The sequence below is a fragment of the Geotrypetes seraphini genome, chromosome 1 (assembly GCF_902459505.1).
Source record: "Geotrypetes seraphini chromosome 1, aGeoSer1.1, whole genome shotgun sequence".
Taxonomy (NCBI): domain Eukaryota; kingdom Metazoa; phylum Chordata; class Amphibia; order Gymnophiona; family Dermophiidae; genus Geotrypetes; species Geotrypetes seraphini.
The window spans coordinates 381,127,617-381,415,974 of NC_047084.1; the positions used below are offsets into that span (position 1 = coordinate 381,127,617).

Here is a 288,358-nt window from a genome sequence, read left to right on the forward strand (position 1 = left end):
GGACTTCAACTTTACCAGAGTCTTTTGTATGAGAGGAAATGGAGGAAACGCATATAGAAAGAGATTTGTCCAGTCCAGAAGAAAAGCATCTGCCTCGAGGCGATGAGGAGTATAGATCCTGGAGCAGAACTGAGGCAGCTTGAAGTTGTGGGGGGCTGCAAAGAGGTCTATCTGAGGCATTCCCCACAGAGAGAAAATGTGATGAAGGGGCATGGAATGGAGAGTCCATTCGTGAGGTTGTAGAAGACGACTCAAGTTGTCCGCCAAGGCATTGTCCGCCCCTTGAATGTAGACAGCTTTGAGGAAGGTGTTGTGGCATATCGGCCACTCCCAGACCTTCAGAGCCTCTTGACAGAGGGAGGCCGATCCCGTGCCTCCCTGTTTGTTGACATAATACATGGCGACTTGGTTGTCCGTGCGAATGAGGACTACACGGTCGCGAAGTAGATGCTGAAAAGCAATGAGAGCACTGAAAATCGCCCTGAGTTCCAGCAGATTGATGTGGCACTGACGATCCACACTAGTCCAATAGCCCCGAGTACGGAGACCATCTAGATGAGCTCCCCAAGCGTAAGTTGAAGAATCGGTCGTGAGAACCTTCTGATGGGGGGGAGGCGTGTGAAACAGTAAGCCTCTGGATAGATTGGAAGAGAGCATCCACTAGCGAAGAGACTGTATCAGAGCAGGAGTGACCTGGATGTGTTGAGTCAGAGAATCGGAAACCTGCGTCCATTGAGATGCCAGGATCCACTGAGGAATTCTTTTTTTTTTTTTTTTTTTTTAATTCTTTATTCATTTTTAAACTTTCATCAAGTGTACAAAATTCATAATAAACACTATTAATTAAACCACTTGAACATCTTATCAGTGTATCTTATAAATATAAATGCAACCCTCCCCCCACCCTCCTTCTAAGCCCATTATTCATTATAAGATCATAAACCCTCCCATTGAACCCCTCCCCTCCTTCAACTAAGTGGTGTATAATTAATGGAAAAATGAAGTAAAATCCCTTGTTCTGCTGAGCCAAAGGAACTGGCTCGATAGCTCGGAGCTGAAGCAAAGCTTGAGCTTCCTGAAGAAGAAGGGCGGTCTGGGCAGAGGAGGAAGGATACTCTCTTGGAGTATGTTCTGGAGGAACTTGTTGGAAATGAAGAGAGTATCCCTCCCTGACAATGGAAAGGACCCAGAGGTCGGTGGTAATAGTCGTCCATCGGTGGTAAAAATGAAAAGACGACCTCCGATAGGGAGAAAAACGGGGAAGGGCAGAATGACGGATGTTATGCTCTCTAGAAGACAGTCAAAAAGGATGAGGAGCCTTGGGCACAGCAGGTGGTTGAGGCTTTTGCTGCTTCTGCGGATGCTGCCTCTTAACAGGCTGACAAGTGGCAGGGGCCTGTTTTAGTGGAAAACGCCGTTGGTAAATCAGAGGCAGGCGTGAAGGATGAGAAGGCGCTGGCTTAGGCTTAGGACGGAGAATAGATTGGAATGATTTCTCATGGTCCGAAATCTTGGTCGCAGCCTCAATGGACTCATCAAAAAGGTCAGTACCAGCACAAGGTCACATTAGCCAGCCGGTCCTGCAGATTCGTGTCCATGTCGATGGTCCTGAGCCACGCCAGGCGTCGCATGGCCACCGAGCACGCAGTAGCCCGAGCAGACAGCTCAAAAGCATCATATGAGGACTGAAGCAATTGCAGTCAAAGCTGGGACAAGGAGGCCAGAAATTCCGGGAACTCAAAATGTGCTCGAGGATCCAAGTAAGTCATGAACTTGGGAAGGATGGATAGAAAAAATTTGAAATATGTAATGAAATGGAAATTGTAGTTGAGGACTCTGGAGGTCATCATGGAGTTCTGGTAAATTCGACGACCAAACCGGTCCATCGTCTTGCCCTCCCTGCCCAGTGGAACAGTGGCATATACTTGAGAAGGGTGAGACCGCTTCAATGAAGATTCCACCAGAAGGGACTGATGAGATAGTTGAGCACCATCAAATCCCTTATGATGAACCGTCCGGTATCTGGAATCCAATTTGCCTGGAACAGCTGGGATGGAAAAGGGAGTCTCCAGACAGCGGACAAAAGTCTGATCCAGAAGCTTATGAAAAGGAAGCTTCAGGGATTCAGCAGGAGGTTGAGGGAGATGCATCGTCTTGAGATACTCCTTGGAAAATTTGGACCCTGTGTCCAGTTGAATGTCCAAATCAGCTGCCATTTGACGGAGAAAAGAAGAAAAAGCTGGTCAGCCATAGCCAGGCCTCGAGAGGGACTCGAAGATGTCGAGGCTTCAGGATCCAATGAGGACGGTGATCTAGATGGAGAAAAGGATCGCATCGTGTCCTCGAGCTCCGGCAGTGGAAGAGGAGAAGTAGCCAGTGGGGAATACTGAAGAAAAGGCTGCTTCCGATGAGGCGAGGCATGCCTGGACGAGTGCCTCGAAGAATGTCTCGATCGATGATTCGAGCTGTGTGTGGAAGCAGGCCTCGATAAACGAGGCGAGTGTGTCTTCGCTGAGGCCCCCAGAGAGTGGATGGGGCTGGAAGCGGTGAATTGAAGCAGAGCTGGATGGCTGGAAGCACCACGAGGCACTCGCAAAGACTTGAGCCCTTGCATCGAGTGGATCGGTTCCAATGGAGGCATGGGCAAAGACTCTGCTCCTTGCAATGCATGCATCGATGCCAGACCAGACACTCGCAGAGACTCTGCTCCCTGTAGAGAGTGTGCGTATGGCTGAGGCACAGGAGGCAGCTCGTCCTTGTTGGAGACCTCCACATGCCCAGGCTGGATTTGTGAGAGAAGCTTCGGCCCCATATTAGTAAAGAGCTGAATGAACTGCTTCTCTAACAAGGTCTGGAACGAAGCCGGCAAGGATGGATCCGCGTCTCCAATGGGACCACCTGCATGGGCTTCGTGCTCCTTTGAGGCAGTGTGAGAGTGCTTGGACTTAGAAGCCTTGGGCACCTTAAGCACCACCGGGGGAATGGGCTGCTGTGCTACCTGACCTGAAGAGACAGAAGAAGGCACCGCAGCCAGCGTCGAAGGCTGAGCCGGAACAAACGAAGCAGGTTTGATGAGGCTCAGAACAGCAGACATGGAAGGCTGGAGAGCTTCAGATGAGGTCGAAGGGGAAGCACCATCGAAGACTCCATGCTGTAAAGCTGTTCCCACAAGAGGCAATGACGCTTGAAAGCCCGGGCTGTAAGTGTTGAGCAAGGCCGGCACGATTTTGGGAAGTGTTGAGGCCCAAGACACCGAAGGCAGCGTCGATGAGGGTCCGTCAGTGAAATCGCGCGCTGGCTGGGACATAGGCCGAAAAAGCTCCGCCACAAGATCGAAGCCGCGGGACTGCGGCCTCGTGGCCTGCCCAGTCGAACGGATGGAAGAATTTTTTTTTTTTAAAAACAATAAAACACGACGAAAATCAGCGATTGTGAGAAAAATAACCCAAAACCGCGGATTTAAGAAGGCACAAGTGAAAAAACTTCACGCAGAGAGTCGAAGATGGACTTCTCGGCTCCGCGGAAAAGTAAGAACTGAGGAGACGCGCCCTACGCTGGACAGGAAGGCACTCGCGCATGCGCGGTGCGGGCGACTCGAAACTTCGAGTTTCTTCAAGCAAGACTGCTTGTGAGGTGTCCGCATCGGGGCTCCGTTGAATCACGTCACCCATTAGTGAGAATACCTGCCTGCTTGTCCTGGGATAGAGAGAAATACAATTTTCTGAAGAAAAGAACAATAAAGGCAAATATGAAAGGGATGGGGTATAAAGCATCAGCTGAAAAATAGAGCTAAGGAAAAATTTAGCAGTTATAAGAGTCCTTAAATAGGAAACACTCCAGGTTACATAATAACATAGTAGATGACGGCAGATAAAGACCCGAATGGTCCATCCAGTCTGCCCAACCTGATTCAATTTAAATTTTTTTATTTTTTTTTTCTTCTTTGCTATTTCTGGGCAAGAATCCAAAGCTCTACCCGGTACTGTGCTTGGGTTCCTACTGCCAAAATCTCAGTTAAAACCTACTCCAGCCCATCTACACCCTCCCAGCCATTGAAGCCCTCCCCAGCCCATCCTCCACCAAACGGCCATATACAGACACAGACCAAGTACTGGCCTTAATTCAATTTTTAATATTATTTTCTGATTCTAGATCCTCTGTGTTCATCCCACGCTTCTATGAACTCAGTCACAGTTTTACTCTCCACCACCTCTCTCGGGAGCGCATTCCAGGCATCCACCACCCTCTCCGTAAAGTAGAATTTCCTAACATTGCCTTTGAATCTACCACCTCTCAACCTCAAATTATGTCCTCTAGTTTTACCATTTTCCTTTCTCTGGAAAAGATTATGTTCTACGTTAATACCCTTCAAGTATTTGAATGTCTGAATCATATCTCCCCTGTCTCTCCTTTCCTCTAGGGTATACATATTCAGGGCTTCCAGTCTCTCCTCATATGTCTTCTGGTGCAAGCCTCCTATCATTTTTGTCGCCCTCCTCTGGACCGCTTCAAGTCTTCTTACATCCTTCTGCAGATATGGTCTCCAAAACTGAATACAATACTCCAAGTGTGGCCTTACCAATGACCTGTACAGGGGCATCAACACCTTCTTCCTTCTACTGGCTATGCCTCTCTTTCTACAGCCCAGCATCCTTCTGGCAGCAGCCACTGCCTTGTCACACTGTTTTTTCGCCTTTAGATCTTCGGACACTATCACCCCAAGGTCCCTCTCCCCGTCCGTGCATATCAGCTTCTCTCCTCCCAGCATATATGGTTCCTTCCGATTATTAATCCCCAAATACATTACTCTACATTTCTTTGCATTGAATTTTAGTTGCCAGGCATTAGACCATTCCTCTAACTTTTGCAGATCCTTTTTCATATTTTCCACTCCCTCTTTGGTGTCTACTCTGTTACAAATCTTGGTATCATCTGCAAAAAGGCACACTTTTCCTTCTAACCCTTCAGCAATGTCACTCACAAACATATTGAACAGGATTGGCCCCAGCACCGAACACTGAGGGACTCCACTACTCACCTTTCCTTCCTCCGAGCGACTTCTATTAACCACCACCCTCTGGCGTCTATCCGACAGCCAGTTTCTAACCCAGTTCACCACTTTGGGTCCTAACTTCAGCCCTTCAAATTTGTTCAACAGCTTCCTATGAGGAACAGTATCAAAGGCTTTGCTGAAATCCAAGTAAATTACATCTAGCATATGTCCTCGATCCAGCTCTCTGGTCACCCAATCAAAAAATTTCAATCAGGTTCGTTTGGCACGATTTACCTTTTGTAAAGCCATGTTGCCTCGGATCCTGTAACCCATTAGACTCAAGGAAGTACACTATCTTTTCTTTCATCAGCACTTCCATTATTTTTCCAACAACTGAAGTGAGGCTCACTGGCCTGTAGTTTCCTGCTTCATCCCTGTGACCACTTTTATGAATAGGAACCACATCCGCTCTCCTCCAATCCCCAGGAATCACTCCCGTCTCCAGAGATTTGTTGAACAAGTCTTTAATAGGACTAACCAGAACCTCTCTGAGCTCCCTTATTATCCTGGAATGGATCCCATCGCTTTGTCCACCTTCAGTTTTTCAAGTTGCTCATAAACACTCTCCTCCGTGAATGGCGCAAAACCTACTCCATTTTCTCGTGTAATTTTGCCAGACAATCTCGGTCCTTCTCCAGGATTTTCTTCTGTGAACACAGAACAGAAGTATTTGTTTAGCACATTTGCTTTTTCATCATCACTCTCCACATATCAGTTCCCAGCATCTTTTAGTTTAGCAATTCCATTTTTCATCTTCCTCCTTTCACTAATATATCAGAAAAAATTTTTGTCTCCCTTTTTTACATTTTTAGCCATGTGCTTTTGCCAGACGTATCTCCCTCTTGGCTTCTTTCAATTTCACCCTGTAGTCCTTTCTGCACTCCTCTTCTTGGGTTTTTTTATATTTCACGAACGCCAACTCTTTCGCCTTTATTTTCTCCGCCACTAGTTTGGAGAACCATATTGGCTTCCTTTTTCTCTTGTTTTAATTGATTTTCTTCACATAAAGGTCCGTAGCCATTTTTATCGCTCCTTTCAGCTTAGACCACTGTCTTTCCACTTCTCTTATGTCCTCCCATCCTAACAGCTCTTTCTTCAGGTACTCTCCCATTGTATTAAAGTTTGAAATCTAGGACTTTAAGTAACGTGCTCTCCACTTTAGCCGTTATATCAAACCAAACCGTTTGATGATCGCTACTTCCCAGGTGAGCATCCACTCGAACATTAGAGATACTCTCTCCATTTGTGAGGACCAGATCCAATATCGCTTGTGGGTTCCGTCACCATTGGTCTGAGCAGAGCCTCTTGAAAGGCATCCACAATCTCCCTACTTCTTTCCGATTCCACAGACGGAACATTCCAGTCCGTATCTGGCAGGTTGAAATCTCCCAACAGTAGAACCTCCTCTTTCCTTCCAAACATTTGGATATCCGCAATCAGATCCTTATCAATTTGCTGCGATTGAGTCGGCAGTCTGTAGACTACACCCACGTAGATAGACGTTCCATCTTCTCTTTTCAGAGTGATCCATATCGCTTCTTCCTTTCCCCAGGTCCCTTGCATTTCGGTCACTTGGATATTAATCTTTACATAGAGAGCTACTCCTCCACCTTTTTGACCATCTCTGTCCTTCCTAAAAAGATTATATCCCGGTATGTTTGCATCCCATCCATGGGATTCACTGAACCATGTCTATGTGATAGCGACAATATCTAGATCTGCCTCTAACATCAGGGCTTGCAGATCATGAACTTTGTTGCTTAGACTGCGAGCATTTGTAGTCATTGCTTTCCAGCTATTTTTCAGCGGTAATCTCCTTTTTCGTATGGATTTTTGTTTCGTTTCACTTTCCGTTGCAATACTAAGAAATGAGTTTCTGATATTGTTTATGTTGCAATCTTTACTACTATCACATCTTTTCTTTTGCCGGGGGTGGTCTCTATAATTGTCCTTCATACATACACCACCCCCACCTTCTAGTTTAAATGCCTAGAAACATATTGTCTAAATTTCTCTGCCAGGTTTCTTTTTCCTGCTGTAGTAATATGTAGCCCATCAGTGCAATATAGCTTCTTGTCCTTCCATGTATTTCCCCATCCTCCTATGTACCTGAAGCCTTTTGAGCCATCTATTAAAGTCCTCTATGTTTTTCACTCTTTGCTTTCCCTTTCCATATGCAGGCAGTATTTCAGAAAAAGCTAAAGTCTTTACAAAAGGTTTCAAACCCTCACCTAGCTCCCGAAAAGTTTTCTGTGCTGCAAGTGTGGAGTTGTTGGCCAGGTCATTTGTTTCCAGATGGATAACATCAGTGTTAAAATCCTTAGTTTCTTCCTTAATTATAGTCAGTATTTACCTGGAACTCCTGGTAGCTGAGGATCCTGGAAGACATTTCACTATTTTGGTCTCCTCGCCTTGTGTTCCAAGGTTAATGCCTCTGATGATGGAATCCCCCAACAGTAATAGTTTTCTGTTTTTGGTTTTTTTATTTGTGCTTAGGGTGCGCTTGTTCTCTTGAGTTACCTTCATTGGTTCCAGTCCCACCTCCCTTCTGTTTCTTGAGTATCGCAGTACACTAGTGGAGTGAAGGAATTCTGTAGAGGTAATATCTTCTGTGTTGCAGTCTTCCTGAGCCTACTGTGACCCATTTATTCCTGGGCTGTTGTATTCTTTGAGGTAGAGGTGGTAAGTTGTATGATTTTGTGGAATGATGGAAGCTACTTTAATTGTATTCAATTCTTGTTTAAGTTTGTAGAGCTCCTCCTTAATACTAGCAAGTTGACAGATGGGGCAAACCTTAAGCCTCCAAATAGTGTGTCTTGGAATTAAAGCACCACAGTGATGGCATAGAATAAAGGTCATCTTGATTGGTTGTGAAGTGACTTGATTTGAGTAGTCCTGATTATTTGGGTCTCTATATATGAACAGTGGTCCCTAGAATGGGTGGGACTGTAAGTCTTACCCTTAGTCCTATGAAGAGGAAGAGGAAATAAGATTTAACGAAGGAAAGAGAAGGGTTTATTTTTTGTGTTTTTTTTTTTAAAGTAAGAAACAGGGAGGAGGAGAAATTAAGCAGATATAATGCTGAAAAACAGTGAAAAGAGCAGAATTTGAAATGCTGAGTAACTTAGCTTTTAGAAATTCACAAGGCAGACTTGTTCACAGCACTGTCCCAAAGATAATGCAGTTAACCTTAGTAGTAAATCAGAGCCCCTCCCATCTACACCTAATCAGCAGACACAGTGGTTGAAAACTAGTAAGTCAGAAATATAGGCTCTATACCACCCTAAAACATAGGATTTTAAACAAAAATGCAAGTTACTTTTTAATTCCATATTCTTATCTTCCCTTAGATATAATGGTACATGGCAACTTGCACCACCCAGAGCCATTGCAAAGTTTTATACAACTGCAATGTGTTTGGGAGGAGTTGTACTTTGACCCAGGGGAAATTCCACTTACTACCCGGTGCTGTGACCTCAGCTAATTAGCTGTTGCATTGGGTCGAGGTAGCGCTGAACTCCAGAAGGAGCTGGAGGGTTTTCAGAGGCACCATTTTAACACTAAGAAAAGCTTCCAAATATCAACCACCACCTGGTGTTCCTTCACAGAGCCTACCTGTTCCTCTCCAACCAACCCAGGCATCTTCATTGCAAGTGTTCAGCTATATGAGTCCAGATTTTTAAATGCATGTTAAGAAAGATGGGTCTATGTGATGCAGGAAGCAAAGGGTCTTTTCCAGGTTTAGAAAGTAGTTGTTAAAGCATGGTTTGAATGAATTGAAAAAACCCTTAGATATAGCTTGTATGTAATAAGCTTCTGAAGGATCTATAAGACGGGTCTGCAGCATCTTAACAAATTTCCCACTATACCTATCTAGACCCAGGGATTCATGTGATTGAAGATGTGCAATAGCCAATTTGATTTCCTCTCCTGTAATAGGACCATTAAGATCCTCACTGTCAGATGAAGATAATACTGGTAGGGAGAGACCACTAAGCAACACATCAAGCTTCAGAAGAGTATAGGCTTTGATAATACTTTGTGAAAATGGTTTCTAATTCCAATTGATGAATGACTACCTGCCCGCTAGGATCCTTCAAAGCTGAAATGATTATTCAACCCCTCCAAGACTTAGATTCACTAAAAGCATACTTGGCTTATTTCCATATTTGTAGCTCTGATACTTATAATATTGCTGAGATTGTACTGTTTTTCCCCTGAATCAATATAATGCAGATTACTCTCATAAACAGGTATGCTTGTTAGCTGAAGTAGGGGAATGTTGATACACTTCAACCTCCCACACACAAACTCTAGATCTGAGAAGCTAACTGCTTTCTTTTGTTAACATATGCAATAATTTCCACTCTTATAACAGCTTTCACTGTATTCCAAAACAGAAATAGATCATCTGCATGTTGTTGATTGAAAGCACAAAGACATGTCCATTTCTGCACTAAAAAATCTAGAAAACCCTTGTACCCATAAAGGTGTGCTGAGAATTTCCATTTAAAACCCCCTCCTTTGTCCTATCCCAGTTCTTCAATTTCCACAAATATCATTGCATGGTCTGAAATTACAAGAAGACCTATATCTGCTTTCAAAACCCTGGGAAATACAGCCGTTGATAGAAATATAAAATCTATCTTGGACTTTAGAGTTATGGGGCTCATAATAAAAAAAAACAAAAAACCCACGTCTAAAAAGTGGCCTAAATGGCTACTTGGAGGATCAAAAAGCCTGATCATCCAAGTACCCATAATCAAAGCTGGTTTTAGACATATATAAAACCAGCTTAGGCCTTTCCCCTACCTCTAAACGCACAGAGAGAAAAGAGGCGTTTCTAAAGGAGGGGAAAGGGCGGTGGTGGGCCGACCTACACCTAGGCGTGCAGTAGGTATAACCAAAACTTTAGGCAGGTTGCCTAGTCGGCACTTATACGTTTTGACTTAGACCAAGTCAAAACAGGTATAAGTGCCAAAAAGGGGCCGCTGAACTGATGGTGGCTGCTGCGATCAGCTCAGCGACCCCAGCAACCTGCCTACCCCCTACAGCAATGATCGTGGCAGGAGAGATGGCTCATCTCCCTTGCCACGATCCACCCTTCCCCCCCCCAACGATCAGGGCAGGAGGGAGCCCAAGCCCTCCTGGCCCTGCGCTTTCCAACCCCCCCTCCCCCCACGACCCGCCAGGAGGGAGCCCAAGCCCTTCTGGCCACGTGACCCCAACCCTCTACAAGATCGGGCAGGAGGGAGCCCAACCCCTCCTGCCCAGGTGGACCCTCTACCTCACTAAATTATGGGCAGGAGGGATCCCAGGCCCTCCTGCCCTCGAATCGACCCCCCCCCGAACCTCTGATCGGCCCGACCCGCGACCCCCCTGGCCAACCCCACGACCCCCCCACCCCCATTCTCACCCCCCATACCTTGAAAACGTTGGCTGGACAGGCGGGTGCCAAGCCTGCCCGTCCGGCAGGCCAGCCAGCTCCGGAATGGGGCCGGATTGGCCCAAGTGGCTCAAACCCTGCCCACAGGTGGGGCCTGAGGCGCCTGGGCCAACCAGAATAGGCCCAGGAGCCTTAGGCTCCTCCTGTGGGCGGGGCCTTAAGCACAGGGGCTTGGCACCTGTCCGTCCGGCCAACATTTTCAAGGTATGGGGGTGGGATTGGGGGTCAGCTGGGGGGCCGCAGGTCGGGGGAGCCTATCAGGGGTTCGGGAGGGCGGTCGTGGGGGGGTCGATTCGAGGGCAGGAGGGCCTGGGATCCCTCCTGCCTGTATTTTAGTGGGGGTGGGGGGTAGGGGGTCCATCTGAGCAGGAAGGGTTGGGCTCCCTCCTGCCCGATCTTGTACGGGGTGGGGGTCGCATGGCCAGGAGGACTTGGGCTCCCTCCTGGCCGGATTGGGGGTAGGGGGGCTGGAAAGCGCAGGGCCAGGAGGGCTTGGGCTCCCTTCTGGTCCCATCGGACTCGGGGGGGGGAATTGGGGATCGCGGTGCAGGAAGGCTTGGGCTCCATCCTGCCCCGATCATTGTCGGCGGGCCCAGGAGGGCTTGGGCTCTCTCCTGGCCCGATTGTTGTAGGGGGGGGGGGCGTGGATTCTGTAACCGGTGTTGTTTTTGACAGACACCGGTTATAGAATCCAGCTTTTAGGCAAAGGACTGGCTCCTCCTTCACCTAAAAGCCCTTGTTTTGGACATTTGGGGCTTAGGCTTTTTTTAGGTTGATTATAGGGTATAAGTTTAGATGTAGTGGTGGTCTGGGCGTTTAAACAGCTGAACGTAGAGGCAGGCCATTATCAAAAAAACCCTCCTTTTGGACGTTTTTTTTGATAATGGACATTTTCCCTGCTTCTACTTTCAACGTTTAAGGCCTTAGGCCAAAAGGGGACTTAGACGTTTGGTTTTTTTTTTTATTATGCCCCTCCGCATACCTTAGAAATATTAATAAAATCTTTGTCCCCAGGGTGCAAAACTCTCCAAGGATCGATGACGTTCAAATATTTAAGAAGAGTGATTAATCCCATATCAGATTATACTGTAGGACTGTATTTGTTGTCCAGGGTGGCATGTAAAGACAACATTAAAATCACCTGTCAATATTAAATTGGAATGCACAAATGGAATTAGCACTGGTTCATATTAGGGGCATCTATAGACACTATTGTAACCAATATTTCGTTAAGCTTTCTATGGATACGCACGTGGAGGGGCATAATCGAAAAGGATGTCTAAGTCCGTTTACGTCCATCTCGCAAGTCATCCAAAGTAAAAAAAACAGCTCAAGACACATTTTCGAAAAATACATCCAACTTTTTTTTCGTTTCAAAAATCATCTAATTATACGTCCTGCCGATCTGCTAAATCGTCCATCTTTATACCACATTTTCGTCCAACTTTCCGTCCAAGTCTAAAACGCCTAGAACAAGCCCTGTTGGATGTGGGAGGGGTCTGCAAAGTGATGGACTGCACACCCAGACATGCCACCTAAATAGTGGGGTATCTTACAGGGCACTGCTGTGAACTTCACAAAAAGGGTGCCATGGCTTCTCCTCACTACAGCTCCCTTATAGGTCATGGTGAGCCCCCCAAACCACCTCCAGAATCCCCTAGACCCACTTATCTACCACCCCAATAGCCCTTATGGCTGCAGGAGCCACTTATATGCCAGTAGAAAAGGGTTTTGGGGGTGTACAGAGCAGTGCACATGTTTAAGTATCAATGCAGTGATTACAGGGGCTTATGGGCATGGGTCCTCCTCTCTATGGATGACTTAAGCTGCCTCTGTGCTGGACGACTAGGCTTTCCTATGCCAGGCGGCCAGTTGATGATGGTCTGGAGGTTGAATTTTAAAGGTGTGATTAATATTTTTATGGAGGTGGGGTGGGTTGGTGATCATTGGGGTAGTGTGGGGGGGTCTGTATTATGTGCTTTCAGTGCTTATCTGGTGAGTTTAGGTGGGTTTTTGTGACTTAGACCATATTTTACATAATTTAAGTCACAAAGTCCAAGTTCCATCAGTCGTCGGGTGTATAACTTTCGGATATACATGCTGTACGACTAAGTCTAAGCATGCCCAACTCACTCCTAACTCACGCCCTCGACACTCCTCTCGAAACGCCCTGTTTAGCTTTGGTAGTTCAGCGGCACTATGAAGGCCTAGGTCGTTCAGAAATACGTCCAAAACCCGTTTTTAGTTATCGGCACTTGGACATATTTGAGAAATGTTCGTCCAAGTGCGGACTTAGGCCGGTTTTTGGACAAATTTCTCTTTTGATTATGAGCCCCATAGTGCCCCTCAGGGTCCTGAATTAATTGAGATAATTGAAAGGTGACTGATTTGTGGAGAACAGTCACTCCAGTTCTTGTTTCCTGAAGAAGTGGAATAGCAGTGTTGCACCCATTCAACTACAAACATTTGTTGCTTAACAGAAGTAAGCTTATATCTATTGAGCATTTGCAAAATTTTAGACAGTGTGATAGGTGAGTTCTCTCCTAATACATTCCAGGAGCAGATTTTCAACATATTAGATTTCATGGTATATGGAAACTAGGCACTTTCATTAATCACCTTATATAGTCTCTATGTTTAATCACATTCAATAAACTGTATTATCAGCTGGTGCTGATTAGTGAACACTCAGACCCACAACTTTCATCCCAGTGAAAAAATCACGGAGTAGCTGTGTAAGAGACCATCATCGTTGTTCACAGAGTAAATCACATATCCACAAAACCTGCATGTGCTGAAGTGTCCAGCCACCATCCCAACACCTCACTGAAACCTTTAGAACCTGCTTGCAAATTATGTACCTCAGTAAAGAGAAAATCTACAAATATCTGGTATCCTATTGAGAATTCTCAGTCTAGGAGCAATAGCACAGCACTTGGGGAATACCCAAACTCCCCCCCACACACACACACCTTACTCCCAAAGCCCCCAAACCATTCAATCTCCACTCTCCCACTCATGCTGTCCAGCTCTCACACCCTCAACCCTGGTTATAGCCTATTTCTCTGAAATAGAAAATAATTAAATCATGCTAATCTAACAAAGATACCACACCTACCATTTGGCCATTTAGCATTGTCTAATCATCCACACACAGCCACACTCTCAAACACATCTAGCCTTATCAGTGCAATAGTATTCTTACATAAAACCCTAAATAAATTTGTCCAAATTATTGGCAATTGGGAACACCCCAATTTTGTGTAGAACATGAAAGCAGTGAATCGCCACTCATAAGTTTGTCACTCAAAAGGTCCTTAACGTCCAGAGCAAGGAAAAATTTAACTTAGTCAAAAATACAGAATAGAGCTCTATAAATCCACAGATCAACAGCTGAATAAAGTGCAGAAGCAAGGAGGCCAATGTGAGGCCAAACTGCTAGCAGTGTACACACCATAAGTCAACCTTGCACATATGTTAAAACCCCCCCCAAAAAAAACAGTAAATGGCAGCAGAATAAAGACCTGAACAGTCCATTAGAGAATGACATGGGAGAAAAAATTTGGTCCCCATCTCCATCCTGTCCCCATGAACTCTGGCCCCATCTCTGGCCCTTCCTCGCGAGCTCGGTCCCCGTCTTCACCTCATCCCCACAAACCATCTGATCCCATCCACAGAAGCCTCAAATAGTTTTATACTGAACCTATTTTATTAAAGTATAAAAAGAAACAATATTCTGTACAATTGTCATTTTATAAATCAGAGTTCTGGCTGCTGAACTAGAGGAAGAGATCTTCCACTGGCAGGGCTTTGTTTATAAATGTTTATCAACACAGCTACAACATTTCTTTATCCTAAAGCAAAAAAGAAAAGAAAATTGTTTTTTTCTACCTTTGTTGTCTGGTTTCTGCTTTCCTCATCTCGTCATTCTCTTCTTTCCATCCACTGTCTGCCTTCTCTCTGCCTCTTCCATATGGCATCTGCTCTATTTCTATGCCTCTACCAGAATCTGTCCACCTCTCCCTTCCATCTCTCCCTCTCCCCTCCACTCCTCCAATTGGTCTGGCACCAATCTTCTACCCTACGCTCTCCCACGGTCTGATATCTCCGTCTTCCCTTCCATCTCTCCCTCTTCCAGGTGATTTTTAGCATCTCTTTCCTCCCCTCAAATCTGGTATCTCCCTAATCCAGCATGTGCCCTTTTTTCTTTATCCCCTCCTTCCAGTATGTGCTCCCCTTTCTCTCTCCTCCCCACTTCCCTTCAGCATCTGTTCCATTCTTTCCCCTCCTCATTTACATCCAGTGTCTGTGCCTCCCTCTCCACTTCCTTCCAGTGTCTTGTCCCCTCTCTCCTCCTCACTTCCATGCAGCTTCAGTTCCTCCCTCTCCACTTCCCATCAGCATCTGCTCCCCTCTCTCTCATCCCCACTTCCATGCAGTGTTTGCTCCTTCCTCTTCCCGTCTCTCCTTCCCACTTCCATGCAGCACCTGCTCCCCCTCTCTCCCCATTTCCCTTCAGTGTCTATTTCTCTCTCCCCTCCCCCTCTCCACTTCCCTTCAGCACCCTTCATGTGGTCCAGCGCCCTTCAGCAGCCCCCTCCTGATCACCATGGTCCAAGCATCTCTTCCCCTTATTGGGGCATCTCCCTCTGTCCCTTCCCCCTCACCTATGCTGGCAATTTGCAGTTTTCTGTCTCTGAGCGACCCAAGGCTTTTCACAAGTTGCGCATGTAGCTGCACCAAAACTTCTCTTCTGATGCAACTTCCTGTTTCCATCTGTTTGCATCAGAGGAGAAGTTTCAAGGCAGCCGAGAATAGCAGAGAGCTGTTAAAAGGCGTATTGTTGAAAAGCTCAAATGCCGATAAATAGAGAGGGGCTCAGGAGCTTGAGGCACACACCTCTGCTCTCTAGCTCAGCATCACGTGACTCCCCTGAAGCTCTTAAAATTTAAAGTGACAGTTCACTTTTCAGACTATCCATGCCAGGCTCCATGGATGATGTCACTCATATGTGAGAATAAGCTGCCTGCTTGTCCTAGGATAAAGCACAGTAACTTACCATAACAGTTGTTATCCAGAGACAGCAGGCAGATATTCTCAACATGTGGGTGACTTCCAAGCTAACCAGAAAGGGATGGTGGGAGTGTTGGCAATTTAGGAGAATAAATGTTTTAAGATTGACTGGCCAAAATGGCCGTCTCTTCTGGAAAAAGTATCCAGACAATAATGAGAGGTGAAGATGATGGGACAAAAGCATGCTGGACGAAGCCATGCCGAAATTTTGGCACAGACAATTGCGCGCAAGACTCTAGCCTACCGCTGGAAAACTTAATTTTAAAGAGCTCTGATGAGGTATGTGGGGGGGAACACCCCCACTTTCCTTAGTATTGTTCGTGCTGCCGTTGGGGGATGTGGGTGGGGGTGCAACCCCCACATTATACAGGAAACTTAACTTTTTCCTAAAAAATCAGGAAAAAGTTAAGTTTCCTCTATAATAGGGGTTCCAACTCCCCAACCCCCCCCAATGGCAGCACAAACACTATTAAGGAAACTGGGGGGGTTCCCCCCTCACATCTCTCGTTGGAGATCTTTAAAATTAACTTTTCCAGCAGCGCGCTGGAGTCTTGCGCCCAATTGTCTAGGCTCAAATGTCGGCGCGGCTTTGTCCCGTGCGCAAATGACTGTGAACCGAGGTGAATGTATGAACTGAGGACCAAGTGGCAGCCTTGCAGATTTCCTCAATAGGAGTTGATCTGAGGAAAGCTACAGACGCCGCCATCGATAATCGAGGGGTAGGAGACCGTATAACCTTGTGAGACTCCCTACTTCTAGGAGGAAACTCTTTGGGCTTCTTGGAAGCTAGGTGCCTTGAGGACGAGGTATGCTTTGACAAATGCCTCGAACGAGGTCTGTCCACATCATCACCAAGAGATCGAAGAGCTGGAGATTCGGACCTGGTAGGACAAGGTGAGGAGTCACTGGAGGACAATGGCCAAGACTGACGAGGTTTGTCTCGAGGTGCCTCGATAGCATGCTCAGGCTGGCTTGCAGGGAGCAGGGCAGAGGCAGGGGAAAGCTGAGCAAAGACCGAGATAATCTGTGTAGTCAATATAGCTTTCAGCATGTCCTCGAAGACAGGCACCGAGACCAATGGATCTGGTCTTTGAGGTGCAGCAGTGCGCTCCAATGAGGGCGACCTCGATGATGAGTATTCCCTATGTTTGGAGGCACGCTTGGATGAGGGTCTTGTAGAGGCTGGCACGACTGCACTCGTTGCCTGGATTGCCTGAGACTCATCTGGAGGCTTCTTAGGGAGCGTACCTGCGGAAGGAAGAGGAGACTTGCCTGAGGACGGAACCTTAAGAGGCACAGCAGATGAGGCCTTCAAGGTCAGGGGCTTGATAGACGAGGCCATCACTGAGGTTGAGGCTTTCTCTGCAGACTGCTCCATAGGCCCGAAAAGCTCAAGGATTTTTGCATGACGTCTGTGAAGAGCTCGTTTCTGAAGGGTAGCACAGCATGGGCAGGACTCAGGACAATGTTGAGGTCCTAAGCACTTTGATAAATAAAATAAAATAAACGAAAAAGAAAGCCGCAGTGCGAGAAAGGCACTTAGTGAAACTGCAGAGCTGAGAAACAGGGTTTCTTGGTTCTACGGAAAACTAAGAACTGAGGAGATGCGCAACCTGACTCGGGCGGGAAGGCACACACGCATGCACGGTGCAGCACTCGCGAGCTCTTAAAAGATCTTCAAGCAAGTCTGCTTGTGAGGCTGTCCGCTGCGGGGCTCCGTGGATGATGTCACCCACATGTTGAGAATATGCTGCCTGCTTGTCCTGGGATATCTCTTTCCTCAGAGGGATCTCCATTGACCACTACCTTCTGTCACCTTTCACTTAACTAGTTCCTGACCCAGTCCTTCACTTTGGGGCCTATCCCGAGGGCACTCAGTTTATTATACACCTGTGAGGAACACTGTCAAAGGCTTTGCTATAATCTAAATATACCATATCTAGCACACTCCCTCAATCCAATTATCTGGTCATCCAGTCAAAGAAATTGACAAGACCTGCTTCTAGTAATCCATGTTGCCTCGGGTCCTATAATCCACTGAATTCCAGAAACTGCACTATTCTCTGTTTTAAAAGTGTTTCCATTAAATTACCAGCCTGAAGTTCCCCTACTTCTTCCTTATTTCCACTTTTGTGAAGAGGGGACCACATCCGTCCTTCTCCAGTTCTCTGGTACCACTCCCAATTCTAGAGAACCAATTAAAAGGTCAGCCAGTGGAGCTACCAGAACTTCCCTAAATTCCTTAGGTACCCTTGGATGTATACCATCTGGCCCTATCGTTTTGTCCACCTTTAGTGTAGCTAGCTTCTCATGAACACAATCCTTTGGAAATTGATCAGGGTCTACAACACCTCCATCCATATTTGCATTTGTCTTCTGTGGTCCTGTTCCTGGCGCTTCAGCAGAGAACACAGAACAAAAATATTTATTAAGCAAGTCAGCCTTATCAGCTTCTCCATATTCCTCCCCTTTAAGTCTCACAATGCCACTTTACCTAAAAAAAAAGTCTTGTCCCCCCCCTTTTATCGTGTTGGCTATTTTTATTTCCAGTTGCATCTTTGCTTTCCTGACTACTTGATCAACCTCTCTTAACTTTTCCAAATATTTTTTGCCTGTCTTCCTCTTTCTGCAATCTTTTGTAGTTTATGAAAGATAACCTCTTTTTCTTTACCTTTTCAGCTACCAATTTTGAAAACCAAAGTGGCTTTCTTTTCATTACTTTCCTTACAAAATGATTTTCTGCCCATAGAATAGCTCTTTTCAGTTTTGTCCACTGCATTCCTACTTCTTCCAGATGTTTCCATCCAGACAATTCCTTGACATAATCCCCCATCTGAACAAAGTTACTTTTTTAAAGTCTAGAACCTATACTTTTCAATGAGCCCTCTCTACACTTGTCTTAATATTAAACCACACCATAAGGAGATCACTGGATGCCAGATGAAACCCACTGCAACATCTGAAACACTTTCCCCATTGTAAGCATTAAGTCCAGTATGGCCCCATCCCATGTGGGCTCCATTACCAACTGCTGGAGCAATTCTCCTTGTAGAGAATCCAGGATCTCCCTACTTCCAGAAGACCCTACAGTAAGGATACCTCAATCAACATCTGGCATGTTAAAATTATCTTTTAGTAATACTTCCCCTTTTACAGCTATATTCTGGATGTCTTCTATTAAATCTGTCCACTTTTTCTATCTGTGAAGGAGGCCTGTATATCACACCAATGTAAATATGAGGGTCATTCCATAAATAATGCACACTATTTTAAAAAATTTACGTGTTTTTTTTATTTTTCAAGTATTTCTTTACATTCCTTCAATATATTCTCCCTGTTTTGCAATGACCAAGTCCCAACATCTGGGAAGCTTCATTATTCCATCCAAGACACCGTTTTAGTTCAGTTGCCGAATGACTCGGGTACCGGCGGAAGAAAGCTCTTCCAGATATGCAAAAGGTTGTTTCAACTTTGAAAAAAGGTCAAAGTCTGGTGGTCTCATGTCTGGACTGTAGGGAGCATGAGGTAACACCACCCAGCCATATTCGTGTAGTTTTTCAATGACATTCCCTAGGTACAGGCGAGTGTTGTTGTGAAGAATGAGTGGCCCAGCCAAGAGCAACTGAGGTTGGGTTTTGTGCATTTTTCTGCAAAAAATCACGATAATACACTGCTGTGACAGTTCTTCCACATGGAACTTTGTCTGTGATTATGATGCCTTCATGATCATAAGCAAAAATCATCATTTGTTTGACTTTTGATTGAGCTCATCAAAATCTTTTTGGTCGTGGGGAAGATGGAGCTCTCCACTTGTCACTGAATGAAAAACTAAGCAAATACGGCTGGGAGGTGTTACTTCATACTCCCTACAGTCCAGACATGAGTCCACCAGACTTTGACCTTTTTCCAAAGTTGAAACAACCTATGTGTGGACATCGTTTTGCATCTCTGGAAGAGCTTTCTTCTGCCGGTACCCAAGCCATTCGGCAACTGAACAATACGGTATCTTGGATAGAATAATGAAGTTTCCCGGACGTTGGGACTCAGTCATTGCAAAGCAGGGAGACTATATTGAAGGATTGTAAAGAAATACTTGAAAAAAAAGATGTAAATTAAAAAAAAAAAAAAAATAGTGTGCATTATTTATGAAATGACCCTCATACATTTTCCATTCCCTCTTTCCAGATTGACCCACAGTGCTTCTTCCTTACCCTGCAGGTCCTACAATTCTGTGGCTTTAATCTAATCTTCAACAAATACTACTACTTCCTCTCCTTTCTTCCTACCCTGTCTTTCCTGAACAGATTATAGCCCGGTAAATCCAACTCAGCCTCTTCCATCACAGCCTCTAGATCTAGAATCTTGTTGTTCATACTTCAAACATTAGTACGGTATATACTGCTTTCCAGACATCGCCCCCTATACTCGTTTGTTTAGAGGTATTTAGTGATTCACTTACCTGAGGGCTTATATAGTACTCACCTAGGGGCTTTGATCATTCTGCCCTGGTTCTAGTTTAAAGCCCTCTTCAGTAGGTTAGCCAGTCTGCTGCTGAAGACACTTCTTCCTTTTTCTGATAGATACACCATCCCTGCTTAGCAGTCCTTGGAAAATCATCCCATGGTCCAGGAAGCCAAAAATGCTCTCAACACCATCCATGCATTCTTCTCCAGGATGCAAGCTTCTCTGCCCTGGCTTCTACCCTTGACAGGGAGGATTGAGAATACCACTTGCACACTTGACTGCTTCACTTTCTCTCCCAGAGCCACAGTAACTTTTGATACATTTAGAGGGGTACCTAGTAGTGCTGCCCGTTTCAGGGAAAAAAATTTGATTTGATTCAGCCTATTGAATCGATTTTTCGATTTGATTTTCCTGCCCAATTGGGTGAGTTTGGTTTGTTTGGTTGTTTTTTTTTTTCAAACATCCTGGTGGGTTTATTTTATAGCCTCTTCACCCCTTTTATAGCCTCTTCACACCCTTTGCCCTCTCCTATCCACCTGTGGTGTAAACAAAATAAACAAACAAAAAATACTTTTCCTCTCTCTGTTAAATCCTAGCTCACATTAGCGGTCTAACACCAGCTCTGGAAGGATACACATTTCAAATCTTTCATATTGTAATCACCAAACAGAAAATAAAATTTTTTTCCCTACCTTTTGTTGTCTGGTCATTTTTCAAATCATGTTGGTCCCAGGTTCTGGTTGTCTTCTGATCAGGCTCTCCTTTTTTCTCTGTGTTAACCATCCATCTTCCATCTCTGTCCTCCCCTTCTGTTTCCCTTTCCTCCCCCAGAGGTCTGGCATCTTTCCTTTTTTTCATCTCCATCCCCCCGCAGCTGCAACGATGGACCCCATCATCCACAGATCCACCATCTCCTCCTTTTTTCAACTACCCTTTCATCCAGCATCTCTCTTCTGTGTTCCTGTCCCTATTCTCCTCTCCAGTAGTGTTCCCCTTGTGTCCCTGTTCCTATGCTCCCTCCATGCCCAGCATCTTATCTCTGTTTCATGTGTCTCCCCATATCCAGCTTCTTCTTTCTCTCTTCTTTACCTCCTGTATCCCCTTCCCTAGGTACACTTCTCCCTCCGTATTCACGGGGGATGTGGGCGGACCATAGGCGTGAATATAGAAAAACCATGAATAACTTTTTATGTTATTTGCGGTTTTTAGAAAACATCGTCGTTTTTATTGAAACCACAAATAACTTTTCTACTGTTATTTGCGGTATTTAAATAAGCAGCAATTTCAGAGCTTGGAGCAGGTAAGCAGCAATTTCAGAGCTTGGAGCAGGTAAGCAGCAATTTCAGAGCTTGGAGCAGGTAAGCAACGATTTCAGAGCTTAGAGCAAGCAAGCAGCGATCCCCAGCGATTTTCTCCATACATACTGGGAAGAAGCTTTTCTATGGATGCTGGGAAGCAGCGTTTTTCTCAGTGAACACTGGGAAGCAGGGAAGCAGCGATTTTGTGGGAGAAAGCATGGAAGCAGTGAATTTGTGGGAGAAAGTACGGAAGCAGCGATTTTCAGAGTGAATGGTAAGAGATAAACTTTTTTATTGATATAGTAAAAGGAAAAAGAACTTTAATGATGATGTAATTTGGGGGGGGGGGGCAGAGTCAGCAGCCAAAAAATCGCGAATAAGCTAATTTGCAGATATGGAAACCACGGATATGGAGGGAGAAGTGTATAGGCTTTTTCCTACTATCTCCTGCTAACCTGCACTCTACCCACCTACTTTGGCGCAGTATCTGTCCCTCTGGTACCCTTCCCCTTGTGATCTTGCATTTCTCTCCCTCTCTCCATTAGTCCAGCACCTCTCCGTCCTCTGCTTTCCTCCCTCTCTTTTTGGTTTGGTCTCTCCCTTTCACTTCACACCAGGTCTGGCATCTCCCCTCCCCTCTTTACCTCCTTCTCCCTCTGCACAGGCCTGCCTCCCCACTGTGAAAGCCTGCTCCCCCCGCAAGCCTGCATGTTCCCCCAGCTTCCCCGCTTTTACCTTAAGCTAATAAGTGAGCATGCAGGATCGCTGGTGCTATAGCGATTCCTGCAGCTGCCGTCGTCCTCAGCGGCACGTTTCCTCTGCCGCAATCCTGACCCTGATGTCAGAGGAGGAGCGGGACCGTAGCAGAGAACATGCCGCTGAGGATGACGGCAGCTGCAGGGATCGCTAAAGCACCAGCAATCCTGCAGGCTGCCGTATTAGCTTAAGGTAAGAGCGGGGAACATGCAGGCCTTTCTGATTGACCTTCCCCCCTCAAGCAGGAGCGGCAGCAGATGGCCAGCAAGAGGCAGCACTGTCGCTCCTGCTTTAGGAAGGCACGGGGGGGGGGGGGGGAAGGGTCGGTCATCGAATCGGGAGGCTGATTTTTTTTAATTGAATCGATTCAAATTGATTCACCTGATTCGAATCGATTCAGCACTAGTAGTATCATTAATGCCAACATGGATGAGCAGCATTAGATGATAATCATTAGGCTTGATGAGTCTCAGCACTAAACATATCACAGGGGGCTGGGAGGTGGAAAGAAGTGTTGGAGACCATGGAGGGGGGATTAGGGAGGGAGGAGAAGAGATGTGCTGGAAACTATAGGGGAAAGGTTGGGGAAGGAGAGAAGTGTTAGAGACTATGAGGAGGGGATGAGAAAAATGCTGAGCACTATAGTGAGGGATGCAGAGCTAAGGAAGAACACTAAATGCCATGGAGGTAGATAAGGGAAGGAAGGGGAGATGCTGGAGCTGAGGGGAGAGCATGGGTGGAGGTTAGGACAGAGCTTCCCCTCCCAAACAAAAAGGGGTTTTGATGCCCCTGATATGGTTACACTATACAGTTTATATGCAGCATAGGAGCCAACTTTTCAAAATTATTGAGGTGCTAAAACCAACAAGAATTACATCTTCCTGAAGACAGTCAAGGAGTTTGTTCAATATTGGAAGCGCTGAAGCAGCTATAGCACCCACAGAGATGGCTCCAATGATATGGAGGAACAATCAAGCTGGTAAGCTAACTTCTGCTGGTGTCACTTTCACTAAAAAGAATGGACAGCTCAAAAGCATTGACGGTGGAGGCTAAATGCGATGATCTTCTTCACACCCCTACCCCGCCTTCAACAGGCACAGCCTCTAGTTCACTCGCTGCCCGCCTTACGGAAATACCTTTGTGCTGACGTCTCGGGGAGGAGAGAAGTGCGCAGCTCCCGAGCGGCCATTGCAGCAGGACCGAGTGCTAGGCGTCGGGGGCGGGGAGAAGAAACGCGGCGCCGGCAGAAACGAAAGGCAACTTGGATCCCTTATCGGCTTTTCGTTCCACTATGGATAACTAATATAGGCCATAGCTTAAAAAAAAATCCTCTCATTGCCTTTCTACTATACTCCCACTCAACACCAGAAATACAAACCGCAAGGGGGGAGCACCGAACCACTACGGCAGTAGTCTTCAGTTGAGAAGTGCCGGGCGCGCGGGCTTCAGAGGCTGGCGTTAGGGGAAGGCCGTTGGCGCTCACGCGTGCCAGGCAGCAGCAGTCTCCAAGTTTGGGGGGCGGGGGGAGGGAGGGGAAGCTCCCACCGCTCGGCCCTAGAGCCGAGCTCATCCCGCGGCCTCGCCTGAATCACTGGAGGGAGGGAGTCGCCCAACCTTAGAAACTCGCTGCTGCTGCTGCCGCCACCACCACCACCATGGACGACAAAACGTTCACCAAGGAACTGGATCAATGGATCGAGCAGCTGAACGAGTGCAAACAACTGAATGAAAATCAAGTGAGAACGCTGTGCGAGAAGGTGAGTAATAGTAAGGGGAGGGCGGCAATGGCACTAGTGTGCGGGCGAATCTCTTATTTAGCGAGTGGAAGGGCTTTTCTTCATTTTTAAGTCATAATGCTTTACTGTGGCTGAACATTTCTGTTCGTCATGAAGAGAGCGCATATCTGTTTTGGCAGTACCCGGCCGGAGACCTACTAATATTGGTTTCATTCATTCCCCTGTGCCGGTCTGCTATGTCTGTTGGGTTGGTTGTTTTTTGTTTTTTTTAACAGCCAGGTAGTCAAACATTTGTGGGGCTCTACTGTGCATGCGTGCTCCGGGTGCTGGGTTGGGGGTAGGGCACAAAGCGCGCCTGCGCAGCAGGAACCAAGTGTGGGGGGCGTTTGTATGTATGTTGTCTATTGAGCTGTATTGTGTGGTATTTAGTTTAAACTTTTTTTTTTGTATCGGGTATGGAAGAAGAGAGGATATTTGAGGCAAATGTATTTATGTTTTTCCATGAGGCTGAAGCCAGCTGTACATAATTTCTTGTGGTTTTACACTGATGGGGCAGAAAAGGCTATCGAGAGGGGGATGTCTAACTACCCGACTTAATAACGTTCCTTGTTAGCGGGTTGCCCATGAGTGATGAGGGTCAAATTCGGGCGAACGTCAAAGTGATGTTTAAGTGTTTTTGACAGTCGCAGCTTGTTCACTATGAATTTCTGCCACAAGGACAAACTCAACCAAAATTACTACCTGAAAATGTTGAAATGACTCCCTGAGAGAGAATCATGAGGAAGAGGCTCAAACTTTGGAGGGAGCAGTTGTGGTTCCTACATCACAACACACTCGCTCACGCCGCTGTCAAAATTTGTGAATTTTGCGCAAAAAACGTGATGACAGTTCTTCCCCAGCTTCATGACTTCGCCCCCTGCTGACTTCTTGTTTCCTAAACTTAAATCCATGCTGAAAGGAAAGCATTCAACACTGTTGAAAAGACAAAACAAAATTTGTTACAGCAACTTTTGGCAATTCGTAAAGATGCATTTAAGGACAGTTTCCAGAATTGGAAACAACTTTGTGAAAAGTGTATAGGTGGTGGAGGGAGTACTTTGAAGGGGACCCAATGGAATAAGTTGTAAGATTGTTTAATAAATTTTTATAAAATCAGCCCTGGAACTTTTTGAGCAGACCTCCTATATAAAAGTATGCAAAGCCATCTGAAACTGGACTGATAGATTCCTGATTAGCCCATTTAATTTAATTATATTAATTCAATGTTGGTATGTTTGCTTCCCAGTCCACTGGAGAGAAGTTTAAAATCTTCTACCTTATTAATAATACATATATATTCGCATATAAACTGAGATTTTGGGGCTCAAAAATGGGGCTCTCAGTTTATATTCGTATCAGCGCTGACCTGCCCCCTTCCTGAACCTGTTGTAGGCCTTTGCTGGGCCTGTAGTAAGACCTGGTGAGCCAAGACAGGAGCAATTCCTCCCATCTTCTTCCCCAGCTAATTTTAACAAATTTTATCTCCCTCCTGCTCCCCCCCAGATCTTTTTATTTTATTTATTTATTTATTTGTTTAACATTTTTATTATTTTATTTAGTTACAATAGTGTAATACATTTAGATTGAAAATAACAAAATATAACAAATACACTATCTCAAACAATAATATTATAGAATCATAGCTAAACCCAACCCCTTTCCATCAGTTATTAATATTGACAATATTAAACATCTTTGATATGAAGAATTAATACCTGTATTTTCATTACTTTTCCCTACCCTACCCCCCATCCCATCCCAGATGTGTAATGAAAAAACTCAGAAGGGAACATATTATATTTTAATGTGAGACAAACATGGTTATTTTTATTGCATAGAATTTTTTGGACCCCAGTTTGGTTACAAAAATTAGATAGTTCTAGATCAAATAGATGCTGGCACTGTCATACTGACATAGGGACTTTAGATCATCTGTTATTTTCTTGTCCGCTGATATTTGGTTTTTGGAAGTCAATTTGGGGACAAATAAATATAGTCTTAGAATCAGATATTCCATGAACATATGAAGCAATAGTCATGTTAAAACTCCCCTTGATAAATTTAAAAGCTGTCTTTTCTTGATTTTAACTGGAATTGCGGTTCAAATGATCACAACAAACTGGAAAAATCATGACAGGTTAAATTATACATTTTGGTGGACAAATGTATGTAATACATATAAATATGAGAGAATGAATGCAGAATGTTTGGGTTTAGTGTTTTATTTAACAAAATATGGAGTCCATTAGCTTTATTTGTCCCCGGACCTTTTTAAATCACTGGTGGTTCAGTGGTGGGCCAAGACAGGAGGGATTCCTTCCGTCTCCTGCCCCAGCCAACTTTAAACAACTTTTATGTCCCTCCCACCCCCTCCACGTACCTGTTAAATCCCTGGTGGTCCAGCAGTGAACTGTGGCAGAAGCAACCTTCCTTCGCTCCTGCCCAAACAGAGCTGGTAGCTAATTGGCTGCTGTGAGAATATTTTACTTATCTTAAAAGCTATAAACTTTCTTTTGTAAGAATTTGATCACAGTCGGTTCGGTAATAACAAACCGAAATGAATCATGTTTCACAATTACTGCTGTCTTAAGGCATATCCCCTTTAAGCAATGCCACTGGCGTCTCCAGCGGTGCTTCACTGCTGTTTGTTATCCATGACCTGACTGATCAAATTTTTACAGAAGAAAGTTTACATCTTTTAAGATAAGTAAAAATATAAAAAAAATATTTTGAAGCTCGTTAAAAAAATTATCTTGAAGATTAAAATTTATAGAGACCAATGATGATTAGATATGTAAATCCCTATCGGCAATGACGTGTTTGGAGCTGAGGCCTAAGAAGATTGTTTGTGTTTATTGATTATGAAGTAGTAATATTGGACTGTGTAATTTTTTTAATGGGTAATTTGCTGTCTAGACTGATGCTATAAATTATGTATTAGTGTTATTATTTGAAAAGGATTTAGGTCCCAATTCCTTCCCCATACTTTCTCTGTCATTTGGAAGTCAGGTACCTGGGGACATATCTTAAAGACCAGAAATCATCTTCCAAAACATGTCCGCTTTATTATCAGCTTCACATTCCTTTTATATCTTTTACATGAATCAGTGTTGTCAGCATGTGTCAGCATGTGACGTAAACACAAACCATATATGGACACAGGTCACATGAAACTTTAAAGACATCAGCATTTTCCTCTGGCTGGAGTCCAAAAGGTCAGAAAAAGCCTTGATCAGCAGAGCTTCTTAACTAAAGCTGTCTGTAAATACGGCTTAACAAAACAATTGAATTCACTTCACAACATCTCTGTTCAAACATAAATGTCCTTGTAGTATTTTCAAAGAGAGAAAGACAAACAGGATCTGGCTTTCTTACAGCTTGAAAACATGGCCTAAGGACTTGATACGTGTCCCTTCAATCCCCTCTTACGTCATGAAAATGACGTCATAAATACTGGAATACGTCATGAGCTGGAAGGGAGTGATACTCTAGATATGTCTCTCAAGGAGGGTTTTTTTAGGAGCTGTAATACGAGTACATGAGCAGTCAAAAACAAGAGTTCAGATAATAATAGAGATTATAACAATAAAAAGGTCTTTTACCCAACCCTGCATTCAACTAAAGTGCTGATCCCAAGAATTAGATAAATCAGAGTTACATTTGAGCTCAGCAAAGAGGTCTACTAATTTCTGAATGGCCATAGTAGGACCTATATTGTCAGAAAGAAAAGTACAACAGCTTAAAGTACTGAGGAGAATTTAACAGAATTCTCAGCTAGAATCATATCTAGGGCCATATGATTTTGAAAACCATCTGAGAAGTGGAGCCTAATTGATAAGTAATACTTCTTGCAAGGCGTCCCTAGAATAGTTCACAAAGCGTTGCTGATTATAATAAATTTAACTAATCCGATCAACATTCTTATTAATAGTAATAAAGGGAATAAGGAACTCAAACCCAGCCTTAACCTGAGCTCGGGCCTTAAATTCATCTGGGACCCCTCTTGGGACCCCTATAGCATCTATGTATACATGCGATCAGATTTATATCGAGACAAATAAAAGGAAAAACCATGTGAATAGGAAGGATGCCTTTCAGAAAAATATGCAGGAACATGGTAACCTTAGCTAAAGTGCACTGGCCTATCCACTGGCTGGGTAGCTTAACAGGGAGCCAAAAGTCTCCATAAAGCCAGTAAATATCAAATCTGATGCAGCAACAATGGGGCATACCTATGAGCCAAGACAGAACAATAACCTGGGGGTAAATTACCTACAAAACTACCCTGTGTCAGATTAGAAACATGACATGTGTAATTGCCCTTATAGATGGTAACGGCAATATCAAGCTTTTGCTGTCCTGGCAGCAAAGGGTATTTAAAACACCAAAACGCACAAAGGGGATAGGTAAAATTAGAGGAGGTAGATAGATCTCATAAGAAAACTGATGGGTCGGATAGCTAGACCCACCCTTAAACCACATGTCCATAATGTACATACCTTCATCAATAGGTCTAGGGTTGTCAATAGTAAGAGAAAGCTTAATAATTTGTGCAGGAACACTTTTCCTATAACAGTTTCCAACCTTATGAAGGGTCATACAAGTAAGCAGTGATTTACCATTTTGGTCCACTGTTTTATCCAGAGTATTTTCTAGTTTATAAGCCCAGTCAGTATCAATATTCCACCCTACCGCTCCCCAGAATGCACACTTATCCCCCCAACGTGAGTCAGTAACACATATATATATACATATGTCTTTAGTTTTTAGGAATCTCTGAGGACCAATGGCACAGCCTTGGAATATCAATTGATGAACAGTCCACAATGTCACAATACTCAAAGGAGAAGGTGGCAACTTGCACACTGCTGGAATTATACCAAAGGGTAGCATACTGTCTGTCTTTCTGGATTCCAATTGAAGGACAGCCTTTGCGAGGGAGTAGTCCAGCTTAACGTGTGTTCGCAAAGAGATGCCGGGGGTGCTGTTTACAGCAGGAGTGTCATTTACAGATGGGTATGGGCAGAAAGTGTCGTGGACCAAAACACATCATCCCTGTAGACCCAGTTAGAAATGATCCATACAGGGAGAAAAACTAGCAACAGCGTTGCCAGTAAGAGAATAATAAAGTTGGTAGAATGCTGCAATGAGATCATCATGTTGTTCCACTGGAGGAGGTGAAATCTGCGCAGGGAAGACTTGCTTCTGTGGTTTTAGTTTAACCCTCTTCAAGCGACTTGCGTGGATCCAAACAGGACACTCCTCAGTGAGTGCAGCGGGCCTGGTCACAGCGATCACAGTAGTGGGAAGGCCAAAGGGGAAATCCGTCTGCTTCCGATCCTTGGAAAGCTTCTGGACAATCACCAGGCTGGAAAAAATGGGTAGGAATCTGTGGAGAGAAAGGAGAAGTGCAAGACACGTTTCTTTGAACAAGCCCTAATATTTCAATTAGCTTTTGGACGTATTCCTCCTGTATCAAGGGAAAATCTACCCATGGGGCGGGGAAAGGTCATCCTGTGAGAACCTCAAAGGGAGAGCAGCCAGATGTCTGTGCATACAGAAAGAGATACTTGAAAAGAGATGCTTGAAAAGTATTCCAAATATCATTCAGCAGCTGTACTCCAATGTGATCCAAATAAGAGATAGAAAACAAGAGAAACCATGTTGCCTGTACTGAATGTGGCAACATGTAACAATACCAATTCATTTACTTGATATAGCTATGGCAAAAGAGAGACAATACTCAGTTACTTAAGGTTCTTAATTGAACAATCCAAAAGGATATGTTTTTGCGTGCTGCATATAACTATTATGCACTTCAGAGAGACCATACTGATGTACTGAATGTATTCAGAAATGTATACTGAATGGATCATATGTAGGGAACACCACGAAATAAACGCTGTATAGAGTAAAACATTTTCTTAAACATATAACCCTTAACTAAACTATATTCAGAATATAAAAGCTATAAGTAAAAGAACATTGCGCAGTTAGGCTAGTAAGAAGTGGAAAAAGAGCTCTAGAAATGGCCAATATTATGTATCCTGGGGTACCCACTAAATTAAAACAAATAGACATGACACAGACAAAACATAAAGTTTTAAGCGTGGAGCCATTACTCCATCTGTCAAGTGTGCAGGGCTGAATTTAACTCTGCATATAAACACATTGATATAAAAAACCAAAACTACAAATAATGTATATCATAACCATCTCATATTTGGAAAAAGGCATAAAGCTAATGTCTCTTTGGAGCGTCTCTATCTCTGTAGTGATAAAGAGGACCCTTGGAAAACATTAGAAATATCTGTGCCAAAACTGATCTGGGATGGCTATGTATACATCCGGAAAAAACATTTTAAATTAGCAACATCCTAATTTCAGCTAAAACACTAGAAAGGAATTGTATTTTCCAATTTGTTTTCAATTCACAAACGTGCCAGCTGTAATTATCGAGCTATATATATCTGTATCAAGGAGCAAAAGGTCAAGAATGAAAATATCACTAGCAAGAAGTTAAAATGTCGAGCGAGCACTACGATAACCAATACCATGATATTGGGCAATGAATAAGGGAGAGCTAGCAGCTGGTATCCAGGGTTTCCCCTCTTTGCACCAAAGTCCGTCCAAAAGGGCGGCTTTGGGCACCTGCCAAACGCCAGGCATCAAGTTCAGAGGGGGGGGGGGGTAACAAAGGACTGAAGGGAAGAGAATCCTGTTCACCCGTGAGACCCAGGAGCCCATTTAAAAGAAGGGCTTGGACATCGTGAAAAGTGTGAAGGGTAATGGGGTGACCTAGGGTCAGAGGAGTAACCATCTCTACCACCATAGCACAAGCAGCCAGGGCTTTCTTGAACAGGAGTGACTATAGAAAAAAAAGGCAACAGAGCGTAACTTACCGCCATGTTCTCCCTTCATGGTGTTACAATAGTCCCAAACAAAGAGATAAAACATGTGGGCATAAGCAGGAAAACTCAAACCTGAGCTAGAAACCAAAGCACATTTCATGAGTCCATCGGATAAGAGCAGTCATTTCAGAAACCAGGGTCTGTCTCAGAATCTGGTCATAGAAGGAACAAGCAGAGATCCATTGGCGGCAGTGACCAATCAGCAAGAAAAGTAAGCATGTCTTTCTTGGTAGCTGGGCGGGGCAGACCCAGAACAGCAGCAGTGCGGAAAGTGCAGATTTTCCTCTGACCATGAGACAGGACAAAACCCAGGTATTTCACTTCACATTTATACCAGTGCAGTTTATTTCGTGACACCTTGTGACCACACACAGATAACCATTATAAAAGGTGCAAACTATCAGCCTGACAGGTCTCCTGAATTATGGAACACAAAAAGTTGTACAAAATGAGGGCAGGACCATGAGGGGCAGTGCATGACTGTAGAATAGCCCGAAGGACAATGGAGTCAACATAGCCCTGGGGCATTCCACACGAGGTATACTGTTGCGTAAAGGTGAAGGCAAAAAAGAGCTGAAAAGCCTCACCAACAGGGACCAAAATAAAACATTCTTTAGGACAATGACAGAAAAAAAAATCATTGGCTGCCGGTGAAATGGTGGAAGAAACATAAGTGCAATGAGAATTACCAAAACATTAACAGCCCTAAAATCTAGGACGAAACGGGGAATGCCATCAGCTTTCACAACAGTAACAAGCAGTGGAATCATGATTCTCACCGTACTGCTTGATAAAAACAAGAATGAGTAACTTCAAAGAAGCACTATAGGGGGGTCAGTGTAAGCCCAAACTGAGAAGTCTGGGGGAAGGGGCAAAAGCATTCATGCACGGACCCTGATAATGAAAGCTGCTTGTATACAAGCTGTGAAGGAAAGATCTTAGACTGATTCAAACAGCGCTTGCAATTCATTCCACATAACAGCACGTCCTACCTCAGTGTTAAACATTGGTGACACAGGAAGATGTGAGCTGAAGGAAGAATGTCATACACACACAGCCGTACAAGTCTCATTTGTCTAGGAGAATCCTAAGTGCCTTTATGACTCATTACAAAAACAATATAACAATGCAAAAATATTCGCTTATCTTACCTTATAAGCGAGGTACAGTAATAAGAGACAATAAAATCTTATACTCTATAAAAGTTTTAACCTTACAAATGACAGAGTGGGCAGGGGGGTTCTATAAATAATTTCATTCTTCCCGAAAGAATGGCAGCTGCTTATATTCACAAGGGGCGCTTACCGAAAGTACCCCGAGAATTTTCCCCCCAAAAATCTCCATAATAGAACCCAAAACTTGAACTTAAAATAAGGGGTGGGTACAGGTCACCACTACCCAGTGAGTATTAAAGAACAGAAAAAATTCAGAAATACTCACAAAATATTGGTGATATCATCTGCCCATCCCGGACGAGCCCCCAACTGAAAAGGATTTAGGTCCCAATTCCTGCCCCATACTTTCTCTGTCTCTGTCATTTGGAAGTCAGGTACCTGGGGACATATCTTAAAGACCAGAAATCATCTTCCAAAACATGTCCGCTTTATTATCAGCTTCACATTCCTTTTATATCTTTTACATGAATCAGTGTTGTCAGCATGTGACGTAAACACAAACCATATATGGACACAGGTCACATGAAACTTTAAAGACATCAGCATTTTCCTCTATCTCTGGCTGGAGTCCAAAAGGTCAGAAAAAGCCTTGACCAGCAGAGCTTCTTAACTAAAGCTGTCTGTAAATACGGCTTAACAAAACAATTGAATTCACTTCACAACATCTCTGTTCAAACATAAATGTCCTTGTAGTATTTTCAAAGAGAGAAAGACAAACAGGGTCTGGCTTTCTTACAGCTTGAAAGCATGGCCTAAGGACTTGATACGTGTCCCTTCAATTATGATTGTTAGCCGTGTATTTGCTGTACTTTTATCAAAATATTGTAGTTGTGTAGACTTTACCTAGAGCCAAGGATAGAGATTTGACTTTTTAAAACAAATAAATATGCAAAGGCTGATTGTGAGAGCCTTAGGAGCTGAAAGGCAGGGTTATGTGAACTGTTGTGAAAACGGTTCCTCGGTGATAGAGCTGGACCTGCTAGGAGTAGATGTTTTGTTAACTTAGCTCAGTACAATATTCAACACAACTGTCATTTTATAAATCACAAATAATACAGAACAAGGATCATCAAAACCCCACTATCGAGAAAACTGAACAAGCCAAATTATTAAAGAATGCTATATAGGAAAATCATGTTAACAGAATACCTTGTTCACACATGCAACACAAATGCCAAATCCATAATAACTGGCCAAAAATAATAAACATACTGTAAATTAAACCAAATGTCCAAGAAGCCACACCTTGCTTGTAGTAAACACCAAAGAAATAGGGTCATTCCATGTCAAGTGGTCCAGTATTAAAAATTATCCCCACTCAACCTTCTCCAAATTGAATAATTTTGTGTGGATATTCCCTATAGCCTTCTATCTACATGGGTGTAGTCTACAGACCTCCGACTCAATCGCAGCAAATTGATAAGGATCTGATTGTGGATATCCAAAAGTTTGGAAGGAAAGAGGAGGTTCTGCCGTTGGGAGATTTCAACCTGAAGAAGTAGGGAGATTGTTGATGCCTTTCAAGAGACTCTGCTCAGACAAATGGTGACGGAACCCACAAGGGAAAAAGCGATATTGGATCTGGTCATCACAAATGGAGAGAGTATCTAATGTTTGAGTGGGTGCTCACCTGGGAAGTAGCGATCATCAAACGGTTTGGTTTGATATAACGTCTAAAATGGAGAGCAGCCGCACGTTACTTAAAGTCCTAGATTTCAAACGTACAGACTTCAATGCAATGGGAGAGTACCTAAAGAAAGAGCTGTTAGGATGGGAGGACGTAAGAGAAGTGGAAAGACAGTGGTCTAAGTGGAAAGGAGTGATAAAAATGGCTACGGACCTTTATGTGAAGAAAATCAATAAAAACAAGAGAAAAAGGAAGCCGATATGGTTCTCCAAACTAGTGGCGGAAAAAATAAAGGTGAAAGAGTTGGCGTTCGTGAAATATAAAAAAAACCAAGTAGAGGAGTGCAAAAAGGACTACAGGGTGAAACTGAAAGAAGCCAAGAGAGAGATACGTCTGGCGAAAGCACAGGCGGAAGAACAAATGGCTAAAAATGCAAAAAAGGGAGACAAAAATTTTTTCAGATATATTACTGAAAGGAGGAAGATGAAAAATGAAATTGCTAAACTAAAAGATGCTGGCAACCGATATGTGGAGAGTGATGAGGAAAAAGCAAATGTGCTGAACAAATACTTCTGTGTTCAGAGAAGAAAATCCTGGAGAAGGACCGAGACTGTCTGTCAAAGTTACACGAGAAAATGGAGTAGATTCTGCGCCTTTCATGGAGGAAAGTGTTTATGAGCAACTTGAAAAACTGAAAGTGGACAAAGCAATGGGACCAGACGGGTTCCACCCCAGGATACTAAGGGAGCTCAGAGGTTCTGGCGAGTCCTATTAAAGACTTGTTCAACAAATCTCTGGAGACGGGAGTGATTTCTGGGGATTGGAGGAGAGCGGATGTGGTCAATAGTCATAAAAGTGGTCACAGGGATGAAGCAGGAAACTACAGGCCAGTGAACCTCACTTCAGTTGTTGGAAAAATAATGGAAGTGCTGCTGAAAGAAAGGATAGTGTACTTCCTTGAATCTAATGGGTTACAGGATCTGAGGCAACATGGCTTTACAAAAGGTAAATCGTGCCAAATGATTGAATTTTTTGATTGGGTTACCAGAGAGCTGTATCGAGGACATATGCTAGATGTAATTTACTTAGATTTCAGCAAAGCCTTTGATATAGTTCCTCATAGGAGGCTGTTGAGCAAACTTGAAGAGCTGAAGTTAGGACCCAAAGTGGTGAACTGGGTTAGAAACTGGCTGTCGGATAGACGCCAGAGGGTGGTGGTTAATGGAAGTCACTTGTAGGAAGGAAAGGTGAGTAGTGGGGTCCCTCAGGGGCCAATCCTGTTCAATATGTTTGTAAGTGACATTGCTGAAGGGTTAGAAGGAAAAGTGTGCCTTTTTGCAGATGATACCAAGATTTGTAACAGAGTAGACACCGAAGAGGGAGTGCAAAATATGAAAAAGGATCTGCAAAAGTTAGAGGAATGGTCTAATGCCTGGCAACTAAAATTCAATGCAAAGAAATGCAGAGTAATGCTTTTGGGGATTAATAATCGGAAGGAACCGTATATGCTGGGAGGAGATAAGCTGATATGCACGGACAGGGAGTGGGGCCTTGGGGTGAAATGTGTCCGAAGATCTAAAGGCGGAAAAACAGTGTGACAAGGCAGTGGCTGCTGCCAGAAGGATGCTGGGCTGTATAAAGAGAGGCGTAGCCAGTAAAAGGAAGAAGGTGTTGATGCCCCTATACAGGTCATTGGTAAGGCCCCACTTGGAGTATTGTGTTCAGTTTTGGAGATCGTATCTGGAGAAGGATGTAAGAAGACTTGAAGCGGTCCAGAGGAGGGCAACGAAAATGATAGGAGGCTTGCGCCAGAAGATGTATGAGGAGAGACTGGAAGCCCTGTATATGTATACCCTAGAGGAAAGGAGAGACAGGGGAGATATGATTCAGACGTTCAAATACTTGAAGGGTATTAACGTAGAACAAAATCTTTTCCAGAGAAAGGAAAATGGTAAAACCAGAGGACATAATTTGAGGTGAGGGGTGGTAGATTCAAAGGCAATGTTAGGAAATTCTACTTTACGGAGAGGGTGGTGGATGCCTGGAATGCGCTCCCGAGAGAGGTGGTGGAGTGTAAAACTGTGACTGAGTTCAAAGAAGTGTGGGATGAACACAAAGGATCTAGAATCAGAAAATAATAGTAAATATTGAAGACCTAAGGCCAGTACTGGTCAGACTTGCACAGTCTGTGTCTGTATATGGCTGTTTGGTGGAGGATGGGCTGGGAGGGTATAGATGTGCTGGAGTAGGTTTAACGGAGATTTCAGCAGTTGGAACCCAAGCACTGTACCGGGTGGAGCTTTGGATTCTTGCCCAGAAATAGCTAAGAAGAAAAAATTAAAAACAAATTTAAATTGAATCAGGTTGGGCAGACTGGATGGACCATTCGGGTCTTTATCTACTGTCATCTACTATGTTAAATGAAACCATGTAAAATACTTCAGCTAGATCTCTGTTGGTTTGAGACCTAGAGGTTGTCGAATGTAGGTCACTCCCGGAGTAACCCAAAATGCGTAACACAAAATGGTATCTTTGTCTTATCCACTACAGGCCAACGCCTCCAAGAGAATTGAAATTTTAGGGATTAATACAACCCCTGATACTAACTTAATGTGCAAAATTTGGAATGTAACATTCTGTTATGTCCCTTCTGGATTCCAAGCTCTAGGTGTTCAATCACTTCCCGCAATTAGAGAGATGCAGAAATCCAAACATTTTTCCGAGCATGTGCTCTTCCTACCTTAGAGAGTGAGTGCCCCCTACAATTTCAATTTGTGCAAGCAATCCGTGCAGAAATCCGTCTTTTGATCTGCTCTGCATCTTTTTCTTATTTCTTTCACTCAAAGTTCATTTTTTTCCAGTGGCTTCAGTGCCATGAGACCCTATGTGGTGTCCTCTTCTGGTGGAAAGGACTCAGTGTCGCAGAACTGGACTGCTGCACAGAAAAACTTCAGTGTATCTGTGGAGTAGTCCTGCTTGTGCCACCCTTCTCAGACTCTGGGGCCATTCCCCTGGGAGTTTGCTTGCCCTCTGGTATTGTCAGGGGTTTAAGCATAGGCTGAATGTGTCCTGAGTGAAATATCCCTCTGGGTTTCAGGGCGCAGGCTATGTTTCCCACTCCTGGTTGTGTGGAGAGTTTCTGTGGAGGTTGAAGCTACAGTCGGTGTCTGTCCGACTGGCAGGCCAAAGATCTTCAAGTTTGGTCATTTAGAGCAGTTTCTGAGGCAGAAAATCCTTTTCTCCATTCAGCTGCAGTGTAACAGCTGGCAGGCAGGCATTTCAGACTGTAAGTACACCTCCATTATTTTCTGTTGGAGCTTCTGGGGTGGTTTGTGGAACTCTGCAAAACCTAATTTTTCAAAGTTTCTTGAGGGTAGGATTCAGGTATCCTACCTCCCCAAACCCCAAATTGCAATTTCTTATTTTTAGATTATCTTTATTTTTGCCATTTTTGGTGTGAATTCGCTGGCGACAGCCATCTTGAATTTTAATCAGTCTTTTTTCAAAGTTTGATTTCTGCCTTAAAACCGCTTGATTTTGTTGCAAATCGATTGGGATGAAGTACTCAGCCCCTAATCTGTCGACTGCATGTATGGATTGTGCTAAATTAACAACAGAACGGCTACGACTGATCTTGATCGCATTAGTTCTTGCATGGATATTATGCCTATTCTGTCTCCTGATATTGTCTCTCTTTTGGATGCTGCTACCCTTGCAGGGACTTGTCAGTGCAATAACTCGAAGTGTCCATATTTGGTTGAGGACCTCATCATCTGCAGACTTTTTAGGTATATCTCTGTCCACTTTTTCATGCTGATGCCTTGAAAGGGCTTAAAATGGACGCTTGGCCTTCTACATCTTAGTGTTCGGTCATGGACCATTCTACTATGCTGTCCTCCTTTTTACCATTCCACCCGCAGCTTTTCAATATGGTGACGGGCCAGTGGGATTCCAGAAAGCTCCTTCCAACTCTAAAGCTATGGCTACACTTCTCCACTGGCTCCTGCTATTCAGCAGTTTTGCGCAACCAATGGTGGATTCCTCCAGCATGCAGCACCTAAGAATATAAGAACTGCCATCTCTGGATCAGACCTTCGGTCCATCAAGTCCGGCGATCCGCATACGAAGAGACCCAGCCAGGTGTACACCTGGCGTAATTTTAGTCACTATGCCTCTCGTTAGGAGATGTGCATCTAGTTTGCTTTTAAATCCTAGAATGGTGGATTCCGCAATAACCTCCTCTGGGAGAGCATTCCAGGTGTCCACCACTCATTGCGTGAAGCAGAACTTCCTGATATTTGTCCTGGACTTGTCCCCCTTTAGCTTCAGTCCATGTCCTCTTGTCCATGTCACATTGGACATTGTAAATAAATTTTTTTCCTGCTCTATTTTGTTGATTCCTTTCAGCATTTTGAAAGTCTCGATCATATCCTCTCGCAGTCTCCTTTTCTCAAGGGAGAAGAATCCCAGTCTCCTAAGTCGTTCCTCGTATGCCAAGTTCTCCATACCTTTTATTAGCTTTGTTGCTTGTCTCTGCACCTTCTCCAGCAGCTTTATATCCTTCTTTAGGTTGGGAGACCAATGTTGGACACAGTATTCCAAGTGTGGTCTGACCATTGCCCTATAAAGCGACATTATAACTTTCTCCGATCTACTCGTGATTCCTTTCTTTATCATGCCTAACATTCTATTTGCTTTCTTTGCTGCTGCCGCGCATTGTGCCCCTTTTGCCAGGTCCAACAACACCTCTTCTCCCTTCCCTTCCCCTTTTGCCAGGTCCAACAGCACCTTTTTTCCCTTCTGGCTGAGTCCCTCCTTCCAATGTAACTTGTGTTTTTGCTGGAAGTTATATCAGAAGGAAGGAGCCAGAGGAAGGTCCCGGAGCAGTTCTGTTATGTTGCCTAAGCTTCTAAGAAGCTGATAGGCCCGGGCTGGGAGGTGTATAGGGGATGACTCAGGGGAGTCTCAGCTTTTTTTTCTTTTCTTTTTTCCCCAGTTTTGACCCGCGATTGGGAGGGGGCTGTTTGACCCATAATAAGGGGGGGGGGGGCGACTGCTGGAACTGAAAGAAAGGGAGATGTGCTGGGTTTAGTCTGTGGGCTGGGGGGAAGGGAAAGAGGTGCTGGGCCCATGTGGTGGGTGGATTGGAGCTGGAGGGAAGTGAGAGGTGCCAGACCCACACCTGGGCGCTGAAGGGAGGTGATAGATCTATGGGAAGGGGGCTAGAGGGAAGGGAGAGAGGTGCACAACGAAGGGGATGAAGGAAGAGTGAGTGACATATTGAACATAGCAGAGGGAGGGAGGAAAGAGTGTGAGAGAGACTTTGCTGTATGAAAGTAAGAAGGGGAGAAGCTGGACACAGGTAGATATACAAAAAGAGGAAATGGTGGGTATGGATGGGAGTTTAGGAACAGGGACAAAAAGGAGAATGCTGCATGGGGGTGGTATATGGACACAGAGGGGTAATGCTAGACATGGGATGGTAGATGAACACAGAGAGAAGATGGCTAGACATGAGGGAGAATAAGAACGCAGAAGGAAAATGCTGGACAGGGTGGGATATAGGGATTGATACTGAACACAGGTGGAGGGGATCATAGAATGGTGAGATGATGAAGGCAGGGAGATGGACTCAGGGAGAAATACTAGAAAGAGACATATAAGAGACAGAGAAGGGAGATGCTGAACATGGGGAACAATACATACTCAGAGAAAGAAGAAATGTCAAATGGTCAGGAGACCCTGGCAAGTGAGTTTTTTTATTTTTATTTTTTTTGGGGGGGGGTTGCAATACTTTATTTTGACACAATAAGCAAATACAATTAGTAATCAGGAAAATGTTTCTACCTCAAAACAGAAAATGTTCTATCTGTTCCTATAATTTCTCCCAAACTTCAACACCCTGAAACCATTCAGCAAGAATCTGTTTATAATTGGATATCTGCATCACACCAATCAGTCAACAGAGTCACACATTAAACAGTCGCCTGCGAGCCATAGGCGTCGGTGAACTCCAAAATGGTTCCCACAAGGATCAAAATTTGCAATCTCCAAATGAGTCCAAATCTGTTTTGTCGCTCCATCTGGATCTGCTGTATCACCAAAGCTCACCATTGTTTCAGTGGGGGGCCAGGCCGTCCAGCCAGAGTGTCAAGATCAAATACATAATGCAGCATGGCCTGTTTAACTGGCTGGATCCTTTGGCATCTTATTTAAATAATATCTGGCAGCATCCACGTTTTCCAGTGTCTTCCATTTGGTTGTAGAAAATACTTTTAGTATCTCACGCTATTGCAGCATAAATTGTTGCTTGCGGAAATACAGTTCCATGCAGATTGGCGTGAAACACTGTCGTTTCACGAGTAAAGCCACGGAATCCTGGAATACGAGTACAGCGTTTCCCTCAAAACACAAGTTTCTTTCCGAGACTTATAAGTTTTCAACAATGCTGCTTTATGCGCATAATTATGGACTTTTATATTATGACTGTTTGTGGATGCTGACGATCATCTATTCGCCTCCCCAAGCGGTGTGCCCACTCCAGACATACTGGGCCCACACATTCGGAGAGAGGCAACTCTGCCGTCAGTCATACCTCCAGTTTTGCCAGGAGCTTTGCCTTTGGAATCAATTTGGGCAGTCCTATGATTTGCAAATTGTCCCTTTGAGATCTATTCTCTGAGTTTTCAATTTTTTTCTGCCTGTTGTTGCAGTTGACTTCACAAGGTAGCAATGTCCACCTTTGCTGTTCCCGCTTGATCCTCAAACGTCGCAACTCGGGTTTCTAGCTCCCCTGTCCTCCATGTTGTTTCCGCCAGCAACACTTCCAAATTGGTCAGTTGCCCGGAGATCCAAGGCAGTTACCACTGCAATAGTCAGAACTGTTATATGCTGAGGAGTTAGTGGGAGAGCAGACACCTTTGAGGATGCTGCCATCTTGGAGTCGGGCTGCTGTAGTTTATCTTTTGCTTTCTCTTTACGAGATGCTTTGCCACTCATCGCCGCTTCAGCCCTCAATAAGTATTTGTCCATGCACACCTTCAAGACAAGAAGTTGTAAAGTTTTTAGGGCACGATGGGGGTGGATGATGCACAGGGCATAAGAGCTCGACCAAGTGCGTCCTGTCAGGCTCAATACATCACGTGACCGCCCCCTGGCAAGTGGGTTAAGAGGACAAAAGAAAACAGAGATCAGTGCTTGAGACCAACATGATTTGAAGAATAAAATAACAAGACAACAAAAGATAGAAAAAATAATTTTATTTTTATTTTGTGATTAGAATATATTAGATTTGAATCCTGCTAGAGCTGGTGTTAGACATAACTGGGGACTGCAAAGCCTAGAATGTACTTCTTTAGCTTGCAGCTGGCGTAGGGCTCTCTCTGACCCAGGGCAGTTGCCCTAGTTGCACTTTCCTAACACTATTCCTGTCGTGTGTGACTGCGATATTCTGTTAGCATGATTTTTCTGTGTAGCATTCTGTAGTAATTTGGCTTATTCAGTTTTCTCGTTAGTGGAGGGGATATTTGTAAAGAGGGAGGCAGGTGTTTTGTTGATCCTTGCTCTGTATTATTATATTGTTTATAAAATGATAATTGTACAGAATATTGGGTTGTTGTTTTTTTTTTACTTTAATATAATTTCAATCTAAAATCATAACTTCAAGGCTTGTGCAGATATGTTCAGATGGTTTGTGGGGACAGGGACTGGGCTTGCAGGGGATGGGAACAAATTTTAACCCGTGCCATTCTCTACTACCAGTGTTACATGTCCATTTATCTCAAATTTTTGCTAAAACAATTATTTGACTTTAACTAATATCTTTCTCTAGATCAGCTGAAACAATTCCAACAGCTATCCAAGAATTTGTTTACTACTAGAAATTCATGAGTATAACAGCTTTTGATGCATTTGTTGTCTCCTCTAGAACAGTGTTCTTCAACTTTATTACACCTGTGGACCGGCAGAAATAAAAGAATTATTTTGTGGACATGCAAACTACTAAGACCGAAATAAAAAAAACACATTTTCGCCCCGTCTCCGCAAGCTCGGTCCCCACAAACCATCTGATCCCATCTGCACAAGCCTCAGTTATGATTTTATATTGAACGTATTTTATTAAAGTATAAAAAGAAACAATATTCTGTACAATTGTCATTTTATAAATATAAATATTCAGAGCAAGGACCAACAAAACACCTGTCTCCTCTCCCCTTCACATATATCCCCTCTACTATCAAGAAAACTGAACAAGCCAAATTATTACAGAATGCTACACAGAAATATCATGCTAACAGAATACTGCAGTCACACATGATAGAAATAGTGTTAGGCTTTGCAGTCCCCAGTTATGTCTCTAGCAGGATATATATTTCAAATCTGATATATTGTAATGACAAAATAGAAATAAAATTATTTTTTTCTACCTTTTGTGGTCTCTGCTTTCATCTTCTTTCCACTCTTCCTTCCAGCGTCTGCCCGTTCCATCCACTGTCTGGCCTCTCCCCCTTCCATATGTATCTGACTTCTTTCTATGCCCCTCTCCCCTTTCCATCCAGCCTGTGCCTCCTCTCTTCTTTTTACATCATTCATTCCAGCTTCACTGCTTTCTTCATTTTTATCTCTCCTACACCAGATCTCTCCTACAGCATCTTTATCCCTCTCTCATTTCTCTGCTGACCCCCTTTACAGCATCAATCTCTCTACTTTCTCATTCCTCTGTCTCTCCCCTTTCCCTCATCTGATCTCTCCATTCCACCCTGACCCCCTTCCCCTCCTGTAATCTCCCTGCCAGCTGTTTCTTTCCTTTTTCCCTTCTCCCTTCCCTCCTTCCCCCTATCCAACATTAACTCTCTTCCTATCCCTTTCCCTCCTCCCCTCCCAGTAGCATCTCTCCTTCTACCTCCTTCCAGGTCCAGTAGCAGCTCTCTCTTTATCCAGCAGCTTCCCAGCCTCCAACAGTGGCTTCCTCTCCTTCCAGCAGCTCTCAGTACTCGCCTGCAGCAGTGATTTACTTAGGCAGCCTTGGGTCCGTTGTGCCTCTGAGGAAAGGGGAAGTTGCCAAAGTGAATCATTGCCCTGGTAAGTACAGAGCTGCTAGGAGAGGAGACAGCCACTGTTGAAGGCTCCCCATGATCTTACTCCTGCTGTGCCCTGCACATTCGCGACTCCCCCAAGCCGGCAAAAACAGCTTTGCACTGCAGGCCCTGCCGCCCAAGACGAGCCGGAGGCCCCTACCCGCCGCATCCTGCACGTGGGCAGACTCTCAGCACAAACGCTGCTGATGGCCCCAATCGACACGCTGACCTCCCCGCGCACGCTGACCATCTCCTCTCTGCTTGCACTTTCCCCGCGGCCCTCTTCGGCGACTCGGCAGGGGCAGCAATCAAGATAGGCTGCCAACGTAGGGACCTTCCCTCTCTGAGTCCCGCCTATTTTGTTTCAACTTCCTGTTTCCGCATAGGCGAGACTCACAGGGAATGGCCGACGTTGGCAGCCTATCTTGATCGCCCGAGGCTGGGAGGAACAGAAGATTTCCGTGAACACTACCGGGGCAGGAAATTTAACGGTGTCCATCTTGCCGGTCCTGTGTGGACCGGCAGGAATTTTCTGCGGACCGGCGGTTGAAGAACTGTGCTCTAGAACATCTGCAATAGCCATTGCAGTGTATAAAATGGCCTGGCTCGGAGTCTCTGTTCTGTAACTTAGCAAAGATCTGTGCTTCCTTTCATACTGCAAAGAAACTTAAAACTGCTTTGTCGTCTTGCTGTCTTCTACTTAACCAACCACCCATCCATCCATCCCTCCCTCTTCCTGTGAAACTATCACTAAAATGCTTTCATGTTTTCCATATATATTCTGATATTTGTCAACATTTACGTATTTCTGACCTGAAGAAGAGTTACAGTACCTTTGAAAGCTCATCATAAAATGCTTTTAAGTTAGTCCAATAAAAAAGGTATTACCTTATTTCCTTTGTTTTTGTTTTATTTCTATGTATTACCTAAGAGAACCTCCAAACCACCCACCAAGAGAGTCTCTTCAACTATCTCCAGAATATCCTCCTTCACTCTCCAGCTAAATGCAATGGAACCATTTCCTCTGCGGAAGATGGGCCAGAGGTTCTATTCCAAATATTTCCTGATACCGAAAGGCTAGAGGCCTTTGATCAATTCTAGTCATCCATGGATTCAACAGATACTTGATGAAGGAGAAGTTTTGTATGGTCTCTCTTGGAACCCTTCTGCCCAAGTGGAAAAGGATGATTGACTTTGCTTTCTGGTTCTCAAGGAAGCTTACACTTATATATCCATTCTACCTGCTCACAGGAAATATCTTTGCTTTTGAGTTGGATCTTGTCAGTTCCAGTACAAAGGCCTACCCTTCCATCTAGCATCAGCTCCAAGGGTTTTAACAAAATGCCTTGTGACAGCAGTCCTTTGCTTATGGGGGTAATGGACTCCATTGACCCAATGGTTTTTCAAGCCAGGGGGGCTGTTCACTGTAATACAAGTTGCCTCAAACCTCCATTGTTCCTTCCAATGGTGGATGCTTCCGTCAAGCCTCTCCCGAGTTCTCGCTTTCCAGCCACCTCCTTATCTGAAACTCCTCACCAGAGATGCTTCACTGTTAAGATAGGGAGTCCATCTTGATGGCCTCCATATTCAAAGAGTTTGTTCTTCTCTTGAGACAACTCTTCATATAAAACTTCTTAAACTCCGAACAATATGCAATGTTCTCAAAACATTCCAAGACTCTTCTCCACCGAATAGTCCTCATCTGGATGGACAATCGGGTCACTGTGTTCTTTCTAAGCAAACAATGGGAATGTCTGGAAAGAGTGGAAATGCAGTGGGCAATAATGAAAGGAATAATTGTAAGGGTAGCAAACCTTTTTATGAGGTAAGTAAGAGGAAAAGAAGGCGGCTTTGGTTTTCAAAAGTAGTAGCTGAGAAGGTAAGGAATAAGAGGTTAGCTTTCATAAACTACAAAAGATCACAGAAAGAGGAAGATGGGCAAAAATATCTGGAAAAGTTAAGAGGCTGGTCGTGTAGTTAGGAAAGCAAAGATGCACATGGAAGAAAAAAATAGCTGACAAGGTAAAACGGGGAGACAAGACATTTTTTAGATATATTAGTGATAGGATGAAGTACAAAAGTGGCATTGTGAGACTCAAAGGTGAAGGGGAGAAATATGTAGAAGCTGATAGAGAAAAAGCTGAATTGCTTAAATATTTCTGTTATTTGTTTACGGCTGAAGACAAACGTGAATAGGGATGGTGGAGTGGTAGACCCTGATCGATTTTCAGAGGGTTGTTTTTGTCAGAAGGTGTACATCTGAGGGTGCTGAAGGAACTTAGGAAGTTCTGGTAGCTCCGCTGACTGACCTTTTCAATGAGTCTCTAGAGTCGAGAGTGGTACCAGAGGACTGTAGAAGGGCAGATGTGGTCCCTCTCCACAAAAGTGGAAGTGAGGATAAAGTAGGGAATTACAGGCTGGTAAGTCTGACTTCTGTGGTAAGCAAATGAATGGAAATGCTTTTAAAACAGAGAATGGTCAAGTTTCTGGAATCCTGTGGATTACAGGACTGGCAGCAACATGGGTTCGTTAGAGGTAGGTCTTGTCAGACAAATTGATCAGTTTCTTTGACTGGGTGACCAGAGATTTGGATAGAGGGAGTGCGTTATATGTGGTGTATTTAGATTTTAGCAAAGCCTTTGACAGTGTTTCACACAGATGTCCAATAAATAAACTGAGTGCCCTCAGGATGGGTCCCGTCCCAACTTGATGGGCTGGGTCAGGAGCTGGTCTTGATACAGTTTGAAGCATGATCTGTAAAAGTTATAGCAACTATATTCCAATATCAACAAAATTGTAACATTGGAAACAAGTGATTTTAAAAAGTTGATTCTAATAGCCAAATGTATCCCTTATAATGTGGTACACACAGACAAATCTATTGTGTCAACAAAGAAATTTTTTTAAAAAGTTGAAAGAATGCAAAATTCACAAGTGGTTCCAGACTTGAACACCAATGTAGTAGTATCAGCGGAGATTTTACATCTGTGATTCAAGGGAGCAATCAGCCTCAACAAAGGATGTTAAATCCTAGCCTGAAAAAATTAATTTTTAATAGCCTTAAATTTATTAAACATAGTTCCTGATCTTATTGTGTGTGGTAAATTGTTCCAGAATTTGGGAGCTAAGAAAAAGCAAAATTGCACATGGATTCATAATGTGGCTTTGTTTTTTTAACAGGGGGGGCAAAACCTAGACAATGGGGATTGAGGGATCTAAGACTGTAATATGGAGTGTTTGGTATTGTTAAAGAAGAGAGAGAAAGCGGAACATTATGCAAAAGGCATTACGAGTAAGGCAGAGAAAATATAATGGAAACCACAGAGCCCCCTTCCCCTGAGAGAACCAACATTTCTGTTTCTTTTTTCCCTCCCTCCTAGCCTCAAACTCGAACCCATTTCTTCCCCAAACCCTCCCCCACCCTCCATCTTTTAAGTATTCAAAAACCTCAAGTCACCTATCCTTTATTATATCAATACTAGTGTTTAAGCCCGTTACATTAACGGGTCCTAGAATACATGTCTGTCTTTCTTTCTGTCTCTTTCCCTGCCCCTGTCTCTTTCTTTCTTTCTCTCTCTCTCTCCATCCCGCTGTCTGTCTGTCTTTCTTTATGTGTGTCTCTTTCCCTGCCCCCTGTCTCTGTCTTTCTCTCTCCCTGGCCTTCTTTGTCTGTCTGTCTGTCTGTCTCTCTCTGGCCTCCTTGGTCTGTCTTTCTTTCTGTCTCTCTCCCTGCCCGCTGTCTTTCGTTCTCGTGCACTGCCTGGCTGTATTTCTGTCTCTCTCCGTGGCCTCCTGCTTGCCTTTCTTTGTCTTTCTCCGTGGCCCCTTCTGTCTCCCCCCAAAGCAAACCAAGATTGCTCCCTGCCCCCCAGCACAACCCTCTCCCAAAGCAAGTTTGCTCCCTGGCCCCCTTTCCCTCTTCCCCCCCCACTTCCGTGTGCAGCAGCGGCATTTCCCTCCCATCCTTCCCTGTGCAGCAGCATTTCCCTCCTCCCCCCACTTCCCTGTGCAGCAGCAGCATTCCCTCCCCCCTCCATTTCCCTGTGCAGCAGCAGCATTCCCACCCCCCTCCATTTCCCTGTGCAGCAGCATCATTTCCCTCCCCACCCCACTTCCCTGGGCAGCAGTGTTTCTGGCTGGCTCCTTTTCCCTTGCCGAAGTTATTTTTGAGTTTAAAGCTGCCGCGGCGGCTCCTTTCACGATCCTCGCCTGCGTAGGAAGCCTTCTCTCTGACGTGATGTCAGAGAGGCTTCCAATGCAGGTGCAGCTTGTGAGAGGAGCTGCGGCAGCGGCTTTGAACTTAAAAATAACTTTGGCAAGGGTAAGGGAGCCGGCTGGGCCGCAGAACAGTTCCTGGGGGGTCGCAAGTTTGACACTGCTGTTAGATGGAGGGAGGGGGGAGTCGCCGGCATGTTCCCTGCCTCCGTGTTCGAAAATCGAATTCAGCACGGACCCAGGGACCATGGTGGCAGGGAACACGCTGTCCTAAGTGCGCATGCGCGCTTAGGGTTTTATTATAGAGGATTCAACCTATAAATAGGTGATTCCCCCCAAAACACTCTGAATTTGGTTTTTGAGCCCTATGGGATAATACTTTTGTATATAGATCCTCCCGTATCGCCTCCAAAAATGTTTATAATGTTTATGAAGGCTTTTTATCCTGACACAGATAAGTCTTTAAATAATGCTAAAATATAGACCTGGATTACAATTATTATCTTTGTGTACAACTGTAATGTGTACATTAGAAAGCATGAGCTTCTCTATAAATACATTTTTCTCTTTTGTAGGCTAAAGAAATTCTCACAAAAGAATCAAATGTGCAAGAGGTGCGCTGTCCTGTTACAGTTTGTGGGGACGTCCATGGTCAATTCCATGATCTTATGGAGCTCTTTAGAATTGGTGGGAAATCACCAGACACCAATTATTTATTCATGGGAGATTATGTGGACAGAGGCTATTATTCAGTTGAAACAGTGACTCTTCTTGTAGCATTAAAGGTATAATACATGATGTTTTGGTAGTTATAATAGTTGTGTACATTGAGACCTTATCAGTTAAGGGGCAGGTGAATTATTTAATCGATAGTTCAGTGCCTGTGTCTGGCTATGCTAAAGAAAGGATGCCTCCAAAGCTTGAAACAGAGGAAGATAGTTCATGGGTCCTTGATTGAACTGGGTAGAGGAGATGCATTTGGAGGAGGTACTTTTTAACCTTTGGGCCAGTGAGGGCTCTGTGATCCCCCCCAGACATAGTAAGGGAGGAGTAAGAGACTACCTAGAGGAAAAAGATGAGGGGGTGAGATTGAAAAAAATTCAGAACAGAATACATTGAGATTTAAGTTTATTTTATGAGGCCAGGTACAGTTCAGCAAGGTCAACATACAAATGGGGTCAATGTTGAAGCAACAGCTTCCCAAATATTGTTAGTTGTTCATACTATTAAGGCTTGGTGGTAAGACAACAAAAGTCTCAAGTATTCATAAAAATAAATTTAGTGAAAACCATGAGATCAGTATATGATCATAAATGATTAATTGTTCTAGTGCAGTAGGTGTGTCATTCTAGATTTACGGTAATCTCTCCATTCTTGTGAGCTGTGCAGAAGGAATCCATTCCAGTTTTTCAATACCTCCTTTACCAGAGGGCTCTGCTGCCCCCTTTAGTTTTTCTTTGTGCATGCAAGCTGGAAGGAATCTTTCTGATCTGCTCTGTATATTTCTTTATTTTTTCGCAATTTTTGGTGCTCAAAAACATAGAATATGACGGCTGAAAAGGGCCGTCGGCCCAACAAGTCTGCCCACTCAAAAGAACCCTCCCTCTAAAAGAACCCTAAGCATTTCCCCGGAGATAAATCCACATGTTTATCCCATCGTCCCTTGAAGTCGAGCACGTTACTGGCCTCAACTACCTGATATGGAAGACCACTCCAGCGATCAACCACCCTTTCGGTGAAGAAGTATTTCCTGATGTCACCATGAAGTCTCCCACCCTTGAGTTTGAGCGGATGCCCTCTTGCTGGATGCCTTCCTCATTTGTCAAGCTCTGCCTGTGTGGAGGAGAAGCATACTGAGGTCTGCAGCTGACAGGCCAATCCCTCTATGGTACCTGTAGCTAGCCTGCAGAAACTCTTGTGGAGCTTGGGGTCTGGTCCCCTAGTGGATTTACTCGCCTACTGGGTCTCAGGGGCTTGAGCACAGGCTGTCGGGCATCCACAGGGGGCTCAGTGGGACTCTTCAGGGTGTTGGCTACATTTTGCCTCTCCCTTTTGCGTGTGTGGGTCCGCAGGGGTTAGAAGCTCAGTCAGACTTTGTTCTGACTGGCCGCCCAAAGATTCAGTGTTGAAGTAGTGATTTCTTTTCCCAGATCCAGGTACTTTTAACAGATGAGGCAGGCTGCAGCACATCTTCAGCACAGGGCACAGTGGGTAAGGCTGTTATATCCTATAAAGAAAATCAGGGGAGGAGGTGTCTTTTAAAGCTGTGGGGGTTTTTTTGTTTGTTTTTTCTCGGGTTTCTGTACCTTCCCTTAAAGTTCCATACCTCCCCAAATCCCTTTTTCGCTAATTTTTTTTGTTTGTTTGTTTCACTTGAGGCATTTTGAAGCCATATTTTAGCACCATAATGCTGCTGTGATGGCCGCCTTGGATTTCCTGATGATTATTTTTTTTTAAGCTCTCCTGAAGTTTCAAATCACCTCATTTTGCCTCAAAACTGGCAGGGATGGTATCCTCGGGTTCCTTTATCCTTAGTTCATGTCAGGTTTGGCTAGATGGGCGCTCAAAGGGCACCCTTCTGCATTGTGCCATGCAGCACGTGTAGAGGGGGGAACAGTCGGCGGGGGTGGGTGGTTTCTATCAGCTGGGGAGTAAATCCTTTCCAGAGCCCCAGTATGGCGGCAAATCTAAGCACAGGAGCATGGAGTCTACAGGGCCCATGAGACAAGCTGGAGTCATTTATGTTTTAACAGTTTTTATTGATGTTAACAAGAAAGATATACAAAAGCACAATAGAATACTCGATGAATAACATCAAATTTTTAATATACAATATCACCCCCCATCCCCCGAGATCCAACATATAAGTGGAGTTATTTATGTTTAAATATATTTATTGAGCTTATCAAGAAAATCAATTAAACAAAGAGAAACACAAACAAGCTCAAATTTTTGTACAATATACTAGTCAATATCCCCCTTATCCCTTCACATCCTACTCCCCCCCCCCACCCCCAGGTCCTCCTCCCAAGTATAATTCCAACACATTCAATGAATTAATACAAATAATACAGACATACCAATGTTAACATAATGATTCAAAGAAACATAAAATCAACAGTTAAGTAATCGACTGCGAGTCATGGTAGTCCAAAATGGTTCCCAAGTGCGTTGAAAAATGCGGCCTGGTAGAGAGGAAAAATATATCACATCTCTTCGTTCCCACATCAGGAGAGTAATCATACGACATCTCCAAATTGAGTAATCTGGCGGGTCACTCAATCCATTTCAGCAAAATGCATTTCAGGGCAATAAGAACAGTCCACTTGAGGAAAGCAGCAGCCGCCTTCTTACGAGGATAATAATGGGGAACAGCTCCAAATAAAATCAAAGGAGAGCGCTGAATAGTTATGGACCAAATATGCTCTACAAAAAGAAAAATATCATTCCAAAAGGTGCAAATATTGGGGCAAGTCCAAAACATATGACCCAAGCTCGCTTCAGAGGCCTGACATTCAGGACAAGCAGCTGACTCACAAAATCCAGAAAGAAAGGCCCTCTTAGGAGAAATATACAAGCGGAAAATCAGCTTATAATATTGCTCCCAAAAGGTAGTATATTTACAAAAAACAGGCAATCTAAGGACAGCCTTCAAAAGCACATCTTCAGATAAATTCCATAACTAGGTCTCGAGCCCAAGCATCCCGTAATTTATCATAATTAAACAAGGGGACTCATCTTTCAAATGATGATGGTGAAATTTAAGAGGAACTGGAAGTTGGGAACTAATAGTAAAAGCCGTAGACAGCATCTTTTGACAAGAAGCCATCAATGAATCTGAAGGCAATGAAGTAATGTAATGATGAATTTGCATGTATGCAAAATAATCATTAGGCGAGAGATGAAATTCTTCCTGCAACTGTGCATAAGATTTAATTTTCCCATCATAATTGACTAATTGAAACACATAATGAATGCCCCTTGTTTCCCATCTATCCCAGAGAGAAAGGAACTGTTAAAGCGGATAGGCAAAAAGGGTGTAATAGAAGCAGAAAGAGAATGATATTTACAGACCCAGTGCCAAACCTTCCGCAAAGGACGATGTAGCACCCTGCTAGTGAGATGCTCCGGTAAAGAAGAAGGAATATGCACTAAAATGAATAGTCTGAAAGCAGAGAAGTTCCAAGGAGGTATTGGTGAAAGCTGAAGTACCCCAGAAAAAATCATTAATATGTCACATGCCACATCCAATAGTCAAATAACAAAGTTTCAACAAGCCCAATCCACCTTTATATCATGGAACCGCCGCCAATTTATACGGTAGATGAGGCCACTTCTCAGCCCAAAGAAAGCTGAACCAAAAGCTCCAGACGGCGTTCATCTCGAAAAGTCAAATAAAGAGGAAGAACCTGAAAGATATATAACCAACACGGGACAATAAGCATATTATAAAGATGCACCCGACCCAAAAGTGAAAATGGAAGGGTTCCCCAAAGTTGTAATTTATTCTGTAAGGTTAGAAACAACGGTTCCACATTCAAACGATACAGACTAGATAAGTCCAAAGGAATAAGTACCCCCAAATATTTCAGTGTAGAATCAGCCCATCGAAGAGGAAAAACACCCCTCCATGTGGTACGCAACTCTAGCGGACAAGGCAATGCCAATGATTTATCCAGATTAAGAGAAAGACCAGAATAAAAGCCAAATTCAGAAATGAAATCTAAAGCTGTCGGCAATGAATCTTCAGGCCTAGTAAGAATCAAAAACATGTCATCCGCAAAAGCCAAAGTCTTCAACTCCACCCCTGCCAGACGAAGACCTTGCCTCATCGAACCTACGAAGAGTACAAAACAGAGGTTCTAGATCAGTGGTTCCCAAACCTGTCCTGGGGGACCCCCAGCCAGTCAGGTTTTCAAGATATCCCTAATGAATATGCATGAGAAATTTGCATACCTGTCACTTCCATTATATGCAAATCTCTCTCATGCATATTCATTAGGGATATCTTGAAAACCTGACTGGCTGGGGGTTCCCCAGGACAGGTTTGGGAACCACTGCTCTAGATAAAGAAGAAAAAGTAAGGGCGAAAGTGGACATCCCTGTCGAGTACCCCGAAGAATTGGAAAAGAATCAGAGCATATAGCATTAACCAATAAAGAGGCCCTCGGATTAGAGTAAAGAGAACGCATCGCATTAAGATAAAAGCCCCCCATTCCAATATATTCAAGAACACTAAACAGAAAAGTCCAGTAAACACTATCAAAAGCCTTAGAAGCATCTAAACTGACAAACAAAGCCGGAATATTATGAGATTGACAATGAGCTAAGGCAAAAAGGACTTTACGAACATTACAAACTGATTGACGTCCACGAACAAATCCCACCTGATCCTCATGAATGACCTGTGGAAGATCTGGAGCAAGACGGTCAGCTAACATGCAAGAAAGAAGCTTAAGATCCATATTAATCAAAGAAATGGGACAATAAGACCCCGGATCATCCGCCTCCTTACCAGGTTTCAGTAATAAGGAAATAAGTGCCTCATTAGCATAACGGGGAAAAGATCCCTAAGTAATAGCAGTGTTAAAATAAGCTAGTAAGGGACCACAAAGATGAGAGGAAAGAATATGATAAAATTCTCCAGAAAATCCATCGGGACCCGGAGCCTTACCAGTTCGAAGAGCCTTAACAGCCCGTTCTAATTCTACTGCCATAAAAAGACTATTAAGAAAAGATACAGCATCTTCTGAAAGACGAGGAAGACCAGAAGATTGAAAATAATCTGTCAACAAATCTGGAGGAACTTCATCAGGGGCTGCATATAATTGTTGAAAAAAATCATAAAGAACCGCAGAAACTTCCGATGTACGAGTCACCCTATCCCCAGCCGAGGTCTGAAGAGACAAAATTGGTTTCCTACAAGTCTCAGTCTTTACCAACCGTGCCATAAGACGCCCTGGCTTATTTCCAAAACGATAAAAACAATGTTTATGATAAACCGCCCATTTCTGAGAACGAGTATGAATTAAAGAATTGAGAGCCTCTTGGGTAGACAAATAGCGTTCTTTAGTTTCTTGTGAAGGAACCAATTGAAAAGACCTCTTAGCTGCACGCAAGGCCCGCTCTAAAGTAATTATTCCTCTATTAATACGTTTATTATCCCAGGACAAGCAGGCATGATATTCTCACATGTGGGTGACGTCATCTACGGAGCCCCAGCGTGGACAGCTTTTCAAGCAAACTTGATTGAAGTTTCAAGTTTGCTACACTGCACCACGCATGTGCATGCCTTCTTGCCCACTAGAGGGCGCATCCCCACCTCGTGGTCCTCAGTTCAGTTTTTTCCGCGGAGCCAGAAGCCCTGTGGAATTTGTGCTCCTCGAATTTAGCCTTCTGACACCGCGGCTGTGTGTTTTTTTCACGGTCGCTGTGCTTACTTTACTTGTCTTTTTTCTTTTGTTTCAGTTTTCGTCAAAAAAAAAAAATAAATAAAATTTGATTCGGCTCCGGGGGCTCCTGGTAGCCGCGGCCGCGGGACCTCGTTCGTTCCCGGCCGGGTTTTGTGTCCATGTCCCGTCCCTTGACGGGCTTTAAAAAGTGCACCCGGTGCGATCGGTTGCTCTCCATTACCGATCCTCACCGGTGGTGCTTGGTTTGTTTGGGTCCTGAGCATCCTACCGACTCCTGTGATAGGTGCTCAACTTTTCAGTCCAGAGCTCTCCGCCGACGCCGTGCCCGAATGGCGGAGCTCTTCGCTGCGGACCCCGCGGCGGGGAAGGCCTCGACGTCAGCCTCGGCTTCGGCCCCGGCCTCGACCTCGGCCTCCGGTCCCCCGGCCTCGCCTCGACCCTCGACTTCCTCCAAGCCTGCTGCCTCGACCAAGCCTGCTTCGGGTAAGTCCCCTCTTCCTTCCTCGACTCCAGGGTCAGTGAAGAAGCCATCCTCGGGCTCCTCGACTGCGGGTGGGCCGTCCTCTGCCCCGCCCCGAGTTGCAAAGCCCAGTGCCCCGAGGGAATACTCGAGACCGAAGTCGCCCTCCAGGGACCACTCCTCGGCCCCGGACCTGCCTGCCATGATGGAGGTTCCGGTCTTCCAGGACTTGCTCCGAGCGCTGATTGCCTCGGAGCTGTCCGGGGCCCTCGTGCACCTGCAGCAGGCTTCGGCCTTGACTGCTCCGGCCTCGACTGCCCCGGCGTTGGCGGCCTCGGTCTCGGTGCCTTCGGCTTCGGCCCCCGAGAGTCGGCCGTCCTCGACTCCGACCTTGCCCTCGACCTCGGTTGACCAGCCTGAGAGGAGTGTCAGACCTCGGGACAAGGTGCGTCGGATTCGGAGGATCTCTTCCTCCTCTTCCTCGAGGTCCTCCCGGGGCTCTTCGCCCTTGGGTCGGCCTCGAACGAGGCGTCGACCTAGGAAACCTAAGCGCCCTCGCGCTTCCCCTCGGAGACGCGGTCGCTCCTCGCCGACCGGGGGTGAGACCTTGCGTGTCTCGGAGCTCCACCTCGACAATCCGAGGCTCTTCCGCACCCCTGGGGGAAAGGGTTCGAGAGACTCCTCGCCGAGGCGCAGGGGAAGAACCTCGATTCCTCATACCCCGGGGACTTCCCCCAAGGGCTCCTCGGGGCATAGGCGGTCCCCGACCCCCTTCGAGGTCCCTTGGCACGGCCTCCTGGGGATCGGGGTCTGGTAGGGAGCCTCGGTATTCCCGCGAGGCCTCCCCCTCTTTCTTGGCGGCTTGGACCTCGCGTACTCCGTCCCCGCCAGCGAGGCCCTCTTCCTTTACAAAATTTGTACAGGATATGGCGCAGGCCTTGAACCTGGATTTGCTTGCTGGGTCTCAGTACACGAAGGAGTTTTTGGAGGAACAAGATCTGCCCACTTCCCAGAGAGAAACTCCTCGTCTCCCTCTCAATAAGGTCCTCCACCAGACCTTCCTGAGAAATTTGGACTCCCCTCTTACAGTCACAGCGGTGCCTTCCAAGATGGAGTCAAAATACCGGACCATACCATGTAAGGGTTTCGAGAAAGCACAACTGTCTCACCAGTCGTTGCTTGTTGAGTCGGCGCTGAAGAAGTCGCAGCCCGCTAAGGTTTCGGTGGCGGTCCCGCCCGGACGGGAGGGTCGGACCCTAGATAAGTTTGGTCATCGCCTCTATTCCAACTCATTGATGGTGACCAGGGTCCTTAATTATGCCTTTACATTCTCCTCTTATCTTCGAGGCATGGTCATGGACTTGCCCCGTTACCAAGGGGTTATGCCGGATTCCCACAAGGAGGGTTTTACCACGTTCATGTCTAATTTGTCTCAGCTGCGTCTATACCTGTTTCACGCTGTCTACTATGCATTTGAACTGGCCTCCAGGGTATCCGCCTTTGCCGTGGCGATGCGCCGACTGGCTTGGCTACGTACCCTGGACATGGACCCGAACTTGCAGGAACGGTTGGCCAATCTGCCCTGTGTTGGCTCTGAATTATTTGATGAGTCCCTGGAGGCGGCGACCAAACGACTGTCTGAACAGGAGAGCTCTCTTGCCTCCTTGGTCTGTCCTAAACCTCGGGCCCCGCCGCAGAAGCCCTTTCGGCCTCCCCCGCGGCGATACCCCCAGAAGTCAACGCCGGCCTTCTCGAGGCCTCCGCCCCGCCGCCCACCGCAGCAGGGTAGGGGAGGCCAGCAAAAACCTCAGGCGCAGGGGACGCCCAAGCCGACGCCGTCCTTTTGACGGGATGTGCGGATGGGGGCGGGCCCCCTCCGCGCTCTTGCCGAACCCCCTTCCTATAGGGGGTCGACTCCGAGCCTTTTCTGCGGCCTGGACCGGGATCACATCAGATGCTTGGGTGCTCCGGATTATCTCCGAGGGCTACTCGCTCAATTTCTTAACCACGCCGCCGGAACATCCGCCGGCTGCCTACCCATTCAGCCAAACCCAACTTCCCCTTCTTCTCACGGAAGCAAGGGCCTTGTTGAGCCTTCGGGTGGAGGAGCCTGTACCCCCCGACCAACGGGGGCGGGGGTTTTACTCCCGTTACTTTTTGGTCCCAAAGAAGACAGGGGACTTACGCCCCATTTTGGACCTCCGGAAGCTCAACAAGTTCCTAGTCCGAGAGAAGTTCCGTATGTTGTCGCTTCCGGTGTTGTATCCTCTTTTGGAGGAAGGGGATTGGATGTGCTCCCTAGACTTAAAGGAAGCATATACTCATGTTCCGGTGCACCCCACCTTCAGAAAATTCTTACGGTTTCAAGTGGGGGAGTTGCACCTTCAATACCGGGTCCTCCCCTTCGGACTGGCTTCGTCCCCTCGAGTCTTCACGAAGTGTATGGTGGTGGTTGCTGCAGCCCTGAGATCTCGGGGGCTACAGGTCTTTCCCTACCTGGACGATTGGCTGATCAGAGCATCGACCAGGGAGGGGGTTATCTCAGCGACCCAACAGACTATCATCTTCCTTCAACATCTGGGGTTCGAAGTGAACTTTCCCAAGTCTCAATTGGACCCGACTCAATCCCTTCAGTTTATTGGAGCTCTGCTAGACACGGTTCGCCTTCGTTCATTCCTCCCCCCTCCTCGGTTGGAGGCCCTACTTCGTTTGAGTCGTCAGGTCTCGCTGATGCCTGTAGTATCGGCTCAGCGCATGATGGTTCTTCTGGGCCACATGGCATCGACGGTTCACGTTACGCCTTTCGCCCGCTTGCATCTGAGGCTTCCTCAGTGGACCTTGGCCTCGCAGTGGCGTCAGGATCGCGACCCAGTGTCTCGTCCAATAGCGGTGACTCCTTCTTTGAGACGCTCGCTCCGTTGGTGGACCAACTCTTCCAATCTTTCCAGGGGTTTGCTCTTTCTCGTTCCTCCGCATCGCAAGGTCCTGACCACGGACTCCTCGGAGTACGTGTGGGGGGCTCACCTCAACGGTCTGCGGACTCAGGGTCTATGGTCGGCAGGGGACCGTCTTTGTCACATCAATGTGTTGGAGCTTCGGGCCATTTTTCTGGCGGCTCGAGCGTTCTGCCACTTGCTGCACGATCAGGTAGTCCTCGTGCGGACGGACAACCAGGTGGCAATGTATTATGTAAACAAACAGGGCGGAACGGGCTCTTGGTCTCTGTGCTGGGAAGCCCTGCGCCTCTGGGAATGGGCAGTCTCCCAGAACATATTCCTGCGTGCGGTTTACATTCAGGGAGAGAGGAGCTGTCTGGCAGACAAACTCAGTCGTCTTCTCCAGCCGCACGAGTGGTCGCTGAACTCCGGGGTTCTACGCGAGGTCTTCGACCACTGGGGGACTCCTCAGGTGGATCTGTTTGCCTCCCCGGAGACTCACAAACTGCCCCTCTATTGTTCTCGGATGTACTCCCGGGACCGTCTCGAGGCCGATGCCTTCCTTCTCGACTGGGAGGGGAGGTTCCTTTATGCGTTCCCTCCTTTTCCTCTGATCTTGAGAACGTTGGTACACCTCAAATCGACCGGGGCCACGATGATTCTCATTGCGCCTCGTTGGCCCAGACAGCACTGGTTCTCCCTGCTCCTTCAACTCAGTGTAAGGGAACCTCTGCTTCTGCCTGTTTTTCCCTCTCTGCTGTCTCCGAGTCGGGGTTCGCTGTTACATCCCAATCTTCAGTCTTTACATCTGACTGCTTGGTTCCTTTCCCCTTGACTTCGGTTCCTATTTCTCAGTCGGTGAGGGAGATTTTGGAATCCTCGCGCAAAGTCTCGACTCGGCTTTGTTATTCCCAGAAGTGGACCAGATTTTCATCCTGGTGCTCCTCGAACCGTCTGGACCCGAGTTCGGTTCCAGTGTCTTCGGTGCTGGAATATTTGTTGCATCTCTCTAAGTCTGGGCTGAAGACGACTTCCATTCGAGTGCATCTCAGTGCCATTGCGGCGTTCCATCGGCATATCGAGGGTCGGTCTCTTTCTCTTCATCCTCTGGTAACTCGTTTCATGAGGGGTCTCGTGAATGTTCATCCTCCTCTGAAACCTCCTCCTGTAGTTTGGAATCTTAATGTGGTATTAGCTCAACTGATGAAGCCTCCTTTTGAGCCTATTGACAAATCTCTTCTTAAGTTTCTCACTTGGAAGGTGGTCTTTTTGCTTGCGCTTACATCTGCTCGTCGGATTAGTGAGCTGCAGGCTTTGGTTGCGGATCCACCTTTTACTGTGTTTCATCATGACAAGGTGGTTCTTCGCACCCATCCTAAATTTTTACCTAAGATTGTGTCTGATTTCCACCTCAATCAGTCCATTGTTCTTCCGGTGTTCTTCCCGAAGCCCCACTCTCATCCTGGTGAGGCGGCGCTTCACACGCTTGACTGTAAGAGGGCATTGGCCTTTTATCTCCAACGTACCAAGTCTCATCGGAAGGTTCCTCAATTGTTTTTGTCCTTTGATCCTAATCGGCTGGGACATCCTGTTTCCAAGCGCACCTTGTCCAACTGGCTAGCTGCTTGTATTTCTTTTTGCTACGCTCAGACTGGTCTCACGCTCCATGGTCGAGTCACGGGGCATAAGGTCAGGGCTATGGCAGCTTCTGTTGCTTTCCTCCGGTCTACTCCGGTGGAGGATATCTGCAAGGCTGCCACTTGGTCTTCGGTTCATACTTTCACCTCCCACTACTGTCTGGATTTGTTGTCCAGAAGCGACGGCCGGTTTGGCCAGTCAATGTTAAGTAACCTGTTTTCCTAAATTGCCATCCTCCCACCTGCCCTTTTTTGGTTAGCTTGGAGGTCACCCACATGTGAGAATATCATGCCTGCTTGTCCTGGGATAAAGCACAGTTACTTACCGTAACAGGTGTTACCCAGGGACAGCAGGCATATATTCTCACAACCCGCCCTCCTCCCCGGGGATGGCTTCTTTGCTGGTTATGGAACTGAGGACCACGAGGTGGGGATGCGCCCTCTAGTGGGCAAGAAGGCATGCACATGCGTGGTGCAGTGTAGCAAACTTGAAACTTCAATCAAGTTTGCTTGAAAAGCTGTCCGCGCTGGGGCTCCGAGGTCACCCACATGTGAGAATATATGCCTGCTGTCCCTGGATAACACCTGTTACGGTAAGTAACTGTGCTTTACGAGCACTCAAAAAAGAAATAATATGACCCCGAATCACCGTCTTGGCAGCCTCCCAAAACAAAACAGGATCATCTAAATGAGTAGCATTATTAGCAGAATAGTCTTCCCATTGATCCTGCAAGAAGGTTTGAAATTCCTTGTCCTGAGCAAGATAAAATGGAAAGCGCCAAAAAGGCATACGAAGATATGTTGTGTCCAGGTGAACATCCACCCAGATCGGAGTATGATCAGAAATGTTCAGAGGACCAATCTCTGCTGAAACAACAGAAGGGAACAATGAGGAAGATATAAAAATGTAATCTATCCGAAACCAAGTATTGTGGGCCCGAGAAAGATGAGTATAATCTCATACTTCAGGATGTAATAGCCGCCATGGGTCCACCACTGAAAAAGTATTACAAAAATCAGAAAGAAGACGACCCTTAACTCCCAAAGGGGCATTAGGGATGTTAGATTTATCTAATACAGGGTCTAACACCAAATTAAAATCTCCCAAAAGAAGTGGCTCTCCAGAGTAACGAGAACAGAAATTAATCGACCGTTGTAGAAAAATAGATTCCAACGAATTGGGACCATAAACCACAAACAGCAAATAATGCCGGTCTCCCAACGTCAAATGTAAAAGCAAATATCTTCCATCAGGATCTGTATCAAGAACCTGAACTCCCAAGGGCGAAGACTTAAGAACCAATACAGCAATACCACCATGTCGGCCCAAGGAAAAAGCAAAATAAACCTCCCCCACTCAAGAGCGACATAATTTAACATGTTCCGCAGCCGTTAAACAGGTTTCTTGTAAACATGCAATGTCCGAACGATAACGTTGTAAAGCTGCAATAATTTTCGATCGCTTAACTGGAGACATAATTCCCCCTACATTCCAAGATGTAAGCCTAAATGGAGTGCTCAGATTGGAAAATCAGAAAATAGGTAGAAAAGGAAATGCAGAAGAAAAATCAAATAACCACCCCAGGAGCCCAGCCATCCCCTTAGGCAGTACATCCAAACATAAAACATAGCCTGTAAAATAAAAGAAACACATTGTATTAAACTAAAAAGCACATTACAAGTAATGGAGGAGGACCCCCTCACCCATCCATCCAACCCAACAACAACCCAACCCTCACCCACAAAATATTAAACCCACCCCCCAAAACTATTTTCTATAAAAACCTTCTCTGCCCCACTAAGGTGGAACGAGAAAGTCACCACTACGTGAACGGGGCCCCCAGTCCCCCCTCCTTCATACAAAACTTAAGTAAATACAAATATAATTTAACTAGCAACCAAAATTGGAGTAATATTTCTCTCCCAAAACATATAACAGCCCCATGTCTAGTCAGAAAAGTCCACAAGAAGAACACAAAGGGCACATCCAACAGGAACAAAAAAGAGCAAACTAGCTCAAATGGTTCAACAGAAGCCAAAATACAATCAAACACAAACATCATAGATTTCAAAATTTAAATAGCAAACAAGCACTTTGCCAAGGTTTCTCTCCAGTGACATAAAAACCTAAACAAACCAGAAAAGAAGGCCAAAAAGAGACCCAAGAAAAATCCAGTCATACAAGGCACAATCATTCATTCCCCCTTAACATACAAATAACAAACCCAGAAAGAAACACCCCCCAGATATATCCTTCCAAAATATAACCATAAATAAGTACATATCCCAAAATGTCTTCTCCTATAACAACACCTCTCATTATGAACAAAAGGAATCTAAAAAAGAAAATAAGGAGCATTAGCTATTAAACAAAAAGAAAAGAAAAGGAAATCAATAGTACCCTAGGCTATTCATCAAAATAGAAGCCCAGAAAAAGACCAATAATCAGGACCATGGTCTTATCAAAGTATAAAACAATAAAAACCACATTCCCACAGACATACCATCATCAACACTCACCAACAAGCATACAAGATCATACGGAATGATCTGCAAAGAAACAAATAAAAATTCCACTGACACATACCAACTATCCATTATCCCAGGACAAGCAGGCATGATATTCTCACATGTGGGTGACGTCATCTACGGAGCCCCGATGCGGAAGCATTTTCTAGCAAACTTGATTGAAGATTTAAGTTTGCTCTGCTGCTCCACGCATGCGTGCCTTCCTGCTCCACTAGGGGGTGCATCCCCTCGTGGTCTCCAGTTCAAAATTTTCCGCTGAGCCTAGAAGTTGTGTTTTTTCTGGCTCTGCCCCAACTGCCTTCTAGCACCGCGATTTTCTTGTTTTTCATCGTTTAAGTCGCTGTGCGCAAAATTTTTTCTTCTTCAACTTGATTCCTGCTTCGTTTTGACCGACCCGGAGACTTCCGGGTCCCCGTGGCCGCGTGGCTACTCGAGCCGCGGCCACTTTCGATTCTATGTCCCGGCCTTTGACCGGCTTTAAAAAGTGCACCCGGTGCGAGCCGCTGCTTTCCATCACAGACCCGCATTGCCGGTGCATCCTCTGCCTGGGGGCCGCTCATCCTACCGACTCCTGTCCCCAGTGCGCTACTTTCCAGAATCGGGACCTCCGTCGAAGGAAAGCCCGCATGGCGGATCTTTTCGCCCCAGACCAACCATCTACATCGGCCTCGAGGTCGGCCCCGGCCTCGGCCCCAGCCTTGACCTCGGCCCCGAATACCTCGGCATTGCCTCGAGACTCGACTCCGAAGTCCTCGGGACAACAGAAAGCCTCGGCTTCGGGTAAGTCCCCTCTTCCCTCTTCAGGTTCTGTACCAGCGAATAAATCAATTTCGGGGACACCGGCGACGCATGGCGGAAGTCCCATGCTTACAGCCCCGACGAAGCCCTCCAAGCCTTCGGGCCGTGCCTCCACCACACGGGAATACTCTGATACGAGGTCGCCCCCGGTGGAGTGCACCGAGGCAGGGGACATGCCTTCGATGCTGTCCTTGCCCGTCTTCCAGGACTTACTCCGAGCAATGATCTCGTCGGAGCTGTCCGCTGCAATGGCCCATCTACAACCGGCCTCTGCCTCGACCTCGCATGTGCCAGACCAGCCTGAGCCTCGCGTCGAGCCACCTCGGGGAAAAGTGCGCAAACTTCGCCGCATCTCATCTTCCTCGGACTCCTTGCCGAGGCGCCCGAGGCGCTCTCCCTCCACAGACCGCCACAGGGCAAAACGGCGGGCTAAACCAACAGAAACCTCGAACCACCATACCTCTAAGAAGGCCCGGGGTTCCCCCACTCTACGAGGCCGTTTACCTACACCTCGTACGGGACCGCTGAAGGTGGCAGAGTTATCACTCTCCAACCCACGCATCCTCCGAACTCCCCCTCGGACCGGGGCTCCAATCCGAGGTTTCGAGCTTTCACCAAGGGTCGACATCGATCGGTACCCCGAACCCCGGCATCATCTCCGAGGGGCTCCTCGAGACGTCGGAGATCCACGACCCCGGAACACTTTCACAGTACTTCCCCGGTTTCGGAGCTTGGATCGGAACAGGAACCTCGCTACTCGAGGGAAGCCTCCCCTTCCTTCTCCACCCGACGGAGTCTCGTTCACCGACCCCCCACGGGGCTTTGGGAACATCCCGACCATCCTTCTCACGCTTTGTCCAGGACATGGGCCACGCTTTGAATTTAGACCTCCAGTCCGACTCCAGATACTCTAAAGAGTACCTAGCGGAACTGGATATGCCATCACTACCCAGAGAGTCCCTTCGCTTACTGCCTAACCCGATACTCCAACAGGCTCTCTTCAGGAACTTGGAGACCCCCTATATGGTCACAGCCGTGCCCTCCAAAATGGAGGCCAAGTACCGTACAGTACCCTTTCCGGGATTTGAACAACCACAGCTCTCCCACCAGTCGCTGTTAGTAGAATCCTCCTTAAAAAAGGCTCACCCCTCCCGGGTCTCAGCGGCGGTCCCCCCAAGCCGAGAAGGCCGAACCCTAGACAAGTTCGGCAGGAGACTATATCAAAATGCAATGATGGCCTCTAGGGTGCAAAGCTACACTTTCACCTTCACATCCTACCTCAAACACCTCATTGGACTACTGAGAGCCTTTGAGACTGACCTACTGGCCTCCCGCCAAGGAGCCTTTAGCCTGCTTTTGGAATCCCTCTCCAACCTACGCCTCCATCTATTCCACGCGGCCTACGATGGCTTCGAACTCTCCTCCAGAGAGGCAGCGTTTGCTATTGCCATGCGCCGACTAGCTTGGCTACGCCTGGTCGACATGGACCCCAACTTACAGGACCGGTTGGCTAACCTCCCCTGCTTGGGAAAAGAACTGTTCGATGACACTATCGAGGCGGCTACAAAACGCCTCTCCGAACACGAACGTTCGTTGCCTCCCTCGTCCGACAAAAGCCCAAACCGCCCGAGTCCAGGCCGTATAGGGCCCCTCCGCGCCGCTACCCACAAAAATCCACTCCTGCCTTCTCGCGGCCTCCACCCAGGCGTCCACAAGCCCACCACCAGGTCATGCCCAAGTCCCAACCGCCTGCGACTACCAAACCATCCCCGTCCTTTTGACGGGATACGCGGAAGGGGGCGGGCCCCCTCCGCCATAGTCCCAGGCCTCCTTCCCATCGGGGGTCGCCTCAAAGCCTTTTACCCTCACTGGGAACAGGTCACGTCGAACGCATGGGTCCTTGGCGTGATCTCATCAGGATACTCTCTCAACTTTCGGACCATTCCTCCGGAAAACCCCCCAAGGAATTGCTCTCCCAACCGGACGCAGCTACCCCTACTCCTCTCCGAAGCTCGAGACCTGCTTCGCCTGAGAGCAGTGGAGGAGGTTCCCCCCGACCAACGGGGGAAGGGCTTCTACTCCCGTTACTTCCTGGTATCGAAAAAAACGGGAGGCTTACGCCCAATACTAGACTTGAGACGCCTCAACAAATTTCTGATACGAGAAAAATTTCGGATGCTTTCCCTACCGACCCTCTACCCCCTGATCGACGAGGGCGACTGGCTCTGCTCCCTCGATCTGAAGGAGGCGTACACACATGTCCCAGTGCACCCCGCTCACCGCAAGTTCTTGCGTTTTCAGGTAGGGGACTGGCACCTACAATACCGTGTCCTCCCCTTCGGCCTAGCATCGTCACCTCGGGTCTTCACCAAGTGCCTCTTGGTGGTCGCAGCAACCTTACGCTCCCAGGGCCTCCAGGTATTCCCCTACCTGGACGACTGACTGATCAAAGCCCCGTCCAGGGAAGTGGTTATCTCAGCGACCCAACAGACTATTACCTACCTACAAAGTCTGGGGTTCGAGATAAACTTCCCAAAATCCCAACTACGCCCCTCCCAGTCCCTACAGTTCATCGGGGCCACGCTGGACACGGTTCGCCTCCGTTCATTCCTCCCCCCTCCGCGTCTAGAGGTGTTAGTAAGCCTGAGTCGAAGGTTCTCCCTGCTGACCTCGGTATCAGCTCGGCAGATGATGACTCTTCTGGGCCACATGGCCTCCACCGTCCACGTCACACCCTTCGCCTGCCTCCATCTGAGAATTCCTCAATGGACCCTGGCCTCTCAATGGCGTCAAGACCGGGACCCGATCGACCGCCCTGTGACAGTGACGCCTTCTTTGCAACGATCGCTCCGCTGGTGGGCCAACTCTTCAAATCTTTCCAAAGGTTTGCTCTTCCTCGCCCCACCCCACAGCAAGATACTCACCACAGACTCCTCGGAGTACGCTTGGGGAGCCCATCTGGACGGCCTACGCACTCAAGGGATGTGGTCAGCAGAAGACCGTCGCTGCCACATCAACGTGCTAGAGCTTCGGGCCATCTATCTCGCAGCTGTAGCTTTTCAACATCTGCTCCACGACCGAGTGGTTCTCATCCGAACCGACAACCAGGTAGCAATGTACTACGTAAACAAACAAGGGGGAACAGAGTCTTGGTCCCTTTGCCAGGAAGCCCTGCGCCTCTGGAAATGGGCAATCTCCAACAACACCTTCCTTCGAGCGGTGTACATACAAGGAGAACAAAACTGTCTGGCGGACAGACTCAGCCGCCTCCTCTAGCCACACGAGTGGTCACTGTACTCTCAAATCCTACGACAGGTGTTCGAAAAGTGGGGGATGCCTCAAATAGATCTATTCGCATCCCCCCACAACCACAAGCTGCCTCTCTTCTGCTCCCGGATGTACTCCCCGGACCGGCTCGAGGCCGACACCTTCCTCCTCGACTGGGAGGGAAGGTTCCTATACGCGTTCCCGCCGTTTCCTCTGATACTGCGGACGCTTGTCCACCTGAAACAGTACAAACCACCCTGATCCTGATTGTTCCTCGCTGGCCACGCCAGCCTTGGTTTTCCCTTCTACTTCAACTCAGTGTCAGAGATCCACTCCCTCTGCCTCTGTTTCCCTCTCTACTATCACATGGTCAGGGTTCGCTGTTACATCCCAATCTTCAATCTCTTCATCTGAATGCTTGGTTTCTCTCCCCCTGACTGCTCTCCCCGTGTCTCAATCAGTCAAGGAGATATTAGAGGCCTCTAGAAAGACCTCGACGAGAACCTGCTACTCCCAAAAGTGGACCAGATTCTCAACCTGGTGCTCCTCCCACAGCCAGGACCCGGTGTCGGTCCCCGTCCCTCTGGTCCTTGACTATTTACTTCAATTATCTCATTCCGGCCTAAAGACCAACTCCATTCGAGTACACCTCAGCGCGATTGCGGCCTTTCATCAGCCCCTGGAAGGGAAAGCCCTCTCGCTCCATCCCTTAGTCTCTCGCTTCATGAAGGGCCTTCTGAATGTCCACCCTCCTCTCAAACCCCCTCCGGTGGTTTGGGACCTCAACGTGGTTCTGGCTCAACTAATGAAACCTCCATTTGAGCCCCTAGCCAAATTCCATCCAAAATTCCTCACTTGAAATTTTCCTGCTTGCGCTCACTTCCGCTCGGCGGGTTAGTGAGTTACAGGCTCTGGTAGCGGACCCACCCTTCACGGTATTCCATCACGACAAGTTGGTACTCCGCACCCATCCTAAGTTCTTGCCTAAAATAGTGTCTGATTTTCACCTCAATCAATCCATTGTCTTACCTGTGTTTTTTCCCAAGCCCCACTCTCACCCCGGAGAGGTGGCGCTCCATACTCTTGACTGTAAGAGAGCGTTGGCCTTCTACCTCCAACGTACTCAGTCACACCGGAAAGTCCCACAATTGTTTTTGTCCTTCGACTCAAACCGGTTAGGTCACCCAGTCTCCAAGCGCACCTTGTCCAACTGGTTGGCCGATTGCATCTCCTTCTGCTACGCTCAGGCTGGTCTCGCACTGCATGGTCGAGTAACGGGACACAAGGTCCGAGCGATGGCAGCCTCCGTAGCGTTCCTCAGGTCCACACCTATTGAGGAAATCTGCAAGGCTGCCACGTGGTCTTCGGTTCATACCTTCACCTCCCACTACTGTCTGGACTCTCTGTCCAGGAGCGATGGCCGGTTTGGCCAATCGGTTTTACGAAATCTATTTGCTTAAATTGCCAACTTCCCTCCATCCATTTTCAGTCAGCTTGGAGGTCACCCACATGTGAGAATATCATGCCTGCTTGTCTTGGGATAAAGCACAGTTACTTACCGTAACAGGTGTTATCCAGGGACAGCAGGCATATATTCTCACAACCCGCCCACCTCCCCGAGGTTGGCTTCTTTGCTAATTAAGTGAACTCGAGACCACGAGGGGATGCACCCCCTAGTGGAGCAGGAAGGCACGCATGCGTGGAGCAGCAGAGCAAACTTAAATCTTCAATCAAGTTTGCTTGAAAATGCTTCCGCATCGGGGCTCCGTAGATGACGTCATCCACATGTGAGAATATATGCCTGCTGTCCCTGGATAACACCTGTTACGGTAAGTAACTGTGCTATCAAGCCACTAACAAAATAAACCAAATAAAATATCAAACATGCACATCAAATTAACGATTCAGTAATAGTCCAAGGATCTAGGCTAGATCCCCATAGCAAAGCTGAAACAAGTAGTTAATGAATAAAGATAATCCAATGAAAGCTTAGAGGTATTAGGCTCTGCTGACAAAATGGCCATGAAATCCTAAGCCAATGTCACTGTGTCAAAAGTCTTCCTCCCAGCGCTCGTCCAACAGCACTAAGTAGATCTTCACAGCGTAGCTTAAACAAGTGGTTAATGAATAAAAGAAATCCAGTCAAGACTTAGAGGTACTAAGTTCTGTTGATAAAATAGCCATGAAATCCTGAGCCAATGCCACTGTGTCAAGTCTACCACCCAGCGCTCGTCCAGGTCCCCAACAGCGCTGAGTAGATCTCCACAGCGTAGCTTAAACAAGTAGATAATGAATAAAGTTAATCCAATAGTTCTACTAACAAAGTGGCCATGAAATCCTGAACCGATGTCATTGTGTCAAAAGTCTTCCACCCAGCGCTTGTCCAGATCCTAAACAGCGCCAGGTAGATCTCCACAGCGTAGCTTAAACAAATAGATAATGAATAAAGTTAATCCAATCAAGACTTAGAGGTACTAGGCTCTGCTGACAAAGTGTCCATCCTGAGCCGATGCTACTGTGTCAAAAGTCTTCCACCCAGCGCTCGTCCAGATCTTCAACAGCGGCGGGTACAGGAGCATAAAACGAAGTTTACGAGCATAAAGCGCAGAGCATATTGGAGAAAATAACCTACGTCGCTCCTGCAAAGCCGGTGAATAATCCTGAAATATCTTTACAGGATCACCATCATAGCACAAGGTGTTTCTGTTTTTCTTATATTGATGCAGTAACTCAGCATCAATATAAGAAATTATGAATCTTTAAGATGATAACTCTGGCTCTAGTACTATTATCTTGACGTCTACCCAGACGATGTGCACATTCTAACTGTAACGGCCCCATCCCCGCTGATAAGGTAAGCTCTTTTCAGAGCCAAGATTCCACAGTAGAAAGCATACTTGAATTAGACACAGTTTCAGGAAAGCCAACCAACCTTAAGTTATCCCTCCGAGAGTGGTTTTCTAAATCATCAATTTTCACCGTTTGCTGACGTACTTGCCACCGAAGAGCGGTTAACTCTGCCACCGAAATATTATGTGCTTCCTCTGTCAAGGCGACCCGTTGTTCAAGCTCCCCAGTGTGCTTCGTAGTATCGGCAAGAAGTGTTTCCATAGCAGTTAATTGTCCTGATAGCTGCTCAAATCTTACCTCCAGGGCATGAACCACCGATGCTGAAAGTGCTTCAATATGTTCAGCTGACAGTTGAAGCATAGGGGCCCACTTGATCGCCACCATCTTAGAGTCTAACTTCTGGGAGCGAGATGGTTTTTCTTTGTCAGTGCGGGAAGCTCTCCCACTCATATTAGGACTCAAACGGTGGACAAACTTGTCCATGCACTAACCCCGACGAAAATACAATAGGCTATCCAAAAAGAAAAGCAAAACGGAGGATAAGGGACTCGGGGCCCCAGAGCTCAAGCAGAATGTGTCCTACCCTGCTCATCACATCACGTGACATGCTAGCTGGAATTATTTAAAGGAGACTGCACACTGGAATTTGTCAATCTGATGTGGAGAGATTATCTGGATGGATGAAAAGCCCGGGGGGAAGTCTGACAGGCTAGAAGGCGCATGAGGGGGCTTGGGCTCCCAGGGCGCATCTAGCTCAGTATCAGAGACTGACCAGGATCCAGTGGGCCTGTCCAAAGGAGGATGAGGGGGTCAATCTGTATGCCTTTACTGTCACAGAGTGAGCCTTCCTGCTGAGAGATGCAGGGTTGCAGGTAGGTGCAAGTATGCATTATACAGTGGTGGCCCTCAATCAGAGCAATAACCCCATGGTCCATCAAATGTTCAAACCCTCAGCTCTGTATGAACTTATGCTGACTCCCTGTAGGAGTTGAACTTGGACAGGTCCCGTCTGCTTCTTGCGCTATACTGAGCAGAGTAAGAGACCAGTAATCTTCATTTCCCTGGTATCATGATACGAGCGTTTTAGTCATGTAGTATTGGGATATCCCTAAAGGTTGTCAGAACAATAGCTCAGCTGTATCCAATAACTCAGGAGTGTATCGGATGTTAGTAACACAGGTAACCAATTGCACGTCCCTGCCAGGTGAGGGAGGCATGGTATATGCAGGATCACAGAGTGGATTTGATCCTTTAAAAGACAATTTGAGGCGCTGGCCTTGGGAATCAAAGCAGCTGCAGCGACTTCTGTGACACCCATTTGACATACCAAGTTGTTGGGGCTTGTGCTGGCAGAGGGCGAATCTTTTCCCCAGCTCCTGCTAGCAGGAGTAGATTATGTGGCTGATGCTCTCTACGACATCAAAAGAGTGATGAACAAAGTCTTGGCTTATTCTATCTTAGCCTGTAGAATGCTCTGGATCAGGCAGTGGTTGGGCGATTCCACGTTCAAGGCTATCCTTAGTAGACTTCCTTTCAAGGGACAAATGTTATTTGGAAAGGGACTGGACGATCTCATAGACAGTGTGGCAGATGGCCAAAATCTCTGCCTGACAGTAGACCATGAACCTCGAGAGGCTCCGTGTGGTCCAATTTTTGTGTCTCCAAGCCCTTTCGGCGGTACTCAGGAGGAGCATCTTCTCAAAGATCCTACCAAGGATCAAGACAAATTCTCAGGACCCAGGTGGAACCAAGCTTCCAGTTCGTGTCCCACTTCAGCTTCCAAGAAAGCACCGTGATGCCAGGTCAGGAGCTGTGCCCTTGAAGATAGGGGGATGGCTGTCGGAGTATGTGGAGGCCTGGGCAGAGATCTCTTCAGACCGCTGGGTGCTGGAAATCATTTGGAGTGGTTACAAGTAGAGAGTGACACAGGGACAAATTTTTTCCCGTCTCTGCAGGAATTCAATTTCCCTTTCCTGTCCCCACAAGTTTTGTCCCTGTCCCTGCCACATTCCTGTAAGCTCAGCCTTAACCGCACAAATCTTGAACATTTGAAAGTGTTTTGAGGCTTGTGCAGATGAGGACAGAGCTTGTAGGAATTGGGCAGGAACAGGAAAAAATTTGTCCCCATGTCATTCTCTAGTTACAAGCTCAGATTCGCCCAGCTCTTAACAGACTGGTTTGTGGACTTTCTGGCGGGGCGACCAGAGAAATCAAGCAAGGTCACAGCTACAGTTCAGAGATTGTTAGACATTCACGCCATAAACACCGTGCTGCCTGAGGATTTGGGCTCAGGCAGATATTCCATTTATTTCATAGTGCCCAAGAAAGACTCAGAAGATTAGAGACCCATTCTGAATCTCACGCGATGCTGAAAGTTCTGTGTTTTCACAAAGTGCATTCAGTTATAGCAGAGGTGGCACTGTGGGAATTTCTGGTCTCTCTGCATTTGATGGAGACCTATCTGAATATTCCCATCTTTCTGGAACACAGAAAGTTCCTGAGGTTTCTTGTCCTGGAGAATCATTACCAGTTCTCAGCTCTCCCCTTTGGACTGACGACAGCACCTCACACATTCACTAAAGTGATGGTTGTAGTAGCCATGCATCTACACAGGACAGGACTGCTGGTACATTTATACCTGAACGGCTGACTGATCAGAGCCCTGTTGTTCTTGGAAGGAGACTAAGCAGTGGCTCATGTGATCTAGGTCCTGCATAGCCTGGGCTGGGTAGTGAATTTCTGAAAGAGCCAGCTGGTTCTGTCCCAATCCTTGGAATAGAAACATAGAAACATAGAAAAAGCGGCAGAAAAGGGCTATAGCCCACCAAGTCTGCCCATTCCAAGTATCCCCCCCCCCTGAATTTACTCCCTTAAAGATCCCACGTGAGTATCCCATTTTTTCTTAAAATCCGTTACGCTACTGGCCTTTATCACCTGGGGTGGGAGTCTGTTCCAATGATCCACCACTCTTTCGGTGAAGAAGTACTTCCTGGGATCACCATGAAACTTCCCTCCCCTGATTTTCAGCGGATGCCCTCTGGTGGTTGAGGGTCCCATGAGCCAGAAGATATCATCTTCTGACTCGATGCGTCCTGTAATGTACTTATACGTTTCAATCATATCTCCCCGTTCTCTTCTTTCCTCAAGTGAGTACAGCCGCAACTTCTTTAGTCTTTCTTCATACGTGAGATCCTTGAGCCCCATGACCATCCTGGTGGCCGTTCGCTGAACCGACTCGATCCTCAGCACGTCCTTTCGGTAGTGTGGGCTCCAAAACTGAACACAGTACTCCAAGTGAGGCCTCACCATGGCTCTGTACAACGGCATCATAACCTCAGGTCTCCTGCTGACGAAACCTCTACGGATACACCCCATCGGTGGGAAGTCTTCAGCACAGCAGAGGGTTGTGCCTATCTTCCAGAGCTATGCAGATAACAAATTTGTTGGCCAAGCCAGCTCTTGTCTGCATGGCACTACCTTCAATTGCTGAGCTTAATTGCAGCCCCGATAGATATGGTCCCATGGGCAGTCTCGCATGCGTCCTCTCCAGAGCGCTCTGCTATCGTGTTGGTCGCCACAGTTGGACTCCCTGCAGATGTCTCTGCCATGGACTCCAGAAACTTGGGCCAGTGTAGGCTGGTGGCTCTACCAACAGGTGTTATCAAGGGGCATACCTTTCAGAATAGCATTGTGGGTAATTGTGGCAACTGATGCCAGCCCGGGGGGCTCACTGCAAAGGACGCTTAATTCAGTGGCATTGGTTTACTTCCCAAAGAAAGTGGTTGATTAACAGATTGGAACTGTAAACCATTCGTTTGGCGTTGAAGATAATGGAGAAGGGTCTGGAGGGACAAGTGGTCCGAGTCTAAGTCATAAGAATTGCCATACTGGGACAGAGTGAAGGTTCATCAAGCCCAGTATCCTATTTCCAACAGTGGTTAACCCAGGTCCCAAGTACCTAGCTAGATCTCAAAGGAGTCACCAAGAGTGTGCAGCTGAGTGTAGAGGCCTGTTCTCTTCCAGTGGGTGGAGTGTCATCTCTGTATCTTTCAGTAGCATACTCAGTGGGAGTGGACAATGTCCAGGACGATTTTCTCAGCAGGCAGAATCTGGATCTGGGAGATTGGTCAATGTTTGCTGCAGCCTTCCAAACCATGGTGAAAGCAAGAAACAAGAAGGCGGATTTCTTCTATAGTCGAAGATCCTAGCTTGGAAGTGTAGGTGTGGATGCTCTGGTTCAGCTGTGGCCAAAGAACAAGCTCTTGTACGCATTTCCTCCGTGGCCCATGATAGGGCAGATACTCCACAGAATGCAGGCCATCTGGGAAAAGTCATTCTCGTAGCACCAGATTGCCCATGCAGACCGAGGTATGCAAATCTAGTGCATCTTCAGAGGGGCGCAGGTCTCAGACTGCAAGTGCAGCCAGATGTTCGTTCTTGGAGGCCAGTGGTCCTAGAAGATCTGGATTGCTTTGTTGTTATAGCATAGCTTTTGAGTGCGCAGATATAGTGAGGGATACTCTTCTGAGTTGAACTAAGGCCAGTACTGGGCAGACTTGCACGGTCTGTGTCTGTATATGGCCATTTAGGGGAGGATGGGCTGGAGAGGGCTTAAATGGCTGGGAGGGTTTAGATGGGATAGAGTAGGTTTTAACGGAGATTTCGGCAGTTGGAACCCAAGCACAGTACCGGGTAGAGCTTTGGATTCTTGCCCAGAAATAGCTAAGAAGAAAATATTTAAATTGAATCAGGTTGGGCAGACTGGATGGACCATTCAGGTCTTTATCTGCCGTCATCGACTGTTACTATTTTATGTTACTATGAGAGCCAAAAAGCCTACAATGGTCTCAGCTTATGCTAAGGCATGGGAAACCTTTCATCACTGATGTATTAAGGAGAAGGCAGAGCCTTTCTTTGCTCCGATCTCCATGTTGTTAATCTTCCTCCAGGTGGGCCTTGACAAGGGTCTTAACAGTGGTGTCCCTCAGAGTCCAAGTAGTGAGACAGTCTTGTTTCAGGGCTCAAGAGCGTTCAAGGCCATGATTTCCAGATGGATCTGCAGGGCTATTTTGTCAGCATGTATTGCATGTGGAAAACAGTCACCAGACTCCGTGAAGGCTCTAGACTAGAAGCGTGGCTTCTTTGTGGGCGGAAGTTTGGGCGATCTTCCCCGAGGAGATTTGTTAGGACAGCGACTTGGTCCACTCTACATATATTTTTCAAGTTTTATAGAGTGGATGTAGTGACAAAGGAGGACTCTGCCGTTGGGTCCTTAGTGTTACGAGCCAGAATGGAGGTCCTGCCATAGATTTCTGGGACTTCGTTTGTACATACTGTCCATCCAGAATGACACACCTATTGCCCTAGAAAAAGAAATTAGGTTCTTAATGTTGCTAATATCTTTTATCTTATCTAATAGATAGGTGTGTCATTCTGGAGCCCTGTCCTGTCAGCTATCTCATGCGCCTGCCTATGGATTCAATCAGAAAGTTTGAATCCAAACGGAAATTTGGATGTCAGTCTGGGTATGAAGAACAATCTAGTGCTATAACATATTGGGATAATGTTTGAGCTCCATAAATGGTTGGTATGATTGTGTTAATATTTTGATTGTTCAGTGGCAATGTTTAACATGTTTGTTATGTTTTCAGAGCAGAGCAGAATACAGTTGTAGTTTGAGGAGTTCTCCATACCCCTCCTTCGCATATGTTTGTACCAGAGCTGTTGCCTGCTTTGGTACAAACTAAAGGGGGCAGCAGAGCCCTCTAGTGAAGGAGGAGGTATTGAAAAGCTGGAATGGATTCTTTCTGCATGATTCGCGAGCTTAAGGAGATTACCCCTTCCTTCCAGAATGATACACCTATCTACTAGAAAAGATATTAGCAAGATAAGAACCTAATCTCTTGTTGTACTTATGCATATGGAGAAAATTCTAAAATATAATTGTTTGATTTGTGTAACCAGGTGCGTTACCCAGAACGCATTACAATATTAAGGGGAAACCATGAGAGCCGACAAATCACACAAGTCTATGGCTTTTATGATGAATGTCTACGGAAATACGGCAATGCTAATGTTTGGAAATATTTTACAGATCTGTTTGATTATCTACCACTTACAGCTTTAGTTGATGGCCAGGTAAGTTGATTTCATCAAAATACATCTGTTTATACAAAAAAAAACATTGCATCTGCATTACATTATTTTTCAGGTTTTTTTTTTCCAGGATCAATTAAAACAAACATGACTTTATCCTGTAGTTGGGTAAAAAAATGTTACATTTCTATCAATTTTTTTTTTTTGTCATGTAGGTCAATTCAGGTTTTTGTTGTTTGTTTTCTGGAAGAAATGTCTGCACCAAAATATTAAAGATCATGTTCTATAAACAGCATCAACCAGTACTTTTATCAATCAAAATGGCATCGCTAGGTGTCCTAGACATAGGTACCATTCCATTAAGTCAGTTTTTCACGCGCCTAATTTGACAGTGCCTATGTCGGATGCCTATTCTCCGCCTATAACCATGCCTGCTTTTTAACATAGGGATTGTTAAGCGTGGGAAGGTGCTTCCACTTAGGCATTGCTAGGTGTCCTAAAAGTTCAGCACTCTGGCTGAAATCCGTCATGGTCAATTACCATGCCAATTAAAAAATAAATTAGGCACCGATCCTGAACTTAGGCATCATTAGGCGACTGCAATTAGGGTGTCTAATGTGGGCGCCATTAATAGAATTCCCCAATAAGAGGATAATCCTGTGAAGTATCCACCAACAGTTGTGTGCAGAGGTTGACTGAATCTAACAATCTCCAGCAGTCCTCACTGGTTCACATTCACACAACCAAACCTGAGTTTTCGATTTGAGTCGAAACTAGGTGAGTTTCAACTACGGATCTTGCAGTCTGCATCCCTCTGCTAAACTCATAGTAGCCGAGCCAGAATATAATTATTTAAATAATGAAAGACCGTATTTTACTTCAAGCATGATGGCCTCCACATACAGAGACTGCAGCTAATAAAAACTTAAAAGCCACAGTGGTTGACTGTTCACCACTCTGAATTTCAGCTGATGTCATAACTAATGTTCCCTCTAAGGATTGATGAGGTGTGTGCAAAAAAAAAAAAAATGCATGAGCGACAAGTTACATACTCCACAAATTTATGAGCAGGCGCGGAGGACAAGTGCCCGTGAGATTGTGGGAGGGTTAAATACTCAAAACTTAGAAGAATAGCAATGTTACTTACTGTAACAGCTGTTATCCAGGGACAGCAGGCAGCTATTCTCACTAGTGGGTGATGTCATCTGACAGAGCCCCGATGCGGACGTCTCACAAGCATACTTGCTTGAAGAAACTTCAGAAGTTTCGAGATGCCCGCACTGCGCATGCGCGAGTGCCTTCCCGCCCGATGCACCGGGCGTGTCTCTTCAGTTCAGATAGCTAGCAGAGAAGCCAACCCAGGGGAGGTGGGTGGGACGTGAGAATAGCTGCCTGCTCTCCCTGGATAACAACTGTTACGGTAAGTAACATTGCTTTATCCCAGGACAAGCAGGCAGGTATTCTCACTAGTGGGTGACCTCCAAGCTAACCTCAATGGGATGGTGGGAGAGTTGGCAACTTAGGAGAATAAATTTTGTTAATACTGTTTGGCCAAACTGTCCATCCCGTCTGGAGAAAGTATCCAGACAATAGTGAGAGGTGAAGGTATGAACCGAGGACCAAGTGGCAGCCTTACAAATCTCCTCAATCGGTGTCGATCTGAGGAAGGCTACAGAGGCCGCCATTGCTCTGACCTTATGGGCTGTGATTTTACAGGGAAGGGGTAATTCAGGCTGGGCATAGCAGAAAGAGATGCAAGCCGTCATCCAGTTGGAGATGGTACGCTTCGAGACAGGACGTCCCAACTTGTTCGGATCAAAAGAGACGAAAAGTTGAGGAGCAGTTCTGTGTGGTTTGGTGCGATCTAGGTAGAAAGACAAAGCACGTTTACAGTCCAGAGTATGAAGAGCTGATTCTCCAGGATGAGAATGAGGCTTTGGAAAAAACACAGGAAGAACTATGGATTGGTTGAGATGAAATTCAGAGACCACTTTAGGCAGGAATTTCGAATGAGTGCAAAGGACCACCTTGTCATGATGGAATACTGTGAAAGGCGGATCCGCCACTAAGGCCTGAAGCTCACTGACTCTGCGGGCAGAAGTGAGGGCAACTAGAAAAACCACTTTCCAAGTGAGAAACTTCAGCGGAGCCTTGTTGAGAGGCTCAAAAGGAGGTTTCATAAGTTGAGAAAGGACAACATTGAGATCCCAAACCACTGGAGGAGGTTTGAGAGGAGGATTGACATGGAAAAGTCCTTTCATAAATCTAGAAACCGCAGGATGAGCAGAGAGAGGTTTCCCTTGCAGAGGCTGATGGAAAGCCGCAATTGCACTCAGATGGACTCGTATCGATGTAGACTTGAGGCCAGAATGAGACAGGTGCAGAAGATAGTCCAAAACAGAAGATAGGGAGGCTCGTTGAGGCTCCTTACGATTTGAAACACACCAGGTAGAAAATCTAGTCCATTTGTCTAGTAGGCTTCCTGGAAGCCTCCAACACATCCCTCACCGCTTTGGAAAAATGGAGGGGAGTTACGTTGAGAGGAACCAAGCTGTCAGGTGGAGAGACTGCAGGTTGGGATGGAGCAGAGATCCTTGATGCTGAGTAAGCAGTGAAGGAAACACCGGAAGAAGGAATGGCTCCCTGCTGCTGAGTTGAAGTAGAAGGGAGTACCAAGGCTGTCTGGGCCACCGAGGAGCTATCAGAATCATGGTGGCATGGTCTGACTTCAGCTTGACCAGAGTCTTTTGAATGAGAGGAAACGGAGGAAACGCATATAGAAAGATATTCCTCCAGTCCAGAAGAAAAGCATCTGCCTCGAGGCGATGAGGAGTATAGATCCTGGAGCAGAATTGAGGCAGTTTGAAGTTGTGGGGAGCCGCAAAGAGGTCTATCTGAGGTGTCCCCCCACTGAGAGAAGATCTGATGAAGGGGCTTGGAATGGAGGGTCCATTCGTGAGGCTGGAGGAGACGACTTAAGTTGTCCGCCAAGGCATTGTCCGCCCCCTGAATGTAGACAGCTTTGAGGAAGGTGTTGTGGCGAATCGCCCAATCCCAGACTCTGAGAGCTTCCTGGCAGAGGGAGGCCGATCCCGTGCCCCCCTGCTTGTTGACATAATACATGGCGACCTGATTGTCTGTGCAAATGAGGACCACCAGGTCGTGGAGCAGATGTTGAAAAGCTTGAAGAGCATTGAAAATCGCCCTGAGTTCCAGAAGATTGATATGGCACAGCCGGTCCGCACTGGTTCAGAAGCCTTGAGTGCGAAGACCGTCCAGATGAGCCCCCCATGCATAGGTCGAGGAATCGGTCGTGAGAACCTTCTGGTGGGGAGGAGTGTGAAATAGCAAACCTCTGGATAGATTTGAAGAGATCATCCACCAATGTAGAGACTGCTGAAGAGCAGGAGTGGCCAGGATGTGACGAGTCAAAGGATCTGACACCTGTGTCCATTGAGAAGCCAGGGTCCACTGAGGAATTCTGAGGTGAAGTCTGGCAAAAGGAGTCACATGAACTGTAGAGGCCATGTGGCCAAGGAGAACCATCATGTGTCTCGCTGAGATGGACTGGCGAGAAGACAATGACTGGCAGAGATGAAGCAGAGCATCCAGGCGCTGAGGAGGAAGGAATGCTCTGAGTTGAATAATATCGAGAACCGCCCCGATGAAGGGAAGAGACTGGGTCGGGTGCAGATGAGATTTAGGGAAGTTGATCTCGAACCCCAGATTCTGCAGGAACCAAATAGTCCTTTGGGTCGCCAAGATCACCCCTGGAGCCGAGGCGGCTTTGATGAGCCAGTCGTCGAGGTAGGGAAACACCTGAAGACCATGGTTCCGGAGTGCAGCGGCCACCACCACCAGACACTTTGTGAAGACTCTGGGAGACGAGGACAGGCCGAAGGGAAGCACTTGATACTGCAGATGCAGATGTCCCACCCGAAATCTGAGGAATTTGCGAGAGGCCGGAAGAATGGGAATGTGAGTGTAGGCCTCTTTGAGATCTAGAGAGCATAACCAGTCGTTCTGCTCGAGGAGGGGGTAGAGAGAAGCTAGGGTCAGCATGCGAAATCTCTCCTTGACCAGGAACTTGTTGAGCACCCTGAGGTCCAGAATTGGACGCAGGTCGCCCGTCTTCTTCGGAGCAAGGAAGTACCGGGAGTAAAACCCCCGGTTGTGTTGGTCCACAGGGACTGGCTCGACTGCCCGGAGCCTGAGCAAAGCCTGAGCTTCCTGAAGAAGAAGGGCGGTCTGGGTCAATTTGGAAGGATACTCTCTTGGAGGATGGTCCGGGAGGACCCGATGGAACTGAAGAGAGTATCCTTCCCTGATGATGGCAAGGACCCAAAGGTCGGTGGTTATAGCCATCCATCGATGATAAAAATGATGTAGGCGACCCCCAATTGGAAAGACAGGGGATAGCAGAACGGTGTTGGTTATGCTCCCGACAAGAGAGTCAAAAAGGCTGAGGAGCCTTGGGAACAGCAGAAGGCTGAGGTTTTTGTTGAGACTTCTGCGGCGGCTGTCTCTTCGCTGGTTGCCTCGCAGCAGGAGCCTGCCTGGGAGTGTAATGCCGCTGATATATCAAGGGCGGTCGAGAAGGTCGAGACTGAGCAGGTTTAGGCTGGGACGAAGGATGGACTGGAAGAACTTTTCATGGTCCGACAGCTTCTTCGTCACGGTCTCAATAGACTCATCAAACAAATCCGCACCTGCACAAGGGATGTTGGCAAGCCTGTCCTGGAGGTTCGGGTCCATGTCAATGGTTCGAAGCCATGCCAAACGACGAATGGCCTCGGAACAGGCAGCAGCCCGTGCCGAGAGCTCAAATGCATCATAGGAGGATTGCATCAGTTGAAGACGCAGCTGGGACAGCGAGGCGACGACCTCCTCGTATTCAAAACGAGCTTGAGATTCGATGTAAGGCATAAACTTCCGAAGCACTGGAAGGAAGAACTCCAAATAGGTGGCAAAATGGAAGGTGTAATTGAGAACTCGGGAAGCCATCATCGAGTTCTGGTAGATGCACCTTCCAAACTTATCCATGATCCTCCCCTCTTGGCCCGGTGGCACCGAGGCATACACCTGGGACGGATGAGATCGCTTGAGGGAGGACTTGACCAACAGTGACTGATGGGAGAGCTGGGAGCCCTCAAACCCCTTATGATGGACCGTGCGATACCTGGCATCCAGTTTGCCAGGGACGGCAGGAATGGAGTACGGCGTTTCAAAACAATGCATGAAGGTTTGGTCGAGGAGCTTGTGGAGAGGCAGGCGAAGAGACTCAGCAGAAGGATGAGGCAGATGCATGGTATCCAGGTACTGCTTGGAGTAGCGGGAACCCGAATCCAAGGTGATGTCGAGATCATTCGCCATCTGCCGTAGAAAAGATGAAAAAGACAGCTGGTCCGCCAAGACAGGACGCTGAGACGGACTTGATGACGTCGAGGCCTCCTGATCCAAGAAGACATGGGATCTACAAGGAGAGAACGACCTGTAGGTATCCTCGTACTCCAGGCCCGGAGGAGGGGAGATATCCGAAGATGAATACCCCACACGAGGAAGCTTCTTCTGAGGTTAGACTGTAGAATGCCTAGACGAATGCCTCGAAGAATGCCTGGAACGGTGCCCCTCCCTTCATCTCGAAGGAGATCTGGAACGGCGACGCCCAGATGGCTCCGCAGAGGCCTCCAACGAATAGATGGGGCTGGAGGCCGTAGAGCGAAGAGGAGGATGGGACGACGCCTCTCGAGCAGCATTCCATGGGTTGAGAGATGGCTTGGCAGGGAAGGGACTCCTGAAGAATTCCTCCTAACGACGCCCAGGGCTTCGACTACCCGAAGGGAAATCCCAATTGTCTTCGCCCGGGACGGGTATGGGTTCCAGAGGCGGCATCTCACTAAACGAAGCACGCCTCGATGAACTGGCGGCCAAGCAGTGAGAGTGAGCGGCGAGGAGGAGGGGGGGTGGCTCGCCCCCACGAGGAGGTTCCGCATGCCCATGCTGGATTGTGGCAATCAACCTGGGCCCCATGGTATTCATGAGCTCGATGAATTGGGCTTCCAGGAGCGACCGCAGCGAAGCTGACAAGGGGGGAGCCGCAGCCAAAGTGGGACCCCCTGTACGGTCTTCGCGGTCCTGGGTGGTCGAGTGCTTAGCTTTAGAAGCCTTAGGCACCTTAAGAACCACCGGGGGAACGGTCTAAGGAGGTACCTGATCTGAGGAGACTGAAGAAGGCACCGGAGCAGGAGGCGGGGTCAAAGCTGGAACGAAGGAGGCCGGCTTCAAAAGACCCGATGCAGCAGGAGTAGATGACGACTTTGCAGGTAAAGGCGAAGCGCTGGTCGAAGTCGAGGGTTCCTCGGAGGCTTCCATCGCGAACATCGACTCCCACAGGAAACAGCGACGCTTGAAAGCACGTGCTGTTAGAGTGGAACAAGGCCGGCACGATTTCGGAAGATGTTCAGGCCCGAGACACTGCAAACAGCGTCGATGCGGGCCCGTCAACGAAATCGCGCGCTGGCACTTGATACACTTCTTAAAACCGGTAATAGGCCGGGACATAGGCCGAAAAAGCTCTGCCGCTAGATCGAAGGAACGGGGCCCCAGCCACGCGGCCGACCCAGTCGAATCTTTAGAAAAAATTTATTTATTTTATTTTTTTTTTAAATAATGAAACGACAGAAGAAAACACACGATTAAGAGAAATTAAACTCAAAATCGCGGCACTAGAAGGCAAGAACCCGGGTTCACTCAGTGCAGAGAGTTGAAGCAAACTTCTCAGCTCTGCGGAAAGAAAAGAACTGAGGAGACACGCCCGGTGCATCGGGCGGGAAGGCACTCGCGCATGCGCGGTGCGGGCATCTCGAAACTTCTGAAGTTTCTTCAAGCAAGTATGCTTGTGAGACATCCGCATCGGGGCTCTGTCGGATGACATCACCCACTAGTGAGAATACCTGCCTGCTTGTCCTGGGATAAAACAATTTACTTAAAGTTTTTGCTTCGCCAGCTTTCTGGTATCTTTACATACAGTGGCGTACCTAGCATATGTAACACCCGGGGCCCATCATTTTTTGGCACCCCCCCATCTGTACGAAAAACATGATTTTTAGTAACAAGCCACACGTCACACATGAGTACCTAGGAAAAGGCAGCATCTTACATATTGCACTGAGCAGTACATCAGTACACCCATTGTAAAACTAAACAAGCCAGACCAGCACAGATCAATCCTACACTGTCAATCCTAACAGAAAACCATGTCTTTCGAACACACAGAACACAGAAAACACCTTTGCCTAGTATGGAATATGTCATCACAAACTAACCCCTCCCCCTTTTACAAAACTGTAGTGTGGATTTTAGCCACAGTGGTAACAGCTCTGACGCTCATAGAATTCTGAGCACAAGAGCTGCTACCACCATGGCTGGCGCTAAAAAATGCTCTACAGTTTTGTAAAAGGGGGGATAAAATAGAAATACACAGCTTCAACGCTCTAGCTCAGGGGTGCCCAAACTTTTTGGGCTTGCGAGCTACTTTAAAATGACCAAGTCAAAATGATCTACCAACAATAAAATTAAAAACCACAAAGCACACTATACGCTGAGAAAATGTTAATTATCATTCCTATTCTGGGTTTTTTTCAAAGAGGTCAAGGCAGATGACTCTATGCATTGTCACCTCAGAAACAACCATACAAAAATAGACAAATATACCCCCCTTCCTTTTTATTAAACCACAATAGCAGTTTTTAGTGCAGGGAACTGCGCTAAATGCTCAGCGCTGCTCTTGACGCTCATAGGCTCCCTGCGCTAAAAAACACTATTGCGGTTTAGTAAAAGGGGGCCATAGTGCAAAATATAGACAGCATATATAAATTCAGACACATTTTGATCACTAAATTTAAAATAAAATCATTTTTCCTACCTTGTCTGGTGATTTCATGAGTCTCTGGTTGCACTTTCATCTTCTGACTGTGCATCCAATCTTTCTTCCCTTCTTTCAGCTTGTATGCTTCCTCTCCCCTAACTTTTTCTTCCTCTCTCCCTGCCCTTTCTTTCTATTTTCTCTCTTGATGCCCCCTTTCTTTTTTTCTGTTTCCCTTCTGTCTCCCTGCCTGCCCCCTTTCTTTCTTTCTTTCTTTCTTTCTTTCTTTCTTTCTTTCTCCCTACTCTCCATAAAGCCACTGCTGCCACCATCGGGGGAAACAGGCCCCAAAGCCACCGCCGCGGCTGCCCCAAGCTCACTCTGCTTCCCACCGTCGGGCCAACCAGCATTCCCCCGATGTCAATTCTGCCATCGGAGAGGAAGTTCCGCCCAGCCAGGCAGCGATTGGCTGGCCCAAACTTCCTCTCCGACGGCAGCCTTAGGGGGGGTGCACAGCCGGCCAGATCCGGACCTGGCCGGCTGTGCACCCGCACCCCCCTTCCCCCCGCCCCCCTTGGTACGCCACTGAAGACGTGGCAGCGGCTCCTCTCACGATCCCCACCTGCGTCGGAAGTGCGTCGGGGATCTTACTATGCAGTCTTCAGTTTCCCACTGCAGTATTTTAGTGAGCGACATGAGAAAAATTATGAGCGACGCCAATGAAAATAGTGAGCGATCGCTCATGCGCTCAGCTTAGAGGGAACATTGCTCCCTACTGTAGCCGGAGGTGCCTAGGTTCCAATCTATCCCCGCATAATTGAAGTCGCCCATGATAACTGCATTGCCTCCCTTGCAGTTGTGTTTAATCTCGTCCATCATTTCTCCATCAGTTTTTTGGGATTGCCCTGGTGGTCGGTAGTAGATGCCAATCTTCATTTCCGTTCCATTTTTTCCTGGTATCTTGGTCCATAGAGACTCTACCTTATTTTTCGTTTCCAGCATGTTCTCTCCGGTAGACTCAATTCCATCTTTGATGAATAGGGCAATACCCCCACCTTTGTGTCCTACTCTGTCACTGCGATATAGCTTGTATCCCAGTAGCACAGTGTCCCAGATGTTTTCCTCGTTCCACGTTCCTAGTTTCTGTGATCTTTTTGTGCCATAACTTCCAATTCTTCCATCTTATTCATAAGAACATAAGAAATGCCTTCGCCGGATCAGACCGAGGTCCATCTAGTCCAGCGATCCGCACACGTGGCGGCCCCTTTTAAGTACTCCTTTTTGGAGACCCAGATTTACCGTATCCCTCAATATGATATGCAAGAAGGTGTGCATCCAACTTGCGCTTGAATCCCAGTACAGTAGTCTCCTCCACAACCTCCCCAGGGAGTGCATTCCAAGCACCCACCACGCGTTGCGCGAAACAGAACTTCCCGACATTTGCCACTCAGTTTCAGGCTATGACCTCTAGTCCGTGTCACATTTGAAAATGTTAGCAATGCTGTTTCTTGGTCCATTTTATCAAATCCTTTTAATATTTTAAAAGTCTCTATCATATCCCCCCTCAGTCTTCTCTTCTCGAGGGTAAACAGTCCTAGTTTCCTGAGTCGATCTTTGTAATCCAAATGCTCCATCCCTTTGACAAGTTTCGTGGCTCGCCTCTGCACTCTCTCCAGCAGAGTTATATCTTTCTTAAGGTATGGAGACCAGTGTTGAACACAGTATTCTAAATGCGGTCTGACCATTGTTCTGTAAAGCGGCATTATGACCTCTTCGATCCACTCGTAATCCCCTTCTTAATTATGCCCAACATCCTGTTTGCTTTCTTCGCCGCACATTGTACCGATGGTTTAAGGGTACTGTCAATCAGTACCCCCAAATCCCTTTTTTGTTTGCATTTTGCTAACTTCACCCCCATCATCATATACTCGTGTTCTTTATTTTTCTTTCCTAGGTGCATCACCTTGCATTTGTTTATGTTAAAGTTCATCTGCCACTTGTTCGCCCAAGTTTCCAGCTGGTTCAGATCCTTCTGGAGATCCTCGCAGTCCCTTTGAGTGCCAACCGCCCGACATAGTTTTGTATCATCAGCAAACTTAATTATATTGGATGATGTTTCCTCCTCCAGGTCGTTTATAAAAATATTGAACAATATAGGTCCAAGAACCGAGCCCTGGGGCACGCCGCTAGTCACTTTGTCCCAGTCCGAGTATTTCCCATTTATGCTAACCCTCTGCCTTCTGTTTTCTAGCCATTTTCCGATCCATCTGTGCACTTCTCCCCCTATTCCATGGCTTAGTAGTTTCTTCATGACCTTGTCAAACGCTTTCTGAAAGTCCAAGTAAATTATATCCACTGGATCGCCACTATCCATTTATTTGTTCACTTTGTCAAAGAATTGCAGTAAATTTGTCAAATATGACTTCCCTTTCCTGAAGCCATGCTGACTAGCCCTTAATAGATTATGATCCTCCAAGTATTGTACAATGTTTTCTTTAATTAGTGTTTCAATTATCTTCCCTGGAACCGATGTGAGGCTCACAGGTCGGTAGTTTCCTGGATCCCCTCTTGATCCTTTCTTGAAAATTGGGATGACGTTCGCTATCCTCCAGTCTTCTGGTATTTGCCCAGTTCTAATTGACATGTTAGCTACGGATTGCAATAGTTCACCAATTTCCTCCTTAAGTTCCTTTAATACCCTCGGGTGAATTCAATCCGGTCCAGGGGATTTGTCGCTTTTTAGTTTGTCAATCTGAACGTAAATCATGTCCAACGTCACATTTACTGTTGTGAGGCTTTCCTCTACCTCCCCGGTGAATATCCTCCCTGTGGCTGGCATTGTTGAAGTGTCCTCATTTGTGAAGACTGAGGCAAAGAATGAATTCAACCTATCGGTAACCTGTTTGTCCTCTTTAATTGACCCTTTCCTTTCTAGATCGTCGAGAGGGCCCACTGCCTCTCTTGCTGGTTTCTTTCCTTTTATATATCTAAAAAAGGGCTTGAAGTTTTTGGCTTCCTGCGCTATCTTCTCTTTGTAGACTTTTTTGGTATCTCTTACCACTTTATGGCACTTTTTTTGATTGATTTTGTGACTGTTCCAGGCTTCCGTCGTTTTATCTCGTTTTCATTTTTTGAACGAGTTCCTCTTCTCCCTCACTGCATCTTTTACCTCTTTGGATAACCAAGCTGGTTCTCCTTTGTTCTTTTTTCGCCTTCCTTTGGATATCTTCGGAATGTGTAGATTCTGTGCTTCTGTGATGGTATTTTTCAGTAGAGACCATGTTCAACTGTTCGGAGGTCTGCTATGCCCTTCCTGAGTCGTTTTCTAACCATAGTTCTCATGCTGTCATAATTGCCTTTTTTGAAGTTAAAGGTCGTAGTTTCAGTCTTGATTGGTTTCTGCTTTCCGATGCCCAAGGTAAAATTGACCATATTGTGATCACTTGTCCCTAGCAGGGCCGAAACTTCCACATCTGCTGCCCTTCCAGTAATGCCATTTATGACCAAGTCTAGGATTGCATTTCCTCTTGTCGGTTCTCCTACCATTTGTACAAGGAAGCAATCTCCTAACATTTCAAGGAATTTTAACTCCCTGCCGCAGTTTGACGTTGCCAATTTCCAGTTGATCCCCGGAAAGTTGAAGTCCCCCATGATAGTTGTATTTCCCGATTTACTTCTTCAAATAATTTCCTCCATCAATTCAATGTCTGTTTCCTTAGGCTCCTTGCATTCATGTACATATACTTTGAGTTTGCAGCCTATTACTTTCTTGCATTTCCTTCCCTCTTGTGTCTCTTTCGAGAACACAATAAAAATAGAGTACAGCAAGTTGTACATGTCAGCAAGTGCAGAGTAAGTTTCCAAAATCCACACAGGCATAACCTAGTTAACTAGGGAAAGAACCAGATGCTGCACAGAAAGAATAGACAGAAAGTAACACGCCAAAGGCAAGCTTTGTCAAATAATGAAGTCATATGGTGTTATAAGGTCATGATGAACCTTAAAGCCAGACTTGTTCATACAGCCACTGTGCTGTGATAGTTGCAAGTCAGAACATGTTCAGATAAGCTGCATGTATCAGACATACTACTACAGCTATGCGTACATTCTTGTGAATCACATGATTATGCATTTGGGCTTGCATACAAGCAGTAAGTAGTTTGTGCAAGCCAATGCATGTTTTGACTGTCATTTTGCAAAAATGCTCAATAAGTTTGTCAAATGCTGAGCATAGTATGAGACAAGTGCTTGTGGCTGGCAAAGCTTGGTTATGAGTTTTCAGATCAATATTGTTCCACTGCACATTCACAATGAAGTGCCAATGACCCTTCACTTGGTTATGAGTTTTCAGATCAATATTGTTCCACTGCACATTCACAATGAAGTGCCAATGACCCTTCAATATAACATGTTTACGCAAGCAAGTAATGCTTATCTTTCAACCATCAATTCTCATCAAATAAAGATTGGGCCCAAGATGAAATCGGATAGCTTCTGTAGCAAAAAACATGCTCTTTCAAATGATATAACCCCCTACACATTAGAGATATTTTAATTTGAAAAACAGTGAAAATTTGCATAAATGCATAAAGCCATATTTTTTGGATGGTCATATCCAAAAAATATTTACTTGACCGTAAAAGCTCATATTGCAAATCCTGGAAGTACCTCATGCTACATATTTGCTGGTAAAGTTGTACCCTCAGCTGACTTACCTCAGCAGCAGTATGGAGTCAAACTTTGCCAAAAATTTTCGTTCATGAATTTTTTTTGCCTACTTTTCTGACCTGTAAAAATGGAAGCATGTTCGCAAAAGATTTCAAACTTAGCACAGAAACTTGCACCAAGGTGTTGTATCAAACTGCAAAATTTCAGACTTCTGCAGCAGTGCTTAAGCAAATTTGGCGTTTTAGGTCACACAAGGCATGGGAGTGGATCGATTGCTTTTGTTCAACCACCCCTAGCTCCTGACCAAATTGAGATAGATCAAAAAATTTGTGCAGAGTTTCATTTGAGACCCTAGACAACACCCCTGTAAAATTTGGTTGGATTTCAAGGGGGTCGAGTGTGGGCGGTTTTCAGTATTGGGCCACTTGACATCGAATGACCCTTATCTTTAGACAAGCAGGCTGCATATTCTCACAAATGGGTGACGTCATCCACGGAACTCCGGTATGGACAGTGAAAAGTGTAGTATCACTTTAAGCTTTAGCAACCTTTTTAGACTGCCCGCACTGCACATGCTCAAGTGCCTTCCCGCCAGACGTCATCAGTTTTTCATTTTCCTCTCCGGGTCTATAGATAAGTGTTTTTCAACCTTTTCAAGCCAAGTACCCCCTAAGCCTAACAAATGCCAATAGAGTACGCCTGGCCAAACTATGCCCCAGACCCACCCAAACTCCGCCCATGACTCCACCCCCATAATAATACTAATTGTAATGCAATTTCTTCCATCCATTTTTCATATACACACAATATAATCTTATTAATACATAATGGTAACCACAAAATTAAAACACAAAGCACACTATACGCAGAGAAAATGTTAATTATTTATATTCGGGGGTTTTTTTTTTCAAAGATGTCAAGGCAGATATTTTTAAAATATGCAATGTCACCTCGGTAACAACTATAGAAATATAGACAAACTAGTCTTTAAGCCCGTTACGTTAACGGGTGCTAGAATAGATGTGTGTCTGTCTTTGTTTCTTTCTGTCTCTCTATCCTCGGCTGTCCACCACCACCCCTTGCCTGCTCCCCCTGTCCAGCAGTAGCCCATCTCCATTCCTTTTACCTCCCCCGTGTCCAGCAGCACCTCTTCCCTGCTCCCCCTGTCCAGCACTAGGCCTTCTCCCTTCCTTTTACCCCCCCCTGTCCAGCAACACTTCTTCCCTGCTCCCCCTGTCCAGCAGTAGGCCTTCTCCCTTCCTTTTACTCCCTCCCTTGTCCAGCAGCACCCCTTCCCTGCTCTCCCTGTCCAGCAGTAGGCCTTTTCCCTTCCTTATACCTCCCCTTGTCCAGTAGCACCTCTTACCTGATCCCCCTGTCCAGCATCCGCTAGCCCAGGCAGCCTCAGGGCTTTAGCTAGGCCAGCCCACCTCGCATTATCAGAAGTGGGTCTGCCTAGCAAATGCCCCACGGCTGCTGTGTTTGCAGGTCCGGGGTGAGAAGAGGCGTCCTGGCAGCGGCAGCGCAGGAGTCAAACTGCCACCGCCGTTGCAAGCCGCCCCACGCGCCGGAAATTGAATTCGGTACAGAGGCAGACAGCATAGCAGCAGGGATCACATAACCCTAAGTGCGCATGCGCGCTTAGGGTTTTATTATAGAGGATATAGTACAAAATATAGACAGTAGATATAAATTCTCAAAACTGACACATTTTGATCACTAAATTGAAATAAAATCATTTTTCCTTTCTTTGGTGATTTCATGAGTCTGGTTGCACTTCCTTCTGACTGTGCATCCAGTATTTTTCTTTTTTTCCTTTATCTTCTTTCCTTTTCCCTTTTTTTTTTTTTTAGTTCTTCACTCAGGCCCAACAATTGTCCCTTTCTATTCCCTCCCTCCTTCCTATGTCCCAAGTTCGTGCCCCCTTCCTCCTTCCCTCCTTCCTATGTCCCAAGTTCGTGCTCCGTTCCAGCCTTTGTCCTTCCTCACTGCTGTGTTGAAGCCTGCCTACCCGCTGCTGATTCTTCCGGCCGCTGCTTGCCACCACAACTCCAGGAAGGGAAGGGCCAGGCATGTGCAGCGCATGCTGCCGGCCCACAAGCCTTCCCCCGACTTCGGAGAGAAGGTCCATGTCAGCGAAGCAGCAATTGTCTGGCCGGGACCTTCTTTCTGACATTGGGGGAAGGCATGTGGGCCAGTGGCGTGCACTTACATGTGCCTGGCCCTTCCCTTCCCTGAGTTTGGGCAGGCAGATGGCGGTCATCCCGCATACCCCCTGGGGGTGCTGAGAGTTGAGTCGGTTCAACGAATGGCCACCAGGATTGTCTCGGGACTCAAAGACCTCCCGTATGAGGAAAGACTGAATAAGTTGCAGCTATACTCACTCGTGGAACATAGAGAGAGAGGAGACATGATAGAGACGTTTAAATATATCACGGGCCATATTGAGGTGGAGGATGATATCTTCTTTCTTAAGGGTCCCTCGGCCACAAGGGGGCATCCGCTGAAAATCAGAGGTGGGAAATTTCATGGCGACACCAGGAAGTTCTTCTTCACCGAAAGGGTTGGTCGATCGTTGGAATGAACTTCCACTTCAGGTGATTCAGTCCAGCAGAGTGCCAGATTTTAAAACGAAATGGGATACACATGTGGGATCTCTAGGGGGTAAAAATGGAAATGGGATACACATGTGATATCTCTAGGGGGGTAAATTCAAGGGGGTGGGGTCGTTAGAGTGGGCAGACTTGATGGGCTATGGCCCTTTTCTGCCGTCATCTTCTATGTTTAAACCCTGGTCTAGGTCCTAGGCGGTTTACAGTATATCCACATACATAATGCCTAAAAAGCAATCAGACAAATTATCAAAATTTAAATTCATAATAATTATTCGAACAGAACAAGTCAGACCCTATAAAAAGCATTAACAATTGCATTTTGAAGTGCTTTCTAAAAGTTCCTCTATCAGCACATTTTCTTAACTGCCCTACCAGCAAATTCCATAATTTCACCCCAGCACAACAAAAGGTCATTGCACAAGTTTCAGCATACTTCAGATTAACATTGGTCTTTAACAAAGCAGAATTTTCAGAACGCAACAATCTTTGAGGATGGTTGATAAATCATCTTGCTCTTAAAATACTCCGGAATTGTACCATACAAAAATTGATGACTAATCATTGCAGTCTTATACTGTACTCTGAATGCTACTGGCAGCCAGTGCAACTTCTGAAGCCAAGGTGTAATATGAGCATATTTTGATAATCCTGTAATCAGTCTGGCTCCTGCATTTTGTATTATTTGCAATGCCCTGTCATAGTCACTCCAAGATACAGGGCATTGCAGTAGTCAAACCTCGACAAGATCATTGCCTGCACTACAGTGTGAAAGTCATAGGATGCCAATATCGGCTTCGCTCGATACAGTAAATGTATTTGTGCAAAACATATCTTCACAAAATAAATTAAAGCACTTATCTACTGTGTACTTATCAAATTTTAACTACTTTCTCGCCCCATCCCTCGGGTTAGTTGGGCCTTTTGTAGCATCTCATTTCCTATGGCCAGTGGATTTTGTTTTCCCATGGAAACCTTGATACCTTCACATAGGTAGTTTTTGTGGTGGTTAAGTCCTGAAATTATACATAGAGCTGGTTTGATAGCACAGCACTCTAAGATTATGTAACCCTTCAGACAGGCAACCTTTGACGAAACAAGCTCTTTATCAATTCTGTTTAATTATGGTGCTTTATCAATAAACCTCTTGCTTTGGATCTATCTGTCTTTTAGCTTTTCCACTGTCCTACCCTACCTTTTCTTTTTTTGGATCTCTGTTTACATAGGGTTTTTTTTTCTGATTCTGACTGATTCTGAATCTTACAAGCTTCCATAAAGGATGCCCAGTGTATTGCAGTAAGCTTGGGCTCAAAGGAGACCAGAACTGCTGTGGGAGGCCTAGGCTGCTCCTAAAAGGAGAGGAAGCAAAAAAGCTGTGGGGCAAAGAAAGAGGAGAGAACTGGGAGAAACGTAGCAAAACATTCAAATAACTAAATTAATTGAAAAATAAGCAGAATGAGAACATTAAAAAAATAACAGAAGATTGATTTTGTTTTGGTTGAGATTTTGGTGGTACCCAAAATGGTTTTTTTTCCACCTGCAGAATGCAGAAAAAAGATGTGATGATTGGAAAAACTAAAGGTATTGCTTATATTTAAAATGGATCTTCAAAATTTATTTTGGAAGCTCTGCCCTTCTCCTGAAAATCATTTGATTAAATTGTTGGGATTTTGAGTAAAGAATGACATGGGGAAAAAATTTGTCCCTGTCCCCGCAAACCATCTGATCCCATCTGCACAAGCCTCGAATAGCTTTATACTGAAATTATTTTAATAAAGTATAAAAAGAAACAATATTTTCATTTTATAAATCAGAGTTCTGGCTGCTGAACTAGAGGAAAAGATCTTCATCTTTGTTTATAAAAGTTTATCAACACAGCTACAGTACTACTTTATCCTAAAGCAAAAATATATATATATATAATTTTTTTTTTTTCTACCTTTGTTGTCTGGTTTCTACTTTCCTCATCTTCTCGTCATTCTCTTCCATCCACTGTCTACATTCTCTCTTCCTCTTTCATATGGCATCTGCTCTATTTCTATGCCTCTACCAGAAACTGTCTGCATCTCTCCCTCCTCCCCCCCCCAATTGGTCTGGCACCCATCTTCTTCCCTCTGCTCCCTCCATGGTCTGGCATCTCTGTCTTCTCTTCCATCTCTCACTCCCTCCCCAGGTGGTTTTTAGCATTTTCTTTCTTCCCTTCAAATCTGGTATCTGACTCCTCCCCCTTCATCTCTCACTCCCTCCACCAAGTGGTTTTTAGCATCTCTTTTCCTCCCTTCAGATCTGGTATCTCCCCCAATGCTCTGGTATCTTTCTTTCCTCTCCCTTTTCCTTCCTTTTCTTTTCTGCTCTTCCTTCTCAATTTGTTTTCTACCTCTTGTCTACTGTCTTACTTTCCATTCCTCAATTTCCCTTTCATTTGTCTACCTACAGCTTGTCACTTCTCCCCTCACCCCTTCCAATATCTCACTAATTATCCTCTTCCCCCCCAATCCAGCAAATGCCCTTTTTTCTTTATCCCCTCCTTCCATCCAGTATGTTCTCCCCTTCTCTCTCCTCCTCACTTCTCTTCAGCGTCTGTTCCACACTCTCTCCTCCCCATTTCTCTTCAGCGTCTGTTTCCCTCTCTCTCTCTCTCTCTCCTCCCCATTTCTCTTAAATGTCTGTTCCCCTCTCTCTCTCTCTCTCCTCCCCATTTCTCTTCAATGTCTGTTCCCCTCTCTCTCTCTCTCCTCCCCATTTCTCTTCAGCGTCTGTTTCCCCCCTCTCTCTCCTTCCTACTTCTCTTCAGCATCTGTTTCCCCCCTCTCTCTCCTTCCTACTTCTCTTCAGCATCTGTTTCCCCCCTCTCTCTCCTTCCTACTTCTCTTCAGCGTCTGTTTCCCCCTCTCTCTCCTCCCCACTTCTCTTCAGCGTCTGTTCCCCTCTCTCTCCTCCCCACTTCTCTTCAACGGCTGTTCCCCTCTCTTTTGCTCTCTCTCCTTCCCACTTCTCTTCAGCGTCTGTGCCCCCCTCTCTCTCCTCCCCACTTCTCTTCAGCGTCTGTTCCCCTCTCTCTCCTCCCCACTTCTCTTCAACGGCTGTTCCCCTCTCTTTTGCTCTCTCTCCTTCCCACTTCTCTTCAGCGTCTGTTCCCCGCTCTCTCTCCTCCCCACTTCTCTTCAACGTCTGTGCCCCCCTCTCTCTCCTCCCCACTTCTCTTCAGCATCTGTTTCCCCCTCTCTCTCCTCCCCACTTCTCTTCAGTGTCTGTTTCCCCCCTCTCTCTCTCCTTCCCACTTCTCTTCAGCGTCTGTTTCCCCCCTCTCTCTCCTTCCCACTTCTCTTCAGCGTCTGTTCCCCCCTCTCTTCTCTCCACTTCTCTTCAGCGGCTGTTCCCCTCTCTCTCCTCCCCACTTCTCTTCAGTGGCTGTTCCCCTCTCTCTTGCTCTGTCTCCTCCCCACTTCTCTTCAGCGTCTGTTCCCCTCTCTCTCCTCCCCACTTCTCTTCAGCGTCTGTTCCCCCATCTCTCTCTCCTCCCCACTTCAGTGTCTGTTCTCCTTTCTCTCTCTCTCTCTCTCTCCTCCCCTCTTCAGCGTCTGTTTCCCCCGCTCTTCTCCCTACTTCACTTCAACATCTGTTCCCCCTCATGCTCTCTCCTGCCCACTTCTCTTCAGCATCTGTTCCCCCCCATCTCTCTTTCTCTCCTCTTCACTTCAGCATCTGTTCCCCTCTCTCTCCCCACTTTCCTTCAGTGCTACTCAACCTCTTCCCTTTGTCGGGCCATCTCCTTCCCTTTCCGTCACCTTTGCAGGCGCTTTTCAGAATTTAAGTTTTCTCTCTTCGAGTGGCCCGGATGCCACAGCCTTCCACAAGTCGCACGCGACTGCCCCAAAATTTCTTCTCTGATGCAACTTCCTGTTTCTGCCTGGGTGGCTCACATCAGAGGAGAAGTTTCGGAGAAGTCACGTGCAACTTGTGAGAAGGCTTTGGTGTCCAGACAGCTCAGAGAGAAAAAACTGAAAAGCACAAGCAAAGGTAAGGGGAAGGAAGATGGCCCAACGAGGGGGAAGAGATGCCTGGATCGTGGCGATTGGGAGGGAGGGGTCTGGTGGACTACGCGATCATGAGGGGAAGGCTGCTGACCAGGACGGGTGGATAGGGAGCAGATATGTTACTGCGGAGACAACGTCATTCATTGCTCCACGGAGTGGTGAATGACCTTGTCCCCATACCCGCGGCTTCCAGTCCTGTTCCTGCGGGTTACCCACGGCTAGCTATGGGTAACAGTCACTGTGTCATTCTCTAGTTTTGAGCCGACAAGATAGATGATCATGGTTAATACTCAGTCAGATATGATTGTATGTATACACTAATAGTTTAACCCTCTTAAAGCAGCTAATGTAGAGGGATTACAAGAGTGTAGCTGTTATGATAAGTAGGCTGTGTTTCTTCAAAGTTTTTCATGACTTATCTCTTTAGACTATTTCAAACAAATTTTTGGAAAGCATTTTGATAGGCAGAACAAGTTAAAATAAGAGTTGTAATTTTTGTTTGTATTTTGCATAGATTTTCTGTCTCCATGGTGGCCTCTCTCCATCTATAGATACATTGGATCACATCAGAGCTTTAGATCGACTACAGGAAGTTCCACATGAGGTATGAACGATTGAATTCAGTTCCTATTGCCCAAGAGCAGTTTATAGCAATCCTGATTTATACATAGTGAAACAGACAAAACACAGACGTAAAGGAGGAGACTGGAAAGGTCTTTGTAAGACATTATATAATATATTGTATTTTATTGGGTTTGTTTCAGGGTCCAATGTGTGATCTGTTGTGGTCAGATCCTGATGATCGTGGTGGTTGGGGTATTTCTCCACGAGGAGCTGGCTACACATTTGGGCAAGATATTTCTGAAACATTTAACCATGCCAATGGTCTTACTCTTGTCTCCCGAGCGCACCAGCTTGTAATGGAAGTAAGAATATTGAGTGCATATCTATGTTTTTAAAGGTCATAATGCATATTTTTTATTTTGATAAATTGAGTATTTTAGAATGTTCCAAAAATAATTCTGAAAATTTGTAAATTTATTTAGATGGGTTTGAATAACATGTGTTGTGTTTAAACTTGTTTTTATAAATGTGGAAGCTTCTTCAGAACTGGAAGAAACCCCTTGATGTTGAGTTAGTTATGTCCAAAAGACATTTTCACAGTCCTGAGGGGAATTTAAAGGTTTATTCATTTGTTAGTGGACTACACAAAATATGCATAGCAGGAAACTTGACAGTTTGTATCATCTGGTGCAGTGAAGGTGCATATTTTATCCTAGGACAAGAAGGCAGCATATTCTCACATATGGGTGATGTCATCTATGGAGCCTGGTACGGACAGTCTGACAAGTGAACTGTCACTTTTATTTATTTATTCAATTTTAATTGGACATATAGCACATACATGCATTAGGAAACAGAAATCAAATAGCTTTATCAGTAATTTCAAAAAGGCAAAAAAAAATATCCAAACAATTTACACAGAATACTCTGTTAGATAAATTAAATAGCAATGATTCCTCTATAAGCCCACTAAATTAAGGAGAGAGAAAGTAGGAAAAGAGGCTCTCTAAAATGGAAAAAATTCTCAAATATAATGGACATCTTGTCAATGTATCTTCAATAAGAACATAACAGATGCCGCTGCTGGGTCAGACCAGTGGTCAATTGCGCCCAGCAGTACGCTCATGCGGCAGCCCTTTTGGTCAAAGACCAGTGCCCTAACTGAGACTAGCCTTCCTTGTTCAGTAGGAACTTGTCTAACTTTGTCTTGAATCCCTGGAGGGTGTTTTCCCCTATGATAGCCTCCGGAAGAACGTTCCAGTTTTCCACCATTCTCTGGGTGAAGAAGAACTTCCTTAACGTTTGTACGGAATCTATCCCCTTTCAGCTTTAAAGAGTGCCCTCTCGTTCTCCCTACCTTGGAGAGGGTGAACAACCTGTCCTTATCTACTAAGTCTATCCCCTTCAGTATCTTGAATGTTTCGATCATGTCCCCTCTCAATCTCCTCTGTTCGAGGGAGAAGAGGTCCAGTTTCTCTAATCTGTCACCGTACGGCAACTCTTCCAACCCCTTAACCATCTTAGTCGGTCTTCTCTGGACCCTTTCGAGTATTACTGTGTCCTTCTTCATGTACGACAACCAGTGCTGGACGCAGTATTACAGGTGAAGGCGCATCATGGCCTGGTACAGCGGCATGATAACCTTTTCCGACCTATTCGTGATCCCCTTCTTAATCATTCCTAGCATTCTGTTCGCCTTTTTTGCCGCCGCCGCACATTGTGTGGACGGCTTCATCGACTTGTTGATCAGAACTCCCAAATTCCTTTCCTGGGAGGTCTCTCCAAGTACCGCCCCGGACATCCTGTACTCTTGACTGAGATTTTTCTTACCGACATGCATTACTTTACATTTATCCACGTTGAATCTCATCTGCCATGTCGATGCCCATTCCTCGAGCCTGGTTATGTCACGTTGTAGATCTTCGCAATCCCCCTGTGTCTTTACTAGTCTGAATAACTTTGTGTCGTCCACAAATTTAATCACCTCGCTCGTCGTATTTATGTCCAGATCATTTATAAAGATGTTGAAGAGTATGGATCCAAGCACCGAGCCCTGCGGCACCCTACTGGTGACGCTCCTCCAGTCTGAGTATTGCCCATTCACCCCCATTCTCTGTTTCCTATGCTCCAGCCAGTTTTTAATCCATGTGAGTATTTCTCCCTTGATTCTATGGTTCACAATTTTCCTAAGTAGTCGTTCATGTGGAACCTTGTCGAACGCCTTCTTAAAGTCCAGATATACAGTGTCAACCGGGTCACCCTTATCTATCTGCCTGTTTACTCCCTCGAAGAAGTGCAGCAAGTTCGTCAAACAAGATCTGCCTTTGCTGAAACCGTGCTGGCTGGTCCTCATCAGACCGTGTCCGTCAAGGTGATCAATGATGCGGTCTTTTATCAGCGCCTCTACCATCTTTCCCGGTACCAAGATCAGACTCACCGGTCTGTAGTTCCCGGATCTCCCCTTGAACCTTTTTTGAAGATCGACGTAAAATTTGTCACCTTCCAGTCCTCTGGAATCTTTCCCGCTGTTAATTAAAGTAGTTCAGCTATGGTCCCTTTCAGTTCCTTGATGACCCTCGGATGGATGCCATCCGGTCCCAGGGATTTATCGCTCTTAAGCCTATCAATCTGCCTGTATACCTCTTCTAGGCTGACCGTCAACCCTATCGGTTTCCCGTTTTCACTTCCAGCATATAACCTGATGGGTTCTGGTATGCTGTGTATATCCTCTTTAGTAAATACAGATGCAAAAAATGTGTTCAGTCTATTGGCGATTTCTTTGTCCTCCTTTAGCACTCCCTTTATTCCTTGGTCATCCAATGGTCCCACCGCTTCCTTCGTGGGTCATTTTCCTTTAATATATCGAAAGAACGGCTTGAAGTTTTTCGCCTCTTTGGCTATTTTTTCCTCGTCATTTTTTGCCACTTTCACCGCCTTATGGCACCTGCGTTGGTGGTGTTTGTGCTTATTCCAGTTTTCATCCATTTTAAATCTTTTCCATTCCTTAAACGAGGGGTTTTTTTTGTCTTTGATCGCTTCCTTAACCTCTACAGTGAGCCACGCCAGTTCTTTATTCTTTTTCCTCTTTGATCCCTTGTTGATATGTGGTATATATAGATTTTGCGCCTCGGTGACCCTATCCTTAAAAAGAGACCAAGCTTGCTCCAGCGTTCTTATATTGTTTATCCTCCTCTTAATTTTCTTCCCCACCATGCATCTCATCCCTTCGTAATTTCCTTTTCGGAAGTTTAGGGGCATGGCCGTCGTTCTGGGCTGACGTTTTGCCCCTATTTCCAGGTTGAAGCGGATCATATTGTGATCGCTGTTTCCCAGCGCCCTTCTACTTCTACATCCTGTACCGGTCCTCGCAGCCCATTTAGAACTAAGTCCAGCATTGCGTTTCCTCTTGTGTTTTCCTTGACAAGTTGTTCCATTAAGCAATCACCTACAGTTTCTAGGAACTTGGTCTCTCTAGCACAGCTGGAGGTGCCTAGGTTCCATTCTATCCCCGGATAGTTGAAGTCACCCATGACAACTGCATTGCCTCCCTTGCAGTTGCGTTCAATCTCATCCGTCATTTCTTCATCAATTTCTTCTGACTGCCCTGGGGGTCGGTAGTAGATGTCTATCCTCGTTTCTGGTCCATTTGTTCCTGGAATTTTGATCCATAGAGACTCTAACTTATCTGTCCATTGTGGCATGTTCTCTCCAGTAGATTCAATTCCCTCTTTGATGTATATGGCAATGCCTCCTCCCTTTTGAGCCACTCTGTCTCTGCGGTATAGATTGTATCTCAGTAGCACCGTGTCCCAGACACTTTCATCAGTCCACCATGTTTCCATGATGCCGATGATGTCGATGTCATCCTTTTGTGCCACAGCTTCTAGTTCACCCATCTTATTTCTAAGGCTCCTTGCCTTCGTGTACATACACTTGAGTTTGCAGCCTGTTCACTTCTTGCGTGTCCTTCCCTCTTGTGTCTCTTTTGTCTGTCCTGTCCACGATCTGGTGAGTCCTCCCCTCCATCTTCCTACACGGTATCCTTCGGGTATACCGGTTTCCGAATCATCAACTCTCTCTCTCGGTCGACTGTCAGCTTTCCCCTTCTTCCTAGTTTAAAAACTTCTCAACTTGTCTCTTGATGTTGCTTGCAAGTAGCCTCGTTCCGTCTCTGCTGAGGTGGAGTCCGTCCTTTCTGAATAGCTTGCTCTTCCCCCAGAACGTTGTCCAGTTGCACATGAAGTAGAATTCTTCTTCCTCACACCAACGCCACATCCATGCGTTGATTGCTTGAAGCTCCATCTGTCTCTTTTAATCTGCCCTGGGTACCAGCAGGATCTCTGAGAATGCTATCCTTTGTGTTATGGTCTTCAGCTTCTCTCCTAGCATCCGGAACTGGTCCTTCAGTACTTCTCTGTTGTAGTTCATGTTGCTCACGTTGTTCGTTCCCACATGGATCACCACTGTCGTGTCCTCTTCTTCCACACTATCGACAATTCTATCGATGCGGCTCACTATGTCTTCTACCTTAGCTCCGGGTAGACAGGTCACCAGTCGATCCAGTCTTCCTCTCGCTATGTGGCTGTCAACTTGCCTGATGATAGAGTCTCCCATGACGATTGCTGTTCTCTCTATCTTCTCTTGATTCTCCAGTCGTAGGTCCGTGTCCTTTGTTGCTATCCATTTCCTCTCATCCTGGCGATCGTCTTCTTGTGGGTTCCCTCTTCTGCTTCCAGATCCTGCTGCTGTGTCCTCCATTTCCTTCTGCTGGCTGTCCTTCTGCTGGTCCACAGTGTCTGTAGGCATATCCTGGCGGTCCCACTGTAGTTGGTGTTTTTTCACGGCCTCCCTGTATGCCTCTTCTGTGAAGTTCTCCAGGTCCCGGACTTCTTCCTCAATGGTGTGCTCCATCTTGATCATCTCTGTATCTCTGTCTTCCTCCTCCACTACATGAAGTGCCTCCAGTTCCAGTATTCTGCTCTCCAGGAGTCTGACTTGCTTCCTCAAGCTTTCCAGTTCCACATCGAGCGCATGCATAAGACCACCTCTCAGAAGGGAGGTACATAAGCACATAAGCATTGTCTCTGCCGAGTCAGACCATAGGTCCATCATGCCCAGCAGTCCGCTCCTGCGGCGGCCCCCCAGGTCAATGACCTGTAGTGATCTATTACTCAAGAGCATTTTGTCTTGTATAGTAACCCTCTAATTCTACCCCTGGATTCCCTTTTCCTTCAGGAACTCGTCCAATCCCTTTTTGAAACCCAAAACCGTACTCTGCTCAACCACCCCCTCTGGAAACGCATTCCAGGTGTCCACCACCCTCTGGGTGAAGAAGAACTTCCTAGCATTTGTTCTGAACCTATCTCCCTTCAATTTTTTTGAGTGCCCTCTAGTTTTTGTTGCCCCCGCCAGTCTGAAGAATCTATCTCTCTCTACCTTCACTATACCCTTCATGATCTTATAAGTTTCTATCATATCCCCTCTAAGTCTCCACTTTTCCAGGGAAAAGAGCCCCAGCTTCTCCAACCTCTCAGCATACGAGAGGTTTTCCATGCCCTTTATCATTTTTGTTGCTCTTCTCTGGACCCTCTCGAGTATCACCATATCTTTCTTTAGGTACGGCGACCAGTACTGGACGCATTACTCCAGATGCGGTTGCACCATTGCCCTGTACAGCGGGAGGATAACTTCCTTGGTTCTGGTAGTGATACCTTTTTTGATAATGCCCAACATTCTGTTTGCCTTTTTTGAGGCCGCTGTGCATTATGCTGCCGGTTTCATTGTTTTATCCACCAAAACCCCCAAGTCCTTTTTTAGGTTGCCTTTTCCCAATGTCATCCCCCCCATCGTGTAGTTATACATCAGGTTCCCTTTCCCTATGTGCATAAATTTACATTTCTCCACGTTGAAGCTCATCTGCCATTTATCTGCCTACTCACTCAGTTTGTCCAGGTCCCTTTGGAGTTCTTTACATTCCTCTAACCTTACCGGAGAGTTTTGTGTCATCCGCGAATTTTATAACTTCACACTTTGTCTCTGTTTCCAAGTCATTAATAAATATATTGAATAACAGTGGCCCCAGCACTGACCCTTGTGGGACGCCACTTGTGACCCCTTTCCAGTCAGAATAGTGTCCCTTTACTCCTACCCTCTGTTTCCTGTTTGCCAGCCAGTTTCTGATCCATCTGTGTATGTCCCCTTCCACCCCGTGGTTCCACAGTTTCCTTAAAAGGCGCTCATGAGGTACCTTGTCGAAGGCTTTCTGGAAGTCCAGGTATACTATGTCTATGGGGTCATCTTTGTCCAAATGTTCGCTTATCCCCTCGAAGAAGTGCAGCAGGTTTGTTTGGTAAGATCTTCCAGTACAGAAACCATGCTGGCTTGTTCTCATCAGCTTATTTTTTTCTATGTGCTCACTGATACTGTCCTTGATCAATGATTCGGCCATCTTCCCCGGAACTGAGGTTAAGCTGAACGGTCTATAATTCCCCGGGTCGCCTCTGAATCCCTTCTTGAAGATGGGTGTAACATTTGCTATCCTCCAGTCTTCCGGTATTACCCCTGTTTTCAGGGATAGGTTGCAAATCTGCTGCAGTAACTCCGCTATTTCGTTTCTAAGTTCTTTTAGCATTCTTGGGTGAATTCCGTCCGGGCCAGGGGATTTGTCAGTTTTTAGCCTATCTATCTGTTTGAGTACGTCTTCGAGGCTTACCTCCATGCACGATAATTTTTCCTCTTGGTCCCCCTTGAAGAATTTTTCCGGTTCCGGAACATTGGATGTGTCCTCTTTTGTGAAGACCGACGAGAAGAACGTGTTTAATCTGTCTGCCACTTCCTTTTCCTCCTTTACCACTCCTTTCCTATCCCCCTCATCCAGGGGTCCCACCTCCTCCCTCGCCGGCTCTTTCCCTTTCACATATCGAAAGAAAGGTTTAAAGTTCCGTGCCTCCTTTGCAAGCTTCTCTTCATATTCTCTCTTTATGTTCTGACTACGGGGTGACATTCTTTTTGGTGCTTCCTGTGCTCTTTCCAATTTTCCTTGGTTTTATCCTTTTTCCACGTCCTGAAGGATTTTTTCTTATCTCCTACCACCTTCTTAACTTCTTTTGTTAACCATGTTGGGTCTTTTGCTTGATTCTTTCTGCACCCTTTTCTAAATCTGGGTATATACCGGTTTTGCGCCTTGTTCACCGTGTCCTTAAATAAGGTCCAGGCTTGGTCCACCGTCTGTGCCTTTCTGGAGCAGTTCTTGAGTTTTCTCTTTACCATGTGTCTCATGGCATCATAGTTTCTTTTCCTGAAGTTGAACGTTGTTACAGTGGTTCTCCTCCCCTTTGGCATACTTAGTTCCACTTTGAATTGGATCGTGTTGTGATCACTGTTCCCTAAAGGTCCTGCTACTTCCACTTCTTGGTAGTCATACATTTGACAGACGGTGCAGAAAGCTGGGTAGCTCAACATCCTGCTTCTGTCTGCTGCCTCCGTTACTGCCCGCTTGCAGGTCTCCTGTGGATGTTTTCTGTGTCTGCTTGGATGTCTACTGTGCCTGCTGTGTCTTCTGTGTTTGCCTGGTTATGTCCTCAGTGTCCGCCTGGTTGTGTGTCCTCTGCGTCCCCTGTGTCTGCCTGGTTGTGTTCCTCTGTACCTGCTGGGTCCGCCTGGTTGAATGTCCTCTGCGTCTGCTGTGGTCTCCCTCTTCTCTTCTTTAGTGGTGGCTCTTCCCTTCTCAAGGCCCTTCGCAAAGGTGCGCTCGCTAAGGCGAGCACCTTTGACGCTTGCCTTCGACGCATGCCGAATGGCTGAGCGCTGTTAGCCCCTTTTAAGGGGGAGCTCCGGGTCTGCTGCGGGTGATGTCAGGGAGTGGGCGGAGCTACCTCTTGTCGCAGCCCCTCACTCTCTGCCTCCTCTCCTGCTCCTTCCCTTCTGCCTCCTCGTGTCTCCTCTTTCCTGCCTTCCGCCTCTCTCCTCGGCCCGACTTCTGCCTGCCCCAATCTCAGACAAGCTGATCTGCGATCCATGAGCTCCGGGTCATGTCAGGGGGTGGGCGGAGCTACCTCTCGCCACAGCCCCTCACCCTCTGCCTCCTCTCCTGTTCCTTCCCTTCTGCCTCCTCGTGTCTCCTCTTTCCTGCCTTCAGCCTCTCTCCTCGGCCCGACTTCTGCCTGCCCCAATCTCAGACAAGCTGATCTGCGATCCATGAGCTCCGGGTCTGCTGCGGGTGATGTCAGGGGGTGGGCGGGCTACCTCTCGCCATAGCCCCTCACCCTCTGCCTCCTCTCCTGTTCCTTCCCTTCTGCCTCCTCGTGTCTTCTCTTTCCTGCCTTCCGCCTCTCTTCTCGGCCCGACTTCTGCCTGCCCCGATCTCAGACAATCTTTACTTTGGAAAAATAATTTCCATTTTTTCCCTTCGAATCCACAATCTGGACCTGTACTTTACGCTTATTTTCAAGAAAAGCCTTTATTGGTTGGGTTCAAAGAAAAGGTATCTGTTAGTCTCATAAAGAATTAAGCATTTGCAGGGAAAATGCAAGAAGAAATGTGCTTCCAGAGATAATACCCAAGGGCGTAAAAGCAAAAACTGCTTCCTTTTTTCTTGTGTATCTACACAGACATCAGAAAAACCCCATACTTTTCCACCCCAAAACAACAGGAAAACCCCATACTTTCCCACCCAAAAACAACTTATCAGAGTTACGAAAATACATTCTCATCACCCAGTCTTTATCAGACTCGAATACAAATGACACTAACGGCCTCTTTTACAAAGCCGCGCTAATGGCCCCGAATCCCATAGAGATTTAAAGGGCTTCGGGGCTGTTGCTGCGCGGCTTTGTAAAAGAGGTCATAAGAGTGTTGTTCTTATACACTCTTCTTCCAAAGATGTTTCTAACAGCTGTGTCACATTCAGAACTGTTCATAGAAAGTTCTTCCTGGGCAAGAGCCTATCATTTTTTCCCTGGAAAAAATAGACATGGGAAAAAGGAGGCACAACTTTAGGAACCCCCAGATATTTCTTAAGCAATTCAATGGGGGCTAAATTCTTAGATTGAGGAAAGCTGACAAAACGTAAAGTTCTCCACTTTATTCCTCAATCCTATTAATCCTTGGGCATATGCCAACGTGTTAGATTTAGTCTCTGTCAGGTCTTGTTGAGCTTCCTCCATTTTTTTCTCCATCTCCAAATTTTTTGCTTCCTAGGTAATTCGTGTTTTACAATCTTGTAAAAAAATTATCCACCAAAGTTTTATTTCCTATGAAAATCTTTTCCAAGCGGACCACAGCATCCCAGATAGAGTCTAATGTAACATGGGTAGGTTTAACCAAGGGAGTAAAAGAGTGCTCACCATCATTCTGATTCTGACCAGGTCTCTTAGTCTTGGGATTCAGTTGGAGCTGACACTGTAAACCTCCTACTGCCCCGTCAAGGTCCACGAGGAGCTCTGAATTCGCTCCCATGGCGGCGTTCAACACTCCTGTGACTCCTTCCATGCTCCTGTGACTCCCTTCTGACGATGATACAACCGCTGAGCTACTTGCTTCCTGCGGGGTCATCGATTGCTCAGGATGCGTCCCCATGCCTGGGTCTGAGGGTGAAAGTCTCTCCTCTGGGCTCAGCATTACATTGAGCTCGGGTAGGGCCGCCTCTTCTCCAGCACCTGCTCAGGTGGGTTGCACTGTTCGAACCACGAATCGTTCGATGGAAGAGAGAAGTGGAGAGGTAAGTCCTCATCTTCCCCATCTTTTCAGAAGTGTTTCAAACGAGGTAAACTCGAAGAAAAAAGCTTAACTTCGGAGCTCGTTGCAGCATCACTGTGACTAAGATGCCATCTTGAATATCTCTCTGAACTGTCACTTTAAGTTTGAAAAACTTTGTAACTGCTCACATGTGCAAGTGCCTTCTCGCCTGCTGAAGTGCGAGATTACTCAGTTCTTCGTTTTTTGCGGAACAAAGAAGTTCATTTTCTCCTGAACTCTGTTAAGTTTTTACTTGCTTTCCCGCTTTGTGTCTTTTTTTTCTTTCTCTATAAATATTTTATTTTTCTTACATTTATTTTCTTTCAATTCAACGGGGGTTAAACCCCCCCTCCAACAATTTCATTCGAGGTACTCCCCCCATCTTTGCGGTGAGAGATTCATGATGTCATGTTGGGTTATCGACTTTTTTCAGATTGATAGTTTTTCGGTTCACATTGTTTTCTTTTTTTCTTCATTTGCGCTTTTCTTTTCTCTAGAGCAGTTCTTATAGCATGTTCATGAAAGGTGCAATGACTTCACTTCCGTCGACATCAAAGGCTTCGCAGGATATACTTGCATCGGGGAAGGCTACTAAGAAGCCGTCCACTTCCCAACAAACGTTACAGGTCTCTACAGCATCGAGTCAGCCAATGCAGACCAAACAACGATGCCATCGCTCTCCGGCTTCTCAGGTTCGCAGGTGTACTTCTTCATTGAGGTCACCCACATCGAGGCAACCTGCTACACCATTGGTACCGGCTGTTCAGCCTTCAGTACCGGTGTCATTGTTTCAGGAGTTTTTCCAGAGGGAGCTGGGTAGTGTGTTCAAACTGCTGCTGATGACACAGCCTACTCCCTTGGTACCGGTCCAGCTTGAGCATAGAGTTATGAGGCCTCAAGGTACCAATGCCAGCCATTCAGTGGAGCATCGATCATCTGTGTGGCATCGTCATGCCTCTTCTTGATGTCGCTCACCATCCAGTCATTGTTGTTCCAGATCATCTCATTGATGTTCATTGTTGAGGCACTGAACATCATCTTCGAGACATCGACATTCCTCTTCAAGATTTGCTCATCGATCCAATGCATTGAAGTTCAAACGAGATATACATCAATCCTCGTCATTGTTTTCGAGGGATCAGTACCGACGGCGTCGGAAGTCTTCTCATGATCATCATCCTCATCGTTGTTTATCTCCAAGCCTTCTTTATGATTCAGATTTACATTCTTTCTCAGACTGTTCACCTACTTTGTTTAATCCTGACTCGTGTAGTCTTTCTCCACAACAGTCTCCACAGCACTCCCCTCTTTGGAGGAAATCTCTTTCAGAGAGACATTCTTTTACCAAATACATCAGGCAATTGGGCAGAGCTTTGCCTGCTAAGCTGCAAGCCGATACTGCCCATAGTGTGGAGTACATGGAGGCCTTGGATTATGATGAACCTCCTAAAGAGCTCCTCAAGCTACTGCTTCATGGCATTTTCAAAGAGACTGTGGTTAAGAATTGGGAAAAACCTTTTATCTACTGCGGTAAGCTTGATTCTTTATACAGAATTGTTTCTTCTCCTGGGTTTGATAGACCACAGCTTCAGCATAAGTCATTAGTGGTGGAATCAACCCTTAAGAAATTTTCTATTACCAAGATTTATGCTTCGACACCTCCAGGACATGAAGGGTTTATGCTTCCACAACGCCAGGACATGAGGGCCAAACTATGGACAAATTTGGTCATAGACTCTACCAAAATGCCATGCTGGCTAATTCAAATAACAGGAAAAATAAAAATTGTAAACAGTTGGTCAATCAGCTACCTAATTAGACAAGTACATGCCTTCTCAACACCTTGCACACTACCAACAGATTATATCTACTCAAAACAAACTAGACAATATATAGCAAGGTCAGCCTATGATTCATTTGAAATGTCTTCCAGAGCATTGGTTATATCAGTTGCTATGAGATGCCTGGCTTGGCCAAGAGTCTATAATATGGACATTAATCTTCAAGATCGATTAGCCAATATTCCTTGTTTAGGAGATGAGCTGTTTGGAGATTCTATTGAAGCAGTTACACAAAAGTTAACATTGCATGAAACCAGTTGGGATTTTTTGGTTAAACCAAAGTGGTTAAACCCAGGGCTGTGGAGTCGGTAGATAAATGTTCCGACTCCGACTCCTCAGGTTTTTGTACTTCAGACTCCGACTCCAGGTACCCGAAATTTCCTCCGACTCCTCGACTCTGACTCCGACTCCACAGCACTGGTTAATTTTCAGATCGTTAAAATGGAATGTCAAGTTGAGAGAAATGAGCATTTTCAACACCACCTTCTTTTTGCTTTTAATCAAGGTTCTAAGGCCGCAGAAGCTGCTCGCAACATTTGTGCTGTGTATATAGTGGGTGCTATAGCTGAAAGAATCGCTCGTGATTGGTATGCCAAGTTCAAAAATGGAGTAGGTAGATAAATGTTCCGAGTCCGACTCCTCAGTTTTTTGTAGTTCTAACTCCGACTCTGACTCCAGGTACCCGAAATTTCCTCCGACTCGGACTCTTCGACTCCGACTCCACAGCCCTGGTTAAACTTTCCACTTCAAGGCAGTCGACCAAGCCTTCTTATTCATATCAGAGGTGCTATAGTTCTAAACAACCTGTTTCTAGACAGATTCCTCAGATGAAGCAAAGGCAACAACACTCTCAAAAGTCTGTCAGCATCCCTTCAGAAGCCTGCTCAGTCTTTTTGTTGTGTTTCTCGAGAGGATAGCCGCTGTTTCTTTCTTACAGCTTTTTCCTCAACCAATCGGAGGTCATCTTCAAATTTATTACCAATGTTGGACTCTATAACGACCAATTCCTGGGTTCTCAAAGTAATCAAGGATGGTTACTCTCTCCATTTTCTCTCCATGCCTCCTGATCATCCACCGAGAGTCCTCTTTCAACCATCAGCAAAAGTCCCTTCTTCGGGAAACAGAGGCCTTGATTCATCTAAATGCCATAGAGGTAGTCCCTCCCTTGCAGAAAAATCAGGGATTTTACTCTTGCTATTTTCTTGTCCCAAAGAAGACAGTCTGTACCCCATCATCGATCTCCGACATCTCAACAAGTTTTTAGTAAAAGAAAAATTTTGAATGTTACCCCTAGGAACTCTATATCCCCTGTTAGATCACAATGATTGGCTATGCTCTCTATATCTCAAAGAGGCTTATACCAAGCATTTTCAATACAAGGTCCTGCCCTTCGGCTTGGCCTCCTCTCCAAGGGTCTTCATCAAGTGCCTTGTTATTGTAGCAACAGCTCTAAGAAGTCAAGGATTTCAAGTCTTTCCTTTTCTTGACGATTGGCTGATAAAGACACTTCTCCTCAAGGTGTGCACTTGGCAACTCAGTCAACAATCCTTTTTCTTCAACATTCAACCCTCAAACGTACAAATTTGCAATTAAGTTTCTAATCTTCCAACCATCTCAGCCAGACACATGATGAGACTCGGGTCAAATGGCCTCCACAGTCCGTGTTATTCCCTTCGAGATTTCATCTCGTAACAGCTCAGTGGTCTCTGGTATGTCAATGGTCTCAGGCTCTCGATCCTTTTTCCCAGAAGATTACTGTCACACCATCAGTTCGTCAGTCTCTTCAGTGGTGGATGAATTCTTTCAATCTTTCCAGAGGGCTCATATTTCAGATACTTTGACATCAGAAAGTTCTGACCATGGACTCCTCCATGTATGTGTGGGGTGCTCATCTGGATGGTCTCTGGACATAGGGGCCACTGGTCTGGTCAAGAACAGAAACTCCATATCAATCTTTTGGAACTCAGAGCAGTCCGCAATGCTCTGAAAACGTTTCAACACAGTATATCCAATCACGTGCTCCTTGTTTGCACAATCAAGTCGCAATGTATTACATAAACAAACAAGGAGGCACAGATTCTCTAATTCTCTGTCAAGAGGCCGAGAAGATTTGGAACCAGTGTTCCCGCTAAGCTGCGTTGGCCTGCGCTCACGCACAAAATATTATATCGCAGCGCACAAGTTTCTCTTCACAGCGCACACACGCGTCGCAAAGGTAAGGGGAGGCTATAACAGCTCCTGCAGCTCTGCACTTCCCCACAATTGCCATGCTTCGGTTCCTCTTCTTCCTTCCTTCCTCCCCCCCCCCCCCCGCGGGACCCTGCGGCACCATCAACTCTTACTCCCTCTAATGTCGGCCCTGCAGCTCCAGACTTCCTCGCACCTTCTCCCCTCCCCCTTTGGATCGCTATTATTTTAAATGTTATAGCCGCAGAGCTGTATCCATCAGTGGAGATGTCTAACCTCGGCCTGCCCCGGAACTCTTACTGCAACAGTGACTTCCTGTTCCTGCCTAGACGGGCGGCTGCTGCAGTAAGAGTTCCGGGGCAGGCCGAGGTTAGACATCTCCACTGATGGATACAGCTCTGCGGCTATAACATTTAAAATAATAGCGATCCAAAGGGGGAGGGGAGAAGGTGCGAGGAAGTCTGGAGCTGCAGGGCCGACATTAGAGGGAGTAAGAGTTGATGGTGCCGCAGGGTCCCGCGGGGGGGGGGGGGGGGAGGAAGGAAGGAAGAAGAGGAACCGAAGCATGGCAATTGTGGGGAAGTGCAGAGCTGCAGGGAAGAGTGTTGCGGTACCCAGCTGGAGGGAGAAGGAAGATGAGGGAGGGAATTAAAGGAGATGCCAGGGCTTGGAGCATAGGAGGAAGGTATGCCAGTCTAAGGGAAAAGGAAGGGGGAGATGTGAGAGCATGGAGGGGGAACGAAAGATGGAAGAAAAGGAAAGGAGAGAGATGCCAGAGAATCAGGGAAGGGGAGATACCAGACTATGAGGAGAGGTGTGGGAGAGGGAAGGCGAGGAGAGAGATGCCAGACCAATGGGGTGAAAGGAGAGATGGAAGGGGGAGGCATACAGTTTCTGGAAGGGGCATAGAAGGAGAGAAGATGCCATATAGGGGAAGAGAGACGGCAGACAGTGGATGGAAGGAAGAGAGTTACAAGAAGATGAGGAAAGGAGAAACCACAGAAGACAAAGGTAGAAAAAAATTTCTATTTATTTATTGCTTTAGGAGACATGTGTCACTGTTTCTGTGAAGCATTGTATGCAGAGTCCAGCTTCTTGCTGGTTCAATTTAACCTTTGTCTATGTATTTTTATTTTATCCCCCCTTTTACAAAACTGTGAAGCGTTTTTAGCACCAGCCTTGGTGGTAGCAGCTCTGATGCTCAGAATTTTATGAGCATCAGAGCTGTTACCTCCGTAGCTAAAATCCACACTACAGTTTTGTAAAAGAGGGAGGGGTTAGTTTGTGATTACATATTCCTTACTAGGCGAAGGTGTTTTCTGTGTTCTGTGTGTTTTCTGTTAGGATTGACGGTGTAGGATTGATCTGTGCTGGTCTGGCTTGTTTAGTTTTACAATGGGTGTATTGATGTACTGCTCACTGCAATATGTAAGATGCTGCCTTTTCCTAGGTACTCATGTGTGACGTGTGGTTTGTTACTAAAAATCATGTTTTTCTTACAGATGGGGGGGGTGCCAAAAAATGATGGGCCCCGGATGTTACATATGCTAGGTACGCCACTGTATGTAAAGATACCAGAAAGCTGGCGTAGCAAAAACTTCTAAGTTTTGAGTATTTAACCCTCCCACAATCTCACGGGCACTCGTTTCAAGTTTATTGAGATTTTGATTTAAACGCAATATCAAATATTTTCAATGCGTATAACAAAAATAAATTTGGGGAAATAAATAAAACCATTTGAACCAGTGTTCCCGCTAAGCTGCGCTGGCGCACAAAATATTACATCGCAGCGCACACGTTTCTCGTCACAGCGCACAATCGGAAGAGGCGTACGGCAGATGGCAGGGCGGCGAGAGGAGAATCGGGCGAGTTGGCTCATAACTTGCTGGCGCCCGATATTTTTGGCTCACGGTGAAAAAAGTTTGCTCACAACACCCGCCCGCTTAGAGGGAACACTGTTTGGAACTGGGCAATTCCTCGGAACATCTTTGTGAAAGCGGTCTATGTTCAAGGAGAGCAAAGCACTTGCCGAGATACTCAGCAGGTATCTTCGGCAGCTTCACTCCAAGGTTTTACATCGGGTTTTCTTCCTTTGGAGAACTCTTCAGATAGACCTGGTTGCGTCCCCCATCAATCACAAACTGCCTCAATTCTCTTCCAGACAATACTCTCCTCATCAGCTAGAGGCAAATGTTTTTCTCCTAGATTGGATGGACAAGTTTCTCTATGCATTCCTTCCAATTCCACTTGCGCTCAAGACACTAGTCAAACTCAAACAAGAGTCAGCCTCCTTGATTTCTTTTTTTTTTTGAAATTTTTATTATAAGAATAGAAAAATACAGTGTATATCAAAACACCAACACAGAAGCCAAACAATACACTCCAAAAACAGCACTAAGTATGGTTATCAACCATACTTAACATATACCGTAACTCTTCAGCATATAAAGTAAAGATACCATACAACTCTGTCCATCCTTCAAACCCCCCCCAGACCCAAGTTGAAGAGAGAGAGCATTCCTAGATTACCCAAGTGAGAAAGAGCATGAAACTCTTTCACACATCCTCTTGAGCTGCAGTCTCCTGCCAGGAAATGTAATTGGCCTAGATTTTTTTGAATGAACCCATGTGATTTCTATGCAAAGCAATCAATTTAGGCATAAGATATACAAAATGTACTTTATGATATACCACTTTCAGTGGAGGGAGATCAGTCTTCTTCCATGCTGCAGCTAAAAGTAAGCGTGCTGCTGTCATCACCAAAGCAATCCATTTTCGATGTCGCCTCAACAGAGTAGATGGAGCTATGTTTAGCAGACAACAAGCAACAGTCTTACAAATAGGCACTTCCAAAACTTCCGAGATGAAACACCCTCTCCCAATAACCTCTCCCAATACAGCTGTGCTTTAGGACTGAGCCACCAGATATGCATAAAGGTGCCTTGAGCCCCACAGGTTTTCCAACATAGATTTGATCTGTGCCCATGCCAAACATAGTTTTCAATCTCAAAGGTGTATAATACCATTGATATACCGTGTTTCCCTGAAAATAAGACAGGGTTTTATATTAATTTGGGGTCCAATAAACGCACTAGGGCCACCGATGCTCCTTCCCGGTCTGATTTGCTGACTCGCCTCCGAAAATTGTGTTTGACTCCTGCCTTTTTTTTTTTTTTTTTTTTTTTTGCCAGCATGCAAATTGAACCCATGCTCCGTGGCTCTAATGTGTGCATGCCGGCTTCCCTTCTCTTCCCTCCAAAACCAGAAGTTACGTCCCATGGGGGAAGAGAAGAGAAGGGAAGCTGGCCCGCACACATTAGAGCCCCAGAGGGAAGCTTACAACTTGCTGCTTTTATTTGTTTCGGGCCTTCCTCACTGCTGGGTCCTGCCTACTTTCTGTTTCCGCGAAGGCAGGACCCGGCAACAAGGAAAGCCTGAAGCAAGCAAGAGCAGCAAGTTGTAAGCTTCCTTCCATCGCTGACCTATGGTCAGCGATGGAGGGAAGCTTGCGACTCTGCTGATGGGAGGGATGGGAAGAGAAATGCTGCTGCTGCACCCAAGGGGGGAAGGGGGAAGAGAAATGCTGCTACATCCAATTTGGGAGAGTGAGGAAAAATGTTTTTGCTGCAGCACCCAATTTTTTTGGCGGGGAGGGGGAAGAGAAAAACTGCTGCACCCAATTGTGGGGGGAGAGAGAAGAGAAATGCTGCTGCTGCACCCAATTGGGGAGGGGATAGGGGAAGAGAACTGCTGCTGCTGCACCCAATTGGGGGGGGAGAGGGGAGAAGGAAGACTAGGGAAGGGAGAGGAAAGAGATGCCAAGACCATGGGAGGGAGGGAAAGGAAATGAGCTACCAGACCATGAGGGGGAGAGATGTCAAGGTATATGGGGGGAGGAGGAGGAGGTAGATGCCAGACCATGAGGAAGGAAGGAGAGAAAGGAAGAAGAGATGCCAGATAATGGAGTGGGAGGGGGAGATGGAAGGAGAGGAGAGAGATGCCAGACCATGGGGTGGAGTGGGAAGGAAGGAAGGAAGGAAAGGAGAAGAGATATATGCCAGACCAGGAGGAAGGAAGGAGAGAAAGGAAGAAGAGATGCCAGATAATGGAGTGGGAGGGGGAGATGCCAGGGCATGGGGGGGGGAGGGAAGGGAAACTAAGGAGACATAAAATGCCAGACCAGAGGGAAAGAAAGGAGAGGAGGGGTGTCAGGTCAAAAGCGCGCCGGGACAAAGGTGTGCCCAGACAATTGAGCGCAGCGCGGAGGCGCGCGCCGCTCAAAATTAATGTTTTTAGGGCTCCGACAGGGGCGTTTGTGTGTGGGGGGAACCCCCCCACTTTACTTAATAGATCTCGGGCCGCGTTGTGGGGGGTGTGGGGGGTTGTAACCCCCCACATTTTACTGAAAACTTCACTTTTTCCCTGTTTTTAGGGAAAAAGTTAAGTTTACAGTAAAATGTGGAGGGTTACAACCCCCTAAACCCCCCATAACGCCGGCGAGATGTCTATTAAGTAAAGTGGGGGGGGGGTTCCCCAACAAACCCCCCCGTCGGAGCCCCTGAAAACAGTAATTTTGAGCGGCGCGCGCCTCCATGCTGCGCTCAATTGTCTGGGCGCGCCTTTGTCTTTCGCGCCGTTGTCTATGAACCGAGAGGAGGTGCAAGAGAAGGAGGGAGAAGAGAGATATGCCAGGGCATTGGGGGAGAGAAGAGAAGGAGATAGAGATGCCAGATCATGGGGTGGAGTGGGAAGGAAGGAAAGGAGAAGAAAGAGATACCAGAGCATAGGCGAGGGGGGTGGAGACAAAAAAAATGGAGAGGGGGTGAAGCTGAAATGAATCATGTACAAAGGAGAGAAAAGGCACGGGATATATAGTTTATTGAAAGTACATAGAAAGAGGGAAGATGCCATATGGAATAGAGAGAGGGCAGACACTGGATGGAAAGGGCAGAGAGAGGGTGGACAGTGGATGCAGGGGGCAGAGAGAGGGTGGACAGTAGATGCAAGGGGGCAGAGAGAGGGTGGACAGTAGATGGAAGGGGTAGAGAGAGAGGAAAGATGTTGCATGGAAGGGAGCGAGGACAAATACTGAATAGAAAGAAGAGAGTGAAGAGAAGATTAAAGCAGAAATGACAAAAGGTAGAAAAACTTTTTTGTTGTTGCTTTACGTAGAATCAAGTAGTATTGTAATTGTATTGATTAAAGTTTATAAATAGGAAATGGAAATAAGGCAATTTTTTGGGAGCTAAACCCCTTTTCTCAGGTTAGGACAGGATATCATAACAGCAGTATATTGTACTGTCTTGAAGAAAGATTTGACCTCTAAAAGCTAATTGAAAAATGGATTAGTCCAATAAAATGATATTTTCTTATTTCTCATTTGTTTTATTTCTATTTGTTAATTTGTAAAGTGGTGATTGTTATGTAGCAGTTTTTTCAAATTTACATCTATTATCTTTATATTTTGAACAGAATTAGGGGACATGTCACTGTTTCTGTGGTGTTGCATTATATGCAGAGTCTGGTTTCTTGGTTCAGTTTAACTTTTGTCTATATATTTCTATTTTTAGTTTGTGATTATTCCATATTGGGCGAGGGTATATCTGTTTTCTATGTGTATGAAAAGGACATGGCTTTCTGTTAGCATCAACTGTACAGGATCAATTGACTGTAGGATCTGGCTTGTTTAGTTTTACAATGCGTGTGTTGGTGTTCTAGTGCTCACTGCAGTGTTTAAGATGCTGCCTTTTCCTAGGTGCACCCTTATTGTGTGACCCATGGATTATTACTAAAAATATAGTTTTTATAAAAATGAGGGGGGTTGTTAAAAAATGATCAGCACTGGCTGTCATATATATTAGGTACGCCACTCGATTTAATGACCCTATTCTAACTTTACTGTTGACGTAGGCGTTGTCCCCCCCACACACGCACTATAAAGAATTAAATTAAAGTTGTATTAACATCAAGCAGCTTTCAAATGACATTATAATCAAATAAAAATAAAATATTTTTAATACATTGCTAATTATTACCTGCATCTTTACCTAAACTGTTTTGCCCTAGCTCTCACTATGATCTTTATCTGCTATTTTTTTATTTTGCTGTAGTGCAATTATACAGGTCTCCTTCAAGGCTCAGTAACACCTCTCCATAGATTTTGTAGAAGAGGTCTCGAAGTGAGGATCGCATCTATTTCATATCCTCAGTGAGACCTCAGGAAAGAACCTAGTGATCAAAACATTATTAGAGGTGCTGTAGAGCCATTTCGTTTATGACTGGATGAGCTATATTATCTTTTTTTGTTGTTTTTTTAGATTCATGCAGAAATAAATGGCTAGATTGAACCTAATGACTTCATTAACGCATTTCCCTTTTTTTAAACCTCTATACCATTTGAAAGAGGGCGCATATCTAATTATTCACTTCTAGAATTGGATACTTCTTAAATTTAGTAAAAAAATATTCTGGTTCAAGTGTCAAACCTTAAAAAAGGAAGTCATATTGAGCATTGGAAAATAATAATAATTAACTAATAAAAATAGTACACATTTAATTTTCCCTACTACCAAATTTCCCCGTCCTGCCCCACCCGGATACTTTTTCATGCCACCTGGCTGGAAAAAAATTTCTGGGGCTAACACTGATGTCTTATTTTTTTCTTGTACAATGATCATCTCTCCCTTCCTTTTCTCCACCCCAATCCTCTTTCCTTTCTCTCCCCCACATGTGCAGCATCTTTCCTCCCCTCTCACCCATCCTTTTGTGCCTTCCCTCTGCAGTATCTTTTTATCCCTCCCTCCCATCGTGCTGAACCCTTGTACAGCATATTTCTATCCCTCTCATCCCCCCCGCGCAGCGGAACCACATCGACCCTCCCACCCCAAAACCGACATACCTCCTGCCAAACATCAGCGTTGGCATCACTTGAAACGGGCTGCGTCGTGGTCTTCTCCCACCGGGTCCTACTCTCTGCTGCATCACCGCAAGACGGACATACCTCCATCTAAACAGGCTGCTTTGCTGCCTTCTACCGTCGGGGCCTTCCCTGTGACATCATCAGCGATGCAGCAGAGGTTAGGATTCGGCTGGAGAAGACCACGAAGTAGCCTGTTTAAAATGGTGCTGACGCTGCTGTTTGGAGGGTGTTATGTCGGTCTCGTAGCGATGTGGCAGAAGGTAGGACCCGGCGGGAGAAGACCACAAAGCAGCCTGTTTAAAGTGCTGCTGATGCTGATGTATGGCAGGAGGTATGTCGGTTTTGTGGTGGGACGGTTGGTGGGGTTCGGATGGGAGGGAGAGATTGAAAGATGTGCAGGGGGATGGGGGGAGCGTGGGGACATTTGTGAGGGGCTTCAGGGGCGATCTAACTAGGGCTTATTTTAAGACCTACCCCGAAAATCATGCTAGGGCTTATTTTCAGGGAAACACGGTAGCATCTTGTATCCATGCTCCACCATATTGCTAGAAATACACTCTTAAGTAAAAATCCTATACTGTATTATCATAAGTTTTGCCAAGAACTCGCTCTCAATCAGCTTTATAGTTAGAAGGGGTGGGATAGCTTGTAACAAAGCATGATTAAATCGAGTAATGGTCCTCTGTCCCGAGCACTGTAAAATTGCCTGTTCCAACAAGGTAGGTGATTGACTCAATTCTGAAAGCACCCTTTTACAAAAAAAATCTCTTAACTGTCCATAGTGAAAAAGATCCTTAGCCAACAACCCATACTCAGTTTCCAAATAAGAGAAGGACACTAAGTCCCTGATTCTGCAAAGTGCGTCCCGATTTTAGGCAGCTGTAGGCGTCCTACGGCTGTCTAATCAGCCAATCGGGATGCACGTTTAAAAAAAAAATGCTCCCCAGGCAGGCTGCCTATATTGAAGGCACCTCCGGGAGCCTAGGGAGGCCCGCAAGACACCTAAGCTCGCCTAAGGGCCTTAGGCAAACCTAGGCGGCCCTACGCATCTCCCTAGTAGAGGAAGAGACGCTTAAAATGTAGGCCAGCAAAATGCTGGTCTACATTGTAAGTAGACGCGGCCGCTATACTTATCGCTGCAAGAAATCTCCCTGCTGCAATAAGTATAGCGGCCGCCTGTCCCATCACCGGCAGGAGGATGCCCAACTCCTCCTGCCTGAACCCCGGACCCCTCCCTCCCCCCAAACTCGTAATCGCCGGCAGGAGGATGCCCAACTCCTCCTGCCGGAAAGCCAGACTCACTCCAGACCCCCCCCCCCCAACTAACCTCCCTCCTCCAACTAACCTTTAAATGTTGGTCGGCTGGACGGGTCTTGCTGCCGTCCAGCCGACAGGCCCGCCTCGTGGAAATGAGACGGGCCCGCCCCTTCCCGGCTAAATCTAAGGTCTGATTGGCCCAGGCTCTAGAAGCCTGGACCAATCAGGCCTTAGGCATAGCGGGTCCGCCCATCCCCACTAATCCTAAGGCCTGATTGGCCCAGACTAGGCACCTGGGGATGGGCGGACCCGCTATGCCTAAGGCCTGATTGGTCCAGGCTTCTAGAGCCTGGGCCAATCAGGCCTTAGATTTAGCGGGGAAGGGGCGGGCCCGTCTCATTTCCACGAGGCAGGCCTGTCGGTTGGACGGCAGCAAGATCCGTCCAGCCGACCAACATTTAAAGGTTAGTTGGAGGAGGGGAGATTAGTTGGGGGGGTCCGGAGGGGGTCTGGCTTTCCGGCAGGAGGAATTGGGCATCCTCCTGCCGGCGATTATGAATTGGGGGGGGGAGGGGGGTTCCGGCAGGAGGAGTTGGGCATCCTCCTGCCGGCGATTATGAGTTTGGGGGAGGGGGATCCGGGGGGTTCCGGCAGGAGGAGTTGGGCATCCTCCTGCAGGCGATTACGAGTTTGGGGGGAGGGGAAGGGGGGGTCCAGGGTTCGGCAGGAGGAGTTGGGCATCCTCCTGCCGGTGATGGGACAGGCGGCCCACTATACATATCCCTTGCCGCGATAAGTGTAGCGTCCCGTCTCTAATCTAACCCGATTCTCTAACCGGCATCTGTAACATGGACGCCGGTTACAGAATCGGGGTTTAGTGTGGGCCCGATTCTGTATAGGACACCTCTCCTGGGCATCCTATATAGAATCAGGGCCTAAGTTCCCATCCAATAGTAATTGACCCAGAGTTTGTAATCCTTGTCTGTTCCACAAACGAAACTCTTTGTCTATGTCTCTCGGAACAAAGTGAGGAGCATAGGCTATAGCTGTACCATGAAAGTATTCCCTGGATCCCATCAAATGAGCGTGAAGCTTAACCCACAATAACTAAACATGGCATAGGATAGGGTTATCTATACCTGCTAGATCACGTAGTCTCAGCAGGCAACCATGGAACCACCTAAAGCGGTGCTCTATGCAGTAGAGCTTGCTCCATATGCACCCAATCTTTCTGAGATTCCCTTTCCCATTTCCAGCTAGCTAAAAATTGCAATTGGGCTGCCTGATAATAAGAACGAAAATGTGGGACAGCCATCCCCCCCCCTGTTTACTCTGATTAAGCATTTTGCACTGCACCCGGGGCTTTTTATTTTTCCAAATACTGTTTAAGAAAACAGGTTGTTCTCCAAACATTTAAAAAAGGAAAGTCGCAAAGATATAGGCAGCACAGTGAACAAATACAGCAATTTAGGGAGAACTACCATTTTTATTGCGTGCACTCTCCCTAACCACGAGATATTCAGATGCTTCCTCCTATCTAATTCTGACAGTACTTGTAAGCCTGGATAATTGGCAGCATATAAACCTGACAGAGTCCTAGTCAAATTAGTTCTCAAATAATACAGAGAGTGAGATGCCCATTTATAGGGAAACATTTCCGCAAGATAAATTTTTTCATCATCTGTAAGGCTAAGCTCCAAAAGCTTAGATTTAGTACCATTAACTTTAAAGCCCGAAACCTGCCCAAATAGATCTAACAACTTTGATTCTACAGTAAGGGATTTTTTGTCCTCCTTTCCCTTACCTTTTTGTGGAGTCCCTCAGGGTTCCCCTCTTATCTCCCACTTTGTTCAACATTTATCTTGCACCACTGGGGAATCTATTGCAAAGCTTAAAAGTGAAATTCTATATCTATGCGGACATCACTGTAGTTGTTCCCCTTACTAACCTAACACCTGAGATAAAAAATCATTTGTTTAATTTTAAACCAGATTGAATTGTGGATGATTGATTTTAAACTGAAACTTAACTCCGAAAAGACTAAATTCTTCTTGGCATACCCTAATGACAAAATTAAAGATACGTCAATATTTTTGAATGGTCAGGATTTTCCTATAGACCATTCCATAAAAATTTTGGGAGTGATATTGGACCGGCATCTTAATTTAAAAGAATATACGGATCTGTTAGTCAGAAAATGTTTCTCAGTCTTATGGAAACTCTGAACCATTAGAAAATATTTTGTTGCAGTATCATTTTGTTTGCTAGTCCAGTCTTCCATCTTAAGTATGCTTGACTACTGCAATATAATTTACTTGGGAACTTATAAGAAAACCCTTAAAAGACTTCGAGTCATTCAAAATTCAGCAGTTCGGTTGATTTTTGGTTTGGAAAAATGGGAGCATATTAGTCCCTATTATCAAAAATTATACTGGCTACCAATGGAGGCAAGAGTTCTGTTTAAATTTACCTGTATCTGTTTTAAATCAATATTTGGTATGGCTCCTTCGTACTTGGATTCTCACTTTTTTCTGGATCGTTTTAACAGGCCTACACGCAGAATCCATATGTTTGCTTACCCAGCAGTAAATGCGTGTCGTTTTAAAAGATTTCTGGATAGAACTCTTGCTTTCCAGGCAGGTAAAATGAATGATTGGCTGGATAATATTATCATGCGTGCCTCATCTTATTTTACTTTTAGAAAATTAGTAAAAATGCAGTTGTTTGATCAGTTTGTATCCTAAGGGTTGCTGCTTTTTAATTTTTTTATCTTTTTAATCTTGTATGTATTTCTGATGATTTGTATTTATTTTCACTGATTATCCAGTACTTCTTACTGTAAACTGCCTCAAACTATTATGGCTTTGGCGGTATATAAGAATAAAATTATTATTATTATTATTACCTGAGGGTAGCCTGTACAAAAGGAAATATTCCAGGGCTATTTATTGCACATGTCTATATTGCATACCCAGTTCACATTAGCTTCTTTTGTGCTCCAAACACTGTCCAATGCTCCAACTACAAAGAAAAAACCCCCTCAAAACACCTAGGAAAACTAGTGCTTCAACACAGTCTGTTTTCTTTGGTAACAAAAATGCAAAATGTCTAGCTTTCAAGTAGCTTCCGCAACTGAAAATCTTCTGCAAAATTATTTTTATCACTTCTTCCTGGGTCTATGGCTCCCATGTATTCTTTAACAATGCCGGCTTACCCCAAAAGGGGTAAAAGCAAGTCTATGAGGCTTTCTTTGCATTGGGCCTAAGCCTGTTCTCATCTGGAATTCCATTCACTCTCTTTCATACTGGAATTTTTTTTAGTCACTCTTTCATACAATTCTATTTCCTCAAACTCAGTGCACATACCTCAACTGCCAGCTGTGTATAGTACTACACTGAACTTCCCTCACTGCACTAAGGAATTTAGTGAGAAGGGACTTCTAACCACCCTTACAGATGTAACAGTCCCTCCCAAAATGAGTCCCTTGAATAAGCACTGCACTGCTTTACCACAAAAACATTCATTCTTTTGCTTTTCACATTCACTAGGGAATATCTTTATAATCACTGCTTGGTTTGAGCTATGATGGCTTCTATGAGCCCTGCTCTGATTTCCCACAACATATCGGCTTCAGAGCTAAAACACTCAGCCATATCAAAAATCTTATACACTCCTACAGGATGTCTGGTGCGGTACTTGGAGAGACCTCCCAGGAAAGAGACTTGGGAGTACTAGTCGACAAGTCAATGAAGCCGTCCGCGCAATGTGCAGCGGCGAAAAGGGCGAACAGAATGCTAGGATTGATAAAGGGGATCACAAACAGATTGGAGAAGGTTATCATACTGCTGTACCGGGCCATGGTACGCCCTCACCTGGAATACTGCGTTCAGCACTGGTAGCTGTACATGAAGAAGGACATGGTACTACTCGAAAGGGGCCAGAGAAGAGCGACTAAAATGGTTAAGGGGCTGGAGGAGTTGCCGTACAGTGAGAATTAGAGAAACTGGGCCTCTTCTCTCTTGAAAAGAGGAGACTGAGAGGGGACACAATCAAAACATTCAAGATAATGAAGGGAATAGACTTAGTAGAAAAAGACAGGTTGTTCAATCTCTCCAAGGTAGAGAGAACAAGAGGACACTCTCTAAAGTTGAAAGGAGATGCTCTTCCTGAGGCTGTTATAGGGGAAAACACCCTCCAGGGATTCAAGACAAAGACAAGTTCCTGCTAAAATGGAACGTACGCAGGTAGGGTTAGTCTCAGTTAGGGCACTGGTCTTTGACCTAGGGGCCACTGCGTGAGCGGACTGCTGGGCATGATGGACTGCTGGTCTGACCCAGCAGCGGCAATTCTTATGTTCTTATGTTGAAGAACATTTAGAAAGTTCGCGACTGCTGCACCGCACATGTGCGAGTGCCTTCCTGCCTGACGTAGGACGCGCGTCTCTTCAGCATCTCCTCAGTTCTAAATTTTCTGTGGAGCTGATAAGCCCTCGTTTCAAAGCTCTGCGCGAAAGTTAGTTCAAGCTCATGCCTTCTCTTCACCGAGGCTTGTGTACTTATTTTCTTTTTACAGGGTCGTAGTGTAGCTCTTTAAAAAAAAATTTTTTTAAGTAGTTTTCTTGTTTATTTTTCGTCATGTCATGGCGGGGCCTATTCCACGGCCTCAGCCTGTGGGCTTTGATTTTGCTGCGGCCGTTTTTCAATCTATGTCCCAGCTGGTCACAGGGTTCAAGAAGTGCAGCTGGTGTCAAACGTGCAATTTCCATCATTGACCCACATAAATGGTGTGTGCAGTGTTTAGGACCTGATCATCGTCCGGAATCGTGCACTCGCTGTGCTACACTTTAAAATCGAGTTCTTAAACGTCGAAGAGTTCAACTTGAGAAAATCTTCGAGGATATGGATCTTTCCTCAGCTAAAGCTTCGATCCTGATTGCGCCCTCGACCTCGACCCCGTTGAAGTCATCTGTGGGGCTCAAGCCTTCAATCTTTGACCTCAGCCTCGTTAAAGCCTTCCTCGATGGGGAATTCTCATCCTCGGGGAAAGTCTGCTAAATCATCTCCTGAAGGGCCATTTTCCTCAATGTTTCCATCAGGTAAGATATCTAAACCAACTTTTCCAGAGTCACAGCCCATGCCATCCTTAGAACCGGTGGTTCCGAGACTGTCCAAGAAAAGGGTCTTGAAATTGAGGCAACACTCTTCCTCCAGGTCATCTTCCTTGGAGTCCATAGCCGCACCAACTGTACCAGCTTCAGTTGTCTCGGTGCCAGCTTTACAGAATATGTTGGAAACTATTCTGCATCAGGAGTTTGGCAGTATGCTTGCCAAATTGACTCTGCTTTCTGCAGTCCAGCCTGAGCACTCAGCAGTAATACAAGAATTTGAGTCCTTGAGAGTGCCTCGAGTCCAACCTACACACACTATCCAAGGAGTTGAGTCCTTGAGAGTGCCTCGAGTCCAACCTACACACTCTATCCAAGAAGTCGAGTCCTTGAGAGTGCCCCAAGGTCAGTCTGAACACTATTTACAAGGAGCTGAATCCTTGCAAATGTTTCGACCTCACTCTTCAACTTCCAGCCCTACCTCTCAATATAAGGCATTGCCCTCTTCGAGGCACAGGGCGAGGACTCCTCAACATTCCACATCGAGGCTAGATTCAACATCACTGCCTCATTCTTCGAGGCACAGTTCATCTCCTCGTCATCTGTTGAGGCATTCATTAAGACCCAGGTCTTCTTCTCAAGACAGACCTCGTTTATTGAGGCATCGAGACTCTTCGAGACAACCAATTCCCTTGTCGAGGAAAACTGCTTTGGAACTTAACATTCGACATCCACAGCATTCTCACCAGTCGAGGTTTTATTCACCAGCTGATTCTTCAAAACGAAAACGTTCTGCTTATCCTACTCATTCCAGGAGTGGAAGTTTCTCTTCATCTTTACCTATGGATTCAGACCTTCGGTACCAATATTCCAGAGAGGCTTCACCTTCTTTCTCTGCTGTAAGAGGTACTTCGAGAGACTCGATCACCTTCACCTCAACATGGACATCCCTCTGGATCCGGTATCTTTTACTAAGTTTCTAGGTCAAATGAGTAAAGATCTCAACATTACTTTGGAGTCTGACTCAAAGTACTCTAAAGAATATTTGGAAGAACTGGGTATGCATAATCCTCCTAGGGATTCTCTCAAATTACGAATGAATGCCATTCTCTCTCAGACTTTCAAAAGAAATCTGGATACACCATATTCTGTTCCTGCAGTGCCAGCAAAGCTAGAATTCCATTATAAGATGGTTCCTTCTAAGGGATTGAGAAGTCTCAATATCCCATCAATCTCTTCTCGTGGAGTCTTCTCTAAAACGAACCAGACCTGCAAAAGTTTATGCCACAGTTCCACCTGGCCGAGAGGAAAGGACCATGGACAAGTTTGGCCATCAACTGTATCAAAATTCTATGATGACAAATAGGATTTTGAACTATAATTTTGTCTTCACGTTCTATCTGAAGCATTGCGTCAATGCTATGCCTATGTTCTTTAAGTATCTACCTAAACATAGGCTTCCAGATTTCCAGCGCATGCATCATACTTTAGGTCAACTGTGCATGCATATGGTTCAGGCTGCTTATGATGCGTTTGAAATGTCCTCCAGGGTGATGACATTCTCAGTAGATATGCATCGTCTAGCCTGGCTCTGCACTGTAGATATGGACCCAAATCTGCAGGATCGTCTGGCCAACATCCCATGTCAGGGGAATGAGTTATTTGATGACTTCATTGAGGCAGCTACAAAATGCTTTTTGGAGCATGAGAAATCGTTTGCCTCTATAATTCGGCTGAAGCCTTCCACTGCTAAAAGTTATAGGCCTCCTCCATCCTATCAGAGGCGTTATCCTCCGAAGTCAGCACCGTATTCCAGGTCACCGCCTAAGAAACAACAGCAAGAACAAAGGCAGCATAAACCTCAGACTCCTGCTACACTCTCAGCCTTTTTGACCATCTAACACAGAGCATAACATCAATCATTCTGCCTCTGTCCTCTCCTATTCCCATCGGAGGTTGTCTCCAACTTTTTTACCAGCGATGGAAACTAATTACATTCAAACTCTGGGTCCTCACAATAATCAAGGAGGGTTACTCTCTTCACTTCCTTCAGGTTCCACCAGATCACCCCCCCAAGAGAGTATCCTTCCAATCAGTCACAGACCTCCCTTCTTCTTCAGGAAGCCCAAGCTCTGCTTCGTCTCTGTGCCATCAAGGAAGTTCCACTGGAACAGCAGAGCACGGGGGTTTTACTCCCATTACTTCCTTGTCCCAAAGAAGACGGGGGACCTATCTTGGACCTCAGAGCTCTCAACAAATTTCTTGTCAAAGAAAAATTTTGGATGCTGTCTCTAGCATCCTTGTATCCTCTTCTGGATCACAACGATTGGTTATGCTTTCTGGATCTCAAAGAGGCTTACACTCACATTCCCATTCATCCAGCCTCTTGCAAGTTCCTCAGATTTCGGGTGGGAACTCATCATTTTCAATACAGAGTGCTACCTTTCAGCCTGGCATCATCTCCCAGACCATAAAAAAATATTTTGAACCTTTATTGTTTAGATTACTGGTGCAGGCATTAATTTTATCTATTCTGGATTATTGTATTATTATTTACTTAGGGGGGCCTTAGAAATTATTAAGGAAATTGAAGATAATTCAGAAAACGACTGTCCGATTGATTTTTGGTTTGAAGAAGAATGACCACATTAGTCCTTACTATCGTTTGCTGCACTGGCTGCCGATGGAGGCACAAATATTATTTAAATTTTCTTGTATCTGTTTTAAGCTGATCTTGGGGCTGTCTTCAACTTACCTTCTCTCACACTTTGTGCTGTATAGTCTGACGAGGGAAACTAGAAGTTTACACTTATTCGCTTATCCAAAAACTAATGGTTGTAGATACAAGACTTTTTTGGACAGGACCCTAGCGTTTCAAGCAGGTAATCAGCAGTCTTGGTTAGGTAAATGCATTTGTTAAGCTAGGTCGTCTTACTGCTTTTTTCGGAAAGCAATTAAGACGACGCTGTTTGATAAATTCATTTCCTAACACAGGTCATCATTACTAATAATTGTATTTTAAATAAATGTTTGTATTTGTATCCTTTTATGAAATACTTTGTATTTCTATATCATTTCGCTGATAGTATCTAGATAGATCTATAGTATTTCGCTGATTGTCTAGGTTTCTTTGGTGTAAACTGCCTAGAAATCTTTTTGGTTATGGCGGTATAGAAGAATAAAGTTATGTTATGTTTTTACGAAGTGCCTCGTGGTAGTAGCAGCAGCTCTGTGCAGCTGGGATTTTGGAAAGTTGACTTCGAACCCCAAACTTTGGAGGAACCAAATAGTCCATTGGGTTGCTACAATAATCCCCTGAGATGTTGAGTGTTTGAGCCAGTTGTCCAGGTACCGCCATAACCAAAAAGATTTCTAGGCGGTTTACACCAAAGAAAGCTGGACAATCAGCGAAATACAGAAATGATATAGAAATACAAAGTGTTTCATAAAAGGATACAAATACAGGTTTTCCTGTACCTGGACAATTGGCTCATCAAAGACTTAGATAGTATAATAGCGCTAGATAATATATCAATGTTTTATAAAATCTTTCTTAGTCCAGTTTCTTTACAGATATCCACCTTTATCAATAGATACAAGTCAGTGGTCTCAAACTTGCGGCCCGGGGGGCCATATACGGCCCGCCAGGTCCTATTTTGAGGCCCTCGGTATGTTTATCATAATCACAAAAGTAAAATAAGAGTTTCTTGATCATTTGTCTCTTTAGCTATAAATGACAATATTATTATTAAGACTTAGCCAAAAGGAAAGATTTATAAACTATAAAGAGTTTTATGTCATGCAAAATTGTCAATTCTTTAATAAGACATTAACTATTTCTTCTGAGGCCCTCCAAGTACCTGCAAATCCAAAATGTGGCTCTGCAAAGGGTTTGAGTTTGAGACCACTGATACAGGTGGTGGGATTCTTCATGATTCCAAGTACTGTTTCCCAACTATTTACTTATTTATTTATTTAATGTTTTGGTGTCATCAAAGACTCAACATCTCAGAGGGTTATTGTAGCGACTCAATGGACTATTTGGTTCCTCCAAAGTTTGGGGTTCGAAGTCAACTTTCCAAAATCCCAGCTACATCCCTCTCAGACTCTACAGTTCATTGGAGCTGTACTGGACACTGAAACTCAGAGCATTCCTTCCTCAACAATGTCAGGATACTCTCATTCGACTTTGTCACAAAATGTTGCCCCTCGCCTCTCTTTCAGTGAGACATATGATGGTTCTTTTGGGTCACATGGCCTCTACACTCCTTTCACCTCAAAATTCCTCAGTGGATCCTGGCTTCTCAGTGGGCGCAGGCTTCCGATCCTCTCTCTCAACACATTGCACTGACTCCTTCATTCAAACAGTCTCTCCACTGGTGGATGCTTTCTTCCAATCTCTCCAGAGGTTTACTGTTTTCAAACACCCCCTCATCAGAAGGTCCTCATGACAGATTCCTTGACCTATGGTTGGGGGGCTCATCTCGATGGTCTCCATACTCAAGGGCATTGGTCCAGCACAGATCGTCGGTATCTGTTGGAACTCAGAGTGATTTTCAATGACCTCAAAGCTTTTCAGCATCTTCTTCACAATCAAATAGTCTTCATTTGTACAGACAATCAAGTCGCCATGTACATTACATTACATTAGTGATTTCTATTCCGCCATTACCTTGCGGTTCAAGGCGGATCACACAAGAGTTGTCAGGAGGTTACAAGAATTGTAACATTACATAAGAATTGTCGAGAACTTAAGGATCAACATGTTGGGTAATTAGAAACATTTTAGATTAGATATGGGTGGAGTGTATGGTAGGTGGAGTTAGGGAAGGAACTGGTCGTGTTAAACAGGTTTTATGTGTTTTTTGAAGAGTAGGGTTTTAGTTTCTTTTTTGAAGGTTTTGTAGTCTGTGGTCGTAGATAGCAGATTGGTGATTTGTCTGTCTAGTTTAGCTGCTTTGGTGGCCATTAGGTTGTCATATAGTTTTCCTCTTGACATTTTTGGTTGGTGGGTGTATGAATAGTGAGTGGGTTCTCCTGTGCCTGGTTGAGGTGGATTGGGTTAGTCGGTTGTTCCAGTAGGTTAGGCTTTCTCCATTAATAGCTTTGTATAGTAGGCAGTAGAATTTGAAGTGTATTCTTGCTTGTATTGGGAGCCAGTGTGAGTCGTGGTATGCTTCTGTGATGTGATCAGATTTTTTCAATGAGTAGATGAGTCTTAGGGCTGTATTTTGTATTGTTTGTAATTGCTTTATCATGGTTGCTGGGCAGGGGAGGTATATTATGTTGCAGTAGTCTATTAGTCCAAGGATAAGAGATTGTACCAAAAGTTGGAATTGTTTCCTGTTGAAGAATTTTCGGATTTGTCTTAGGTTTCTCATAGGCACGAATTATGTTTTTATTACTTTGTTGATTTGTGGTTGCATGGTACAGCCTCTGTCAATCAGTACTCCAAGAAGTTTTAGTGTGGGTTGAATGGGGTATGATATCGAGTTTATTACTATGTTTGTTAAGGTTGGAGTTTTGCTGTTTTCTAGAAGGATGAATTTTGTTTTGTCAGAGTTAAGTTTTAGTTTGCGATTTGTCATCCATGTTGCTACTGTTTCGAGAGTTCTGTGTATTGTGTCTGTCATGGTGGATTCTGGGTGGTTGAAGGGGAGGAAAATGGTGATGTCATCTGCATAGCTGTATGAGGGTATGTCATGTTTGTCTAGGTAGAAGCTGAGGGAGGCTATGTATATATTGAATAGTGTGGGAGAAAGAGGTGATCCCTGAGGAACTTCGCAGGGGTTGGACCATGGTTCTGATTTTTCTTTATTTGTTTTAACCCTGTAGGTTCTGGATTGTAGGAAGCCTTTAAACCATGCGAGTACCTTGCCTGAGATTCCTATGGAGTCTAGTGTTTATAGGAGGATGTCATGGTCTACCAGGTCGTAGGCTGCAGAGAGGTTTAGTTGTATGATCAGGATTTTCTTGCCTGTACAGAGATGCTGTCTAGCTGTGTCCATTAGTGTTCCTAGTAGGGTCTCAGTGCTGTAGTTGGTTCTGAAGCCTGACTGTGTGGGGTGGAGTAAGTTGTGGTTTTCTTGGTATGAGGTTAAGGTTTTGGCTACGAGGCCTTCCATCAGTTTGACATACAGTGGGATTGAGGCTTTTGGTCCTTTGTTGGATGGTTGGTTCGTTGTTCCTTTGGGGTCTTTTAGTATCGGAGTTATGATGATTTCGCTGAGGTCTTGTGGGAAATGTCTATCTAAGAGTAGAGATTGTATCCATTGTAGGAGCAGGGAGCGGAATAGTGTACTTGAGGTTTTCAATAGGTATGGGGGGCAGTGGTTAAGGTCACAGGCTGCGTGGCTGTATTTATTATATAGTTTGTTGAAGTCTGACCATTGGGTGCGAAGTGGGACCAGGTTCTGTCTGTTGCAACTGATTCTTTTTCTATGGGGGGAAATTAGGTCGCTTCTGTGTGAGTGGGAATTCCTTTGAACATGGCTCTGATGTTTGTGATCTTGCTTTTGAAGTATGTGGCTAAGAGGGTGGCTGAGGGAGGGGGGGAGTTGCTGTTGGCTAGGTAAGGTGTGGTATCTGTCAAATTTTTTCAGTAGCTGGAATAGCTTTTTTGTGTTTTGGGGGTCCTTCTATTTGCTTTGAGTAGTATGTTTTTCTTTTTTCTTTCAGTTTTTCTTGTATTTTTGGTTCATTATTTTATTGTCGAACCATTTGTCTGATTTTCTATGGATTTTGGTTTTGGGTTTTTCTGGGGCTAGTTGTCCAGGGTTGCAGTACTTAGATGGTTCCATTGTGAGATGAAGTCTTTGGTTGTGTAGTATTGGATTATAGTGTCTGCTTTTGTCCAGAATATGGTGGGATTGATATGTTTGCGTGAGTTGTAAGTTATTTTTTGATTAATTGGAATGCTTTTGTTATTGGTCCAATTGATTTCGAAGGAGTATGTGTAGTGATCAGACCATAGGGAACGGTTCCATTTTCCATTTGATATTTGAATCTCTGGTTGTGTGGGTTGTTGGGACATGTAGGCTGCAATGTCGAGTTGTTGTTCTTTTTCGTGTGTGGTTTGAGGATCTAGGATTTTATATGTTAAGGCCTCGAGGTATGATAGTAAGGTTTCTACATGTTTGCAGGATTGGTTCTCGAGGTGAAGGTTGAGGTCTCCTAGGATTAGGTTGTAGGTTGTCGTTAGTGAGTTTCAATATATGAATTCTTCAAATATTGGTTTTACTGTGTTCCAGTTATTTGGGGTTATATAGCAGAGTATGCATGTTAGTGTTCCTTTGAGTGATGTGCTTGAAAGTTGACAGGCTAGTAAATCCATGTATGGGTTGGTTGTTTTGTCTTGTATTTTTAGGTTTATGGTGTTTCTGGCTATGATGGCAATTCCTCCTCTTCTTTTATTTTCTCTGCAGACTATTGTTAACTTGTGGCTCTTTGGGCAAACTTCAGTTTTTCTGGGGTCCGTGTCAGAGGTAAGCCAGGTCTCTGTGAGGAAAAGGCAGTCTAGGTTGTCTTCTTCTATCCAGTTTTTTATGCGTTCTGTTTTGGGGCCTATGGCTCTGATGTTCACATATGCATATTTGAGAGTGGTGTAGTCTGTTGGTGTGTTGTGAGTTGTTTTCGGGTATATGAGTGATCTTTGGTGGGATTGTTTTTTCATCTTGTATGGGTTTGTTGGTTTTCTTCTTGTTGATTGTGGGGCAGGTTGGTGTGTGTGAGTCTGATAGTTTGAGTTTTTGTCTATTGTGAGATGCCAGGTTGGTTGGGTAATTCCCTTGGAATTTGCTATAGTTGGTATTGGAGAGATGTTGTTTGCCATGTACTATGTCAACAAGCAGGGAGGAACAGGATCTCTTCTGTGCAAAGAAGCTCAGCAGGTTTAGAATTGGGCAATTTTTCACATCTTTCTGAAAACCGTCTACATTCAAGGAGAGAAAGACTTCCTGGCGGACCAATTGAGTCATCTTCTACAACCTCACGAATGGTCACTCAATTCCTCATCTCCTTCATCATATTTTTTCTCAGTGTGGGACTTCCCAAGGGGGACTCCCCAAGTAGATCTCTTTGCGTCTCCCCACAACAACAAATTGTCTCAGTTTTGCTCCGGGATTTACTCTCTTCACTGCCTGGACGCAGATGCCTTTCTCCTGGAAAGGACGAAAAAGTTTCTGTATGTGTTTCCTCCATTCCCTCTGATTCGCAAGACACTTGTCAAACTCAAACAAGAATATACCACCATGATTCTGATAGCTCCTCGGTGGCCCAGACAACCTTGGTTCTCCCTCCTACTTCAACTCAGTAGCAGGGAGCCACTACGTCTACCAGTTTTTCCGTCTCTGCTTACGCAGAGTCAGGGAGGGGTCTCTGCTTCATCCCAACCTGCAGTCCCTGCACCTGATAGCTTGGTACCTTTCAACGTAATTGCCAATTTCCAGTTCTCTCAACCTGTAGCAGACATTTTAGAGACTTGCAGAAAGCCTACTACTAGGCAATGTTACAACCAGAAATAGACTAGATTTTCTACTTGGTGCGCACTTCATCACAAGAAGCCTCAATCTACCTCCTTGTCTTCAGTTTTAGATTACCTGTTGCATTTATTACACTTAGGCCTCAAATCCACATCCATTAGAGTCAATCTCAGTGCAATTGCTGCTTTCCATCAGCCCTTAGAGGGGAAACCCCTTTCTGCTCATCCTGTGGTTTCCATATTCATGAAAGGACTTTTCAATGTTAACCCACCTCTCAAACCACCTCCAGTGGTTTGGGACCTCAGTGTGGTTCTTGCTCGACTGATGAAGCCTCCGTTTGAACCAATGTCTTCAGCTCATCTGAAATATCTCACTTGGAAAGTGGTTTTTCTCATTGATCTCGCATCTGCTCGCAGAGTCGGTGAGCTACAAGCTTTAATAGCGGACCCTCCTTTCATAGTATTCCATAATGACAAGGTGGTCCTCCGTACTCATCCTAAATTCTTACCAAAAGTTGTTTCAGAATTTCATCTCAATTAATCTATTGTACTTCCAGTGTTTTTTCCAAAGCCTCATTCTCACCCAGGAGAAACGGCTTTTCATACTTTAGATTGCGAGCGTGCTTTGGCTTTCTTCTTAACAAAGGACTAAGCCACAAAGATCTTCTCAACTTTTTGTCTCCTTCGATCCAAATAAGTTGGGTTATCCAGTTTCCAAGAGAACCGTTTCCAAGAGAACCATTTCCAACTGGTTGACTGCTTGCATCTCTTTCTGCTATGCTCAGGCTGGACTGCATCTAGAGGATCGAGTCACAGTCCACAAAGTTAGAGCCATGGCGGCATCTGTAGCTTTCCGTAGATATACTCCTATTGAGGAAATCTGAAAAGCTGCCACTTGGTCCTCAGTTCATACATTCACTTCTCATTATTGTCTGGATTCTTTTTCCAGACGGAATGGCCATTTTGGCCAGGCAGTAATACAAAATTTATTCTCCTGAATTGCCAAGAACCCCACCATCCCATTCTGGTTAGCTTGGAGTACACCCATATGTTGAGAATATACTGCCTGCTGGTCCTGGGATAAAGCACAGTTACTTACTGTAACAGGTGTTATCCAGGGACAGCAGGCAGATATTCTCACAACCCACCCACCTCCCCTGGTTGGCTTCTTAGTTAGCTATCTGAACTGAGGAGACGCGCGCCCTATGTCGGGTGGGAAGGCGCATGCACGGTGCGGCAGTCACAGACTTTCTAAAAGTTCTTAAACCAAGTCTGCTTGTGAAACTGTCTGCATCGGGGCTCCATGGATGATGACACCCATATGTTGAGAATATCTGCCTGCTGTCCCTGGATAACACCTGTTACGGTAAGTAACTGTGCTTTTTCATATCCTCAGCTCCTAGAGCACAGGTGTCAAACTCAAGGCCCGTGGGGCGAATCCAGCCCACTTGGCCATTTTTTGTAGCCCACAGTGCAATGTGGTGTTATCATTGCCGCCCCAGTGTTATCTTAGCCTTGTCCCTCGTAACTGCCGCCGTGTGCACAAAGCCACGGACGGTGGCTCCTATGTGCATCCTGTGCCTGAACTGGAAGCCTTTTCTCTGACGTCGCAATGTCAGAAGAAATGCTTTCGGATGAGGCGCGAGATGTGCGAAGAACTGCCACCTGTGGCTTTGTGCACACTGCGGCAGTGAGGAGGAGGGAGCCAGCTAGAAGTTAACACCGGGGGCGGCAATGAAAATGCTGCATCGCACCACGGGACGCATAAGTAGGCCAGGTGGGAGCCGGCCACAAGGTAAGACACCTTGTTGAGGCACAGCATGGAGGGAGGGAAGCAACAAAGGTAGGGGGAATGATTTTATTTTCAATTTAGTGATTGAATTGTGTCAATTTTCAGAATTTACATTTGCTGTCTATATTATGAACTGTTGAGGAAGAAATGCATTTGTTTCTTTTTCTCTGGGGTTGTACTGCATACAGAGTCTTGAATCTTAGGGTTTCGTTTGTATATTTCAGTACTTTTAGTTATCCCAGGACAAGCATGCAGCCTATTCTCACTGATGGATGACGTCACCACTTTAAGTCTTTAGAAAGTTCACGATAGCCCGCACCGTGCATGCGCAAGTGCCTTCCCGCCCGATGAGGGTGCACAGTCCCTCAGTTTCTTAGTTTCCGCAGAGCTAAGAAGACGCTTTTCAACAGCCGTTGAATCTGTTTTTGTCTTCTCGCTCGCACGTTTGTGACTTTTTAATCATTTTCGTGTTTGCTTTTCTTTATTTAGTTTTACCTTGCCTTCAGTAAAAAAAAAAAAATAAAAATTCCCCTTCGCGGGTTTTTGGTTCGGCGGGGCCTGTTTGTTTGCCTTGACCATCTATTTCAATTTGGCTGCGGTGGTATTCCCGTTGATGTCACGCCTGCTGACGGGATTCAAGAAGTGCGGTCACTGTGCTCGCCCCCGTATCTGTGACTGACCTGCACCGCTGGTGTCTCCAGTGTTTAGAGCCAGAGCACCGTCCCGAGACCTGTACGCATTGTTCTTCGCTGCAGAAAAGAACTCTGAAAACCTGCCTTCTACAACAGGTGTGGGGAGCTGCCATTTTGAAGAAGCAGGCCCTGAGGGAGTAGGCATCCCTCCTGCCAAGCTATGGGAAAAATACAGTGTGGGGGGATCTGAGAGGGTCAAGGGTCATCCAGCTGGGAGGCCCAGACCCCAGACATTTGTTTGGGCTCAGGGGGGAGGGGGAGGAGAGTTGTTCAGGCATCCCAGACCCCAGAGCCCAGACACTTGTTTGGGCTTGAAGGAGGGAGGAGAGTTGTCCATCCGGCCCAGAACCCAGACACTTGTTTGAGCTTGGAAAGAGAGTCATCCAGCAGGGGGCCTGGACTTCACTTTCCCATCAGTAAAGGCTTGGGGCACTACCAACAGTTTAGAGCTGTTGGTAGCTTAACAGGGGCAACGACTATTCGGTGTCACCATGGAAGGGGAGCTGACATCGCTGCCGGCACCACCGACCAAAACGACACCGCGCATCTTGACACCGACTGAGATTCCTCTGGTGCCGCAGCACACAGTGAGTAAGCCAGTTAAGAAGCCTTCCCCTACTCCATCAGTTCAAAGTAGCAGTGAGCCAAGCCCTGCTCTGATCTCAGCGAGTGCCTCAACATCGGCCTTCTCATCACCGGAGCATATCACGGCACCAAAGGTACCGACAAAGAAGCCAGCGGTACTGGTGCTCTCCCTGAAGCAAAAGATTGACAACTTGCTACGGAAGGAACTGGTGAGCATTTCCACATGCTGGTGCCGACGCAGCTTATGCCCATGTTGACACCAACTCTCCTGGTGCCGGTCCTATCTTAGCCCACAACTCCGACTGCACCTACATCTAATGCTACCGTGGTGCGGAGATCTTCGACATGGGAATCAATACCTCCAGCTCCATGGCACCAGTTGTCCTCGACGTAGATATCTCCAGAGGCGACTCCAGTGCGGTCCCAGAAGACAGTGTGTAAGATGAAGCATCTCAAGCCTTCAACACCAAGTCTTCGACACTGTCCACATTCAATCCAGGATTCGGACTTGTTGGGAGACTCTGAGCAGGACCCACTCTTCTCTGATGATGGTGATTCTTCTGGTTCTGATTTACTTCAACGTTTTTCTCAGGAACCTGCTGTTTTTCTGAGAAGTCCACTTTTTCCAGATTTCATCAAATGACTGAAGCCCTTTCTATTCTACTTGAAGCAGACTCTAAACATAGTAAGCAGTTCCTGGAGGCTTTAGACTATGACCAACCACCAAAGGAACTACTCAAGCTTCCTCTTCATGACATTTTGCAAGAGACTTTCTATAAAAATCTGGAAACTCCACTATCTATTTGCAGATTATGGTAAAACATCCGGCTTCCAATCTCAGTTTCTGCCAACATTGCAAGAGACAAACCCTCAGCCAAAGAAAGAGCCCCACATACATTTCTAATCCTGCAAACTCCAAAAGCAGAGAGGAAAATGCCTGCAGGAACTTCTGCCCAGGTGACATTTGAGGACATCGCTGTCTCTTTCTCCCAGGAAGAGTGGGAGTATTTAGATGAAGAGCAGAAGGAGCTCTACAGGGAGGTGATGAAGGAGAATTATCAGACTCTGCTTTCGCTGGGTAACATATAAATTTACATGTTTATTAGCAGCAATGTACAATCATTATAAAGACAATGTTATGTTTGTCTTGAGTGATGAACACAAATTAGGCCTTGAGGGTCGTGCTGTCCTACACATAGAGGGCTATAACCGGGTGGCGCCACTCCAGGCAGTCGTAGGATGTCGTGCAGAAGGCAAGCAAAAGTTCTGGGTCAAATTATAACAGGAAATGTTAGGAGAAACTTAAGCACAGTGAGGAGAAGGGAGCCAACCATCCCTCTCACTGCACTGAGACTCCATTTCAAACTTCCATCTTCGGGAAGCCCCGTCCTCTTCTCCCCAGAGCCTGCCTGCTTATCTTCAGCCCTTTAAAGGGCTAAGGACTCCAGTGTGTTTTTTCCACTTTAAAGCTTCAGCACAGTGACTTATGTTGAAACCAGTGTTCCCTCTAAGCGGGCGGGTGTTGTGAGCAAACTTTTTTCACCGTGAGCCAAAAATATCGGGCGCCAGCAAGTTATGAGCCAACTCGCCCGATTCTCCTCTCGCCGCCCTGCCATCTGCCGTACGCCTCTTCCGATCGTGCGCTGTGACGAGAAACGTGTGCGCTGCGATGTAATATTTTGTGCGCCAGCGCACGCCAGCGCAGCTTAGCGGGAACACTGGTTCAAATGGTTTTATTTATTTCCCCAAATTTATTTTTGTTATACGCATTGAAAATATTTGATATTGCGTTTAAATCAAAATCTCAATAAACTTGAAACGAGTGCCCGTGAGATTGTGGGAGGGTTAAATACTCAAAATTTAGAAGTTTTTGCTACGCCAGCTTTCTGGTATCTTTACATACAGTGGCGTACCTAGCATATGTAACATCCGGGGCCCATCATTTTTTGGCACCCCCCCCCATCTGTAAGAAAAACATGATTTTTAGTAACAAACCACACGTCACACATGAGTACCTAGGAAAAGGCAGCATCTTACATATTGCAGTGAGCAGTACATCAATACACCCATTGTAAAACTAAACAAGCCAGACCAGCACAGATCAATCCTACACCGTCAATCCTAACAGAAAACCATGTCTTTCGAACACACAGAACACAGAAAACACCTTCGCCTAGTAAGGAATATGTAATCACAAACTAACCCCTCCCTCTTTTACAAAACTGTAGTGTGGATTTTAGCTACGGAGGTAACAGCTCTGATGCTCATAAAATTCTGAGCATCAGAGCTGCTACCACCAAGGCTGGTGCTAAAAACGCTTCACAGTTTTGTAAAAGGGGGGATAAAATAAAAATACATAGACAAAGGTTAAATTGAACCAGCAAGAAGCTGGACTCTGCATACAATGCTTCACAGAAACAGTGACACATGTCTCCTAAAGCAATAAATAAATAGAAATTTTTTTCTACCTTTGTCTTCTGTGGTTTCTCCTTTCCTCATCTTCTTGTAACTCTCTTCCTTCCATTCACTGTCTGCCGTCTCTCTTCCCCTATATGGCATCTTCTCTCCTTCTATGCCCCTTCCAGAAACTGTATGCCTCCCCCTTCCATCTCTCCTTTCACCCCATTGGTCTGGCATCTCTCTCCTCGCCTTCCCTCTCCCACACCTCTCCTCATAGTCTGGTATCTCCCCTTCCCTGATTCTCTGGCATCTCTCTCCTTTCCTTTTCTTCCATCTTTCGCTCCCCCTCCATGCTCTCACATCTCCCCCTTCCTTTTCCCTTAGACTGGCATACCTTCCTCCTATGCTCCAAGCCCTGGCATCTCCTTTAATTCCCTCCCTCATCTTCCTTCTCCCTCCAGCTGGGTACCGCAACACTCTTCCCTGCAGCTCTGCACTTCCCCACAATTGCCATGCTTCGGTTCCTCTTCTTCCTTCCTTCCTCCCCCCCCCCCCGCGGGACCCTGCGGCACCATCAACTCTTACTCCCTCTAATGTCGGCCCTGCAGCTCCAGACTTCCTCGCACCTTCTCCCCTCCCCCTTTGGATCGCTATTATTTTAAATGTTATAGCCGCGGAGCTGTATCCATCAGTGGAGATGTCTAACCTCGGCCTGCCCCGGAACTCTTACTGCAGCAGCCGCCCGTCTAGGCAGGAACAGGAAGTCACTGTTGCAGTAAGAGTTCCGGGGCAGGCCGAGGTTAGACATCTCCACTGATGGATACAGCTCCGCGGCTATAACATTTAAAATAATAGCGATCCAAAGGGGGAGGGGAGAAGGTGCGAGGAAGTCTGGAGCTGCAGGGCCGACATTAGAGGGAGTAAGAGTTGATGGTGCCGCAGGGTCCCGCGGGGGGGGGGGGGGGGAGGAAGGAAGGAAGAAGAGGAACCGAAGCATGGCAATTGTGGGGAAGTGCAATCCCCCCAATGCGTCCCCTTACCTTACCTCCCCTTACCTTTGCGACGCGTGTGTGCGCTGTGAAGAGAAACTTTGCGCTGCGATGTAATATTTTGTGCGCGAGCGCAGGCCAGCGCAGCTTAGCGGGAACACTGGTTGAAACCGGTGTCCCATCTCATAAAGCAAACTCAATCAGGAATCTGCTGCCAATCATACCAACCTGCTGATTTTAGCTTTATACTCTCTGGATTTCCCCCCTTAATCTTAGAGCTATCATGGCCGAATCAATTCAAACTCACTTTACATGGGACAGAATCACGAGGTCTGAAAAAGCTTTTTGCCCCTCTTGCCACCTTCATTACTGCACGGAAACAGGACCCTTTCCAATTCCTGTGGTTAACTCTTCCCACTGTCCCTTAAGACCAGCGCACAAAAGACAACGACTCCTAAAAACCTACAACACTCAGAGCCGTTGGCTCCTCTAGATCATTACAAGCCGTCTGGAGCTTACCTGAACATCCGTTCAGTCAGGAATAAGGCACAATTGGTCAAAGACTGGCTGGAAGAAACCCACCTAACTGAAACCTACTTCTAACTGAAACATGGTTAATCTCTGATCAGGATATCATCATAGGTGATATACTATTTTCAGACTACAAAATTATCCCTTTATCAAGATCTCAAAAAGAGGAGGTGGTTTAGCAATAATTCTCCGAGACCACTTGAAGTTCCAAGTGTAGACTCCAAACTGACCTGGAAAGTCTCACCTGTAAAATATCTAAAGAGGATTGCAAAGGCTACTTGATCCTCACAATATTTTACATTCCACCCCCCCCCCCCCCCAACAAACGGCACCTAGCAAAAAGAGGAATTCTACGAATTCCTCCTTGCAAACTCGATAGCCAGTGCCTACAACTTTATAGCCGGGGATGTTAATTTACACCTCGAACAGGCAGACAATTCCAGCATAATTAACCTACTTTCCTTCCTTACATCATTAGGGTTCTCCAAATCATCCACAACTAAAACCCACCAGAAAGGTCACCACTTAGATCTGATCACATTCCTTTTTAATTCCCCAATGACCCCCCAATATAAGTCTCAAAGGTGAAACCTGGTCCAATACTCCCTTGTCTGACCATCTCTTATGCAACTTTGAATTATGCTGGATTAAAAGACAACTTAAAACAAAACCAAGGAACAACTTCAAAGAGAAAACTATTTGCACAAGAGGACAGCTGAACCCAGTAGAATTTTGGATGCACTGTTAACTTAATCTCCAACCCAGCTTTTGACCCTAACTTCATTTTAGGATGGAAAAACTTTAGTGATCAGGTCTTAAACGACATATCCCCTCTGAAAAAAAGACAACATTTATCAGACAGCTGGTACGATACCAACTTAATGGTCTTAAAGCTAGAATTACGCAAATTGGAAAGAATATGGTGCAAATCAGGGAAAGATGAGGATAGACTTACTTGGCGACTTGTGTTCTGGTAGGAATGAATGTTGAGAAGCATACGTACAGTGTGCTTTCTGTAGTTTAATTTTGTGGTTAACTATTATGTGTTGTTAATAAGATTATATTGTGTGTGTATATAATGAAAAATGAATGGAAAAAATAGTGTTACAATTGGTACTATTATGGTGGCGGGGTCTGGGGCAGAGATGAGTGGGGTCTGGCCTACGACTTAGCCCAGTGTTATTCAGCTGCCAGTCCACAAAATAATTCTTTTATTTCCGTCGGTTCATAGGCGTAAAAAGGTTGAAGAACACTGCCTTAGACTACTGCAATATTATATACTTGGGATCTCTCAGAAAACCATCAAACGACTGAGAGTCGTCCAAAATGCTGTAGTCCATCTCATTTATGGCCTCAAGAAATCAGACCATTTAAGCCCATACTACAAAAAACTACACTGGCTGCCTGTGGAAGCAAGGGTCATTTTTAAGCTTGCTTGCCTTTGCTTCAAAACCATGATGGGTTCATCCCCAACCTATCTGTCTCACCAATTCGAATTCCCAGGCACAACTAATACACACAGTACCTACTTGTTCACTTTTCCATCCCTAAAGGGCTGCACCTACAAGAGATACCTTGATAGAACACTTTCATTCCAAGCAGGCAAATGGAACAAATGTTTAACCAACTTCATCTCAAACGCACTTTCGTACCAAGGAAGTCAATAAAAACTTATCTCTTTGACAAATTTCTCTGACCCCCACTTCAACCTGATGTACTTCCAAAACACTTCCAGATAAACCTTACTAAACTTAACATACCAATGTAATTTTGAAAGTTCTCTGTAATGTCACTGTCTGTATATAGTCTCTTCTCTTATAAAACGCTTGGAACTGTTTGTGGTATGGCGGTATATACAAATAAGGTGATGATTATTATTCCTGTGGCTCCTCGAAAATTAGAATCTTTTTATATAGAGTGGTTCCTATTCCTGGTTTTGACAAGCCTCAACTTTTCCATGAGTCCCTAGTCGTGGAATCCACCTTGAAGAAGTCTACAGGGGCTAGTGTCTATGCATCTGTGCCCCCTGGCAGAGAGGTCAAAACAATGGACAAATTTGGTAAACGCTTTTATCAGAATGCCATGTTGGCCAACCAGTCTGGAAACTACAATTTCCATTTTTCCTTTTACTTCAAACATCTGATTAAACATGTTTTCTTATTTCAAAAATACATCCCGGAACGCAAGCTGCCTGTGTTCTAGAAACATATTTCTGATCTTTTTCAATTGTGGAAGTATATGGTTCACTCTACAATTGACACGTTTGAGCTTACCTCCTGCACTACAGCCATGTCGGTGGCCATGAGACGCCTTGCCTGGCCCCTTATCTTCGAACTTGATGTTAATCACCAAGATTGTCTGGCAAATGCTCCATGTCTTGGAGTTGAACTTCTCGGCCCATCTATGGACAAAGCTACACAAAAATTATCTGCCCATGAGACCAGACGGGACACTCTAGTCAAGCCTAAGAAGAAGCCTTCATCTCCTTGTTCTTTCAGGCCGACTCCTTCCTACCAACGTAGGTTTGCTGCTAAGGCTGCTGCTCCTACTCCACCTCAACCTAGAAGACAGAAGCAGCAACCTCGTTAACAACCTAAGCAACAGGCTGCTCCTCAAAAACCTGCACAGCCTTTTTGACATGTTATTTCAGGGCATAGCCACAGTCAGTTTTTTGCATCCTCTGCCTCAGCCCATCGGAGGCTGTCTCCAACTTTACATCACTTGTTGGGAATTCATAACCTCAGACCTCTGTTTCTTAAACATCATTCGTCAGGGTTACTTACACTCTCCATTTTCACACTCTACCTCCAGATCACCTCCAGAGAGTTTGTTTTGGATCCTGCACAGTCCTCTCTTCTTCTCCAGGAGGTTCAATCCCTTCTTCTGCTGATTGCCATTGAAGAAGTCCCTCTTTCTCTGCAGAATAAGAGATTCTACTCCCGTTACTTCTTAGTCCCAAAGAAGGTGGGAAGACTCCGACCCATTCTGGATCTCAGAGATCTCGACAAATTTCTAGTCAAGGAACAAACTACACACTACACTAGTAACAGTGTCATAATGGATGAGAGACCACAAATTAAAGCTGAATCGAGACAAAACCAATTTCTTGCTTCTAGAAAAAAACAAAACCCCAACCATAACAAACCTAGAAATAGACTCCATCACATACCCCATGCAACCCAACCTAAAACTGCTGGGAATAATGATAGACAAAGACTGCACCATACAACTTCAAATCAGCAACATGATCCAGAAGGCATTTGCAACCATACGCAACCTAAGGCAAATCCGAAAATCCTTCAACAACGAACAATTCAAACTCTTGGTACAAGCGCTAATCCTATACCTGTCATGCCCACCCAACATGTTAAAACAATTACAAACAGTCCAAAATACAGCTCTTAGACTGATTTACTTGCTGAAAAAATATGACCACATTACCACTGCTTTGCGAGATTCACACTGCACCCTATTCAAAACCCTAAATAGAAACTGACCAAGCTATCTGAGCAACAGCCTAATCAGGAAAAACACATCCAGACCACGGAGAACTCATGCACACTTTATCCACCCCCCAATCAAAGGTATACAAAGAAAAAAAATATACGATGGACTATTAGCCACCAGAGTAGCGAAACTAGACTGCCACCTCTCCAATCTGCTGACTATGACACCCAACTACAAAACATTCAGGAAAGAACTTAAAACTTTTCTATTCAAGAAATTTGTCAAATGATCTAACTAAACCTGATTGACCCTCCACAGATCCCGACGCATACTACATCTATTAACTATGTATTCTCCCTGGAAATGCCCAGGCCAACTCTTGTTGTAAACCGCCCAAAACTGAAAAGTATTGGCGAGATAGAAGATACCAATGTAATGTAATGTCTAATCTAGTCTTCTATTTCTGTATCGCACATACCTAAGCAGGCTCAAGGTGACTTACAAAGAGAAGAGAGCAGGGAAGGAGAAAAGGGGAACAGGGAGCAAGGGAAGATCTGAAAAGTTTAAGTGTCAAAGAGGCTGGTTTTCAGTTTTTTCCGGAATGTGGTGTAGTTGGGTTCTGTTTAGAGTTGCGTGGGGACAGAAATTCCACCCATCCCCACGAGGAATCCCTCTGTCCCCATCCGTCCCTGTGAGGAATCCCTCCGTCCCCGCCCATCCCTATAAACTTTAGAAATAGTTATTTCATTTAATTATGCTACTGAATTAAAGGGTCTGGTAGAGACCCATTTACAAATAAGCAAAGACACTTTATTAATTTGGAAATATTAATTGGGAAGAATACATACTTTGTAAACGGGTTTCTACCAGAGCCTCTAATGTAAATATAAAATAGAAATACTCAGCTGATGAGAACCCCCAAGCTTTCAGCTGAGTACTTCCTCTGCAGTTGGCCGGGGGTCCCTTTTGCAAAGCTTGGCAGACAGCAGTAGGCTCCGAGTCACAGATGCTGGCATTCAGTGGCTCATGGATGTTGCCAGCGACTGCTGCGCTTGGTGGAGGGGAGTTCTGGCCGTCTCTAGAAGAGGTCCTCTGCTGGCGGTGCTTGAGGATCCCCACCAGTCACAGCAAGGGTCGGCAAGTACTTCAGCACTGTAGAAATAAAACCAGAAATTCATTTCCTTTTCTTTTGAATACAATACAAAGACATCTGCTATATCCCAAAGCTAACATATTTTAGTCAATAAATTCTGTTTTTTACCTTTGTCTGGAAACTTATTTTTCCATCAAGATGGTCCCAGTTTCTTTTTTCTGCTTTCCTATCTTCTGTAAATTCTTCTGTTGCTGTCCATTGGTTCCTCCTACCATGGTCCAGCATTTATCCCTTTCTCATCTTTCTTGCCTGCCCACCAGCCCCATGCTCCTTCTGTTCTATCACCCCTCTCCAGCACCATGCCACATCTCTTCCTCCATTCCCTTCACCACAATGTACAACATTCCTCCCTCTTGCATCCCTTTCAATCTGTCCCACTGTTCCCTTTCCACCACATTCTCACTCATCTTTCTCTTTCCTATCATCTGTACTTCACTCCCTACTTATGACCAAAAATTAACCTCTTTCTTCCATTCCCTGTGTGTACACAACCATCTCTCTTTCCCGCTCACTGACACACCCACACCCAATTCTCCCTTTCTATTCCCTCCCCCACCTCAGCATCTCTTTTCCTCCCTTCCTCTCTCCCCAGTTCATGCCTTCTTTGTCCAAAAATGCATTCCCTCCCCCACTTCAGCATCTCTTTCCCTCCCTACATCCTCTCTCCCAAGTTCATGCCTTCTGTGTCCAAAAATGCAATCCCTCCCACCCCTTCATTTGAGTCCAGATAACAACAGGGGTTGGAGGCAGCCTGCAGCATGCCATATGTAGCCGACCCGGAAGTCTTCCCCCAAAGTCAGAGCTGACGTCTGAGGGAAGGCTTTGCGTCAGTTTGGCGGTGGTTGAGGTGTCAGGTGGGAGGGGGTAGATACTGGATGTAGGTGAGAGGAGACAGACTGTAGATAGAAAGGGGGAGGGATCAGACACACTGGATGAAAGGGGAAAGATAACAGACAAGCTGGAATGCCTGGGATAATGGATGTCAAGAAAAGCAGAAGGGAGGAAGACATTGAATGGAAGGGAGGAGAGGGGGAGAATGAGGATGGAAGGAAGGAAAGAGAAAGATGGGGCGGACACTAAATAGAAGGGAGAGAAAGAGAAATGAAGCAGATGCTGGGCTGAAAGGGGGGAGAGAAAGATGGGCAGATACTGGATGGAAGGGGAAGAGAGAAGGGTGGATGATTGATGTGGTGACAGGGGGCAGAAAGGAGGAAGAGAGAGACAGATCAGATGCTTGGCAGAAGCAAGAGAGGGAAGGGCTGATGCTGGAGAGAAAACAGAGAAAGGACAAACGCTGGATAGAAGGGGGGCAGAGAGAGAGAGAAGAGAAATGCTGAATGATGGGAGAGAAAGATCCCGGGTCGCAGCTCCTCGCTAGGTTTTTGCGGCTTTGCTCAGCAGCCCTCAGGGTCCACCGATCCCCGCTCAGCCACAGATCGCGGCTCGTGCAGCAGAACCGGGCCTTGCACGCTTCGCATGATCAGTGAAGTTAGCGCGCTTTGGGTTTGTTCCGGGGGGGGGGGGGGGGAGGAGGATGATTGTTCGCCTACTATAGCCTGCACATGACATTTCCCCACGAATCAGCAGCAACAGTCGCTGTCACGTAGGCATGGAGCTCAGCACGTAGGCACACAGACTCTGTGTGCCTACGTGCTGAGATCACTGCCTACGTGACAGCGACTTGTTGCTGCTGATTCGTTGGGACTTGGGAGCTCAGCTCGGCGCTGCACCCGTACCGGAAATTAGGTAGGCCTCCTGATTGGAACTCTGGGTCCATCCCCGTGGGAGTCCCATCAGCCTTGGTGGGGTCCCCGTGGGAGTCCCGTCGACCTAGGTGGATCCCCGTGGGATTCCCGCGATCCCTTTTCTCGTACAGACCTCTAGTTCTGTTCTGGTAGTTTCAGCGAGGTCATTCCAGGTTTTCACTCCAAGGATGGTGAGCATGGAGTGAAAGATTCACTTGTATTGGAGATTCTTTGTTGAAGGAAGGTTCAATAGTATCCTGTTAAGGGTTTTGTGGGAGGTAGACCATGCTTTTGAGAAGAGTTGGACGAGTGGAGCCGCTGAGTTTCCGTGAATTATTTGGTATATGATGCATGAAGTTTTAAATTTTATTCGTAATGGGATGGGTAGCAAGTGTAGTTGCCTGATGAAGGCTGATATCGATTCGTATTTTTTCAGGTTGAAAATTAGTATTACAGCTGTGTTTTGTATGAGTTGCATTTTGTGGGTAAGTGCGCTGTTGATACCCATGTAGGCAGAGTTACAATGTCAAATGTTAGGATCATCGACTGTACAATTGGAACAAAGTGATGTTGATGAAAGTATGGCCTGATGAGTCTTAGCTGCCTCATGGTGAAGAGGGACTTTTTCCGAATATTAATAATAATAATAACTTTATTCTTCTATACCGCCAACAATCAAATGACTTCTAGGTGGGTTACACAGAAGAGAAACTGGTCAATCAGTGAAGTACAAAGTATTGAGAATAGAAGTACAGAATGTTATCTAAAGCAGTGTTCTTCAACCTTTTTACACCCGTGGACCAGCAGAAAAAAAAGAATTATTTTGTGGACCGGCAAACTACTAGGACTAAAATTTAAAAACCCTGTTTCTGCCCCATCTCCGCGAGCTCGGTCCCCACAAATCATCTGATCCCATCCACACAAGCCTCAGTTATGATTTTATATTGAATGTATTTTATTAAAGTATAAAAAGAAACAATATTCTGTACAATTGTCATTTTATAAATACAAATAATTCAGAGCAAGGATCAACAAAACCCCTGTCTCCCCACCCCTTCACATATATCCCCTCTACTATCAAGAAAACTGAACAAGCCAAATTATTACAGAATGCTACACAGAAATATGCTAACAGAATACTGCAGTCACACATGACAGGAATAGTTTTAGGGAAGTGCAACTAGGGCAACTGCCCCCTGGTCAGAGAGCGCCCTAAGTCAGCTGGAAGCTAAAGAAGCACTGCCTGGGTTTTGCAGTCCCCAGTTATGTCTAACACCAGCTCTAGCAGGATATATATTTCAAATCTGATATATTCTAATCACAAAATAGAAATAAAATTATTTTTTTCTACCTTTTGTTGTCTCTGGTTTCTGCTTTCAATCTTCTTTTCACTCTCTTCCTTCCAGCGTCTGCCCTCTCTGTCTCTTCAATCCAGCATCTGCCCCTTCCATCCACTGTCTGTCCTCTCCCCCTTCCATATGGTATCTGTCTTCTTTCTATGCCCCTCTCCCCTTTCCATCCAGCTTGTGCCCCCTCTCTCCTTTTTACATGATTCATTCCAGCTTCACTGCTCTCTTCATTTTTATCTCTCCTACACCAGATCTATCATCGTTGTCCCTATCTGCTTATTTTTCTGCTGACCCTTTCCTATCATCAGTCTCTCTACTTTCTCATGCCTGTGTCTCCCCTTCCCCTCCTCTAATCTCTCTGCCAGCTGTTTCCTTCCTTTTTTCATTCTCCCTTCCCTCCTCCTCCTATCCAGCAGTAACTCTCTTCCCTTCCTCCCCTCCCAGCAGCATCTCTCCTTCTCCCTCTCCAGTAGCAGCTGTCCCTTTTTTCCCCTTGCCCAGCAGCTTCCCAGACTCCTTTCCCTCCTCCCCTCCCAGCAGCATCTCTCCTTCTCCCTCTCCAGTAGCAGCTGTCCCTTTTTTTCCCTTGCCCAGCAGCTTCCCATACTCCTTTCCCTCCTCCCCTCCCAGCAGCATCTCTCCTTCTCCTTCCCTCCAGGTCCAGTAGCAGCTGTCCCTTTTTTCCCTTACCCAGCAGCTTCACAGATTCCTTTCCCTCCTCCCCTCCTAGCAGCATCTTTCCTTCTCCCTCTCCAGTAGCAGCTGTCCCTGTTTCCCCTTGCCCAGCAGCTTCCCAGACTCCAGTAGTGGCTTTCTCCCCTCCCAGCAGCTCTCCTTACTTCTCAGCGCAGTGATTCAGGAAGGCAGCCTCAGATCCTTTGTTGGGTCGCGCCGCCTCTGAGGAAAGAGGAAGTTGCATCATCAGAGGCAGCCGTGACTCAGCAAAAGCCCCGAGGCTGCCTTCGTGAATCGCTGCGCTGGGAAGTAAAAGAGAGCTACAGAGAGGGGAGAAAGCCACTGTCGGAGGCTCCCCAAGATCTCTCCGGCCCAGCGCAGACTTCAGCTGTTGATCTTGCCGGCCCTGCACGGACCGGCAGGAAATTGAAGGGAGTCAATCTTGCCGGCCCTGCGCAGACCGGGAAAAATTTCCTGCGGACCGACACCGGTCCGCAGACCGGCGGTTGAAGAACTGTGATCTAAAGTACAGGCAGATTAAAAGTATTGTTATAATGAGACTTCAGTTAAGAAATGAATTTATCAAATTGTGCAGTCTTAATCCCTTTTCGAAATGCGCTGTAAGATTGCATGGTTCCGTTGATATAATTGCCCAACCAAAATTTTTTATTTACTTGGAATGCTAGCATCCTGTCCAAAAAAGACTTGTATTTACAGCCAATGATCCTGGGGTAGGTAAATAAATTGCAGCTTCTGGTTATTCTGGTAGGGTTTAATAGCACGAAATGAGGTAACAGGTAGTTAGGAGTCAGTCCCCAGACCAATTTAAAACAAATACAAGAGAATTTAAATATTACTCGTGCTTCTACTGGCAACCAGTGTAATAATCGATAATAGGGACTGACGTGATCATTTTTCCTCAGCCCAAATATCAGGCGGACAGCCGTATTTTGCACTATTCTCAGTTTTCTCAAGTTTTTTTAGTGCTCCCAGATACACTATGTTGCAATAGTCCAGTATAGATAATACTAGTGCTTGCACCAATAGTCTAAAGGATGGAGGGTCAAAATAATTTTTGATGGTTTTAATATCCATAGTGCAAAAAAAGCTTTTTTTTTTTTTTTTACCACTAAATTTGTGTGTTCTACCATTGTTAGGTGGGAGTCTAGAGATTTGGGCTTCCATGGTTAGTGTGGAGTGAAGAATGCAGCCTAGGTTTTTGGAGGTTTTATCAACAGGGTGTTGCCCATTCGGAGAGTGATGCTTGTCGGTGCTGTCTTTTGGGCTGTGTGGAAGTATAAGATTTTGGTTTTGGTTTGGTTTAGTTTTAGCTTGTTGATTGTTGCCCAATTTTGGATTCTTTCAATATTGGTTGATACTTTGTTGGTGACATCTGACTGGTTGTTGTTTGTGGGGATAAGCAGAATGTCATCTGCGTAGGACATTATACTTTGATCATCAAATTTGATGTTTCCTAAGAAACTCATGAAAAGGTTAAACAGGATGGGGGAAAGTGGAGAAACTTGAGGCACCCCACAGAAGGCCTTCCAGGGTTTGGAGATCTCTTCATTCTTTTTAACGATGTGTGTTCTGTTTTGTAGGAAGTCAGAGAACCATTTTAGCACTGTTCCAGTTATACCAATTTCTGACAGTTTTGTTAATGGAAAGTGATGATCCATGGAGTCAAAGGCAGCTGAAATGTCAAATTACAGGAGTATTACCTGTACTAAGTAGTTGTTTGGTTTTTGTGATTAAAGTGAGGATGAGAAGTTCAGTGCTGTGTTGTTGACGGAATCTGAATTGGGTCGGGTGAAGATATGAATGTTCGATGTAGATTGCAAGTTGTGTTCTTAGTGGTTCTCGATGATTTTTGTTAGACTAGGTATGCCAGCGATGGGTCTGTAGTTAAAGGTCATGGAGAGATCTGTTATTGGACAGATTGTTTCTGGTAATTGGCCTTGGTTTAGGGAGGTATTGAGAAGGTTGGTGATCCAGATGATGATTTCCTTGGGCGCGGTTGCAAGGAGATAGGTGGGGCAGTTGTCTAGGGGATGCGTCATGCTGACAGTTTGGATAGTAGTTTTGTTGTTTCCGAGATGGACAAGCCGGAGAATGACGTCAAGATTTGGTCTGCATTTGTAGGTTCTGTGGAATGTCAAGAGAACGATGTTCCGTGGTAATCGTTTTGTCTACATCAGATTGAACTGTCTTGATTTTATTTAGAAGGAAGTCTGCTAGTTCTTGTGCAGTGATTTTGTTGAGGTGACCCATGGAGTCTTTGTTCGGTGGGTAGTGAGCTGTCGTACCAGGAGGTACGCCACACCCTTAAAATCACAATTTTTTGAGGTTTCTTTTTGGTATTCCCGGACTATTTTTAGTCAAAACAGGTCCTTGGTGGCCATCTTGGATTTTTCCAGATTTGATTTTAAAGTTATTTTTTATACTTGCCAGCTTCATTTTTGAAAGAAAACCACATAGATGACCTCCCAAGGGCAGTGGATGTCTGTCGGATGTGCAGCCATATTTCACATGCGATTCAGTCCACGAGGGGTGAAAGACTTGCCCATATTCGGTGCCTTTGACCTCCATGGAGGGTCTTCTAGCACCTTCTGTCCCGATTCCTGTGAAAATGGCATCGGGGGCCCTAGGGTGGGGGTGCGCAGGTGACGCTATGGTGAAACAAGCGCATGTCGGGGAATAAACCTGGTAAATCTTCTAAACAGTCACCAGTTGGAGAGCAGGGGTCGGCTCCTGCTGCAAAAGATGTGTTTTCCCTGGATTTTGTTGATATGCTTTGTGAGGCATAATGGGGGGAAAAATCTCTGTATCCCTTCTGCCAGCCTCCGTGCTGGGCATAGAGACCCATGCGACTGTGGTCCAAGGTCTTTTCTTTTGCCACCCCTAGGGGGTGCCAGCAGGTACGCAGGTAGGGCTTGCGGTTGTGCCAGATTCACGTTCCAAACCTCTGCTTTCACAGGAAGGTGCTGTAGTGGCCACAGCTGTGGCAGATCTGACGGTTCTCCAGGATCCGGATCACTGCGGAGGCCCTGTGTGCAGATTTTTCAAGCATGCGCTTATTGTGGATTTGATATCTGAATATCTACAGGCATTAGAGCTGTAGTCTGAGCTGTCTGTCACTGCAGAATGTTCCCACATGAGTGCCCGGAGGCCACAAGCTGCCTCTTTTTCTGATCATCCTGATTTTGTTTTGATTCTTATGGATATCAAAGAGATTCCTGAGGGTCCCTTGTGTGGTGCTCACACTCTGGCACTGCTTTATTCCCTGGCAGATGCCTTTAACAAGCGCTTTGCTTTCCCGAAGGTGGATTCCTCCGTGGCACAGGTCACTAAGCGCACTTCTTTCCCCAGTATGGATTTTGTCCTTAAGTGTCTGTTTGATTTGGCAGCTGCCGGTGTTCAGGCGGCATCTGCCTCTTCGTCGTGGCTCAGGCATGCCACTCCAAGCTGCACCATGATCCTGCCACTGTGGTGCTTTGTCACTTGGATTTTATAATCTCGGGAGTGGATTATATGGCTGATACCTTATATGACATTTTGAAAATCTTTGCTAAGTTTTCCATCTATTCTGTTTTGGCTCGCAGGATGCTCTGGATCCAGCAGTGGTCTGGTGATTCTTCTAAAGCATCCCTTTAAGGGAGAGCTGCTGTTCGGACAGGGTTTGGTTGACCTGGCCAGTGTGCTGGATCGCAGGCCCAAGTTGCTGCCTGTGAATAGATCCCGCCCTTCCAGGGGTTTGGGACTTCCTAATATTTGTCCTTTTAGGAGCTCTCATCCATACTCGGGCTCTTCCACGGGACAACGGTCCTTTTCATCTGCCAGACTGTGCTTCGGTGGGTCTCGGCCATCCATGGGGAGTCATCTGGTGGCTTCTACAAAAGAAAGTTCTGATGCCAGATTGATGTCTCCTCCCTTGCGCATCGGTGGGGGGGGGGGGGGGCAGTTGTCGGCCTTTCTGGTGGAATGGCAGGCCATTGCATCCGACTGCTGGGTCCTGGAGATTCTCAGGGATATTTACAAACTGAAGTTTCTCTGTCCTCTGACAAGAGTATTTTCTGGATTCACCTGCAGGCTGCCCCAAGAGGGTGGTTTGGGTGCAGGCCACAGTCCACAGACTTCTGTATTTTGTGGCCATAGAACCCATACCAGAGTGAGCCTCAGGCTTTGGGAGATACTCGATATACTTCATCATTTAAAAGAAAGGATCCAATGATTGGAGAAATAATGGAAGTATTGCTGAAAGAAAGGATAGTGTACTTCCTTGAATCTAATGGATTACAGGATCCGAGGCAACATGGCTTTACAAAAGGTAAATCATTCCAAATGAACCTGATTTAATTTTTTGATTGGATGACCAGAGAGCTGGATCGAGGACATATGCTAGATGTAATTTACTTAGATTTCAGCAAAGCTTTTGATACAGTTCCTCATAGGAGGCTCTTGAACAAACGTGAAGGAATGAAGTTAGGACCCAAAGTGGTGAACTGGGTTAGAAACTGGATGACGGACAGACGCCAGAGGATGGTGGTTAATGGAAGTTGCTCAGAGAAAGGAAAGGTGAGTAGTGGAGTCCCTCAGGGTTCACTGCTGGGGCCGATCCTGTTCAATATGTTTGTTAGTGACATTGCTGAAGGGTTAGAAGGAAAAGTTTGCTTTTTTGCAGATGATACTAGGATTTGTAACAGAGTAGACACGAAAAGGGAGTGGAAAATATGAAAAAGGATCTGCAAAATTTAGAGGAATGGTCTAATGCCTGACAACTAAAATTCAATGCAACAAAATGTAAAGTAATGCATTTGGGGATTAATAATCGGAAGGAACCGTATATGCTGGGAGGTGAGAAGCTGATATGCACGGACAGGGAGAGGAACCTTGGGGTGATAGTGTCCGAAGATCGAAAGGCAAAAAACTGCGTCAGGGTGATGGCTGATGCCAGAAGGATGCTGGGCTGTATAAAGAGAGGCATAGCCAATAGAAGGAAGAAGGTGTTGATGCCCCTGTACAGGTCGTTGGTAAGACCCCACTTGGAGAATTGTGTTCAGTTTTGGAGACCATATCTGGTGAAGGACGTAAGAAGACATGAAGTGGTCCAGAGGAGGGCAACGAAAATGATAGGAGCCAGAAGACGTATGAGGAGAAATTGGAAGCCCTGAATATGTATACGCTAGAGCAGGGGTGCTCAATAGGTCGATCGCGATCGACCGGTAGATCACCAAGGCAAAGTGAGTCGATTGCGGAGCCCATCCTGGGCTCCGTGATAGACTCGCACTGCCTTCAAAATCTACCGGCTGATCAGCCTTCCGCTCCCCTACTGCCTGGTGAAAGCAGCTTCCCTCCCTTCCACTCACTCACTGCCCTCTTGCCCACAAGCGAACTGAACTCAGGAAGTTATGTCATTTCTGTTTCAGAAGAGAAGAGAAGCCGGCGTATGCAGTGTTAGAGCCCGCCCCCTTCTCCCCCCGCCTGGGTTCAGTTCCTCTAACAAAGCGTGCTCCAAAACAGAAATGATGCACCCTGCAAACTCCGGCCTTGGGGGCGCGACACTTTTGGTAGCTGGCTGCAGCCGCAGACGCGTCCCGCGTGGCCACAGCGGCAAGTATCTGGACTGCCGAAGGAGCAGGGGCAGGACGTGGCAACCATGCTCTGAGTGTCGCCTTCCCTCCCTGTGGAAAGTTTCCGCTCATGTCCGCCCCCGAGGAAAGCACCGCTGCAGTCGCAGACGTGTCCCGCGCGGCCACAGCGGCAAATATCTGGACTGCCAAAGGAGCAGGGGCAGGACATAGAAACATAGAAAAATGGTGGCAGAAAAGGGCCATAGCCCATCAAGTCTGCCCCTGCCAAGTATCGTGGCAACCATGCTCTGAGCGTCGCCTACCCTCCCTGTGGAAAGTTTCCGCTCATGTCCGCCCCCAAGGAGAGCACCGCCGAACATAAATGGGTGAGTACCGTTCTCCCCACATATTTTTCTGTCACCCTCTCCCGCTCCAGCATCCCCAGAGCCAGAGAAGGCAAGTGGCTGCGTCCCGTTCCTTCCCTGGGGCTTCTCCAGAAGGCAGGGCAAGTAGGGATTAAAAATTGCTTAGTTACTAGCCGGCAAGTCTGAGAGGTCCAAACCGGATATTGTAACATGGGGTGATGCCGCCCTTTACCTTCAGCCTGGCTACCAATTATGGAGGCAGCAGCAGAAGCACAGTAAATGCCATGGGCTTCCGAGAGATGGGAAGGAAAAGAGAAACCAGACCATGGAAGGAGAGAGAAGGGAAGGTGACAGATGCCAGACCAGGGACAAGGAAGGAGAGAAAATGCCAGATAATGGAGGGGGGAGAGGGAGAGATAGAAGAGAAGGAGAGCAGAAAGATGCCAGGGCTTGGGGGGAGGGAAGGGAAGGGAAATAAAGGAGACAGATGCCAGGCCAGAGAGAAAGGAAGGAGAAGAGATGCCAGAGCATGGCAGGGGAGGAAGAGATAGAAGGAAAGATGCCAGGCCATGGGGTTGAGTAGGAAGGAAAGGAGGCATGAAGAGAGAGAAAGAAAGGGCAGGGAGAGAGGAAGAAAAAGTTTGGAGAGGGAATGAGGTCTGGAGGAGAGAAAACATATAGGCTGAAAGAAGGGAAGAAATATTGGATGCACAGTCTGAAGAAGAAAGTGCAACCAGAGACTCACAACAAAGGTAGAAAAAATGATTTTATTTTCAATTTAGTGATCAAAATGTGTCTGTTTTGAAAATTTATATCTGCTGTCTATATTTTGCACTATGGTCCCCTTTTACTAAACCGCAATAGTGGTTTTTAGCACAGGGAGCCTATGAGCGTTGAGAGTAGTGCAGGGCATTTAGCGCAGCTCCCAGCACTAACAACTGCTATCATGGTTTAGTAAAAAGGGAGAGGGGGTATATTTGTTTATTTTTGTATGGTTGTTACTGAAGTGACAGTGCATAGAGTCATCTGCCTTGACCTCTTTGAAAAAACCCCGGAATATAAATGATGATTAACATTTTCTCTGTGTACAGTGTGCTTTGTGTTTTTAAAATTTTTTTGTTGTTGGTAGATCATTTTGACTTGGTCATTTTAAAAGTGGCTCGCAAGCCCAAAAATTGTGGGCATCCCTGCGCTAGAGGAAAGGAGGGACAGGGGAAATATGATTCAGATGTTCAAATACTTGAAAGGTATTAACGTAGAACAAAATCTTTTCCAGAGAAAAGAAAATGGTAAAACCAGAGGACATAATTTGAGGTTGAGGGGTGGTAGATTCAAAAGCAATGTTAGGAAATTCTACTTTACGGAGAAGGTGATGAATGCCTGGAATGCGCTCCCGAGAGAGGTGGTGGAGAGGAAAACGGTGACGGAGTTCAAAGAAGTATGGGATGAACACAGAGGATCTAGAATCAGAAAATAATATTAAATATTGAACTAAGGCCAGTACTGGGCTGACTTGTGTGGTCTGTGTCTGTATATGGCCATTTGGAGGAGGATGGGCTGGAGAGGGCTTCAATGGCTGGGAGGGTGTAGATGGGCTGGAGTAAGTTTTGACAGAGATTTTGGTAGTTGGAACCCAAGCTCAGTACCAGGTAGAGCTTTGGATTCTTGCCCAGAAATAGCTAAGATGAAAATAATTTAAATTGAATCAGGTTGGGCAGACTGGATGGATCATGCGGGTCTTTTTATCTGCCGTCATGTACTATGTTACCAATTCTAGACCTCAAGGCGGTCAGTGCGGCGCTGAAAGTGCCTCACTTCCGCATGTAGATGGTGTGCTCGGTGTTAGTTTCTGTGGCATTGGTGTAGTTTCTAGCGTCCCTGGATCTGACGGAGGCTTATCTCCACATTCCCATTTTTCTGGACCACTGGAAATATCTGCGGTTCCATGTCTTGAAGCAACATTTCCATTTTGCGGCGATGCCCTTTGGATTGGCAACAGCACACAGGACCTTAACCTTCTGCACATCCTGGTTCATCTGTATCTAGACAGCTGGTTGATCAGAGCTACCTCACTGACCATGGGGTGTCAGGCTGTTTATCAGTTGCTGCAGCTCTTGTGCTGGATTACATGTACCCCTGCCTTGGTGGTTGTGACCCCTCGGTTTCCAGGGGCTTTCCCCTCCAGATCTCGGATTGGGTGATTGTCTACGGATTCGAGTCTCAAAGGCTGGTGAGTGGTGTGTATGACCTTCAGAATGTAAGTGGTTAATCAGTTGCCTGGAGCTTTGGGTAATTCAATTGGCTCCGTCATCGAGCCATTCACGTCTTTTCAGACAATGCCACGGCAGTGGCTTATGTCAATTGGCAGGGGGGCACAAGGAGTCTCTCCCTGAACGTGGAGGCTCAGCTTCTCTATTGGTGGGCAGAGAGATACCTTGTGGCGCTGTAAGGGGTGAACAATGTTCAAGCAGATTTTCTCGGTTGTCAGACATGACCCTGAGAGTGATCCCTGTTTCAGAGTGTTCGATTATATAGTATATCAGTGGGGGTGTCCCACGTTCGATCTCATGGCAACTGTGGCCAACAGGAAAACGGATCGATTTTTCAGTTGCTGTTGCAAAGCCAGCAGCGCAGGCCTGGACACTCTGGTTCAGCCCTGGCCATAGGAAGGTCTCTTTGTCTTACCTCTATGGCCCATGATAGGGCGTCTGTTGAGGTGGATAGCAGCCCATGGAGGCCCGGTGCTCCTGGTTACAACTGACTGGCCAAAGCGGCCGTGGAATGCTGACTTGGTTTGCCTTACGGTGCAGGCTCATTCTACCTGAGGCGTTTTGTCCTTTTGGGCAGAATTGTCGGCTGTTTCTGTGGACAAGATTTGTAGAGCTGCTACCTGATCTTTTTTGCATACGTTCACCAAGTTTTATAGGATCAGTTTGGCGGCAAAGCAGGATGCTGCTTTTCGTGTCTGTTTTGGCAACGGGCACATCAGTCCCACCCTGATTTTCTGAGGCTGCTCTGTTAACATCCCACTGGTCCCGGAATAAAGTGGAATTGTATAAGAACGAAAGATTAAGTTCTTACCTTTGCTAATCTTCTTTCTTGTAAATCCACATTTTATTCTGAGAACCCACTTTATACCTTGCTGATTCGCCAATCGTCTTCCTTTAGAAGTACTGGTAAGCTGGATTTCTATTTTCAGACCAACCTTTATAAGAGTGCCATCAGAATGGGTTTAGCACTTAGGTTGTGAGTTGTTTTTTTTTTTTTTTGAAGAGGGGGTGACCCTGGTACAGGCACTCCCTTCTCACAGTGTGGGCTGTGTTTCCCTATAGCACTGTTTTGTTGCTCAGGTTTCTAATGTTCTCTCGTTTTTTTATTGTTGCTGTTCTGTATTTGTTGATAATGAGCAAAATTGACTTACTTGCCGGGGAGTTTCCCCGTTCCCCTCTCTCTTGTTTTTATCCTCTACAGATTTTCCCGACTACTTTAAGACTGACTAAGGTTACAGGCACAGTGATGAGGAAAGAGGGGAGGGGTTTAAGTCTCTGAAGTTTGAGGCTTCTTACAAAGTCCTGGTGGGTAGACAGAAATAACCCCTCTGGTCCCAGAATAAAGTGTGGAATTACAAGAAAAAAGATTAGCAAAGGTAAGAACCTAATCTTTAGTTGTGCCTGAGACAATGGAAATTTAAGTGACTTGTCAAGACCACAAGGAGCTGCAGTGCAATTTGAACTGAATTTCTCTGGTTCACATGTTCTAACCATTAGGCTGCAATTCCACTCCAAATTTGGGTTTGCTCTAATTCAGTTCTCAAATGGTGTGCTGTGGCACACTAGTGCACTGCAAGAGGTGATTAGGTGTGCCATGTTGTGGGTAAGGTTTTTGTTTGGTTTTTTTTTTAGAAGTGAGGCTTGGGGAAGGTGCAAGAGAGGTATGGCGAGACTTGGGAATGCGTAAAAGAGTGGCGAGGTGTGGCGAAGCAGGAGAGCACGTGCAAGAGAGATGAGCGAAGTGAGGGTGCAGGGGTGAGGGGAGGGAGCATCTGAAAGGTGAACCAATGGGCGGGAGTGTAGGGCAGCATGTTCCCGAGCGTCTATAGTCTGCTCTGCTGTGTGGTAGGGCCAGATAGGGGACTGCGCAATGCATGACAGTCGTACCCTGGAGTAGAGCTGAACCCACTCTGGGATGGTGCACCTCGCTGAGACAGTCACACTTGGATTTGTATTTGTATTTCATTATTTATACCCCGCCTTTCCCAAGGCGGGTCACAGTAAAGTACATTCACAAACAGAATCACATACAATACAACAAATCAAACATCAGTATAACATAATAATAATAATGTAAAGCTTCTTTCCTGACTTTGATTTTCTCCCAGTCACTATTTTCTTCTTTGTCCTCCCTGACAGGACACACCTGGGTTCCCCCCCCCCCATCTTTCTGTTAGTATTTCACTTTGAATGACTGAACTCAGCTTTTCTTTTATTTTTGTTGTCTAGCATCTCAGTTTTCTACATCTTACCTATGTGAATTAGTTTTTGTTTACGAACATACATTACGTGCAAAAAAAGAGAGACTTCAATGCACTAAGGATGAAATGAGGGTATGTTTGTCTCATATACGTCCCAACATTTAAAAAGTTGCTAAAAATCAAGCTCATGTTTCACACAGCCATGCTTAATTTATTAAAACAGTGTTGTTAGTTTTCTGACGTTTACTTTTATTCATAGTTTTTAATTTTGTGCACAAGTGTGCCAGAAAAATTTTCATATGTTTTATAATGTGCCACAAACAAAAATAGTTTGAGAACCACAGCTCTAATGAATGGTGCAGTTATGACTGCAGTTTCTTATTTTTTGAACACTTTTAGAATATTTCTAAAATTGCTTAAAATTATAATATAGAATGTTATATAGATAAGTATAACACACTCTCACTTTAATGCATTCAGAATATTTGTTGATGACAGAATGGGTAAAATATCGCTTTAACTGAGTTGGTAACTAGTTTAAGAGTTTGTACCAAACCAAATAGTTAACTTATTTACTTATTTTAGGGTTACAACTGGTGCCATGACCGGAATGTGGTTACCATTTTCAGTGCACCCAATTATTGCTATCGTTGTGGAAATCAAGCTGCTATTATGGAATTGGATGATACTTTAAAATATTCCTTGTAAGTAATCTGCTTTAGTTGCATTTGAATTCTAATGTAAGTTATAAGGCTCCATGATGAAAGGTGAGTGTCTGATACAGTACAATTGGTGATGTTGCTTTACTTAAAATAGCTATAAGAGAATCACATTTAACTTTCTTGGATGGTTTAAACTTCAAGAACTCCTGCTTAAATGATATGATTTTGATTTTGCTATACTGCTAAATTTCTAGAAGGTGAGGCTTGTTTTTATCATGTGAATATTATATAAAACTCTGCAAAACTAGTCAAATGAGGGCAGACTGAGGGACATGAGGAGAATTTGGGAACATAGCTGGTATCCACACAGATTTGTGGCAGTGCCTTCAAGTGCAGCTTCTTTTTGATATTTTACTTAATGTCAGATGATACAAAAATTAATTGGACCTAACCATACCAGGCTTCCTCCTAGCCCACATAGCTGCTGCTCTGATTGCATAGAGCTAGAGAATGACACGGACAAATTTTCCCATTCCATCCCGGCGAGTTCTTTTCCTGTCCCTGCCCCATTCCTGAAAGCTCTATCCTCATCTGCACAAGCTTCAAACAGTTTAAAATCATAAGTGTTTTAGGTTTGTGCAGTTAAGGCTACTACTATTAATTATTTCTATAGTGCTACCAGACACACGCAGCACTGTATAGAGCCACAAAGAGTAAGAAAACAGTCCCTGCTCAAAAGAACTTACAATCTAAACAGGAAAGACAAACAAACAAGATGCCATGGATACAGTTAAAGGGAACGGTTAATCAGCTGGCTTGGTTGGAGGGCAGAGGGGTAGGGTTAAGGATTGAAAGCAATATCAAAAAGGTGGGTTTCAGTCTGCTTTTAAACAAGGGAAGAGGCTTGACGGACAAACTCGGGTAATTTATTCCAGGCATAGGAGGCAGCTAGATGAAAGGAATGAAGTCTGGAATTGGCAGAGGAGGAGAAGGGTAACGTTAAGAGTGGCTTATCTGGGGAACGGAGTTCTCTGGGAGGTGTATAAGGAGAGAGAAGTGAGGAGAGATATTGAGGGGCAGCAGAATGAACACACTTGTAGGTCAGCAATAAGATCTTGGCAGATGGCAGATAGGAAGCCAATAAAGTGACTTAAGGAGAAGGGTAACATGAGCTTAGCAAGGTTGGTAGAAGGTGAGTTGTGCAGCAGAGTTTTACACAGATTGCAAGAGGGAGAGGTGACACTGAGGGATACCAGTTAGGGGTATATTGCAGTAATCTAAGCGTGATGTTACGAGAGCTTGGACAAGGGTCCGGATAGGGTGCTCGGAGAGGAAGGGGCGAATTTTGGTGATGATGAAGCTATAGAAGTGACAGGTCTTAGCAGCTTGTTGGATATAGGTAGAAAATGAGAGGTCAGAATCGAAGATGACTCCAAGGTTGCGAGCAGAGGAGACTGCAACAATGACAGTATTATTTACAGCAGGGGTGTCCAGCCCGTGGGCTGCATGCGGCCCCGTGAAGAATTTTGTGAGGCCCCACTCGCACTCGAGGACAATGCGGTGTTTTCCTTCTGCTGCCCCCAGCTGTTTAACGTCTTGCCGGTTCCCTCCGTCTTGCAGCGTTCACTCAAAGCTGCGGGCAGCAGCTCCTACGTGCCTCCTACGGCTGACCTGGAAGCACTCCCTCTGATATCGGAGAGAGCGGGAACCCGAAGGCTTTGAGCATGCACAGATGCTCAAGGCCCAGCGCGAAGGAGGCAGATCTTTGGCTCCGGCATGTCCTGTGAGTTGGTGCCGGTACCAAACGGGGGTAAGAAATGTGTTCAGGTGGATGCCTGGGGGATGCCGGATCGCAGGGAGGGGGGTGCGACACGAGCGGGGGAGGGGGAGGGCGAAACAAGCGGGGGGAATGGAGGATCACGCGGGGGGCCTTCATGAGTGAGGGGAGCAATGCCGGTTCTTGGGGGGGGGGAGCAGCGCCGCTGGCCTCATGGGGGGTAGGAACGTATCAAAGCGAATTTCCATTATTTCCTATGGGGAAACTCGCTTTGATATACGAGTATTTTGGTTTACGAGCATGCTTCTGGAACGAATTATGCTCATAAATGAAGGCACCACTGTACCGTATTTTCACGCATATAATGCGCACGCTATGCAAGATTTTACAAACACGGAATAACCATGCGCGTTATATCCGTGAGCGCGTTATACTTTTTTTTTTTTTTTTACATTGCCACTCTGTCACTAGAGAAGGGAAGAGGCAGCCACGTCAGCCAACCAGGCAGGCAGCCTTGCGCGCCGCTCTGCTGCTACGGAGGCAGCTAGAGACAGCGAGTCCTGCTTCCCACACGAACATCATCTTCCCCGCGGGCCGGACACAAGCAGCATCCTTCGGAACCGGAAGCTGCTGAGTGTCCCGGCATGGCGGCCCTGACAAGAGAGTTAGCAGCTACGGTAAGGCAACAGTGGCAGCAGCAGCTAGTTCCAGCCTCCCGCTCTCCTCCCTCCCTTCCCCCATGGCAGCGCTGGGCGGCACATTCGGGCTTTAGCTGCCTCGCCGCTCCTCTGACTCCCCTCGCCTCAGCACCCGCAGCAGGCAGGACATGGAGGAACAGGCCTCTCAAGCTGCGCTGGAGGAACTAAAATAAGGTACAGGGGAGAGAAGCGCGGTATACACGTGTGCGCGCTATAGAAAATTTTTTTACATAAATGCTTTGTTCCCGCGCGCTATACCCGTGTGTGCGTTATATGCGTGAAAATACGGTATTTAGTTTCAGATGACAGCAGGACATCCAAGCAACAATGTCGGCCAAACAAGCAGAGACTTTTTCTTGGACTTTAGGTGAAATTACTGAAAGGCTGAGCTTACAGGAATGGGACAGGGACAGCAACAAAACTCGGGACGGAACGAGGAAATATTTGTCCCCATGTCATTCTCTACACAGAGCTTGCTTTCTGCCTGCACAGCAGCAGGAGTCAGTAGGCCAGTGGTTTCCAGACTAGGTTGGGTCCCCAGATGGGCTAACAGAAACAAGGCTGCTTTCTCTCTCTCTCTCTCTCATCCTCCATTGTGGCCCTATGCCTAGTACTGAAGTTAGCAGGAGGCCTCCAAGTCAGAGAGTGTTCAGACGGTGTCCCTTCCTCCTATTTGAGTTTCCTATTTGATTGTAAACTCCTGTAGAGTACTACAGTCTTTGAGCACACACTTACAAAGGAGCTTGTGCCAAATGCTAGAACTTGTTACCATGATTACTGCTGCTGTGGTCTTCAAATCTGTGATGCATGGAAAAGGAGGAAGTGAAATCATGTGAATCTTAAATAAAAATTGGATCATACTGCATAAATGTTTAAGAAGCACTGCAGTTTAAAGGCCAAGCAGGGACTTTATTGGTAGATGCACACACTACCTGTCACTGATCATATTGGGAATAATTCTGGAAGAGGAAGCCTAGTTTTTGGTTCTAGGAACATGCATAAATGACTAGAATATCAGTATCCTTGCATATTCTTACTGACTAAAACTAGTTGGCTCCTTATAAAATACCCCCCTTTAGTAAATAAGTTGGAAAAGCAGTCAAAGGAGCCCCTAGAAAGATTTATTAGATATTACCAGAGAAAGTTTTACATTTATATAACAAGGCAGCCAGGAGTGTGCTCCACTTCAAGTTTTTATTAAAATTTGATTGATCGTTTATTCAATTTCTAAGCGAATTTACAGGATAAAAAAACAAGGAAAACAAAAACATCATAAAAAATAAACAGTGCCATTGACATGCACATGTACATGCATGAAAATTTAGCATGTACTTACATAAGCGCTATAACCAATATTCTAAAAGGGCTTACATCAGTGGCATTGCAAGTGAACGCAAGGGAGGTATACTTGTTATTATGTGCCACTTATAAGTTACATACACCTGCAAAATTTAAGCATGCACAGTTGCACACTTCAATGTATGATGCACCAATGCTGGTTTATACTAGTATTTTATAAGAAATCTGGGCACTGAGATGCGATTATGGAATAGACTCACCATACAATATTGGGTTACCCAGCAGGTGGTGCCCATTTATAAATTGCCCTTTTACTGCATTAAATACATTAATCCCACCCTATTCCTGGACAAGTGGTTATGTATCCTATCTTGTAAGATCTCTTTGAGGAAGCTTCATTTACATATTTTTTTAACCTCCTCTTTTACTTCAGGACTGCCCTCTGACTTCCAGTCGTCTTCTTACAAGTGAGACTGTAGGAGCTAGTCTTTTCTGGCTTGTGGTTTTTCTCTAACGTCAGTATTTTTACAGCTTTGTGCTCTCATGCTGCAGAGGTTCCCCTGCAGGGACAGCTCTGGCTGCAGGAGATCACAGACTTTACTGGAAAAGTTTGTTTCCAGGGGGTTGGCTGCTTTGTAGTGCACCCACCTGGACAGCCTGCAGTCACAAATTGGGGCTCAGGAACCGTTCCCTTGAGAGCATTGCTCATCCCAGGTTTGTTCACCAGTGAGTTTGAGTACAGGCTGTGTGGCTCCATGGAGGTGTATCCGGGATCGTGGTCAACTGCATTCTTCCACCCATTCATGTGTGTGGCATTTCCAGGTGTGGTGGAGGTCTCTGGCCGAGTCATTGGGCCTGAGAGACAGTCAGAAGACCGGTGGTCCAGGTTCCAAGGCTTTTTGAGGCAGAGGACCTCTCTGTAAGCTGTTTTTAGCTTCTGTCTTGCAACTCCCAGCACATAGCGTGGCACAGTGAGTATCCTGAGACACAATTGGGAGGGGCTATCTGCTTTTAAGTTTTAAGGATTTGGGGAGTAAGCTCTAGGTCCCCTCACCCCCAAAATCCTAAAATTGCTGTGTTTTGGGAGCTGGCCCGAATACGCCGCGTTTTCGCACCATGGACCGGCCCGAAGAAGATAACACGGGGGGGCAGGCCAGAAGGCAAGGCACAGCATGGAGGGAGAGAGACAACAACGGTAGGGGAAATGCTTTTTTTTTTTTTTTTTTTTTTTTTAGGTGATTGATTTGTCTGTTCTGGAAGAAATGCATATGTTTCATTTCCTCTGGGGTTGTATTGCTTGCAGAGTCTTGCATCTTATGGTTTGTTTATAAATATTAGTACTTTTAGTTTTTGGTCCTGCATTTGCATGGGGTTATCTATTTTCTGATAGGAATGAATAATAAAAAGCATAAAGTGTGCTTTGTGTATTTTAATTTTGTGGTTAACCATTATGTGTTGTTAATACAATTATATTGTGTGTATATATGAAAAATTAATGGAAAAAATGGTATTACAATTAGTACTATTATGGGGGTGGGGTCTGGGGTAGAGATTGAGTGGAGATGGGCACGACTTAGCCCAGTGTTTTTCAACTGCTGGTCCGCGGACTGGTGCCGGTCCACAAAATAATTATTTTATTTCCACCGGTCCATAGATGTCAAAAGGTTGAAGAACACTGCCTTAGATTACAATAAGAACATAAGCAGTGCCTCCGCCGGGTCAGACCATAGGTCAATCCTGCCCGGCAGTCCGCTCCCGCGGCGGCCCAAACAGGTCACGACCTGTCTGAATCACCAGAAGGGGCTCCCTTGCACCTTGGTTTCTCATTGAAGTCCTATCTTCCCATCGAAGTCCTAACCCTCCGGTCTTGCACATGCACGACCTGTTGGGTTTCTATACTTATTACCTGGTTAGCTTTCTATACTTGTGTTACATCCCAGCTCTTCTCTCAGTATCCCACGATCCCTTTATCCCTCAGGAATCCGTCCAATCCCTGTTTGAATCCCTGTACCGTACTCTGCCTGATCACTTCCTCCGGTAGCGCATTCCAAGTGTCCACGATCCTTTGAGTGAAAAAAAACTTCCTTGCATTTGTTTTGAACCTATCTCCCTTTAGTTTCTCTGAATGCACCCTCGTACTTGTTGTCCCCTTCAGTCTGAAGAATCTGTCCCTATCCACCCTCTCTATGCCCCTCATGATCTTGAAGGTCTCTATCATATCTCCCCTGAGCCTCCTTTTTTCCAGAGAGAAGAGCCCAAGCCTATCCAACCTCTCGGCATATGGGCAGTGTTCCAGCCCTTTTACCAGTTTCGTTGCTCTCCTTTGGACTCTCTCAAGTACCGCCATGTCCTTCTTGAGGTGCGGCGACCAATACTGAACGCAGTATTCCAGATGTGGACGCACCATCGCTCGATACAATGGCATGATGACTTCCCGCGTCCTGGTTGTTATGCCCCTCTTTATGATGCCCAGCATCCTGTTGGCTTTTTTCGAGGCTGCTGCGCACTGTGCAGATGGCTTCAGTGATGCATCCACCAGCACACCCAAGTCTCTCTCAAATCTGCTGTCTCCCAACAATGCCCCCCCCCAATTTGTAGTTGAACAACGGGTTCTTTTTCCCTATATGCATGACCTTGCATTTTTCCACGTTAAAGCGCATTTGCCATTTGTTTGCCCAGTCTTCCAGCTTGTCCAGGTCCCTTTGCAGGTCCTCACACTCCTCCCTGGACCTAACTCTGCCGCACAGTTTGGTATCGTCTGCAAATTTTATAACCTCGCACTTTGCCTCCTTTTCCAGGTCATTGATAAATATGTTGAAGAGTAACGGCCCCAGCACCGATCCCTGTGGCACACCGCTTGTGACTCCCCGCCAGTCAGAATATTGGCCCTTCACTCCGACCCTCTGCAGTCTACCCGACAACCAGTGCTTGATCCATCTGTGCACATCCCCTCCCACCCCGTGGTTCCACAGCTTCCTAAGCAGCCTTTCATGTGGCACCTTGTCGAAAGCCTTTTGAAAATCGAGGTAAATGATGTCTATGGGTTCCCCATTGTCCACCCGACTGCTTATTCCCTCAAAGAAATACAGAAAGTTCGTTAGGCACGACCTTCCCTTACAGAATCCGTGCTGGCTTGTTCTCAGTAGGCCATTCCTCTCGATGTGCTCGCAAATGCCGTCCTTGATCATAGCTTCCACCATCTTCCCTATAATTGAAGTCAGGCTCACCGGCCTGTAGTTCCCGGGGTCACCCCTCGATCCCTTCTTGAAGATAGGTGTGACATTCGCCAATTTTCAGTCCTCTGGTACCTCACCAGTTTTCAAGGATAGGTTGCAAACATGCTGGATTGTACCCGCTATTTCTTGTCTTAGTTCCTTCAGAACCCTTGGGTGGATCCCGTCCGGGCCCGGTGATTTACCGCATTTTAACCTGTCTATCTGTTTGAGGACATCCTCCTTACTTACCTCTATGTGCTCCAATTTTTCGGCCTGTTCCCCACTCATGAGCTCCTCTGAGTCCGGTATATTAGATGTGTCTTCGCTCGTGAAAACCGACGAGAAGAACGTGTTCAACCTCTCAGCTACCTCTTTATCCTCCTTAATCACTCCCTTCCTATCCCCATCATCCAACGGCCCCACCTCCTCTCTCGCTGGTCGCTTCCCCTTTATGTAACTGAAGAATGCCTTGAAGTTTTTCCCCTCCCTGGCCAGCCCCTCTTCGTATTCCCCTTTCGCTTTTCTAACCTCTCGGTGGCATTCCTTTTGGCATTTCCTGTGCGCCTGGTGATTTTCCTCCGTTGGGTCCTTTTTCCATCTCCAGAAGGATACTTTTTTGTCATTTATTGCCCTCTTTACTTCAGTTGACATCCAAACCGGGTCCTTTGATCGCTTGTTCTTGCAGCCTTTCCTGAAACTGGGGACGTACATTCTTTGTGCTTCCTGCAGGGTGTCCCTGAATAGGGTCCAGGCGCTTCCCACAGTCTCCATCCTAAAGATGTTTCTGAGCTTCCTCCCCACCATTTCCCTCATAGCAACATAGTTCCCTTTCTTGAAGTTGAGCGCAGTTGTTGCGGTCCTCCTTACTATGGGTGTCCCCCTTTCTAATGTGAATCTGATCGCGTTGTGATCACTGTTGCCTAGTGGTCCTCCCACTTCTACCCCTCTTGCAGGCCCCCCTAATCCGTTTAGGATGAGGTCAAGAGTAGCACCCCCTCGCGTCGGTTCTTTGACTAGTTGCTCCATGAAGCAGTCCCTCACAGCTTCTACAAATCCTGTTTCCCTAGTGCAGTTGGAGTGACCCGTACTCCAGTCTATTCCCGGGTAGTTGAAGTCCCCCATCACTGTTACACTTCCAGTCCTGCATTCCTGTCTCAATTCCGCTTCCAAGTCGTGTCCGACTCCTTCTGGCGTACCAGGTGGGCGATAGTACAGCCCCAGTTTTATGCCTGCACCCTTGTTTCCCGGCAATTTGACCCATAGCGATTCCAGCCCCTCTGCCTTCGTTGCCATATCCATCCCGACCGAGTGGATAGAGTCCTTTATATATAGTGCTATGCCTCCCCCCCTTCTTGTGGGTCCTGTCCCTCCTGTAGAGCTTGTACCCCGGCAGTGCCACATCCCATTGATTTTCCTCTGTCCACCAGGTTTCTGCAATTCCAATTATATCTAGGTCCTCCCCCTTGGCCACAATGAGCCTCCTAAAGAGCTTCTTAAGTTGCGTCTGCACAACCTTCTCAAAGAGGTGCTCTTTAAGAACTGGGAGATCCCTCTCTCTCTGTTACTATAGCTCCTAGAAAAATTGGCCCTCTATCGAATATAATCTTGTCCTGGATTTGATAAACTGCAATTATAATATCAATCATTGCTTGTTGAGTCAACTCTTAAAAAAATCTTCAGCTTCAGGGTCTATGCCACTACACCACCAGGACGTGAGGGTCGTACTATGGATAAGTTTGGAAGCCATCTTTATCAGAGCTCCATCGGCTAACAGAGTTCTCAATTACAACTTCTAAATGCTTTTTACCTTAAACAGCTCATAAATAAGTTGGCTGATTTTGAGCAGTATATTCCATCTGATTACTTAACATAATTTCAACAGACTACTCACAGTATACTTCAAATGTAAAAATTTATGCTGAGAACAGCATTTAATGCATTTGAAATAACATCCAGAGCATCAGCAATGTCTATTGCTATGAGATGGCTTGCCTCTTCGAGTCTGGGATATGAATATTAACCTTCAAGATTGTGAGAATACATTAAGTAACCATTTTAGTTTTTCTTTTTGCCTCAACAAGCTTTGTGTTTGCATGAAAATGTATCAGATGGCCTCCTCATGGCAGGATACTTCAGATTCATGCCCCATTTGTAGCGGATGGCTGACTGGCGAGGATCGGTGTTCTATGTGTCCTGCAGCTCGTGGAAGGGAGTGGAATCGGCTTTAGCCCCCCTGTGCCCCTTTTTTGAGGGGGTAGGGGATGGGGGTTTCTACCATTCAGGCCATCTGTAGGCAGTCCAAAAATGCAAAAATGGGCCGGGGACAGCGCAACTGCATCCCCAGCAAAACGCAGCCACAATTTCATGCCTAAGGACCACAAATCCTCCCAGAGCTCCAAGAAAGACTCAGGAGGTGGCTGTCCCTCGGGATCTGGGGTTTTCCCTGGAATTTCTTAATATTCTCTTTCAGGGTTATTTAGCAAAGAAATATTCTCCAAGTTCACCTCGAATGGCATTGCTGTTAGCAGCGGGGGTCCCCCCCTTCCCAGGATCCAGGTCCCCAGCAGAGGGGCCATGCACAGCCAAGGGACAAGCTACCGACAGACGATTCAGATTATCCTGATGATGTGATCATGCCTTTGATTACTCAGGCTAGAACCTCCACAGTAGGAGATTTGGCTGTAGTTACAGATCTCCAGGATCCAGATCTAGGAGATGCTTCAGATCTTGGGGAGGACCCCCACATTGCACAGACACTTAAACCTTCTGCTTTAATGGGGATTATTTCAGATTCCCTTCTGGAGTTGAAGTTGTAGGCTAGCCAGCTCTCAGCGCAGTGCTTTCTTATGAGTAGCACTAAACTGGTCTTCCTCCTTTCCTGACCATCTGGACATTGCAAAGATGCTAACGAATCACTGGGAGGCTCCGGAGGGTCCTCTAAGAGTGGCTAAGCTTTATCTGATAGCAGAAGCCTTTAATCCATGTTTTGCTTCTCTGAAGGTGAATTCCTTAGTGGCGCAGGTCACCAAACGTACTTCTCTTCCCAGTGAGGGCGGTGTGGTGTTTGAAGGACACCCAGGACCGCAGGATTGATTTTGTGCTAAAAAGGCTTTTTGATTCAGCGGTCTTGGGGTTGAAAGCGGCTGCAGCGGCATCCTTTGGGGCTAGAGCCTGTCACTCTAAGCTGCATCATGATCCTGACACTATAGTGCTTCAAGATCTTCTCTTTCTGATTTCTGGTGTGGACTATGTGGCTGATGCCCTGTATGACCTATTCAGAATGGTGATCAAGCTATCAGCTTACTCTGTATCAGCGCATCGGATGTTGTGGATCAGACAGTGGTTCAGTGATTCCTCATCTCTAAGGCATCCCTCATTAAGCTGCCCTTTAAAGGGCAATTGCTGTTCGGTAAGGGTCTGGATGATCTTATGGCAAGTGTGCAGGACTGTAAACCTATCTCCTTGCCTGAGCAGGCCTCGGTCTTTTATGGGATTGGGGCATTCTAGTTTTCATTTCTTCATGCGACTTCGCTAGTTCTCGGGAGATTACTTGGGTCAAAGACCTTATCAGAATACCAAACTGTGGTTTGGTGGAGTTCGGCGACCACAATTGTCGGGAGTCTGCTCTGTTTCTGCTCCTAAGAAGCAGTTATGATGCCAGCCCTCCAGCCGACCCTCCGTAGATCAGAGGGAGGCTCTCGGCATTCCTGGAGGAGTGGACGAACATCACCACAGATTGCTGGGTGCTGGACATTCTCTGCGACGGATCCAAACTTGAGTTTTTCTGGCATCTTCCATACTTTTTCCTGGACTCTCCAGTGGGAAGGCTAGGCAAAGAGGCCAAAAGTACAAGCTACTGTCCACAGATTGCTGGATATAACGGCCATTGAGCCCGTTCCAGAGTCTGACTCGGGCTCCAGCAGATACTTGATATACTTTATTGTGCCAAAGAGAGGCTCCAAAGACTGGAGACCAATCCTGGATTTTAAAGCAGTCAATGCGACCCTCAAAGTTCCTCACTTCAGAATGGAAACATTGAAGTTAGTGATGGCCTTGGTGGTGCCAGGGGAATTCCTGGCCTCTAGATTTGATGGAGGCCTATCTGCATATCCCCATTTTTCTGGAGCACAAGAGATACTTGAGGTTCTACATCTTACAACAAAATTTCTAGTTTGCGGCCTTGCCTTTCAGGTTGGCAACAGCATCTCTGACTTTTACTAAGGTAATGTGGTGGCAGCCCACTTGGGATCCAAGTTCATCCGTATCTGGACGATTGGATCATGAGAGCCTAGTCAGAGTCTGAAGGACACCAGTAAGTATGTCAGGTTCTTTACTGACTTCAGGATCTAGGCTGGGTGGCCAACTTTCGGAAGAGTAAACTCATTCCGATGCAGGACCTGGAGTACCTGGGAGTTTGTTTCTCGACTGGGATGAACAAAATGTTTCTCTCCAAGTTCCACCAGGAGCAGCTTCGGTGGTTGATATGTGCCTTTCTGGACACTCAAGCCCTGACTGCAGGTTCTGGGGTTGATGGTCGCAACTATCAATGTAGTTTCCTAGACGAGGGCTCACTTGCGTCTGCTCCAGAATGCGCTAGTTTCCCGTTGGGGGAGGGGAGAGGAGGGGAGAGCGTCTTTCTTCCACTCTATCCTGTTGTGTTAGGGAGTCTGCTATGCTCACTTGTGAGTTCTGATCTGGGGGGAGTAAGTGAATTGGGACTCACTCACCTTGAGGGTAAGACCGCTGGTGTTCCCTCTGAGTTTGGTGGAGTGGGCGGTTTCCTGGTGTCGGGAGCGTTGAGATAGCTTCCTTTCCTGGAAGGCTGGTAGGATGGAGTCGGTTCAGAGTAGGAAGTGGTATTTGGAAGATTTTTGGGGAGAATGGTCGTATCTGCCGTCGATCATCGATGGTGGTTGGACTGCTTCCCTGCAGTCGCTTCACAAAGGCACGCACTAAGGCGTACATGCCTTTGTCGTGTGCCTTCGTCGGCGCGCTGAACGGCGCTGTTCTTTTACTGTCAGAGGTCCCCTGCTGGTTCGGGGGAGGGGCAGAGCAGTGCTCCCACGCTCCTCTCCTCTCTGCTGGTCTCTGACTCCCCGGCGGCCCGCAAGTATCGGTGCGGGGGGCTGGAGAACTGGCTTCTCGTCGCTGGAGCAGCTCTTTTACTGTCGGAGGTACCCTGCTGTTTCGGGGGAGGGGCGGAGCAGTGCTCCCATGCTCCTCTCCTCTCTGACTCCCCGGTGGCCCGCAAGTATTGGTGCGGGGGCTGGAGAACTGGCTTCTCGTCGCTGGAGCAGTTCTTTTTCTGTTGGAGGTCTCCTGCTGGTTCAGGGGAGGGGCGGAGCAGTGCTCCTACGCTCCTCTCCTCTCTGCTGGTCTCTGACTCCCCGGCAGCCCGCAAGTATCGGTGCAGGGGGCTGGAGAACTGGCTTCTTGTCGTTGGAATTTTAAGATGTGTACACTCTGTTATGCGACCTCATCTGGAGTATTGTGTTCAATTCTGGACTCCTTATCTCAAGAACGATACAGCGGCACTAGAAAAGATTCAAAGAAGAGCGACCAAGATGATAAAGGGGATGGAACTCCTCTCGTTTGAAGAAAGACTAAAAAGGTTAGGGCTCTTCAGCTTAGAAAAGAGATAGCTGAGGGGAGATATGATTGAAGTCCACAAAATCCTGAGTGGAGCAGAATGGGTACTAGTGGATCGATTTTTCACTCTGTCAAAAATTTAAAAAGACTAGGACACTCGATGAAGTTACAGGTAAATATTTTTAAATCAATAGGAAGAATGTTTTCACTCAGAGAATAGTTAAGCTCTGGAATGTATTGCAAGAGGTTGTGGTAAGAGCAGATAACTTAGCTGATTTTAAGAAGAGTTTGGACAATTTCCTGGAGGAAAAGTCCATAGTCTGTTATTGAGAAAGACATGGGAGAAGCCACTGCTTGCCCTGGATCGGTAGCATGGAATGTTGCTAATCCTTGGGTTTTGGTCAGGTACTAGGGACCTGGATTGGCCACTGTGAGAACGAGCTACTGGGCTTTATGGACCATTGGTCTGACTCAGTAAGGCTATTCTTATGTTCATGATTGTTATGCAGTTTCTAATATGAGCAGATTAGACTTGTTTCTCCGAGAGTATCCCCATACCCCTTCCTTTTTTGTGTGTCCTGTACAGCTTTTATACCAACTGGAAGTCAGAGGGCAGTCCTGAGGTAAGTGCCGGGGAGGGGGCTGATTAAAAATATGTAAATGAATCTTCCTACAAGAGATCTCATGAGATGGGATACATAACCACTTGTCCAGGAATGAATATGGATTTACATGAAAGAAGATTAGCGAAGTTAAGAACCTAATCTTTCAATATATTACATTTGTTTATAAGTATAGTAATACACACATAGGAGATGTAATAAAGCTGATTGGCTTAACTTGAAACATTTGAATATCTAGATCCTATGTCCACTCCTGGGACATATGTCAGTGACATTTGGGTTGGCACAGTAAACTCATGAAGGCACATTTAGGGATGCTTGTGTATGCAATATTTTTTAAGCTGACTGCTTTGTAAACTGTGGCCTGCCTTGTTTGAAGCCTACATGATCAGAGTAGCTCATGTATTCTATTTTGATTAGATTATTGCAACATGGTATATGTAGGGCTGCCCCAGAAAATGACTATAGTTGGTCCAGCATACAACTGCAAGAATCAAAGGTGTCTTCCTTCATGAAATCTCTCCATTGAGTAGTGGTTTATAATACTAAATTTAGTTTTATGATAGTAATATTCACTTTTAAAGCCTTAAATGGCTTGTTCCCAGGTTACTTAGGATAATGTAAAGAATTTTACAAACATTGACGCACTAAAATGCAGGTGATTCTAGGTGTAAGAGAGGCTTGCCTTGAGCAAACAAGATCTATAGCTTATTTTATCATTTTTTAGATACTCATACAGTATGAAATTAGAGCATGAAAGAATTTGTTGAGATTTTGAAATTAGTGAAGTCTTGGCTTTCTTGTATGCTTTTTTGTGAAGAAGGGGGAGACTTGTAGATAATTGGCAATATAATGAAGTATGCTAGAAAATGGGATAATCCAGTGTATTATTTTTCTGTAAATTGCCTTGGATTATGGGGCTCATTTTCAAAGCACTTAAAACTTAAAAAGTTCCATAGGTTACTGTGGAACTTTAAGTCTTAAGTGCTTTGAAAATATGCCTCCATTTATCTAATGTATGCAAAGTAGAACTGAACTTTCAGCAAGTCATTTATCTTCCTTGGTGAATGAGTTTTGTTGAAAATTTCAAGATTAAAAAAAAATATATATTTTATGGATGCGCTCATAGAATATAATTGGTGTGTTAGAGCATGCGCTAATAAATTGGTCAGCGCACCTTAGTAAAAGGACCCCTTAATTATTTTTATAAAACTTAAAATAGACTTCTTTTTACTTCCACAGTCTTCAGTTTGACCCTGCACCACGTCGTGGAGAGCCACATGTTACCCGGCGCACCCCAGACTATTTCCTATAAACTAGTTCTGAAGCCTGCCTTTGTCTGTGGAAGTACACTTGGCATTTACAAACAAAAATAGCAACAAGTTGATATTTTTTCCAGTAAATTGGGAATTTGTCTTGGCATAAAACCCCACCATGGACCAAAAATGTGCCATACTGATGATGAGCGTTTAGCACAATTTGAGACTGAGGTTCACTACAAAACTATATATGTGCATATATATATATATATATGCGCTATACCAATCAGTCCAACAGTTTGCCTGCTGTATTTGTAGTAATTTGTTTTCTGCTGGACTACTCAGATGGGAAAGGTAATTGCCACCCATACCTTCATCTCCTTTTGTGCATATTTGTAAATTTTAGTTGTAGTGTTCAACTAGCATGAAAATTATAGAATTTGGAGTTATTTTTAAGAAAAATGCACAAGCTAACTTCATCTTAACCTTTCACTATTTCTTTTCCTCTAACTGATGTATAATGGGTAAATTAAATGGAGAATGGAAATGACAAACCTTGGGAGTATACCATAGCATTTAAGATATCTCCCTTCATTTATGCTAAATTACTGTTCTCTGTTAGTCTACTTTTTTTCTGTATATTTGTCATGAAAGTGCTTGCATCTTATTTGGTGTAATTGAACAAATAAACTTTCAATTGTAAACATATTTTCTTTCTAGAAAACTTGATCTTCATGAATATTTTTGTATTTTGCTGGTACTAAAGAAAATAATCATGCTAATTGGTCATTTCTGCAATATAAACAGGGCTACATATTAAACCTATAATTACAATATAATGTTAAATATAAAATGGTTTAAAATACAACAGAAAACTAAAAGAACTACAGAATTCAATAATAAAGAATAGCGAGAAATAAAAAATAGTGTTGTACATTTACCTTTATATCTTTGTTGCCCCATGATAATTCAGAATATTATATTTGGGAATAGGGAAGTCAAAGCTGTAGAAAACAGATGGAGTTTGAGTATTTAAATTTTTATCTTTTGTAATACTAAAGAAAACTGAACGTTGAGTAAACAATATTGGAAAATTAGGTTTCTGCCTTCGATACTCACAGAGTTAGCCAACTACCAGCTCCACCTTTCCTTAGCAGGATGCCCGACACCTTCCTCTAACCCAACCTTACGCGAGGCCACATTCCTCACCAGCCCAGTGAGGGAAAGGGCAGCCAATCATCCCCCCTTTCCCCACAGCATTCAGCCCGCTCCATTTCCCTTCGTCTGACTAGTTCCTAGTTCCATTCTCTCTAATTCCTCCATCAATCACAGACCAAACATGACCAACTCCATAGGAAAGCTCACAGCCCTCCTCCTTTTCTACCTACTCAGCACAAGAAACTGGATCTCAAGAGCCTTAGCATTCGAACCTATCCCAACCTACTTCACATGGGACAGAATCACTTGACCTGAAAAATCACTCCAACCCTCTCATATCCTCCATGACTCTGTGGTCAATGCCCCCCTTCACTCCTCCAGACCATTGCATAAAAGAAAACGACTCCTCAAAAACCTACAACGAGCTGAGCCCTCAACACCTTCGGAACACCACTTACAAAGTTGCTTCTACTCCAGGATATGATAAAGCCTGGCTTTTTCACCAATCCTTAGTGGTAAAATCTACACTTAAGAAATCTACCTCATCTAAGGTCTATGCCTCTGTTTCACCAGGCAGGGAGGGTCACTCTATGGATTGATTTGGTAGGCGTCTCTACCAAAATGCTATGCTGAACAGTAGAGTAAACAACCATACTTTCCACTTCACATGCTATTTGAAGCAATCCGGTTAAAGGTTTTCAACAACTGGTTTCCACCCTTCTACATCTATGGCAGCATTTGGTGCAATCTGTCTACGATTATTTTGAGCTGTCCTCTCGAGCTTCTTCTGTGTCCGTGGCTATGAGAAGGCTGGCCTGGCTCAGAGTGGCAGACATGGATGTTAATCTTCAAGATCGCTTGGCTAACATACCATGTTTTGGGGATGAGATTTTCGAAGATACAATTGAAAATGCAATTCAAAAGCTCATCACCCATGAGAAATCTTGGGACTCTTTAATTAAGCTTAAGCCCAAGTCTTCCACATCACATCCTTTTAAGCCATCTACGATCTTACCAGCAACACCATCCTGCTAAAACATCTAATGCCTCAAGACCTCAGCAGAAGAAGCAAAAACAACAGAGGTCTCAGAAACCTCAGCAATCTGCTCCTGCAAATCTACGCAGTCTTTTTGACCATCTACTCGAGAGCATTGTTACAATCCAGTTGTCTCTGCCTCTCCCTCAACCCACAGGAGGTCATGTACAGATGTATTCTCATCGTTGAGAGCTAATCACATCTGACCTCTGGGTTCTCAACATCATTCAGAAGGATACTCCCTTCATTTTCTCACCATACCTCCAGATCATTCTCCAAGAGAGTCTGCTTCCAATTTCCTTCAGCCCTCCCTTATTCAGGAGGTCAAGAATTTACTTCTTCTCAATGCTATCGAGAAGGTTCCTCCGGAGCTGGAGAACACAGGGTTCTACTCCCGTTATTTTCTTGTCACTAAGAAGACGGGGGGGGGGGGGAAGATCTTCGACCTATATTGGATCTCGGAGCTCTCAACAAATTTCTTGTCAAGGAGAAATTCAGAATGCTATCCCTAGCAACGTTGTATCCCCTTCTGAATCACAATGATTGGCTATGCTCTCTAGACCTGAAAGAGGCCTACACTCATTTCAATTCATCCGAATTTCAGGAAGTACCTCAGGTTTTGAGTGGCGTAACACCACTACCAATACAAGGTTCTACCCTTCAGCCTGGCATCCTCTCCCAGGGTCTTTACTAGTGGCGGTGGTCTTGAGGTCTAACCTTGAACATAGGAAACCGCCTGGAAAAAAAATCAACAAACAATACAAACTACAATTAAAGGATAAAAGAAAAGCACACTACTCCAATCTAATAGGCACAGAAACCCAATTCACTAAAAAACTCTTCCAAATATTAAAAGATCTGACTGACATCAAACCCTACCTAACCACTAACACCCCTCTCCCCCTCAGCCACCATCTTAGCAGAACACTTCAAGAATAAAATTACAAATGCCAGAGCAACCCTCGATGGTACACCAACCCACCTAATTGAATTCACAATACATCCCACAGAAAAAGAATCAACCGCAGCAGACAGAACTTGGTTCCACTTCCCCAATGTACAATGGCCTGAATTCAATAAACTCTACAAAAAAATGCAGCCACGCATCCTGTGACCTCAACCATTGCCCTCCATATCTCTTAACAACCTCCAGCACAAAATTCCGTGTTCTACTGTGTTCATACTGACCAGGCAATATGCCTGATGGGCCGCCGTGTGAGCGGACCGCTGGGCTGGATGGACCTCTGGTCTGCCCCGGCGGAGGCGACTACTTATGTACTTATGTACTCCTACAGTGGATAAAAACCACACTCACAGATGGCCTTTTCCCAACCAACCTTAGCGAAATCATCATCACTCTGATCTCTGACCCTAAAAGACCCAAAAGGTCCAACAGATCAACCATCCAACTACAGACCCATTGCCTCAATACCACTATACATCAAACTAACAGAAGGACTAGTAGCCAAACTTCTCACTAGTTATCTAGAGGACCACAACATACTGTACCCCCACAATCAGGCTTCAGAACCAACTTCAGCACAGAGACTTTACTAGGTTCCCTTATGGACACAACTAGACAACACCTCAGCACAGGAAAAAAAATGCTCATACAACTGGACCTGACTGCAGCATTCAACCTGGTAGACCACGACATTCTACTACATATTCTGGACATAATAGGTATCTCAGATAAAGTATACTCATGGTTTGAAGGCTTCCTGAAATCCAGAACATACAGAGTAAAATCAGACAGAAAAATCAGAGCCTTGGTCCAACCCCTGTGACATACCCCAAGGATCACCGCTATCCCCCACACCAGGGGTCCCCAAAGTCCCTCCTTGAGGGCCGAATCCAGTCAGGTTTTCAGGATTTCCCCAATGAATATGCATGAGATCTATGTGCATGCACTGCTTTCAATGCATATTCATTGGGGAAATCCTGAAAACCCGACTGGATTTGGCCCTCAAGGAGGAACTTTGGGGACCCCTGCCCCATACTATTCAATCTCTATACGGCCTCACTCGGTGCATACCTGGACAAACTAGGCCTAATCTCCTATAGCTATGCAGACATTATTACCATTCTCATACCTTTTGATCAACCTAAGCCCTCTATGACAGACACACTACACCGAACACTAGAAACAGTAGCAACCTGGATGAAAGATCACAAATTGAAACTGAACCCAGACAAAACAAAATTCATCCTCCTCGAAAACAACAAAGTTCCAACCATAACCAATATAGAAATAAATTCAATCAACTACCCCATTCAAACCACCCTAAAACTACTAGGAATGACTATAGACAGATGCTGCACTATGCAACCACAAATAAATAAAACAATATAGAAGTCATTCACAGTTATGAGAAACCTAAGACAAGTCCGAAAATTCTTTGAAAGAACACAATTCCAGCTTATAGTACAATCCCTAATCTTAGGTCTGCTAGACTATTGCAACATCGTCTATCTCCCATGCCCTGCAACAATGATAAAACAATTACAAACAATGCAAAACAGAGCTCTGAGGCTTGTATACTCACTGAGGAAACATGACCACATTACAGAGGCATACCTCAACTCACACTGGCTTCCAATTCCAGAAAGAATAACTATTTAAATTCTTCTGTATACTATTCAAAATTATAAACGGAGACAGCCCAACCTACATGAACAACCGCCTCATCCAAACTACCTCAACCAGGCATAGGAAAACCCTATTCACACATCCTCCAATCAAAGAAGTTAAACGGATAAACCTATATGACGGCCTCCTAGCCACCCAAGCAGCAAAACTAGACAACCAAATCTTCTATTTATTGATAACAACCCCAGACTACAAGACATTCAGAAAAGAAATAGACTGCACTCTTCAAGAAATCCCTGACAAAAGTCTTAACACCACAAGTACCTTTCTTCCCCCATCTTCTTCCTGACCCCCAAATCAACCTGACTCTCTTTTTATCCTCTCTATAACATAACCAAAGATCTTCTATTTTAACCCTCCATCTATTACTCTTTTTTTAAACCGCCTTGAACCGCAAGGTAATGGCAGAATAGAAATCTCTAATGTAATGTCTCAGGGCCTTCAAGTCTTTCCCTATCTGGATGACTGACTCATCAAGGATCTCTCTTATCAGACTGTCCTTACAGTGACACACCGGATGGTTTCTTTTCTTCGGAGTTTGGGATTCGAAATCAACTTCCCCAAATCTTAACTTCAACCATCTCAGAAACTCCTATTCATAGGAGCCCTTCTGGACACAACTCAACTCAGGACGTTTCTTCTGCAGCAACGTCAAGATGCCCTTCTTCAATTCTGCCACCAGGTTGCCCAAACCCAGTCTCTTTCAGCAAGACACATGATGGTTCACCTGGGGCACATGGCTTCCACAGTCCATGTCACTCCGTTTGCAAGACTTCATTTACGGATCCCTCAATGGACTTTGGCTTCTCAGTGGTCACAGGCTCAAGACCCTCTCTCACGCCACATTGCAGTGACCTCATCTCTTCGACAGTCACTTCAGTGGTGGATGCAATCTACCAATATTTCCAGAGGTTTGCTTTTCCAAACGCCTCCCCATCAGAAGGTCCTTACCACAAACTCATCGACCTATGCTTGGGGAGCTCATCTGGATGACCTACGCACTCAAGGTCTATGGACCTCTAGAGACCGATGCCATCATATAAATCTATTGGAACTCAGAGCAATCTTCAATGCTCTCAAAGCTTTTCAGCATCTCCTACAAGATCAAGTCTTGCTTGTCTGGACGGACAATCAAGTAGCAATGTACTTAATCTAAACAAGCAAGGAGGAACAGGGTCTCCCCTGTCAGGAGGCTCAGAAGATTTGGAACTGGGCAATTTCTCACAACATCTTACTCAAAGCAGTTTACATTCAGGGGGAGAAGAATTCTCTGGCAGACAAGCTAAGTTGCATACTTCAACCACATGAATGGACTCTGAATTCAGCAACTCTCCATTCCATTTTCTCAATGAGGGATGCCTCAAGTAGATCTCTTTGCGTCTCCTGACAATCACAAGCTATCCCGCTTCTGTTCCCGGCTCTTCTCACCTCATCGCCTAGAAGCGGATGCTTTTCTCCTGGATTGGATGAACAAGTTCATATATGCATTCCCACCTTTTCCTCTTGTTCTTGGGACACTTGTCAAGCTCAAGCAGGAGTCTGCCACCATGATTCTGATAGCTCCTCGGTGGCCCAGACAACCCTAGTTTTCCCTTCTACTTCAACTCAGTACCAAAGAACCAACCTCTTTACAAATTTTTCCATCTCTACTCACGCAGAGTCAAGGTTCTCTTCTTCATCCCAACCTTCAGTCTGTACATCTGACAGCTTGGAACCTCTCGGACTGAGTTCTGCTGGATCTCCATATCTCTCAGCCTGTTCGCCTAATTTTTAGAAGCTTACAGAAACCATCCACTCAACAATGTTATCATCAAAAGTGGACAAGGTTTTCTTCATGGTGTATTCTTCATCAAGAACAGCCAAAATCCATCTCGGTTTCAAGAATTTTGGATTATCTTCTCCATTTGTCTGACTCTGGACTCAAATTTACATCTATTAGAGTCCATCTCAGCGCAATTACAGCCTTTCATCAGTCAGTGGATGGTAAACCTCTCACTGCCCATCCTCTCATTTCCAGGTTCATAAAAAGACTTTAAAATGTTAAACCACCTCCAGTGGTATGGGACCTCAATGTGGTTCTTGCTAGTTTAATGAAGCCTCTATTTGAACCAATGTCTATGGCTCATCTTAAATACCTTACTTGGAAAGTTGTCTACCTCATTTCTCTCACTTCTGCCAAAAGTGTGAGTGAACTTTAAGCGTTGGGTGGCGGATCCACCATGACAAGGTTGTGCTTCATACACATCCGGAGTTTTTACCAAAGGTTGTCTCTGAATTTCAAAGGGCTAAATCACATAGATCGTCTCCCCAGCTTTTCATCTTCTTTGATCCTAACAAGCTGGGGCATCCTGTTTCCAAGAGAATGATATCCAACTGTCTGGCTGCATGCATCTTGTTCTGTTACCCTCAGGCTGGGCTGCAACTAGAGAGTCACAGCCCATAAAGTTAGAGCAATGGTAGCTTTGGCAGCTTTTCTATGTCACACTCCTATAGAGGAAATCTGCAAGGCTGCCACTTGGTCCTCGGTTCATACATTCCACCTCACTTCGACCAAACAGTATTATAGAATTTATTTTCCTAAAGGAAGGCCAACACTCCCTCTATCCCATTCTAGTTAGCTTGGAGGTCACCCACATATGAGAATATGCCTGCTTGTCCTGGGATAAAGCACAGTTACTTACCGTAACAGGTGTTATCCAGGAGCAGCAGGCAGATATTCTCACAACCTATCCACCTCCCCTGGTTGGCTTCTTAGCTGGCTATCTGAACTGAGGAGCTATGCGCCCACTTCGGGCGGGAAGGCGCATGTGTGGTGCGGTCGGTTCCAAACTTTCTAAGTGGTGATGCACTTGGGATCTTCCGTACCGGGGCTGCATGGATGACGTCACTCACATGTGAGAATATCTGCCTGCTGTCCCAGGATAACATCTGTTATGATAAGTAACTGTGCTTTCTGGGGTATCCCATTGTTCTGTAGGCAGACCAAGGAGCTGTGGTTGGGATGGAAAAAAGGTGGAAGGTAGAGAATCCAATTTGTGTTCTTTCAGAACATCAGCAATAAAAAGGTGGACAGAACTACTCTTAAAAGATCTGCAGATAGAAGGATTAGCACCCAAATCCAGACTCTCAGGTTGGCCAAGGTGACTAGTCCTGGCAAGGATATCAGCCGGATCAAATATAGAAGCAGTGACAGGAGACAGAAGAGACATAATATCCAAAGGGCCACTGCAGCAATCGAGGTCTGCCACAGTCTGATGAGAAGGCTCCCGATTAGGAAGCAGCACCACAGGCTGAGGAAAAACCTGTGACAAGGTCAGTGGGCAAGCAAACTCCCTAAGGATGGCACACATCAGGCTGGCTCCACAGATCCACCAGAGTTTCTTTGTGAAGCAGCAGTCCAGTACCGCGGGACTGCATCCTTTCCTCTTACGGGACCAAGAAGTCACCAAGAAAGCAAACTTTAAGCGAAAAAAAAAAAAGACAAAGAAGCAGAGCAACTGCCAAAGACTTCTGCATGGATTGCTTGTATAAATTGTAACTGAATATGTTTCTAGCTCTCAGTCTAAGGGGGAGGAGCATGTGCTCAGAAAAGTGTTGCATTTCTACAACTCCCGGATTGGGGGTTGGAATTGATTACCTAGCATATGAAATCTGGAAGGGACGTAACAGAATTTCTAATTTTTCCTTAAAATATTGTGCACACATTGTTAATTCAGTTGTATATTTTCCTCCTTAATATAAAATATAGCAATGAGTTTCCTTGCTACACCAGAAAGCAGAATTGGGGCCTTGCGGTTGCTAATCGCATACAAATTCAGGCTGGTTCCATCCTGAATGTTCAGAACCAGATAGTTGACAGACTCATTAGAATTCATCATAATGAGTATTCTCTGGACAAGCAAACTCTGCAGAACATTTCAAGCATATGAACCCCCACCCAGTAGACCTTTTCACCAACTGCTAAATTAAGGTACCTCATGTTTTTTTTGTGTGGCTAACTCTGGATCAGCTAGCAAAGCATGTCCTGGCCATAACCTTGTCTTGGCCCTCTATCTTTCTCTTAACAAAGACCGAGCACACATTCATGAAAAACCAAGCAGAATGATTTACATGACACCCTGGCTTCTTCAGAACTGGTTTGTTCTTCTCAAAAGGTGGGTTCTCCTGTGCAAGATTCAAATATTTCCATAAAGGCTGAAACTGTGTTTTTGGAAGCTTAAAATTTGAACTTTATCTCCTTTTGTTAAAGTATTGCAACTTTTAGTTTGTTTTCATTAGCTGAGGTCAATATGTACAGAGGCTGTTTTTGTTTGAAGATATAATATGGTCTTTCATTATTTTAATTATTATATATATTCTGGTTTAGATACTATTTGGGTGATTCTTAAGAATTTCCAGACTCTGTTGGGTATAATGAAGATGCAACATTTTAAACAAAGTTGCGACATGCAGCATCTAGATTCTGTGAGAATGTAACCTACAGTGATTTGTTTTTTAAGTACAAGTATTGGTCAAGCTTATAGTGTTAGCAGAGAAATAATGCAATGAAATGAAGTTTATATATTAGAAAATAGTTTTTGAAATGTATTGCTCTTGATTGTAATTTTTCAGAGTACCGTATTTCCCCACATATAGGCTGCCACCATTTATAGGCTGCAGCAAACGGCGTTCTATGTTTTAAAACCGGTAGATAAGCTGCCCCATTGTATTAGCCGTGGCTTATCTTACCGGTACATTACCCGCTGCCAGCTGCCTCCTCATGTCAGCCATTCAGCAAGTGGTACAGGGCCAGCCTGGATGCCGAAAAGATTGCAACTGCCCTGCACTGCTTGCAGCGAGATTCAAGGAGGCAGCCAGCAGCAATGGGTGTATTTCAGGGGGATTTAAAAAAGGTTTGGGGGGATGATTTTTAAGTTTTAAATAGGCCACCCCATTTAAGTAAGCTGTGCTCCATAGGCTATATATGGGGAAATATGGTATATAGATCTCGCATTCAGTAACATCGATGTGCTTCTTTTTTATTCTGGATTGTGCATCGGGATTGTATAATGTCCACATTGTAGACCAGTACTTGGACTATTTTATCCCATTTTAGTAAGAATCTCTGGGGTCCTTTTACTAAGCTGCAGCAAGCACCAATGTGTGCTTACTGCAGCTTAAAAAGGTTACCATGGAATGCACTGGTGTCCTTTGGTAAATTTGGCAGTTTGCACATGCAAATGCCATGCGAAAAAACTTATTTTCTGAGAAGCAAATGTGTTTTAGGGGTGGAGAGCACAAATCAGTTAGAGCATGGAGTGTTGCCATGCACTAAGTGATTAGCATGTGGTTAGCACATGAGCCCTTAACCACCTACAAACTGGGTGGTACTAAGAGCTCATGTAATATTTTTAATCCTCTCTGGACAAATTTAAGGTAGCACTTAAGATGTTTCTGTTCAATGATGCCTACAATCCAAACCCATCATATTAGCAATCCATTTAAAACACACCACGATGCTTTGAGTCACATTGTAAGGAGGCTGTCCTGTGAATTAAATTTTTCTCCCCCTCCCATTTTCTTTATTACTATACCCCTTTTTCTTTCCTTTTGATCACTGCAATTCTCCCCATTTTCCTACTGTCAACTCTATCCTGTATTTTACTGTATTCTTTTTGTTTCCCTTTTTTGTAAATTAGAAATTGTAAACTGCCCAGCTAAATCTGATGCCCAGCTAAATCTGATGGGTGGTATATCAAGAGACTTACTGTATAAACTTGAAATTTATGACTGCACACTAATTGTGTAATTAACATATGGCCATTTATTCTGGAAATAGGAAAATTGGCCTATTTCCGGCTGCAGCACAAGTAGCCTTTACATGCAAGAAAGAACCATGATAAGGGTGTGCCAAGGCCACTTTTGCCACGGCTTGTTTTTTAATTAAATACAAAACAAGAAAAATCTCCATGCTACTTTCTCCTGTTATTTGTGCACAGATTGGGTAAGCATAAAAATCTGGCAGTTATGATTTATTTATTTATTTTTTTTACACATCCCCACAAAGGTCTTGTCTCAAAGGATTTTTTTCTATATCTGCATTGACTTGGGAACCTAAACATGCCAGACTTGTTGAAAAGTGTTTGTTAAAATGGCCTTCCAACTGATTGTGGAAACGTGGGGTTCTCCAATCATGGACCTGATGCCACCTTTCACAATGCCAAAGCTCTGCAGTTTTTCAGTTGACGCAGAGGTTGTCAGGCATAGCCTCTGGATATGTTAGTGCAACCCTAGACAATGGACAGGCTCCTTATGTTTTCTCTCCTTGACCTCTGATAGGCCGGATTCTCCTGTGCATCAGTAGGTATGTGGGTCTGATGATCCTGGTTGCCCTGTACTGGCCTCGGTGGCTATGATACTTTCAACTTTATGTGTGGAGAAGCTTCTCAGACTTCCTTTCTGACTCTCTTGATTTAGGGGCCCATTCAACTGTTCGATCTAGCTCTATTTTGTCTTATGGCTTGGCTCGGTTCTTGAGAGGGTGCATTTGACAAAGAGAGGGTACTCTGGCCTTGTGATTTTGACTCAAAGTTCTCAGCGGATTTCCACTACTCATGCCTACATCAAAGTTTGGCATTTGTTCAAGAGTTGGTGTGCTGGTTGGTCAGTAGCTCCTCTGCATGCATCCGTGCCACAAATTTTGAATGGGTTGGAGAAGGGTCTGGCCTTGTCATTCTTGTAACAGCTTTGGAAGTTTTCAGAGGTGGTGTTCAAGGTAAACAGCTGATGACACCTAGATGTAGTCTGTTTTTTTGCTGGCAGTTTGCCTTCTCTGTCCTCCGGTGTGGACCCCTTTGCTGGCTTGGGATTGCAATTTGGTTGTATTGGTACTGGTTGAGCCATTGTTTAAGCCTCTGGGATCTTGTACTCTTAAAGACTTTTCTTTGAAGATAGTGTTTTGCGGGGCCATTACATTGGTACAGCGTGTTTTTGGAGTTGCAGGCCTTTTCTTGTCTCAAATTCTCTAGGCAATGGATGGTCCTGTGTCTGGTTCCTTCATTTCTTCCAAAGGTTGTTTTGGCGTTTCATGTTAGGCAGTGTCCCTGTCCTTTTTGGGTGACAGCAATGGTTTGGAAGATCAGCAGCGTTTATAAAAGTTGTATGTTAGAAGGGCCTTGCATATTTATCTGAGATGTACAGAAGTGTTTCGTTGGTTGGACCGTCGTTTTGTCCTGGTTGGAAGCCAGCAAAGAGGGGAAGTGGCTTCCAAGGCAATTATTTCTCACTGGATTAAAAAGGTTGTTGTGTCAGTGTATATATTGAAAAGGAAGTAGATTCCGGTTTTTCTCAATGTTTATTCCTCCAGGGGGAAGGTGGCTTCCTGGACGGAGTGTTAGTTGGTGCCTCTGGTGGATATTTGCATAGTGGCAGTGTGGTCATTCTTACATTCTTTTGTGTGGCACTATCGGATGGATGTTCAGGCGAGGCAGGATGTGGCCTTTGGAGCATGGGTGCTTCAATCGGGGTTTGGAATGTTCCATCCATAATGGTCACTGAACAGCCCACTTAATTAACTCGCAAGTCATCTGTTCTCGGTCTCCTCCTGCTACCAGAGGTACATAAACCATTAATCTGTGATGGTCTGGAGGGACAAAAAAAAAAAAAGAAAATTAGCAGGTAAGACCTATTTCTTCTTGAAATATAGTACACAGAAAACTCCTGTTGAAATATGAATAAGCGCACTGACTGGAATAGTTAAATAGCTTCCTTCATTAACATTTATGCAAGACCTCAACGACACAACTGAAGACTCAGAAAGCTCTCATTGTCTCCAAGCTTTATGTATCTAATCATCATCGATCTGGAACAAGTCACTTAATCTTCTCAAGCTATGTTTCCTATTTCTGTTTAAAGAAATTTATAAGATAAAAGCTAATGAGAAAAAATGAATTAAAAATGAAATCAGACCGATGACGATTTGAAACATTAAACTTTGTCTCCAAGCTTTGTTTCTAATCATCATCAATCTGATTTCATTTTTAAATCATTTCTTCTCATTAGCTTATATCTTATAAATTTCTTCTTCTCATTAGCTTTTATCTTATACATTTCTTTAAATATAAATATAAATTTTGCTCGAGAAGCTTAAAGGGCAAATTCTATAAAAAGCGCCCAAACGTTAGGCACCTAATTAGGCACTGTTCAGCGCAATTCAAGTAAAATTGGGTGCTGTTTAATGAATCACGCTGAGCGGAACCTATTTTGGAGGCACCCAAAAAGAGGCCAGCTCTAGGCACAACTAAAGGTTAGGCGCCTAGCTGAGCGCTTAAGCACACTTAAGAGCAGCGATTCCGCAACAAGGCGCCTAACATGTAGCCACGCCCACACCTAATATGCATAGCACCTATTTTTTTGAAGGCCACCTAAATTTTTAGAGGCGCCTTGTTACAGAATCGCTCTTTCTTGATAGGCGCCTATGTTTCAATCAGTGCTGATTAAAAAGCTTAACTGAGCTTGTTATTCAATTTAGATAGGCGCCTATCTAGTTGGGCACCTCTGAAATAGATGCCTAACTTTAAGCGCTGGTTCCAGAATTTGGGCCTTAAATACCTTATTCTAGACCAATGACAGACACATAAAGCTTGGAGACAATGAGAGCTTTTTGAGTCTTTGAGTTGTGTCATTGAGGTCTTGCACAAATAAAAATGAAGGAAGTTATTTAACTCTTTCAGCTGAAAAATGAGTGCTTGTATTTATTTTTATTTATTTATTTAAAATTTTATATACCGCATAAAACTATGCGGTTAACATATTGCTTACACACATGATATACTAGTCACCCTTTAGTTGCATGGATATGAACAGACATCTAATCAATTAAACATTCAGCAATAACTGTAAAAAGTTAAAACCTAGATATTCGTTGGCACTGTATCTTAACAGGAAGAACAGAAGTAGCAACATTTTCATAGGAAAGCATTAACAAAAAGCTTAAAATTTTCTTAAAATTAATCTTTCCAACACAAAATCGTAATATGACTGGCAGAGCATTCCAAAGTTTGACACTTGCCACTGACATCATTGATGCTCCAATTCTAACATGAATAATAGTTATCTTACTAAACTCAATTTCATAGTGTTTTCAGACCTTAGATTTCTTCTAGGTTGGTAAATTTCAAACAATTCTTGTAGTACCCTTGGAGCAATATGGTACAGTATCTGATTGTAATGATCTTAAAATATACTCTTTGCTGAATAGATATACAGTATGTGAATTCCTTGGAACCCCTGTAATCAATCTAGCAGCCGAATTGATCAGCATCTGCAGTGCCTTCAATTTCCCTTTAGGAACTCTTAGATATAATGAGTTACAATAGTCTACTCAATATTAAAGCTTGGACCACACTACAAAAATCAGATGCTGGTAATAATGGTTTCAGTCTATAAAGTAGTTGCATTTGCATATAACCTACCCTGATCTTCAAAATTTGCTTTCCCATCATCAGACAGCTATCCAAGCACACTCCCAAAATGGTCATCTCCTTTATCACTGGCAATTTCTCCCCCATCACAACCACATTATCTATCTCAAAGTTGTCTCTTTGACCTTTTACCACCATTACCTCTGTTTTGGTAATGTTTAACTTCAAGTCATGTTCATCCATCCATCCCACAATTTTTTCCATATATCTTTGCTGGCACGATTGTATGTTGGAAACATCATTAATTGGGAAAAAGAACAATATCAACAGTGTAGATTCTTTATTGTACTTCCATCTCCTGAAACTTTCTCCCCAGGGAATGCCATATATACGATATATTAAATAAAATTGCAGAGAGGGATGATCCCTGAGGGACCCCTCTTTTAACCCCAACTACTCGAAACACAATTTCCTTACTTCTTACCCTCAGCGCTTGTTCTTTTAAATAAGATGAAAACCATTGCAAAACCTTCCCTGCTACTCCCAGCATTTCCAACTTTCTCAGTAAGGTGTCCAGATTTACATTGTCTAAAGCCCCAGAGACATCTAAAGATACCATAAGAAATTTGTCCTGTTTACCAATTCCCTCTCTCAAGACCTCCCTATTTATTGTTAAACTTAACAAAAATTCTAAAAACGGGAATCCTTCAGAAATTATAATCCCAGGTGGCACATAACTCACGCATAAGTCTAAACATTCTCCTAACTTACATACCATTGAGCCCACTTCCTTTAATCTTATCTCCATTTTAGCAAACACTACCCCTCCGCCTCCTCTTTTTCTTTCACGATATGCCCAAAACCATTCATACCTGGGTGGACAACATTGTCTCACCACCACCATAGCAGTCTTCAACAATCAAGATTCAGTCACACATAAAATCCCATATCCCTCCTGTTATTAGATCTTGAATAATGTCAGCCTTATTTTTCACTGATCTAGCATTAATATATCCAATCTTACATATCCAACCATCCATAATACTAGTTGGAATTATCTTCAGATTCTTTTTTTTAATATTTATTTATCATAAACATATCAGGTATACACTTGTACAGAAAGATAAATTTAAAAAGAAAAAAAAAAGATACATTACCGACAGTAATGATCTAGAAAAATAATAGGAATTTGGTAGCTTAACTTTAAACTCAAGTCCTCAATATAGGATCCAAGACATAGAATCAGCGAGCAAATTAATAAATCAAATAGAAAAACATAAGAAATCTGAAAAATCCATAAGTTAAGGAAGTATATCAAACTACATTAAGCACTCATGTTGTCTCTACTTTCAGTCGAGCCGCAGATAAGATTGTCAGTTGGCTAGGGTCAAAAAAGACATTTTTGCATTTGATATTGTATCACACATTTACATGGGTGACGAAGGAAAAAAGTCGCCCCAAAAGCAATAACACCCGGTTTCATAATCAGAAATTCACATCTATGTTTTTGTGTGTCTCATGCCAGATCTGGAAACATTTGTATTTTAAATCCAAGAAATTCCTTTTGTTTATTTTTGAAGAAAAGTCTTAAGTAACCAATTTTTATCTATTGTTAAGGCTACTGTAAGAAGAAGTGTTACTGCTGTCGCCACTTCCCTATCTGAGAATTCCAAGATTGATGTAATATTAGGTGATTGCTGATCATCGTCTTGTGATTTTAATTGTTCTTCTCTTCTTATAGGTAGATAATACACCTGAGAAAATGGTGGCAACAGATCCTCTGATATTTCCAAAACTTCCATCATGTAGTGTTTTAACATATTTCTAGGTGGTATTGTCGCAACTCTAGGAAAATTAATCAATCTAAGATTATTGTTGCGGGAAAAGTTTTCCAAAGATTCTAGTTTCCTTCTCAAATTTATATTATCTCTTACTAAAGTTTCCATAATTTGTTTGGATACTGCAGTTGAATTTTTAAAGTCCTGTAACTCAGTTCTAAGATTTTTAATATCAGTTTCTTGGGTATTAACTTTTTGCTCCAGCTGAACTAGCTGGGGCTTAATCAATTTGGCCAGGTCTGCCACGAGATCCCAGATAGAATCCAACGTTACCTCTCAGGGTTTCTGCAACGTGAAAGAAATCTTTTGAATTTCAGTATTCATGTTCTCACCAGCTGGCATCTCCTCCTGGTCAGGGCTTTTCCATTCGCAATCCACCCACAAAGCAGATGAAACCCCAGGCTCCATGGGACTCTCCTGTAAATCCAGTGAGTCCAGCTCCAAGCTCCCCTTCTTGATCTCAACGGCCTCCGAGGAGAAGTGCACTCAGCCTTCTGGTTGCTCCTCTACCCGCGAGGAACTGGCAGTCTGGGGAGGAGGGGGAGGTGCTCTGTCGTCGGGGCTCAGGGTGGTCTCCAGACCCAAGGAGGTTACCTCCATCTCGCCATGGAGCACCTCCAGTGGGTGCATCGACGACACCGATATTTCCTGCATTCGCCGCAGGAGCTCATCAGTGGTGCCGAGATTGGTCTGGCCGGAGCGTCGCGAGGCTCCAGCGGCACTTCAGCCTCTCCTTTTCGGCATGGCTCTCAGGTAAATATCTTGTAGGAATGTAGAACAAACTTGATGAGGTGCCTTGTGCCGAACTGCTTAACTAACAGGTCCGTCCGCTATCTTGGATCTTATCTTCAGATTTTTTATTCTTCTCACATTCCCCCTTCTACACTCTGAATCAATTACCAAATCCCCATACAGTCCATTGCCTATTATAACTTAAGTTACCTAGTTATCTGCCATTACAACTATAATTTAATATTATCTTTGCAAATAAATTAAAATCACCCTCAGAAATCTCTCAAAGGAATCACTCAAAGGAGCACTTCTCCGGCGCTGCCCTCCTGCCTTTAAATTTTGCGTCCCTGTGATGTCACAGTGGGCGGAGTTTAAGCAGTGATTCACAGGAGACAGGAAGAAATAGGTTTTGCTGGTGTTGTGTGAAATTTATTTAAAAATGTGGTTTATTTAACTATGCGGTTTATATATTACATACATAATATCCTGCACTCTCTACAATCACCACACATATAACACAGACATAACTGGACAAACACTTTTTTTTAACATCCCCCCATGGTAGATGTCAAAATACCAAGTCAGCATATACAGGCATTATCAAGTTAAATTTCAACAATTAGAGATGCAGAAAGACATTATTAAATCATGAATGCAGAAAGGCGTTAAATCATAAGTTCCTGGCAGAATATTCTAGAGAACTATATCTTTAAATAAGATAGGCGTTAACATAGGCATGCTTTAACAAATAATTACGTTTTCAACATTTTCTTAGTTAATCTTCCCAGTACAAAATTGTAAAATGCCAGGTAGGGCATTCCAAAGTTTTACACCAGCCACAGACATCATTGATGCTCCAATCCTGACATGCATGATAGATATCCTGCCCTCCAAACTTAGTTTCATCCCATTTTTAGATCTGAGATATTTTCTAGGTTTATACATTTCAAAAAAACTCTTGTAATACCTTTGGGTTAACATGGTACAGTGTCTGATGACAATGGTGACAGCCCACCTCAGAAAGGAGAAAATTCAAGTACATCCTTTCTTGGTCGACTGATTGGTTGGCGCCTCGTCCAAGATGGAAGGAGAGAGCAGTGTCCCAGGTGGTTCAGCTGTTATAGGACCTGGGCTGGGTTGTCAATTTGGAGCCGACCCAGATCATGGAGTGTTTGGGAAACTGTTTCAGCATTGCGGAGGGTTGTGTCTTTCTTCCCGAGCCACACAAACAGAAGCTTACAAAGCAGATTTCAGACTTCCTGAAGATGCCAATTCCAATGGCTTGACATTGTCTCCAGGTACTAAGATCCATGACGGCACCATAGAAGTAGTCCCTTCGACAAAGATTCATATTTTATTTTTATTTATTCAATTTTATATACCATTCTCCCAGGGGAGCTCAGAACAGTTTACATTAATTTATTCATGTGTTCTCTCCAGGACTCTCTATTGTCCCAATGGTCCCTGCAGATGGATTTGCTTAAGAAGCTGCTATCCTGGATGGTGGAAGTACGATGGAGATTGTGTTAGAAGCTTCCACTGGAGCCCCTCTTATCTGTACTAGTGCTGTCCGATTCACGATTCAAATCAATTCTCCGATTCACTTTGGGTGAATCAATTCAAATTGGTTTGTTATTGAAGAAAATTGGACTTACCGATTCATTGGCCCCCTTGCTACCACCGCTTTTGCCTAGCCAGGGAGGAGAGAGCCTTGTTGCCCCGATCTGCACCAGAGACCCGTTTGGGCTTTCTCTCTGCCACCGGAGTCCTTGCTTCTGATGTAGCTTCCGGTTTTGCAAAACCGGAAGTTACATCGAAGCAAGGACTCCGGTGGCAGAGGGAAATCCTGAACGGATCTCTGGTGTAGATCGGCAGCAGCAAGGCTCTCTTCTTCCCAGCAGCAAGGCTCTTCTCTCCTCCCTGGCCAGGCAAAAGCGGCGGTAGCAAATCCAATTCACTACCCTGCCGCTACTCTGGGCGTCTTCTCTCCATTTGGCCGCCCAATTGGAAACAGGAAGTTTTCACTGAGGGTGGGCCACAGTGGAGAGCAGACACAAGGAGTAGTGGCAGGAGTGGTACGCTAGCGCCACCGGCAGTCCTCTTCCCATATGCATCCCTCCTGCTGGACTCTCTCTGGGAAAGATGCAGGGATGTGGTGGTGGCTTAGTGCCATTAAAAAAAAATTAAAAAAGGTAGATGGAGGGGGAGGGGAGATGGTGGACTGGAGAAGAGATGGGGAGAAGACAGATGGGAGAAATAAGGATCTAAAAATAGGAGAGGGAGAGAGATGGACAATGGGATTTAGGGAGGGAAGGAACAGAAAGGGAGAGAAGTTGGACACAACGGATGGTGAGGAGGATAGAGATACTGGATAGGAGGGTAGTTGGGAAGAGAAAGGGAGACATGGTGGACCCATGGTGGGGAAGAAGAGAGAGATGAAGGCTGAAAGGGTAATTCAGAAAAGATGGATCTGTGGATGGAGACGAAAAAAAGGAAAGATACCAGACCTCCAGGGGAGGGGAGGGAAATGGAAGGGGCGGATAGAGATAGAAGATGGATGGTTAGCAAGAAGAAAGAAGGAGACCTTGGCAAGCAAGTTATCAGAAGACAACCGGAGCCGTGGACCAATAAGATCTTAATAATGATCAGACAACAAAAGGTAGAAAAAATAATTTTATTTTCTATTTTGTGGTGTTAGACCACGAATGTGAGCTAGGATTTAAGAGAGAGAGGAAAAGTTTTTTTGTTTGTTTATTATGTTTACACCACAGCACCAGTGTGGGTAGTAGAGGGCAAAGTGCGTGAAGAGGCTATAAAAGGGGTGAAGAGGCTATAAAATAAACCCACTGGGATATTTGAAAAAAACATCCACTTGGGCAGGAAAATTGAATCGATTTGAACAATCGATTCAATAGGCTGAATCAAATCAAATTTTTTTTCCTGAATCGGGCAGCACTAATCTGTACCCTTCTCCACTGCCAACTCCAGACTCCATCCTTTCCACACCTTATGCCTGGAACAGACTGCCTGAATCAACATGTCATGCTGCATCCTTAGCAGTATTCAAATCCAAGCTAAAAGCCCACTTTTTTGAAATTTCTTTCAACTCTTAACTCCCACTGCTATCAGTTAAGGCTGCTTATAATACTAGTGGCACCTGATTGCCCATGTCAGCCGTGGTATGCAGACCTGGTGCGCCTTCAATAGGACAGAGGTCTCAAAATGCAAGTGAATTTGGATCTCCGGTCATAGGGTCCAATTCCTATGGAGAGTCTGGAATACTTTGGTCTTATGGCATGGCTCTTGAGTAAGCAGCCATAGCACAGAAAAGTTACTCAAAGTGATTATAGCTACCTTCCTTAGAACCAAGAGACTAACAACAATTGTAGCGTATGCAAAATCCTGGAAGTCGTTTCAACATTGGTGTGTGAAGGACAAGGTGGAGTTGTTAAAAGCCCTGGTGTCAGTGTTTTTTGCATTTTTGTAGGCTAGTCTGGATAAAGGGCTAGCAGTGGAATCCCTCAAAATACAAATAGGTCTCTCATGTTTCAGAGCCAAAGTGGAAAAAGGCTTTGTAGCCGCGCATTCTAACATAGCCAGGTTTTTGAAGGGAGTGTTCAGTTTGTGGCCTCACGTCATGGAATCTTAACATCATTTTGAAGGGGCTCAGTAAGGCTCTGTTTGAGCCTTTGAAAGAAGTGTAACTGCTAGATCTGATAGCAGATAAAGACCTGAATGGTCCATCCAGTCTTCCCTGTTAGTATATGCATTACAATTTAATGATTAAATTAAAATGTCTTTTTTTCTTTGTTGTTTCTTGACCATAGAAGTCCACCAGGTACTGTCCTTAGGTTCCAACTACTGGAGTTGCCATTGAAGCTCACACCAGCCTATCCATACCATGAAAGTTTGCCTATTCATATTCTAATCAGATCCTCTGTGTTCATCCCATTCTGTCTTCAATTCTGTCACCGTTTTCCTTTCCTTTCTGCCACCTCCATCGGGAGGGCATTCCAGGCATCCACCACCCTCTGAAAAAATAATTTTCCTAACATTACTCTTAAGTCTACCACCCCTCAACCTCAATTTATGTCCTCTAGTTTTACTATTTCCCCTTCTCTGGAAAAGTTTTGGGCCTATACTACTACCTACTATGCCAAAAAGACAAGAAAAACCTTTTGAAAGGAAAGAGATATCAAAGTGAAAAATAATTATGATAATACACGATCTTGAAGTTGTTCTTATACCCAGAAGTTTTCTTAAGATAGATTTATTGTTGAAATAATTTCAATTTTGAAGAAAGTTTTTCTACAAAAAGATGTTAATATTTTATATATGCAATGATTGGATGTTGAGACTCATTGTGGGACGTCATCCATTAGTAGTCTCTAAGTCTCTGAGCATATATCTTACATATATTGCACCTATATATACTGAATAAGAACATTTTCAGGATCATGTAAGGGATTATCATAATCATTTTTCCTATATTTTATTTTTTTTTATTTATATTTTTATTAAACTTTTACATCAATCACAAGAATAACCTTGTTCCGTGTAACACAGAAAAGAAACCATTTTTACCAATCAAACCAAAATCAAATACAGAAATATTAATTATCCCTTTCTTAGACCACAATAATAGGGGCTATGGAAATCTTTTAAATTGGAGATATTTAAAGTGGTATTAAATTCTAAAGAAAAAGCTTAATGTGAAACCAGTTGCTATCTTACTAATAATCCATCATATAATCAGTCCTTGATGATCTTTTTGACTTTCAGAAAATCCCTTAAGTGGTCTGGAGAAAAAAAAGTATACTTAATTCCCAAATACCTCACCAAATACTTGCAGGGATAAGCTAATAGAAACGTAGCCCCCAATTTAAGAGTTTCTTTATGCAGAGATAGGAAATCCTTTCTTCGTTCTTGTGTGACTTTAGAGACATCTGGGTACATCCAAATCCATTGTTCTCCATATAATTTATGAGAATTCTTAAAATATAATCTTAATACCATATTTAAGTCTTGCTCAAAGACGAAGGAAATTAGAAGAGTAGCTCTCTCTGTCTCTGCATTCAAAGTTTGTTCCAAAAACACTGTCACATTCCCAAAATCAAACTGGTTCTCTCCTTCATTTTGTTTATCCAACTCTTTTTGAGGTTTATTTGGAAGATAGTATATCTTATTTACTGGAGGAATTTTGTCAGAGGGAATATTCAAATTTTCAATTAAGTATCTATTCAAATAGATTATAGGAGAAGTTCCAGGGGAGAATGGAAAGTTCAAAATACAAAGATTCAATCTCCTATTATAGTTTTCAATTTGTTCTAATTTTCTATGAATGAAGGAGTTATGTTTAATAGCTGCATTCTTAAATGTTTGCAATTGTTTTATATCATCCTGCATTTGTATAGTTTGGGTTGAGAATTTCATTGAGTCAACAGTTTTAGTAAGATTGTCCAGCTCGGTATTGATGTTAATTACCTCCTCAGTTGTTTTGCTCGACGATATCGCCAGCCGCTGAAGGAGTAGCCAAATGTCTCCCAAGGAAGCCTCCATGGGAGAGGAGTGAATTCTCTCTCTCTCTATAGATGTTAAAGTCTTCAGCTGCCCTGCCATTGCCGGCTTGTCGCTCTCACCAGGAAGCCCCGTAGAATCCCTTCCGAGATCAAAGTCCTCCTGCAACAGAGCTCCAACAGAAGCTGGACACGCAGGTTTTGATGAAACTGGAGGGGATAAAGATGTTTCAAACCCCGAAAGGAGAAGAGGTTCTCCCACGTCTTCCCCCAATACCAGGACACTTCCTCCGGCTTGTGGAGCAACCGGGGGCTGAACCGCAAAGAAGCGATTGACGGTCTGCTGGATGGGCGTTGAAGATAGGGCCGGCGAGGGAACGGCCCTTAACACCCCCTTCCTTTTAGAATGCGGCATAACAAATTAGATATAAAAGGTAAGATATCTGCAAAGGAAGCACCAGCTTCGTCGGATTCTAAATCAGCCTCTCACTAGCGGCTCTCACACCGCCGCCATCTTGCCCCGCCCTCCAGGCACACCCATTTTTCCTATATTAATACCTTTCAGATATTTAAATATCTTGTCCCTCCTCTCATCCAGTGTTGAAATCTTCTAGTCACTTCTCATACTTCTTTTGGCACAAACCCCCTATTTTTGTTGCTTCAAGTTTTACATCCTTGGCCATATATGGCCTCCAAAACTGAACACAATACTCCAAATGGGGTCTCACCAATGACCTGTACAGGAGCATCAACACCTTCGTTCTACTGGCTATGCCTCTCTTTATACAGCCCAGTATCCTTCTGGCAGCAGCCACTGCCTTGCCGCACTGTTTCTTTGCCTTTAGATCTTCAGACACTATCACCCCAAGGTCCCTCTCCCCATCTATGCATATCAGCCTCTCACCTCCCAGCATGTACATCTCCCTTGGATTTCTAATCCCCAAATGCATCAATCTGCACTTCATTGCATTTAATTTTAGTTACCAGATATTAAACCATTCTTCCAACTTTTTCAAATCCTTTTTGATATTTTTCACTCCCTCCGGGGTGTCCACTCTGTTACCAATCTTGGTATCATCTGCAGAAAGGCAAACCTTTCCTTCTAATCCTTTGGCAATATTGCTCCCGAACATATTGAACAGAATCAGCCCCCCAGCATCGATCTTTAAGGCACTACTCACCTTTCCTCTGAGCAAATTCCATTAACTACCACCCTCTGACATCTGTCAACCACTTTCTAATCCAGTTTATCATTTTGGGTCCTAACTTCAGCCTGTCAAGTTTGTTCAAGAGACTTCTATGAGGAACTGTATCAAAGGCTTTTCTGAAATCTAAGTAAATTATATCTAGCACACTTCTTGATCTAATTCTCTGGTTATCCAGTCAATTCAATCAGCTTCGTTTGGTATGATTTACCTTTAGTAAAGCCACGTTGCCTTAGATTCTATAACCCATTAGATTCTAGGAATTTCACCATCATCTCCTTCAGCAATACTTCCATTATTTTTCCTATAACCAAAGTGAGGCTTACTGGTCTGTAGTTTCCTGCTTCATCTCTGTGACTACTTTTGTGAAGAAGAACCACATCTGCTCTTCTCCAATCCCGTGGAACCACTTCCATCTCCAGAAATTTATTGAACAGATTTAATTTAATGCAGAGTTTATGTATGTTTGTTTATTTGGATTTGATATACCTCTGAATCTTAATCAGAGTTCTCAGCGGTTTACATAAACACTAAATATAACCAAATAAAAAAGGAACGCCAGTTATACTGCTAAATCATCACACTGGCTTTGAAGCAATTTATAAAAAAAAAACAAATAAAAACTACTACTACTATGAATTATTTCTATAGCGATACCAGATGTATGCAACACTGTAAAGAGTTACAAAGAAGACAGTCCCTGCTCGAAAGAGCTTACAATCTAAACAAAAACTAGAATTATACAATAGCCAAAAATCTAATCATGTACTTTAAGTAATTTCCCTCTCTGTCCCAATGAGCTCACAATCTAGTACTAAAAAGAATGAACAAACAATTATCATCATACATAAGACATAGATGAAGGAAGGAAGAGAGAATAATATAATAATTAAATTAAAAAACAGGAGAGAAAACTCCATAAAGCAAAGTTACTGAACAGATAGGTATCTTAACAAATAGGCAAGTTTTAAATGGCTTTCTAAAGATGAGGTAATTAAGTTCAGTTCTTAAAGATGCTGGAAGGTCATTCCAGGTTCTGATTGCTGCAAATGTGAAGAGGGTGTTGAATATTCATTTGTATTTCACTCCCTTAGATGAGGGAACAATCAGTTGGAGGGTGGTGGTAATCCTTGATGAGGGGAAGTAGAGAACATATTGACTATCTGTTCTGGTGAGTTGGCATTTAGAGCATGGTGCACAATGCAGGAAAGCTTAAACAGGATTCAAGCATTCACAGGTATCCAATGAAGCCTGCACTAGTACTTAGAAATGTGGTCATATTTTCCTTAAACCGAAGATCAATCTGATTGCAATGTTCTGAATCATTTGAAGCTTATTTAATTGAGTAGAAGTTATGCCTGCATAGAGGGAGGAAGAAGCAACAAAAATGGAAGACAGAACAGAAGTACAGTATTTGTTTAGCACTTTTGCTTTTCCCTCATTCGCCAGATGTATCTCTCTCTTGGCTTCTTTCATTTTCATCCAGTATTCCTTTTTGTCTTCTACCTCTTGAGTATTTTTATATTTCATGAATTCCAATTCTTTTGCCATTATTTTCTTTGCCACTAGTTTGGAGAACCATATTGGTTTCCTTTTTCTCTTGCTATAATTTATTTTCCTCACTTAAAGACTGGTAGCCATTTTTATTCCTTTCAGCTTGTACCACTGTATTTCCACTTCCCTTATGTCCTCCCATCCTATTAGCTCTTTCTACAGATACTCCATTTTACTAAAGTCAACATGTTTGAAATCCAGGACTTTGAGTTTTATGTGGCTGCCCTCCATTTTAGTTGTTATAGCAAACCAAACCATTTTAGGTCAGGGGTAGGCAATTCCAGTCCTCGAGAGACGGAGCCAGGTCAGGTTTTCAGGATCTCCACAATGAATACATATGAGATGGATTTGCATGCCCTGCTCTTTGAGATGCAATTCAATCTCATGTATATTTATTGTGGATATCCTGAAAACCTGACCTGGCTCTGGCTCTCGAGGACTGTAATTGCCTACCCCTGGCCTAGGTGGATACCTAGAGGCACTTCCCCATTTGTGATCGCGAGATCCAGTATCACTTTTTCCCTCGGTTCCAACACAATTTGTCTGAACAGAGCCTCTTTCTACTTCTTCCTGATTCCACAGACAGAACTTTCCGGGGGGTCACGTGATGCCGGGCACTTGAACGGACGTGTCTCTCCACAGCTCCGGGCCATGCCGACATAATCTGCTCTGTAACATATGCAATTTTAATATTTTTTCGACTCCTGCTCTATACATTCGTTTCATTTGCTTTGCTGCCTCTGTGGAACGTTTCCCCGGAGTGTTTTGCCTGTGCGATGCCTGCTAAATTGCAGCGGGGCACTCGTGATAAAGTAAAGCAGCAGATGGCGGAGAGCCACGAGGTTCCCATGTTCACACTCCAGGAAGCCGCGGTGCAGGAACTCACCCGCTCTCTCACCCTGGTGATGGAGGACAAGCTCGCCAAAATCCACACATTTATGTAGGATATTAAGGAAAGCCTTGATTCTCACGCAGGCCGTTTGCAGCGCGTCGAGGACCGTGTTGCACGCCAGGAAGATCAAGCTGCTAACTTTGAGGAGCGGATGCGAGCCCTGGAGTCGGCTAATAAAACCCTGCTAGACCGCGTTGATGACCATGAGAACCGGGGTAGGAGACAGAACCTCCGTTTCATCGGGTTCCCTGCTTCTATTCGAGATGTGGATCTCCGTACATGTCTGGAGAGTTGGTTGCTAAAAGTATTAGAACCTTTGGATCCGGGCCCGACTATCCAAATCGAACGGGCGCACCGCGTGGGCCACGGAAGGATGATGATAATCGATCACGTCCTGTGCTCGCCCGGTTCCTTAACTTTACGGTTAAGGAGCGAATCCTGGCTCACTATCGCAAAGGGGTGGATTTTGCTTATGATGGGCGCAAGATCTTAATCTTTCAAGATTTCTCCCCCCAAGTATCCTCCAGGCGTAAAGAAATGGCGCCTTACTGCAACACCTTGTATCGCCGCAACATTCGAGTCTCCCTCCTATATCCAGCCTGGGTTCGGGTTTTTTATAACAACAAAGTTCACTACCTGGAAACACTACGAGAGCTGGAACAGTTTGTTCTTCAATTACCAGCTCCTGTGACTCCTGCGTCTCCACCCCCCTGAACGTACACACCGGGGACTCGGGTTTCTGCTTGGCGGCATGGCCGCATGTGTTTTTCTCTGAGACGCCATTCTTGAGTGTTTGGCGGCAGATGGACTTGCTGTTTCTTAGCCAGTGGCACGTTTTGCCCTGGTGGTTGTTCTTTGACTTTTCTGCCTTACTTGCCTGAAGTATTTTGGCGTTTTTGTTCCTTTTGTTCTTTTTCCAAATATGGGACATTCAGGAGTTCTCATTTTGTACTGTTTGTTCCTTTACGCTCTCTCTGGCTGAGTGACTAGATGTCATTCAATAATCTCTCCTAATTTTCTTTCTTTATTTAGATGCTGCCAAGGAGCTATTTTTTCTGTTACCCTTTAATAACTGCTTTTGCTTGTTGAGTCTTGCTCTGTGTGTGGGGCATGGCCTGGAGCTGTTGCTGTTATTGTACTTTAGTTCTCATTCACTGTTCTTTGTTCTGGGTAGACTGTATGGTCTTGGGGGGTGGGGGGATGGAGTGCTTGTGGGGAGGGGAGTGTATGGGGTTTTTGTATGAGACTGTATGTATGGGTTATGCTCGTGATTATTGATTATCGTTGTCTGGCTCACGCATCTTATTTTGCTTTGCATCTTTTCACTGCTGTCATTCATGTGTGGAGGGGGGATATGGCTGGGACATCCCCCGCTCCGTTTTACTGCAAGTACCTGCTTAGTTATAACAATGTTACCATTAATGTAATGCTATGTCCTCTTTGAATGTGACATCCCTTAATGTGGATGGGATCCACTCTCCCATTAAACGTGCCAAACTCCTTGCTTACCTCAAGCGGGAGCGCACAGACATAGCTTTTCTCCAGGAAACACACTTTACAGACGAGGAACATCGTAAACTGAGGCGGGATTGGGTGGGACAAATTGGCTTTGCCTCCTATAACTCTAGGCAGCGGGGGGTAGCTATTCTTATCCATAAACGTATCCCCTTTACCACTCTGCAGCAGGTCTCGGACCCTGATGGGAGATACATTATCCTTGTGGGAGAACTATGGGGGCAGTCCATTGTTTTTTGTAACATCTATGCACCTAACACTTACTCTCACGTTTTTTTTCTCACCTTGTCACCTTCTTAGCTCCTCACACTTCTAGTTTGCTGGTGCTAGGGGGAGATTTTAATGTGACTGCCAATCCAGCTTTAGATTGTCAACCCGTTAGGGATGCCCCCAGGGATCATTTCAACAGAGGCGTGAACTACCTCATGCGGGAACTGGGCTTGTTGGATGTTTGGAGAACTCTCCACCCCGAAGAGCGTGATTTTTCTTTCTATTCCCATCCCCACCTGTCTTACTCTCGTCTTGACTACTTCCTTGTTTCTGAGCTTTGGTTTCCCAAATTTGCTTCGGCCTCCATGCTCGCTCCGATCTTATCTGATCACTCCTTGCTTAGCATCACTCTTCAGTTTTTGCGGTCCTCCGGTGGACGCATATGGCGTATGTCTCCACAATTATATACGGATAAAGCATTTCATGATTATTTTTCCAAAAAATGGGAGGATTTTCTCCATACAAACTCTGTGTCGGATGTGGGCCCTGTTGTCTACTAGGAGGCCGCAAAGTCTGTCATGCGCGGTCATATTTTGGCCTATTCTTCTGCTCTGAAGAAGCGACAGGAGGGTGAACTCTTAGCTCTCACTCGGGAATTGCAAGAGCTCCGACGGGTACACATATCCCAGCTTACCCCACCGCTCAGAGCATCGCTGAAAAAACTGAAAGACCAGATCAACCGGTTAACTCCTTGATGCCAGAGCCCAACGTAGCATATATTTTTACAAATATAAACTACATGCATGGGATAATAAGACGGGACGTATGTTAGCTAACCTTGTTCGACCACCCAAGGCCAAACACGTCATCACTGGTATTAAAGATCGGACGGGCAAACTCCATACTAATCCTGCTGATATCTCGGCTCATTTTGTGCGTTTTTATCGAGATCTTTATACGGCTTCCCCGGCTGACTCCCAGGCCCGAGACGCCTTTTTCAAAGACCTACATCTGCCCTCCCTTTCGGAAGAGCAGGGGCGGACATTAAATTCCCCTATTACTGGGTCGGAACTTCAGGCAGCCATCGGTAAACTTACTCTCACAAAAACGCCGGGTCCTGACGGAATGGGACCGGAATTTTACAAACTACTGCCCCCTGTTGTATTGCCAGCTCTGCAGTCCTACTACCGGTCTGCTGACTGAGCTTCCCCCCTGGGGACACTCATAACCGGGCCCATGTCATTCTTCTTCCAAAACCCGGCCAACCCCAGGACCAACTGGGCTCGTACAGACCGATTTCTCTCCTCAACTAGGATGTTAAGATCTTAGGTAGTATCCTGGCAGCCCGTCTCAATGCCTTCTTGCCGGATCTGATTCACGAGGATCAGGTCGGCTTTGTCCCCGGCCGTCACGCCTCTTTGAATCTTTTAAAGGTTTTGGCGGTCTTGCAATCTTCCCATGTGATGGGGGACAGGGCCCTTATCGCCAGTCTTGACGTTGAGAAGGCGTTCGATATGGTCTCGTGGTACCATCTTTTTTGGGTTATGGGGCGGTTTGGTATTGCTGGCGACTTCGTACGGTGGGTGGCGGCTCTTTATTGTCGACCCTCTTCCCAGCTTCTGGTGAACGGGGATTTGTCTGTCTCCTTTCCCTTGGGGCAGGGTACCCGTCAAGGATGCCCGCTTTCCCCTCTGCTGTTTCTGCTTTCACTAGAGCCCTTGGCGCAGCGTATCTGTCAGGACCCCTGCCTAGAGGGTCTCCGTGTGGGGACCCATGAATTTTGCATTAGTCTCTTTGCTGACGATATGCTTCTTTATGTTAACCACGCTGACGTCCACATGCCCCATCTTTTAGCACTTATATAATCTTACGGGCATTTTTCGGGCCTTATGATTAATTTTGAGAAAACTGAGGCTCTTCTGTTGGGAACGTCGGGTGTGCCTTGTTGGATAGAAACCTTGGGTGTGGGAGTGGCTCCCGGGAAACTTAAATATTTAGGTATTATGTTATATTGCGACCCCAAACGTTTATATACAGCCAACATCACCACCGCGCTTGGTAAAATCAAAACCCTTTGCCACCGGTGGCGAACCTTACCACTGTCCCTTATGGGACGAGTTGCACTGGTCAAGATGGTGCTTTTTCCCAAATTGTTATACCCCCCCTCCAGACTATTCCCGTTTGGGTGTCTTCCTCTGACGAGCGGTCCTACCTCGCCACTATTCAATCTTTTATTTGGCAGGATAGGGCATCTAGAATCAGTTTTCCTAAACTCATCAGAGCCAAACAGCATGAAGGTTTGAGCGTCCCTGACCTGCGAGCGTACAATGTTGCGGCTCTGTTTCGATGGATACATGCCCAATTGGTGCTTGAATCTTGCTCCTCTTCCTCGACACTCTTGGAGGCCTGCTGTCTTCCTCTTTCCTTTTCTTCCTTTTTGCATGGCCGTTCTGTGGGGGGCTCTGGCTTTCTTCTTCTTCCTTTCCCTTTCTCCTCTCTTTTCGGAAGGTTTGGGCATGGTGGCGCACGAAGCAGAAACTGCTGCCGGGTTTTTCACCTTTTCTCTCCCTCCTTTGCAACCCTGATTTCCCTCCTGGTATGCAGCGTCTCTGGGGTCTGTTGGACCGGGGGGAGCAGGATACCACTGCGGGGGCGGTTTTGGATATGGGGGGAGGGCTCTTCCCTTCCTTTTCTCAGGTCCAATCCCACTGGGGTCTTTCTTCCCACCACTTTCACACCTATTTACAGATTAAGCATTATCTTACTCCTCTGCTTGCCCGTCATACCGGATGTTGGGAGTGTGGGTCTCTTGATAACATTTTTCTGGACATCCCGTCTTCCATGAACACTGTTTCCAGATGGTATTCTGCAAGCAGAGACTATCAACATGAGTTGTGTTTGGTGCATCTTGCTAGGGATTGGTCTTCTGAGCTGGGTAGGACTGTCACCGTCCAGGATCTGCAAATGTTTTTCCAGAACATTTATCATTTTGTTAAAGCAGTATCTCTCCAGGAGACACAGTTTAAACTTCTCCATAGAGCGTACATAACCAGAACCCGTGGTTTGCTTATGCATTTGTGGACCGATGCTCTCTGTCTTCGCTGCAAACAGCACCCAGGTACCTTTCTTCATACATTTTTTAACTGTCCGGCTCTAACATTCTGGAGTCGTATACATCAATGCCTTGAATTGGTACTTCAATGCACCTTTGCCTGGAACTGTGTAGTGCTCCTGCTGGGGGATGTCCAGGACTTGATTCAGCAGGGTGTGGACTTCCCTGCTCAGAAATTCATTCTTCATGCTGTTCTCTTGGGCAAAAAACTTGTTTTGCATCAGTGGTCTGCTGCAGAGGCCCCTACCTTCAGCATCTGGCTTGCCAAGATGACCCTGCAAGCACGATTCGAATTGGACTCTTACTCCTCCAGACCTCAGGCTCTGTGGACTGCCTACTGTGCTTTATGGGAATGTTTTATGGCTCTAACCCCACCTGCATCTCCATGACTTTTTTGTCATCATGCTTTGGACTGCCTGGGTTCTCGTTTCTGCATTTGTTCTGTGTTTTGTTTTTATTCTCCTTCCTTGTTATTATTCGCTGACTGTTGTTGGTGTGCCAAGACTAACGTGCTCATTACTTGTTTTGGTTCGAGTGGGTGCATGAGAATTTTGGACTGTGTGTGTGTGTGTGCATGAAGGTGTGTGAGTTTGAAGTGATGAATTGTTTGGGGATTCATATGTTTCTTTCTCTATTTCTTTGTTTTGTTTAGAAACAGGCACTTGTGAACCGCTTTTTGTACTGCTATTCCTGATGTTCTTGGATGCCACATTTTCAAATATTTAGTTATATTTTTTGACGTTCTGCATCCTGTACATGGTTTTGATTGCCTAATAAATATGATATTACAAAAAAAAAAAAGAACTTTCCAAGCCGCATCTGGCAGGATGAAATCACCCAGCAACAGCACCTCTCCTTTCTTCCCCTACTTTTGGATATCCACAAGATCTTTACCAAATTGCTGCAATTGAGTTTGAGGTCTGTAGACAACACCCTTTGTAGACAGAAGTTCCAGCTTTTCAAAACTATCCATATCGCTTCTTCCTTTCCCCAGGCCACCTGCATTTGTCACTTGGATATTGGCCTTTACATATAGAGCTACTACTCCACCTTTTCAACCATCTCTGTCCTTCCTAAAAAGATGATAGCCCAGTATGTTTGCATCCCATCCATGGGAATCGCTGAACTATGTCTCTGTGATCTCTACATCCAAGGCTGTTTCTAACATCAGGGTTTGTAGATCATTATTTTTATTGCCTAGACTGCGAGTGTTTATGGTCATTGCTTTCCAGCTACGTTTTTGTGGCAATTTCATTTTTTGTGTAGTTTTGTTTAGTCTCACTTCCTGCTCCCTTGCTAAGTGTATTGCTAATATTGTTGTTTGCATTGCTATTTTTTTGCTACTGTCACCTCTTGTCTTTTCCTGGGGATAGCTATCATAAGTGTCCTGCATACATATGCCACCCCCACCTTCTAGTTTAAACACCTAGAAACATATTGCCTGAACTTCTCAGCAGGGATTCTTTAACTTGCCATAGTAAGATGCAGCCCATCATTACAATATAATCTCTTGTTTTTCCATGTATTTCCCTATCCTCCTATTTACCTAAAGCCTTCATGATGACACCAGGTTCTGAGCCACCTATTGAAGATCTCTGTATTTAATACTCTTTCCTCTCCCTTTTCATATGTAAGAAGTACTTCCAAAAAAAGCTTCAGTCTTTACAAAAGGTTTTAACCCCTACCCCATCTCCCAAAAAGCTTTCTGTACTGCAAGTGGAGTATTGCTGGCTTGGGGATGCTTCTTGAGTTATCTTCACTGGTTCTGGTTCCATCTCAATTCTTCTTGAATACTGCAATGCTCTAATGGAGCAAAAGAATTCTGTAGGTGCAACAGTTGTGAGGGTGGATGTTTGTGTCACGTTTCAAATTTAATTAAAATTTCTTATACCGCTTAACCAGTCTTCTAGGCGGTGTACAAAATTATAAAAGCATACAATAGCTAAAATACAAATTTAAGAAGACAGTGGATGACAAAGACTTTTGGAGACATAACGAGTGGAAACAAAAGGATAATGGGCAAGAACTACAATTTTAAAGATAAAAGATAACAATTTAGGGGAGAAACAGTAGGAGGGGAAGTAGAAATAAAATCATTCTAGATCACCCTTAAAAGGGCAGTTAAATCTCAAAGGCATCAATGAAAAGAAATGTCACATGCTGCAGTCTACCTGACACTGCTGTGATCCATTTATTCCTGAATTGTTTTATTCTTTGAGGCAGTGGTGGTAAATTGGTATGATACTGTGGAGTAATGGAAGTTGCTTTAATTGCATCCAATTCCTGCTTAAGTTTACAGAGTGTCTCCATAATACTAGAAAGCTAAAGACAGATAGGGGAAGCCCTAAATCTCCAGATGGAGTGTCTTGGAACTAAAGCACAGTGATTGCACGGAATAAGTGTCATCCTGATTGGTTGGTATGGTATTGTCTGTATATCGGTAGCAAACCCAGGGATGGGATGGGACTTGAAGTCCTGAATAAGTAGAGAACCAAGCAGATGAGAACCAAATTTCCCAAAAAGTATAAAGAAAAGAGGGTTTAAAAAAATTACAAACCTCGGTTTGTGAGTGTTTTGCAAGACGAGCAAAACATTCTCACAAATCATGCCTCGCAAACTGAGCGTTGACTCAATTTGCGAGCCCCCCCTCTGCAAACCAGCATCGCCCTCCACCCCCGCAATCCAGCATCCCCCGCCTGTGTGCCCAAACACAATCTCTTACCCCGATCTGGCACCAGCACCAGCGCACAAGATGTGCTGGTGCCTGAAGATCCTGCCTCTTGCCTGGACTGGGCCTTGAGCATCTACGCATGCTCAAGGCCTTCTGGCTCCCGCTCTCGGCGAGATTCTCAGAGATCTCAGAGAATCTCGGAGAGAGCGAGAACCAGAAGGCCTTGAGCATGCGCAGATGCTCAAGGCCCAGCCCAAGCAAGAGGCAGGATCTTCAGGCACCGGCACGTCCTGTGTGTTGGTACGGGTGCCGGTGCCAGATCGGGGTAAGGGATTGTGTTTGGGTTGTTGGGGAATGCTGAATCGCAGGGTGTGTGTGTGTGATGCGAGCGGGGGGAGGGGGGCGATGCCAGTTCTCGGGGGGGGGGGGGGGGTGGAGCAGGGCCGGTGGCCTCGGAAAAGAAGAACGAATTAAGCGACTTTCCCTTACTTCCTATGGGGAAACTCGCTTTGATATATGAGCAATTTGGTTTATGTGCATGCTTCTGGAACGAATTGTGCTTGTAAACCAAGTTTCCACTGTATTTTTTTTTACTAACCGAAAGTAGAGAAGATCAAAGGGAAAGTATTAGATTATATTTTTAAAGCAAAATCAGGGATATACAATTCAAGACTACTTAGCTCTTAGAGTTGTGCTACTAGCACATGTGTTTCCACCAAGGCTTTGACCCAGCGCTCACATCTTCCTCAAAGCAGTATATCTAGCAGGAAACAAAAACTGCCTGGCAGACAAATTGAACAGACTTCTCCAACCTCATGAGTGGTCACTCCACACAGCCACTTTGCATTAAATTTTCATATTATGGGGGACTCCCGACATAGATCTCTTTCCATCTCCCACCAACCACAAACTGTCGTTTTACTGCTCCAGACTACAATCCCAGTCATCCAGAATATGATGCCTTTCTCCTCGACTGGCAAAGACGCTTCCTCTATGTGTTTCCTCCAATACCACTAATCGGGAAAACTCTACTCAAAGCCTCAGTGATTCTCTTAGCACCACATTGCCCATTCCTCTCCTACAACTCAGCGCTCCAGTTATTTCCAACTCTACTAATTCAGAACAAAGGGTCTTTCCTTCATTCCAATCTACATTTATTGGCACTCACAGCCTGGTAGCTATCTTCCTAGAAGGAGCTAGCTCTCTCCTTTTGTCTTCAGTCTTTACTATTATTGAAGCATCCAGAAAACCATCTACTAGACACTGTTGCCAATTTAAATAGACACAATTTACTATTTGGTGTGATCTCCACTCCTTAGATTCAGTCGCATGTCCTCTACCATCTCTGCTAGATTACCTCCTTCATCTTTCCAATCCTGGACGTCAAACTTTCTGTATATGTCCATCTCAGTGCAATAAGCGCTTTTCATACGCAATTGATTAGTAGACCCATCTTGATGTATCCATTGGTCTCCAGATTTATGAAGGGTCTTTACTACACCAAACCTCCACTCAGACCATCACCTGTGGAATGAGATTTGAATATTGTTCTTTCTGTATTCATGAAGCCACCATTTGAACCCCTCTTGTTTGCTTCACTAAAACAACCTGATTACACTTATTTCTGCACGTTGAGTCATCAAATTATAAGCACTAGTATTGAATCCACCCTATACCAGATTTTATCCAACAAAGTTGTCCTCCATACTCATCTGAAGTTTTTACCAAAAGTGGTCCCTGAATTTCAGCCAATCCATTGTTTTACCCGCTTTCTTTCCAAAACCGTATGCACATCCAGGAGAGTCGGCTCTCTATACCTTAGACTGTAAGAGCTCTTGCTTACTTGGATTGAACCAAATCACATAGGACTACAACTCAACTGTTTATCTCCTTTGACCCTGACAGAGTGGGAGTTTGTTACCAAGAAGACTATTTCATACTGGCTGGCAGACTGCATATCTTTTGCTTATTTTCAGGTAGGACTGATACTAGAGGTCTGTATCACTGTTCATAAAGTAAGAGCCATTGCAACTTTTATTGCAGATTTATGTGCCACTCCCATTCAAGACATCTGCAAAGTAGCTACTTGGTCCTCAGTTCACACACTTCTCATTACTGCTTAGATCAATATTCTAGATCAATGCCATCTTCCCTCTATCCTCAGGAATTTCACCAGGTTCATGACAGTTATATTTAACCCTCTTCCTAGAGGCATGAGTCTGGCAGCTTAGAAGTCCCATATGTGAGAATATACTGCCTGTTTGTCCTTGGAGAAAGCATAGATACTCACCTGTAGCAGATGTTCTTTGAAGACAGCGGGCAGATATTCTCGCAACCCATCCACCTCTCCCAGTTGTCTTGTTTACTTTTGGACGGAACTGAAGGTCTTGCAAGGCAATGTTGGGCGGAAAGGCACATACACCTGCACAGTATGGACAATGTTAAAGTTTTAAAGTGGCAGTACACTTTGGTATATGTCCATACCAGGCTCTATTGGTTAGAGCTACAGCCTTAGCACCCTGAGGTTGTGGGTTCAAATCCCTTGCTGCTCCTTGTGACCCTGAGAAAGTCAATTAATCCCCTCATTGATGCGGTATATAAACTTAAGGATTAGATTAGATTAGATTGCCCCAGGTACACTAGATAGAGTTTGAGCCCGCCGGGACAAATAGGGAAATATGATAAAAGTACCTGAATGTAAACCACTTAGTATATAAGTGGTATATAAATAAAAATGATACTATTGATGTCGCCATCCGTGAGAATATCTGCCTGCTGTCCTCGGAGAACACATGCTACAGGTAATTATGCTTTATACTGCAAAGGTAGCACAGGCCAATCCCAAAATTACTGTAGGATGCCTGAGTGTGCCCCCATATGGTAAGGCATTTCTAGCTGCAGTAAGCACCCATTAGTGCATACCAGTTTAGAAGAAAGAACCCTATTTTTTTATAGTACAGATCCGATGATTTTGTTGTCATTGATACTGTGCCTCATAATCATTGCTCATTGTCGTCATTGATGGGGCTCATAATAAAAAAAAATATAAAAGTCCAAAAAGTATTCTAAATCGGTACTTGGACATCTTAATTGCCAGGACATCCAAGTGCTGATAACACTGCTCAACAAGCATTTTGCTACTGAAGTTCTGTCACCTGTACCTTAACAAGGGCCACATGCTGACTCTAAATCTGAAAATAGTTTTTGTCTTTCACATCCTGTTTTAAAGTTTTGCGTCAGTTTGTGTTTGTATCATTTTTGTCAATAATGCTACCATGAAGCGTTGGTATTTTACTGTTTCTGTAACAATATTGCATTTTAGGACATCTCATCGATCACATATACCAGTAATTTGAAAGTTTATATTAAAAAGTGATTGTGCTGCTTTTTCTACCTGTAAATTTTTATATTTTGTTTAGTTTTGTCTAAGATATTATAATTATTATGAACAGATGAGGTTGTTTTAACCATCCTGATAATTTCTGTTATGTATGCGGACAATTTATTGCACAAGATAAGCAAAAGAATCTGTCCAGCAGACTTCAAAGTGCATACAAGCATTATTTTGGCTGTAAAGGTGGCAACCAAAATAAAGCGTGGGCATCGTTCTATTGCTTACATTATATATAATTGCTTGCACCTCATGTGTGCTGCACTGTCTGCTATTCCAGATTAACAGTGGCTGAATAGGAAACGGAAGCAGATGCCTTTTGCTGTACCCATTGTGTGGCGTGAATCAACAAATCATCACTCATACTGTTATTTTTGCATGACAAAAATTGCTGGATTCACAAAGAGGAGTAAATCAAAAATTGTGTATCCTGATTGCCCTTCAGCACTTAAACCCTTTCCTCATAACTCGGAGAATCCAGTTTCAATTCCACATCTACAGCACAATGTGCTGAAAGTTCAAATGAAGAATGTGCCTCGGCTGCTGTGGAGGAATTGTATGAACCTGAAGTGCATGAAAAACAACCTCACCTGCTAACTTAAGAAGATCTTATTGATCTGGTTAGAGATTTGTCACTGTCAAAGGAGAAATCAGAATTGTTGGGTGCAAGGCTGAAGCAATGGAATCTTTTTAAAGCAGGACACAAAAATATATTTTCCATGATCGTCACACCATCCTGGCTTCCTTTTACCAAATGAAATGAAACGTGTTTCTGTACTGATATTAATGGTCTCATGCGTGAACTGGGATATGAACATATTTCTGAATTTTCTTGGTAATCAAAGATCAGACTTATGCTGAGCTTGTAGAGAACATGTTGACAGCATATCAGCTAATGGGGTCCAGAATGCCACTTAAAATGCACTTCTTACATTCTCACTTTGACTTCTTCCCACCCAATCTTGGTGATGTCAGCGATGAGCATGGGAAAAGATTTAATCAAGATATCAAGGTGATGGAAAACAGATATCAGGGAAAATTCAATTCCAGTATGATGGGAGAATATTGTTGGTTCTTGCAAAGAGAGACAAATGTACAGTACAAGCATAAAAGCAAGTGTCTCAAACATTTCTGACTATGCTGACATCACTTTTGTGTGAGTTAAGAAAGGCATAAATATATGCTGTAACATGTCTCCTTATTGTCTTTGTATTTGTTTTCAGAGTAAACTCCTTAATACAAGTTTGGTGGAACATAGTTCATACTCACAATATTCTGCAAATATGGCAAATTGTCTAAAACATCAGTAATGTGTATCTTAGAAACCTGACGTGCTAGCTGAATTTCAATTACAGATCTGAAATCAATATTATTAAATTAACTAAGAACGCTTCTTAAGTTCTCAGTAGCAAAGAAAAACTTTTTTTGTTGACCAGTGTAATTGAAACTGCATTTCTGGATGTCTAACAAGGCATTCCAGCCTCTGTTTATCCAGAGCTCGATGGGCATGGTGGAAGCGTGTTATGGGCGGGCTTTGAGCATGCATAAATGTGAGTTAGACTTGAACATCTTGCAGCAATAATCAAATATTTTGCAAGGTGTCCTGGATGAAAGAAGACGTTTGGAGCCAGACCTGTTTTAGAAGCTTCTAAATGCCACAGAGGTGCCCAAACTAACTAAATGACCACTGCATGCATCAAAGTAAGACACTCCCACACTCCCCCAGTGCTCACTGACCCCCCCCCTTCCACCACAGAAAGAATAAAAAGGTACCTGGATCTAGAACAGCAGCATCTGGTAAGGGGATGCCTAGTCGACCATCAGGTATGTAGAGTTACTTGGTGGGTGGGCTAGTGAACTATAGAGAGGAGGACCAAGGCCATAAGGTACTCTAACCACAACATTTATGGTATTAAGAATGAGTTCATCAAAACTCATCCAAATACTACTTAACTGCCATATAGGTGTCTCCTGCAGCCATAAGGGCTATTGGGGTGATACACAGGTGGGTGTATAGTAGGTTTGGGGGGGGGCTCACCATAAGGGGGTTAGGGTGAGATGTACATCTGACACCCTTTATGTGAAGTTCACAGTAGTGCCCCACTGCTCTGTTGGGATGTCTTACGTAGCCAATCTGTTACAATGCTGGCTCCCTCCCAAGTCCAAATGGGCTTGATTTGGACATTTTGAACATGGATGTTTTTGTATAAGAAAATGGCCAAAAAAGTTAGACGTCCTAAAGTGGTTTGTTTTTTTCCAAAATATATTTTAGAATATCTTTGATTATTTGTGAGACTGAATTTGTCTGTCTTATTTGGGAGGAGAAGCATAATGTACACTCCTTGCTGTATTATATATTTTGGTTTATATAATGTAGGGGCCCTTTCACTTAAGCTTAGTGTAGGGTTTTTTTTGTTTTATAATTTAGGTCAAAATTTGTTACTTGGATTAAAAAAAAAGAGAAAAGATTGTAATTAAATTCCTTGAATAAAAACAAGAATGCTCAGGCAGCTGAAAAGATTTTGAAGAGGACCCATCAGCTACTGTTAGGTATAGGATATTATGCGGATGATTGCACAGTGGTGGAACAGTCTGTGCTGAAGTCCTTCACAGTGTCTGATGATGCCGCTGATTTTGCTATGTGGAGAATGAGTCTAAGCACCTCCCTTTAATCAGGAGATTCTGTGCTGTTTCATTTTTTTAAAGAATATTTTTATTTCCAATCACATGGGATTTTTTTCTTCCACATTTAAAACTGTGTCAGTTGTTATCCCAACGTGTTCTAAAGTCAAATCATGTCCAACTTCTAGTTGTCTTCTGGGATATGATGTACATAATATATAAATAGCAGTATGGTATCCTAGTTTTGTCATCCAATCCAGCAACACCTAGAAAGTAGAAAAAATATTTTGGATATTAGTATTCTATCTAAGAAAAAAATTTCAAGTTTTTAAAAATTGTACATTTGGCACATCAGTTTCCAGCTGTTCTATTAGGCCTCTAATTCAAATAGAACTGGCCTCTATTGAACAAAGGTACATTTCTTATCTTTTCCTCTATCTCTATTTTTCACTTCTTTATTACTCTCAAGGTACTTTAGTTAGATTGTGAGCCTTCGGGACAGTAAGGGAATTTCTAAGTACCTATCTTACTTATAATTTTAATGCTCCCTAATGTATATTTTCTGTAAACCGCTTAGAACCTAACGGATTAGCGGTATATAAGAAATAAATTACATTACATTACAAAAAATAAATTACATTACATTACATTTAACTGGGTGCCTCCAATAATGTGCCCAAAGGGTACATGGTAGAAACCTTTTCTGTAAAGGATCCTAGCTATCTAAGATTTGTTATAGAATACTGGTATAACTGGGTACCACTGTGCCTAAAATGCTTACACTTAAGAATGTGCACTTACACCAGTTCTATGCTTGGCATAAATGTGGCAGTTATGTAACTACAGTATTCTGTAGGTTAGGCACATAAGTGGGAGCCCCCATGCAAATGTGTGTTATATAAGTTAACTGCTATTTGCAAATACACGCAAGTCACCCAAGCTAGTATTTCTACCCATAAATGCTTGTAAGCAAAACATTTACACACTTAAATATAAGTGCCTATGTTAGAATTGTCCTTATTAAGCCTTCATCCACAGCTACCTATTTTCCCTTTTAATGATATTCCATAGATTATTGCAATGATGGTTCCTGGTGGAAGCCACAGACTCTCAGGTTTTTGTTTTTTTTAATGGAACCCACTGTACATAATTTTGTGTATGTTTGGGGGGAGCTGAATTGTTTGGATGGCTTATATTAGTCTGGGGCACCCACCATGTTTTTTTTTCTTTTCCTCTGTATGGTGTCAAAGTAAAGAACATAGTGGAATGTAACCTGCATGTTCTGCACAGAGCAGCAGGTGTGGCTCTAGACCAGTGTTTTTCAACCTTTTTTGGGCAAAGGCACACTTGTTTCATGAAAAAAATCACGAGGCACACCACCATTAGAAAATGTTAAAAAATTTAACTCTGTGCCTATATTGACTATACTCTTGAATAGGAATCAAATAAACACAAAGAAAGTATTTTATAATTACTTTATTATGAAATATTAAGTAAACAGAATAGTGAAAAATTATAAAATACGTTATTCAGTGCGAAACCTGGGCCTGTTTGGCTGAACACAAAGCTGATATTCTGGCTGGAATCGAAGAAAGACACACACGTAGCTCTTCGTCAACAGCTCTCAGTCTCTCTCTGTATTTGGTTTTTATAGCATACAAAAATAGACAAATATACCCTCCATCCTTTTTATTAAACCACAATAGCAGTTTTTAGCGCAGGGAGCTGCGCTGAATGCCCAGCGCTGCTCTTGACGCTCATAGGCTCCCTGCGCTAAAAACCACTATTGCGGTTTAGTTAAAGGTGACCATATTGTAAAATATAGACAGCAAATATAAATTCAGAACTGTGCATAGTAAGTGAAGGGAAGTTTTCACTGGGAATTTACCCAGTTAACTATTAAGTTATTTGGGCAAATTCCTTTGAAAACTGTGGTAATACTGCCTCCACTTTGCTAAATTTAAAATAAAATCATTTTTCCTACCTTGTCTGGTGATTTCTGGTTGCACTTTCTTCTTCTGACTGTGCATCCAATCTTTCTTCCCTTCTATCAGCCTGTATGCTTTCTCTCCTCCACACCTCATTCCCTCCCCCAACTTTTTCTTCCTCTCTCCCTGACCTTTCTTTCTTTTTTTCTGTTTCTCTTCTTTCCTTCTGTTTCCCTGCCCCCTTTCTTTCTTTCTCCCTGCCGTTCCCCAAGCCACTGCCGCTGCCATCGGGGAACAGGACCCACCAATGGATAACAGGCCCCAAAGCCGACGCCGACGCATGCTCTCCCTGACGTCAATTCTGCAATCGGAGAGGAAGTTCCGCCCAGCCAGGCAGCGATTGGCTGGCCCGAACTTCCTCTCCGACTGCAGAATTGACGTCGGGGAGAAGAAGACTTATCGGCTCGATAGATTAGATCGCCAAGACAAAGTGAGTCCTGGGTGATCGACTCACTTTGCCTTGGCGAGCTACTGGCGCCTCTGCCTCGGGCCCCCTGTCAGCTCCGGGTCCCTGAATGCAGGACAGGTAGTACTGCCCTGATGGCGGCCCTGCGGCACACCAGGCAACATCTCACGGCACACTAGTGTGCCGCGGAACAGCGGTTGAAAAACACTGCTCTAGACACCTTGGACTGTGCTAATCTTTACATAAAGTTGGGTGCCTAAGTTCTGGCACCCAGTTACATTTATCAACATGCTTATTGACCCTTCAAAAAATATAGCAGATTGGTGAGGCAAGACTTCTCTTAGCTAAATCCATGTTGGCTCTCCCATTAAATGACGACTATTTATATGTTCAGCAATTTTGTTCTTCAGAATAGTTTCTATCATATTGCCTGGCACTGATATTAGATTCACTGTTTTATAGTTTCCTTGCTCATGTACTTGTGTGTAACTCTCCAATGTTCAGGTATCAATTTTAATAGGTCTGCAATTTTGAGTTCTTTCACTATTCTGGGGTATATACCATCTGCTCAGGTGATTTGTTTCTCTTTAGTTTGTCTGTTTTTCCCTGGGGAAGACATTAGGACCCAAAGTGGTGAAATGGATTAGAAACAAGTTTGATGGTCTTCAGAGGGTGGTGGTTAGTGGAATTCACTCAGAGGAAGGAAACGTGAGTAGTGGAGTTCCTCAAGGATCAGTGCGGGAGCCAATTCTGTTTGATATACTGTATTTGTGAGTGACATTGCTGAAGGGTTAGAAGGTAAAGGTCTGCCTTTTTGTGGATGGAGTGAAAAACATTTTAAAAATCTGTAAAAGTTAAAAGAATGTCTTAATGTTGGCAATTAAAATTTAATACAAAGACGTGCAGAATGCTACACTTGGAGAATAGAAATCCGTGGAAGCTGTATGTACTAGGACAGGGTTGTCTTACATCGATCCTTGAGGGCCACAATCCAGTCAGGTTTTCCCCATTGAATCTGCATGACATCTATTTGCATGCATTGCTTCCATTGAATGCAAATAGATCTCATACATATTCATGTGGGGAAATCCTGAAAATCCATTCTGGCAAGGGCCGAGATTGGACAACCCTGTGCAAGGAGCTGAGAGTAATAGTGTCCAAGGATCTAAAGGCGATGAAATAGTATGTCAAAGCGATGGCTGTTAACCACAAGAATTCTAGGCAGAGTAAAGGAGGTGATGATACCCCTGTACAAGTCTTTGGTGGTGAGGTAGAGGTCATATCTTGCTAAGAATGTTAAAAAGATTTGAAGCAATTCAGATGAAGGCAACAAAAATGGCATGGGGCATGCACCAAAAGACGAGCCTGTTTTTCACAGGCAATATATGCTGATGAAATGGCCCTATGGATCCACCTGGATATTGTGGCCTTGTAAGCTGGTGCGCCAGGTCTAGCCTGACTAGTGAGCACAAAAAGATGGTTAGATATCTTGAGGTCACCAACAATTTAAAGCTATCATAGAAGCACTCTTCTCACATCCATCTTTTTCAGAATCTGGCTCTCCTTCTTAGAACAAGTGGACCGGGATGCCAGCAATCTTGATTTCTTGATTAACATGGGAGACCTGAATTATATATACACTAGAAGAGGAGGGACAAGGGAGAAATGATACAGATGCTTAAATATTTGAAAGATATTAATATAAAAACAAACCTTTTCCAGAGAAGGGAAAACAATAAAACTAGAAGCCATGAATTGAGGTTGAAGGACTGTAGACTCAGAAGTAATGATGCCTCCTAACTCCCTACTTGTCCTGTTTGTTAGCTTGATTAGATTGTAAACTCTACTGTCTCTTGAATGTTTAATGTACATCTAGCAGCACTATAGAAATGATAAGCAGTAGTAGCAGGTAGTGGAGACAAAAATGGTGATGGAATTCAAAAAGGCATGGAATATTACAGAAGACCTCTAATTAGAAAATGAATTGTATAAAAATAAAACTTAAATGGCTGCATGTGTGTTGATGTGTTGTGGTGCTTAGATGGCTACTCTGCCTGTGAAGAATTAAGTAATTGAGTATTGCAATCAATTCTGGTCACTGTAGCTTGAAAAAGATGCAGTAGAATTGGGGAAAGTTTAAAGAAGAACGACAAACATGATAAAAGAGGATGGAACTCCTCTCATATAAGGAAAGGCTAAAGAAAGAGGTCAGTATGGAAAAGACAGTTATTGTACAATCCCTCTGGAGGCTGAACTCGAGGGTTCTTGTATGTCTGGTAGCTTCTGCTGCAGGGCTACTAAAACTTGATTCCTCCCCTTTGGGCTACCTGCCCGGGTGTTTCCTGTCATGCTCAGTTTTGTACCTGCAGCTCCTCTGCATGGTTGAAATCAGTCTCTTCTGCTTGTGATTTGTTTTCAATTCTTAGTTGTTTTTTTTTATTTATTTCGCGGGTTTGCCCTAAGTAACCATCCTGGAATGGTAAGTAACTATTCCATTACTGAGTCTGAGGTAAGTACTTACGCTGCAGTCAGTACCGCAGGAGACAGATCAACTCGAAAGGGACAAACTAACTCAAGCAGGGAAATAAAGGGCATACTAAGTCAAGCGGGAAAATCTCCACACAGACTGGGCAAACATGAAGTATGGAAGGCTATGTACATTAATGCCCGCAGTTTAGGCAATAAAATACTGGAATTAGAGATGGAAATGAGGAGTGCCAACCTAGATGTGGTGGCAATATCTGAAACTTGGTTCACGGATTCCCATGGATGAGATAAGGCTATACCAGGTTATAACTTACTCTGCCGGGACAGAGAAGGCAAAAACGGAGGAGGGATAGCACTATATATCAAGGAAGAAATCAAAGTTACCAGAATCACAGGTGTCAGGTATACAGGGGAGTCCCTCTGGGTGAACCTTGCCATGGAAAGTGGCAAATGCCTGTATCTGGGCATTGTATACAGACCTCCTAAACAACAGGACGACATAGACAAAGAATTAATTGAAGACATTGAGACCTTCACTCTGCGTGGAGACACTGTACTGTTAGGGGACTTCAACATGCCAGATATGAACTGGAACAAAGTTTCAGCTACGACCAGCAGCAGCAGAAGGCTACTAACATCTATACGAGGGGCACGACTCAAACAAATGGTTCTGGAGCCCACCAGGGATCAGGCGATTCTGGACCTGATACTCACCAATGGAGATAGCGTCACAGAGGTTTCGGTAGGTGAGGCGTTGGCCTCCAGTGACCACAAAATGGTGTGGTTTCACCTCAAGAAGGGATCCACAAGGCCGAACACGTCAATGAAGGTCCTTAACTTTAAGGGCACTGACTTCAAGAGCATGGGAGATTTTGTCTATGAGGCGCTGCAAAACCAAGACACAACAGATGATGTGGAGGTAATGTGGTCAGCTCTGAAATCTACCTTACAGGAAGCAACCAACCTCTTTATAAGAACCATGAGTAAACGGCGGAAAAATAACAAACCCCAATGGTTCTCTGTGGAGATCTCGGAACTTATAAAACAGAAAAGAGCATTTGTATTCTACAAACGATCACAACGACCAGAAGACAAAGAAGATTATCTAGAGAAATCTAGAACTGTCAAAACAGCGGTTAGAAACGCTAAACTCAGGATGGAAGAAGATTTAGCTAGGAATATTAAAAAAGGGGATAAATCCTTCTTCAGGTAAGTTAGTGATAGAAAGATAGTGCACCTGAGGAAACCCGATGGCAACTTTGCAGAATCGGACTCCGATAAAGCCGAATGCTGAACAAATACTTCTGCTCAGTATTTACCTTTGAGGCACCAGGATCCGGTCCACAGCTGCAAACAAGGGAGAGCTCAGAACACCTGTTCAGGAACTTTGAATTTTCTACCAGCAGCATCTACCAAGAATTGTCAAGGTTCAAAGTGAATAAAGCCATGGGACCGGATAAATTGTACCCCTGAGTGCTTAGGGAATTGAGAGATGTCCTGGCAGAGCCGTTAGCCGCGGTCTTCAATCTTTCTCTGAGCACGGGAAAAGTTCCATTAGACTGGAAAACAGCTAACGTCATTCCGCTCCACAAAAAGGGATGCAGGTTAGAGACTGCAAATTACAGACTGGTAAGTCTCACGTCAAGCTTATGGAAACATTGATTAAGCACAAATTAGATATGGTTCTGGACGACGAGAGACTGAGGGATCCCCACCAGCATGGATTTACAAAGGGGAGATCCTGCCAATCCAACTTGATCAGCTTCTTTGGGTAACAAAAGAACTAGATAAAGGAGAGTCCCTAGATGTAGTGTATCTGGACTTCAGCAAGGCTTTTGATAGCATCCCACACCGTAGACTTTTGAACAAGATGAGTTCGTTGGGGTTAGGAGAAATATTAACTCCATGGGTTAAGGACTGGCTCAGTGGCAGACATCAGAGGGTGGTAGTAAACGGTACTCCCTCTGAAAAGTCGGAAGTGCATAGTGGAGTACCACAGGGCTCGGTCCTGGGTCCAATCCTATTTTAATATCTTCATACAAGATCTGCCTAAGGGACTTTGGGGTAAAGTTGCATTATTTGCCGATGATGCTAAATTATGCAACATAGTGGGCGGAGGTACCATGCCCGACACTATGACACAGGACATACTTTTTCTGGAGCACTGGTCTACTATTTGGCAGCTGAATTTTAATGCCAAGAAGTGTAAAGTTATGCACTTTGGTAGCAGAAACCCATGCAGAACCTACACTCTGAATGGTGAGACCTTAACCAGAACTGTGGCAGAACGGGACCTGGGAGTAATCATTAGTAAAGATATGAAGGCAGCCAATCAAGTAGAGAAAGCCTCATCCAAGGCTAGACAAATGCTGTGTTGCATCTGGAGAAGCTTTGTCAGCCGAAAGCCCGAGGTGGTAATGCCGCTGTATAGGTCCATGGTGAGACCGCATCTGGAATACAGTGTACAATTTTGGAGGCCACACTATCGGAAGGATGTGTTAAGAATGGAATCGGTTCAACGATTGGCCACTAAGATGGTCTCAGGGCTCAAGGATATCCCATATGAAGAACGTCTAGGTAAGTTGCAGCTTTACTCTCTCGAGGAACGCTGTAACTGTGCTTTTCTGCGATCTGGGAGAGGATCAGAAAGTGCGCAGACTTTTTAAGTCCAGTCGCCTTCCTGATCTTATCTCTGAATCCCTGCGGACATTGAAACTTGATTCAGACTCAACGGTTCAGGTGAAGTGATCTATCATGAGTTCTAAGCCCCCACTTTCTGTTGCATTTCTGGATCCTGCGGATCTGGCGGAAATGCTCTTGGAAGTTTGTGAGGTCCCATGGCTAAATTGTATACCATGGCATCAGAATTTTCCAAGCGCCTATTCCCGACGAGGGTGAATTCGGCAGTGGCTCAGGTCACTAAATGTACCTCTTTGCCCTCAGATGGAGGGGTTGTCCTGAAGGATGTCCAAGACTGAAACCTAGATTTTGTCATGAAGCGTCTTTTTGATTCCACTGCAGGAGTGTGAGCTGCAGTGGCCACTTCCTTTGTGGCCCGGGCATATCATACTAAACTTTGGCAGGATCCTGAGGAGGTTGTCCTTCGCGATCGCAATTTCCTGGTTTCTGGAATGAATTATTTGGCAGACGCACTCTGACATTTTGAAAGTTTTTGCTAAGTTGGGAGCTTATTCAGTTTCTGCTAAGAGAATGTTATGGATTCGCCAGTGGTCGGGTGATTCTTCATCCAAGGCTACGCTAAGTAAATTGCCTTTTTAAAGGTTTGCTCTTGTTTGGCCAGGGTTTGAATGACCTGATGACAAGTGTGCAAGACTGTAAGCCTAAGGCGCTTCCTGGCTCTAGACCTCGTCCGACCAGGGGGACGGGACGGGACGGGACAGCTGAATTTTCATCCCTTCCGGCGAACCTCACAGTATGCCAGACCCCCCTGTCGCGGGACAGCGTTTCGGAGCATCCTACAGACCTTGCTTTGGAGGTGCAGTGTGCCAACAGCCTTCCAACTCTTGATCTTCTGTCCCTTCCAAGAGAAAATTATTACGAGGCCCCCCCAAATCGGGGGGTGAGTAATGGGTCCTAGAGGTACTTAGAGACAGTCTTCGACTGCAGTTCTTCCGGAAGCAAATGGACTTCTTCCTGTCCTCTCCCAAGGGAAATCCAGGCAGGGCTAGCAAGGTGCGCTTACTGGGTCTGGCAGCCATAGAGCTGGTCCCAAGGGGTGACTTGGGCTCCGGGAGATACTCTATTTACTTCATCTTGCCAAAGAAGGACTCAGATGATTGCAGACCAATTCTGGACCTGAAAGCAGTGAACGCATTCTTGCGAGTTCCGCGTTTCTGGATGGAAACGGTGTGTTCTGTCAACAGCGGTGGCACTTGGGGAGTTTTTGGTTTCCTTGAATCTCACGGAAGTGTATCTCCACATTCCGATATTCCCAGATCATCGGAGGTTCCTGAGGTTTCATGTTCTCGGGAGGCATTTCCAGTTTGCGGCGCTCCCTTTCGGTTTGGCATCGGCGCCCAGATCTTTTACCAAGATCATGGTGGTGGTGGCTGCCCATCTGCAATCTCTGGGTGTGCTCGTGCATCCATACCTCGATGACTGGCTGATCAGAGCTCCCTCGTGGGCGCAGGGTTGCTTGGCGGTTCGCCAAGTGGTGTCTTTGCTGGAACGTCTCGAATGGGTGATCAATCTGAAGAAGAATCGCCTCGAGCTGACCTAGGACTTGGGAGTATCTGGGAATCCGGTTCCATATGGGCCTGATCCGAGTATTTCATCCAGAATCCAGAAAACTCAAACTCAGGAGTGCGATTCGGGACATGTTAGCGGTCTTGGCCCTGACGGCCTGGTAGTACCTACAGGTGTTGGCTCTCATGGTGGCAACCATAGATGTGATTCCGTGGGCAAGAGTTCACCTGCATCCTCTTCAGTTTTCACTTCTGATGCGGTGGAATCCCCAGAGAGATGCGCTGGGGGTGAAGCTGCCTTGGTTGGCAGTGGCGCATAGTAGTATGTTGTGGTGGTTGAACCCGGTCACTCTGAACAAAGGGCTCCCTCTGCGGGTCTTGGACTGGGTGATCCTGACCACAGGCACGAGTCTCTCCAGCTGTGGTGCAGTTTGCATGGCGGTCCCAGTCTTGGCCACTGGACAGCACGGGAGAGCAGATGGTCCATCAATTGACTGGAGCTGCGAGCAATCCGGTTAGCTCTACTGAGATTTCAAGGGTGTCTCCGCCGGAAGGCTGTCCGTGTTTTCTCAGACAATGCGACGGCTGTTGCCTATATCAACTGTCAAGGGGGTGCAAGGAGTCCCCTGCTGGGCTTGGAGGCTTGGTTACTCTTTGCTTGGGTGGAATGACATCTGTTGGCTTTGTCTGCAGCCCATGTGGCCGGTGTAGACAACGTTCCAGGAACCCTTTTCTTGGAGGTTTCAAAAAGTAACCAAAACATTGACATCATGGCTTTGATCTTTTACTCACAAACTTGTCATTATGGTATAAATCTGATCCAGCACGGTTAAAATTTTGTGAATTGATTTCAATAGAAATGATTGCTTTTGTTGAGAAATTTGGTAAGCATTCATGTCACTTGGCCCCTTAGTCTGCTTAGGTGTTAGGAGGATGCATCAAATTAAACGATTAAATTAATAAAATACATCAGCCATCTATCACTTGTCCAGATTCTTTGAGATCTGCAGTCCTGATTTTCTGTTTAAAGAAGCCAAAAAATGAGGCTTCATGTTGTGAGCACTATCAACTTATCTCAAATGTTCCTTTTTTGGCAAGTTGCTGGAAGTTGCTATTGCTAAGCAACTCAATGCTATTTTTGGAAACGCATTAGCTACTTGAACAGTCTCGAGATTTACAAAGAGAAAGTCCATTTTATTAGCCTTATTGGATGACTTGCTACTTTTTAAGAATAAGGGTGGAAATGAGTTGGGATCTTTTCATTCCTTTTGAGTTGGTTGTCATTTGCTACTTTTAAAAAGATTGAAGACTTTGGGTATGGAGGGACGTGTGATTGCTTAGTTTAAGTCATTTTTGATAATATAATCCTTAGTCTCTGATTTCTGTTCATTTCAGTTAACAGGAGTTATGATGTGGGGCGCTGTAAGAAAGCTCTCTTCTCCTTTATGTTGTTTAATGTGTTCTTGCAACCTTTAGGATAGCTGTTTGGAAAGAAGTGATTTTTCTTTTTTAGATATTTTTTAGATATAGGTGACAGATGTATACTTAGAATGAACAGAGAGGTAGCCAACACCAGGGATTGTGCTAAATGCCATTCTGTAAAGGAGAAATATGTGTGTGCATATACAGTCATGTGAAAAAATTAGGACACTCCATGAAATATTCAGTTCTTTCTTAAGAAATGTTTATATATTGATGTCAAATCTTTAATTTATTTCTGGAAAATAAAGTGATGTAATTGCATGTAAACAACAAAATATTTATTTGATTTACTCATGAAACAAAATATTCACAAAAATGTGTACTCTGAGGAATAAATTAGGACATCCCCACATCTTCTGTCACTTAAAGTGGCTCAAATCACACACAGGTATATCACATCAGCTGTACATAATTAGAACATCATTATTCAGCATTTTGAAGGAGGTTTGCCCTGCTTAAACCTCAGCCACTTAATTTGGTGTGCTCATGACTGCTGCAGTGAGAGTGAAAACTATGGTGATATCAAAAGAGCTGTCTGAGGCCTTCGGCTTATAAGTCTAGTAAGGGATTTCAGCTTATAAGTCCGGTAAGGGATTTTAAAAGATCGCAAAAGAATTTGACATTAGCCATTCCACAGTCCGGAAAATAGTGTACAAGTGGAGGACTTTCCAAACAACTGTCAACATGCCCAGGTCTGGCCGGCCAAGCAAGTTGACCCCCAGAGCAGATCGCAAGATGCTAAAAAGTCTCCAAAAACCCTAAAATGTTATGGGACTTACACAGCAGGCTCTTGTTACGGTTGATGTGAAAGTGCGGTTCATAGTCTAAAGCGCACGAGGACAAAGGCGCACCGACAACCGAGCACAGGACTTCATCGTGCCGAAGAAAAAATGTATTTTAAAGGGCTCCGACAGGGGGTGTTGGTGGGGAACCCCCCCCACTTTACTTAATAGAGATCATGCTGGCATTGTGGGGGGCTTGGGGGGTTGTAACCCCCCTCATTATACTGGAAACTTAACTTTTTCCCTAGGGAAAAAGTTAAGTTTTCAGTATAATGTGGGGGGTTACACCCCCCCACACCCCCCAACATGGCAGTGTGAGGCAGCACGATCCCTATTAAGTAGAGTGGGGGACCCCCCACACCCCCCATCAGAGCCCTTTAAAATACGGGTTTTCTTCGGTGCGATTAAGTCCTGCGCTCAGTTGTCCGCGCTCCTTTGTCCTCATGCGCTTTTTACCCGTCACCGAAAGTCCATGCCTCTACAGTCAGAAAGAGACTGCACAAATTTAACTTGCATGGGAGTTGTACAAGGAGGAAACTTTTGCTCTCTAAGAAAAAACATCAAGGCCAGACTGAAGTTTGCTAGAGAGAATGTAGACAAACGCCAGGACTTCTGGAATAGTGTTTTATGGCCAGATGAGTCTAAAATTGAATTATTTGGACACCAGAAAAAAGGACATGTTTGGCGTACACCAAATACAGCATTCCAGGAAAAGAACCTCAAACCGACTCAAACCGAAGCATGGAGGTGGAAGTGTCATGGTTTGGGGATGCTCTGCTGCAGCAGGATCTGTTCAGCTTACCTTAATAGAATCCACCATGTATTAGAGGGTGCTTGAGAAACACGTAAGACCTTCTGTAAGAAAATTAAAGCTGAAACGGGACTGGACCCGGCAACACAATGACCCAAAACATACCAGCAAATCCACCAAGGACTGACTGAAAACTAAGAAATGGAGAGTCTTGGAGCGGCTGAGTCAAAGCCTGCCAAAACTCAATTTCGCCTCCAACAAGAGCCTTGTTTCGCTGACCATCAACTGCTTCAGAGAATGAACATTATTTGAAGGCGAGTTTTGTTCATTCCCTGAAGCAGCCGGTGGTCGGCGAAACAAAGCTTTTGTTGGAAGCAAAATGGAGTTCTGGCGGGGACCTCAAATGTGATGTTTGGGATGGATGTTACCATCATTAATGCTGGATGACCGCGCACCCCAGCACCGCGAACTGGAAGTGCCTCCTGAGAACATGAAACCTCAGGAACATCCGATGATCAGGAAAAAAAATATATATATATATAGATGTGGAGGTACGCTTTCGAGAGGTCCAAGGAAGCCAAAAACTCCCTGGCACCACTGCTGCCACCACTGAATGCACCGTTTCCAGCTGGAAACACGGAACTCACAGGAAGGCGTTCACTGCCTTCAGATCCAGAATTGGTCTGCAATCTTCGGAGTCTTTCATTGGCATGATGAAGTAAATTGCGTATCTCCCGGTGCCCCAGTCTCCCTTTGGGACAGACTCTATAGCCGCCTGATCCAGCAACCTGCTCACTGTGGCTTGCACCTGGCTGGCCCTGACTGGAATTCCCACAGGAGTAGCCAGGAAGAATTCCGGTGGAGGCCGGAAAAACTGTAGTCAAAGACCTTCCCCGAGCATGACGAGGTATGGTGAGATTACGGACTGAGATTACTATTTGCCATTCCAGAAGGAAGGCCGAAAGCCGCCCCCTGAACTGGTGGGGGGCCCTGCCACAGACCTGACGTTATATTTTTCTTTAGGGAGGGGCAGAAGGCCGGAAGTAGGAAAACTTGGCGCGCTGCACCTCCAAAGCGAGGATTGGAGGGAGTTACGAAACGCTGTCCTGCCACCGGGGGTCCAACGAACTGAGAAGTGCGCTGGCAGGGATGAAAATCCGGCCGTCCCACACCCCTGATTGGATGAGCCAGGGAGCACCTCAGGCTACAGACCTGAACACTGGCCATAAGGTCATCCAAACCCTGGCCAAACAGGAGTGAACTCTTAAAAGGGAACTCGCTCAACAGAGCCTTTAGCTGAAGTAGCACCCGACCACTGGTGAATCCAAGTCATTTGCCGAGCGGAGCCTGAAGAAGCTCCCAACTTACTTCAAGACGCTACAAAGTGCGTCGGGTAAAAAATTCTGACATGCCCAGGCCACAAGGAAGTGGCTGCCGCAGCTCGCCCTCTCACCATAGTGGAAAAGAAAGATGCTGGAGATCAAAATGCAATCAGTCCTGAACATCCTGCAGGATAATCCATCCATCTGAGGAAAAAGAGGTCGCTTGGCGAGCTGAAGCCACTGTCAGCGGGACCAGTCTCTAGTTGAAGTCCGATGCCATGGGATACAACTTTGCTAAGTCCAAGGATAAGGGAACCTTCCATTGACTCCCAGACCTCTAACAGCACTACCGCCAAAACCGCACTGAAGCAAGGAGGTGGACAGCGGAGGCTCAGAACTGTACATGCTGTCGGAACTGCATGGTCTGAAACCAAGTTCTGTGTTCACAGTGGCCCAAAATTAAGAACGGGCAGGGGGCTAGTCTTGAAGAGCCGGCACACCATAGAAACATAGAAAGGTGACGGCAGAAAAGAGCTACAGCCCATCAAGTCTGCCCACTCTACTGACCCACCCCATTAAGTCTGAGTGCTGCTCGACCCACGTAGGGATCCCACATGGATGTCCCATTTATTCTTAAAGTCGAGCACGCTTGTGGCCTTGATTACCTGCGTCGGAAGTTTGTTCCAGTGATCCACCACTCTTTCTGTGAAGAAATACTTCCTGATGTCACCTCTAAATTTCCCTCCCCTGAGTTTGAGCGGGTGCCCCCTTGTGACCGAGGGTCCCTTGGGAAGGAATATATCGTTTTCTACCTCGACACGACCTGTGACGTACTTAAAAGTCTCAATCATGTCACCCTTTCCCTGCGCTCTTCTAGAGAGTACAGCTGCAATTTGCCCAGTCTTTCCTCGTATGAGAGACCCTTGAGTCCAGAGACCTTCCTAGTGGCCATTCGCTGGACCGACTCAGCTCGAAGCACATCTTTACGGTAATGTGGCCTCCAGAATTGCACACAGTACTCCAGATGAGGTCTCACCATGGTTCTATACAGTGGCATTATGACTTCAGGTTTGCAGCTGACGAAGCTTCTATTGATACATCCCATCATTTGCCTCGCCTTGGATGAGGCCTTCTCCACCTGTTTGGCAGCCTTCATGTCTGCACTGATGATCACTCCCAAGTCCCGTTCCTCTGAAGTCTTAGCTAGTGTTTCTCCATTCAAGGTGTATGTTCTGCATGGATTTCTGCTGCCGAGATGCATGACCTTACACTTTTTAGCGTTGAAGCCCAGCTGCCATGTCGTGGACCATTTTTCCAACTTGATCAGATCCTGCGTCATACCATCCGTGGGATTGCTTCCACCCACTATATTACACAGTTTGGCGGCGTCGGCGAACAGCGCTACTTTACCCTGAAGCCCTCGGGTCAAGTCCCTTATGAATATGTTAAAAAGGGATGGTCCCAGGACTGAGCCCTGCGGCACACAGCTAGTCATCTCCGATGTCTCAGAGAGGGTGCCATTGACCACCACTTTCTGAAGTCTTCCACTCAGCCAATCGTTGACCCACGCCGTTAGTTTCTCACCTAACCCCATCGATTTCATCTTGTTTAATAGTCTACGGTGTGGGACACTGTCAAAAGCTTTACTGAAATCCAAGTATACTATGTCCAGAGACTCTCCCGAGTCCAGCTTTCCTGTCACCCAATCAAAGAAGCTGATGAGATTGGACTGGCATTACCTGCCCTTAGTGAATCCATGTTGACAGGGATCCCTCAGATTCCCATCATCCAATATTGCGTCTAATTTCTCTTTAAGTAGAGTTTCCATGAGTTTACACACTATCGATGTGAGACTTACTGGTCTGTAATTTGCGGCCTCCGCTCTGCAACCCTTTTTGTGCAGAGGAACCACGTTGGCAGTTTTCCAGTCCAGGGGGACTCTCCCCATGCTTAGGGAGAGATTGAAGAGTATTGCTAATGGTTCCGCCAAAATATCGCATAGCTCTCTGAGCACTCTTGGGTGCAGATTGTCCGGTCCCATGGCTTTGTTCACCTTGAGTCTTGACAGTTCTTTGTAAACATCAGCTGGTGTGAACTCAAACTTCTGAAATGGGTCTTCCATGCCTTGCTTTGCTGCTAGCCGAGGCCCGTGCCCTGGTGCTTCGCAGGTAAAGACTGAACAGAAGTAATCATTCAGTAGTTTGGCTTTATCGGAGTCTGTTTCTACATAATTCCCGTCTGGTGTTCTAAGGCGTACTATCCCGTTTGCGTTCTTTTTCCTGTCGCTAATGTATCTGAAGAAGGATTTGTCCCCTTTCTTGATGTTCTTTGCTAGAGTTTCTTCCATACGAATTTTGGCCTCCCTGACTGCTGTTTTGACTGCTGCAGACTTTTTCCTGTATTCAATGTTTGCTTCTTTTTCCCCCGTGCGTTTGTATGAGAGAAATGCTCTTTTCTTCTCCTTGACGAGGCACGATACCTCATTTGTGAACCATTGGGGTTTCTTTTTTCTTTGTTGTTTGGTTACCGATTTTATGTAGCGGATAGTTGCCTCATGAAGGATCGATTTCAAGGTTGACCACATAGCCTCCACATTAGTAGTTACTTCTTGAACCTGCAGCGTCTGATAGACGAAATCTCCCATGCGTGCGAAGTCAGTGCCCCGGAAATTGAGTACCCTTGTTTTTGTTTGTGATCTAGGGAAGCCTTTCTTAAGGTTAAACCATACCGTGTTATGGTCACTGGTGGCTAGCGTCTCTCCCACCGAGACCTCTGAGACGCTTTCCCCGTTCGTAAGTACCAGGTCCAGGATGGCCTGGGCCCTAGTGGGCTCTAGTACCATTTGTTTGAGCCGTACTCCCTTCATGGACGTTAATGTCCTCCTGCTATCACAAGTTGTCGCTGATAGTGTATTCCAGTCTACATCAGGCATGTTGAAGTCTCCTAATAGTACAGCCTCCCCCCGTAAGGTGATATTCTCAATGTCTTCAATTAGTTCTGCGTCCTTGTCCTCTGATTGTCTTGGAGGTCTGTATATCACACCAAGGTACAGGCATTTTTCTCCGCCTCTGGCCAGGTTTACCCAGATAGATTCCCCAGTATACTTGACATCCGTGATCCTGGTTGTCTTAATGTTTTCTTTGATGTATAGTGCTATCCCACCTCCTAACTTACCCTCTCTGTCTTGTCGAATCAGGTTGTACCCTGGTATAGTTATATCCCACCCATGAGAGTCTGTGAACCATGTTTCGGATATTGCTACTATGTCTAGATCTGCATTAACTATTTCTGTTTCTAGTTGTAGAAATTTATTCCCTAGGCTGTGTGCGTTAACATACATAGCTCTCCACTCTTTCTGTTTACTAACCTCCTGTAGTGAGCCCCCCATTTGAGTCAAGGTGTCTCCTAACGATTCTTTTGCAATAAGGGTACTTACCTCAGACTTAGAAGCATAGTGTTGGTTCTCCACATCAGGATAGTTACTTACTGCTCCGGTGTAAAAGTGGGTACCCACCCCCGACTTACCTAGTTTAAAGCCCTTCGAAGTAGGCGGGCTAGTCTGTGTCCGAAGACATTCTTACCTCTGTTGGTCAGGTGGAGTCCGTCTGGTCCCTGTAGTCCCTGCAGTGTCTCTCCGTGATTCAGGAATCCGAAGTTCATCTCCCGGCACCATCGTTGTAGCCACTCATTCGTCTTCAGGATGCGTTCGTCCCTGTCCCTTCCTCTGCCCCTAACAGGAAGAATGGAAGAGAATACTACCTGTGCTCCTGTCTGTTTCAGCCTCTTTCCCAGAGCTCCGAAGTCTCTAGCTATGTCCTCCAGGGTGTTTTTGGCAGTGTCATTCGTTCCGACGTGGATGAGCAGCATGGGGAAGTGGTCCTGGGGCCTGAGAAGTCTATCGAGACAGGTGGTCACATCTTTTATTCTGGCAATCCGCAAGGTCGGGGAACCCATTGGTCTGGGTATCACCCAGATCCACTAAGTTAGCCACCTCTGCTGATTCCGCTGAAAAACAGGCGACAGCAATGGCACAGACACCGAAGCAGAAGCAAGGATGGGGACAAGCTGCCTGCTTTCTGATACCCCAGTAAAGGAACAAATCGTCATGCTGGCATCCCAAGGTGGAACAGACTGTTGTACTGGAGTCTGAGTGGGAGAAACAGGAAAAGAGCCCTTTTTACTCCTGTTGTGGGTTTTTTGTTTTGTTTTGTATAGAGCCCCAAAATCTGGGGAAAAACAGTCACCGGCAGTCAGAACCGCTGTGCGTTTTAGATCTCACAGGATTAGCAGACTGAGGAGACTTTTTCCCGGAACTGCGCTTGCGTTTTGCAAAAACGCCATCCGTGCTCAGTTTAGGTGCCCCGGACACAGCAATTGCGACTCCGGTGGAATTAAAGAGCATTAGGGCCTCTCAGGAGGAGGGGAGCGTGGGAATCGCACACGTCTCACCCCCCTCTCGCGGCCCACGCCGTACAGGATACACAACCGCGAATCTAAGGCCATCCGCCACATCTAAGGCTTGAATCTATGCCATCCTGTCCTGAGGTGGCCATCTGTGAAGTTTGGAGCAAAAACAAAGCTTCTAAGTCCAAAAAATATACTTTTAAAAACGTTGAAGAACATCCAAGATGGCCACTGCGGGTGCCAATTTTGCATGAAAAATGCAGGAAAATGCTACATACAGCGATTTTAGGATTTTACAGGTGGGGGGGACGGACCAGGGAATGCAGGGAAACCCCCCAAAACCCTGATTTGAGCACACAGCCCCCCAAAACAGCACACTCTGTGACTCACAGACACCACAGAGACATGTGCTGCAATGCAATGGCAGCCAGCAATACACAGTGCAAGCATAGGGAAATCAGTACCTCAGGAGCTGATTAAACTGGATTTTTCAGGTCTTCTGACCTCCTCACCTTCCCTGTCACTTCAGATCACGACTACCAGAACCCCTCAGGAAAATCGGGAAGACCCGTGGTGCGGTTCTGATCCCGGTGTACCTCCTCGGAACCACAGCAACCTGCACTCTACCCCTTTGCGGACAAACCAGGGGAGAGATGGCTCCCGATCCTGGAGACCCAATACAATCTGCAGGCTGTCCAGAGGACTTACTACAGTTTTAGGCTTACAGAGCACCCTCCAGAAGCAGACAAATTTAAAATGTCTGCGATTTCCCGCAGAAGGATCACTCGCACAGAGTTGATCCGTGGTACTGAAGAAAGTAAAAGACTAGGAACTGAGAAATAAAATCATGAGCAGAAGAAAACTAGAAGTTCCCAGCAAGGCTGCAGAAACAAACTAAACTGAACTTCAAGGGGAGTGGCCACACAGGTGACCTCACAAAGGGGGTTCGTTTTATTTTTAAGTTCTGCAGCCAAGGCTGGAATAGATGCACAACCCGCTAGTTCAGCCTCCAGGGGGAATGTACAAGAATGGGCATTAGGGTGGTCTATGGTAGTATGCAAAAAAAAAAAAAATCAACCTTGTCCAGATTCTGAAGATTTTAATAATTTTTCTTACTTTTTATTCCCTGAATTCCCTTAATGGTCCAGCAAGAATTCACATATGTTTTCTTCTCTACCCTCATTGTTTATGCACAATTTCTTGGTCATCTGCTAGCTATGTATCTGCATTAACATTTAAAAATGTTTATATTTTCTTATGTTTACATTTACCGAAAAATTGCTCCCTCTGCATTCTACAGGCTTCAGAAAGGTTTGCCACCCCTGCTCATTTATACCCTTGTGCCACATCCTCAGTTTCTTTCATTTTGCAATTTTAGGCTGTCTTGACCTTTACGCCAGATAAGGCAAGTTTCTATAAAGAAACACAGACCCCTTTTACAAAGCTGTGGTATAGGTTTCTACCGTGGGCCAGCGAGGTAAATGCTCCCATGCTCCTAGAAATTCTAGGAGTGTTGGAGCATTTACCTCACTGACCCGCAGTAGAAACCTCTACCTTGGCTTTGTTAAAACCTGGAGCAATAGGCATCTACTGTCCTATATAGGATACTATATAGGTAGGTATTAATGCCTATATAGGTAGGTGTAAGGATCTAAGTGGGCAGATACCCAGGTAACTCACAGTATTCTGTAAGTTATTCAGATAAGTGGAAGCCCTGTCTGTCCTCATGCTACATCCCTGTGTACATTCCCCTTGCAAATATGTGCCATGCAAATGAAGTGGGCATTTGCAGCATTGTGCTAAGGTATATTCACCTATGTGTGCACATTAGTGCTTAGGCACGCTGGCTTATATGCATATAAGTGTGCATTTATTCACCTATATGCTAATATTCTAAATATTTGTGCACATATCACATGTGTAAATGTTAGTGCCTAGGTTATAGAATTGCCCTAATAAGAGTTTTGCGGAAGGTCCTTTACTGCTGCAATAAATTGTTTCCATATATCCTACTTTTCCTGGCCAGTCCCAACAACAAGCTAACAAACACCTCCCTGAAACTTAACGGGTTAGACTACCCAATTAACCCCACAATCAAAATCCTTGGAGTCATCCTGGACCGCTGCCTTACTTTCGAAGCCCACACCAATGCTCAGATTAAAAAATGTATTGGTACCCTCTGGAAACTCCGCCCCATCAAACAATACTTTGACTTCTTCTCCTTCCGATTACTGGTCCAATCACTAATCCTGAGCATCCTAGACTACTGTAATATCATCTACCTAGGTTCATTTTAAAAAAACCATCAAACGCTTAAGACTCGTTCAGAATGCAGCCGTTCAACTCATCTATAATCTCAAAAAATCTGACCATATAAGCCCCTGCTACAAAAAGCTGCACTGGCTGCCTATGGAGGCGAGGATTATCTTCAAATTTGCTTGCGTCTGCTTCAAAACCCTAACAGGCTCCTCCCCAATCTACCTATCAGATCACTTTGTCCGTCCGGGCCCCACCCGCACACGTAACGTCCACTTGTTTGCCTTCCCGTCCCTAAAGTGCTGCATCTACAAGAGATTCCTCGACAGATCCCTGGCGTTCCAGGCATGCAAATGGAACAAATGTCTATCCACTCTCATCTCTAATTCTCCCTCCTACCAAACTTTCAGGAAGTCAATCAAAATTTATCTCTTTGACAAATATCTCTGACTCCCGTCCTCCTAGTAACTCTACTTTTAACTATGCCTTGTACCTCCCACCTACCTGCACTTCCCACCTACCTGCACCCGACTTCCTAAGCCACGCCGATTGACTTGTTTATAACCTCTCTATCTCCTTCTTGCCTGCTCCCGACTCGCTAAGTTATATTGATTGATTGACTTATTTGTAAATTTCGCTGTAGATCAGGGATCTCAAAGTCCCTCCTTGAGGGCCGCAATCCAGTCGGGTTTTCAGGATTTCACCAATGAATATGCATTGAAAGCAGTGCATGCACATAGATCTCATGCATATTCATTGGGGAAATCCTGAAAACCGACTGGATTGCGGCCCTCAAGGAGGGACTTTGAGACCCCTGCTGTAGATGTACAGTCTCTTGTCATGTATACCGCTCTGAACTATTCTGGTACTGCGGTATACAAAAATAAAGTTATTATTATTATTACTTATGCAGTTCATTCATCACAGAATTTGTGCAAAGAAGGTGTAAGATCATTTCATTTTCACCTTTTCTGTTCTTTTAATTGATTGTGGTGGTTTGCTCAAGATGAGATTGACATGGCTGGAAACTTATGCAGGCATTTTATAAAATAGGGGCATACTCAGTGGCGTACCTAGGGGGGGGCGGGCCGCCCCGGGTACCAGCCCTAAGGGGGTGTTCCCGGCCTTGCCGTTCAGTCCCCCGCCACCCCCGAAGGACCGCTCGCCCCCCTGGCCTCCCCGCACCACCTATGAACAGCCGCAGCAGGATCGCGAAGTCAGCGTCAGCATCCCTGCGCTGCTTCCTACGACGCGATCCCGCCCCTCCTCTGACGTCAGAGGAGGGGCGGGACCGTGGCGCAGGAAGCAGCAGGGATCGCTGACGCTGACTTCGCGATCCTGCTGCGGCTGTTCATAGGTGGTGCGGGGAGGCCAGGGGGGCGAGCGGTCCTTCGGGGGTGGCGGGGGACTGAACGGCAAGGCCGGGAACACCCCCTTAGGGCTGGTACCCGACGCTGACTTCGCGATCCTGCTGCGGCTGTTCATAGGTGGTGCGGGGAGGCCAGGGGGGCGAGCGGTCCTTCGGGGTGGGTCGGGGCATCAGGCCTTCAGGGTGGGGCGGGCGGGCAGGCAAGCAGGCTTTCAAGGGGGAGGGGGGTGACAGGCAGGCAGGCAGGCCTTCAAGGGGGGACAGGCCTTCGGGGGGGGGGTGCAGACATTCAAGGGGTGCAGGCCTTCAAGGGGGGCAGGCAGGCCTTCAGGGGGGTGCAGACCTTCGGGGGGGGGTGTAGGCCTTTGGGGGGGTGCAGACCTTCAAGGGGGTGCAGGCCTTCAAGGGGGGAAAGGCAGGCAGGCCTTCAAGGGGGGGACAGGCCTACAAGGGGGGGGGACAGGCCTACAAGGGGGGGACAGGCCTACAAGGGGGGGGGACAGGCCTTCAAGGGGGGGTGCAGGCCTTCAAGGGGGGGTGCAGGCCTTCAAGGGGGGTGCAGGCCTTCAAGGGGGAGACAGGCCTTCAAGGGGGGGAAAGGCAGGCAGGCAGGCCTTAAAGGGGGTTCAGGCCTACAAGGGGGTGGGACAGGCCTTCAAGGGGGGGACAGGCCTTCGGGGGGGTGCAGACCTTCAAGGGGGGAAAGGCAGGCAGGCCTTCAAGGGGGGGACAGGCCTACAAGGGGGGGGGGGCAGGCCTCCAAGGGGGGGGACAGGCCTACAAGGGGGGGGACAGGCCTTCAAGGGGGGGTGCAGGCCTTCAAGGGGGGTGCAGGCCTTCAAGGGGGAGACAGGCCTTCAAGGGGGGGAAAGGCAGGCAGGCAGGCCTTAAAGGGGGGACAGGCCTACAAGGGGGTGGGACAGGCCTTCAAGGGGGGGACAGGCCTTCGGGGGGGGGTGCAGACCTTCAAGGGAGTGCAGGCCTTCGGGGGGGGTGCAGTCCTTCAGGGGTGGGGTTTAGGCCTTCAGAGGGGGACAGACCTTCGGGTGGGAGGTAAAGTCCTTCGGGGGGAGCAGGTCTTCAGGGGTGGGGTGTAGCCCTTCGGAGGGGGGACAGACCTTCGGGGGAGGGGGGGTCCTGGTGTAAAAGTACACAGAGGGAGAGAGGGAAGGGGGGGTTCAAAGATACATGCATATGCCAGACTTTGGGGGTTAGAAATAATGGGTCTAAAAACAGAGGAGTGGGAGAGAGATGGTGCATAATGGGATTTAGGGAGGGAAGGAACAGAAAGGGAGAGAACTTGGAAACAGGGGATGGTGTGGAGGGGGGATAGAGATACTGGATAGGAGGATAGTTGGGAACAGAAAGGGAGAGATGGTGGATCCTGGGGTGGTGGGGAGTTGAGAAAAGGTGAATCTGTGGATGGAGACAAAAAAAAGGAAAGATGCCAGATCTCCGGGAGAGGGAAGGGAAACGGAAGGGGAGAACAGAGATGGCAGACGGATGGTTAGCACGGAGAAAGGAGACCCTGGCAAGCAAGACAACAAGAGCCTGGGACCAACAAGATTTGAATATTGATCAGAGAACAAAAGGTAGAAAAAATAATTTTATTTTCTGTTTTGTGATTACAATATGTTAGATTTGAAAAGTGTACATGAGACAGCTTGAAATGGGAACTTTTCTATTTTTGTGAATGGCAAGGCTGAGTTCAGTTAAAATATATGCTTTATAAGAAAATATAATAATGTGTTTTATAAAGTTTATAAGCATTGCTGGCATACTCGGTGAGGTGTTCCTAGTGTTGGTGGTGGTGGTAGCATGTCAGTGTGTTGAGAGGAAGAGGTAGTCTGGGAAATTCTGCTGAGCAAACTCTGGGCCCATTTCCACCCCCAGTTAGTCCACTCCACTCAACTGGTTCACACACTGAGTGGGTCTTTGGGTGTTATTTCTGGGTAGTTGTTTTAGAATCTCTTCCAGTGGTTTGTCAGTATCTCCTTCTGGTCCAAGGAAGGAAACTTTGTCAACCTTAGCATTGACCGTCAGAATATGTTTGTAACAGCGCTGCTTGTGTGGCATTAGGCTATGTAGTGATCGAAAGAAAAAAACAGACCTTTGCACATTTTTGCACTATATGGTGGGTGTATGAGGAGATTCATTTCCTGCACAGTTAAGTCCATTTTTTCTACTGAATAATAGTATAGGTACAATGAAAGTAAATAGCAAAAATGTTTGAGTAGATAATTAAGGAAATCTTTTTCATATTGCTTGCTTATGGACTGGGAAAAAAGACTGTTCAAGCAAATGTCTCCAGAACTGCTTTAATGGAAAAATGTGATTTATTTTTTTTTAAGTACTTTGTGAAATTTATTGTTGTTGTGAAATTTATTGTTATACTTTGTTTAAACTTAAAAAGCGGTGTCATTAACAGTGAATCTAATCGAAAAATCGATTCAACAGGGTGAATCGGATCGAATGAAATATTTTTCTCTGAATCGGGCAGCACTATTGGCTACCATGAGAATGGGCTACTGGGCATGATGGACCATTGGTGTGACCCAGTTAGGCTATTCTTATGTTATGTTCGCATCTGTAGGGGCCTTTGTTTTCACTTCTTATTTTAATGTATTTTTTTCCTGGGAACTTATCAGTGTTTTTTTATAATGGGAACAAAAATGGAAGAGAATTAATGTGTGTGGAATGGGGGGGGTAACTAATTTCTTCAGCTAAATAATTCAATCCACTTCAAACAGACATAGGAGAACTCACGCACATTCACACACCCTCCAACCAAAAACGTCAAAAGAAAAAAACTGTTCGACAACCTCCTAGCCATTCGAGCTGCAACACTTGACCCCCAACTCTACAACCTATTGACCTCGACCACAAACTACAAAACCTTAAAAAAAGAAATAAAAACCCTTCTATTAAAAAAACACATAAAACCAAACTAACATAATCAGAACTGTCCCAAGCATCACCTGCAACTACTCCATATGTACTTCTGATGTCATGACAATTCAGACATAATTTATGTTATGTTATGTTTGGAATAATGGTTACATAAATGAGGTTCAATAAAAGAAAATTTTCTGTGGGAGCATTTGTTGGAACTTCTGTTATCCTGATTTCTTCTATCTGTGGGCTTTCTTTAGCTAACCTACTTATCTGGGGCTTTCCACTTCTGCAGCTGCCCTTTTCACGGTCCACTTTGCGCTTGCACTCTCTGGGGAGGGGGGGTTGGGTCTGGGCTTGGTGGGGTAGGTGTGTCTGGTAGTTTTGTCTGGGTGGTGGCTGGGTGTTTCTTGGGTGCTTGTTGTGCGGATTGGTGTGTCTGGTGAGCGGTCTGGGTGTTGTTGCTTGTGGGGGTTTTTTTCATTATAAAATATGGCTGAGGGTCTAGTCCGGCTTATTATTCTTGTGGGTTCTGGGGTGGGATTTGTTTGCTTGCCCCAAGTTTTGGCCTTTTGTTGTGTATTGCTATGCCTCTCATTGGCAATTTTCTCTTGGGAGAGGCTTGTTCATGCTTGTTGTTGCTGTTACTCTCATTCTGTGTTCTTTTTGATAATGTATAAGTTTCTGTACAGACCATGGTTGCTTGTCTGGACCTTTTGCCATTCTCAATAAAAATACTTTGGAAAAAAAAAAAAAAAAAAAAAAGAAAATTTTCACTGCCTGTTTCTATTCTGACCATTTATTCCATTTCATGGTTATTGCAAAAAAAAAAAAAAAATTTTACATGAGGGGGGGGGGGGGTGTCAAAAAATGATGGGCCCCGGGTGCCACATACCCTAGGTACGCCACTGGGCATACTTCAGAATAAATGTAACTTTATGCAGGATATTTCCCGAGAGGGGGAGACAGGGAGTTAAATGTATGTTCCCTTTTATAAATTATGTGCATACTTGTCAAACAAATTAGGATGCCTGTTAAAATTACCTTCCAGGTGATATTTTGTTCACAACTAATCTTCACCAGTGAAGTTCTGCACTTCTAGTAAGACATTGGCTTTCTCTTCATCTACCATTCTTGCTCGTGGTTGCTCTTGAAAGGAGCAACCTGAGCATCACAAATGCCAGAATAACTTATTAATCTATGCAAAAACCTAATATAGGGAACTTAGGGAAATCTTACCCTGTTAAAATAGTCAAGATAAGTGGAAACATCTAATGAACACAACTATTTGTGGGGTGAACAATAAAATTTTGCAAAGTTTTGTTCTGATGACGTCTGCTCCGGAGTCTAAAAGCTTCAGCGCGTGTTCGTCCTTCTGACTCATTAACGGCACTGCTTTCTCATCTGTGCATTCCCCTTGGAAATTCTACTTGATTGTGGCACTTTCATTGCACATATGAGGCTCCTGAAGAACGGTTTGTAGTCAAAACTGAGCTTGGTAGAGCCTGGAAGCTTGATTTACAGGATGTTTTGGAAGTACGACAAGACATTGAAAAATACAACACACAGAGGTGCCCTTCAATGAAAGCTGTGAACTGAGAGGGGCTGTACCTGAGATAAGTACTTGATTTTGTGCCATTTTTGAGTGTTTAGTTTTGTTAAGTCGGCAACAAATGGCTGGCCTGGACCTTCTCGCCGACATCAGAATTGACGTCGGGGGGTAAGGCTTTTGGGTTGGCGGTGTACAATCGCTGCACCCGCCTGGCCTTTTCCTTCCTCTACTTTCAGCGGCAGCGAGCGACCAGCAGCGGCAGTGGGTAAGGGGTGGGTGGTGGTCTAAATAAGGTAACGGAGGGGGGGATTTGGGTATTCACTCCATAGGACGCACCCTTTTTTCCACCCACTTTTCTTAGGGGGAAAAGTGCATCTTATGGAGCGAAAAATATGGTACATAAAAAATTATTTTCACTTAGATTGCACTGCACTTTATTGATGTGTTTGGCACTATATAATTTAATCACACACAGTGTATTCCGATGATGGTGTGAAGCGTGGCTTGCAAGAGAGCCTGTTAAATGTGTATAAGCCTAGGACCTTGGGTTTTATTCCAAGGTTCTGTTAGCATTCATGATCACACTGAGGATACACTAATTATTTATTGAGAGTGAATTTGAGGTAAATAATTGTGTTCATTAGATGTTTCTGACTTATCTTGACTATTCTAACAGGGTAAGTTTTGTAAGAATAGTTTATTGAAACAGCTCTAAATTAAGTCCAAGAGCAGTCAGCCTTTGCAGGCTATGAAACAGCCAAACTTGTGAGCCAAACATGCCAAACACAAGCAAACATTATGTATTAAGAGACACAGTCTACCATGCCCTCTGGGAAGTCAGGCAGTACTGATACAAAAGATAAAACAGTTCTAAGAAGCCTCTTACAACAATCAACTATTTGCTGATCTCCTGCCTGGCCTCTCACAACTATATCTGAGAGTGAGAAAATAGATCACAACTCAGGACAAGCAATTCTTTTCTCTATTACACAAAGAACAGGACACTGGGGACTGTACAACATTTACTGAGGAGGCAAGACACTCTTATAGCAAAGTTCATCTATATTAGTGATTACCAATCCTTTTGTGCCTGATCCCATGATTGTGACCAAATAAAACTGCATGACCCCCTGAGGTGGTGAGAATCTACCTAGGTTATAACCCCAAAAGCAGTTGTGACCCCATTTGGATGCTCTGATCTATACACTTGGCTTACAGAATGACAAAAATTTCATCCCAAAAGAAATAAAATAAAGGGAATGGAGACTTGTATACTTCCTTTTTTGTGACTTTGACATTCAAAGCACACTGGAGGATTATCGTATTTTTCGGACCATAAGATGCATCCACCTTCAGAGGAGGAATAACCAAGAAAAAAAATTGGTTCAGCATTTTTTTTCTTGGTTTTTCCTCCTCTACACGTAGGTGCACCTGGTGGTATGTGGATGCTTTAGGGACATGTGGGTGAGGCAGGAGCAAGCATTAGGGCAGTGTTTGAGCACTGGAAGTGCAGGAGTTTGTGGCTCTGGAGCTGAGCATCTTAAGAGAGTGAAGGGCTTTCTGCAGCCTTTGTAACTTGCTGCTGGCTTCCCTCTATAAAGAAGGTCCCTGTGCTTCAGGACCTCAGACCTCCTCCCCCCCCTGCACGAGCACCATGACATTTCCCCCCCCCCAGGCCCAGTGAAGCAGCCCATCCCCCTTGAGTCCCGGCCGTGGTCTGGGGAGGGGGAGGCCGCAGCATCCCCATCACTCACCATTGTAGTAGGAGTAGACCTTCTTCCCTCCGCCCTGACTGTATGCCGTGGAGACAGTGGAGGAGCAACGAGTCGGCGGTGGAGAGCGGGAACGGACGTGGAGGGGGCCAAACTTGGAGCAAACTTAACCTGTGGCAGGAGGCGGAGCTGTGGACCAAAGACTAATGGTGGAGAAAGAAGAGTGAGGAGCATGCACAAAGAAACAAGCGTTGGGGTGGGGTACTAGATGGGCGAGGTGGGGCTGTGTAGATCTAGGCTGAGGAAGGGGCGGGGCTACGAAGCGCGAGGAAGCAGTTTGTGTGCGGCTGCTGCCATAGAGAGTAGCGTGGGACCAGGCAGATGGCATACTCTACATCAAGAAAGGGCAATCATACAGCGAGGGAGGGGCAAGGAGCAAGAAAAGCTCCTGCCAAGACCGCAATGGACTAACGGTATTTACAAAAAGGTACTGGAGGCAGGTGTTTAAAAAAATTGTATTTGGTACATAAGGTAGAAAAAGTGCGTCTTATGGTCTGAAAAATATGGTAAGTGACTTGCCCAGGGTCATAAGGAGCAGCACTGGGATTTGATCTCACAACCTCTGGGTGCAGAGGTAGCAGCTCTACCAGGCCCCAAGATTTTTCCACAGCTGGAGAAAGGAAAAAACGTTTTGGTTCTTACCTGATGAAACAGGTATTCTGGAGTGTTATCGGAATGTATGTTGTCATAGCTAGGGCATATAAAAACTAATGCCCAGATTCTCAAAACTTTAATGCCATTGCTAAACTGTTTTCCAGCGATTTAACCTGGATGCAGTTTAGCGACGGGTTATCAAAAGGGATTATCTCCCTCTTTAGCGAAGATTCTAGCAGTCTCCAACACTGACATGCAAATGGACTCTTCAGCTTTGAAATGAGCCCTCCGGTGGATTCTTAAAAAATGCTGAGCCATTTTTAAAAAGCAGCGTCGGCTTTTGGCAGCTAGAAAAATCGACTGGTCCAGGGGTGCCAGTCAGTGTCAAGACTGCTAGAAACCCCTGTGTTGTGATGCAGCAGGAAAGATGCCCATTCTCTCCACTACATCACAACACCCCTACCCCGCAGCAGCAGTGAAAAACATCATCCTCCTCCCAAAACGGGAGGCTGATCAAAACATCAGGCCCTTCCCCGGATGCATCATGAAGGGGCTTAAGGCTCTGATTGGCCCGGATGCCCCATAGGAGGGCTTTAGGCATCTGGGCCAATCGGAGCCTTAGGCCCTGAGAGGAGAATTCCCATTTAGACAACGCAGGCAGCTGGCAGGAATGGGTCTGTGTCCCTCCCGCTCTTCAACTTTGAGGTAAGGGGAGGACGGGGGGCAGGGGGTGGGGGGGTTTACTTGCCAGTGGGGGGGGGGTGTTAGATGTGGCAAGATTTTTAGTGCAGCGGGAGAGTGTAAGCATCTCTCCCGCTGCAGGGGGGGTGGTCGATTGGGTCGTGGTGCTAGCAATCTTTGCACTGCTTCAGAGCTGTTTCCTCCGCCGCAATCCTGCCTGTGACATCAGAGGAGAGGCGGGACCGCAGCAGAGGAAACAGCTCTGAAGCAGTGCAAAGATCGCTAGCATCGCAATCTTGTCTGCAGGCTGCTCCTCAAAGGTAAACGGTGCGGGGAGGCCAGGGGGGGAAGCCGGTCACCAATGGGAGGCCAGGGGGAACAAGCCTTCAAGGGGGGGACAGGCCTTCAGGGGGAGGTGCAGACCTTCAAGGGGGGAACAGGCAGGCTTTCAGGGGGGACATGCAGGCCTTCAGGGTGGGACAGACCTTCAGGAGAGGGAGGCCATGGTGTAGAAGTAAATGGAGGGAGGGAGGGAAGGGGGGGGTTCAAAGAGACGTGCATATGCCGGACTTTGGGAAGGAAGAAAGAATGGGTCTGAAAATAGAGCTGGACAATAGGATTTAGGGAGAGAAGTTGGACACAAGGGATGGTGTGGAGGGGGGATAGAGATACTGGATAGGAGGGTAATTGGGAAAAGAAAGGGAGAGATGATGGACCCTGGGGTGGTGGGGAAGGAGGGAGAGATGCTGGTTGAAAGGGTAGTTAAGAAAAGATGGATCTGTGGAGGGAGACGAAAAAAGGAAAGATGCCAGACCTCCGGGGGAGGGAAGGGAAACGGGGAGGACAGAGATGGCAGATGGATGGTTAGCACGGAGAAAGAAGGAGACCCTGGCAAGCAAGTTATCAAAAGACAACCAGAGCCTGGGACCAACAAGATTTCAATAATGACCAGATAACAAAAAGTAGAAAAACTAATTATATTTTCTGTTTTGTGATTACAGTATGTCAGATTTGAAACATGTATCCTGCCAGAGCTGGTGTTAGACCGCAAATGTGAGCTAGGATATAACAGAGAGAGGAAAAGTCTTTTTTGTTTGTTTATTTTGTTTACACCAATGCGCCAGTGTGGGAGAAGAGGCTATAAGGGGGAGAAGAGGGGAGGCTACAAAATAAACCCACCAGGATATTGGAAAAAAAAACAAAAAACACTCAATTGGGCAGGAAAATCGAATCAAATCGAAAACCCAATTCAATAGGCTGAATCGAATCAAATTGAAATTTTTTTCCTGAATCGGGCAGCACTACTTTACAGTGTAGATGACTCACCTGGGAGCTAAATGATTTGAGTAATCTTCTCTTAAACATACGTCCACTTGGACACCGAAGAGCAACAGTCACTACCTATAAAACAAAAATAGAGTCTTTAAATACAATTTCTAGAATAAAAATTATATTGTGCAGTGAAACATGGGGAATTTTTAGCTCTCTTCTTCCTTTCTAAAATCAATCCAAAATAATGTAAGGCAGTGTCCTGCAAACTTTCTCGAGCTGTGGCACACTAAACGTAGTGGCTACGGCTTGAGGCATCTGGAAGTGCACGAACGTCACGGTGATGTTGTCATGCGCATGCGTGATGTCATCACGCCCACAGATACACGAAGGCCCTCCAGATGGGCTCTGAGATGCCAGTGAGGGGTGCCAGCAGGGAGGAGGACCAGAGAGGCACTGGTGCCGGCTGATTGCCTACATTATGTGCCTCTCACTGCAAGAGGCATGTCCTGCAGTCAGTCAGCCGGCGTCTCTCCTTCTCCCCAGTGTGCTGCGGTACTCTGAAATCTCAGGAGGCACACAGTTTGAGATACAAGTGCTGACCAATACAGGAGTTGATATTTAAAAAAAGAAAATGTATCTGGTTAACTTTAGAAATTGATCAGATAAGTCCATATTTTTGAAATTTCAGGGTGCTAACCAGTTCTCTTTTGTTCAAACAACTCAATGTCCAATCAAAAAAAATCAGTTAATGAGAAGTCAGAGGTAGAGAACGACATGAGAATAAAGTTTGTCCCCATCCCCACTCTGCACTCACAAACTCAAATTCATCCGCACTAGTTCCATCATTTTCAATAAAAGACAATTACTTGCTTTTTGTATGAATGATATTTTGTTCTGTTGCGGGAAAGGAGTGCGGTTGCAGTTTGAGTTTGTGGGGATGGGGACAAACCTTGTCCCCGTGTCATTCTCTAGAAAGGTATTCTGGGATATAGTTAAAATATGCAACTCCCCCACTGAAGGACTGATGCAGAAAGCTGTTCATTAGAGCTCTGTGCATGTATGAAAAAAAAAATGCACCCAATGCAATAATGAAATATACAAATTAAGTTACATGGAAAAAAATTTGCACTAACAGATGGGAGCATGCTGGATGTCTGTGCAGTTATATTTTACACACACACAAATAACTGTATTCTGTGCATACAATTTTTGCAATATCTGTACAAGCATTTATGCACAGATCAGCATTTCAGCATATGTGCAAATGTATATGCATGTAACTCTGAGTTCCAACACCATTTTTGCAATATTCAAATAGACTAGTGCTTTAACTCCTAGCTCCAGCACACCTCCTCCTCAGCTTCTCATGCCTGTCTTTATCTACCCACTCTCTTAAGGAAGTCCCTATCAAATCCAGAGAGACTCCTACAATATAAACAACCTGGATAGTCCTCTAATAAGAACATAAGCAATGCCTCCACTGGGTCAGACCTGAGGTCCATCGTGCCCAGCAGTCCGCTCACATGGCGGCCCAACAGGTCCAGGACCTGTGCAGTAATCCTCTATCAATAGCCTCTATCCCTTTTTTAAGCAGGAAATTATCCAATCCTTTCTTGAACCCCAGTACCGTACTCTGTCCTATTACGCCCTCTGGAAGCGCATTCCAGGTGTCCACCACACGCTGGGTAAAGAAAAACTTCCTAGCATTCGTTTTGAATCTGTCCCCTTTCAACTTTACCGAATGCCCTCTTGTTTTTTTATGTTTTGAAAGTTTGAAGAATCTGTCCCTCTCTACTCTCTCTATGCCCTTCATGATCTTGTAGATTTCTATCATGTCTCCTCTGAGTCTCCGCTTTTCCAGGGAGAAGAGCCCCAGTCTCCAATCTTTCAGTGTATGAAAGGTTTTCCATGCCCTTAATCATTCGTGTTGCTCTCCTCTGGATCCTCTCAAGTATTGCCATATCCTTCTTAAGGTACAGTGACCAATACTGAACACAGTACTCCAGGTGCGGGCGCACCATTGCCCGATACAACGGCAGGATGACTTCTTTCGTTCTGGTCATAATACCCTTCTTAATAATACCCAACATTCTGTTTGCCTTCTTCGCGGCTGCTGCGCATTGTGCTGTTGACTTCATTGTTGTGTCCACCAGTACACCCAAATCTCTTTCAAGGTTACTTCCCTATAATACTAATCCCCCCATTTGGTAGCTGAACATCAGGTTCTTTTTCCCTATATGCATGACCTTGCATTTCCCTACATTGAAGTTCATCTGCCATTTATTTGCCCACTCCTCCAGTTTGTTTAGGTCCCTTTGTAGGTCCTCACACTCTTCTGCAGTTCTAACCCTTCTACAGAGTTTAGTGTCATCCGCAAATTTTATAACTTCACACTTCGTCCCCGTTTCCAGGTCATTAATAAATACATTGAACAGCAGCGGTCCGAGCACCGACCCCTGCGGAACTCCGCTCGTGACCCTCCTCCAGCTCGAGTAGTGACCCTTCACTCCAACCTTGTGTCTGCCAACCAGTGTTTGACCCATCTGTGTACGTCTCCTTCCACCCCATGGTTCCACAGCTTCCTAAGTAACCGCTCATGGGGTACCTTGTCAAAGGCCTTTTGGAAGTCAAGGTAAATGATGTCTACAGGTTCCCCTTTGTCCAACTGGCTCTTTACCCCCTCAAAGAAGTGCAGTAAGTTTGTTTGGCACGATCTTCCCTTGCAGAAGCCATGTTGGCTCGCTTTCATCAGCCCATTTTTTTCGATGTGCTCACAGATGCTGTCCTTTATCAGTGCTTCTACCATCTTGCCCGGAACCGATGTCAAACTTACCGGCCTGTAGTTTCCCGGATCTCCTCTTGACCCCTTTTTAAAGATAGGTGTAACATTTGCTATCTTCCAGTCCTCCGGGATCTCGCCAGTTTTCAAGGATATGTTGCAAACTCGCTGAAGTATTCCTGCTATCTCATTTCTTAGTTCTTTTAGTACCCTAGAGTGGATTCCGTCTGGGCCTGGTGATTTGTCGCTTTTCAATCTATCTATCTGTTGGAGGACATCATCATGGCTCACCTCTATTGTTGACAGTTTTTCTTCCTGGTCTCCATGGAAGATCACGTCGGGTTCTGGTACACTGGATGTGTCCTCGCTTGTGAAGACTGATGAGAAGAATTTGTTTAACCTGTTGGCTACCTCTTTTTCCTCCTTTATCACTCCCTTTCTGTCTCCATCATCCAACGGTCCTACTTCCTCCTTCGCCGATTGCTTCCCTTTAACATATCTGAAGAACGATTTGAAGTTTTTTGCCTCCCTGGCTAGCATCTCTTTCTTATTCCCTTTTCGCTCTCCTAACCACTTGATGACATTCTCTTTGGCGTTTCCTGTGTTCCTTCCAGTTCTCCCCAGTTTGATCCTTTTTCCATTTCCGGAATGATTTTTTCTTGTCTCCTATCGCTTTCTTCACTTCATTGTTTATCCATGCGGGGTCTTTCGTTCTGTTTTTTTTACACCTTTTTCTAAATCTGGGGATGTACATAAGAGGACATGTCCGCGTTTTCCCGGATGAATGGTAAGCCTATGATGCCATCCACTGGAGGCAGAAGCGAGGGGGTTGTGCTTCTGCCTCCAACAACCCTCTAAACCATTCCTCTAAATCATAGGTCCGAGGAATGCTACCTAGAGTGCAACATTGCACAGGAGGTGGGTGTTAAATTTGGTGCGGCTGGGAGAGGTTGGAAAGGAAGGAGGGAGAGATGGAAGGGGAATTAAGGCACTTTAAAAAGATTTTTTAAGCTCTGCAGGTTCTGACCACATATTCAGCCAGAACCCAGATAACTAACTTCTGTGGCCCTGGCTGAATATCAGGCAAGCCCACACATGCTCAGGCAGCCTGCCCGCCCACCCACATTTAGTCCCCCATATTCAGTGCCTCAGCACCCTGAGGTTGTAGGTTCAAACCCATGCTGCTCCTTGTGACCCTGGCCAAGTCACTTAATCCCCACATTCCAGGTACATAAATCGTGAGCCTGCTGGGAGAATTGTTTGAGTACCTGAATGAATTAATGTAAACCATTCTGAGCTCCCTTGGGAGAATGGTATTTAAAATGAAATAAATAATTCAGCTGGCAATGGTCAGTGTTTAAGAAAATGTTGACTGCTGCCAGCTGAATATTGGGGGATGACTGTGTCTTCCATGAGATGGCCTTAATGAGCCACCTAAAGAAAGAACTATCATCTCCCTCCCTTATCTGTCCTATTCTTCTCTGTTGGATGCTCTTACTTTTTGTATCCAAATCTCTAATGTGCTGTCTGTAAATTGTACCTTAAATTGTTCTGACTTCATATGCTTTTTACCCTATTTTTTCCACTTTATTTTTTTTTTTCATTACAAACTTCATAACATTATACCTGTATAATACACTTTAAATCAACAAGTACAAGTTCTTTCCCACTATATATTCTATAGAATACCCATCCACCTTTATCAAATAAAGTTCAAACTTAAAACTTGACCAGATACAACTCAGTACTATCTGGTTAAAGTTAATCTGTTAGGCCTAGATTCACTAAGTCCACCAATCGTGTCCCAACCAGTTTGTGAGCATTCTCCAACCCCAACCCAATTCACTAACCTCCTGCCCAATCATGTTGCATCTACACGTGCTCGGAGGTCCTCCGGATATGACCCAGACTTGAGGAAGGAGAAGACATGATGTTTGTTTGGGGGCAGGGCCACATGCCCTCTTTTTATTGAGCAAATCTAGTAACTCTGTCCAAGATAATAGCAGACCTGCAGGTAGGCTTTGTTTATTTATTCATTCAATTTTCTATACAGCACTCACATGAATTTATTCAGATACTCAAGTATGTTTCCCTGTCTGTCCCAGTGGGCTCACAAGCTATCTAATGTACCTGGGTCAATGGGGGATTAGGTGACTTGCCCAGGGTCACAAGGAGCAGCGTGGGTTTGAACCTACAACTGCAGGGTGCTGAGGCTGCAGCTTTAACCACTGCACCACACACTCCCCCTTCCCACTAGAATAGCAGTTAAAAACATCCAGAAAAGTTTCAATGTGGAGAAGGCATTTTAACAGTTTATTGGGATTTTTTTGTTTGGGGTCTTGGAAGTATATGGTATTTGGGTCTTCTGTGAGGGCCTTGTATAGTGATCTCTGATTTTTATATAGACTTTAAATCAGCTGATATTGGAAATACAAAAGAATCCAGAAATCAGTGGAGTAAGACTGGAAATGGAAGGGAAGTGAAGTGTTCACCATAGCTGCTTTTGCAGACAATCTTTCGGTCCACCTTACCAACCCCCAAATAACTGACTGCTATACTAGATACTTTTCTGGGAATATGGGCGACATCTCTGGTTTTAAACTAAATTATACCAAAAATAATACAGACAAAAATCATTGGAACACTATCATTCAAAATTTTCTTTGTCCTTCCTTGAGGGCCGCAATCCAGTCGGGTTTTCAGGATTTCCCCAATGAATATGCATGAGATCTATGTGCACGCACTGTTTTCAATGCATATTCATTGGGGAAATCCTGAAAACCCGACTAGATTGTGGCTCTCTCGTATGAGGAAAGACTAAAATGGTTAGGGCCCTTCAGCTTGGAAAAGAAACGGCTGAGGGGAGATATGATTGAAGTCTACAAAATCTTGAGTGGAGTAGAACGGGTACAAGTGGATCGATTTTTCACTCCATCAAAAATTACAAAGACTAGAGGACACTCGATGAAGTTACAGGGAAATACTTTTAAAACCAATTGGAGGAAATTTTTTTTCACTCAGAGAATAGTTAAGCTCTGGAACGCGTTGCCAGAGGATGTGGTAAGAGCAGATAGCGTAGCTGGTTTTAAGAAAGGTTTGGACAAGTTCCTGGAGGAAAAGTCCATAGCCTATTATTGAGAAAGACATGGGGGAAGCCATTGCTTGCCCTGTATTGGTAGCATGGAATATTGCGATTCATTGGGTTTTGGCCAGGTACTAGTGACTTGGATTGGCCACCATGAGAACGGGCTACTGGGCTTGATGGACCATTGGTCTGACCCAGTAAGGCTATTCTTATGTTCTTATGGGTTTATCTCAAACTTGCTGTAAGATTGTATAACATGCAGCTGTGTGTTTGATTGTAGGTTTATAATGTAGCTATCATGTTATATCTTTTCTGAAGGCTTTACATTGGTTACTTATATGCTTGATGTTTATTTTTAAAACTTTGACTCTGGAATATTCTTCTAATCTTTTTTAGATCACTTCTCATGTTGTCTACCCCACTGCAAATCTTTGTGTCATTTGCAAAAAGTCGAACTTTCCCTTCTAACTCTTTGGCAATGTCGCTCACAAATATACTATGAATAAGCTCTAAAACCAATCCTTGGAGCATTCTGCTACTCATCTTTCTTTCCTCTGAGTGAATTCCATTCACTACCACTCTTCTGTATCTGTTGGTCAACTAGTTTTTAATCCAGTTCACCACTTTGGGTCTTAACTTCAGCCCGTTTACTTTGTTCACAAGCCTCCCATGTGGAACTGTGTCAAAAGCTTTGCTGAAGTCCAAATAGACCTCATCTAATGCATGTCCTTGATCCATTTCTCTGGTCACCCAGTCAAAGAAATCAAACATATTTGTTTGACACAAGTTGTTGTTGTTGGTTTTTTTGTAAAACCATGTTGCCTTGGATCTTGTAAGCCACTGAATTCTAGGAATTGTATTATCCTTACCTTGCTATCAGCGAAGTGAGGCTTACCGGCCTGTAGTTTCCAACTTTTTCTTTGTCATCATTTTTGTGGAAAAGGACCACATCCACCCTTCTCCAATCCTGAGGAACTTCCGCTGTTGACAATGTTCTATTATACAAATCTTTAAGAAGGCCCACCAGAAACTCTTTCCTCCTCCAATATTCTCAGATGTAGCTTTATCTGGCCCCATGGCTTTGTCCACTTTCAATTTTTCCAGGTATTCATAAACACTTTCTTCCATGAACACTGCTGTGAGATCTACTCTACTCCCATATTTGTCTTTTTATCAGCCAACAATGGTCTTTCTCCAGGAGCTTCTTCTGTGAACACAGAACAGAAGTAAGTGTTTATTATGTCATTGTCCACCTTTTCCTCACCCGTCTTCACATATTTGTTCTCAGCAGCTTTAAGTCTCATAATTTCCTTTTTAGCCTTCTTCCTTTCCCCAATATACCTGAAAAAAATCTTGTCACCTCTCTTTATGTCTCTACCATTTTTTTTGCCTGCTTGTGCTTTTTGCCAGCTATATTTCTCTCTTCATATCTTTGAGTTTTATACAGTGGTATTTTCTATGTTCTTCTTTCTGCATTCTTCTGTATTTCATAAATGCCACCTATTTTGCCTTTATTCCTTCAGACACCTGTCTGGTGAACCATACAGGTTTCCTTTTCTTCTTGCTTTTGTTTTCTTTCCTTACCTAAATATCCATTACCATTTTAATTGTTCTTTTCAGCTTGGACCACTGATTTTCCACTTCTGTAACATCCTGCTAGCTCTTTTTTCAGGTATACCCTTATTTTACTGAAGGCAGCATGTTTGACATCCAGGACTCTGAGTTTGTGTGTCTACATTCCTATTTAATTCTCATACTGAGCATTTGATTCTATTGATCTCCACAAATTGCTGTGTAGATTGTATAATCTTGGAATGAATGATGTTGTTTTCAGTTGATTTAAAACTTACCTATTAGGACGTTCCTTTCAAATAAGGAATGGATCTAAGATTTCAGGAGTATATTCAGCCAGGACAGGAGTGCCACAGGGCTCAGGGCTCTCTGCTCTCTTATTTAGCATCTATATGGCTGCTATAGGTAATCTATTTGAGTCCTTGGGAGTTGAATATCGAATTTATGCAGATGATATTAATTTTTTCTTCCCAATAGGTAGTGGGGATAATAATGTTGAACAATCATCGTCAGTATAAATGTGTAAGATTGAGGAGTGGATAGGAGAACAAGGTCTGAAACTAAATGTAGAAAAACCTGAAATAATGTTTGTAAGAAAGTCAGATTATCAGCGGTCTAAAGAGGTTAAAGTTATCGATGATGTACTTTCCGTTCACGAGTCATTGACCATCTTAGGTGTAAGAATTGATTCAGGCCTAACAATGAACTTGCAAGTAACTAAGACCATTCAGGCATGTTTTGCACAAATGCACTTCTTGCACCGATTGAAACCAATGCTCGCATCATATGATTTTCGAACTGTTGTTCAGGTCATGGTCTTGTCGTGGTTTGATTACTGCAATGCTCTATACCTTGGAATAACAAAGGCAAGATGTAGGGCACTGCAGGTTATACAAAATGCAGAAGCACGTTTGATAATGGGAGTGTCTAAATATGACCATATTTCACCATAGCTCAAAAAACTCCATTGGCTTCCGGTTGCTTTCAGAGTCCAATATAAAGCAGTGATGATTTGCCATCAATTTTTGTATGGAAACATCCCAGAATTACTTAAAAGTACTGTAATATACTCAGCTACACACCAAAAAGATCTCTGCATTCTGAGAGTTTGGCTTTACTGAAGACATCCGTGAAATCCAAGACTTGCTGAGACAGGTAAAAGGACTTTCTGTTGTGGGGGGTTAAGTTATGCAACTCCTTCATGGGTCAGATACGAAATTGCTGTGATAAGGGTAGGTTCAGAAAATTACTAAAGACGCAGCTATTCGTTGATGCCTTTTTAAGATTATTTCAGCTAAAATTGATGAATTGTCTATGAGCTCTTCTTTCCACATTATGGTATTTCCCTGAGGATTCTATTTCTTTTTATTATATGATTATTTTATCATGTATTTGCTTTTATTTTGTCATCATTTTAACATTGTGTATGTAAATCATTTAGTTTTAAATGGTATATAAATTTTTAAAATAAATAATATAATAATAATTACTGCTCAGGGGAGCACCCACCTAGACATTAGACACACTTTCCCTACTTGTGAACACAAGATCCAGTGTCAAACTTTCTCTTGTGGGTTCTGTCACCTTTTGCCAACTAGTTTATGCTTGGAATCTTCATATATTCAGTTTCGTGTACTTCTGAAGACTTATCTCTTTGAACACACTTTCTCTTAACTGTCTAAATTTAGTAGAGAACGTACTTTTGCAGTGATGGACAATGAATGGTTTTCCACATGAAAATAGTGTACATTTTAATGGTGTTTTTTAAATTATTATTATTATTATATTTTATTGATATATTTTATTGTAAACCACCTTGAATTGTGCTGCAAATAAGTTTAGTAAACGATAAGAGGGTACTTTTAAAGGCATCCATTTTTTTTACTTCTTTCTGATTCTGCAGTTGAACACTCCAATCTGCACCTGGCAAGTTCTTTCCCAGCCTTTGAATATCTATAACTAGATCTATGTCCAGATTTTCCATTTGAATCGGAGGTCTATAGATAATACCTGTGTGAAGAGAGGTTCCATCTTCTTTCTCCAAAATGATCCATGTTGCTTCCTGCTTTTCCTAGTTGCTCTGAATTTTAGCTGCTTTTATGTTGTTTTTCACATATGGTGCTGCAATTCGTTCCAGAGCTTAACTATTCTCTGAGTGAAAAACATTTCCTCTTATTGTAACTTCATTGAGTGTCCCCTAGTCTTTGTAATTTTTGACGGAGTGAAAAATCGATCCACTTGTACCCGTTCTACTCCACTCAGGGTTTTGTAGGTTTCAATCATATGTCCACTCAACCGTCTCTTTTCCAAGCTGAAGAGCCCTAACCTTTTTAGTTTTTCCTCATATGAGAGGAGTTCCATCCCCTTTACCAGCTTGGTCACTCTTCTTTGAACCTTTTCTAGTGCCACTATATCTTTCTTGAGATAAGGAGACCAGTAATCCCTGCTCTTGCATGGACAGAAAGGGAGACATTTTATTCTCAATGCCATGAACGGCTGCATATTATAGCAGCGATGTGAAAGCTCTCTGATACTACATTAGTTTACTGCATCGGGAGTAAATTGTTTTTTGGATTTTTTTTTTTTTTAGTGTGTGCTAAACTTAAAGCATTCTACTGAAAAGAGGAGACTGAGAGGGGGACATGATCGAAACATTCAAAATACTGAAGGGAATAAAGACAGATTGTTCATCCTCTCCAAGATAGGGAGAACAAGAGGGCACTCTCTAAAGTTGAAAGGGGATAGATTCCTTACAAACGTAAGGAAGTTCTTCTTCACCCAGAGAGTGGCAGAAAACTGGAATGCTCTTCCGGAGTCTGTTATAGGGGAAAACACCCTCCAGGGATTCAAGACAAAGTTGGACAAGTTCCTGCTAAAATGGAACATACGCAGGTGAGGCTGGACTCATTTAGAGCACTGGTCTTTGACCTGGGGGCCACCGCATGAGCGGATTTCTGGGCACGATGGACAACTGGTCTGACCCAACAGTGGCAATTCTTATGTTCTTATGTACTGCAACGTTTACTACGTCACATAAGGCCATTGGAGGTAAATAAAGGATCCATACAACAAAAATGTCAGGAACCTCTGATTTAGATGATCTCCTGAGTACTTTTCAATTGGACTGGACATTGCCAGTCACAGAATGCTGAGCTTGATGAGACTTGGTCTCACTCATCATGGCTTTTCTTATGTTCTAAATCTTTTCTCCTTTTTCTTCATGAGCTTTCAGACAATGATAATGCCAATAACTTATTTTCTTGCCAAGATTTGATTTATTCATGCAAGGCTAAGAATAGGTGTTCTGAGGCATCCTCCTGTTTCATCTTTTGTTGCACTTGCTATATAAAATACTGGCTATGTTTATCATCTTAGCTACGCTCACTGGGGCTACTCAATGTTCCTGGCTGAATGCCTGGGGGTTGTGATTGTCTCAGACCACATCCCTTACATAGACAAAAAAGCACACAGAGAGAATGACAAGTCAGCAATTCTACTGCAGGGAAGAAAGTAACAATTATTGGCACAGGAGGCGATACATGGGCATAATGCCCAGATCATCATAAGACCACAACTAGTTTGGTCCAGCACAGGCCTAATGGCTCACATGAGCAGAGAAAAATCATGAACTATAGTTACCTTGTCCACAGGGAGAGTGATTTTCAAAACTGTTTTACTCAGGTACACTGGTTTGTCTGCAAACTGTTCTCTCTCTCTGAACACTGCAATTATTAAACTGCTGCCATGTTGCCTTTCTTAAAACCAGCTACACTAAATGCTCTTACCACAACTTTTGGCAATGTGTTCCAGAGCTTAACTATTCTCTGAGTGAAAAAATATTTCCTCCTATTGGTTTTAAAAGTATTTCCCTGCAACTTCATTGAGTGTCCCCTAGGCTTTGTAAATCTTGATGCAGTAAAATATCAATCCACTTGTACCCGTTCTACACCACTCAGGATTTTGTAGACTTCAATCATATCTCCCCTCAGCCGTCTCTTTTCCAAGCTGAAGAGCCCTAACCTTTTTAGTCTTTCCTCATTCGAAAGGAGTTCCATCCCCTTTATCATCTTGGTCGCTCTTCTTTGAACCTTTTTTAGCACCACTATATCTTTTTTGAGATTGAATGTAATACTCAAGGTGAGGTTGCACCATTGAGCGAAACAGAGGCATTATAACATTTAGGGCTAAACTAAACTAGTGTGTGATCCTGATGCATGCACAGACCATCTGTAGATGGTCTGTGCATGCGTCTAAGAGCAGTCTAGAGCCGCGACTTTTTTAAAAAAAAACTTTTACTAGCCCAGCGAGCCCGTGGTTTTAACCCACTTGAAACCCATAGGTTAAAACCACGGGCTCGTAGTGCGGGGAAGGGCAGGATAGTCTGGGCGGCAGGAGAGATTTGGGGCAAGAGCAGGGCGGCGAGTCGGGGAAGGCAGGAGATCGGGGCTGAGACTGGGCAGCAGATTGGGGCAGAGAGCAGGGCGGCAGAAGGCAGGGCAGTCAGAAAGGACCTCAGCAGTTACTTTAAGTGTTAATCGGCCAGCCCAAGTAATTTGGTCAATATAGGTATTCCTGTGATAGGTCTGTAGTTGGAGGGAAAGCATAAGTCTGCACACTGGGCTTTAGGAATGGGAGTTAAAGCTATGCGGCCCATTTGGCATGCTAAGGTGCCTACATGGAATAGGCCGTTGATGAATCTGGTTAGCCATTGATTAATGGTATCTGGTGCAATCGCTAACAATTTTGGGGGGAATGTATCAAGGGTACTGCTGCATGTGGATAGTTCATTGAGGAGTGTGGTGATTTTAGTTATAGGGGTGAAATTGTTCCAGATTCTGGCTGCAGGACAGTAGTTATCTACAGTGAGTTGATAGATATCCTGCAAACACCGGGATGGTTGGATAGGCTGGAATGAGCTTGAATGGCAACTTCAGCATTTGGAACCTAGGACAATACCAGACTTTACAGTCTATGACCCAGAAATATCAAAGAAGGGACAAGTTAATTTAATCTGTATTTTTAAATGGTTATAACTTATGGGCAGACTGGCACCAAGCACTCGAGAATTAGCTGATTGCTTCTTAGATAAAATAAAGACAATCCAAGCAGATGTTGGGCAGATGGCTTGCACTATCATGACTGACTTGCCATACATAGTAACAAGCCATCTGCCCAACATCTGCTTGAATTGTCTTTATTTTATCTAAGAAGCAATCAGCTAATTCTCGAGTGCTTGGTTGGGATGAGATATTTGACTGGCCTGGTGCAGGGGGTACAGTTAGTGTGTGCATTATACGAAAGAGTTGTTTGGAATCAAAGTTGCCATTTTATAACTGGGAGCAACAATTTAGGCATTTAGAGGCTGTGCATCGATTCCATGCCAAGATTCCATTATAGAATACTAGCGTAAATAGCAGCCATAAGTGGGCATGCCTAAATATGACAATTTAACATGTAACTTGCAGTATTCTGTATGTTACCTGTGTATATGTTGGTCCCAACTGGGCCCTGCCTTTGCCCCCCTAGTGATTTGCACAATTCATTTATAGAACAGCCCTGAACATTCAGCTAGCATTTACCTAGAATACTCATATAAATTATAGAATACTCATATAAATTAATTACCAGTTTCTTTAGTTAATTCATCCAAAACTCTAATTCTTCTTTTATATATTATCTAATCTTAGTATTATTCTTTCTTGTAAATAAATATATAAGTGCTCAGAGTCTTGTCTCCTGCATGGGACCCACAGCAAGATCATTTTGGGACCATCTTTGCACTTATGGGTCACTTATTACACACTGTGTCTGATCTCAAAACAAAAAATCATCCTGCTTGTGCCTTTGCACTTATGGGTCACTTATTACACACTGTGTCTGATCTCAAAACAAAAAATCATCCTGCTTGTGCTTATTTACTTTTTTACATTAATCAACTATTGAATATTGCACTTATCTTGTTCGGCATGGATGATCAAACTCGTGGCTCTGCAGGCTTGCTTTTCCAATGTGATTCAGTGGATAAATATGTGCAATCTGCGCAAATATGCAAACCAGTGAACTTTCTCTACTCCCCAACATACTAACATGCTCAATTAGTGCAGTGTAATAAAAGGAGGGGACAGTGTACACACACAAATTTACACCTTTGTCAGAGCAAGTGTAACAAAGGTGAGTATTTGTGCGCTGGCATCTCTGGGCTGCTGGGGCAGGTCTGGGAGCCTGTTTTATAAAAGGCATACAGAAGCCGATGTTGCCTTTCTAAAATATGCTTAAAATAGACATTTTCACCTAGATATCCTCTCTGTGATATTCAGCATTAAAAAAAGCTGTCACTGGCTAAATTAATCCCTGGTATTCAATGCCAGGCCATGTCTGGGCACTAAATATCTGGGGCTGTGCAGTTATTCAGTCGGGATCAGCATAAAGGGGTAACAGATTTCCCCTCCACCTTCACCATGCCTAGACTACCCTCCCAGCATCTCCAGCCTTCCTTTCCCCACTAATCATTCTTACCCAGCTCTCAGGCTTCCCCTCAAGTCCCAATAGGCTCCCCCTGTGCCTACCTTAATTTCAATGATGATGGTTAAGTGGGACAGGAGTGAACACCACTCATTCCTGTGACCTCTAGTGGTAGTCCAACATTACTACCACCCGGATGGTGTTATGTGGTTTGCTACCGCTGCCAGTTACCTCTAGGAGGTGAAAGATGTGATTGGGGGTGATATGGGAAAGAAAGGGTTTGAGAGAGGGAGGAAGGCAAGATACTGAATCTGGGGAGCAGAGAGAGAGAGAGAGAGGAATGAGATACTAAGTGGGAGTAGGGTATTGGCCCCTGAGGCTTGGCATCCTAAACCAGTGCCTTACCTGGCCCTTGCCTTGAGGTAGTCTTGATTTGTATTGACATTTATTATATTTACTACTAATCATTTCTTTAGAGCTACTACCGTATTTCCTCGAAACTAAGACACTGTCATATTAATTTTGGGCCCCAAAAACGCACTAGGTCTTATTTTCGGGGTCGGTCTTATTTTTTTCATGTACAATTATCTCTCTTTTCCTCTCCTCCACCCCAATACTTCCTCTTTTCTTTCGCTCCCCCACATGCAGCATCTTTCCTTCCCTCTTACCCATCCCCTTGTGCCTTCCCTATGCAGCATCTTTCTAGCCTTCCCTCCCTCCCATCCCTTGTGCAGCAGAACCCTTGCACAGCTTCAATCCTTCCTTTCCTCCCATCCCCCCATGCAGCATCTTTCTATTCCCCCCTCTTGCAGCCGAACCCTTGTTGACCCTTCCATCTCTCCCTCCCATTAGAACGCCGCCGACAGCGAGACCGATACACTTTGCAAACGGCAGCATCAGCATCAATCTAATCAGGCTGCTTCGCGGCCTTCTCCCGCCCAGGCGTTCCTCTGCCGCATCACTGATGATGTCATCAGCAACACGGCACACGGAACGCCAGTGGAAGAAGGCCACGAAGCAACCTGATTAGATTGATGCCGATGCTGCCATTTGCAAGGTGTATCGATCTCGCAGTCAGCGGTGTTCTAATGGGAGGGAGAGATGGAAGTGTCAGTGGGGATTTGGCTGCGCGGCAGCAGAGGGGGCTTATTTTTGGGGTAGGGCTTAAATTAAGACCTACTCCAAAAATCATGCTAGGGTTTATTTTCAGGGTAGGTCTTATTTTCAGGGAAACACGGTAGACATATGTAGCACTGTACATGAAAACATAGAGAGAGTTTCTGCTCAAAAGAGCTTACAATCTAATCAGCACAGACAAAATGGACATGAAGGTGCATCAAGGTGGGGAAATTACAGAAGGAATGATAAGGCATATATTTGTGCCTTCTTATGTGATGTTCTACAGAAGTGGTTCCCAACCTTTTTTATACCCCACCCTCCTAGGAATGTTCACACCTACTACAAAAGTAATATCATAACCATCTACTACCACTGCTCAAGGCACACTGGCAGCTGGCTTAGTGATGACTCATAACGCGTCATTAAGGGACACAAGCCACTCTGTCGCACCCTCTGAAATTTCATCTCGCACCCCAGGTTGTGAAACCCTATTCTTAAATGTATACAATTCTGGCACTGTTTCATGTTAGTCCTATTACTAGGTTTACCTCATTGATTGTAAACGTTATGTTAAACTGTACCTACTGTATACCACATTGAGAGAATCTTTTCATAAAGGTGGATAAATCCAAATACTTTCTAGTGCTGCTCTCTCCGGTTTTTGCATGACTACATATTTTTTAGCATTATTCTTAGCTACCAAATTCTAGACTATTCTTCAAGTTTCACTAGCTCCCTCCTCATGTTATCCACATTATCAGGGGCATCTGCCCTACTGCATATTTTACCAGACCTTACCAGATAGCCCTTCTGCAATATTGCTTACAAAAATGCTGGAAAGAATCAGTTAAAGAACTGAACCATCTAGCACTCTCTTTCCTCAGAGTGAGTTCCATTTATTGATACTCTTTGTTACCTTCCATTTAACCAGTTTCTAACCCAGTCAGTCACTTTAGGTCACGTGCTGAGGGCACTCAGTTTAGCAAAGCCTTTGACATACAAAAACCTAAGTACATTTAGCGCTCTCCCTCAATCCAACTCTCTAGTCACCCAATAGAAGAAATTACTCCGATTTCTGTGACATAACCTACCTCTAGTAAAATGATGCTGTCTCATGTTCTGCAAACAATCCACTGGAATCCAATAACCTCACTATTCTCTGTTTTAAAAGCATTTCCATTAATTTACTCACAACTGAGGTGAGACTAACTGGCCTATAGTTTCCAAACTCTTCCTTACTGGTACTTTTGTGAGAGGGTCTTTTCTCTGTTCTTCTGAAATCACTCCTGACACTGGAGAAGCACTGAAGAGATCAGACAGTTGCCAGAACTTCCCTGTTTCTTCAGTACTCTCAGATGTATTCCAGTAGCAGGCCTACATTCCAGCAGAGGTTGCTACCAGTGCTGCCCGATTCAAATCAATTCACATCCTTAAAAAAAAAAAAAAAGACTGATTCAATGAATCCTGACTGCTGACATACCTCCGGGCCTTCTAAAGTAGCAGCAGTGGAGGTAGTGACTGGCTTGGCACTTGGCAGTGCAGTGAACAGGCTTCTCTTGACCTGCCCTGCCAGGGCCTTCCCTCTGCTGCGTTACTGATGATGCAGCAAAGGGAAGCCTTAACTGCACAGGGAAATGGAAGGGAGGGATGAAAAGCTGCTGCACAGGGAGATAGGAAGGAGGAAAGCTGCTGCACAGGGGGATAAGAGGAATGGAACACTGCTGCACTTGGGGGGAGGAAAGAGAAAGAATTGGTGGAGATGGGATGGAGGAGAGGAAGGGACAGATGCTACAGGGGTAGAAAGAGGTGACAGGGAAATATCCTGTATATGGAGGAGGGGAGGGAGATATGAATTTCGAAGAGGGAGAAATGTTGGACACAGGGCAGAGGGCAGGGAGAGATGGTGCATGGGGAGAAAGAAATGGTGCACATGATAATGGAGGGGAGAAAGGGAGAGATGTTGCCTGGAGAATAGAGAGATTTGAACCAGAGCACAAGGCAGAGAGAGAGATATAGACAGTAGGAAAGAAACAGAAATGTTGGATATGGCAGTGGAAGGGAAGGTACAGAGATGGAAGATGGATGGTGAGCATGAAGAAAGAAGAAAATGTCAAATAGGCAAGAGACCCTGGCAAGCGAGTTAACAGAAGACAAACAGAAACCAGAGCCTGAGACAAACATGATTTGAATAATAAAATGACCAAACTACAAAAGGTAGAAAAATAATTTTATTTTCTATTTTGTGATTACAATATGTCAAATTTGAAATGTGTATCCTGCCAGAGCTGGTGTTAGACAGCGAGCGTGAGCTAAGACCTAACAGAGAGAGAAAAAGTCTTTTTTATTTATTTTGTTTACACTACAGCACTGGCATGGGGCTGGAGAGGGCAAAGGGGGCTGGGGTGGGTGAAGAGGCTACAAAATAAACCCACCAGGATGTTTAGAACTCCTCCCCCCCAAAAAAAAGTAAATCAAATCAAAAAATCAATTCAATAGGCCAAATCAAATCAAAGATTTTTTTCCCTGAATCGTGTAGCACTAATTGTAAGGGTATATTCTTTATAAGCTTATTTTGCTATGCAAGAAATCACACAAAAACATTGTCTCTTTTTGTTATCTGTAACTATGACTACTGGCTGTGGAATTTCCCTCCCCCCTCCCTGTTTTCATGAGAAACGAAACTTATCTTTCCTCATAAGCTACACCCATTATTAGCTTGTGACTGGGCATGTACAAAGGGGGGGGGACTATAAATATGAGACAGCTGGAAACATGGGCGACAAAGTGGCAGATGAATTTTAACATAAATAAATGCAAGGTGATGCATCTAGGAAAAAAAAATAAAAAACAAGAGTATAGAATGTTTGGAGTAACATTAGCAAAATGCGAACAGGAAAGGGATTTGGGGGTACTGATTAACAGAAACCTGAAGCCATCGGCGCAATGTGCGGCGGCAGCGAAGAGAGCAAACAGGATGTTGGGCATGATTAAGAACGGGATCACGAGTAGATCGGAAGAAGTCATAATGCCACTTTACAGAGCAATGGTCAGACCACACTTGGAATACTGTGTCCAACATTGGTCTCCTTACCTCAAGAAGGATATAACTTTGTTGGAGAAGGTGCAAAGGCGAGCCACGAAACTAGTCAAAGGAATGAAAAATTTGAGCTATGAAGAACACCTCAGGAAACTGGGACTGTTCACACTCGAGAGGAGAAGACTGAGAGGCAATTTGATAGAGACTTTTAAAATATTAAAAGGATTGGATGAAATAGACCAAGAACAAGCATTACTAACATTTTCAGATGTGACACGGACAAGAGGTCACAGCCTGAAACTGGGTGGCAGCAGGTTCAGGACGAATGCCAGGAAGTTATGTTTCTCACAATGAGTGGTGGGCGCCTGGAATTCTCTACCAGAAGATGTTGTGGCGGAGACTACTCTTCGGGGTTTCAAGCACAAGTTGGATATACACCTTCTTGAAAATCATATTGAGGGATACGGTAATTTCAGGTTTTCATAATAGAGAACCTAAATGGGCCGCCGCGTGAGCGGAGCGCCGGACTTGATGGACCTCGGTCTGATCCGGTGAAGGCCATTTCTTATGTGTTGTTGTTCTGAATAAAGACACATCTCTTTTGCCATGTAATAGTCTGCATCTGTGTTCTTTTCTTCCTAATGAGATGCCCTCCCGTCCCCCTTTTTTGCATCAGTACCAGCGACGACAGAGTATGTGTATAAGGCAGTATTGGGATCTGAACCTTTTCAGTTGGGAGCTCATCCGGGATTGGAGATGGTGCCGAGACTACAGTGAGTGAGTATAGATGTCTGATTCTCACTGGGGTCTCTGCCCTCTTCCAAGTCTTCCACACCCTTATATGTTATTGAGGCTTTTGGCAAGCCTCTCCTGGAGTTTTGGCACATGTTCTATGATTAAGGCTTTTGGCAAACCTTAGGGAGTTTAAGGAACTCCTGTTGCTTATGGAGTTTAGGGAACTCCTGTAGTATGTGGCCACACATTCTTTTGGGAATACCAATATTAATAGACATGCCTGCCTACTCTGTCATCTGTGGGGTAAAAGCTTTGCATGTGCTTAACCTCTTCTATCGCTTAGATCAGGTTTGAAGTATACGCTTTGTATTGTATTGTATATTCCTGTGTCTTTCTTATAAGGTAAGGTAAGTGAGATTTGTGCTTTGTTCTGGGTCAGACAGGCACTAAGGATCCTCCCCTTCCTAGGAATGACGAGCCTTGGAAAAACAAAACAAAACAGAAAACAAAAAACAACCCACCAAGAACTGTAGCTTTGATATCTGAACTGCAGCTTTGGTAATCTGCTGTTTGTTGAACAGAGAAGCGTGTCTGAATTACCTTATTCATTTCTGTGAACAAAAACAAACAAAATGCAATCTGGCTTTTCTTTTGTTCACTTGAAAAAGAGTTCCCCACGCTGTGCCTCTGGGCAGTAGTGAGAGCTTTCACCCCCTCCTCCTTTTCCATGCCTTCCAGTGAGATAGAAGACAGCCTTTTGGCTGCCTCCCTTTTTTTCTCCACAGAGTTTTTTCTCTAGGAGGAAGGGGGAGATGGAGCAGAGAACAGAATGGGGAGTAAAAAGCTAGCAGAAGTGATGAGGGGGTGGTAGAGACCCCCCCCCCCCTGGACAGCAATCCTCTGGAAAAGCCCTTAGAGAGGATCCTGCAGTGATAATGACAGTGTGTCCAGTATTAAGAGAAAAGATAAGAAGCAACTGATAAGTATTGAGACTCCACCTAGCTTCTGGCCAAAGTTTAGTGCGGAGGAAACATTGACTATGTCAAATTTTAAATTAGTAGGAGAATTGCAAGCAGCACTAAGGAAGCTAGAAATGTTTCCTGTTGAAAAAAACAAACAAACAAAGGGGATTGCAAAGAGGTAAAAAATCTGCCTATGAGACCCCTTAAACTATTTATCTCCTCCCTGTAAAAACCCTCGGGGAAGAGGGGATGTTAGGAGAAAATAATTTGAGACAGTGCCTTACACAGAGAAAGCTAATACGAACAGAATTTCCAAATGCAAGGAAGACAGTGTTTGCTTTGGAATTCAATCGTTTTTACCAGTGCTTAGAAACCATTTTGCATATTTGAAAGGGGATTGTCATTTTTTTTTTTGTTTGTGTTTAGCAAAAAGGAACTTTATTCTAACTGTGGTATGCACACCGTATTTGTAGGGGATTGCTGTTTCCCCTCCACTCCTATGGCCAGTTTTTCTTGCCTGTCCCTCTTTGTCTTTTTACAAGAGAAGGGGGAGTACCGCTTTTAATCATGAAATGTAACATCTCAGCCCTGCCAGTTATGGCAGGATTGCAGAAGACAATAAGAACTAGTTTTCTGATCTACATAAACAATTTTTGAATTAATAGTTTTAGGATATCTTTTGGCTTTAGGAGACATTAGAATTCTTTTATAAAGCTGTGGGTATGTGACTTTTGCTGGCACCAATTTGGCACAAAACTGTGCACCATAATGTATGACAGGAAAAACGAACACTATCGCCTGAAAAAAAAAAAAAGAATAGGATTATTGCCAAAAGTTACAGCACTGTGCACATTTTGAAGTTCTGAAAAAAAAAGTCAAAGGCTTAGTATTTGGAATTTAATTAAGTTTTTAACTTGGAAATTTGGTCAAAGAAAGCGCTGGGGAAACAAGACAAAAATGAAAACGAAATATAAAGAGATGAAAAAAATAACAATCTGGGTTAGCAACATGATTCAGTTTTGTTTTGTGGCTAATGTGGATTTGGTGACGTTGCAGACAGGATAGTGTACGTTTATAAACAGGGATGTGTCAAGTGTTTGAAAGTATGTGCATGTATTATGTCCTTATTAAAAGGGATATTCTAGTTGGAATAGGCAGGTGTGAGTAAAGTTCCAAGTTATTTTAATTTAGGTAAGCTCTTTGGGGTAGGAACTGTATAAAGCAACTATGAATTGACACTAACTCATATGTTCTAGTGGAAAGTGCAATTGTAGTGTTTCATTTTTATGTTTTGTTTTACAGTACACTGTACAAGTCTCTTTTACAGGTCTGGGAGATGCAGCTTGTTGGCGACAGATTTACTACCGGTATCTGGCAAGGGGCGTTTCCCCTATCACGTTTCTTTTTTCTTAACAGTGGGTATGTGTTTCCTTATGATGATGATGTGAAGGCAGGCAGTTGGAATACATACATAGCTATCATGGATCAAAGAATCTTTTGCTGAACTGAAAAAAAACAACCCACAAAAAACAGGAAGAAAAAGTTGTGCTTCAAGTAACCTTGAAATGACCTTGCACTTTAAGATTTAAAAAATGTTTCTTTTTCCTCTTAGCATTGACACTGCAATACTTCATACTACCTCTGTACCTAACCCTGGACACTATATCTTGCTTTACCTAGTAAGATATTCATATTTCTGTAGATTGAAGCACAAACTAGCCAGTTGTGTCCCTGATTGCATGATCTTTTATGATTGTATGACTTGACTGAAGACATGCCCTATGAATAAAATAGGCAGAGCAATGGAGCCCACTGACTAAATTTTTTGTTTTCTCTTGTAGAAGTTCAAGCATACGTTTAGACTCCAGATCCTTTGATTATGCCTTTTCTGATTATTGATTATTGTGCCATGTGTTACATGGAAATTTACTTTGCTAGTGCTATGTTCTATGATGTTGTTTTCTTCTTCCTTTTGTATAATTGTGTTTATTTGCAGATTTAAGTTCAGCCCTGACTCCATGACGGATGAAAGCAAGTTTAAGGCCTACTGGAGCTCTATGTTTGTTTGTGCCATGTAATCTCTGTGTTGTCTGTCTGTTTGGTTTGTGGAGTACCCCGGAAAACATACCATTGGCCATTTTTGTAGATTTTTATCCCCATTTTTTTTGCATTTTTGTTTCCTATCTAAATTGCACAATATCTTTTTTAGTTCTTGTTTTCATGGCCTGAGCACTGCTTAGTTAGGGGTTATATTATTAAGACAAAGATTCTATACAGTGTTTATTCCATGGTGCCCACTGGATCTGCTCAATTCACATATTTCTGGCATAATGGGTTTTTGTGTGCCCTACACTGAGTATATCCTTATGGTCTCTCTTGAATGCAACCCATACCATCTTATTATCCTTTCCTCTTATGAACATTGTGTATCTGCCTTTTGTCTCTCATTTCCATACTTATACCAAGTCAATGTCCTCCTTTGACTCACCTCCCTGGACTTCAGCTGCTGGATGATACCTGAACTCCTTTCAAGCTGGTGTGTGTCCCTCCCTGTCTGTGCAGACACCTTTCTCTCCGAGTATGGACTTTACCAGTTTAAAGAGACTGATACTCCTGCAACACCACAGCCTGACCTTTTAATTTCTTGGACAGGAACTGTTTACAAGTGAGTGTAACTGGCAGCTTGTGGTTTATCGCAACCCCCAACTGGTGCCTTTAGCAGGTGCTGAGGGCCCCCTCATTACCCTCCTTGCCCAGTGCCTTTGTATTTTGATGCATGCATGTTATTTGATGTTGCTTATGGTCATTGTACTGCCCCCCTCATACTGTTCCTCGATTGGCAGCATTATTATCTCCAATGTGTTCTCTAGCTTAATGCCTTTCCAGCAATGCCCCTATGAGGACACCTTCACTCATGCAGGAGCCTGTCCTTTATGGGAATGTGTCTCATGTGCTATTTTCTGTTATGTTTTCCCTGTTTTTCTGCACATATGAAAGTAGATTTTGTTTTTCCTGTCACAACTAGGCTGGGTTCGAGTCTCTTATTCCCCTTATCACTTCAATAAGAATGTTGATTGGATTAATTACATTTATTATAATCAGCAATGCTTTGTGAACTACACTAGGGATGCCTTGCAAGGTATTGCTGATCAGTTAGGCCCCACTTCTCAGATGACTTTCCAAAACCGCATGGCCCTGGATATGATCCTTGTTGAGAAGGGGGTGTCTGTAAAATTCTCCCCAGTACTTTATCCTGTTGCACCTTTATTCCTGACAATACAGATCCCACGGATAAGGTTACTATGGCCATTCAGAAATTAGAAGACCTCTCTGCTGAACTCAAACGTAACTCTGGGTTATCTAATCCTTGGGATCAGTACTTTAGTTGGATGCAGGGATGGGTTAAAGACCTTATTATTGTTATAATCTCTATTATTATTTGTATCTTTGTTGCCTATATCATTTTTAGAATGCTCATATGTTGTATTGCTTGTATTACTGCTCCTAAACCCCCTCCTCGAGAGACATATCTGAAATATCTCTCCCTCCAAGCTCATACTGTGCACTTATGATGTCATTTTCATGACGTAAGAGGGGCATGAAGGGGCACATATATTCCTTGTAAGTTTTTCTATTCCTGCTTGTGTAACATATAAAAGAAAAGAACTGCTAAAAACAGTTTTCATTCTGCTGAACAGCTACAAGGTCATTTTTCTCTTTGTGTTCTGAGCTCTGTGTTTTACATCCTGTTCTGAAGCTAGCTACTTATGCCAAGGTCATTCCTCCTCATGTCCTGAACCCCCCACAGCCCGTGTTCTAGCTGAGCGATCCTCTTCTCCTGTAGATAAGAAACATTTTGCTAAGAATGAAACATTTGCTCAAACCTTAGACAAAAGGACAGTATTATGAAACTTCCCACCAAAGCCCCCCTTATGCTTGCTACTTCTTTTTAGTTGCTTTTATGTATCCTGTTACCAAATATGGTCTTTCCTACAGTCATATGCTGAAAAAACCGTCCCATGTATAATGCTATAAAAATGGATGAAAAACTCATAATAAATGGACAATTTCTTTGGAACAAACCTGAGCCTGAGCATCCTTTCTTCCTAAAGAGACTGTCTCCAAATATCTGAGAGGCGACAGAGTGTGTGCAGGGCGGTTTTGGGACCAGACTCTTAATGTCAGCAATTGTTTTGTCTGTGGTGGGACCGGTATGGGAGAACAGTGGCCATGAACATAGCTGGATATGCTAGTCCTGCCTTCACAGAACCTCTCTTTCACATCAGCCCCACGACTTCCACTGTGGGCCCTGCGGACTTCCATTATTGCATCTTCAATTTACCAGGACCTCCTCTTCAGTACCTGCTCCATGGAACTTCCTACGCCCGATGGCCAGCTCCTGATGGTTGATATTGGCTCTGTGGCCTGTTTGCTTACCTTTGGCTGCTTGCTCACCGGACTGGTACATGTGTATTTGGATCCATCCCAGCTCCTTTCTGTTACTGCTGGCCGATAGCGAATGCCTGGGAGCCCCTGTGTTCTAGGGGGTCGCAAAAAGCGGTTAGTACTCTCCACCCCTTACAGATTGGAAAATGGGGTGACAACTGGCCTGCTGAATGAATCATTGCTGCTTATGGACCTGCTAAGTGGGCTGAAGATGGCTCCTGGGGTTATCAGACCCCAATCTACCTGCTCAACTGCATACTTCACTTGCAGGCTGTTCTTGAACTTTTGCACTGCCATGTACCAGAATCGCCTATCTCTAGATTACTTGCTGGCTGCGGAAGGTGGCGTCTGTGGCAAGTTCCACCTTTCTAACTACTGCCTTGACCTTGATGATGATGGTACCGTGCTCGAGGAAGATGTGGACCGTATCACAACACTGGCTCATGTTCCTCTCCGAACCTGGCGTGGCCTCCCTGCTGACTGACTCTTTCGCTCTTGGCTGCCTGCCTTGCCTGGTTCCTGTGATTCCATGATACTGTCAACTCTGCTGTTCATCGCTCTACTCTAGCCCTGGCTAGTACCTACCGGTCCCTCCCACAGACCCCCGACTATCCCGGAAGCTTTGACCCCGGTGTTTATATTGCTGCTCTTGGTGGTTTGCATGATATGTGAAGGAATTATTTATTGTTTATATTTCTTTTCCAAGGTTTTCTATATATATCTATGATCTCGGACATCTTAGCGGAGTACTTCTCCCTCCACACTACTGCCGTTTGCTTATGACGTCATCTTCATGACGTAAGGGGGATTGTAAGGGTATATTCTTTATAAGCTTATTTTGCTATGCAAGAAATCACACAAAAACATTGTCTCTTTTTGTTATCTGTAACTATGACTACTGGCTGTGGAATTTCCCTCCCCCCTCCCTGTTTACATGAGAAACGAAGCTTATGTTTCCTCATAAGCTACACCCATTATTAGCTTGTGACTGGGCATGTACAAAGGGGGGGACTATAAATATGTGTTGTTGTTCTGAATAAAGACACATCTCTTTTGCCATGTAATAGTCTGCATGTGTGTTCTTTTCTTCCTAATGAGATGCCCTCCCCCCCCCCCTTTTTTTTTTTTTTGCATCAGTACCAGCGACGACAGAGTATGTGTATAAGGCAGTATTGGGATCTGAACCTTTTCACTAGTTGTTACTGAAATTTCTACAGAAAGCATCTAAATACCCCCCAGAAAAGTTCCTTCTGTTTACTTGACTTATGTGGCTCTTTGAGAGGTACTGCTTACTGAAGCAGATGGACATGAAACTCTTAGGGCTATATTCACTAACCTGCCTGATTGTGACCGATCCGTTTCTGATCCGGGCAGGTCCGAGGGATTCAGAAACCAGCAATATTCTAATGGGGGTGATCAGAGGAACGCCCCCATCCGCCGACACTGATCGCAAGTGTGCGATCCTGACGCATGCGCAGACCATCTGCTTTCCTTGTAGATGGTCTGCTCATGTGTTCATGTTCATTCTGCTCCGGTTTCTATTTGTTTTTTTTGGGGGGGTGCCCCGATTCTCCTGCTTTCTGAATCTAGCCCAAAAGTTGTCTTGAAGGGCAATCTCCGGCAGCAGCAGCCTCTTAAACTCACTGGCCCTGACTCTCCTGCTCTCTGCTGCCTTCTCTACAGTGCGAGCATTGAATGGGGGACAGAAGAAGACCAGTACAGCCCAGCGGTATGTCATCTCCTCTGGGACCAGTTCAAAAGCTTGCTGCAAAGGGTTTTCAGGAAGAAGAGCATTACCACTCCCACGTGCTAGGAGCCAGATGCCACAGCACAAGTGGTAGCGGTTTTCTTGCAAATTGTGTTTGCTCACATTTAAATCTGTTGCACAGGATACAGGCAATCAACGGCAGCAGCAGCTGGCCCTGACTCTCTTGATCTCTGCCGCCTTCTCTGCAGTCTGAGCCCTTTAAACACGCAGGCTCGCACTGCGGGGAAGGAGGCAGAGAGCAGGAGAGTCGGGGCTAAAAGGCAGGACAAGGGCAGAGAGCACGGCGGCTTCTGCAGAGTAAAGACAGCGAGAACGGAGCAGTAGAGAGCAGGGCGTGCAGAGAGCAGGGCTGCAATGGAGCTGGAGAGTCAGAAAGGACGTTTGTGACTGGTCCCCAGCAGTCACTTCCTGAGTTAATCGGCCAGTCCAGTTGTTTCACAAAATTTGTTTTGTGAATCGCGTCCCTGCCTACTTTGCATGCCATTCCCCTCATTTGCATGCGCGGATCGGAATCGGATCGGCAGAGAGGTAAGTGAATCGGGCCAGAGTAAAATCGGGTCACATAGGGGTCGTAAATCGATTGGTACACGATCGGTTTGCTTTGTGAATCTAGCCCTTAATTTGTATATTTCCTTGTGTAACCTCTTAGAGCACAAGATAAACATCAGCCCAACAGTGCCAAAAGAGAAGAACCTAAGAATTTTAGTTGCTCTGTGTGATAATGTTTCTCACCCCCATTCCATGCCTGCTTGGAAAACCCCCGTATGATACAACATGGATCGCAGAAAGAACCAGAATTTCTTCTCAGAGAATCAAACTGATTTTTCTGTTATTTTAGGGATCCTCTTTCTTTCAAATAAATGGCTCTAAGCATTTGTGAACCTGAAAATGATTTTGTACCATCTGCTCGCCGAGAGTAGGAGGAATCAGAATGGCAAGCATTTGAAAATAAAAAGCAAGAACATTTCTCCCCTACCCTTCTTCACAGGAACCAAACTGAGAGGGTTTAACATTACAGCACTTCAAAATGAGTATATAATTATAGGCCATCAACATGAACAGACACAGCAATCTTCTTTTCATCCCAAATCCATTCCTAGTTAAGTAGGCAAGAGACTCTTCTCACCCTTCCCCCACTGGAATAAAGTGATTTAAAAAGGAAGAAAAAAAAAAAAAGAAGAAGTAAAAATAGCTCTTACGCCTTCTGCAGTTTCCATGGGTTCCTCAGGCAGAACGAGGACCTGCCAAAAGAAAAGAGCAACATTTAAAAAGGCAGAAAGGCAAAAATACTAACCCATCTAGCACATGTACTCAAAGCTCTATTTGTTCACATCTGGGCTTCGAGCAGAATTTGCAGGTGCACCACCAAAATCTACCCAAAGAAAACACTCACCTGCTATTTACCATGTGTATGACAAAAGTTAAAGTAGATTCATTGTGCACACTGTCACAAGAGTTCTGCTAATGGTGAACAATGGGGTATACTGACTGAGGAGTCATATTTATTTCTTTCTTTAAAAAAATTATACTCCGCTTAAACCTAAGTGGTTCACAAGAGATGACACAAAAAATTTACGAATAGGACTTTCAGCTCTAATTAAGGAGGTCGTTTAGAAGGGTTTTGCAGCTTCTGCACATGTAAATAGCAGGTTTACTTGTGTGTTTCTACATGTCTAAGCAGCAATTTTAGACACGGCATCCACAGTCTTGAAAGCAGTGTGTTTTGGTTGGGAAAACCTGAGAAATATGCATGCGTTTCCTACTTTGCAACAGCAATTCGTGCATACTTTTAAAATCTGCAAGCTGGTGTTTACACCTACGCCAAGTCATGCCTGAATGTCAGCTAGCTGCTGACGTGCTTAGCCTTTGGAGGAGTGATTGAGGAGGCAGTTATGGTTCCCTCTCTATTTAAAACTACATAAAAAAGCCAAAATTTAGAGTTTTGGATCGAAAGTGTCCTTTTAGTAAAGTGGAGTAAAGTTTTGTACTTATTGTATACTAGTTGCAAAAACTAGTGTGGTTAAAGCACAGTTACTTACCGTAACAGGTGTTATCCAGGCAGGCAGGCAGATAGATATTCTCTACTTGTGGGCGACTTCATCCACGGAGCCCCGTCGCAGACAGCTTTTCAAGCAAACTTGATTGAAGATCTCAAAGTTTGCTAGTGCTGCACCACGCATGCGTGTGCCTTCCCACTCCACTAGAGGGCGCGTCTCCTCCTCGTGGTCTTCAGTTCAGATAGCTAGCAAAGAAGCCAACCCAGGGAGGTGGGAGAGTTGCAAGAATATCTGCCTGCTGTCCCTGGATAACACCTGTTACGGTAAGTAACTGTGCTTTATCCCAGGACAAGCAGGCAGCATATTCTCTACATGTGGGTGACCTCCAAGCTAACCAAAGGGGACGGAGGGAGAGTTGGCAATTTAGGAGAACAGATTATGCAAAACTGACTGGCCAAACTGGCCATCGCGCCTGGAAAATACGTCCAGACAGTAGTGAGAGGTGAAGGTATGAACCAAAGACCAAGTAGTGGCCTTGCAGATCTCCTCAATAGGCGTGGACCTGAGGAAAGCGACAGACACCACCATCGCTCGGACTTTATGCCCCGTGACCCGACCGTGCAGCGAGAGACCAGCCTGAGCTTAGCAGAAGCAAATACAAGCAGCCAACCAGTTTGACAAGGTGTGCTTGGAGACAGGACGCCCCAACCGATTAGGATCAAAAGACAAGAAAAGTTGAGCAACCTTCCGGTAAGACTGGGTCCGTTGGATATAAAAAGCCAACGCCCTCTTACAGTCAAGGGTATGAAGCGCCGGATGAGAATGGGGCTTAGGAAAAAACACCAGAAGGACAATAGATTGATTAAGGTGGAAATCCGAAACTACCTTAGGCAAGAACCTAGGATGAGTACGCAGGACCACCTTGTTGTGATGAAAGACAGTAAAAGGTGGGTCCGCAATCAAAGCCTGCAGCTCACTGACTCTGCGAGCAGACGTGAAAGCAATCAAGAACACCACTTTCCAAGTAAGGAACTTCAGAGGAGCCTTATCAATGGGTTCAAAGGGAGGCTTCATCAGTTGAGTGAGAACCACATTCAGATCCCAAACCACAGGGGGAGGCTTGAGAGGAGGATGGACATTCAAGAGGCCCCTCATGAAGCGAGAAACCAGCGGGTGGACCGAGAGCGATTTCCCATCAAGCTGCCGGTGAAAGGCAGCAATCGCACTGAGATGGACTTCAATAGAATTCGTCTTGAGGCCAGACCGAGACAAATGAAGCAAATAATCCAGCACCGAGGACAAGGAGGCAGACAGAAGCTCTACGCGGTGGGAAGCACACCATGTGGCGAATCTAGTCCACTTCTGGGAATAACACAGCCTAGTAGAAGCCTTCTGAGAAGCTTCCAGGACATCCCGCACCAACTGAGAAAACTCAAAGGAAGGAGTCAGGTGGAAAGGAACCAAGCCATCAAGTGCAGAGTCTGCAGATTGGGATGCAGAAGCGAACCCCGACTCTGAGACAGCAGAGAAGGAAAAACAGGCAGAAGTAGAGGTTCCCTGACACTGAGTTGGAGGAGCAGGGAGAACCATGAGTGCTGGGGCCACCGAGGAGCTATCAAAATCATGGTGGCAAGTACCGACTTGAGGTGCATGAGAGTTTTCAAAATCAGAGGAAAGGGAGGAAACGCATAGAGGAACCTGCCTGTCCAATTCAGAAGGAAAGCTTCCGCCTCAAGACGATCTGGGGAGTAAATCCTGGAGCAGAAACGAGGCAACTTGTGATTGAGGGGCGAAGCGAACAGGTCTATCTGCAGAGTCCCCCATCGAGCAAACATCTGACGCAGAGTCGAGGAATAGAGCGACCATTCGTGAGGCTGAAGAAGCAACTCAACCTGTCCGCTAGGCAATTCAGTTCGCCCTGGATGTAAACTGCCCGAAGATGTTGTGGCGTAACGCCCACTCCCAAAGCCACAGAGCTTCCCTGCAGAGAGACAGGGAACCCGTACCCCCTTGCTTGTTCACATAATACATCACCACCTGCCTGTCCGTGCACATCAGGACCACCTGATCCTGAAGCAATGACGAAAAGCCACCACGGCATTATAAATGGCCCGGAGCTCCAGAAGATTGATATGGCAGCGACGGTCCGCACTCAACCAAAGACCCTGGGTCTGAAAGCTGTCGAGGTGCGCTCCCCAGGCGTACGCAGAGGAGTCCGTCGTCAGAACCTTTTGAGGCGGGGGCACGAGAAAGAACAAATCTCTGGAAAGATTGGAAGAGCTGGTCCACCAACGGAGCGAGCGTTTCAAGGAGGGAGTCACCTCAATGTGCTGCAAAGCAGGATCCTGATCCTGTCTCAACTCAGACGCCAGAGTCCACTGAGGGACGCGCAGGTGCAGTCTGGCGAAGGGCGTCACATGAACGGTAGAGGCCATGTGCCCCAAGAGGATCATCATTTGCTTGGCCGAGACCGAAGCCCTCAGGGAGACCAGCCGACTGAGCCAAATGAGGGTGGCCCGCCAAGGCAGAAATGAACGGAGGCGAACCGTGTCCAGCACAGCCCCAATGAACTGCAGGGACTGAGAGGGGCACAACTGGGACTTTGGGAAGTTGACCTCGAAGCCCAGATGCTGAAGGAAGATAATAGTCTGACGGGTCGCTGAAATAACCCCCTCCCTTGACGGGGCTTTGATAAGCCAGTCATCGAGGTACGGGAAAACCTGAAGTCCTGCCACCACCACCACGAGTCACTTCGTGAAGACCCGTGGGGACGAAGCAAGCCCAAACGGGAGGACCCGATATTGTAGATGAAGGTCTCCCACCTGAAAACGAAGGAACCTTCGGGAGGCCGGGTGGATCGGAACATGAGTGTAGGCCTCCTTCAGGTCGAGGGAACACAACCAGTCCCCTTCGTCCATCAAAGGATACAAAGTGGGAAAAGAGAGCATATGGACCTCTCCCTAACCAGGAACTTGTTCAGCTTCCAGAGATCCAGGATAGGGCGGAGGTCCCTGGTCTTTTTGGGAACCAGAAAGTACCGAGAGTAAAACCTGGAGCCCCGCTGACAAAGGGGGCCCTCCTCCTCCGCCCGAAGGCGAAAGAGGTCCTGAGCCTCCTGGAGAAGCAGGGAGAGCTGCGCCCTGTTGTAAAGAGACTCTCCTGGGGGCCTGTCCGGTGGCAAGGTCCGGAAGTTCAGGGAATACCCCTCTCTGACGATGGAGAGGACCCAAGTGTCCGCAGTGATCAGCGCCCAGCGGTGAGAGAAGGTGCGGAGAAGGCCCCCGATAGGAAGAGGAGAAGGGCTGAGGGCGGAGGAGGCCAGCCCCCTCCCACCGGCACAGTCAAAAGGACGGCGCCAGTTTGGCCGCTGCAGGGGTCTGAGGCTTAGGAGGAGCCCTCTACTGCTGTTGGCGCCGAGGAGGAGGGCTAGAAAATGCCGGTGTCAATTTCTGCGGATAGCACCGGGGAGGCAACCGATAAGACTTGAGCGGAGCGGGCTTCGCCTTGGCCCAGTCCAAGGAGGCAAAGGAGAGCTCATGTTCAGAGAGACGTTTGGTGGCAGCCTCGATGGAATTATCAAACAGCTCGTTACCCAAGCATGGAAGATTCACCAACCGGTCCTGCAGGTTCGGGTCCATATCTACTATGCGGAGCCACACCAGGCGACACATGGCCACCGCAAAGGCAGAGACTTTGGAAGAAAGTTCAAAAGCATCATAGGAGGCCTGAAACATATAAAGCCGAATCTGTGAAAAAGTATCCACAAGCCGGCGAAACTCGGCATGGCGATAGACCGGCAAATCATCCTGGAAAGACGGCAGAGACTTAATGCACTGCTTCAAATAGGACGTGAAAGTAAAGTTGTAATTCAGGACCCTGTTAGCCATCATGGAATTTTGGTACAGGCTTCTGCCAAACTTATCCATAGTCCAGCCTTCCCGGCCCGGCGGGACAGCTGCGTAGATCTTGGAAGGGTGAGATTTCTTGAGGGAAGACTCCACCACCAAAGACTGGTGGGAAAGGTGAGCCTTCTCAAACCCCTTACAGGGGACCATCCGGTACCGAGACTCCATTTTAGATGGAATGGCAGGAATAGCATAATGGAGTCTCCAAGTTTCAGAAAAAAGTCGGTTGCAACACCAGATTCAGGGTGAGCCGCAAGGACTCCTTAGGAGGATGGGGAAGGTCCATCTCTTCCAAATATTCCTTGGTATACCTGGAATCAAACTGGAGGTCCAAATGCAACGCCTTCCCCATGTCCTGCACAAATCTGGTGAAGGAAGAAGGCCGGCTCTCGGACTGCCCGCTAAAATGGTCGCGAGATGAATGGAATGGTGAAAGCCAATAGGCCATTGCAGCACTAGCCCCATCCTGAAGAAGAAGACGAAACGCGTTGGTGGGGAACAGTGCGGCCACACAGTTTTAACAAAAAGCTAAGTGCATTATCCATTTATGAATGTTAGAGAATGGAATGCCCAATGAATAAGTTTAAATGATAAGATGAAGTCTTTATAACAGGACTAGTCTTTAAGCCCGTTAAATTAACGGGTGCTAGAATAGATGTTTGTCTGTCTGTCTTTCTTTCTGTCTCTGTCATTCTTTCTTTCTCTCTCTCTATCCTTGGCTAGTGTTTGTCTGGGGGGGGGGAGGTTTCTTTCTCTGCTGTCTGTCTGTGTTTATTCTATCTGTCTCCCTGGCCCCCTGTCTTTCTTTCTGTATATCTCTCTGTCTTTCTCCCTGGCCCCCCTGCCTACCTGTATCTATCTGTTGTCTCTCTAGCCCCCTGTCTGTTTGTCTTTCTTTATGTCTGTCTCTCTCTCTAGCCCCCTGTCTTTCTCCCTGGCCCCCTGCCTACCTGTATTTATCTGTTGTTCCATGCCTGACTGTCTCTCCGTGGCCCCTGTCTCCCTACCCCCTCCCGAAAGCAAACCCGTTACATTAACAGGTGCCCTGTGCAGCAGCATTAGCATTTCCTCTACCCCCCTTTCCCTTCCCGCAGTCCCAACTACAAAGCTGGTGATTCCAGCAGCATGTGCAGCAGTCTTCAAACGCTGCTTCGGGCCCTTCTACTGCTCTGATTTACTCTGGTACGTCCCTGATGACATCATCAGAGACGCGGCAGAGCAAATCAGGGCAGTACAAGGGCCCGAAGCAGCGTGTGAAGACTGCTGCACATGCTGGAATCGCAAGGTTCATAGTCGGGTCCGCAGGAAGGGAAGGGTGGGGTGGCAAAGGACTCGGGTCCCGGGCGGCGGGGTCAGTTTTTCGGTTCATCCCGAGGGGGGGGGAAGGAGGCGTTCTTTGTGCCCCAGTCCCAGCTTGTGGAGGCGATCGTCGGCTGGCTGGGAGCAGGCTTGTGGAGGCGATCATCAGCGTCTAAAGAAACTTCCATATTATGAGGTGGAGATCAGGGAAGCTTGTCTGGCGCGCATGCGCACTCGTGCCGCCGCAACAGATCAGGGAACACGCAGCACGAGTGCGCATGCGCGCTTAGTGTTTTATTATATATGATAAGATGAAGAATATGAAAAATATTAATACAATTGAAAAAAACAAAAAAATTCAAATAAAGTTTTCATGAAAAGCCAAGGACTGAATTACAATATAAAAAAATAATTAAAAAGGAAAAAACCAGCTTTGATATACACAGGGTGAATTCAGTGAGGAGTGCTGCTAAGCTTACATTCTTCAGAGTAGCATTCTGAGATATCCCCAGTGTTTATATATCATTGTCCAGTTCTTTGCATTCTGAGTTATACATGGCAAGACAGCTTGCTTAGGATTATTAAAGAAATGACAATTTTGCATGAGGTAAAACTCTTTTAGTTTATAAATTTTTCCTTTTGGCCAAGTCTTAATAATAATATTGTACTTTATAGCTAAAGAGATCAAGAAACTGTTTTATTTTCCTTTTGTGATTATGATGAACATACCGAGGGCCACAAAATAGTACCTTGCGGGCCGCATGTGGCCCCTGGGCTGCAGTTTGAGACCACTGGGATATTCTATGTTAAACTGGGAGCCAATGAGCACTTTTTAGGAGGTGTGTGACATGAATCATATTTTTTTGAGTTTGTATCCTGTTTCACAGTGACCAATCCAGGTCACAAGCACCAAGCAGAAACCCAAATAGTAGCAACATTCCATGATACCAGTCCCAGGGCAAGCAGTGGCTTCCCTCATGTCTATCTCAATAGCAGACTATGGACTTTTCCTCTAGGAACTTGTCCAAACCTTTTTTAAGACTAGCTATGCTAATCATATTACAACATCCTCTGGCAACGAGTTCCAGAGCTTAATTATTCAATGAGTGAATAACTATTTCCTCCTATTTGTCTTAAAAGTATTTCCATGCAACCCGAGTGTCCCCTAGTCTCTGCACTTCTTGAAAAAAAGGTAGTAGTTGCTTGTCCTGTATATGCTAATTTCCGTCAGATTCAGTGGTTTTTGTTTGTTATTTGATATCCTGCAAATGATTAAAAAGGTCTAAGTGGGTTATAATAAAAATTAAACAGAAATTAAAATACAAAATTGAATCGAAAGGAAAGACCAATCGTTCAATATAGCTAGATAATCAACAAGAACAAGCTTTTGAATTTTGGAAACACCAATTCCAGAGGTACAGGGGAAGACTGTTCCAAAGTGCTGAGGACAGGAAAAATTAAGCAGCAGAATGGGTAGATTATAGTGCACCATTTGGTGGGAATGAAGAACTAGCGGATGAAAATCCAAAAATGCAGTGTATGTGTAGTTATATAGGGAATAGTGACGGATGATAAATATGAAGGAATCCCAAGATGCAATGCCTTAAGTGTTAAACAAAGGATTTTAAACTGGCATCTATATTTGATGGATAACCAATGTAAATTAATCAGTAGTGGGGTGACATAGTCATAACAACAATCTTGCTGCAGAGTTCTGTAGAATTTGAAGCCGCCAAAGCAATGGAGCTGCAACTCCACAGCAAATAGAATTACAGTAGTTGATTCTGGAAATCACAAAAGCATGGAGAAGTGTGTGGATATAAGAAAAATCTAGAACAGAGCTGACAGAATGAATACGTTGAAGCCAAAAGAATCCATTCTTAATCACTTATGAAATCTGTGCTTTAAAAGAAAGTTCCAAATTGAAGATAACCCCGTGATATCTAAATGACTATACTGGAACTAAATCAATAGCGAGAAGATTAACGGGGGAAGTTGGAATAGGGCACATTCCAGTGATCCAGCATGCAACAGTCTTTGAAGGATTCAAAAACATCCCATGTGTAGAGAGCTACGAGGCAATGTTGGTCAAGCAGGACTGAAGTGGATTAAGATCAAGATGGTAAGGGCAAACAGGAAAAGTCAACAGAACATAGAAACATAGACGGCAGAAAAGGGCCATGGCCCAACAAGTCTGCCCACTCTAATGATCCACCCCCTAATTTCTTCCTTGAAGTGATCCCTCATGCTTATCCCATTTTCTCTTAAAATCCAGCACACTGCTGGCCTCAATTACCTGCAGTGGAAGACTATTCCAATGATCAAACCCCCTTTTAAAGTAATACTTCCTGGTGTCACCATGGAATCTCCCACCCCTGAGTATCAACGGATGTTCTCTTGTCGCCGTAGGTCCTTTAAGAAAAAAGATATCCTCTTCTACCTCAATACGGCCCGTGACATATTTGAACATCTCAATCATGTCTCCCCTCTCTCTACGTTCCTCAAGTGAGTACAGCTGCAACTTACCCAGCCGTTCCTCATACGGGAGATCCTTGAGTCCTGAGACCATCCTAGTGGCCATTTGCTGAACCGATTCAATTCTCCGCGCATCTTTTTGATAATGTGGTCTCCAGAATTGTACGCAATATTCCAGATGAGGTCTCACCATGGATCTGTATAATGGCATTATAACTTCGGGCTTCCGGCTGACGAAACTTCTTTGGATACAACCCATCATTTGTCTAGCCTTGGATGAAGCTTTCTCCACTTGATTGGCATTCTTCAAGTCTTCACTAATGATCACTCCCAAGTCCCGTTCTGCTGCAGTTCTTGTTAAGGTCTCATCATTTAGGTTGTAAGTTCTACATGGATTTCTGCTGCCAAGGTGCATGACCTTACACTTTTTGGCATTAAATCTTAGTTGCCAAGTTGAGGACCAATGCTCCAGTAAGAGTAGGTCCTGCGTCATATAGTCGGGCACTGTGCTGTTGCCTACTATGTTGCATAGTTTGGCGTCATCGGCGAATAATGTAATTTTCCCTCGAAGCCCCTGAGCCAGGTCCCTTACGAAGATATTAAATAGGATTGGACCCAAGACTGAGCCCTGCGGCACTCCACTGATCACTTCTGATGTTTCGGAGGGAGTACCGTTCACCACCACCCTCTGAAGTCTACCTTTGAGCCAGTCTTTTACCCATGCAGTTAACGTTTCTCCTAATCCCATTGAACTCATCTTGCTCAATAACCTGCGGTGTGGAACACTATCAAAAGCCTATTCGGAATCAATAGGGTCAGTGAACTGAGGAAGATGTTAAACAGAAGGGGGGAGAGAATGGATCCCTGAGGAACTCCACAAGTTAATGGAACAGCAGAAGTGAGAGGAGGTATTATAACTGTATAACTTCTATTAGAGAGGTAGGAGAAAAACCATTTTAGAACTGTACCAGAGAGACCAATAGATTGTAGATGTGAAAGTAGTAGAGTGTGATCAACTAAATTGAAAGCCACTGAGGAACACCAGAAGTACTATTGTACCAGAGTCCATGTTGTGGAGGGCTTTATATACCAGCTCTAGGCCTTTGAAGATGCAGCGTTTGACTATGGATAATCAGTGGGCTGCGGTCAAAGCTGCGGAGATGGAGCTTGTAGGTTTTTCAATAGTCTCATTGCTACATTTTGAACTCAAATTAGTCGTTGGACGTTTTTAACGGTTAGACCATTAAATAATGCATTACAGTAGTCCAGGCATGAGAGAACAAAGGCATAAAGTAGTTGGGTGAAGTCCTGTTCGGAGAAGTAGCTTCTTATTTTCCAGAGTTGCTGGATATAGTAGAAAGTAGATGAAACCATTTTTGAGATGTAGTTGGAGAGTGATAAATTTGAGTCAAGTATAATTCCTAAGCTATGTACTTTGTCTTTTGTAGTCAAGGTAGTTGATTTCCAGTTTAGGGATGGGTGGGTAAAGGTGCATTTTTCTTTCCTCCTCCATAATAGTTCTGTTTTCGAGGTGTTCAGTTGGAGTTTGTTCATGGTCACCCAAAGTTTAATTTCAGAAAGACAGTTGTTTAGGTTTATGATTTGGCTGTCACAGTTTACTCCTAGTTATATGTCATCAGTGAAGGAGTGGATTTTTATTTGGTGTTTTTGGGCTATGTCTAGGACTGGTATGCCATAGAGTCTGAAGAGTAATTGGGATAGTAGGGCCTCTTGTGGTACTCCGTATTTGATTTGTTTGTGGATTTTGGGAGAGTTTTGGAGAGCTCACCATATACTAAAAGGGGGTTCTGGTGAAATATGTACCTGGCACCCTTTATGGGAAGTTAACAGCAGTGCCCCCCTAAGGGTGACTCATTGCCCTATTGGGATGTCTGTGTGGCCAGTCCATTAAGATGCTGGTCCCTCCCATGTCCAATTGTGCTTGATTTGGACATTTTGAACATGGACGTTTTTGTATTTGAAAATGGCCAAAAAAGTTAGACGTTCAAATAGGTCATTTTCCAAAAATAATTTGGACATCTAGCAGTTTTGAAAACGAATGTTTCCCCGCCTCAGGTTTTGGACGTCTTGCAGGAAATGTTCAAGGTCGGACTCAGCTATTGAAAATGCCTCCATAGGATCTTGCCAGGTATTTGCAACCTGGATTGGCCACTTTTGGAAAACAGGTTACTGAGCTTAATGGACCTTCGGTCTGTCCCAGTATGGCAACTCTTATGTTCTTAAGCTGTGGTAAAAAGTTGACTTAGCGTGCCCTTAGGTGTTTTTTTTTCAGTATGCCAAGGCCATTATTTTTACCACAGCTGTAAAAATGACTTTTGTACTAATGGCTATGTACTAATGTTGTTTACCATTATTTGCGTGGTCATTAAAAAAAAAAAAAAAAGAAGTTTAAGCACTTAACAGCCACCCATTTTGTAGGCAGCAAGGGTTCACACAGTATCTGTGAGCTAGCCACTAATGAAGATGCACTAACTGATTAATACAGGAACAACCCCACTCCCCCCAAAATATGAAAATATCTTTAGTGTACGGTTAGCATATGCAGATTTGCTAGTTACTACAGGATACTTGAACATATCCCACAGTATATCATTTTAAACTGTGGAGGAGTGGCCTAGTGGTTAGAGACGCTGCCTCAGCACCCTGTTGCCAGTTTGATCCCAGCGCTACTCCTTATGACTCTGGGCAAATCACTTAACCCTCCTCTGCCCCAGGTACCATAGTTAAGATTATGAGCCTGCCGGTCTGGATAGAGAAAATACTTAAGAGTACCTGATTTTAAAACTTGTTGTACACCATCTTGGGTGAATCTTTGTTCACAAAGGTGGTTAATAAATCCCAATAAATAAGTAATGGAGCTTAGTAATAAGGCTCCTAAATGAATAGTTTTTGACTATACAGTGATTCACGTATAGTGCACTTTAGATAAGCTATAATATTTGGAAGTTGTACTGATTATGATCAGGTGTGCGGTGACAATATTTGGTACACTATTTTGTAGCACATTAAAAAGGTTTGTTTATTAGTGTATAAATACCCAAATCTTATGGGTGATTTGGATACTTTCTCCCAGTCAAACTCGCAACTGTCATTTCTTTGCGGCCAAACTTGCATTGTCATTGTTACCCCTGACCTAACTCTGCCTCAGGAATGCTTCCAAGGAAAAGTTGCACACCTTTTACTTGGACAGCTATTTACTTGAGTAAAGAACCATCTACATGGCTAAACGGCTTTTGAAAACCACCCTGAAAAGAAGTGCAACTCTGCTAACTAAAGTGCATTCCTAGGGCTAGATTCACTAACCTCCGATCCATGTCCGTTTGCATGCAGGCTGATGAATTCATTAAAGGCCTGCATGCAAATGGGGGACAATCCACCCACCGCATGGATCGCTAGAGAGCGATCCTTGAGCATGCGCAGATCATCTTCCTTGCCTGTAGATGGTCTGCGCATGCTCTCAGCATTTTTTGTTGGGTTTTTTTTGCAAGCCCTTCATGCCCAGCAGAGCTTTTTTGTTTTAACTTTTTAACTGGTTTTTCTACTTCATGAGCCTGTGGGTTTAACCCGCTTTAAAACCGTGGGTTAAAACCACGGGCTTGCAGGTGAGTCGGGGCTGAGCAGGGCAGGAGATCAGCTTGGAAGTCAGGGCTGAGAGCAGAAGACTGGGGCAGAGAGCAGGTCGTGGCAGAGAGAGCGGGTTTATTGCAGGGCTGGCAGAACAGTCGGAAAGGAGGTGAGCGACTGGTCCTCGGCAGTTGCTTCTTGGTGATCGAACAGCCCAGTCGGTGTTTAAGATTTTTGTTTAGTGAATCGCATCCCTGCCTACTTTGCACGCCGTTTCCCTCATTTGCATGCACGGATCGGAATCAGATCGGTACACAGGTTAGTGAATTGGGTCAGAGGGAAATCGTTCACAAAAGGCTCGATACACGATCGGTTTGCTTAATGAATCTAGGCCCTAATGTGTCTTACAGCTCTAGGAAGTGAATAACCTGGGAAGCCATAACCAATAAAAAAAACTCAAGCATTTACTGAGATATGGAAAAGAACTGGAACAATGAACCTTGTCAGTCAGTGATACAGAAGAAACCTGCGCAAGGCATATTGACACTGATTGGTACAATGCATGCTCTGCTCGGTCATTTTACAAACATTTAGTTATAAATGGCTAACAAGCATGTTTCAAACAGGTCAAATCTGAACACAGGAAGTAATTCTATGAAGAGCCACCTAACGTTAGGCAGCAAACACGTGCATAAATAACCAAACTTCTTGTCATTTACATGTTATTCTATATGCGCATTTTTAATAGTGTGGACTTTGCAGGTGGACATTCACATGGGTGGAGTCAGGGTGGGGTACACACTTATGCACTAGGGCACATTTTCTATAAACGGTGCCAGTTTTTTAGGCCCTACTAGCACCTAAACTAAGTGAAAAAATGCCATTTTAAACTGATTTTCAAGGTGCCTACCAGTGCCTAAAAACCACTGCCGTAATCATGCCTCTGTAGGCACTTTACGGCACCTAATGTCCTGTAGGCATAGCCAACGCCGGAAGTGGCATTAGGTGCGATTCACGTCAAAGGTTGGAGCTAGAAATGTAGGCCTTGAAAACCCTGGCCTACATTTCCATTGCCTACCTTTTCTGGAGGCATGATTCTCTAAACGACACCGTCGCATGATTGACATGCGATCGGTGGCCGTTTTAAAGGTGGCTGCCAACCACAGCACTGTTTAGAGAATCCAGGCCTAAACTTATACAATACTACAAGTTACGGCCTAGATTCAGTAAATGGCGCTCAAAAATTGGTGCTGAATTATATTCTACTAGTCTTATAGCCCGTTACATTAACGGGTTCTAGAATATATGTGTGTGTGTCTCTCTTTATTTATTTTTCTCTCTCTCTCTCCTTAGCCGCTTTCTTTCTTTCTGTCTTTCTTTTTCCTTGGCTGTCCATCACCACCCCTTGCCTGCTCCCCCTGTCCATTCTCCCTTCCTTTTACCTCCCCTGTGTCCACCACCACCCCTTCACAGCTCTCCTTATGCAGCAGCAGCCCTTCTCCCTTTGTTTTACCTCCCCCCTGTCCAGCAGCACCTTCCTTCTCCCCCTGTCCAACATTAGGCCTCCGTTCCTTTTTCTTCACCCACCCCCTGTCCATCAGCACCTCTTTCCTTCTCCCCCTGTCCAGCAGTAGGCGTCCCTTCCTTTTTCTCCCCCCTCCTCCTTCTTATCCCTATGATACAGTTACCTTGCTCTGCCCCTGATCAGAGGTTCCCGACAGCCGCCCAGTTGCACCCATTGGAAAAGTTCCCTCTGCGGCATCCCGCACCCCTCCTGACGCGACTCCTGCTGTCTTTCTTTCTGTCTGTCTCTGTCACCCTTTGTCTGTTTGTCTTTCTGTATATCTCCCTGCACCTGTGTCTTTCTTCTTGTCTCCCTTCCTTCCTCTGTCTGTCTGTCCAAAGCAGCATTCCCTCCCCCTCCATTTCCCTCCCCCCACACCAGTTCCCTGTGCACCTGCCCCTGTGTCTTTCTTCTTGTCTTTCTGTCTCCCTACCTCCCTCTGTCTGTGTGTCCAAAGCAGCATTCCCTCCCCCTCCATTTCCCTCCCCCCACACCAGTTCCCTGTGCACCTGCCCCTGTGTCTTTCTTCTTGTCTTTCTGTCTCCCTTCCTCCCTCTGTCTGTCTGTCCAAAGCAGCATTCCCTCCCCCTCCATTTCCCTCCCTCCACACCAGTTCCCTGTGCACCTGCCCCTGTGTCTTTCTGTCTCCCTTCCTCCCTCCGTCTGTCTGTCCAAAGCAGCATTCCCTCCCCCTTCCATTTCCCTCCCCCCACACCAGTTCCCTGTGCACCTGCCCGTGTCTTTCTTCTTGTCTTTCTGTCTCCCTTCCTCCCTCTGTCTGTCTGTCCAAAGCAGCATTCCCTCCCCCTCCATTTCCCTCCCCCCACACCAGTTCCCTGTGCAGCAGCATTATTGTTTCCTCTACCCCCTTTCCCTTCCCACAGTCGCGACTACAAACGTGGGCCCGAGTCCTTTGCCGGCGGCCCCCCCTTCCCTTCCCGCGGGTCCTAGTACACAGGGCGATTCAAACAGCGTGTCTAGCAGTCTTCACACGCTGCTTCGGGTCCTTCTACTGGCCTGATTTACTCTGTCACGTCCGGAGCAAATCAGGGTAGTAGAAGGGTCCGAAGCAGCGTGTGAAGACTGCTGGACACGCTGCTGAAATCGCCAGTCGGGGCCGCGGTAAGGGAAGGGGGGCGGCGGAAATCTTCTTCTACCTTGCCTCTCCTCCACTGGCGGGAGTCAGCGCCAGGAGCTTTAACGGCTGGTGGTTCCGCGTTGAAACAATCCCGCGCCTCTTTGAAAACTGTGACGCTGCTGGAGCCGGGAGACGACGGAGAGGGCAGGGGGTGAGCCGCGCATGCGCACTTCCTAGCTACAGCTCACGGAAAACGGACCCACGCTTGGAAAGTGCGCATGTGCGGCTTACCGTTTTATTATATTAGACTAGTCTTTAAGCCCGTTACATTAACGGGTGCTTGAATAGATGTGTCTTTTTCTCTCTCTCTCTCTCCTTGGCTGCTTTCTGTCTGTCTTTCTTTCTTCCTGTCTCTTTTCCCTCCGCTGTCCATCACCACCCCTTGCCAGCTCCCCCTGTCCAGCAGTAGCCCTTCTCCCTTCCTTTTATGTCCCCCGTGTCCAGCAGCACCTCTTCTGTGCTCCCTCTGTCCCTCTTCCCTGTTCCCCAGTTCATCAGCACCTCTTCCATGCTCCCCCTGTCCCTCTTCCCTGCTTCCCAGTCCATCAGCACCTCTTTTGTGCTCCCCCTGTCCCTCTTCCCTTTTCTCCGGTCCATCAGCACCTCTTCCGTGCTCCACCTGTCCCTCTTCCCTGCTCCCCGGTCCATCACCGCCCCTTACTTTAGCCCGTTACATTAGCCCTTTCAGGACCAAGGGACATATTTGTCCCATAACTTTAAAATCCTATAAATTTTGATTGGGATAGTCTACAGTTCTAAATTTGATATGTACGGATTCCATATGATACTGCCTTTATGTAAACAAACTGGTTCCGACATTCATTCATTAGTGTCGTTGCTAGATTGACGAGAAGATTCACTTGCCACACTGTCCATAAGCCAGAAGTGTGATTTTTTTAAATAAAAATAATGATATTTCACAAAAAAAATCAATTTTTTGGCATCTGCAAGCCCTTTTTACCATAAAAATGTCGTCAAAACCACAAAAATTGGCCTACGATCCTTATGGTCCTGAAAGGGTTAACGGGTGCTAGAATAGATGTGTAGACTTAGGCATTTCTTTCTTTCTTTCTGTGTCTCTCCCTGCCCCCTTTCTTTCTTTCTGTCTGTCTGTCTTTCCTGGCCCCCTGTCTGTCTTTCTTTCTGTCGCTCTCCCTTCCCCCTGTCTGTCTTTCTTTCTGTCTCTCTCCCTGTCCACTGACTGTCTGTCTGTCTTTCTTTCTTTCTCTCTCCCTGCCCCCTTTCTTTCTTTCTGTCTTTCTGCCTGTCTGTCTTTCTTCGGTGGCAGAAGATATTTCCCTGTCCCCAGAAGTCTTAGTATCAGGATTTACTTCACTGATATGCATTGCCACACTTCATAGGGGAATAATACTAAGAGACAATTCTATAAGGAGCCATTCCATCTATAAATTTATTTGTTACTTAATATACCACAATTCCTTTGGTTAAAGCGGTTTACCTACTAAAATCAGAAAGTTAGAAAAGAGCTCCATTTGTTGTAACTTACACACATTCAAGAGGAGTAAAGTATAACGTGCTCGCTGTGTAGGACCTTCAGATCATCCCCATAGGAGTTAATTAAAGGCCTGCTCAAATAAATATATTTTTAAGGCCATCTTGAAACTGGGGAGGGCTGATATTCTTCTAACTGACTGGGGTAAAGCATTCCAAAGCTTAGGCATGGAACACTGGTGGCAGAAGCAAGAATCAACATCTTGTTTTAATCTAAGTGATTTTCTCGAAGGGATCCAAACAGAACCACTCGGTTCAAGATATAAGCCAAGCTGATTTTGAAGCCCTAACACAGAAAGAAAATAGTCCTCCTCTATCTCACCAGATCGATATCTTTCATGCAACACAGAGCTGGCACTTGAGCTCAGTGAAAATTGTCATCCAGACTGTGTCACCTTGCTCTGTACTTATCATCAAGGATTTATACTCCAGGGCAAACTGATTCTAGCTAAGGAATATATTGACTTATTCACCAGGCAACGCGTTACACAATCGACGACGGGGTCTTCTGCGAAGGTTCCAGCGATGCAGCTGCTCTCCATCCTGGCCCGACAGCCGCCTTGCCTCGAAGCCCTTCTCTCGGCAGCCGTCGCTCCTCGCGTCCTAGAGTCCTGAACTGGAAGGGAGTGTTGGAGTGCGGCGGGAGGGGGCGGGGGCTTGGGTTCTTTGCAGCCTGGATCGTTCTGTCCTGACTCTCCTCTTGACGGCTGGGTGGGGAGGGGGACCTGAGGATCGGCGCTGTTTGCAACCCGCCGTCTGGGGGCAGATAACCGAGCCGTCCGCGGACGGACTGTGTGAGGCGGGCGGCTACACGGATCACCGGGGAGTGCTGGAGCTGCCATGCGAGCTGACGGAGGGGATGGCGGCGGGTGGGCAGTGGCGCTGCTGCTGGTGTCAGAGCTGGTGACAGTTCAAAAGCGCGCGCCGACAAAAGCGCGCCGAGTTGGAGCTTCGTGCTGGTCTGCGTCTTCCCTCCTGTCCGCCGGCAAGACCGAGAGAGAGGAGCCTGCACGGGACCGAACAGGCCGAGCCCCGATCAGTTTAATGCTCCAGTGGCTCCTCTCACAATTGCCGCCTCTCCGACCTTTACCGGGCCCTTTGAAAGCAGCGCTAGGTAGAGAGCAGGGAGGCTGTTGTGAGGTAATAAGCGCGCATGCGCACTCGTGCCACCACACCCCAACAGAAAAGGGATCAGGGAACACGCGGCGCGAGTGCGCATGCGTGCTTAGCATTTTATTATTTAAGATAAAAGAATGCTCTGGGATGGGAATCCTTTATAAAACAGTTTGTAGCGCGGGCATTTACACCATCTGAAACCAGGTGTACATCCCAGTACACAACCTGGGTGTGAATTCTCCAAATTCTATAACACTGTCCATTTGCCTTAGATCCATCCATGTTCCTCCCATTGTTATGGTCTCTTTTCAGATCCAAACAGAAACATTTAGATGCTACTCTTTAGATGGACGCTAAGGGGCTCATAATCAAAAACTAAATCGTCCAATAAAACTGCCTTTCGGCACTTGGACGTCCTAATTGTCGGGACGTTCAAGTGCCGATAATCAAAATCCTTTTCCTGGACATCTAACGAGACGTTTCTCCTGTGCTCCCAGAGTTCCCGGGGGTGCTCTGAGAGGCATGTTATGGGCGTGCTTAACTTGGACATCTTGCAGCGATAATCAAATCTTTTCCAAGATGTCCTGGATGGAACTTAGATGTTCGGAACTAGACCTGTTTTAGAAATGTCTAAGTGCCATCCAAACTGACCTGATGACTACTGGATACATTAAAGGTAAGAACATAAGAATTGCCGTTGTTGGGTCAGACCAGTGGTCCATCGTGCCCAGCAGTCCGCTCAAACGGCGGCCCTTGGTCAAAGACCAGCGCCCTAACTGAGACTAGCCCTACCTGCGTACGTTCTGGTTCTGCAGAAACTTGTCTAACTTTTTCTTGAATCCCTGGAGGGTGTTTTCCCCTATGACACTCCCCCACTGCCCCTACGACACTCCACCACTGCCCACTAACTCCCCTCACCCCCAAAAAAATCTGAATGAAAGACTACATACCTGTCTCTAGAACAGCAGCACTTGACATGGGAAAGTCTAGTAGAGCATCACACAGGTAACTTGGTAGATGGGCTAGTCAACCAGAGAGAGAAGGGCCGAGGCCCATAGCCATTCTAACCACTACACTGATAGTGGAAAGTGTGCATCCACTAAAACCCAACAAAATCCTACTCTACTGCCATATAGGAGCCAGATGTAGCCATGAGGGCTATTGAGGTGGTAGACAGGCGGGTCTAGTAGGTTTTGGGAGAGTTTTAGAGGGCTCATCATAAATTACAAGGGGCAGTACTTTAAGCACTCTTTATGTGAAGTTCACAGTAGTGCCCTCTAAGGTGTCCCACTGCTCTGTTGGCATGGCTGTGTAGCCAATGCTGGTCCCTCCCACATCCAAATGGTCTGGATTTGGATGTTTTCAACTTGGACTTTTTTTTGTTCGAAAATGGGGTATAAAGTTAAGTGTCCTAAGGGTTGGATGTCCTGTCAGCCTAGACATCCAAATAGATTTTTAAAATATATATATTTTTGGACGTCTAGTAGTTCGACTTTCGAAAATGGACTTTTCTGTGCTTTCAACTTTAACGTATAGCGGAAAAAATCCAAATCGGACTTAGACGTCCTTTCGAAATGGCCCTTTACAAGTAATTTCATGCTGATCTGCTGCTTTTGGCTGTTTCAGCACCTTGCTTCCATTATAATACTTCTGTGCCGAAATAGCGAATAACGTTAGGTACTATATTTATATAATTCCCTAGTATGTGCTTATCTCCTGAATTTAAATGCAAGCTCTGATCACAATGCATATTTGACCTGTCATGCTAGTGTTCTAGAAGGAAAAGTAGGTACCCCATTTCCTTTATAAGACAGGGCCTCAAATAGGTGCATTCTTATAGAATTGCCCTCACAGAATTTAAGAGAAGGGAACTGTATACTGAGGAAACAATTCTCACTGACACGTAATTAACCTGTCTCCAACATTTGCCCACCAAATTCATCCAATGTAGCACTGTAGGGAGGTACCTTCTTTTGTTGTGCTGGTTCAGACAGCGGTGCAGGTTTTGTAACATGCTCTGGAAGTTTCCTTTTCCTCAAAGCCTCTCTGCTTGGAGTTTCCAAACCCATTTCGCCACCTCCATCCTCATGTACTATGCTTTCATCCTCCTGCTCAAGAAAATAAGCATGTGTGTCATCTCTGACCTTCTCTCTCTTTATGATTACACAAACCAATTACAACTAATGACATCACGCTTTGGTTTTGTATACAATTAGCTGAAAGAAAAGTAGGCCTATGAAATTCCCACGTCTGCAGAAGTGTGCATTTGTGCATTTCTAACTAGATGAAGGCAGTTTTCAGAGGCAGTTTCACAGGTAAACGACTATGTTATTTGAATTACAAAAGCTACCTACTGAATTTTCAAATACGTTTCAAATAATGTGACAAGGCATTACCACAGCATTACAGAGCTTACCGCAGGGCGCATTGTGGTAATCAAACCACAATTTTTTTTAATGTAATTTTTTTGCCAAGGAGGCATATCGGGCTGGAGAGTGAGCGTGTCCTATGGTAAAGCATTTTTAGCTGCGTTAAGAACACATTGGCACTTTAATACATTTTGCTGTAAGCCCTTTTCCCCCACGTTAAGCGTGTATTAGTGGTTAAGCGCGTATTAGTGGTTTAGTATAAGGATCTCTTTGTGCCTTATAGGTGAGGCCTGTAATAAGTAGGTGGCAGACATCATTTCAGTAGAAGTGCATATATATAACTATAGGAGTACGTTAGAATATGCATACTTTTACACGTGCTGAAAATGGGCGTAAGGGGATTCTGGGGTTAGGTCCACTATATACCAATATTGGATGGCCTGTACATTTAGTACATATATTTGGTCTTGATGTGCCAAAAATAGGTATATGTAGAGCTTCCAGACCAAACCTATGAACCAGAGTATAGGTGCCCAATATTGGCACGTACAGACTATGCATGTAACATAGTAAATGACGGCAGATAAAGACCTAAACGGTCCATCCAGTCTGCCCATAAGTTATACCCATTAAAAATACATGATTAAATTAACTTGTCTCTTCTTTGATATTTCTGGGTCATAGACTGTACAGTCTGGTATTATCTTAGGTTCCAAATGCTGAAGTTGCCATCCAAGCTCAATCCAGCCTATCCAACCATTCCGTTGTTTGCAGGATATCTACCGTAAAGTCAGGCTAGTAACATCCTCATGTTCTATATTAGTGGAGTTCCCATTGATGTCCACCACAGCCCATCCTACACCGAATCACCGTGCAGGTCTGTCCAATACAGGCCTTAGTTCTTTAATTTACATCCTTCATTTTCTAATTAGAGATCCTCTATTTTTATCCCATGCTTTTTTGAATTCCATCACTGTTTTCCTCTCTACCACTTCCCTCAGGAGGGCAATCAAGGCATCTACCACCCTCTCCATAAAGAAGAATTTCCTAACATTTCTCCTAAGTCTTCCTCCCTGTAATCTCAAATTATGCCCTCTAGTTTTACCATGTTTTCTTCTCTGGAAAAGATTTGGTTCTTTCAAGTATTTAAACGTCTGTATCATATCTCCCCAGTCCCTCCTCTTCTCCAGAGTATACATATTTAGGTCTTCCAGTCTCTTCTCATACTTCTTTTTGTTCAAACCCCTTACCATTTTCATCACCTTCCTCTGGACTGCTTCAAGTCTTTTTATATCCTTCGTCAGATTCGGCCTCCAAAACTGAACACAATACTCCAAGTGTGGCCTCACCAATGACCTACACAGAGGCATCAACACCTCCCTTTTCCTGATGGTTATTCCTCTTTCTATACAGCCTAGCATCTTTCTGGCTACAGCCACCACCTTATCACACTGTTTAGATGCCTTTATATCCTCAGACACAATCACCCCAAGATCTCTCTCTCAGTCAGTGATTATCAGCCTCTCACCTCCCAGTACATACGGTTCCCTCGGATTTCTACCCCCAAGCCCCCCAAATGCATCACTCTGCATTTTTTTGCATTGAATTTTAGTTGCCAGATGCTAGACCATTCTTCTAACTTTTGCAGATCCTTTTTCATATTTTCCACTCCCTCCGGGGTGTCCACTCTGTTACACATCTTGGTA

The 288,358-nt window shown here is 45.0% G+C and overlaps 2 protein-coding genes across 5 annotated transcripts in view; one reads left to right on the plus strand and one right to left on the minus strand.

Annotated features, from left to right (window-relative positions):
* Window positions 1-23,167: 23,167 nt before the first annotated feature.
* Window positions 23,168-170,717, plus strand: PPP2CB (protein phosphatase 2 catalytic subunit beta). Its single transcript, XM_033915947.1, has 7 exons — window positions 23,168-23,847; window positions 47,446-47,655; window positions 73,725-73,898; window positions 93,552-93,641; window positions 93,802-93,963; window positions 155,473-155,591; window positions 169,993-170,717. The coding sequence occupies exons 1-7, from the start codon at window positions 23,746-23,748 to the stop codon at window positions 170,063-170,065; spliced, it is 930 nt and encodes a 309-aa protein (XP_033771838.1). The 5' UTR covers window positions 23,168-23,745; the 3' UTR covers window positions 170,066-170,717.
* A 10,015-nt stretch (window positions 170,718-180,732) lies between these two features.
* The window catches only part of UBXN8 (UBX domain protein 8), a 140,552-nt gene continuing 32,926 nt past the window's right edge, over window positions 180,733-288,358 (minus strand). The window contains exons 5-9 of one of the 4 annotated variants that reach the window (XR_004536588.1): window positions 286,251-286,391; window positions 266,892-266,933; window positions 239,782-239,856; window positions 208,664-209,778; window positions 180,733-182,474 (exon numbers count right to left, since the gene is read on the minus strand). Coding sequence is in view for 1 of the 4 variants with exons in the window: in XM_033915955.1 (XP_033771846.1) it covers window positions 209,614-209,778; window positions 239,782-239,856; window positions 266,892-266,933; window positions 286,251-286,391 (423 nt within the window). In the remaining 3 variants the exon portion in view is untranslated. Of the gene's footprint in view, window positions 182,475-203,872; window positions 209,779-239,781; window positions 239,857-266,891; window positions 266,934-286,250; window positions 286,392-288,358 lie in introns of those variants that run through there. The other 3 variants (XR_004536590.1, XR_004536589.1, XM_033915955.1) reach the window with 3 other exon arrangements.

Excerpts from the sequence above, each read along its gene's own strand:
- PPP2CB (XM_033915947.1), top strand. The coding sequence starts at position 23,746 with ATGGACGACAAAACGTTCACCAAGGAACTGGATCAATGGATCGAGCAG. Across the intron at positions 23,848-47,445 it reads TGAGAACGCTGTGCGAGAAG|GCTAAAGAAATTCTCACAAA; the intron begins GTGAGTAATAGT and ends TCTCTTTTGTAG. Across the intron at positions 93,642-93,801 it reads TACAGGAAGTTCCACATGAG|GGTCCAATGTGTGATCTGTT; the intron begins GTATGAACGATT and ends GGTTTGTTTCAG.